General features: G+C 37.2%; 7 protein-coding genes and 1 long non-coding RNA gene across 20 annotated transcripts in view; 4 read left to right on the top strand and 4 right to left on the bottom strand.

Annotated features, from left to right (window-relative positions):
* The window catches only part of LOC128231979 (fructose-bisphosphate aldolase-like), an 8,243-nt gene extending 2,616 nt beyond the window's left edge, over positions 1-5,627 (top strand). For both annotated transcript variants that reach the window (XM_052945292.1, XM_052945293.1), the window contains exons 3-9: positions 25-200; positions 756-846; positions 1,607-1,767; positions 2,204-2,287; positions 3,962-4,136; positions 4,445-4,647; positions 5,032-5,627. In XM_052945292.1, the coding sequence (XP_052801252.1) occupies positions 25-200; positions 756-846; positions 1,607-1,767; positions 2,204-2,287; positions 3,962-4,136; positions 4,445-4,647; positions 5,032-5,124 (983 nt within the window). In that variant the 3' untranslated portion in view covers positions 5,125-5,627. The remainder of the gene's footprint in view (positions 1-24; positions 201-755; positions 847-1,606; positions 1,768-2,203; positions 2,288-3,961; positions 4,137-4,444; positions 4,648-5,031) is intronic.
* A 49,179-nt stretch (positions 5,628-54,806) lies between these two features.
* On the bottom strand, positions 54,807-60,797 carry LOC128232240 (uncharacterized). The gene is made up of 4 exons (XR_008260512.1): positions 60,540-60,797; positions 57,989-58,191; positions 55,649-55,855; positions 54,807-55,176 (listed from the first exon to the last, which is right to left on the bottom strand). It is a non-coding gene; the product is annotated as an uncharacterized LOC128232240 (long non-coding RNA).
* Positions 60,798-88,640: 27,843 nt separating this feature from the next.
* LOC128230439 (serine protease inhibitor Cvsi-1-like) lies at positions 88,641-90,678 on the top strand. The gene is made up of 3 exons (XM_052942703.1): positions 88,641-88,750; positions 89,724-89,837; positions 90,514-90,678. The coding sequence occupies exons 1-3, from the start codon at positions 88,708-88,710 to the stop codon at positions 90,615-90,617; spliced, it is 261 nt and encodes an 86-aa protein (XP_052798663.1). The 5' UTR covers positions 88,641-88,707; the 3' UTR covers positions 90,618-90,678.
* Positions 90,679-93,339: 2,661 nt separating this feature from the next.
* Positions 93,340-95,153, bottom strand: LOC128230817 (uncharacterized). The gene is made up of 3 exons (XM_052943259.1): positions 94,397-95,153; positions 93,711-94,184; positions 93,340-93,482 (listed from the first exon to the last, which is right to left on the bottom strand). Exons 1-3 carry the CDS (start codon positions 95,151-95,153, stop codon positions 93,340-93,342), a joined length of 1,374 nt encoding a protein of 457 aa, XP_052799219.1.
* A 13,513-nt stretch (positions 95,154-108,666) lies between these two features.
* Positions 108,667-116,464, top strand: LOC128230355 (uncharacterized). Its single transcript, XM_052942554.1, has 6 exons — positions 108,667-109,233; positions 110,441-110,552; positions 111,052-111,171; positions 111,837-112,020; positions 113,173-113,350; positions 114,804-116,464. Exons 1-6 carry the CDS (start codon positions 108,735-108,737, stop codon positions 114,929-114,931), a joined length of 1,221 nt encoding a protein of 406 aa, XP_052798514.1. The 5' UTR covers positions 108,667-108,734; the 3' UTR covers positions 114,932-116,464.
* A 2,251-nt stretch (positions 116,465-118,715) lies between these two features.
* Positions 118,716-189,808, bottom strand: LOC128230239 (myb-like protein X). Of its 11 annotated transcripts, none has more exons than XM_052942337.1 (21): positions 189,744-189,808; positions 170,780-170,874; positions 164,706-164,807; positions 162,274-162,351; positions 153,800-153,887; positions 145,654-145,686; positions 145,042-145,263; positions 143,017-143,541; positions 142,491-142,595; positions 141,028-141,111; positions 139,011-139,085; positions 136,909-137,466; positions 134,299-134,343; positions 133,542-133,583; positions 131,948-132,043; positions 129,251-129,371; positions 127,851-127,995; positions 125,867-125,908; positions 124,602-124,683; positions 123,403-123,459; positions 118,716-121,424 (listed from the first exon to the last, which is right to left on the bottom strand). In XM_052942337.1, exons 2-20 carry the CDS (start codon positions 170,836-170,838, stop codon positions 123,445-123,447), a joined length of 2,517 nt encoding a protein of 838 aa, XP_052798297.1. In that variant the 5' UTR covers positions 170,839-170,874; positions 189,744-189,808; the 3' UTR covers positions 118,716-121,424; positions 123,403-123,444. The 11 variants fall into 11 exon arrangements, with proteins under 11 accessions (XP_052798297.1, XP_052798296.1, XP_052798295.1 ...); XM_052942336.1 differs by lacking the exon at positions 189,744-189,808 and adding an exon at positions 182,105-182,337; XM_052942335.1 differs by lacking the exon at positions 189,744-189,808 and adding an exon at positions 178,189-178,333.
* Positions 189,809-193,660: 3,852 nt separating this feature from the next.
* Positions 193,661-208,033, top strand: LOC128232217 (protein FAM234B-like). The gene is made up of 15 exons (XM_052945652.1): positions 193,661-193,755; positions 194,020-194,412; positions 194,665-194,799; positions 195,145-195,336; positions 195,867-196,009; positions 200,733-200,907; positions 201,707-201,851; positions 202,159-202,323; positions 202,657-202,750; positions 203,781-203,975; positions 204,249-204,380; positions 204,910-205,030; positions 206,258-206,431; positions 206,683-206,770; positions 207,679-208,033. Exons 1-15 carry the CDS (start codon positions 193,749-193,751, stop codon positions 207,893-207,895), a joined length of 2,376 nt encoding a protein of 791 aa, XP_052801612.1. The 5' UTR covers positions 193,661-193,748; the 3' UTR covers positions 207,896-208,033.
* A 40,402-nt stretch (positions 208,034-248,435) lies between these two features.
* LOC128229973 (uncharacterized) overlaps positions 248,436-288,358 on the bottom strand; it is a 44,229-nt gene continuing 4,306 nt past the window's right edge. Inside the window, exons 1-8 of one of the 2 annotated variants that reach the window (XM_052941915.1) lie at positions 275,331-275,540; positions 272,886-273,015; positions 269,295-270,301; positions 258,460-258,663; positions 254,938-255,065; positions 250,255-250,397; positions 249,705-249,775; positions 248,436-249,429 (exon numbers count right to left, since the gene is read on the bottom strand). In XM_052941915.1, coding sequence (XP_052797875.1) covers positions 249,202-249,429; positions 249,705-249,775; positions 250,255-250,397; positions 254,938-255,065; positions 258,460-258,663; positions 269,295-270,301; positions 272,886-273,015; positions 275,331-275,390 — 1,971 coding nt within the window. In that variant the 5' untranslated portion in view covers positions 275,391-275,540 and the 3' untranslated portion in view covers positions 248,436-249,201. Of the gene's footprint in view, positions 249,430-249,704; positions 249,776-250,254; positions 250,398-254,937; positions 255,066-258,459; positions 258,664-269,294; positions 270,302-272,885; positions 273,016-275,330; positions 275,541-288,358 lie in introns of those variants that run through there. The other variant, XM_052941913.1, reaches the window with a different exon arrangement.

Raw genomic sequence — 288,358 nt, 5'->3', positions numbered from 1 at the left:
TATAATTCTTCTTTTCATGTAAAGGAACAATCGGAAAGCGGTTCGTAGGGATCGGTGTGGACAACACGGAGGAGAACCGACGGCGATACAGGGAACTTTTGTTCAGCGCGGACGCCGCCGTGGCCGACAACATCAGCGGTGTGATCCTCTTTCACGAGACGCTCTACCAGAAAGCCAAGGACGGCACGCCTTTCCCCAAGGTAAACAATGTGTATGTATGACAAGGGCCGACTATTGTGTAACAATACTATTTGGCATGTATATACGAGTAACGCGCTCAACATTTACAACAAGTCAGAAAGGAAGAAAACACGAGTCGTAATATATTTTCTGGTAAAACTTGATCCAATATTTGTGACAAGCTCTGATGATTCCGCCACTGAGTTTATCTACCGGGTTCACACTTTCCACATTACCAGAGTTTATCTACCGGGTTCACACTTTCCACATTACCAGAGTTTATCTACCGGGTTCACACTTTCCACATTACCAGAGTTTTATTACTACGAATCATAAACATTCTGAAACACAATGCTTTTGATTCTTAGTAAAACACTCTGGTAATGTGCAAAGCGTGAAAATTTAGATTAATTTTAATAATTTGGTAAAAAAAACCATACTAGTATATTCATTATCATCTCTCTGTGTGCTTAAATAAGACTAATTTCTGTACTTTGAACATGACATGTTCCTTGCGATTCCTCTAATTATTTAAGTACATGGAAGCGCCTAAAGAAATTCCCTGTATGTTTCAGCTGCTGGCGTCGAAGGGAATTATCCCTGGGATCAAGGTTGACAAAGGCGTGGTGCCGCTGGCGGGGACGGACGGGGAGTCAACCACGCAAGGTACGCAGTATGGTGAACACGAATGGCATCATGTTAGTTATGACTACATGTTATTTCGTGTTCTCGTAGGTAGTGATGCTTGAACCCACAGCCTCTTGTGTGAGGGATAAACACCTTACCACAAAGACGAGTGTTTGTTCACATCATACCATCCTATGTACGCTACGCGCGCTTTAATAGCTAGATTTTACAACACAAAATCAACAACAGCATAAAATTATATACGGTATGTGCCCTCTATGAATTGTATGTGTCGATCAATAACCACTGGTATTTAAATGCCAACTTATATATGTCAACACATAGCCATGCACATATCTGATTCAAGCTTACCTAGTTGTTTGAAGATTTTTCCAATATTCCTGCCAGTGATGTAAGGAAAACTACTCTGAAAATAGACGAGCATTGACATCCGCGTGCGGTGCTCCTTATAAAATTACCCTTTCTCCATGAAGGTATTGCCGGTCTTGTGGAGCAGCGTAAACATTTTAAGAAGGAAGGGGCAAAGTTTACGAACAGAAACGATACAAATGTAGTATATATTCCTCAGTTCATTTGGTCATATGCATTTAATGTACTATATTCTATAAATTGTCTCCCTCTATACAAGTCTACAGTCGGGCGGATCGGTGTGCCCAGAACAAGACCGGCGATATCTAGTTCCCGAACCTAAACTGTACACATATGAAGCCATTGCTTGTTATTGTCTTTCATCATGCAATCAAAGGTGATTTCAATATACATGTACACTTTCCGTTAGGTTTGGACGGGCTTGCGGAGCGATGTGCCCAGTACAAGAAAGACGGAGCCCAATTTGCCAAGTGGCGGTGTGTACTGAAGATCTCGGAACACACGCCCACATATCAGGCCATGATGGAGAACGCTAATGTCCTCGCAAGATACGCATCCATCTGTCAACAGGTACACGATCCGAAGGGTCTTACACTATCATTAAATGACGCTGTATCTCAACCATTGCTGATTAATTAAGCCCTATGTTATGACATTACGTACCGAAGGATCGTGTTTGTTTTCGAATCAATAATAATATAATAATAATGAAAATAATGATAACAACAACAACAACAAAAATAATAATAATAATAATTATTATAATTGTAATAATAAGATAATTTCATTGCAAATTGGAGCTATCCCGGATACGTTTAGTTTCTAAAGATCTATAAATATTTTGTCGTGCGCTCATTTATAAAGTGTCCAATAGCTGTGTACGTTAGGTTCATAAGTACACGCTGATTTTGGGGTATTGGGCGCCCCATGCCCCTCTCGGGGTCGTTTATCACGTTCCGGGACAGCTTAAGTATTCAATCAAATTATGATATGTTATTTTTTACAGAATGGTCTGGTGCCTATCGTAGAACCGGAAGTGTTGTGTGACGGTGAACATGATCTCTACACCGCGCAGACGGTCACAGAACAGGTTAGTTCTAACTTTTAATTACACCCGCCATCATTTATCAAGGTAAGGGTAAAGGTCACAGTTAAAGAATAATGGTTCGAGTCTTAAATTTCATGTCCGTTTAACATCCTCTAAACCCCTTGAATTTTCATGAAACTTGGCTTAACTGTTAACCTAATTTTCATGTAGAATCCACATTCCAAAACGCCGGCTCAATGTCAAGGTCATAGTGCAAAGTCAAAGGCTAAGATTACAGATATTGTGTTAATTCTTTTGTCTGCTCTGTATATAATACTATATATGTCTCCTCTAAGATGATCATAAAACATGGGTAAAAAGGCACAACGTTCTAACGAAGCGCAGAAACCACATTCCAGGCGTGTAAAAATTCCTGAAATTTTCAGCAAATATTAACCCTCCTAAGAAAACTGGTACAATGTACATTTCTGAAGCCAGCTCAATGTCAAAGACAAAGTTAAATTTTTCGGAACAGGAAGATATGCATTTCTAAAAGGCATTAACCAATTTAATGCATGTCATATGGTGGGGGAGGTGTTATACAATTTACCTGACTCAGTAGAGTGACTCTTTGTTTCTTTTGCTACTTATGAATGTTTATAACATAATAAAAATGTTTGAATCACAACAATTTAAACATAATTCTCAGATATGGTTTGAGTGTTTATTTTTAGTCAAACTTTGCTTACTACCGTGAGAATATGACTACCAAGAGAACAGGGTAATACTGCAAATGATTTACAAGATTGTTTAAATGCATATTAAAACTTCTGTCTAACATGTCATTAAATAGTTATTTTTTTATAAAAAACAAAGCTTGTAATATTCTCAACAGGTACATTGACGAATCACAATTTCCAATTTGATGATATGGTCAATGATATGGTCATAGAAACTTTGAAAGGGTACAAGTATCTTGGAATATATTTCAATCGTTCTGGATCATTTCTGTCTGCCTTAAAACATTGAAAACCAAGCTATAACATCAATGTATTGCCTAATAAAAAGGCCATATCATTATACCTCTAAATTAATATGCAATATTTGTTACGCTAGTTAAACCAATACTTCTTTATGTATGTGATATATGGGGATTCGGAAACTTGAAGTTATTAGAAAAGATGCAACTTAAGTTTGTAAGGCTCATTTTAAGCCTTCGCTCTTCACGACCAAAAGCAAATGTGTATGGGGAGACTATACTGTTTTCTATTTGAACTGAAATAGAAACACATATGATAATTTTTTTGGTAAAATCTAATTTTTAACCTTCGACAATTAAGTTCGACTACAGAACTTTGCTTTATCATCTATTTGATTTATGAATAACTGCATAATGACGGTAATAAAAATAAATGAATGTGGATAAATACAATTAAAACTATGTTAATCAAGACAGGCAAATATGGAATTTGATTAGCACATTCATTAAGTAAAAGATTTGTCGATTAATGACTGGTATAGTACATTAAATACGTTTTCAAGCTCTCGATTTTATAAAACATTGTACACAAAGTTACTTTTAAGAACACTTACGAACCAGAAATCACAAATTACCATGTGAAACTGTTCAGCACAACACCCACAGTAGGCTGCATATCTTCCAAGTCTGAGAAATGCAGGTTGGACATTCAAAAATAGACTTTTAATTTTATCAAACCATTTCCAATAATAATGCAGGTACTAGCGTTCACATACAAGGCGTTGTCGGACCACCATGTGTTCCTGGAGGGGACACTTCTCAAACCCAACATGGTGACGGCCGGTCAGAGCTGCAAGCAGAAATTCAGCGCCGAGGAGAACGCACGCGCCACCGTCCAAGCGCTCAGCCGCGCCGTCCCTCCGGCCATGCCAGGTGTGTATAATTGACACGTAACGGCCCGTAAGCAGCAATGATAAATGCATTATTCATTTAATACTTGTATTGTTTCACTGCTCTTAAAAGTACCATACATACACATTTGTTCTATGAAATACGAGCAGTAAGATAAACTTTGTTCAAACAGCACTGTACTATGAGTAGACAAAAATACCGGTTTTAAGAAAAACAAATCGATATTATTTATAATTGTCACTAAATTCATCTGCATGTTATTAATAAATCGGAATTGTGGACGCATGCATTTATATATGTATAACATAATGTCCGCGTTTCCTCCCAAGGTGTTGTGTTCCTGTCTGGGGGCCAATCCGAGGAAGATTCAACGTTGAACCTGAATGCCATCAACACGTGCACAGCGGCACCAAAGCCTTGGGCACTCACGTTCTCGTTCGGGCGGGCCCTGCAGGCCAGCGTGCTCAAGGCGTGGCAGGGTGACGATAAGAACATTGACGCTGCACAGAAGCAGTTATGTCTTAGGGCTAAGGTACGTCGAGTTCACTGATACGCATAGAAGGGCATGTAAACCTGTAAGCAATTTCTAGTTGTGTTCACTTGAAATATAAGTTAACGTTTATAACCATTACAGGATAAAAAATGTTTATCGTGGTCAGTTTTAGCTCATTGTCAAGATTAATAAATGCAATGTACCAAATTCTATAAATTTAAGGTGAACCTAGATCATTGAAACATTTCAAAATGTTAAAACATCCAGGATATGGGATATCGCATCCGGATCTCCTATCTCACCCAGCGTTCTCTGCATTGAAGTATTAATGTTATTTTCCTTGGCTGCAATATCTGTTAAAATACGTTCAGTCGAACTATATAGTCTATGCTTAAGTGGATCTTTATTACTTTATCTTTGCAGGCTAATGGTCTTGCGGCCTTAGGACAATACAAGGGAGATATGGCGACCTCTGCCGGAGATCAGTCACTGTTCGTCCCTAAACACCAGTATTAGACGACCAACAGATCGCCGCCGGGTGTGATCAAAACCACCAACAAATGACCACGATCGTGGACTAATAACTCTTTTTTATGAACCACTCTCTAGTAGACGACTGCATATTTATCACTTGGCCAACCGCACTCTCCAGCTGTCAAAAATCCAGAAATTACCAGCCGATTTGTCAGATACTAATTTCACTACGTAATTTATATTCGCGCTGAACATTATTTACTTGTCATCATGAACAATCGTTATACTGGTGTCTTTGCATACATTTTTTATGATTTACTTTTACATTACAATGGAATTTGGTTTTAATGTAGATTTTTATTGCACTCATTACGTATATGTCGATGCCATGGATGTAAATATTGAACTCTCGTAGAGTTTTTTTCATATAATAGGATGCTGTTTGTAGTCTATGCTGTTTGTGTCTTACAATTGTAGTATATGCTGTTTGTGTCTTGAAATTGTAGTCTATGCTATTTGTGTCTTGAATAAAAGTGTATGTCGTTTGTGTCTTGAAATTATAGTGTATGCTGTTTGTGTCTTGAAATTGCAGTCTTTGATAAGTAATTGGTTCTTCAGTTTTTTTCAACAATGTTTTAGACACGGAATATTAAAGTAACTGGATATTTCTTCATTGTATGTTGATATGGGAACAATAAACCTTTACAAATGTCTCCTTTTGGATGATGGCTTTTCACACATTGCATCATTGGGCCCTTAAATATGACAAATAATACTTTCATGCAATCTTTGCTTGCTTCTTATGAGGCAGCGCATTTGAATTGTCTGTTTCCTAAATACTGCTGATCAAAGGATTGACATTCTTATAGGCAAGGTTTCAATGCCTCAAACATAATATTAAGAATTGTAATGGTTTAAAACCGCACGTATTTTTGTCCTCTTTGATCAGATATGAAACCTAAAAATTAGATCTTTAATGTTTCTACATTGTTTACAAAAGCACGCACAGAATGCACACACAATTTGGACACTGCAGACGAACTTGATTGAAACTTCCACAGATATAGTATTTTAAGTAACATAATGTACCAGTATGTATCATAGGGGCAGGGTGCGTAGTTATGTCAAACTCATTTGACCACGCCCCCTCCTTCGAATTTTTTTTTATTAAATAGAAATAAATTAATATTCCCAGGCTTGTTAATAATGATGGGGGAACTGTTACTAGTAATAATTATCAATAATTATGTTTCTATACTATAATTCTATAATCATTGTATAGGGAAACAACTTGCCCCTATATTTCCCTATTTTTGTCGAGATGACCATGTTCAAGTGGCCATTACTTGTCAGATCTCAACCAAACTCAACAAGTTTGGGTTTTCCTTGGAGAGTTGATATCAATATTTAAGAACATGTACACTTTTACCGAAAATAAATGTAATTACAAACCCGAGATGCAAAAACACATGCAACTCGACGAACCACCTGCCCGATAATTTCACCCAGACTAAAAATGCATAATCCCGCATAGGGATCATCAATTCAACACGTGTGCCTAACAAAAAACATATAACTATCAAGGTACCTGCAAAATGGAAGTAACTTTTGATAATAAAAAAGGAAGAAGAATATGAAAATCGTTTTTCTTATAACAAATAAGAATACCAAAATTGATTTTCATATTCTTTTTATTATCAAAAGTGTAAAACAAAAACCCTAAACGACAGAATATCTTGTTTTTGCCGTTTTTCAATTAACACTTTGTAAAATGATAAACCGAAACAAGGAATAAATAAATCTTTTCTATGTTTTGTATTTCGTGGCTATAATTGAAAAGAACAGAAAAGGAAAAAGCCTATCAATTTTGGATTTCTATTTAGTCATAAGAACAAACGAAAAATGATTTGAATGCCACGTTTTTTACTTTCAATTATAAAAATAAAACGAAAAGATGGTATAAAAATATAAATGGGAAAACGGTATAAATAAAAAAAAAATTGTTTTGTATTCCAAGGTTATAATAGCTGTGTGAAGTTAGCTAAACATACGACATTGGACATTGGACATTCAAAATCGAATGTTGTGCTGGCACGACATTGGACATTGGACATTCAAAAGTGAAAGTCGTGCTAGCACGACATTGGACATTGGACATTCAAAATCGAATGTTGTGCTGGCACGACATTGGACATTGGACATTCAAAAGTGAAAGTCGTGCTAGCACGACATTGGACATACGACATTCAAAATCGAATGTTGTGCTGGCACGACATTGGACATTGGACATTCAAAAACGATTGTCGTGCTGGCACGACATTGAACATACGACATTCAAAAGTGAAAGTCGTGCTAGCACGACATTGGACATTGGACATTCAAAATCGAATGTTGTGCTGGCACGACATTGGACATTGGACATTCAAAAGTGAAAGTCGTGCTAGCACGACATTGGACATTGGACATTCAAAATCGAATGTTGTGCTGGCACGACATTGGACATTCAAAAGTGAAAGTCGTGCTAGCACGACATTGGACATTGGACATTCAAAAGTGAAAGTCGTGCTAGCACGACATTGGACATTGGACATTCAAAATCGAATGTTGTGCTGGCACGACATTGTACATTGGACATTCAAAAACGATTGTCGTGCCGGCACGACATTGGACATTGGACATTCATAATCGAATGTTGTGCTGGCACGACATTGGACATTGGACATTCAAAAGCGAAAGTCGTGCTAGCACGACATTGGACATTGGACATTCAAAATCGAATGTTCTGCTGGCACGACATTGGACATTGGACATTCAAAAACGATTGTCGTGCTAGCACGACATTGGACATTGGACATTCATAATCGAATGTTGTGCTGGCACGACATTGGACATTGGACATTCAAAAGTGAAAGTCGTGCTAGCACGACATTGGACATTGGACATTCAAAAGTGAAAGTCGTGCTAGCACGACATTGGACATTGGACATTCAAAAGTGAAAGTCGTGCTAGCACGACATTGGACATTGGACATTCAAAATCGAATGTTCTGCTGGCACGACATTGGACATTGGACATTCAAAAACGATTGTCGTGCTAGCACGACATTGGACATTGGACATTCATAATCGAATGTTGTGCTGGCACGACATTGGACATTGGACATTCAAAAGTGAAAGTCGTGCTAGCACGACATTGGACATTGGACATTCAAACGTGAAAGTCGTGCTAGCACGACATTGGACATTGGACATTCAAAAGTGAAAGTCGTGCTAGCACGACATTGGACATTGGACATTCAAAATCGAATGTTCTGCTGGCACGACATTGGACATTCAAAAACGATTGTCGTGCTAGCACGACATTGGACATTGGACATTTATAATCGAATGTTGTGTTGGCACGACATTGGACATTGGACATTCAAAAGTGAAAGTCGTGCTAGCACGACATTGGACATTCAAAAGTGAAAGTCGTGCTAGCACGACATTGGACATTGGACATTCAAAATCGAATGTTGTGCTGGCACGACATTGGACATTGGACATTCAAAAACGATTGTCGTGCTAGCACGACATTGGACATTGGACATTCATAATCGATTGTCGTGCCGGCACGACATTGGACATTGGAGATTCAATATCGAATCTTGTACTAGCACGACATTGGACATTCAAAAGTGAAAGTCGTGCTAGCATGACATTGGACATTGGACATTCAAAATCGAATGTTGTGCTGGCACGACATTGTACATTGGACATTCAAAAACGATTGTCGTGCCGGCACGACATTGGACATTGGACATTCATAATCGAATGTTGTGCTGGCTCGACATTGGACATTGGACATTCAAAAGTGAAAGTCGTGCTAGCACGACATTGGACATTGGACATTCAAAATCGAATGTTGTGCTGGCACGACATTGGACATTGGACATTCGAAAACGATTGTCGTGCTAGCACGACATTGGACATTGGACATTCATAATCGAATGTTGTGCTGGCACGACATTGGACATTGGACATTCAAAAGTGAAAGTCGTGCTAGCACGACATTGGACATTGGACATTCAAAAGTGAAAGTCGTGCTAGCACGACATTGGACATTGGACATTCAAAATCGAATGTTCTGCTGGCACGACATTGGACATTGGACATTCAAAAACGATTGTCGTGCTAGCACGACATTGGACATTGGACATTCATAATCGAATGTTGTGCTGGCACGACATTGGACATTGGACATTCAAAAGTGAAAGTCGTGCCAGCACGACATTAGACATTGGACATTCAAAAGTGAAAGTCGTGCTAGCAGTTAGCACATTCAAATCAATGTATGACATGTTTTATGAATGAATGTTTTTTTTTACCGACTTTAAATTAATTTTGATGGCATGCAATATTCGGATTTTTTGTTTGTTTGAGATATTGTCTTGAAATTATTTGAAAAGGGTCAGAGATCACAAAGCAATGAACCATTATAAAATTTATTAACACCAAGAGAGCATTGTCATGACGATTCCATCGCAATATTTGAAACTTAAGCATGATTCAGATATATATGATGTCACATATGCAGAGAAAGATTCAAATGACAAACAGTGATAATGCTTTCAAAATGGCATATTTTTAATAAGCTTAATTGTTTACACACCACTGCTACACATCTAGTACCATTTATAAAGGAAGTGAAGATAATTATATCCACAGTATATAATGACATATGGAAAATATAGACATGCATTGATGATTCCTACAAGTATAAATGTAATCGTCCGTACATCTTTTTATCTGGTTTTACGTAAACACAAAAAAATATTGTCAATAAGTCGATAAAGTAACCTATTCCTGCCTGTCGACTTGTTTTTTTTATCGACTCAGTTAGTCGAACATGCTACGTCGTCTTCATTTGGTAAAGTTTATATGAAATAATTGTGTTCGATAAACCTTTTTGATATTTATAAGTCGACAGAATTACACAAAGAGTTTTATAATCAATCGCATCGACATCAAAGAATTCAAAATGACGTCTTCATCACATACGACATAAGTTCTTATAGGTTTTACAGAATATACAATTTATACATGTAAAATGTGACACCAGAGCCATTGGAAATGGCATCTTGGGCAGAACTGACAATGGTTCAAATATTGCGATGGAATCGTCATGACAATGCTCTCTTGGTGTTAATAAATTGTATAATGGTTCATTGCTTTGTGATCTCTGACCCTTTTCAAATAATTTCAAGACAATATCTCAAACAAACAAAAAATCCGAATATTGCATGCCATCAAAATTAATTTAAAGTCGGTAAAAAAAAACATTCATTCATAAAACATGTCATACATTGATTTGAATGTGCTAACTGCTAGCACGACTTTCACTTTTGAATGTCCAATGTCCAATGTCGTGCCATCACAACATTCGATTTTGAATGTCCAATGTCCAATGTCGTGCAAGCACGACTTTCACTTTTGAATGTCCAATGTCCAATGTCGTGCCAGCACAACATTCGATTTTGAATGTCCAATGTCGTGCTAGCACGACTTTCACTTTTGAATGTCCAATGTCCAATGTCGTGTCAGCACAACATTCGATTTTGAATGTCCAATGTCCAATGTCGTGCTAGCACGACTTTCACTTTTGAATGTCCAATGTCCAATGTCGTGCCAGCACAACATTCGATTTTGAATGTCCAATGTCCAATGTCGTGCTAGCACGACTTTCACTTTTGAATGTCCAATGTCCAATGTCGTGCCAGCACAACATTCGATTTTGAATGTCCAATGTCCAATGTCATGCCGGCACGACAATCGTTTTTGAATGTCCAATGTCCAATGTCGTGCCAGCACAACATTCGATTTTGAATGTCCAATGTCGTGCTAGCACGACTTTCACTTTTGAATGTCCAATGTCCAATGTCGTGCCAGCACAACATTCGATTTTGAATGTCCAATGTCCAATGTCGTGCTAGCACGACTTTCACTTTTGAATGTCCAATGTCCAATGTCGTGCCAGCACAACATTCGATTTTGAATGTCCAATGTCCAATGTCATGCCGGCACGACAATCGTTTTTGAATGTCCAATGTCCAATGTCGTGCCAGCACAACATTCGATTTTGAATGTCCAATGTCCAATGTCGTGCTAGCACGACTTTCACTTTTGAATGTCCAATGTCCAATGTCGTGCCAGCACAACATTCGATTTTGAATGTCCAATGTCCAATGTCGTGCTAGCACGACTTTCACTTTTGAATGTCCAATGTTCAATGTCGTGCCAGCACAACATCCGATTTTGAATGTCCAATGTCCAATGTCGTGCTAGCACGACTTTCACTTTTGAATGTCCAATGTCCAATGTCGTGCCAGCACAACATTCGATTATGAATGTCCAATGTCCAATGTCGTGCTAGCACGACATTCACTTTTGAATGTCCAATGTCCAATGTCGTGCCAGCACAACATTCGATTTTGAATGTCTAATGTCCAATGTCGTGCTAGCACGACTTTCACTTTTGAATGTCCAATGTCCAATGTCGTGCCAGCACAGCATTCGATTTTGAATGTCCAATGTCCAATGTCGTATGTTTAGCTAACTTCACACAGCTGGTTATAATTGAAAAAAAACGGATAAGGAAAATGCTTATCAATTCTGGTTCTCTATTCATTCATACGAAAAACGAAAATGGATTTGTATGTTCGTTTTTCGTTTTTCAATTTCAACCAAAAAACGAAAATACGGTATATACACGGACCTTACTAGTAACAGTCGCTACCCCTCCCACCATATTTATTACCGAGCCTGGAAATATGTATTTTTATTTTTTGGAGGGGGAGGGAGCGTGGTCATAGGGGTGTGGCATAATAACGCACCAACGCACCCTTTCCCTGTGGTAAGTATGTTCATTGCGTAAACCTTCCTGAATTCGTTTTATTAGCTAATCAAAATCAGACGAATTTTATAACGCCGAGTACTCTTAAATCAAAACCGCTGATTTATAAAACATTCCTGCCGTTTAATTTTATAACGACCGCATTTCACATTAATAAATACGCGACGTTATTCCGTTGATTTCTTCTTAGGTTTGACAGCCCATACGCACGTTAACAAGAGAAAAATATGTACTTATTTATGGAAGATTAAACTTAAGGATATTCACATATTTCGGCCTATGATTTTGACGTTTTCCATTACTTAAGTCAAATTTTGTGTTGTTAGGTTTAAGTATCCGGTCACTATCAAGGGTTGGCGGTCAATGGGCAGTAACAGGACCATTTTTCTTTTATAATCAAGACAGACATGTGGACTTATCTTGACACTTACCGTAACTGAAGTATAACGTTAATGTAAGAGCCTGCTTGCACTGTCCATGGATATACATGACTTACTCAGTTGCGTATAAAGAACGTATGTTTCACCGAATTAATCAGTTAAGCTTTGATAAGCTTAAAACAGGATAGCAAAAACCAAATTATTACGCAAGTTCGTCTACTTCAGTAAAACCATATTCAAAGTTGTTGTTTTTTAACTTCAACGGCTGCATATTGGATATATTTCACATGCACTAGTTAAAAAGTGGCTGATGGATAATGGTTAACTCATTTGTTAAACTATTAGTTATCGAATGGCAATGGCATCGGACAATGTGGCGTTTTATGATCAAATCAACTCGAGCCATTCGTTCAACTGGACATATAACGCGAGGGAATCACCCCTTACCTCGGCGGAATCATCAACATTCCAAACAGGTCCGACGTCTACCTCGACAGCAGTTTATCCGAGGGCGCCAGGCGCAGCCAAGATTGCATACACCGTGGTCGCTGTGTTGTACGTTATCGGAACCTGTTGGACAATCTACGCTCTTAGGGTCAGCAAGAAAATACCCTACGGCGTCCGCTTTCTCCTCACCGGCCTTCTGTCTTTTGACCTTCTGTACATTGTGACACAGTGCCTCGAAAAGTTTGTGCCACAGGGACCTCACTATGTCTACCTCGTGTCATTTGGATACTCCTGGATGGTGATGTCCATGTTGACCTTGACATTGATGTCGCTGGATAGGTTTGTCGCCGTGCGGTGGCCCTTTCGGTATGAGCGTTCTTTTACCTCAAGGGGAATCCAGCGCTCGGTTACACTGATCTGGTTCGGGCTGTATGTTGTGTTCAATATAAGTTTTTTCTCTGCGTGTCTTGCAGTGCACCACGGTCCTATACTAGATAGAAACTGTGTGAAATTAGCGGGTTTCAACATTTTTGTGCCAATTATTTGCATAGTTATATCAACAGTATGCTTCGTATTATTAATCATAACTATTCGGACGAAACTCAAATTTCAAAACAGCATACACTGTGGAGTTCCTTTTAAGAAACGGTTAAAGCAAGACAGAAAGGCGGTCGCACTGGTGTGTATCCAACTGTGTTTCATCTGGATCGAGTTTTCCGCCACAGAAGTAGTGGCTTTCGCAATGGACTTCTCTAACATAAGCCCGGCCACGGAGTTTACGTTGAAGTCCGTGTTTGACGCGGTTCTAGCAGTGAACTGCCTGATTGACGTTTTTGTGCACGTCTGGTGGTACAAGGAGTGCAGATACAGGCTCGTGAAATCCCTCATGTGTTGTAACAAGCTTTTTAAGGACAAGGAGTACTCAATGAGACAGAAGATGTACGACATTGTCCCCTCAAAGTCTGCCTCTATTGACCAAGAAGTAGCTATAAACATTGACAAGCAAAACCACTGGGCTTATCAGCAGAGCGGCGGGATATATAGTGATAGCGGGGTTCATATACACAAGAATGAGTCTGATAACATGAACGAAGAGGCGTATACACTGAATGACGGGGCTTATCAGCAGAACGGCGGGGTATATCATGATATAAAACAAGATAGCAGAGTTCATATACACAAGAATGAGTCTAAAAACATGAATAAAGATACTAATACGCTGAATAACGGGATATGTCAGCAGGGTGGAGGACTATATACTGATATGCAAAATGGGAAGGATGATGCACAAAACGGCGGGGCTGACAAACTTTCCAATGAGGACCAGTAGATCTTGCAGCGAGGTAATAAGCAAGAGTGCAGTGGTCAATATCTTGTCAAATCAAATGCATATGATGATGATATAACGTCAGCTTAGGAGCATAAATCTCTTCTTTTGACATGTGTATGACGTTCCTTAAACTGTTTATTATAGCTACGTGCACTTTGTATTCCATCAGCCGAGATCATAACAAATCCTTACATAAGTTATTATTACTTTGCTACAATACATTTTGACAGTAATTCTAAGGATTTTAAGACATATCTGTACACAAATATTCACGCACTATCACGTCATATATGATATTGTTATCGTTAAATAAAAATCAACTATTACGCAGTCGTATTACAATTTATTTTGGTAATAAAATTCTAATTAAGGTAGCACACCCCTTATGGGCATCATTTCAAACTATGATCAGTTTGATAATTTCTTAATGGGTATCATTTCCTGGATTCAAAAACAAAATTTAAAAGAAATAACAATTTTATTTTGATTTTAATTACCCTACCCCCATTTCAGAATGTTCGATAAAAACGACATCGCCCGAGAGACAAAAAAAATCCTTTAGTTCATTTATTTTTCATTATTTTGGTAATAATTTGGTATCAGAGTAACAAGAAATATATTTGCTTTCAGAAATAATACTTTATTGATCACATTACCAGCAAACAAAATCATATTGTACTGAAATAGCCATAAGGTATTTCAATTTTAACATTCTGTTTTGACCGTGTTAAATTGGAACATCGACGTTTAAAAGCAAAATCAACAAGTTTTAGGTAAACTCGTGACCTGTTTTACTGTCTCATTAAAAAAAATAATAGAGTTTGTAATTCGCAACCACCCATTTCAGCCGTGCTTGCAAGTTAAAATTTTTCAAAGAAGCTAATATTTATGTTTAGAAATGCATTTAATCATTTTTAATTAAAATACAATATTAACTTCTGTAAAAAAATGTTTGCTAATGAAAACAAAGAAGAAGAAAAAATGTGCTTCTGGATGGATTCGAACACACAGCCTTGATACCCTCAAAAGAGTTGCAGTTCTGTGGTCTTAACAACAAGGCTAAAGCAGTAAAATTGAAGAGTTTCAAGTGGTTTTCATTAGAGGTGTGATACTTTGATTACATTTAACCGATTTATTGTTTGAATTATGTAATGGCTAAATATTGTTAGTATGTATGTTAGGGTGAATGTATAAACTACCCGCGAATTCGGCCAGGCACGGTTTATATCTACCGCTTCACCTGATTAAAAACAATAACGGCTGAATTCCTGAAATAAATGTATTGGAAAACGTGCCTGCTTCTTGGTCAAAGTATAATATTGACAACTAAATAAGATATTTTGGACAAGGGAAAAATAGTTTTGGATAATTGAATATGACATGTATAATTGTATCCCAAACATGTTTTCACCATCTCTGACTGAAACTACAACACGTAAAAATCAAGGGGTGAAAGCTTCTAAAGGCTCTATCTTCTTCTCTATTTAATTTCGCTTAGAACCTTTTCGCATTCAGCCATCGAAATGCAACATGAACAAAATTAACGTGATATTTTTTTTTCTTTTTTTTTCACATAGATACATATATCAGTACAGTTTTAAATTCTCAACATATCTATGTATTTTGATAGGAAATACATATATTCAGAAACAATAATGCTCTTACACATGCACACGCACAAACACTCGCTCCCACACGCGCACACACGCACGCACACATACACATTTCATACACACCCGATCGTGGGATGTTTATACGATCGGTGTCCCCTGTATTAGATTCAATTCATGTTTTTTTATATTTTTTAAGTCTAAGATTTTTTTGTATGGCTAATTGTGTCTTTTATTATTAAATTATATTGTATGTTTAAGTACTTCCCATTTTTTGTTGTGGGTTTCAAGTTTATCATTGTTCAACGCAATTTGTTCAACAAATTAACGTGATATGATTCCGTCACATAGTGACTGTTCCAACGGAGGATAGGTCGGGCGTAATCAAATGTGTGGCCTGTTTATCGCGTGAACGTTTGTGTGTGTGTGTAAATTTTAATAACATAATGCGCAAATTAAAACAACATTCCTTAGTTTTGCATGTGTTTTATGGTTGTGGTTGTATTGATAAATAGAAAGATGTATTATACAAGTCTCACCAAAATGATAGCTGTGTTTTTAAGATGTTTAATTCACCAATAAGACAATAATGATATATAGTTCAATATTTACAACTTTCGTTGCACATTCGATAGATTTAATGTAATCATGAATGTGTGTTTTTGATAATCCGTCAATTTTTTAATTTTTTTTTCAACTTCACATCTGCTCAATTTAGACAAAAGTATATTCGTAAAAGTTTCGTATACAGTAAACTGATATAGATTGCCATTGATTCGTTTAGGCTATTTGTGATGCAGTTATTCTGATAACAAACTCGTCTTAAATAATAATCCAGCATAGTAATGCTATTTTACTATTTATTTTTTGAACGTGCATAAATTAGGTATTGCGCCTTTTGCGGTTTTAGAAACACTTTTTACCGAAGTAAACATCCAAGTTATCTCACAAACAGGACAATTGTCGCAAAACATCTTTGATAAAATTTGTTTCCAAAACATTCCTAAAACAAGGTTTGAATGATTCTTTTTCATAAAGAAATTTAACAATTAATAAGTTTTTTTAAAGGAGTTGATAATCATTTTTGTAAATGTATATATTTGATGAATGTGAAGTTAGCGGCCTAGCGGCGTGGAGTTAGAGGCCTAGCGGCCTAGCGGAGTGAAGTTAGCGGCCTAGCGACTTTGCGGTCTAGCGGCGTGAAGTTGGCGGCCTAGCGGCCTAATTTTTCTCTATTTCCAAGCAATTGTTGATGCGTTTTTTCTAAAACAATGATAGATCAAAGATTTTTATTCATACAGTTACATAGCAACCTTAAATTGTTTTCTATTCAGAACATTTTTCTATACATTTTAATTTCAAACAATTATAATTAACTGTTTTATGCACAAGTTATCACTCTGAAGCGTTCTTAACTTTTTTCAAAAAAATCGTTCAAACACTTCAGCGGCCTAGCGGCGTGAAATTAGCGGCCTAAAATTGAATCCTATTTCAAAGCATGAATACATGCATTTTCTCCTAAAACAATGACATATTAACTGTTTCTATGCACAAATTACCACATTGAGGCGATTATCAACATTTTTTTTTCAAAAACGTCGTTAAAGCAGTCAGCTAATTCAAAGCATTAAACATACCTGTTATTTTAAAACAATGATGTATTTACTGTTTTTATGCACAAATTATCACGCTGAAGCGCTTTTCATTGTTTTTCAAAAAAGTCGATCGAGCACTTCAGCGGCCTAGCGGCCTAGCGGCATGAGGTTAGCGGCCTGGCGGCCTAGCGGCCTAGCGGCCTAGCGGCCTAAAATGGTTTCCTATTTCAAAGCATGTATACATGTTTAAATGTTTATAATTGCTTAAGAGTGATAATTTGGGCATAAAAACAGAATATATATATAAAAAAATAGAAGGAGAGGCAATTTCACATGCTTAGAAAAGCTGACTGCTTTATCGACGTTTTTGAAAAAAAAATGTTGATAATCGCCTCAGAGTGATAGTCTGTGCATAAAAACAGTTAATATGTCATTGTTTTAGAAGAAAAAGCATGTATACATGCTTTGAAATAGGATAGCATTTAAGGCCGCCAGGCCGCTAGGCCGCTAGGCCGCTAGGTCGCTTACTTCACGCCGCTAGGCCGCTGAAGTGCTCGATTGACTTTTTTGAAAAAAAGTTGAAAAATGCTTCAGAGTGATAATTTGTGCATAAAAACAGTTAATATATCATTGTTTTAGGAGATCAGGCATGCTTAATGCTTTGAAATAGCTGACTGCTTAATCGACTTTTTTGAAAAAAATATGTTGATTATATCTAATAGCTTCAAAGTGTTAATTTGTGCATAAAAACGGTTAATATGTCATTGTTTAAGAAGAAAATGCATGAATACATGCTTTGGAATAGGAAACCATTTTAGGCCGCTAGGCCGCTAGGCCGCCAAGCCGCTAACTTCACGCCGCTAGGCCACTAGGCCGCTGAAGTGCTCGATCGACTTTTTTGGAAAAAAGTTGAAAAACGCTTCAGAGTGATAATTTGTGCATAAAAACAGTAAATATATCATTGTTTTAGAAGAACAGGCATGTTAAATGCTTTGAATTAGCTGACTGCTTTAACGACGTTTTTGAAAAAAAAATGTTGAAATACGCTTCAGTGTGATAATTTGTGCATAAAAACAGTAAATATATCATTGTTTTAAAAGAACAGGCATGTTTAATGCTTTGAATTAGATGATTGCTTTAACGACGTTTTTGAAAAAAAAAGTTGATAATCGCTTCAATGTGTTAATTTGTGCATAAAACAGTAAATATGTCATTGTTTTAGAAGAAAATGCATGTATACATGCTTTGAAATAGGATTCAATTTAGGCCGCTAGGCCGCTAGGCCGCCAGGCCGCCAGGCCGCTAATTTCACGCCGCTAGGCCGCTCATTTCACGCCGCTAGGTCGCTGAAGTGCTTGATCGATTTTTTTGAAAATAGTTGAAAAACGCTCCAGAGTGATAATTTGTGCAAAAAACAGTTAATTTAAAATTGTTTTAGAATGAAAGGAAATGAAAAATGTTCTGAATAGAAAACAATTTAAGGAGGCCGCTATGTAAGTATATGAATAAAAACTTTTGACATATCATGGTTTAAAAAAAACAAAACGCATTAACCATTGCTTGGAAATAGAAAAAATAATTAGGCCGCCAGGCCGCTAGGCCGCCAACTTCACGCCGCTAGGCCGCTAGGCCGCCAGGCCGTTAACTTCACGCCGCTAGGCCGCTAGGCCGCTAACTTCACGCCGCTAGGCCACTAGGCCGCTATCTTCACGTACATATATATTTTCAGTTTTCTTTTAAGATGTGCTACTGAGAAGAGGGAGATAAATAATTTATCAGTAAAACATGTTAGTGATTCGTTCATTATTGGTTTAAAGTGACACTCTTACTCTTAATCAACATACACATGAATAACAAACATTAAACTCGAGTGATAAACCTTTTAAATACTTCCTTAATAATGCATTGATGGAAAATATTTATTACTGATAACAAGATTCTAACCGTTTATTTAATAGCTGAATACGCAAACATTAAAAGACTAGTGGATGCTAAAACATTGACTGTAATCTACTATTGTCTCATAAGGTTGAAATGTCGTGTTTTCTGCATCTTATTTTCAAATTAAACACGGTATTCTTCATACAAACCATCAATTTCGACATTAATTCATCCTTTTTGGTATATGAAAACAATTGTATTAATTGTGGTAAATCTTTTTGGGAGTAAGAGTGCATCTTAAATGTTTGTTCATAATGTCATGAGCTTCACACAATGTCATACCGTTGTTTCTTATATCGAAATGGGCCCGTTTGCAAATCAATATTCAAATATCATTACCTTACGCCTTTCCATTGTAATGTTTCTTCCCTAGCTAGGTCGGCCAAGCTACCTTAAATCAAGCTGCGAATCTATTCTCGGACGGCCTTGTTGCAAAAATTAAGTATGAAATTAATATATTCACGCGATTAACAAGGATTCTGACAAAACCAAATGATTGGAAAAAATTAAGATGGTTCAAAGATCAATGTTTAATTATACCAAAACCAGAAAACGTACCAACAGGAAAATAACACCACTTATGCTATATTTTAAAATAGGACCAGTATTCAGATATTTACAAACCTATTTTACAATTATATATGAGTGAAACCCAGAGTCCTTATTGCATGCTTACATACGGGGAATTAAACCATTGACCCTGTTCCGTCTGTATCGCAATGAACCAGGCTTACTAAGGGGCCAAAAAGAACCCCTATGGGTGTCCAAACCTGAAGACTAGAAGCAGTAGCGCAATGCATCACTTTCATTCTCCTAGTCTCCAATAGTTCAGAATCCGCCCTATTCAGTACAAAAAGGTACTTCAAAGTTACCCTATTACGTGATGTTCTTTCATCGGCGTCGAGACACGAACGAACTTTTTCCATGCCTTTTGCTGCTTTTATATAAACTAACATTACGTGACCAGAACGCAAAGTTTCATTTTAACATTATATATATATAAATTACATTACAGAGTAGGAGTGTCAAGTTCATTAATCTTAAGTAAAAGTAGTAAACCATTAAGAATATATCGTCTTTGGTATCAATTAATGATTAACCAACTACGTTTAGACATTTAATACTAAAACCATAACATTAATATTAAATACACGAAAACATCCTAAAAAGTAAAAGGTGTAATGTAGAAAGCCGTAATTAGTCAACTGTATTGTAAAACGTTCACTTAGACAGAAGAAGTTGATCTGTTTCATTCTTAGACTATGTAAAAGAGACGTTTAATTATTTATCCCATGTTTTAAATCTTAAAACAAATATAAAAACGCAACTTACTTTTCAGACGACAATTCTTCGTACTTTGTACATTTTACATAAAAATCTACGCCCTACTGTACTATCCAGAAATGTTTATTTCAGGGTTCCGGCCAAAATGATTCCGAGAACATTACACCATAACAAAGTTTGTTGCAATCATTTCTATGATATAGAAATGGTGCTTGTATGTGCGTGTGTATGTGCGTGCGTGCGTGCGTATATGCATGCGTGCGTGCCTGTGTGCGTGTGTTTGTGTGTGTGTGTGCGTGTGCGTGCGTGTGTGCGTTTGTGTTTGTGTGTATGCCCAGATTATAACTAAAAAGCCTTTAAGGTATTTACTTCAAACTCCACATATAGATATATTTTTTTCGAAGAAATGCAGTGCACAAGAACCATCATTCAGGATGCTGTATGTTCTTAGTTATTGTCTTTTGTTAATTATCATACTTATTTTTTATCCGGAAAATTTATTCAAAAGTTTTTTAGACATTTATTTCCGATTTTATATGCAGATTACTTCCGATGTGGTATTTTTGTCCCAAAGTGTCTTGTATTGACATGAAACGTAATGTTGAGAAATATCTTTTGCAAGAGAAATGCACAAGTTTTTTATTTCCAAACCCATATCATATGGCCGCATATTTATATAGTTTTAAAGCAAATTATCCCTATTAAATATAGGAATATTGAAATATTTGATTTATATCAAAGATTTTGTTTCAACATGCACACAAGCCCACATAACTTTTATTGAAATATAACAAAACCTGTCACTCAAATTCTGCATTCTTTAAGGTATTAAGTTATTGCACTTTGTTCAGTTCCTTCAAGTTATCTGTCAAAATGCGAAACAGCGACTGTTCTTCATTCGGCTGTCTTTTATTGCTTAGTCACTTAATTCAGATCATTTCCGTATATGTAACGAGTGCGATTACCGTTTGGAAACAATGAATAGTTTTATCCAAGATCTGAGTACATGTAGTTATATTTTTATACATATACTATGAAGCATAATTGTTAACATATGTTTTTGGCAGTATGACAAGAGTTGGGTCCCTCGACCTATTAAAACTTACTACAAAGGCATATCACGGACCATTGCAACAATACGACAACATTGAAGGAAGTCGTCTTGAGTAGAGTTGACGGTTAGCGAACTGCCTTTTTTTCATGCGCCTAAAATGCCGAAATTTCTCCATTTTGAAGGTCGCTCTTACAACATTCAGAGTTATTATTTGAGCAAAATATCACTTTCAATGTATGGTTTGTATTTTATTTTATAAAAATAAATCAATTTATTGATGTCGGCAACGTTATTTGCGGAGGCTCAGGCCTTTTAAAAAAAATACAGTAAATTTTGTTCACGTTTTGCTCAGCTGGTCGCCAAAATACAGATGAGATAACATCGAAAACATATCTGGCTAAAATACATAATACCAGACAACAAATACAACATAAACTATGCACACAATTTCTCGATCAAAAACAATGCAATCAGTACGCGTGGATTCAAAATATTGTATGTAGGAATTTTATGGAGGGAAGTTTTCAATCCATAGTATTTACGTCCGTGGTCATATTAAGGACAATTCCCCAAATCATGTTTTCCATACTATGAGTATATCATATAGAGTTGAACATTTCAAACATTACAGCTACACACATTTTACTATGCTTGGCATTTGTGTCAATTAACTATACAGATATATTCACGGCCTCTAAACGCCAGCTCCACCACTTTACGGTGGTGCAAAGAAAAAGAGCTGTCGACACTTCCGTGGTGGAGCTGAGCCCTATGTTTACATAAACAAACGTGAGTATGATTTATATTTTATTTGATAATTTCATTTAGCGGACATATTTCGAAAATCGGAGAATGTGGTACCGTGTAAGAACACTTCTACTGTAGGCTGTTTATTATTTAGTTTCAATATTGTGCAAACTGTGGTGTCAGGAGCTTTCCTCCCGAATCGAACTGGTGCATATTTTGTGATCTGATTGCATAGCAAGTACATTTCGATGCGTACACACCCCGTAAGAACATTCTCACGCATGCAAACATAACTGTTATGTATAGTACTTATGCCAGAACACAACAAAACTGATAAGCACTTCTTAAAAAGGAAAAATGCACATATTTATAAAAGTGGTGGCGCTGTTGCCCTAGTGGTGGCGCTATCGAGTATGTTTTGCGCTTGATGTAATATAAAATGTAAACGCTTTTGGAATGAATACAAAAGTTGCTATGTTTATTATTCATCGAACATTATGCTGGTTATGCATACTACTTGCGGAAACAAAACTCTACGCGAACTACTCTACGCGAACTACCTTAACCTTACTGAAAACTATTTCGAAAATAAATGGCTAGGTGCTGTTAATTTTACCATATAACTATAAATATCTATCATGTGGGTCCGGTTATGAGAGAGGTATTCTTGCATACCGGACGTGTGTTCCCGGTCATTTGACCAGTGCTGGAAAAACACATCTTACACCACCATGTAAGATGTGTTATGCGCCACAACGCGCTACTTCTTATTTCTTTTTATTGTATGGTTCATGAAAAGTACATTATTTCATTTCAATAAAGCGCAACCAATTATAAGTATGCAATTAATTGAAATAGATAATGAATAATCGTAATAACGCGATTTAAATAGTTACTATTTGACACCAATAGTGATTTAAAATTACTGCGCTTTATGACGTCAGTAAACAACGTTTCACGCGCTTTTTGGTAAAATGTACAAAAGTGCGTTTTTTACCTCAATTCTTCCACAAATTGATAATTTTAGATATGCAAGAAAAAATATCAATCACGTTTTTCCGGTACGGAAAGAAAAATCGGTCCTTCGGTCACGCTACGTGGCCGGTAACTCGGTAAACCTCTTTACCGGCTTACGCGCGTGCACTCGGGTCGGATTTTCTATCCGTATCGGACACACATGATAGATACTTATATTTATATGGTAAAATTAACAGCACCTATAGCCGCTTGTTTTCGAAATAGTTTTCAGTAAGGTTAAGGTAGTTCGCGTAGAGTTTTGTTTCCGCAAGTAGTATGCATAACCAGCATAATGTTCAATGAATGATAAACATAGCAACTGTTGTATTCATTCCAAAAGCGTTAACTTTTTATATTACTAGTACTTCGAGTGCAAAACATACTCGATAGCGCCACCACTAGGGCAACAGCGCCACCACTTTTATAAATGTGTGCATTTTTCCTTTTTAAGAAGTGCTTATCAGTTTTGTTGTGTTCCGGCATAAGTACTATACATAACAGTTATGTTTGCATGCGTGAGAATGTTCTTACGGGGTGTGTAAGCACCGAAATGTACAATTGCTATGCAATCAGATCACAAAATATGCACAAGTCCGATTCGGGAGGAAAGCTCCTGACACCACAGTTTGCACAATATTGAAACGAAATAGTACCCAGCCTACAGTAGAAGTGTTCTTACACGGTACCACATTCTCCGATTTTCGAAATATGTCAGTAAAATGAAATTATCAAATAAAATATAAATCATACTCACGTTTGTTCATGTAAACATAGGACACAGCTCCACCACGGAAGTGTCGACAGCTCTTTTTCTTTGCACCACCGTAAAGTGGTGGAGCTGGCGTTTACAGGCCGTGATATTGTTCAGCATAGGAAGTTTAAAGTTAACATGAGCATGAAAGGAATCGACTTTAATGAAACAAAATATGCGTTGCGATTATTTAAATATCCGCGTGTAAAGGAAGTACATAACTCATTGGTACCTCGTACGTATGCGTGAGTCAATCGTGTTACGCAAGGTAAACAAGTCGAAAATTAAGAGATGTGGAAGATATTTATCATGGTTTAAACATGTATTAGCAAAATGGTTGATTACATGAACGCGTTTTAACTGGTGTGCCACCGTGAAGATAAATAATGTCTGGATGAGTAGATACCGGTATGTTGTTTGCATGTGAGTTTTTGTGCCGTATTCAAGGTTCAAATAATACATACCGTATTATATCATGTATAGGACGCTAGCATAGATAGGACGCAGGCAAAAAAATAGTTGAAAAAACGGGTAAAAACCCTTAATATATAAGATAGGACGCAGCGAAAAAATGTCAAAATCGGAGCCGAAAAATTGAGGTTGGTAAAGTATTTATAACATATATTGAAGTAAAAAAAAAATGTATATAAGGCATATTTCGATAACTGTCTTGTGTATTTCGATAATTATCGTCGTATTTCGGTAATTTAGTGTACACAACAATGATATGTCTCGACATTTTGAGAACATTCACGCATATTACAAACGCCGTAATATTCCCGACACGCCTTCTGACTGACAGTCAACCGTTGCATCCGTTGCAATAGTCCCCACATGCGTTCTGAATGACAGTCAACCGTTGCAACCGTTGCAAAACTGTGTATTGTCAAAACTGATGATTGTTTTGATAAGGCTTGTCGCTGCGCGGATTAAAGCATGGCAGGCATAATTAATGCGTGTCGGTAATTATCCTTGCCAGCGGAAGGCACGACGGGTAAAGTGCGAACAAACAACCATACGGTATTAACATCTCAATAGTTCGTTCTATGGATGTTTTTCTAATGACAGACAGCGGGTGTTTTTCACACCTTCGCACATTTGAAAAAGATTTGATAGTGACAATAATGCTACTTTGCGTTATGCACATTCTTTTATTATTTTTTAAAAACAGTAAGATACAACAAAATGTTTTGTAAAATATCGAAACATTAAAATCATGAACAACGATTAATTGATATTTACCTCCTTTCCCGATTTTCCGTTGCCGTTATAACTCAAACCAGTTAAAGTGCTGACTCACATCGAGTTTTTGTGAGTAGCGTCCCTTTTGTAAAAAAGTAAACACTCCTGTTTGTTTTCAATTTATTTCTCAATAAATCATTTTAAAGTAAACATTTCTGCGTGTGTTAACTTGCGTGATTTTACCTATGTCAGTTGTTCTCTTCGGTGACGCAGTACAGATACTTACTTTTACCGCGTTCTTCCCCGGTCCGATATTTTCGACCTGAAATGGACTTGGAAAAAAACAGATGCAATTCTAATAGCATAGAAAGGACGCAGGCCCTTTTTAAGACAAGAATTGGAGGTAAAAAAGTGCGTCCTATGCATGATATAATACGGTAATGATATCTACTGGTCTTGGATTTATGGAGGCTATTCGTTGCCAAAAGTCCATACGTGTATGTGTGTATTTTAGGTTTGTAACATTGATGATTTACCAATTTACATTTTACAACCGCCAACTCATCGGTTGTATGTTTACATTTTACACTGGACATTTTCATTTTGGAGTTTTATTCTCGTTGCATTTATTCAACAGATTCAGTCGTGTTTATAAAGTTGTGTATGTTAAACACACGTCATTCTGTGAAAGTCACATGCCGGGTTTTACATTGCGGTGTGTAGAAGACAGATTTCAGTTCGTAGTTCTACAAAGTACATTGTATGGTGGTGACTTTTCATTCGCAGTTCAACATGTTTCCGAGATGAATTTAATTTTATTTATAGATAGCTTGCCAAAATCAGCCGAGTCTTGGACAAAAGAGGCTGTCAAAACTGTCAATCTGTGAGAGTGCAGCTTTAAATTACTATAAACACTATTTTAAATATTAAGATAGTAAATGTATATAACATCAGACAAAACTAGGTGGATATCATTATGATGTCCATCAAAAGTTTCGTGGGTTTGCTGGAGCAGGTTTTGAAAAGGGAATTGCGTTAGAGGGGCGTTACTTAGGGGCACAACTTTTTGGACATGATCCCTCGAGTGGGCATGACACTAATATGTTTAAAATGTGGGAAGTGGGGTTTAGGGGTACTCCCCCTAGAATATTTTAAATATTTTTAGTCTGAATTGGTGCATTATGGCGTAATTAAGTACTTTTTTCTGAGAAATATTGACAAAAAAAAAAAACCTTTAAGTTTACTTGCGGGCCAACTGGGGGGGGGGGGGGGGGGGGCACAGGCCCTACAGCCCCCCCCACACACACACACAGAACGACCCGCACATGGTCCACTTGTAAATAAAATAAATGAACAATTTTTGCTTGCTTGGGTATATTAGTAAAAAAAAACTGACAGTGGCAGTATAAATCTGGGTCCGTGAGCCCAGCTCAGACACACCCAACTGCAATAGACAAAAAATATGGTGATTTATAACCCATTTAGGAACATTGTTCGCCAAAATAAAATAAAAGATGAAGTTAATTTGAGTTTTTATTGTGAAATAAAGAGAGAGTACTCGGACTTGCAACCGGGAAATAACAGGAGGTAGGCGAAGATGTTATCTCCTTTGCCATTCGGAACTCCTCGGCCATTTTATCGAAAACAACCTCGGATGTATGCCGGTACATCAGTTGAAGTAGTTCGTATTTTTTTGAATTATATCATTTATTAAATGTAGTGTTTTAGAGTTGCATTTTGTGCCGCAGCTAGGAATATGTTTATTAAATTCATCAGCTTTGTAGGTCGCTAACGAGTATGATTCATTGTAGTAATAATAGAACAAATTAATCAGACCCATTGTTTAGATTATTTGCTTGGGATATGCAAGATACGTATACAAAATATATTTAGCGTGGTTACCATGAGAATGTTTTGTGTTTTGATTGGCTGGCAGCTGCGAGGGCTCTGGGCGAAAGTAAATTTGGTCAGTAGGTGAGGTGCGAGTGAAAAGACATGAACGAATGTTTGGGCTTTGGTTAAATAAATCGGAATACGTACCAATGTTTAGTAAGTTATATTTTGTAACATTTTTGTTTTTTATAAATGAAGTTAATCTACAATATATAACGGAAAGGTTAGTTAAGGCAATTTTTGATAGCTACAAAACTTCAGAGCATTTTCGTAACTAAGTATTTTTGAATGTCCTGAAAATACTCTGTGAACATCTATTTGCTATGTTAATTGCATTATTTGGATTATTATTGTGTATATGATGTATGTGTCTTGATTATTGTGTTTGGGTTATTTCAGATAACCGTTCATACGTTCATACGTTCAAACGTTCATACGTTCCTTAGCGTACATTTACGTTCCTATACGTACAATAGCGTTAAGATGAGTTCCATTACGTACTGTTATGCTGACTGATTGACTGTTTGATTGTATGGAATAAATGTGAACGAGTATATTACAACGAGTTCCGGTTTATTATGTGAAAAAGCAGATCCCGCGGTTTAGTGACTTTGAAACCGCGACACATTTATTGATCTAAGTTTAAATTAATGGCCAATGAAGTAAATTATTGCAAACATCATTAAGATTCTCAAGCGTTAAGTCATAAAGTTTACATGCTAAATAAAATTACTACGCGATCTACTTGCAGCGGACTTAAACGTACCACTTTTTGAGTATGTAAACCGTCCAAATACATCCGAGGTTGTTTTCGATAAAATGGCCGAGGAGTTCCGAATGCTCCTTTGCTTGATTCGACGGAAATAAACGAAAGAAAATCAGATTCGTTAGCTCCGCCCATTCACCTTCGTTTCCTTCGGTGACATTTGCCATATAAGGTATAGGCGAAATCGTCTATCCTTGTAATTCTGAACTTGTCAATTCACTTTTGTAAACCTGGACTTGTTGGACTGCAAATGTTCATTTTACGAATGCCAGTGTCGACTGTAGGATTGCAGTTTTACATATGCATGATTCGGCTTTCTAAATTACATCATCAGATTGTTTAAGGCAAGTTATACGATCTATGTTTTAGTGAGTTTATACAGGGTAGATCTGACAAATATACATTTTGACTACTATAATGACAAATGACAAATCAATACGGAAAAACTGACGAATTGAAACAACAAATAGCACGTCTACATTGACAAATGTAAGAGATATTTAGTACGATTAAGAAGCACATTGTGGGAATTACACGTCTGGACTTTTGGCAACGAATAGCCTCCATATGGATTGGCTTGTTTCTTCATAATTTGCATAATTAATGATTATTTTGGGGATTGAATTATGAACAATGCTTTGAGCATAGTCACAACACATTCATTGTCAATAATAACATTTAATATCCCAAAATCAAGCCACTGTGGATAATGACAGAACAATGTCGGCTTTCGCTGCTTCATCTTTATAATTTATTTAGTAAACCAGCAAGAAAATTGCTGACATTGTGTCTATGGTTTAGGAAAAAAGCGAATATGCTTTTAATGATTTGACATCGTAATTGACAGATATATGCGTTTTGCCTGTTAAATTTATCTTTCCTAATTAGGTTTAAGTAGAGCACTTTGTACTTAATGCCTCCTTATTCGGCCTACCTACAATACATATTTTCTTTCTAATGTTGAGGGAGTTTTTAAAGACGTCTTAGCTTAATCTGTGTGTGGCAACGCAAAAACCACACGCGACAACAGACAGTAAGGCGTCACAAAAGCAACGTTGTTCGACTGTGGCTTGATGAACGGCATATCAGTATGTGCTAAATAGGTTCTAATTCGTGATAAAAATTCTACCGTTTCCAACGTTTGACTCTATTGCCAGAAGTATATTATTATTTCCGTCGTTCTTCTTCCGGCGTGGTTCTTAAATCTGCGTGACAAGTGGCAAGAGATGGAAAAGACTTTGGTGAAGAGTAGTATCATGGCGGAAGACGGGTTATACGGCGCCATGGTCCGTCATGTACTTCCTCTTCCGTACTCCTTTTTGTGAAAAGCGCAGATAGGGGCATGTGACCAGTCGTCTGCGCCGGAGCCGTTGGAGGATAGTTCTCCAAGCTTAGCGAACTTAATTCTAAAATTTGTAACGAGACAATCATTTGTCAATAAAAAGCTACGTACATGTGAATTAATTAAAGCTGAGGAAAGATAACACTTTTCATTAAAAATCCAGATGTTAACGTTATTACCACTGAGCTCTAGCAAGATATGCAAGCTCTAGACGATTAGATTTTGATTTTTGTTTAGAACTTTTACAATAACACAAACCATAGTAAATCCTGTGTTGAACTACTTTCTTCGATGTTTTAATTTCTATAAGTTAAAACCTCTAAAAAATATAAAAACAACAACAACATATTTACTGTTAAAAAACATATTCCACTTATTAGCACTAGAACGGAGAAAGCGTTGAAGCGTTTTCAATGCATAACAAAGCTCCAATGGATGCCGGCCTTGTGCTAGGTGTTCAAGCGGTACAATGTACCGTGTACGCTCTTTCAACATCGCTATCGTGTGGTCTCCAATGATGAGTATAAATGACTATCTTTTCTTTATGAGGAGAACTCTGTTCATGTTCATCTTAAGACCTGTACAATATCGATGTCAATTAAGTTTTAAATCAACAGCTCGAGCTTAACAACAGTGCAGAGTTACATATAAACAAATGGAAGACCTATACAGATAGGAGCAGCCAGCGAAATAAAGGAAGAAGAAGAAACAGAAGATGATGATGAAGTCAGAAAAGGCGAGGCCAGTTGAGCTGTGAAAACCAAGAGCCAGCATAGCTCGCAAAAATGATGGGGTCATGGTCAAAGTTACTTTAAAAGAAAGAAAAAATGCATGTATTCTGCCATACAACGTAGAAAGCATGGTGCATAGCCTATTGATGTAGAAACATTCATTGGGGTTGCATCTGGGTATAAGGGTGTCCGGATTGTTGTAACCAAAATAGAAAATATTATAATATGAGGGAATGGGACTGCTTCCTAACATGGATTTGCAATAAAGATGAACAATAACTTTAACCATACTTAAATAATTACCACGATATCTATAGATTTCTATGTGCCAAGTTTCTGACAGTTTTGACAGGTCGCGGAAATATATGACATAATATAGCGAAATAATATCTTACATGTCATAAACGGGGTAAAACTGAATACTCTTACAATACGTTTCCGCTAAATGAAGTTAATAATGGTGTATTAGTGATGAAATGAGGTGTATAGAACACTCATACAAAGGCATTTTTGAGATTTTCAGCTGTTGGGATCAAGGTCAAGATTGTTGTTAGTAAACATAGTATAATTTGTAACGCTCAATGAATTCAATTGAAAAAGATGTAAGGAAAATCAAACGTAGTATTGGTCAAGCTTGTATGGAGAAGTACTTAGCGACTGCATTTGGGGTAAGTGATGCATCTTAATACGTAACAATCTCAATTGAAAATGTATCTTTGGATCGCGCTGCTGCAATATGGTACGTTACGGAGAAAAAGGCGGAAGAAAGACGTTGGAGAGAGATGGTAGAGAAGAACAGATGAGGTGAAGGAGAAAAAGGTTGAGACAGAGAGAAGAGAGTGGGATAGGGAAAAGGAGAGAGAGGGAGGGGGCAGAGAGGAGATGGGAGAGAGTTGATAGAAAATAGAAAAGAAGGGAAGAGCGAGCGAGCAGTGGTAAAAAAAATAATAGAAGAGAGACGAGATGAACTTGGTTCATGTCTATGTTCTCGCCGTTGGTGGATACGGTAAAACAACCGTTTTATTTATAATACATATAGTTAAAAAATATTGAAGTTACAAAGGAGTTTATTTTCGGCGTTATTTCCCCGTGCAGGGACGGGCTACATGCCGGAGGCGAACGTTGTGGCGGCGGTGTCGCTCAACTGGCAACCTGTGGATGCAGAGGACGACCTCAGGTAGGGTCATGAACACGTGACACGGCAGATATCACTTTTGATTGAGCACCATACGTTTATTCTAAAGTGCAAATGTCTTAAAAAGGTTAACATCAGTTTGATGCATAGTCGCATTTATTGTGAAACTTGTTTTGAAGCATGTTTTCAAATTAGCGATCATATCGCTCTTGTCAAAATGATTATGGTAACCTAATGTTCTAATACATGTGATGTCAGCGAAAATAAGTGTTGTGGAGGAAGAAGCGACGTTTTCATTTTCTGGAAGGCTCAGTGCCGGGTTCCGTCTTCAACACTCAAATTTATACTCAAAATACGCCTTGAAAAAAGGTTTCGTCCCTGACTACATAAGCACATATAATTAATGCATAAAAAACAAATTACAAACAGGACATTAATAAACCAGAAATTTTAACTAAAATAGAAGAAGTTGTTTTTACGTCTTGATTTAAAATAATAAGCAAGTCGAATACAGTTCCATTGTTTATTGGCAACGGTAAATCGATAAAACGGTACCAGGGTTGAACAACGCAATAAGCTGTATGGGATCCCAGAAGGAAAACAGATATCTAACACATCAACAATGTTCCATTGGTTAACAGAATCGTGCGTTGATAGCATTTGATCATGCATGTCTGAAACATATGTAGTGTACAGGTAAAATGTTTTTGCGTTAGAGGGCAATGTGTTTGTACTAAATGCTGTTTTAAACAAATCGAGAGAAACCCCTGTGATATAGACTAAATACAGAGTATATATATGTGTGAAAAAATGTCCTCTGTAGTCGGCATAAGGAAGTGATCATATGCGGTTAATAAGTGAACAAGTCCACATAATGATGACAAAGTCGTGAAATAATTTACCTTCGATCATATGTAATTAAATCAGGCGCTATTGGTTGCAAGAGATAAAGTATATGTTTAGTTACTGCGTATACCCGTCTTCGGCTCAGTTTTCTCTGTCGTCTTAAGGCGCCGATGAAATGTTGTATTTAAATCAGGTGATGCCAAATAACCAACCGACGAACTTAATATGATGACAAAAATGGGGCCATAGAAAACGTTCTCTACGTCGGGGCGAAACGGACATGTATTTATTTCAACTTATCTGTGAATAAACATATAACGTTATTGACACGTTAATTTAGTTAATAGATTGCATTATAACATATTTTGATTTACTGAACTTATGAAGTTGGTGTATTTGCGTATTTGATATTTATGTTGTTGTTTTTTGTGTGTTTTTTTTTGTTGTCTAGTTTTGTTATTTGTATGCATGTGATTCTGAAAACACTATATTGTATATATATTTGTCCACATGGGCTATGGCCTTCTGGATATTCTGTAAATAAATCTAATCTAAAAAGCAATCCCTAAGATTTAACATGCAAGGAAATGATTAAACGTGTTCACGATGACAAACCATGGTACAAACTCCCAAACGAAGACATGATAGTCTCGTCTCTGGAAAGACGTCAATTAAGTTTCTCACAATCATCTTATTAATCGGAACAACACTGTCGTGGCAAAGTGTTCCTTTCTTTGAATAAAAAAAATGTTCTTGCACAAGGTGTCTTCTTATATTAGGTTGAAATCATCCATCCACACCGACTCCCACCTGTTAACTCAACTCCCACCTGTTAACTCTGTATAATTGTCTACTCTCGCATGCCCGTCAGGAGGCGGCAACTAGCTCCAGTTTGACGTGACTTCCAAGGCCCGATATTTGCTGTATCCGATGGGTCCGAAGTGAAGCAATGGGTCCCTGCTGACGTGCGACGAGTTCCTCCATGATCTCCTGTGCTCGAATCATCGAGTATGCTGCAGCTAGACCAATTCTGTCTTGGCTGCCGGTAGCTGACTTCCGTAAAGTCATGCTTCTCAATTCCTTCGTCTATCTCGCTTATGTCAACATGTCCAGTGGAACAAACACTGTATAATATTATAATGCCAAACATTTTTCTTTTGTTTCGGCCGAAGCTCAGTTTGAATGAAGATGGCCTTTTTCGAATATGTACGCGCTTTTATATCCTTACAAATCTGCTGACGTTGGATTTTAAGAATTGTCAATTTGTTGGTTTTCCAGACTTGTTATCGTATGATATATTTTATCAGCAGATTTTAGAAATGTGCTTCATAATCTAACAACACTGATATGTAAGGAGCTTTTATGTGTATTATCGTATCAAGTGAGTTGGTTTTCCGAACATCATTTAAATATACCCATATACGAGGGCTGTCAGGAAAGTCCGTGCACACGATCTATAAATATGCCCGCTATGATAATATTTTCACCAATGAAGAAAATTTTATTCATTTTCGTTGATATATATATATAAATAACACTGTATCAAAGTCACCAATAAACAAATTGACGGCGCACTTTCAGCACAACGTTAACGACACGCGACGTGAAGAAGGCGTTCATATAATGCCAGTGTTCATTCCTTCTCGAAATATTCGCCCTTGTCGTATTTATCGAAAACTACGGTGAAGCAAATTTATGTAATGTAATGTATTGGATATCAAGACAAACTATGTTATCCTTGTGATTTTTATCATTTTAAGTCTGTTAGTTTGAAATTCAATTGATTACGTGATGAATCGTTAAACCTTTGAAATCAATTTAGAAGCGAATCTTAGAGAAAAAAAACAGTGTCAACCGTAGCATAAAACTGACATTTGTGGCCATTTAATTTACAACAACATAACATTTACTATATCCTCGAATGTTACACAATTAATAGCAATTAAATACAATTCAATTTCCGTGAAGGATAGAAGCAGGATATGTACACATGTTAAGAATGCTAAAGCCACATACTCTATTTTTAAAGTTGTGTTTGTTGATACTTACGAAGAAAGAATTCAATAAATTGTAACTTAAGGCCTCTTAGATACCTAAAGGTCTTAAAAACCCTCTGATTTATGTCGACAAAACGGATATATAAATTTGTTCAAGAGTGTGACAAACACCTACCAGCAAATACACATATGAATGCGTACAATGTTTGCTGCAATGTTGACCAAATCTACTAAAATTGCAAGTTGTGTTCATGGCGCATAACACCTTCATACAGTCCATTGCGTTTGTGGTTTAGTGGATATGGTCCCCGCTTGAAATCTGAACGGATCAGGATTCTATCCCTGCTGCCGGCACAACTTTTTAAATTTTATTACTTGTGACTATTGTTATGTAATTAATTTATTAATGACACAACTTAAGTTGTTTTTTGTTGAAATCATCAAAATTGAAGCTAATGTGCGTTTAAATTAATGAAACTCATGTTTTCTTATCATCAAAAATTAAAATATCATCACAACATTAACAAAATGTTTATAGATATACCGTTTTATTGAAGAGACTCTGTTACTAAGAATATTACAAAGCTATTTTGATGCGTGTGTGGTCTGATTGTTGTTTCTGTACGTCCATATCTGTCCAGTGTATGGTCTGATTTTAGTTTGTGTACGTCCATATCTGTCCAGTGTATTGTCTGATTGTTATTTGTGTACGCCCATGTCTGTCCAGTATGTGGTCTGATTATTGTTTGTGTACGTCCATGACTGTCCAGTGTGTGGTCTGATTGTTGTTTGTGTACGTCCATGTCTGTCCAGTGTATGGTCTGATTGTTGTTTGTGTACGTCCATATCTGTCCAGTGTATGGTCTGATTGTTGTTTGTGTACGTCTATATCTGTCCAGTGTATGGTCTGCTTGTTGTTTGTATACGTCCATGTCGGTCCAGTGTGTGGTCTAATTGTTGTTTGTGTATTTCCATGTCTATCCAGTGTACAGTCTGATTGTTGGTTGTGTACGTACATGCCGGTCCAGTGTGTGGTCTGATTGTTGGTTGTGTACGTCCATATCGGTCGAGTGTGTGGTCTGATTGTTGTTTGTGTACGTCCATGTCGGTCCAGTCTGTGGTGTGAGTGTTGTTTGCGTACGTCTGTGACTGTCCAGTGTGTGGTCTCATTGATGTTTGTGTACGACTGTGTATAACCAATGTGTGGTGTGAGTGTTGTTTGTGTACGTCCGTGTCTGTCCAGTGTGTGGTCTAATTGTTATTTGCGTACGTCTGTGACTGTCCAGTGTGTGGTCTGATTGTTGTTTGTGAACGTCCATATCTGTCCAGTGTGTGGTCTGATTGTTGTTTGTGTACGTCCATGACTATCCAGTGTATGGTCTAATTGTTGTTTGTGTAAGTCAATGTCTGTCCAGTGTGTGGTCTGATTGTTGTTTGCGTACGTCTGTGACTGTCCAGTGTGTGGTCTGATTGTTGTTTGTGTACGTCCGTGTCGGTCGAGTGTGTGGTCTAATTGTTGTTTGTGTACGTCCATGTTTGTCCAGTGTGTGGTCTGATTGTTGTTTGCGTACGTATGTGACTGTCCAGTGTGTGGTGTGAGTGTTTGTGTACGGCTGTGTTTGTCCAGTGTGTGGTCTGAATGTTGGTTGTGTACGTCCATGTCTGTCCAGTGTGTGGTCTGATTGTTGTTTGTGTACGCCCATGTCTGTCCATTGTGTGGTCTGATTGTTGTTTGTGTACGTCCATGACTATCCAGTGTGTGGTCTAATTGTTGTTTGTGTAAGTCAATGTCTATCCAGTGTGTGGTCTGATTGTTGTTTGCGTACGTCTGTGACTGTCCAGTGTGTGGTCTGATTGTTGTTTGTGTACGTCCGTGTCGGTCGAGTGTGTGGTCTTATTGTTGTTTGTGTACGTCCATGTTTGTCCAGTGTGTGGTCTGATTGTTGTTTGCGTACGTATGTGACTGTCCAGTGTGTGGTGTGAGTGTTTGTGTACGGCTGTGTTTGTCCAGTGTGTGGTCTGAATGTTGGTTGTGTACGTCCATGTCTGTCCAGTGTGTGGTCTGATTGTTGTTTGTGTACGCCCATGACTATCCAGTGTGTGGTCTAATTGTTGTTTGTGTACGTCCATATATGTCAAGTGTGTGGTCTAATTGTTGTTTGTGTACGTCCATATCTGTCCAGTGTGTAGTCTGATTGTTGTTTGTGTACGTCCATGTCTGTCCAGTGTGTGGTCTGATTGTTGTTTGTGTACGTCCATGTCTGTCCAGTGTGTGGTCTGATTGTTGGTTATGTACGCCCATGTCTGTCCAGTGTGTGGTGTGAGTGTTGTTTGTGTACGTCAATATCTGTCCAGTGTGTGGTCTTATTGTTGTTTGTGTACGTCTGTGACTGTCCATTGTGTGGTCTGTGTGTTGTTTGCGTACGTTCATGTCTGTCCAGTGTGTGGTTTGATTGTTGTTTGCGTACGTCTGTGACTGTCCAGTGTGTGGTATGTATATTGAAAGCGTACTTCCATGTCTGTCCAGTGTGGTCTGATTGTTGTTTGTTTACGTCCATGTCTATCCAGTGTGTGGTCTGATTGTTGTTTGCGTACGTCTGTGACTGTCCACTGTGTGGTCTAATTGTTGTTTGTTAACGTTCATATCTGTCCAGTGTGTGGTCTAATTGTTGTTTGTGTTCGCTCATGTCCTTCCATTGTGTGGTCTGATTGTTGTTTGTGTACGCCTGTTTCTGTCCAGTGTGTGGTCTGATTGTTGTTTGTGTACGCCCATGTCTGTCCAGTGTGTGGTCTGATTGTTGTTTGTGTACGCCTGTGTCTGTCCAGTGTGTGGTCTGATTGTTGTTTGCGTACGTCTGTGACTGTCCAGTGTGTGGTCTGATTGTTGTTTGTGTACGTCCGTGTCTGTCCAGTGTATGGTCTGTGTGTTGTTTGTGTACGCCTGTGTCTCTCCAGTGTGTGGTATGATTGTTGTTTGTGTACGTCCATGACTATCTAGTGTGTGGTCTAATTGTTGTTTGTGTACGTCCATATCTGTCCAGTGTGTGGTCTGATTGTTGTTTGTGTACGTCCATATCTGTCCAGTGTGTGGTCTGATTGTTGTTTGTGTACGTCCATGTCTGTCCAGTGTGTGGTGTGAGTGTTGTTTGTGTACGTCAATATCTGTCCAGTGTGTGGTCTGATTGTTGTTTGTGTACGCCCATGTCTGTCCATTGTGTGGTCTGATTGGCGTTTGTGTACGTCCATGTCTGTCCAGTGTGTGGTCTGATTGTTGTTCGTGTACGCCCATGTCTGTCCAGTGTGTGGTCTGATTGTTGTTTGTTAACGTCCATGTCTGTCCAGTGTGTGGTCTGATTGTTGTTTGTGTACGCCCATGTCGATCCAGTGTGTGGTCTGATTGTTGTTTGTGTACGCCCATGTCTGTCCAGTGTGTGGTCTGATTGTTGTTTATATACGTCCATGTCGGTCCAGTGTGTGGTCTGATTGTTGTTTGTATACGTCCATGTCGGTCCAGTGTGTGGTCTGATTGTTGTTTGTGTACGCCCATGTCTGTCCAGTGTGTGGTCTGATTGTTGTTTGTGTACGTCCATGTCTGTCCAGTGTGTGGTCTGATTGTTGTTTGTGTACGTCCATGTCTGTCCAGTGTGGTCTGATTGTTGTTTGTGTACGCCCATGTCTGTCCAGTGTGTGGTCTGATTGTTGTTTGTGTACGTCCATGTCTGTCCAGTGTGTGGTCTGATTGTTGTTTGTGTACGCCCATGTCTGTCGAGTGTGTGGTCTGATTGTTGTTTGTGTACGTCCATTTCTGTCGAGTGTGTGGTCTGATTGTTGTTTGTGTACTCCCATGTCAGTCGAGTGTGTGGTCTGATTGTTGTTTGTGTACGCCCATGTCTGTCGAGTGTGTGGTCTGATTGTTGTTTGTGTACGTCCATGTCGGTCCAGTGTGTGGTCTGATTGTTGTTTGTGTACGTCCATGTCTGTCCAGTGTGGTCTGATTGTTGTTCGTGTACGCCCATGTCTGTCCATTGTGTGGTCTGATTGTTGTTTGTGTACGCCCATGTCTGTCGAGTGTGTGGTCTGATTGTTGTTTGTGTACGTCCATTTCTGTCGAGTGTGTGGTCTGATTGTTGTTTGTGTACTCCCATGTCAGTCGAGTGTGTGGTCTGATTGTTGTTTGTGTACGCCCATGTCTGTCGAGTGTGTGGTCTGATTGTTGTTTGTGTACGCCAATGTCTGTCCAGTGTGTGGTCTGATTGTTGTTTGTGTACGCCCATGTCTGTGCGGTGTCGTATGGACCCTTACCTTGTGCCTCTAAACAGGGTTTATATGCGATGTGTTTTCTACTAGGCTTGTCCATGCATGTAGTTTCCATTGTATCATTAACAAATCTTCAAAAAAGTTTATTTAAAGTGACACTCTTATTCAAAATTAATACATACACATGTAAAACAAACATACATTTTGAGTGATCCACCCTCAACTACTTACTAAATAATGCATTTATTAAATAATAATTAGTTTTAACAATATTATAACTTTGAATTCAAAACTTGAAAACGCAAAAATATTAAACGATTGGTGAATGCTAAAAGATCTACTGCGATCAACTATGATCTCATAAGGTAGCAATACCGTGTTTTCTGCACATTTCTTTCAAATTAAACTTGGTATCCTTCATTAGAACCATTGCTTTCGACATTTGTTCATCCTTTTTGGTATATTGAAACAATTGTATTAAATATGTTAAATCTTTTTTGGGAGTAAGAGTGCATCAATTTTCGACAGTGAAATTACTCGGAATGCCAATACTTTAGCACATTACCTAATGTGTTAATGTACAATAATGGATCCGTCTTGAAATAAGATTTACTGATAACAAGTGGAGTCATTGCTTTAGACTAGAACCATCATAAAATGTAGCGATCATAACAGAAATATGGCAATGAACTTTATGTATTTCAATTGTATATCATTTACTTCTGTCGTAATAAATATTGAGCTGATGTTCTCATTTCGCCATGTTGAATTGAAGTGCTTCCTTTTTTAAACTGATTTAGCTAGTTATAACAAAACAATTCGGTGCACGACACGACATGACGCTATGTACATGTGTCAAGTGGTATACTTCTGTTCTGCATTATCTGCTAACATGCACTGACTGCAAAATTAAAAATAGCTGTGGAAATTGCACAAAAATAGAGTGCATGAAATCGAAAGTTATTTTCCAAAATCGAAATGCATTTAAAGGCAAAGTACTGAATGTAAGTGAAACTACTGCTATATGTATGTTCCTTTATTAAACAGTGTTGTGTGTTTTTTTGCTTTTAATAATTGTGAACAGTTGTCTGTTTTCTCTAATATCACTACTGTAAACACATTTGGAAAGTTGGTTCTTAACGGTAAAATACTTGATGTTGATAGAAACAAAAACCTTTATAGGACGATTCTTAAAGTTCTTAACTTTTAGGAGTCGGCAAGAAAATGGTTTAGTTTTATTAGAAATGTATAATTTTGCAGTACCCCGTTAGCCGCTTTTTACATACAAAGACATCCGACATAGGAAATGGATCATTTTCCCCACAAATATATCACATATCATATCTTTTGGTTTAAACAATTTTTATTGTATATAAGTACATTTAGCAAATACATAAATTACATACATGGTCATTAAGGATTGAGGAGATAGCTTAGAGCTAATATTTATTCCTCTCTCCCTATCTGTTATTTTATGAGGTCATATCTTTTCCAGATAAATATATCTAAGAAATGTGAAGAGTGTATCAAATTTAGTGAACTTTTGAAAGAGCAAGTCGCCTCAATATGCTATTCAAACATGGTTGTGCCTTTAATATAGTGCGCTATGAACAACGCAATATGTTATATGGGATCCCAGAAAATCTGCAGATACAGAAGAGATCAACGATTTCTCATTGGTCAACAGAAAATGCTGTGGCTGCATTTTGATAAACATACACTCCTGAACATATGTAGCGTACTTCATGCGGGAAGGATTTTTGTAATCTAAATGTATTCAGCTGCCTTATAGTTTCCTTAGTACAACAAGAACGGAAAATGAACAGACAATTTTACATGTTCAGTCACACCGACACTGAATGACCAGCGCTGTCACTTTTACATGTTCAGTCACACTGACACTGAATGACCAGCGCTGTCACTTTTACATGTTCAGTCACACTGACACTGAATGACCAGCGCTGTCAGTTTTACATGTTCAGTCACACAGACACTGAATGACCAGCGCTGTCACTTTTAGATGTTCAGTCACACTGACACTGAATGACCAGCGCTGTCACTTTTACATGTTCAGTCACACAGACACTGAATGACCAGCGCTGTCACTTTTACATGTTCAGACACACAGACACTGAATGACCAGCGCTGTCACTTTTACATGTTCAGTCACACTGACACTGAATGACCAACACTGTCACTTTTACATGTTCAGTCACACTGACACTGAATGACCTGCGCTGTCACTTTTACATGTTCAGTCACACTGACACTGAATGACCTGCGCTGTCACTTTCACATGTTCAGTCACACTGACACTGAATGACCAGCGCTGTCACTTTTACATGTTCAGTCACACTGACACTGAATGACCAGCGCTGTCACTTTTACATGTTCAGTCACACTGACACTGAATGACCAGCGCTGTCACTTTTACATGTTCAGTCACACTGACACTGAATGACCAGCGCTGTCACTTTTACATGTTCAGTCACACTGACACTGAATGACCTGCGCTGTCACTTTTACATGTTCAGTCACACTGACACTGAATGACCAACACTGTCACTTTTACATGTTCAGTCACACTGACACTGAATGACCAACACTGTCACTTTTACATGTTCAGTCACACTGACACTGAATGACCAACACTGTCACTTTTACATGTTCAGTCACACTGACACTGAATGACCAACACTGTCACTTTTACATGTTCAGTCACACTGACACTGAATGACCAGCGCTGTCACTTTTACATGTTCAGTCACACTGACACTGAATGACCAACACTGTCACTTTTACATGTTCAGTCACACTGACACTAAATGACCAACACTGTCACTCTTACATGTTCAGTCACACTGACACTGAATGACCAACACTGTCACTTTTACATGTTCAGTCACACAGACACTGAATGACCAGCGCTGTCACTTGTACATGTTCAGTCACACTGACACTGAATGACCAACACTGTCACTTTTACATGTTCAGTCACACTGACACTGAATGACCAGCGCTGTCACTTTTACATGTTCAGTCACACAGACACTGAATGACCAACACTGTCACTTTTACATGTTCAGTCACACTGACACTGAATGACCAGCGCTGTCACTTTTACATGTTCAGTCACACTGACACTGAATGACCAACACTGTCACTTTTACATGTTCAGTCACACTGACACTGAATGACCAGCGCTTTCACTTTTACATGTTCAGTCACACTGACACTGAATGACCAGCGCTGTCACTTAAATGTTCAGACACACAGACACTGAATGACCAGCGCTGTCACTTTTACATGTTCAGTCACACTGACACTGAATGACCAACACTGTCACTTTTACATGTTCAGTCACACTGACACTGAATGACCAACACTGTCACTTTTACATGTTCAGTCACACTGACACTGAATGACCAGCGCTGTCACTTTTACATGTTCAGTCACACAGACACTGAATGACCAGCGCTGTCACTTTTACATGTTCAGTCACACTGACACTGAATGACCAGCGCTGTCACTTTTACATGTTCAGTCACACTGACACTGAATGACCAACACTGTCACTTTTACATGTTCAGTCACACTGACACTGAATGACCAACACTGTCACTTTTACATGTTCAGTCACACTGACACTGAATGACCAGCGCTGTCACTTTTACACGTTTAATCACACTGACACTGTATGACCAACTCTGCCACTTTTACATTTTCAATCACACTGACACTGAATGACCAACAATGTCACTTAGATGTTCAGTCACACTGACACTGAATGACCAACAATGTCACTTAAATGTTCAGTCACACTGACACTGGATGGCCAACACTGTCACTTAAATGTCCAGTCACACTGATACTGAATGACCAGCACTGTCACTTTTACATGTTCAGTCACACTGACACTGAGTGACCAGCGCTGTCACTTTAACATGTCCAGTCACACTGACACTGAATGACCAACACTGTCACTTTTACATGTTCAGTCACACTGACACTGAATTACCAACAATGTCACTTATATGTTCAGTCACACTGACACTGAATGACCAGCGCTGTCACTTTAACATGTTCAGTCACACTGACACTGGATGACCAACACTGTCACTTTTACATCTTCCGTCACTCTGACACTGAATGACCAACACTGTCACTTTCACATGTTCAGTCACACTGACACTGAATGACCAACTCGTCACTTTTACATGTTCAGTCACACTGAAACTGCATGACCAACTCTGTCCCCTTTACCTGTTCAGTGTTCTTGTCCAGTGCAGACACTGAATGACTAACATAGTCACTTCGAATCACCTTTATATCTGTAAAATCAGATAGGTATTCACATATTACCTGCGTATATTCTGTGCTGTACTGGGCCGGTATTTATAATCCATCATAAGTCAATATCTGACTTATGTCCTGTTCCATACTGTCGTAAATAACTTTTCAAAGCCTTTAATTGAAATGCATGCTTAATTCTAAAACACCATTTATTAGTATATTTAATTTGACTATGGAATCGATTTAAGTTCGAAAGATGACTAAAGATGATTAATGAATTCTGGCCCTGTCGCGTATTTACAAATATTTTTTAATCAAAATAGTGATTCGAAAGTTAGTTTTGCAATAGACAGTGATTTCATAAAGTAGCTAGATTATTAACACCAAAAAAATATATTTACATTGAAATTTGAATTGTTTGATTGGTTAAATAACCGAACTATATTTTCTTTCTTAGGAAATGCGACTTTTTGCTTTTTTATCGACTATTTCCTTTTTACGACAATTCCCGTTATTTATCTATTAGGGTTGAAAAAGCAAGAGGCTTCGGTTTTAAATAGTGTAACTATATTGCAAGTAGCGATGAATCACTTTTATCACGTGTACTTGATTAGATCATTTTCTGAAAATTGTAATTCTTTAGCCAATACTTTAGCTTATGTTTCACTCATGTGAAAGAGGTACTCGGTTAAGTATAATAATTAAATGTATTTACAAAATAAATATAACGATACATGCTTGAGCTTTAATTATATCTTTACCATAAAAGAGCAAAGTGTGTAATGTCCGTTCAATGATATCTTTACCCTGTCTCTATAAACGGAGTGAAATGTGTGGTGTCCGTTCAATGATATCTTTACCCTGTCTCTATAAACGGAGTGAAATGTGTGGTGTCCGTTCAATGATATCTTTACCCTGTCTCTATAAACGGAGTGAAATGTGTGGTGTCCGTTCAATGATATCTTTACCCTGTCTCTATAAACGGAGTGAAATGTGTGGTGTCCGTTCAATGATATCTTTACCCTGTCTCTATAAACGGAGTGAAATGTGTGGTGTCCGTTCAAGGATATCTTTACCCTGTCTCTATAAACGGAGTCAAATGTGTGGTGTCCGTTCAATGATATCTTTACCCTGTCTCTATAAACGGAGTCAAATGTGTGGTGTCCATTCAAGGATATCTTTACCCTGTCTCTTATACGGAGTCAAATGTGTGGTGTCCGTTCAAGGATATCTTTACCCTGTCTCTATAAACGGAGTCAAATGTGTGGTGTCCATTCAAGGATATCTTTACCCTGTCTCTATAAACGGAGTCAAATGTGTGGTGTCCGTTCAAGAATATCTTTACCCTGTCTCTATAAACGGAGTCAAATGTGTGGTGTCCGTTCAAGAATATCTTTACCCTGTCTCTATAAACGGAGTCAAATGTGTGGTGTCCGTTCAAGGATATCTTTACCCTGTCTCTATAAACTGAGTCGAATGTGTGGTGTCCGTTCAATGATATCTTTACCCTGTCTCTATAAACGGAGTCAAATGTGTGGTGTCCGTTCAAGAATATCTTTACCCTGTCTCTATAAACGGAGTGAAATGTGTGGTGTCCGTTCAATGATATCTTTACCCTGTCTCTATAAACGGAGTCAAATGTGTGGTGTCCGTTCAAGAATATCTTTACCCTGTCTCTATAAACGGAGTCAAATGTGTGGTGTCCGTTCAATGATATCTTTACCCTGTCTCTATAAACGGAGTCAAATGTGTGGTGTCCGTTCAAGGATATCTTTACCCTGTCTCTATAAACGGAGTCAAATGTGTGGTGTCCGTTCAAGAATATCTTTACCCTGTCTCTATAAACGGAGTGAAATGTGTGGTGTCCGTTCAAGAATATCTTTACCCTGTCTCTATAAACGGAGTCAAATGTGTGGTGTCCGTTCAAGAATATCTTTACCCTGTCTCTATAAACGGAGTCAAATGTGTGGTGTCCGTTCAATGATATCTTTACCCTGTCTCTATAAACGGAGTCAAATGTGTGGTGTCCGTTCAATGATATCTTTACCCTGTCTCTATAAACGGAGTCAAATGTGTGGTGTCCGTTCAATGATATCTTTACCCTGTCTCTATAAACGGAGTGAAATGTGTGGTGTCCGTTCAAGGATATCTTTACCCTGTCTCTATAAACGGAGTCAAATGTGTGGTGTCTCTTTACCCTGTCTCTATAAACGGAGTGAAATGTGTGGTGTCCATTCAAGGATATCTTTACCCTGTCTCTATAAACGGAGTCAAATGTGTGGTGTCCGTTCAAGGATATCTTTACCCTGTCTCTATAAACGGAGTCAAATGTGTGGTGTCCGTTCAAGGATATCTTTACCCTGTCTCTATAAACGGAGTCAAATGTGTGGTGTCCGTTCAATGATATCTTTACCCTGTCTCTATAAACGGAGTCAAATGTGTGGTGTCCGTTCAAGGATATCTTTACCCTGTCTCTATAAACGGAGTCAAATGTGTGGTGTCCGTTCAATGATATCTTTACCCTGTCTCTATAAACGGAGTCAAATGTGTGGTGTCCGTTCAATGATATCTTTACCCTGTCTCTATAAACTGAGTCAAATGTGTGGTGTCTGTTCAAGGATATCTTTACCCTGTCTCTATAAACGGAGTCAAATGTGTGGTGTCCGTTCAATGATATCTTTACCCTGTCTCTATAAACGGAGTCAAATGTGTGGTGTCCGTTCAATGATATCTTTACCCTGTCTCTATAAACGGAGTCAAATGTGTGGTGTCCGTTCAATGATATCTTTACCCTGTCTCTATAAACGGAGTCAAATGTGTGGTGTCCGTTCAAGGATATCTTTACCCTGTCTCTATAAACGGAGTCAAGTGTGTGGTGTCCGTTCAATGATATCTTTACCCTGTCTCTATAAACGGAGTCAAATGTGTGGTGTCCGTTCAATGATATCTTTACCCTGTCTCTATAAACGGAGTGAAATGTGTGGTGTCCGTTCAAGGATATCTTTACCCTGTCTCTATAAACGGAGTCAAATGTGTGGTGTCCGTTCAAGGATATCTTTACCCTGTCTCTATAAACGGAGTGAAATGTGTGGTGTCCGTTCAATGATATCTTTACCCTGTCTCTATAAACTGAGTCAAATGTGTGGTGTCCGTTCAAGGATATCTTTACCCTGTCTCTATAAACGGAGTCAAATGTGTGGTGTCCGTTCAAGGATATCTTTACCCTGTCTCTATAAACGGAGTCAAATGTGTGGTGTCCGTTCAAGGATATCTTTACCCTGTCTCTATAAACGGAGTCAAATGTGTGGTGTCCGTTCAAGGATATCTTTACCCTGTCTCTATAAACGGAGTCAAATGTGTGGTGTCCGTTCAAGGATATCTTTACCCTATCACTCCGTTTCATCCAAAGCATAAAAAGGGAGCCTCGAGTGTAAAGAAAGTTATTCATTCACGTCATATATGGTCAGGCATCAAAACAAAATAAGTTCGTGTCATTGTGAAAATATAAAGCTCTGTTGCTCATAATTCTTTTATTAATGTGACAGAAAATACTCTTTTTACCGAACAGCGTTAGTGAAACTTTTCAAAATTGTCTGTTGCTCTTTGGTCAAAAAAGTAAGCCGTAAAATAACTTAATTTCAACCAACCATACACGTGAGAACCATGTTTTGTTTTGTCCGGATGGTGGTTAAGGGGACTTAATTTATGAATGATGTCCGAAAGGCGGTTTTGGCAAACCCGGTGAGACGGCCACTCGGGAAAAGGTAGATATATATAAAAATAACGATATACATAAATACAGTACTAGGGAACCAGTTAAAGAATATCGCCCGTTATAGCTCACTTCTGTAATATATATCGCCAGAGTGTGACCTTGACAACCCACACACACCAGGAAGCAGTCATAATTCGTATGCATACATAGGTAATCAAAACAGGGACGGATGTGTGTGTGTATGTTAATACAATGTTCGCTATGCAAATAAACGTCTTGATTGCCAGTTGTAAACACATTGTAATGCAATACACGCAGAAACAAATATTTCTGGAATTGCGCGTTACATCTTCCCCGAGGTAAGTGTAATGTGAACAATATATAAAGGCCGCGCACCAAGACTGCAAATTATTCATACAATTTTCCCGGGGGTGTTTTGCAGGGCGTGTATTACCAGTTATTATTATCAAAAGTGTGCGTATTTGGTATCTCGTACCAAATTAAAAAGCGACGACTGTATTTTCAAGGAGTCAGTCCTATAGCGGATTTCAAAATCATGACAGAGGGACGCATACTGGTCTATTACGCGGGATATTCCTGGGTTCGTTACCATGGCGCGGCTTGATGTTTAAGATGGAAGCGATGGAGGTAGAGCTTCGGAAATCGAGAGGAGTTGACAATGGGTGAATGGACGTAGGGCGCTGCCGCGTCATTTTGTACGTGTGAATGTAAATGTGAGACTATGTTCCGTTTGCTGATCAACGTTTTTACTAGACGTTCTTTTATCAACAATGGACACAATGAACCATAACTAGTTTTTCCTTTTCTGTGGAATGGAACGAATCAACGGAAAGAAAAAAAATATACAAACATTGGAGCCGAAGACAATATCGCTGAAGAAAAAGACCGAACGTTGAACTATTGTTTACCAACAACCTATGTTTAAAATGACTGCTCGTTATTAAAAAATTCAATGTATGAATGTGTGGATGAGATTGTGTATTTTTTGCATTAAAAACTTTTTAAATTGTTAAGACTTTGTTCTATGCAAATAACCCAAACATATTAACTCTTACAACTTCTCACAGCGAAACAGTAGCTAACTTAACAGGAAGGTTTTTAATCCGAGAGCCCGTTATGAGGACAAATGAAATGTTTACGTATTCCGAAATTCTGATGTACGGCAATAACGAAAACCAATTAATTTAGATTTCAGTAACATATGGTTACGTTAAAATTGCGTGAATTGGTAAAGCAGGGGGCGGAGTTAATTTATATTTTTATTTGTATGTTTACATGTTTATGATTTACAGTCGACCCTCGTTGACTCGAACTCGCTTAGCTTGAACTGGATGAAAAGGACCGATTTCTATATACTGAATGTAAACATTCCCGCTTGGCTCGAAATTACCGGGGCTCGAGGTTATTTAGCCGGTCCCTGGGACTTCGAGCCAACGGGGTTCGACTGTTTGTCTCTCTATATATATAAGGTATTTAATTAGGGATGACAACTAAACTGAACGCATTTATAAGCGGTCACGGTATTATACACTCTTTAAGGTCAAAGGTCAACATAGGATAAAAGGTACCACTAACAATTATATGCGTTTTTCGAAAGCTGAAGGTCTCTGCTAGGTCAATATAGAAAAAAGATCATTCTATGCCATGAATTATATACCCTTTTGGAAAGCTAAAAGTCTCTGCAATATGGTATGCTCGTCATTACCACCAATGCGCGACATCAGTTTTGCGTTTTTTATGAAAATATAGATGAAATGGAAAACCTAATTTTCGAAATCGTTACGAAATCAGAAAACTAGCAAAACATTGGGGGGGGGGGCTACTGCTGCCTACAAATTAAAATCCGACGATAAAATAAAAGGTCGGCAGCAAATTGTATAAAACTAGTATAAGTTGTCCACAGGTTATTGTTTACACTTTTAAATGATTTGATTGGTTAGAAATAACCATTTTATAAATATTGACTAATCAATGAACACTTTTGGATATCTTTGACCAAACCAAAAAGACAATTGGCTGCTAAACTTGATGTGCCGAAGACATTGCCAACTTTGGAGCATATCAGGCTTGCGCCGATCTCTATCGATTAAGAGCAATAGTAGCGTAGGCATACGCTTGTTTATCTATTGGACGCATAGCTAGATTACGGTGGATACGAAATACAGAATTTATTGGGGTCATAAAGTTGACGCGTCTTCATAAAATACGTTTCGATGGAAAATTAAGTTTCAGACGAGTTTAGTATTAGCCAATTTAATGTTAATTTAACATGACGCGGCCTGCCAGTCAAACTCGCCGGACTATACCCGACTGACCAATCAGCGTCCAGATTAGGCGGGGCTTATCAGTTGCCCGTTGCTATCCGCCATGACCTCCGACAATCTGCACTTACCAACAGTAAGCTCAGTCAGTAGAGCGTTGGACTGTTAATCGGACAACCCGGGTTCGATTCCCGGGCGGACCAGGTCACTTCTGTTGTGATTGGTTATGAAATCCTTTCTACAACCATTCGCACTGTACCACTGCCCCTGGCATGTACAGAAGTTGTCAGTTCCTTGCAGAAGTGAAGGCACCTAGTACTGGTTCACCGCCCAGGATAGGTGTGCGGTGGTTGAACTGTCACTCTGTGACCCTTCAATGTGCTCACGCCGGGACCCGGAGTATAAACTACTAACACCACCATTACCAACAGTAGTGTAATTGACACCACGCCGATTACGATAAGGCTACGCCTACAGTGTCACGTGACCCTTCAGTAAGGGCCCTCCGACATGAACACAGAAGCAGACGATAATTATACAGAATAATCGTAGAATTTATTTTTAATCAGATAAAAAATGCATGGAACATGGTAAAACATAGCAATAAAAGCAAGTACAACATTAAATCAGTTAATTACTATAATTAATTAAATTCAATGCTTGATTCAGGTAGAAATAATTTAATGTCTAAACTTTAAAATAATTAATTTCTAAAAAAACATCGGAATTTGTTTCAGTAGTAATGTAAACATAAAAGTTAAGGAAACAAAACATGTATTAATTTACTTTCGAAAGTCAACAAAAAAGGGCTATTGTCTGGATCAAATGGATTTTGTTGTTTTTCTTCCTTTCTTCATTAAAAAAAACACCTTTTATACAAGTTTAGTGAATTATTATTATTATTGATATAACTACCGTTACGGTAATATTTTTCTCAATGAATTAGACAGATAAAACAAAATACAATCTCCTGTTGCTATCATTTAGTACCTGTCTTTTACGACAACATTTTAATGTCATTAATGTTGAAACAACGTAAAAACTTTTGTGGGATTCCCCTTTTACTTTTGACTTGCGTCGAGCCTGCTCATATGTATTGGTCGAGATGGCGAGCGAAATAGGAACAAATTAGTTTGGACTTGTTAGTTGCTGTTGTTACCACAGCACAAACCCGCCCTGGAACATTGCTGTTTAAAGAAAGCCCAGCTGCTTTAGAGGGAGACGTAGACAATGTTTACACAGGTCGCGCGTATAAACATTGACCTATAAAGGTCCGTGCTATAAAGAATGCATGAAGGAGAATATCCCTATGACATTTACCATATAAGGTATAGGCGAAATCGTCTATTCTTGTATTTCTGAATTTGTCAATTGACTTTTGTAAACCTGGACTTGTAGGTCTGCAAGTGTTCATTTTACGAATGCGAGTGTCGACTGTACGATTGCAGTTTTACATATGCATGATTCGACTTTCTAAATTACATCATCATATTGTTAAAAGCAAATCATACGATCGATGTTTTATTGAGTTTATACAGTCTAGATCTGGCAATTATGCATTTTGTCCTTTATAATGACAAATGTAAAATCAGTACGGAAAAACTGACGCATAGAAATAACACATTGACAAATGTAAGAGACATTTTGTACGATTAAGAAGCACATTGTGGGAATTAACACGTCTGGACTTTTGACAACAAATAGCCTCCATAGGGTTGGTGCAAATAAAACATAGACCAAAGTGTATACTATTAAGAATTCGAACTAATGAACATGTTGACTCAATGCAGATATGCAAATTATTATATTGCAATACCCTTATTTATTATGTTTTAAACTTATGAACATCGAATACGAAATATCACCTTATAAATAAAAATACATTATAACTGTCTCACATCGAGTATCATTATTTGAATTAAATACTTATAAAGTGATATAAGGGGGAAATGCAGTCAAGCATAATTCACAAATTATTTTCAGACGGACAAAGTCGCGAAAAAGTTATGATTTTTTTCGTTACTAAAAATGATATACTTCGTTTCACTAGCCATACCCGAAATGTCATATACTTGCCGATGGGTTATTCCTATCCCGCTATCACAATGACCACGCCGCGGGAGGGGCAATAAAACCTTTATCGTACTGTTGAATACACAGTTCCTGAACATTGATTTTCTACTATTTTTACATAAATGGTCAAACAGGACCAAAATATATTTTAAAATTCATTTTTTTCGAACAGTGCATTTGAAAGAGAAAAATAATCTGCATTGTAATCCGCTGGGAGCTGAGCGACCGAATGTCTATAAAAAGCTTTCAATAGCAAAACAAATATTAGTACCTTTTAAATTCAAAGTAACTTTGGGTGACCAATAAAAACCTTAAAAAAATGTAAAAATCATAAAATTAAAACAAAAACATCATTTTAAAGGACAGGAAATATCCTAACATTTATATGCAGGAGGTAAGTTGATCTGTTGAAAGACTAATTCGTGAGAACAGTTTAACCACATTTTCCCTACATACATGTAACACTATAAGTACGCAACATTGGATTTCTCCAAGGTTGGAAATGAACATTCCGTCCTATCAAGTTTCATGATTCTGGGTCAAATATGACATGAACATATTCAATAACACTTACAAATATGTTCGTGTTATATTGACCCGGAATCATGAAACTAATGATGTTCGGAACATAAATGCTGTTCGAATGATAAGAGATTTATTTTACATTGTACTTTCTAAGTTAGGCCTGGGTTATGACCTTTGACTATGTGAACAATGGAGAGCAACAGTTAATGTAAACAACGAATAACCTAAAATCATCATTTTTATATATACAATACATACATGTACTTCTATGTATAGCCTTTGGGTCAAAAGTCTAACAGAACTATTGGTCAACCATTGACGTAAATGTCCAAACATTTGAAGGAGACCAATAAAACGTGCTTACAAGAAACACATTCAATTACAATATAAACAATATACATGTATACTTCTTTGACGTACTTTTGGATCAAAAGTCTAACAGAACTATTGGTCAATCATTTACATAAATGTCCAAACATTGGAATGAAACCAATAGAACGGGCTTACAGGAAAGTATGAGGTCATTTTCTAAACAGTTTTGCTGTAAAAGGGATATAAAAATAAATAGTGTTATAACCAACACTCAACGACCAACAGCGGTACTTCGAGTTACATTCATAAAAGGTTTCATATTGTTACGACCCGTGGTCCGTCGACGCTATCAACTGTCCGTTCTAGGGTGACCAAGTATTTGAAGTGTTCCCCTCGTGACTGCCCCTCGGGTACTGGTAGCGAAACCTCTCAATGGCAGTTAAATTTTATGTAGTCACACCATTGCGTGTCAAAAACTAGTTCACCGGGAAGACAACTTAAATCGATGTTTACAAGTTTAATAAACGTTGAAAAACAGTACACCAGCGGAATAAATCATCATTTAAACATCAGAAAGAAGAAAAGTACAGTATGCAATCTCTGGGTAGACACAGGAAAACGCTATCTAAGATCATCGTGTTGAATTTTATGAGTCCTTAAAACATTAATTTTCCGCTAATTTTCTATTTAATTCTTTTTGGATTTTATCAAGGAGACAATCATTAAAATCGTTTCTTTTGATATCGTTTTCTATTTCCAGATAAATGTCAAAACCAAATGCCAAAATGGACGAAACGCACGGGATGTGCTTCAAGCTATGGCCAAGTTACGTCTACTCCCGATTCTGGAAAGCCCCTCCTTATATACTCACATGGTCAAATGACCGAAAATATAGTCGAATATGACCCGACCGAAAATGACCCAGATTTGGGTCAAATGACCCAAATATTGGCTGACAGTCAATCCAAAATGGCGTCGTCATAGATCGTGACCTATTGAAAAAGTAAATAAACAATCTTCTCTACATGAACGCGTGGATATTCACGTTGGATTTTCTGTGTCTTTACCCATGTTTATCAGGTTTGTGAGCAATGAAATCTGAATAAATTAAATGTAGATAACTTTGTGTAGCATTTGTAATTTAACTTTTATCCCTGTGGAATGATTGCTCAATCGGCGGTGGCAAAATTCAAACAAGGCAGGCGCGCCTGAAATGTCGGGGCGTTGCTAGTTTCTTATTTGATTTGCCATTGACCGATAACAACAACAATACATATTATACAAAGAATTAAGGTTAGTGCATTTTCCTAACATAAACGTACATATGCTGGCGCATATCAATATTATTCGACGATGTAAATAATTGTAAAAAAAAGTTTCGGAAAGCAATAATATAAAACAAAATATACTGGAACAAATATATCTTAAGGTGTTGCATCACTTACGTTCCATCTCTATTGCCAACATTAGTGTACACCACGTGCAATACTCACGCTCTTAAATACTTCACAATATCAATATATTTCCGTGATGATAATTATGTCTTTGTGACTTATTCTGTTACACTTATTGCTAAGTTATTTTAATTATATTGCACCTTTCTGTTTTTCGAAATATGTTTGCCATAATAAAATGTAAACCATGGAAGCGTATATCGTATATTCTGATAATGGGATCATGTAGGCCTATCGACTTGTTTAATGTCATCTTGTCGAATTAATCAAAGCGCTGAAAGCGCTGCAAGACTGTCGGTGACGTAACTGAAGCAAGCAAACACTACCGCAAAGTTCATTCAAATGAAACGTGATCAAATGATTTCATACAAATGATGAACCCTTTTTAAGGTGGATGAAGAAGGATAAATGTGATTATAATAAGCACAAATATATTGGCCCTACTTAATCATGTATCCAATGGCCTACAAGATTCTTAATTCAAATTTCCTAATTTTGAACCGTTTAAATTAGTTAAATGCATATTCATTATGTTAAAATTGCTTCAATTTATGACGTCGCTTATAACAGTTTCAGTAAGCAATTACATTCCTTCATTTTATTAGGGTCTGTTGAAGCCAATGTCTTTAAAATGCAAATACAATACAAACTATACCCAAGATTCAAGGGACATAATAAAAATATAACTTTAAAATGATGCTCTTTCAAGCCTAAAAATGCTTCCCAGAACTTCTATCAACAGAGTCCACATATCTACAAAATTTGTGCTCGAGTTACTTTCTTTGATATAAAAGTGAAAACAAATCTGCATGGTGCTGTGGCATCATACCATGAAAAAAACTAATATCTTTAAAATTTGTTTTCATATAAAAGTGTTAATAAATCTGCATGGTGCTGAAGAAAAAAAACTAAAGTCTTAAATTTCAAACCTGCAGCATTAATTAGCGCCATGTTGTTAAGAATATTTGGACAATTGAATGAAATATGCATGGACCGAAATGACAGCTGGTTTTTCATTGACAAAAGATGCCTTTGAGGCAGTTTTAAGATTATGCTATTCAAAGTATGAGGGTAGTTGGTACAGTTTTCACTCATATTCAGATGATGGCTGATATTTGCTGATAAACATGTATCCTCTTAGCAGCAGGGAATAAGTAAATGACATAGTTTTAATGACCAATATGGGAGATGTGACCTTGACCTCCAAATCCAAAGGGGTCATCAGCTGGTCACCCCAAACCTAAATTTCAAGTTTGAAGGCCATGGGTGCAGACTTTGTCGAGTTGTCACACAGGCAAGCTTTTTGCGTTCAATGGTCTGTGACAAATCAATAGGGCTCACATACTGGTCAGGCTCACATACTGGTCAGGCCCAACCCCAAAGTCAAGTTGTTCAAGGGCCATGGGTGCAGGCTTTGTCCAGTCATTATTAGTACAACCTTTTAGCATTCAAGGTCACTGTGACCTTGACTTTTGACCCAATAACCCCTTAAATCAATAGGATCTTCTAATAGTCAGACTTAGCCTCCATGTTGAGTTTGAGGGCCATAGGTGCAGGCATTGTCAACTTATCAGTCAGATGTATGGTTTGACACCTTCCTGTTCAAGGTCACTGTGACCTTTGACCATATTACCCCTAAAATCAAAAGGGGTCATCTACTGGTTAAACCAAACTTTCATGTCAAGTTTGACAATAGGTCTAGGAATTGTAGAGTTATCACCCGTAAAAGCTTTGGTCTACTGTCAGACAGACCGACGTAGCGGCCAACATGAACAAAGCCATATACTCCTCTTCTTTGAAAGGGGCATAATAAATTGAAATTGATTAAATATTTTTGTTTATTATGTTAATTAACTTACGCTACATACAACAAGTACCATTTTGATATTTTCGAATGCTCATTTGGGCATGTACATGGGTTTTGATCTGACTATGAACATGAAACTACATAGTGATGTTCCCTCCTATCAATTCTAAATTTAAATAACCATGAGAAAAAAAGAATGTTTTCACTGCACCATGAATAAATATGTCAAACAAAATAAATGTCAAGTTATTCAAGATTAATTTAACACTGTTCTTTTGATGATTTCCGTGCATTCCTGACTGCAGGTTTTTCCCATTTTCCCACACAGTTATTTCATATTGGCCTTACAAGGTCAGATCTTGAGTTGGGTCTTCATTGCTGGACACTATCTCTTTATCTCCACAGAAAACACACTGGTGCAAGTTTCACTGCAACAACTGCAAAAAAAGTTATATTATATTCTAACTGAACTCTGCATCAATATTCAATTATTTTTTATTGGATTTAGGAAATGTCTTTGTTTTAAAGGGTTCATATAAATTAATGCATTTTTTTCAATTTAATGCATTATCATGCTGGACTCTTTGACATTGATGGTTAAAACAAAGAAGGCATATGATTTGTGTACAGATTAAACATTATTAATTATAAATGTGTTCTTTAATTAATAGACAAGTGGCAACAATTTCCCCAGTTAAAAAAGCTTACATTTGTATATCTGCAGATTAACCATTTGCATTTCTTTTGCTTTGATCATTTAAGTCAAATGAGTTAGACATGATAATGCATTAAAATAAGAAATATATTTTTGGGCATCAATCTATAGTGTGTGCCTTCAATCTAGAAATAAATTTCTTCTCAACAGATGCTAAATTATAAAAAGAATATATAAACCAAGATTTTGATTACCTGCATAGTTAGTGGTCTCCATAACTGCTCAGAAATGCTCCCTATGACAAACTAAGTGCTGGTGTATGGCTGGGTAATAGTGCTGCTCCAACCAATAGCGCAATTCTTCCTACAGGTGGACCAGCTCCTCAATATGGTTTCTGTCATGGCAGTGATAACAGTATGTAACATGCCCTTTTCTACTTTCCAGAGAATGAATCTTCCAATCTAAATTACAAATTTAAGAACAAATATATACATATGCACATGTAATGTTGTTAAAAACAAACCATTTAGATGCCACAAAACTATAAGATTTTAGGTGAAAATTGAGCCAAATCAAAACATTTAGTCATTTAAAGCTGCACTCTCACAGATTTACTGTTTTTACAACTTTTGTATTTTTTGTCTTGGAATGACCTATTTTTTTGCTAAAATATCTGCAAACCAGTGATATAAGACTACTGACAAAATATTAGATTGCAGACTTCCATATTTCAGGTCGAAAACAAAGGTTTTATGGCTTAAAGCGACAGTCCGCAAAAGTAACCGTATTTCAAAAGTTTTTAATAAGTTCCACATTGTTTCAGACCGACTGAACCGCAATTATTTTTTAAAAAATCGCTTTAAAAACTTAGATTTAACAAATTGAAAATTGCCGAAAGTTGCTATTTTTAGACGGCAAAAGAGAAAGTAGGTCTACGGTTTTTCCGACTACTCTTGGGGGCGATACTATTTCCCGGTCCCGGTCTCCTCCGGTCTCTGTTTTATAGTAGCTATCGGGCGTGATCAAAAAGGTGTTAATGACCGCGGGGGGTAATAGGATTACAAAAGATTACAGTTGATTAAAACATTAGATATTTGATAATAATTATGTCACTATTTATTTCAAATTTTATATCAATAAAACATAAAATAACATAATTTAAAAGGTGCAATTCTAAGTTACTTCATACTCTAGCCGTCCTCAATCTTTTATGCAAAAAACATGAGCATTTGTACTGCATCGCATCTTTCTCTACACTTTTACCACGAATTGCATAAATAGTGTATACCTATAACAAATTGCATAAATTAAGACATAATGTTTATATATTTTATACCATTTTGCTACATATAAAAACAAATAAGATTGTCAAAATCGTGTTATAAACATCAGCAACACAATCCGTTGCCTGGGGCCATAAGTTATGAACCGGGAATTATGAGACCGGATGAGACCGGATTTTACGAGGAGAGACCGGGAAATAGTATCGCCCTGCGCATGCGCAAGAACTTTAGAATCCCACTGTTTTTTCTATTTATATAACCGTTAACTCTCGGGGGCCGATAGTTAAGAAGAGATATTGAAAATGACACGAAAAACTCATTTCTAGGTCGATTTGAACCAAATTTTTTTTGGATTCGTCAGTCAGGAATGCTTATCAACACATAGATGAATTTTATTTTTTTTTCATGGCTAATTTGCCCGATTTGCGGACTGTCGCTTTAAAGCGTTACTAACGGTTTAAGAAAAATGCATAAAACATTTTGAACTTAAATATAAACATTTTCTGACAAATTTATTGTCAGCAATCTTATATGAATGGTTAACATGCATTTTCACATAAATTGGCCCGTTCCAAGACAAAAAATAAATAAAGTAGTCAAAACATTCAATCTGTAAGAGTGCTGCACTCTCAGTCACAGATTGAAGGTTTTGACAACTTCTTTTACTTTTTGGCTTGGAATAAGCTAATGAAAAGCAGTATGAAAACTGATGAAATAAGACTGCTGACAAAAGATAAGATAATGTTTTTTATATTTACATTTGTAACTATTGGTTTTATGGTTAAAAGCATTACTAACGCTTTACTAATAATGAGATTTTTGGCACAGAACATCATCTTTTGACCGTATTAAAATAAGAAAACAGCGTTCCAATATTTTCAGTTGTCTTTTTTGACTGAATTAATATAAGAAAGCAGCGATCCCCTTTTTCCAGTTGTCTGTTATGTCCAGTGTTCAGAAATTCGCATAAAATAATTCATTACAAGACCAAGAAATAAAAAAGAGTTGGTAAAACAGACAATCTGTGAGAGTGCAGCTTAAACATATGATATGCATTATCAGCCAAGTGCAGACCTACTCACATCCTGGCTACACAACCAGTACATTCATCAGCTTTACTGATTCGAACCAGGCACATTTATATTGGTAGACCAGCATTTTACCATTCTGTGCTGGCCAGTAAAGTTCTTATTTGAATTAGAATTCAAAATGTATATACCTTTGTTCATTTTTTTTGCCAACTCTGTTTTAACTGAACTTCCTAAATGAATGAGAAGTTTCAAAAAATAATTACAATATCTCAGTAAATACCTGCATTCATGTGTTTCTTGTGCAATCTGTCAGCTTTGGTAGGCTCAGGTTTCATTTTGTCCACCTCAATACTTGTAATCTTCTAGTCTGATGTACTGCCATCCAATTTTTACGTCAGGTCAGGCAGCCATTTCAGCTTTGTTCAAGTTGATTGTATCAGATGATGTTAACAATACTAGCCTTGTATCCAGGCACTTCTCAATCTGAAAGTTTACAAAAGAACATGGCCTGTAATATTTAATAAAAAAATCATAATTGTTTACTCCTGGATGATGGGTTCTAAAGTAAACAGCTTGGCTCTACAATTGACAGGTGCATTATACATTATAGAGACAATAAATCAAACACTTGAAGCACTAGTCCAAATAATAGTAACTTATCTGATCTTTTTACAAATTTTGAAATGGCATATCCTTCACATACAATTTTTTTGCACCAAAAGTGGGTAGCTATTCCGATTGGGATTCCGGGTCAGATAATTATATATATCTAAAATATGAATTATGTACACAAAAAATAAAAGCTGACGAATTATTATGAGTTTGATGAGTGTTTTTCTTCATTTCATACTGTCAAAACATAATGATATAAACTGAAGATCACCTGCAAGGCTGCGGTGCATAGATTTACATAGATGTAAAATGGTTGTGTTTAAATGCATTAAATGCTTGTTTTGTGAAAAAAATCTTTGCAGTTATATGGTAATAACTAAAATACGAATATAAACCTTTAATATCTATTTCAAACATATAATACTTATCTAACTACGATTTCAATATCTTTCAACCCCCACCCTGTTTTGCACAAACCCGATTAGACGTAAGGGATTGGAAGAATCCCATATAACACGTCTATTTTTTTAGACTATTGAAGCATATATGTTCTTTTTTGATGGTTGAGACGTTTCAGTTTAAACAACAATTAAAAATGCGAAATAATTTTAGTGAATAATCAACTCTGAATTGAAAGTAACATGAAGATGTTGTAGTGAAGGATTTGCCATATGTATATATATATATACATTTTTTTTTAATCGTAAAAAGAGTCCGTCAACGTACAAATATTTAGACTAAGAGATGTAGATCAGCTAGATGTACCTTCTAGTCCAAATAATTGTATGTTGACAGATTTTTTTACGATTTTTGATACAGCAAATCCTTCACGTACAAATTGTTTTGTATGAAAAGTGGGTAGTTATTCCGATCGGGATTCCGGGTTAAAGCATATTGCATCTATAACGTATCATAAAAACAAGAAATATTACCAGATAATGTTATTTTATATAAATTCCGTAGCCAAAAAGTAATATCAAGCAAATAATTATGAGTTTGATGGGTTTTTCTTCATTTCATTCTGTCAAAACATAACAATATATACATGAAGGGCACCTGCAAGGCTGCAGTTCACAATTTTACAACAATCGGAACATTTCGGCCATCAATTGTAACAACTCGCCATCTTCGGTAAGCTTCGTGATAGTCAATCCTAGCTAAAGAACTTCAGTGAACACGTTATATATTACCTTTTTGAATGTGTTCGCTGAAGAGAACGCCGTATCCAAACCCTACCAGAATTCGTGACATTTTTATGTCACGCTGTTATTTCACTTGTATGCATTGTACAGACAAAATAGCTGTATCCTTAGGTTAATGAAGTAAAATGTAGTTCACAAACTCATTTTCAAAACCAAAAAACACTTTAAAGATAGTTGATTTAGCTTTTTAATAAATCCTATTAAAAGCATTCCTTATCTAGGTTATAGTTGTGTTCAAATTTAATCACGTGACACCAAGATTTTCAGAAAATACCCATGTGACCTAGTGTTTATTTTGCTGTTATTTTTTCTATTTCGAATAATTAATAAATAACTAATAACAAATTTGGAATAAATAAATTGTTTTTACTTATCAAAAGGTATTTACAACCTTACTGCAATTGGATTCAACTAAATGAACAATGTGAATCCAATGCTATAAATAGAATCCATTGACGTCATCATGGTCATGTGATTGCATTGCATCATCACACTCAATTGATTCTGGTTGACTTTACTATGGGGGTTACGCCATAACTTTAATGCGTTGTAAACATCAAAAAAATAAATATCAACATTAAAGTTATGGAAGCCAGAACTAAGTCAATCCCTGTTGGATACTGGCTGAGGTGTTCAGATTGTTCGGCCAAGGCCGAGTTGTTACGATTGTATTATCTCGAAGCTTGTCGGAGGTGGCCGAATTATTAGGATTGGGTCAAGTTGTTCCACTTGGCATAATTTTTGTCTGTGTCAGTCAATTTTCCTTTTGATGAAAAGGTGAATAATGTGTTTTAATGCATTAAATGCTTGTTTTTTTGCAAAATAGCTTTGCACTTCCATGGTAAAATATGAATATAAATCTTTACTTTATTATCCATTTCAACCATAAAATACTTCACTTAATACAATTTCAATATTTTTCAAACACCCCCGCATTTTGCACAAAACCGTTTAGACGTTAGGGATTGGAAGAATCCCGTATAACACGTCTATTATTTCAGACTAATGTACATGTACCTTCGTTTCCGAAATCGATCACTTCCTGGCAGCTCATTTCTGGATTGTCTCCATCTAAATTTAACATTTTTAGACGCATACATTGGTGCCATTTTTGCTTCGATTGATGTTAAAGCAATAGCACTAAATACAGGTCGGTTATTTTGTAGAAGAACGTGTTCGAAGTAACATTCAATTTCATTTCCGCATAATCGCCGCCATATTGTGTATGACTTTAAAAACTACACCCTATAGTCCAAAATAACAATAGGCATAACGTTGACACACTGTGATAGGTATAATCCAAATAATTTACTCAAACAAATACAATAGTTCGATTGCTGCTGAAAAAACTCATTTGAAACATAAAAGCTATTTCACAAAATATTACATGACATGAACTCTTAAACCGCGTATGATTTATTTCTTAATAGCTTTCATTCATAAAATAAGTTCTTTGCCGGGGTTTGCCGGGTCAGTCTTGAATGCCGGGATATGTGTGACGTCACACGGAGTGCAAACATGTGGTGTAGCTTACTATTGGATCTAGGGTAAAATGACTTCGTATGTAAATGGTATACTTTCATTATTTTTCATTATTTTGTTCAACAAAACTCACCAAATTCCAACGGTACAACTATACTAAGAGTAACACGCAATGTTTGTCATAAAAAAGGCAATAACGCGTTAAATACACATAAGCAGGTACTTGACGCCCCACATTCACGTAAGTAGTTCTGTTGCTACGCAGGTGGTGTGTATTAATATATTCATGTTCAATATGTCGTGTCAGGCGACTAGTCGCGTTTCTGAAATACCGCTCTCTAAAGACTGTCGGCTTGCAGCCGACAGTCTAAAAACGTTCATGTTGTCAAAATTATGTCGACGTTTATTCTTATTAACTGGATATGCTAACTTATCAATAAGGATAAACACAATTTTGTCAAACCGGCATAATGTGTTCAACTTGCATGAAGTCTAATCAAATTAGTATTTTATGGTTACAAACAATTAAGTTGTTTAAGTTTCTGCGCTATGAGTAGATAGTTAAATGAACTTAAAAACTCGAAGCATTAATTACCGATGATCTATATCAATTGATTCATAGTTGAGAGTCGAAAGGATGTATACCAGTCAATATATTCAATATGCCCTGTCTTCCGAAGGCGCCGGAGAAATAGTTCAAATCACGTGATACCAAATATTGCATAAAACCCGACGTATTTTGACCGAATTGCAGCCACAATGAAATATCGCCAAAACATTCCCTGAAAAAAATGGACTTGACTCGGAAAATCAGTTCTCTTTTGTGTATGCGGTTGACTGCTGGAAAATGTTCCGTATATTTATATGAACATTTACCAATTTCAGCAGGAAGGAAGTCAATAGCTGTTATTTTGTCTTTAATTTCATTTAATTGCCAACATTTCAAACAATTTAACATAGTAATAACGCATCGATTTTACAATCAATTTGGATTTAAACAGTAAAAGAGCAAGTATTTTAGATTATGCAGTACGTTATATTTAACATAGAAGGAAAGGTGGCACGTGTTCACGATAACAAGTCGTTGTTTGTCTCGCTAAGACGACGATAAAATGTCTCACAATCATCTCATTTATCGGAACGCCACTGTCGTGTTTTAGTGTTCCCTTCTATGAATCAAATAAAACATTATTCTTGCACAATGTTTCTTCTAATGATGGGTTGAAATCATCCATCCACTCTGACTCCCACCTGTTAAATCTGTATAATTGAGTACTCTCGCATGCGCGTCAGGAGGCGGCAACTAGCTTCAGTTTGACGTGACTTCCAGCGCCCGATATTTGCGGTATCCGATGGGTCCTTGGTGAAGCAATAGGCCCCTTCTGACGTGCGACGAGTACCGCCATCATCTCCTGTGCTCGAACTATCAAGTAAGCTGCAGCTAGACCAATTCTGTCTTGGCTGCCGGTAGCTGACTTCCGAAAAGTCGGGACTCTCATTTCCCTCTTCTCTCTCTCTTTTGTCAACATGTGCAGTGAGACAAACACTGTATAATGTCATTATGCCAAACATATCTTTTTACGTTTTGACCGAAGGTTTGATCTTTTTCGAATATGTTCGTGCTTTTATATCCTAACAAATCAGCTGACGTTATACGTTTTAGGAAATGTCAATTTGTTGGTTTTCCAAACTTGTTATCGTATGATATATTTTTATCAGCAGATTTTAAAAAATGTGCTTCATAATCCCACAACACTGATATGAGAGGAGTTTTTAACATGCTTTTATCGTATCAAGTGAGTTTGTTTTCCAAACATCATTTATGACTGAATTTATCGAAAACTACGCTGAAGCAAATTTAAGTAAAATGTATAAAATACCAAAAGGCAAAAACAATGATGATATCCGTGTGATTTTTATCATCGTTAGACTCCTAGTTCTCGAAGTTCGATTGTTTACGTAATAAAAAACAATGTTCAAGCGAATTTCAGAAAAAAATGGTATCAACCGTTCGCATATACACTTGTGCCCATTTAAAATATAACAACATAACATTTACAATATCCTTAAATGTTGCACCATTTAAAGCAGTCAAATACAATTTGCTTGAAGGTCTTGCAGAGATAGTAGCATGATAATTATGCACACATGCAAAGTATGTTAATTTAGGCGCATTCTCTATTTTGAGAGTAGTATTTGTTTATATTTATGAATGAAGAATTCAATCACTTATATCATTAGACCTCTTTAATACCTTTTAAAAACCATCTGAGCGAAAATGTCAACCAAAAGAGTAACTTTGTTCAAAAGGACACATAACAATTAGAACATACACTTTTGAATGCGTAGAACTTTCGTTGCAATGATGACCATTTCTGCTTAAATTACAAAGAGTGTTCATATGGTGAATAAAACCTTCAAAAGGGAACGTGTGTGGTCTTGTTGTTGGTTGTGTACGTCTGTGTCTGTCCAGTGTGTGGTCTGAATGTTGGTTGTGTACGTCCATGTCTGTCCAGTGTGTGGTCTGATTGTTGTTTGTGTACGTCTGTGTCTGTCCAGTGTGTGGTCTGAATGTTGGTTGTGTACGTCCATGTCTGTCCAGTGTGTGGTCTGAATGTTGGTTGTGTACGTCCATGTCTGTCCAGTGTGTGGTCTGAATGTTGGTTGTGTACGTCCATGTCTGTCCAGTGTGTGGTCTGATTGTTGTTTGTGTACGCCCATGTCTGTCCAGTGTGTGGTCTGAATGTTGGTTGTGTACGTCCATGTCTGTCCAGTGTGTGGTCTGAATGTTGGTTGTGTACGTCCATGTCTGTCCAGTGTGTGGTCTGAATGTTGGTTGTGTACGTCCATGTCTGTCCAGTGTGTGGTCTGAATGTTGGTTGTGTACGTCCATGTCTGTCCAGTGTGTGGTCTGAATGTTGGTTGTGTACGTCCATGTCTGTCCAGTGTGTGGTCTGAATGTTGTTTGTGTACGCCAATGTCTGTCCAGTGTGTGGTCTGATTGTTGTTTGTGTACGCCCATGTCTGTCCAGTGTGTGGTCTGATTGTTGTTTGTGTACGTCCATGTCTGTCCAGTGTGTGGTCTGAATGTTGGTTGTGTACGTCCATGTCTGTCCAGTGTGTGGTCTGAATGTTGGTTGTGTACGTCCATGTCTGTCCAGTGTGTGGTCTGAATGTTGGTTGTGTACGTCCATGTCTGTCCAGTGTGTGGTCTGAATGTGGTTCGTTGTCTAGTGTGTGGTATGATTATTGATTGTGTACGTCTATTTCTGTCTAGTGTGTGGTATGATTGTTGTTTGTGTACGTCCATGTCTGTCCAGTGTGTGGTATGATTGTTGTTTGTGTACGCCCATGTCTGTCCAGTGTGTGGTCTGATTGTTGTTTGTGTACGTCCATGTCTGTCCAGTGTGTGGTATGATTGTTGTTTGTGTACGCCCATGTCTGTCCAGTGTGTGGTCTGATTGTTGTTTGTGTACGTCCATGTCTGTCCAGTGTGTGGTCTGATTGTTGTTTGTGTACGTTCGTGTCTGTCCAGTATGTGGTCTGATTGTTGTTTGTGTACGTCCATGTCTGTCCAGTGTGTGGTCTGATTGTTGGTTGTGTACATCTGTGTCTGTCCAATGTGGTGTCTGAATGTTAGTTGTGTACGTCCATGTCTGTCCAGTGTGTGGTCTGATTGTTGTTTGTGTACGCCCGTGTCTGTCCAGTGTGGGGTCTGAATGTTAGTTGTGTACGTCCATGTCTGTCCAGTGTGTGGTCTGAATGTTGTTTGTATACGTCTGTTTCGGTTCATTGTGTGGTCTGATTGTTGTTGGTGTACGTCCATGTCTGTCTAGTGTGGGGTCTGATTGTTGTTGGTGTACGACAAGTCAGTCCAGTGTATGGTCTGAATGTTGGTTGTGTACGTCTGTTTCGGTTCAGTATGTTGTCTGATTGTTGTTGGTGTACGTCCATGTCTGTCCAGTGTGTGGTCTGAATGTTGGTTGTGTACGTCCATATCTGTCCAGTGTGTGGTCTGATTGTTGTTTGTGTACGTCTGTTTCGGTTCATTGTATGGTCTGATTGTTGTTTGTGTACGTCCATGTCTGTCCAGTGTGTGGTCTGAATGTTGGTTGTGTACATCTGTTTCGGTTAAGTGGCCTTGAACCCTGTATATCATTCATTTCCGTCGTAAGAAATAGTGAGCGTGTGTTCTCCTTAAGGCTCAATAATAACAATTGTATTTAAGCTAAGTGTCTGCTTAATAAACGGGAATTGGTTATTGCAAAACATATCAAACACATGCAAGGACATGGCGCTATGTTGTTGTTGTTGTTATTGTCTCTTTTCCTTTTGTCGCATACATGTACATGTGTCACGTGGTATGCCTGATATTCTGCAATGTCAATTAAATTGCACTGACTGCAAAATTGAAAATAGCTGTATCTATGTTCATGTGACCAAAATAGAATGGATGATTTTCCGAAATCATAAATTAGTTAAAGGCAAAGTACTGCATGTAAAGTGCTACAATATACTCATTTATTAAATTTATGTAATCAATTTTTAATAGTTTTTACATGTTATCCTTAATATCAGTATTAAGACATTTCGAAACATGTAAGTTGGAACTTATGATGAAATATTTCTGTTTGAATGAAAGAAATCCTATTATGAAAACTAGAACATTCTTAAAGAATTTTCTGTTATGATTAGACAAGAAAGGTGTCAATTTATGAATATATGTGTTGTGGTTCTGACCAATTGTTTAGTTGTATCAGGAATATGTGATTTTGCATAACCTTGTTACCTGCTTTTTACCTACAAAGGCATCCAACATAGAAAATGCAAGAATGTGCACACAAATATATATTATCTCTTTTCTACAAAATATATCTGAGAATTGTGTAGAATGCATCAATTTTAGTGTTCTTTTAAATCAGCAATTAGCCAAAAATAATATGTCATTGTCAAGGTGGTTGGGCCTTTATCAGAGTGCGCTATCAAACAAAGCAATATGTTATATGGGATCCCAGAAAATCTGCAGATATCGAAGAGATCACTGATTTCTGATTGGTTACAATAAAAAGCTTTGTCTGCATTTTGATAACGATACACCCGTGAACACATGTAGCGTACCTCCTGCTAAAGGATTATGTAATATTGCTGTATTCAGCTGTCTGAACATATCTTCAGTACAACACAGATGGAACAATAACGGACAGGTTTTTACACTACCACTGAATCACCGGCACTGTCACTTTAACATGTTCAGTCACACTGACACTGAATCACCGGCACTGTCACTTTAACATGTTCAGTCACACTGACACTGAACCATGTTCAGTCACACTGACACTGAATCACCGGCACTGTCACTTTTACATGTTCAGTCACACTGACACTGAATCACCGGCACTGTCACTTTAACATGTCCAGTCACACTGACACTGAATCACCGGCACTGTCACTTTAACATGTCCAGTCACACTGACACTGAATCGCCGGCACTGTCACTTTTACATGTCCAGTCACACTGACACTGAATCGCCGGCACTGTCACTTTTACATGTTCAGTCACACTGACACTGAATCACCGGCACTGTCACTTTTACATGTCCAGTCACACTGACACTGAATCGCCGGCACTGTCACTTTTACATGTTCAGTCACACTGACACTGAATCACCGGCACTGTCACTTTTACATGATCAATCACACTGACACTGAATGACCAGCACTGTCACTTTTACATGTCCAGTCACACTGACACTGAATGACCAGCACTGTCACTTTAACATGTTCAGTCACACTGACACTGAATCACCTGCACTGTCACTTTTACATGTCCAGTCACACTGAAACTGAATCACCGGCACTGTCACTTTTACATGATCAGTCACACTGACACTGAATCACCGACAATGTCACTTTTACATGTTCAGTCACACTGACACTGAATCACCGGCACTCTCACTTTGACATGATCAGTCAAACTGACACTGAATGACCAGCACTGTCACTTTTACATGTTTAGTTACACTGACACTGAATGACCAGCACTTACACTTTTACATGTTTAGTCACACTGACACTGAATGACCAGGACTGTCACTTTGACATATTCAGTCACACTGACACTGAATGACCAGCGCTGTCACTTTTACATGTTCAGTCACACGGACACGTTATGACCAGCACTTCAGTTTTGCATGTTTAGTGTCATTTATAAGCGCTGATAATGAATGACCAACATAGTCACTTCTAATCACATGTGCTGTTCTGGGCCGGTATTTATAAAGCATCTTCAGTCAATTTTTACATTCGTCCTTTTCCTTATTGAGGTATCCCACTGGTCATATGTTATATGTTTAACATAGTGTCGTTTACTAGTACTATTATAGCCTATAATTAAATGTCATGCTTTACTGTAAAACAACAATTATTTATATATTTTATATTTGACTATTGACATTTTACGAGCTCGAATTAAGTTAGAAAAATGACTTGAGATGTTTTATGAATACTTGCCTTGTCCTGTATTAGCAAATACACATGTAGTCTCACTTAATTAAAACAGTTATTCGAAAGTTATTTTTCCATTAATAAGTGACTTTATCAATTAATGTAGCTAGATAATTGACATCAAATAGCTTTCTTAGAATTTTCTTTGCAAGTCGAAATAACCGAACTATTTTTTTTTAGTTTAATCATATTCTCGTTATAAGAAAGTGCGACTATTTCCTTATTTACGACTATTTCTATTTCACGTAATAAGGTTTAAATAACAAGGTGCTTCGGTTTTAAATAGTTGAACTATACTTCAGCAAAACGATGAATCACTATTATCACATATTCTTTATCATTTTCAATACTTAAGCGATCATAACGTTCCACTCATGTGAACGATGTATTCGGTGACGTCTAATAATGTAGGCACAACTAATGTATTTACAAACTGAATATAACGATACATGCTGGAAGCTTTATGGATACCTTTTGGAAGTCATTGAAGACATAAACTATAGTTAGCAAACCGTCTAAATATTCACTGAGTAATGAAAACAACCGCCATATTTCCATTTAGTCATTGATTGTTGTTTTTTTTATGTGATATGCATGTGTAGTGACGACTATAAAAGCACTAGCGCGGCATTTCGCAATGAAAACTAAAACGAGCAAGCATTTGTTTTGGGTCTTCTATACGATTAATCGGTCCCGGGGCTATGCCCGGACTGCCGACTTATTAAACAATAACTATTTTTATTTATAGTTTTCTTGACCCTGCAAACCTCCAGCTTTTGATATAATATGACAGAGTTCAAAATTCCTTCTAAACAAGACAACTACAATCCATAATGAACATGTGTTTATAATCACACACACACACACACACACACACACACACACACACACACACACACAACAAGAAGTAGTCATAATTCGTAAGTATACCTTGGTACAAGCACCGGAAACGGATATGTGAGTACATTGTTCTTGATGTAAGAAAACGTCTTGATTGTCTGTGTTAAACACATTGCAATGCAATATTAGCTAAAACACGTACATTTTGGAATTACGCTTTACATCTTCCATGAGGTTAGCGCAATGTGAACAGTATAAAAAGCCCGCGCACCAAGATTGCCAATTATTCACATTAAACGTAACCGGGGATATGTCCGCAATTCAATCGAACATGAAAAGGTCGACTATTTACACGAGTATGATGAGCGAGAATGTATTTTCAATGGGTCAGTCCTATAGCGGATTTCCGAAAGCGTTGCAGAAGGAAGAGCGTTGGTCAATTACGAGGGATATTCCCGAGTTCGTTGCCATGGCGCGGCTTGATATTTAAGAATGAAGTGTTGGCGGTAGGGCTTCGGAAATCGAGAGGACTTGACTATGGGTGAATGGACGTAGGGCGCTGTGGCGTCATTTTGTACGTGTGAATGTGAATGTGAGGCTATGTTTCGTTTGCTGATCAACGATTTAACTGGACGTGTTTTATCAACAATGGACACAATGAACCATAACGAGTTTTATCTTCTCTGTGGAATGGAACGAATCAACGGAAAGAAAAGAGATTCTACAAGAATTGGAGCTGAAGACAATATCGCTAAAGAAAAAGACCGAACTTTGTACTATTGTTTACCAACAACCTATGTTTAAAATAACTGCTCGTTATACAAATCAATGTATCTATGTTTGCTTAAGTTTGTGTGCTTCTTGTATTGAATAAATTGTTTAGACTTTGTTCTATACAAATTACTTAAACACTTTAATTCTTACTACTTCCGCTGCGAAACAGCAGCTTATCTAGAGAGGTCTTTAATCGGCGTGCCTTTTTTAAGGCCAAATATGCTTGTCCGGTTAGCGCAATGGTTAGCGCACTCGCTTCTCACCTAGGCCCGGGTTCTCTTCCCGGCCTTGGCGCATGTGCGTTTGGTTAGTGGTCACCAAGTAGGACAAGTGGGTTTTCTCTGGGTATTCCGGTTTCCTCCACAACACAAAACCACACTTTGCGTAACATCGTGCCAACGAGAGTGATTACAATAATGTTGTGATAACTTGTTTCACAATCGTTATAAAATAAATAAGTTTAAACTAAGGCCAATAAAATATTAATGTATTCCGAATTTCTGCTGTATGGCTTGAGTAAAAACAAAAGTATGTAGATATCAATATCTATCTAATTTTCAGTATTTTAATAACATAAGGTTACGTTAAAAATGCGTGTATTGATAAAACATGGGGCGGGGTTAATTTTTATTTGGTTTTGTATGTTTACGTGTTTATGGTTTATGTCTATATATAAGGTAATAAAGTAGGGATGACAACTGAACTGGGAACATTTATAAGCGGGCACAGTATAATGCACTCTTTAAGTTCAAAGGTCAACATAGGATAAAAGGACGGATGGAAGCAAAGACCCGACCCTCCATTTGGCTGGGGCCGGGATCATGGGGATATCTCAAAATATGACAACCCTTTTTGAATGTGGGTTAAAATTTGACTTCAGGCTATCTATTCATTCTTGCGAACTGGCGGCAATAGACCTTGCACTAAAAATCCTGCTCCAGCAAGCAGAAGCAAACAATATACACAAAAAGTAACAATATTATCAGACTCTTTAAGTGCACTCATGTCAATGAAAACAAGCTTTTCTCGGTCACAACCAGAAATTTTACAGCAACTACTTAATAATACTACACTGCTTAATGATCTAAGAGTGTCAATAACATTTGTCTGGATTCCTTGTCACATAGGCATCTTAGGAAATGAAATGGCTGATAAAATTGCAAAACAAGCATCAAGGCAAGGTTCACAAACAGACATCAAATTAAGCGTCCCTGAAGCATACACCTGCATAAAGAAACTAACAAAAAACAAATTTGTGAGAGACTTTGAAGTATATAAACTTGAGCACAATTTTGAGTATGGGGAAATTAACACTACAATCAAAACATACAGTACAAATACACTAAAGGATAAAGTACTACTCACGACTTCGTTTAGGAACCAGTATGCTAGCTGCTGAGGATTATACAAATACTGACTGCTGTAACCAATGCGGAGACAAAGAAACATTCCACCACATTTTCTTTAAATACCCATCATATAAGGAACAACGAGAAAACCTGAAAATAGAACGTCTGAAACTAAATATGTCAGTCATCGACAGGTATCATCTGCTGTTTCCCGAACCTGATATTACAGAGAAGATAAGGGAAGCAGTGTTTGCATACCTGTCGGGAATAAAATACCTAAACAAAATTTAATACCACACAAAACAAAACAGTTCTATAAGAAATAGGGTCTGAATAGGCCGACAGCACTTATCAAACAACATATGCAAAACATGTTCATTGTATACGCCGTGAACCTGTTGTTGGTGCCCTTTTTGAAAAGGGTGGTAATACAATGACTATTTTAACATCAATAATAAGCACAAATCATAAATAATAATCTTTAGAAATAAAATAGGAAATGAAATGGCTGATACGCCGTGTACCTGTTGTTGGTGCCCTTTTTGAAAAGGGTGGTAATACAATGACTGTTTTAACATCAATAATAAGCACAAATCGTAAATAATAATCTTTAGAAATAAAATAAAAAGCACTTTCATTGAATACGCCGTGTACCTGTTGTTGGGGCCCTTTCCAAAAGGGGTGGTAATACAATGACTGCTTTAACATCCCGAGAAAGCAGAAAAAACATAAATACTAATTTAAAAATTAAAAACAAAATAAAATAAAAAGCACGTTCATTGTATACGCCGTGTACCTGTTGTTTGGGGCCTTTTTGAAAAGGGTGGTAATACAATGACTGCTTTAACATACAAAAGAAACAGAAAGCATCAATAATATTTCTTTAAAAATAAAACATAAAGCACGTTCATTGTATACGCCGTGTACCTGTTGGGGCCCTTTTCAAAATTGAGGTCAGACAATGACTGCTCAAACATCCGAATGAAGCTTAAAAAATAATTCCCTATGAGTAAAACATTATCTTAGTGAGGGGCATCACGATCCTCTCCGGCGCCATGCTTAGAGATACGTTCATTACTAACAACAAATATGGCAGGCTTACCTGACCACTACAAACACATTATATTATATATTTTGGAGTCATGAACGCCAATATTTTAACAGATAAGTTTATTTGTTAAACTACAACAACGGACCTGTCTTGAAAGAAGGAAACTGATGAAATGACAAATGAAGCTATGTTTTGTACGAGAGTTATCGCTTGCTCCTTTCTCTATATCATAATTAAGAAAGTTTGTAAGGAAAATGGCAACCAATTTATTGTTCACATAAATATATTTCTATTGTATATATTTCATTTCTGTCATAGAAAATAATGAGCTTGTGTTCTCATTTCGCCGGGTTTGTAAAGATACAATAAATTTAAATTATAAGTATTTCAAGTGTTTGCTTTTAATATGAATGGGATGCTTATCTTTTAAAAGGATATTCGACTCACACCATGACATGGCGCTATAATAGTTTTGTTCGTTGGTATTGCCTTACCGTTTGCATTGTCTTCCTTTTTGCAATATCTGCAAGTGTGAAAATAGCAGTTTCTATGTTCATTGCACAAAAATAGAATGCTAAAAATAAAGGCAAAGCACTGAATGTAAAATGGATGAAACTTTTGCTATAAATACCTTCCATAATTAAAATTCAATTATTTTTTAACAGTCTTCAATTTTAACTTCATATTACTATTGTTAAACCATTTCGAAGTCGGTTCTTTTGGTGAAATATTTGACTTTAAAAGAAACAGAATCCTATATTGCAAAATAGTACATTCTTTTCAAAAAGTATACATTTTTGTAAGAATACGTCATGATGAAAATATGTGTTCTGGTTCTGGCCAATATTTTGTGAATGTTGTATGAGATTTGATGCGATGTTTGAGAACCTCGTATGGTATGCCTCTTTTTACATACAAAGGACTCCGATATAGGAAAGGACACAATTCACACAAACATATTATTAATTATACCTTTTTAATATACATAAAACAAATTTGATACATTTTTCACAGTTATCAAAATAATAATAATGATAATTGTGAAAAATGTATCAAATTTAGTGTATTTTTGATAGAGCAATTCGCCATAGTATGCCATTGCCAGCGTGGTTGGATCTTTCTTTATCAGAGTGCGTTGTAAAACAAACAATATATATGGGATCCCAGAAAATCTGCACATACTGAAGAGAACAACAACTTTTCATTGGTTAACAATAAAATGCTTTGGATGCATTTTTTAAACAAACACTCCTGAACATATATAGATTTTTTAAATATTGTTCAGTACAATAGTTTAACATTTCTTGGGTTGTACATATGTAGTCAGACTGACACTGGATGGCCAGCACTGTCACACTGATCATAAAGGGAAACAACTTTATGACAATGAAGTAAAACAATATATTTTTGCAGACGATGCTATATATATAAATGATGGCCCCAAAACATCTTTCGAAACTTTGGTTAAAACAATAGAAGACTTTGGCAGAATATCTAGCCTAAAATTAAATACATCATAATCTACAATCTTAAGAGTAGGGAGATTAAAATCATCATATATTGCATATATAAGATGGTTATTAGCTTCAAAACGGCAGTCATGAAGCCAAAATACTTGGAATCGTTATTAACAAGAGTAATAGCATTTGGATTCAAAATAATCTTGTTCCAATGCCACGAAGTTTAAAGAAATGTATCAAAAGTTGGCAACACAGAAAACTGACGCTTTTGGGAAAAGTTACAATAGTTAAAACATTAGCGCTTCCAAAACCTAACTATCCCACGGCAGTTCTACCTTCTCAACCTATATACATCCATGATGACATTAACACGTCAAGTTTTAAGTTCATGATAAACCCGACAAGAAGGGAAGTACTATAGGCATCAACATAAAACATTCTTTAATGATGCTTTAGATAAATTTGGAGGCAGGTTGATTTTCGAAAGAAATCTCGACGAAGAAATAATAAACATGATTGCACATAAATATATTTTTAGCTGAATTGATATTAGTACACTTATCATGGCCTGAATTATGCAAATACATTGGAAATAATAATTCAAGTAAAACAATATTGTGGAATAACTCCGAAATAAAAGTAAATAAACAAAGTGAATACTATCATAAATGATATGAAAAAGGTATCAAATTCGTCCAACATATCTTTGATTACATATCAAAAGAATTCTATACATTTGACGAGATAAAACATCTATATACCATATGCAATTCTAATTTACTCAAGTATTACCAGCTAACGGCTAGTATATCGAGTAAGATAAAAGATAGATTGAAAGAGGAATCAGTTGTAAATCATGACATAGCAGGGGCGTAGCCAGCGTTACGCACTTACGCATGTGCGTAACATTAATTTAAAAAATGAAAGGTCGAGGGCTAAGCTAAATATTAATATCAGAGTAAAAGGAAGAGCAGCCGAAGAAAACGTTGCTTCCCTGTGATAGATAGCTTTCTGAGCCGAAATCAATCACTTAGTAACTACAGGTTACACACCACCATTGCTATTCCCTATATAATTTAATGTAAAGTTATATTTTTTAGACAACATTTAAAGGCATTTAGAGCGAATGCAGGCTATGATAACCATATATATTCTTAAAGTACAAGCTTTAAATTACCTTTTAAGCCAATAAAAAGGGGGGGGGGTCAAGTTATTCCTATGAAAAATCGCTCCACTTGAAAAACAAACTCTAAAAATTGCACCGTCCGCCAGGACAGTACTTCCAAAATAACCTTTCCACTATAGGCAGCGGTTTATGCTTTAATCTCTACTCTAAATGATAAATCAAGCAAGAATAGATACTTAAGGTAAAAAAGTTTCAGGAATAATGCTACATGTAAACAAAATTGAGAGTGCGGGTGGATGAGTGGCCCCCGAATGTATAATTAAACAATAGAAAATGTCACCGTCCCGACTTTTAGACTGACAATTAAGAGAACGTTGCCATGATGAAGAATTTAAAACATATTTACAACAAACAATTGAGCTTAAACAGTTTGGGCGGGGGGGGGGGGCTAGCATTTATAGTCGTTAAAATAATTATTTAATAATAAACTTTTAGAAAGGGTAAATTAATCTTCTTAAAAGTTTGCTAAAGAAAGAAACTTTCTTTGTCCTGATATATAAACAGCTTTTACGTATATTAACTTTTATTAAGGCAGAATCTCACAAAGGTTCGACTTGTCCCCGTGCTAAAAATTTCATCGCCAGCTGCCTAAATTATAATTTTTAGACAACTTTTAAAGGCATTTCGAGCGAATGCAGGAATCATATATATTCTTTAAGGATAAGCTTTAAATTACCTTTCAAGCCAATAAAAAGGGGGGGGTCAAGTTATTCCTAAGAAAAATCGCTCCACTTGAAAAACAAACTCTAAAAATTGCACCGTCCGCCATGACAGTTCTTCCAAAATGACCTTTCAACTATAGGGCAGCGGTTTATGCTTTAATCTCTACTCTAAATGATAAATCAAGCAAGAATAGATACTTAAGGTAAAAAAGTTTCAGGAATAATGCTACATGTAAACAAAATTGAGAGTGCGGGTGGATGAGTGGCCCCCGAATGTATAATTAAACAATAGAAAATGTCACCGTCCCGACTTTTAGACTGGCAATTAAGAGAACGTTGCCATGATGAAGAATTTAAAACATATTTACAACAAACAATTGAGCTTAAACAGTTTGGGCGGGGGGGGGGGCTAGCATTTATAGTCGTTAAAATAATTATTTAATAATAAACTTTTAAAAAGGGTAAAAAAATCTTCTTAAAAGTTTGCTAAAGAAAGAAACTTTCTTTGTCCTGATATATAAACAGCTTTTACGTATATTAACTTTTATTAAGGCAGAATCTCACAAAGGTTCGACTTGTCCCCATGCTAAAAATTTCATCGCCAGCTGCCTAAATTATAATTTTTAGACAACTTTTAAAGGCATTTCGAGCGAATGCAGGAATCATATATATTCTTAAAGGACAAGCTTTAAATTACCTTTCAAGCCAATAAAAGGGGGGGGGGGGTCAAGTTATTCCTAAGAAAAATCGCTCCACTTGAAAAACAAACTCTAAAAATTGCACCGTCCGCCATGACAGTTCTTCCAAAATGACCTTTCAACTATAGGGCAGCGGTTTATGCTTTAATCTCTACTCTAAATGATAAATCAAGCAAGAATAGATACTTAAGGTACAAAAGTTTCAGGAATAATGATATGTATGATTTACAGTGTACTGAGCATGTGAAAACATGTCTATCAATCACAAGAACATTTTTTTTTATTGAGAATTTTCCACACAACGGAAGTACATAATATGACGTAATGGTGACGTCATTCCTATACAAAGTCGGCGGCCTCGAACCTATTAATCCCTCCAAATACACCTCAGAGCTCAACATGTTCGTTCCATTTCCATGGTTTTCCACTGGGTAGACCTCCCCCCCCCCGTACCCCCAACCGGCTACAGGGATATTCCCCATCCCACACCCTCCCCCTTTAGTGCGTAACATTCGGTAAAGTCTGGCTACGCCTCTGCATAGTCGCACTTGTTCAGAGGGTTGAAAATACTAAGCAAAAACCGAATAAAAATTATGTATAAAATGCAAATCAAAACACTTAAAGCAAACCATGGTGACAAAGATAAATGGAATCAAATTCTGGGAACAAATTTCGAGACAAATATGTGGAATAAAATATTTACATTACCATTAACATGCACCATTGATACAACAATAAGAACCTTCCAGTACAAATACATTTATAGGCTTATACCAACAAACAGATACCTATATCAATGCTAGCTCACAAACTCCGGTTTATGCCAATCCTGTTCAGAATATATAGAGACAATGGAACATCTTCTTTTGGAATGTAGACTTATAAAAAATAACCTATTCTTGTCAATAAATATCACATTTTGTCTAAACATTAAAACCATAAGTTTTGGATTTTATTAACATCGACTTTTAGTCGTCTAATTAATTTCTTGATTGTGTTGTTGAAATATTTGATATATTTTATGAAGCTTAGAGATATTACTCCAATTTTTACAGCTTTCAAAAACTACGTAGGTTTGGGATACAAAATCAGTTTGGGATTTTATTAAAATCGAATTTTAGTCGTCTAAATGACAAATATCTAGTCGTTAATGACAAATTTACAGTCCACGAGCAATAATTAAAAGAAAAAAACGGAAAATTAACATGTAAGCAACGCCCTCTAGTACAGTCTTTTTTTCTTTCTACCTTTTCGTAGTTATAAATGCTTTATTTACTTATTATTATTTTTTCTTAAGTTAAAATTTTATCCCTCCTTTTTGTGTTGTCTCTTCTCTTCTGTTTTGTCAGTTTGTTTAACAATATAAAAATGTTTATTTTTTTCTGTATGTGCACCACTTCTTAAATAAGCATTACATGATAAACACCATATGTTTTACATTAAGTGACTGTGACAGAGTGTGGACTTGAGCATTGCTGGCGAACTGGCTAGAAATGAGCATTTTGCAAGGAAATAGATGTGTATTTTGTCTGGAGTACAGGATGCTCAGGACTTTTACTTGTGTTGATTTGGATTTATGTGGCTATAGTTCATAGATGCAATGTTCTTGTGTACCGATGTTTGCATAATCTGGTTCGCAGGGACATTGTTGTCATTCAGCTATTGGACGAGGTATTTGTTAGGATTAAGCCCAGCCTTTTTCACCATTCGTTTCTTCGTGGAATTGAGTTTGTTGGCACTGGCATGATTTCTCTTTTGAAAACAGCGTTTCTAATGTTTGTTTACATTTTTTTACAGCGCGTATGAATACATTTTTCAGTGATGCGTTTACCTAATTTGCATAGTAATTACACTAGTTATATGAAAATTATTGCATGGGGTTATATCACTCATGCGCCGTAAGTTATATTATAATGTGGAATATTTAAAAGTAATAAAAACACGGCAATGATCTTTAGACTCTGAATTTGAAGGCCGCTGATCATCGTCACGTCAAACGCTTCCAGACCATCCAAATCGCACGTGTACATGCGGTTTCCAGATTCGAAATAGAAGGAGCAGTTTATAACACTGTTGAAATAAATGAAGCATTTCCAAAACATAATATTTTTCAAGGCGCGTACGGCAAAAACGAAATTGCTCTCCAGCGCTATGGACTTAAGAGGCTGATTTTAAGTTTTCCATTTCCTTTGTGTAATGTCACAATATTTCTTTCTTCAGATTTCTTTGACATGTACTTTTCTGATTTAATGTTCTATTGTAACGTACAACTAAACATTCAACCAAACATTAAGTGATCATTAAGTAATTTTGTTTTACCATCTGGTATACTAGATCTGGGCCGGTATTCATAACAGCTTAAGTCATTTCCTAACTTAAGTCATTTTATAAATTTAGTATCTCGCTGGTATCTATATGGTATACACACTTAATAATATCTTAAATACTTATTTTTCATAAATGGTTTGCAATATACAACTAGACGCTTGTTCTTTTCTCTAAAGTTGAGCATGAACAACTTAGGAATTCGTCTTACGATACGACATGACTTAGGATGTTTTATGAAAACCAGCAAAGACCTTGTCTTATCATTCGTTGTGACCGGATAGATTATTATTTGACAAGTAATATTTCCGACGAGTAAAGAGACTGAGCTCATCATATTCGAATGTTGCATCAAACTCCGGATTTTCCAAAATAACGCAGAGTGTCGCCAACTAATGACTCCAACGGCCAAAATTTGGTCAGGGGAAGTAACTGTTTTGATTATTAAACTTTATTTAAGTAGGAGCTGTATTTCTTTTCTGAGGTTCTATTGTTAAAAGATGTATAAGTTAAGCTTAAACAAGAATACTACGGAATGCCGTTCTGGCCGTACTATCGCGTTTTCACCATCGTACTGTCGCGTTTTCATCATCGAACTGTCGTGTTTTAACTTTTTATCGTCGTACTGTCGTGTTTTCATCATCGCACTGTCGTGCTTTTATCGTCGTACTGTCGTGTTGTCATCATCGTACTGTCGCGTTTTCATCATCGTACAGTCGCGCTTTCATCATCGTAGTTTCGTGATTTCGCGTTTTCATCATTGTACGATCGAATATCGCGTTTCAGATCGACACATTCATAGGCAATGACCCTAACGGCATTCCGTAGAATACGGGGGAACGAACGTCAATTCGCGCCTGTTTTTCAGTCGAGAAAGGAGTTTCATTGAACAATTATTAATGTCATCGTCATTGCCCTTGCTTAACATCACAACATGTGTACCAAATTCCTTTTATTTAACGTTTTTAACGTTCAAGATTCGATTTATAGCCAAGGTTGTGGTTTTTGCAAGTATAACGATGACTACGCAAAACAAGGTAATATTATCCCACCTTGATTTTTTTCCGACAAATGGACGAGCTTAAGAGGAAGATAACATCTCACTTGAGACTTAATAAAAGGGACTCACACAAAGAAGGTGTGTTGGCAACACCTACATTTTTAAACTTTGTTGAAATTGATTAATTATACTTTATTTAACGGAAAAGTAAAGAAAAACCCTGTTTATCTTGCATTCAGGGGACGAATAAATGAAATATCCCTTCATTCATTGAACAGTCACCAACAAACAATTGGAATAACCATATATTCTTAAGATACAACGCGGACACATGTGATTTACGAGATTTTTAAGAAAACTATGATCTTTCTCACAGAACTTCGTTTTCTTTTCTTTATACCCATCGAATTAAACACGTAGACATTCCAAATAATTGTAAGCTAAACTTATTTTAAAAAAGTGTATTTTTAGGGACGGGATGCTTTTTGCATAAAATAGTCTAAAAACATTGATATGTTAAGTAAAGTGAAGCTCACAAATCTTTGTCTGTTGTAAAACTCTATCAGTCTTAAGCCAAGTTGAGTTAAGCTTTCTTTACATTCGATATAGACGTCGCCAAGCTGACCATGCACGTTGACGTTATGTTATATCATTGTTTCAAAGTGCACCGAATGATGACCCTCGTTATCATAACATCTAGCAGTCTAAGTAGGTAGGATTTGTACCAGTTCTAAATGCTGTTATATGTATATATTGTTATACCTTCTAGTAAAACATTTATTCGTTGTCCAGACAGATATGAATTTGTGAAATTGGTGATAATACAGTAATAAGTTAAGGGTATGTGCCATGGAAGAATTGCAGATATACAAAAAGCTGGTCAACTTCGTGCAGTTTTCAAGTTATTAAAATGTTTTGGAAATTGGCCATGACTGTGATGTGATAAAGCTGCTGACCTTGACCATCGATATGTTGAAATAAACATTATGGGATTGGGATCTACAGGTCATTACCAACCTACCCACCAAGTTTGAGGACCGTAGGTCCAATCATTCTATTTATATTGATCGAACACACTTTTAGTGTTCAATGTCACTGTGATCCTTGGGCTGCTGCTTTTGTTTTGCCTAAAGCTGATAAAATCCCTCTCGGTTCCGTTTCCTGATAAGAAACGAGTAATCTGTCCTTTTTGAGAGGCCATGCGAAAATAACCTTCATTGGGATCGAACCCACAGCCTTTTGTGTGAGAGGCTGACGCCTAAATCACTAAACAACTCTCACCCATGACATTTGACGAAGAAACTCTTAATGCTTATTTTGTTGATATACACACATCAAATAGCCATAAACTATTGAAATAGAATCATGATCGTGTAAACCTAGCCTGTACGAACATATGGTAAACCTATATATAAATTCTGCTTTACATGATCACGACTTCTTCAGTCATGAACAGCTATATCGGTACTAAAGAAAGGCACTCTTGGTGATTGTGTGATGATGTGTTGGCAGATTTTATGCCTAGCTTAAGACAGTGTCTGGTGACACAAAACAATCGCATACATTATGGCCGATTCCTGTATTCGTTTCTTTGATTTCAGCCCTATTGTAATTCTTCAACGCCGACCCTTTTCTATTCTTAACACGAGAGTATGTTTACATGATTGTGTCTATGGTATATTCAAGCGGTATCGGAAGATACAGCGCAGGTTCGAGTAGAAAGACTGCCACTATTGTACAGAGAAAACGTCGAATTCAGATTGAACGAACATGTTTGGAGTGCCATAAATCACGTGAGTGTTAAAACGTCCCACAGTGGGTATTTACCACAATCTTGCAGTGAATTTAGTTTAAACATATTTATTGAGAAATAGTTTCGCATCATTATAAATATATCACACGGAACATGTAATACATGTTAAAGGAAACATCGGATTGGAAAACAAACGGCATAGACACTGTAATTAATTACAACAGTAGCAACAGTAGTAACAATAGTAACAGTAGTACACAACGTGAAACCCTCATCCCGTACTAAACCTTTTGGTTGCATCAATATATCTCTGGACATTTAGACAAATTCCTTGTTTGATTCGTACGATAAATGCTTGTCGCCAAAGACAGAGATGACAGTAGGTGGAGATGGGAGATTGGCGAATAATGTGTTACGGGCATTATGCTATTATAGACAGTAAAGAAAACAAAACATTAAGTTGTTTCTACAACCTCAATCACTGAGGTTTGAAAGAAAGCCATTTCGACGATAAACGTCAAAATTTGGCATGGTTGATTTGTTGCTTCCGACCACCGACGTCATTAGAGGGTTCGACTATTGTCCGCTGTTGATCTTATTCTTAAATGGCGATAGTGATGGTGAGTTACAAACCGGGGGAAGTTAGAAAGTAAAAGGTTATCTACATCTTTGATACGGTGGCACAGAGGTGACATCCGCAACACTTTAATTTATATTGTGGCCTCAACTTAGTAAATTGTGGCCACAACTTAGTAAATTGTGGCCACAACTTGGTAACTTGAGGCAACACCTTAGTAACTTGAGGCCACAACTTAGTAAATTGTGGCCACAACTTACTTTAGCCAATCAAAACAGTCGTGTCATCTTTGACTCTTTATGGCTTTTACCGGTGATAGTACGGTACAATGGATATCCCGGATATTTCGCCTGCACATACCGGCTTTATTTAGTCCTGGTGGAAGCAACAGGAAGAAGAAAGAGGATGGAAAGTTGTCATGGTGGCCAGTCATGGTTTGCAAATGGATAATAAACTCAAACCTAAAGGTAAATCCATTCGCCTAGCATCGTTGTCGCATAACTCTGTAACCATGAGTACATCTAGAATGCTCGATCGCGTTGACAACAAAGTCACAAACAAAACGAGCGTCACTGCTCTCTCTTGTACTCTTCGTCTCAACGTCAACGATCACAGTACTCAGTGCAAAGGTGTTTTGCTCCATGTTGACACATATTACTGACATGTTCAATGCCAAGGTCAATGTCGTTTTAAGGTCAGAGTATTAAAGATAAATTCGATGTAAAAAGCCTACATATTTCTCTCCATTTTAAGTAAATTCATGAATGGCTTATATACAAAGAGGTGTAAATTTTATCCTTCTTTAGTTAACGGCAAATTTTAAAGAAAGTTTTTTTTATATATTTTATATAAAGTTTAACTTTCATACTATTCATTGGGACCAATCAGTGGTCGCAAAATTGCAATTGAGGTGGTAATTGTATAAAAAAGAACATGTGTTACTGAAAGAATAGTTTTAAAGTGAATGACAAGAATGCATTTTATAATTACAGATGAGTTTCATGCCTCTCCTCAGCAGTATAGGTTTGGGGTTTCCCAGCGCTATTGTTGCGCTGTCCACACCATCATCACGACCCTGTTTTAGCATTTCAAACAAGCTCACACAGTCGCTGTGGAACCACAGCCGCAGGTGACCGTGTCACCGTTTGCAAAGCTTCACCGTGAACACAATATGTTGACCTTGACAGAATCACCGGTGGTGAGTACAGTCTGTGCCGTGTGTTAGACTTCGTTAGTACAAGGGACCATTTCCCTTTGGTATTTTTGTTCATATTTATTTAAATTATAGTGATTGTACACAAGCAGTTTGGTGAAAACTAATAGAAATGAAAATAGGTTATTCCCATTGATGTCTTTTCGTTTTAAGATGTTTGGAAAGCAAAAAAAGTCGGACTAGAAGCCCAGCGGCCTGGTGGCCAAGCGGTGTGAAGCTAGCGACCTGCTTTCTATTTCAAAGTTATTACTGAAACGTTTTCTAGGCCACCAACTCCATGCCGCTAGGTATTTTAACATTGAACATCGTTCGGGCAGCGCCCTCGATCACTAATTCAGTCCGTCATAATACACATCGCATGTTGTGGTGTAAAAGGTAAGGTGCTTGTTGTATTTGCCTACCGAGGGGTTGTAAATAAAAGTTTCTATCTGTCTCTTCCGCTCCCACCCCTCAATGTGGCGTTCATTTCGAGCGATAAAGAAATACAATAATATACATGTATTTACAAACTAATTCAAGATTGTGGTCGTTCTTCATATAGTTCAACAGTGGTATAATGTTATATAATCGTAAATAAGTGAGTTAAGGTCAGTTATATAAGCTGGGGCCATTATTGTAGCAATGGTATAAAAGGTCGGAACTGACCGCTTTCTTCACACATTGTCAGACCAACACACAACAGACATGAAGATCGTTCTTGCTTTCGTGGTTGCCTCATTGGCAGTAGGTAAGACTTAATACACTTTTGAGAGCTTGGCAAATACTAATATGTAGTGATGTGTACATGCAAACGTTGCAGTTAAGTTTTAAAGCCGACTGCGGAATTTTATTTAACACGCGTACTTGTAGGCTTGCTGATTCGTTTTACTCGCATACAACACTTTCTTTCTCAGGAGAAGGGTGGGAGTAGTCTAATGGTATACGTGTCCGCCTCTCTCCAAAGAGGTTGTGGGTTCGATCCCTAGCAGGGATACTTTCTCATGGCCTCTCAAAAAGGACACAGTACTGGTTTCTGCCTAGGAAAAAGACTCGAGAGTGATCTTGTAAGCTATAAGCTTTAGTCACAATCGAGCTAAAATAAATTAGTATAAACCAACTCTTTTATGCCACTGAAAACGTGGACAATGGATGACGTAGTACACAAAAAGGAGTCCACAATAAGATTTACCAGCAACCAATTTTGGCATAATATTTAACATTAGAAATTAAAAAACACACTAGTAAACAACGATGAAAACCGCTGCTCTTTCAATGCAATGCATGGTCATCGACTTACATTTGTAACTATGTCAAATTGCGACTAAAGTGGCAGCAGAGGCGCTTCCATGGTTTGGCGTTTATCCGAAATTGTGCATTCTGTGGTTTCCCAGTAATAGTTTTCACTGATCATGAAATAGAAATGTTCAATTTTGGTACGACACCTCAACAACTGCCTAAAACCGCTAATGGGCAGTGATTTTAGCAACTTTTTATCACTATTAAGTTTATATAAAATCAGGGAAAACTACAAGACGTGGCTTTCATGGCTCTGCTTTAGCCATGTTTAGATTTTTGTAAGACTCTACAGAGCTCTTTGAAAACATTAATGATAGATAACGATATGTTTACAATATACTAGCTGAAAATATTTAAAAAAAAAAAGTTATCATCCCAGAAGTTATGGTATCAGTGTAACATACAATTGACAAAGTGATTTTTTTTTTATTTTATTAAAAAAAAAATGTCTTTAATGGCACGAATTAAGCTTTCGAGTTTCGATATGGAGTTGAATGTTGAATCATTCAATTTCAAGCCATCTTTAATCATTAAGTGCCTTAAATATGCGCGCATGGTGAAAGAAGATATCCGACAAGGTGATCCTCATATTTCCAGGTTTAAACAGCTAATTATGGGCCCCTATATTTACTGAAAACCGCCATATTGTGTTGGACATGAACCTTAACCGACGTAAAGCGTCGTGTCTTAAGGTAATAAAGCCTGTCGACAAAACGAACACATATGATGCCATTGAATGGCAGCAAACAATTCTGCAAATATGCATTGTACTCGTGAACACTATAGTTTTAACGTTCGTTTATTGTTTGCTATAGCCGCCATCTCTGCTGAAGAATGCCGGAACGTAGACGGTTGTGACCACGTGACCTGCCCAGAGAGCGACTATTTGCTAGAATGCCACAATAGACAGTGCACCTGCACTAAGGGTAAGTCTTGCCAATAAAGCTATAGTCACACCGAAGCTGGACCCAATACGGAGCACCCCGGATTAAAGCGGAATGCCCCGGATCAAGAGATTTCTTGATCCGGGGTGATCCGTGGTGATCCTTGGAGAAAGTGAGTCGACGGTCTTTCGGCGTTCACAAAACAATACCCCCTGGACCAAACACGTTCACAAAACAATACCCCCTGGACCAAACACGTTCACAAAACAATACCCCCTCGACCAAACACGGCACAACCACAGATTAGCCCGAAACAAACACGCAGCCAGCATGTATTATTCCGATACATCTAAGGCAGCGCCGTGGACCGTCCGGGCTGATCCAGACCAAACCGGACTTACACGGTATCAACACGGATGACACTGGACCCTCCCGGACCTTCCCGGGCATCCTGGATCAGCATCCGTGCTTGGTCCGGCATGAATATCCTCTCTGATCCCAGATGACCATCCCGGACTCTCCCGGAAAAGTCCGCACCCATCGTGACGCCGATGCAACACGGATCTGACTCCGGATCGGCCAAATTTTAGTCCGGGACGTTCCGGGACAGTCCAAGGGTCGGTACAGTGACTGGGGCGTAACACGCGTAAAACAATAAGCACGCCTTTCTGAGGTTCGACGCAAGATGAACTTGTTCAAACATGTAGTGGTATATAAAAGCGACCGCTGCACGTTTTGGGGCTGTGATATTTTTGAAAACACAGTGCCGAGTGTAATGTGAAAATAATACTTGGTAAATCGTCACCGGAATTTGATAAACAAATGTATTGTTTATAATTTATTGACAGTGTGCTAGAAGTGGGTGTTTTATTTTGCCGAAAATCGTTTAAATAAAATTAATGAATATCACTTTTGAATTTAAAGAAGCTTTGCTTAACTCTGTTTATGACTGATGTTTATGTTAATAGATTAATAACGTGAGGACTCGCTAAACACATTTGAAAATGATTTTGCACAAACTTGAATTAGGTGCGTTTTTAATTGCTAATTTACCCTTGAAGCTAAACTACATTTACTACTTACTTCAATACCGACAGGGCGATTGATGTCACCTGTTTTCGCTTGATATCAATATCAATATCTTTAAAGTGTTTTGTTTCATTTTATGTCTACGAAATTACGCAACAAAATCCCACTGTAACGGCAAACTGTGCCAATATCAACAACTGAATGATGTATAACACCAGTGTGGGTATACCACGTGATAAATTGCGTCATAAATGCTACGTCGGAAGGCAACATTTTGCTTCGAATAAAAACTTTAAACAAAGTTTACACACACTGAACACGGTATATACTTCTCTTTCCAGCCTCTTCCACCTGCACTCAACAATCCGATTGTTCCGGTTCGGACTGCCGTTTTGGATGGCATTGTATTGACGCCGTCTGCAGATGCGGATTCGGTTTTGGAGGATTCGGCCGAAAATAAATTAATCATTACTATTCGTTTTGTTAGATGCTTGTTTAAAGGCAAAAATAAATTATCTGAATAACACGATCATGTCTTGACAGTTAAAAAAGCGATTTCGTCTTTTGGCCAAATGTGTTGACATTACCTAAAACGGATTTATTTTCCGCTTCAAACTTAAAGCTGCACTCTCACAGATTGAACGTTTTGACAACTTTTTTTTATTTTTTGTCTTGGAACGAGCCAATGATTGCGAAAATCCATGGAAACCAGTTATATATAAGACTGCTGACAAAAAAAAATAGATCACATATATTTAAGTTCAAAAATTGATGTTTGATGTTTTTTTCTTAAACCGCTTTTAACCGTTTAAGCCACAAAACATTAATTTTCGAACGGAAATATGAAAATCTGCGATCTGTTTTTGTCAGCAATCTTGTATCATTGGTTTGCAGATATTTTCGCAAAAAAGTTGCTCTTTCCAAGACAAGAAAAAAGTAGCAAAAATGGTAAATCTGTGAGAGTGCAGCTTTAATAAAGTGATGTAATACATTGTACCTGCGTATATAGCTCCGTTAGAGTGTTCTAGTATTTTTTCCATCATGAAAACGTGAAGAAATTGTCCAAATTGGTAGCCCACGATACCGCTATCTTTATACATTGACCCAAATCTTGTCTTGCGCCTATATAGACATAGCAAATGGTCGGTTCCCAGGATCCTAACCATCCATATATGACCATGCAGATACAGTTAAATTGTATGCTTAACTCCACAAACGTGTATTGTTCAGAGAAAAAATAATTGGATAATAGCCCTTATTATATACACATCTTAAACCTGCAGATACTATACATGTACACACCAGTCCGTATTCAACACGGCCGTATTTAACTCTTTTGACGTCACGTCATATACAAACATGATTTGCACGATGTTAAAATGACGAAGGAAAACGAAGTTTACACTTAAAGAGTTAGTAGAAATGCAATTTGTATCCGGGAGGTCGTATTCGACTCTTCAAGATTTTCATATAACGGCACACGCTCATGAGTGTTTTTATGACGAAATAGAGTGTGGCAAATCATTAGGAATGTTAAAACTAAGATACTGACGGCTGATACCTTCAACGTTCAACAAACGTTGATATTTGCTCAAATATTGTCTTTGAAGTCCACGATTTTGAACAGCGTTAGTAACGCGATTCAACAAAAGGCTTAACTTCAGTTCAAATAATATGAATCTGACTACTAATTTCGTGTCCGTCAGGTTCGTGTTCGTTTGGTACGATTTCATTCCTCAAAAGAACAAATATTTCTCGAAAATGTATTTTACCGGACTTGTTGATGGATATCTATGGTTTTTTCCCACTAAAACTGCCCGACTAAGTGAATACTTGCTCCTCGCGTGAGGATGAAATACGGTTTGGTGCAAACATTAACTAGGAAAATTGTTCGGTTGCAAACAAAATGGCAGATTTATAAGAAAATATACCGACTTTGGTACGATGTTTTGTCTGGTAAATGGTATTTTTCTTTATAGTTTACAAAATGTATGCGTCAAGTATGAATTCTTAGATCGGCATCTTAGTTTGGTATCATAACTTCAAAGGTAGCAAGTTATTTAACAGCTTGTAGGTTACGATGCAATGTTTACCAAGAAACATGTTGATTTTATCCACAACTTGACGTATTTTCTTGGCAAAATATTGCATTTCTGTGCAAGTTGTAACAGTGCTTTATACTGGATGCATTCATAAATACAAAGAAAAAGTCCATGGTCGTATTAAAGAGACAGTCATTTTTTATCAGCGACTTCGGGCAGTCAGTTCCAACTCCTCAGCGAGTTTCGTTTATAGCAGCGCATTTCTTGCAAACGTATTTTAAACCTACGATTCAAATGGTCGGCTGTGGTGAAACTAATTCAAACTGTACATTTATGGGAATGTACGCCCGCCTCTTCAGCAATAGGTGCCACATAATACGCAAAGTAAGATGTCAAATCGCTGATGACGGAAGACGATGTGTGAAGTCGATTGACAGGCCATAAATGTTGCATTTGTTTTGATATTCACTTGATGGTTTTGTGCGGAGCGATCATTGAATGCAGTCTGCAAAATAAAAGATAGTTTGCTGCAATAACGACTTAACAGGGTATGAGTTGTATATCATGATTTTCTGTTTCATTATTTGGCATAGTGATTTAGATGTGATTTTTGAAAATAAAAGGATCACCATTTACTTATTCCAAAAAGAAAAAAAGGGTATATTGAGTGGATAAAATCCCCGCCAAATGCCCCCGCACCCCAAGGATCCTATGTAAGGCCCATCCCCCGCTATTGTTTGCGCGAAGACAAAACAACCACATTCCCCCGGTACTTAGGGGCCACCTGGAGGGTCAAAACACGGCCCATTTCCCCGGCTCTCCCCGGTGTAGCCCGGACCTGGGGGTTGGGGCGTTGTTAGAATTTATTGATGCATAACTTACACAATCTTAGCACAAAATCTGTTCAAATAAAATATCAACTAAAATTACGCACGCAGCTGTTATCTCAAACACCAGATTGGTGCCCTTAATCTTACTGACACTAAACTCGCGTTTGATTCCGTCCGTGTGCTCTCTATAAAATGCGCTGACGGACACGAAATAAGTAGTTAGATTCATATAAATCAGAACTGTTGTAACGATGAAAGTAACTCTGTGTCTTCTGGTTATTTGCGTGGCGATTGGTAAGAAATCGACTTTGCGTTATTATTTTAGAACCAATGTGCGTTTTCCTTAATTTCTCCTTTACTGATAATTTATTTTTCAAAGGAATTGGAGGAAATATATAATATTTATTTGGACACTCAAATAATGTTCTTACAAAGTTCAAAATTGTGATTATTTTACCATGCCAAATGCAATAACTGCTAATATATACCGCTTCACCTGATAAAATATCGTGTGACTGGTGATTTACTGAAATAATGTATCGGAAAGGTCTTCTCATTTGACAAAATATTACGTTAACCCCTAATCAATGTTCAAGCCGTTTGAATGAATTGATTATTAAACAAATATATATTATTTTATTTTATTTATTATTATTATTTTTTATTTTTATTTTTATTTTATTTCATTTTTTTTTTTGGGGGGGGGGGGTACATGTGTATTCAAATTTTGAAAGCATAACACATTTGAGAGGTTAACCGAAACAATAACAGGATTTTGATATCCATTACCAATCTGACATAAGTACCCGCTCTCAATGCTAAGACCCCATATTATGTTGGTATCATCTGATGATAACCACTAGCGGTGCCAGGTGTTGGGAGGCGCACTCGCCCCCCCCCCCCCCTCTTAAAGCGTCCAAGTTTACTTTTTAGTTCAATATAGGAGAATAAAAGTAATAAAATACATTTCGGACTAAATTTATTGATGAAGTACCCCCTAATATCCCTGCCATAACTTTAAACTAAGCAAATTTCGGTTCTGAGGGTAGGGCGCAAGCTAATAGGTTACACTCCTAAGTTACGCCCCATTTAACGTCAAATCCTGGATACGCCCCTAATAGGTAGTACGTCATCAAAATAATGTAGGGTCACCAGACAATCAATATCACATAATTGAGTATTGAATCAGATGGAGTCAATTTCCGAACCAATACGAAAATAGCCGAGACTGAGTGATCTGAGGGTATTGTTTACTTCCGTGTTTCAGCTACAGTTTGGGGAGAGACATGTACCAATCCTGCCACCGACTGTACGCACACGAGCTGTCCAGACAATACTTGGAACCAGGTTTGTCATAGCGGACAATGCACATGCGAGCACGGTAAGTGTGCCTCTTTACTCAGTCTTGTTGGTATTCGCTCTTATTTCAGTGTGTGTAATACCACGTGATAAAATACGTCATATATGCTATCGGAAGACTTAAATCAAAGATAACTTTTCTTTTACTACTCCGTTTTAAGTGAAACAAAATGCAGTCTATGCCGTTTAAAGAGCACAGCCTTCGTTTCATTACCGAAGTTTGATAAGGTGATTAGTTTTATCAAACACTTCGACAAACCTGTTTCCAAAGTAATGTTTTGAAAATGCTTCGTCAGACGGCCGTATTTTGAAAAGGTTTGTCGAAGTGTTTTACGAAACTAAACTCTCAATCAAACTCTGGTAAAAGACCGAGGGTGGGGCTCCGGAAGCGGCGTAAAACTTACAACTGTTTATGCAGTTTGATTTTAGATCCATCTCTGTCTTAATAGTTTTCCTACAACAGATATATACTTAAATAAATAACCGAATACGTTTTGCGTAATCAGCCAACACGTTATTTTTTTCAACTTGTTTTTGTCGAATGTTATTCGTAGACACGAGTAAAGTATTTACATTTTCTGTTCGCAGATTAAAATAAATTGCGATTTCACACTAACATAAACATTATTTCTATATAAGCCTGAAATAAAATAGCATATTTCTGTTCTAAACATTGATAGTTGTCATTCATTTTTCAGCCACACAGACCTGCTCAGCGAACTCGGATTGTGCCAGTAATGGGAATTGTCGCTGCTTCCAAAACAGATGCAGATGCTTTGGCTTTCTGTTAGACGGCAAATAAACAACTTTGACGGAGTAATTTGTCATTATGGCGGAATGAATTTAACTTTCTGCTGATATAATATTTACTTCTTTTCACTACCCGTTGCGAGTTTTGTCCAGATAATCATCAGTCCATCCGCCGGGCAAAATTAGCGGCATTGGCGTCTATATGTGTTTCAGAAGACCTATTTAAGTATTACAGAAACAATGCCCTTCCTAATGTCTGAGGGACACTATTGGTACCCGGCAAAAATAAATAAATGCAGTTCATGTGTAAATTGAACTTAGCTGCGTTGCTATGGTAAAACATAACACCCCTATGACCTAAGCAACGACCTGAAGATACAGGTGCTTTTCGATCCAAAATCTGATAAAAACTTCCTTCGTAAAATTTAGACAACTCCTTATTTCCCGAAGCATGTTACAGAATAAGTATGTTTTACTCCTGAAGAAAGACTTTTTTAGCTTTAGAACTTCAGCGAACACGTTACAAATGTATATATTACCTTTTAGGGCGTGTACGCTATTAATGTGTATACATAAAAAATATCTACATTCAAGTTATTGAAGCCAGAACTAGACCTTTCCTCAAAACTAAAACATGAATTTTTGAAACTTTTGCACGTTCGGCCTTTCCAAGCCACTTGTACACTCTGGAAGGCCCATAAGCGCTTTGTTTTACTCTTCAACAATTCCAGTGCATGAAGGGTGTTTACGACAAAACAGTAGTATGTTAAAGCACCAGTCACTTGTACCCACGGGCCCCCCAGGTCCGGGGAATAGCGGGGACTTTGACCTTCATTCCAGCCAAGCCCGTGTAAAATCCCCGCCCTGCGGGAGCGAAGTGCTGGTTAAATCCCCGCAAAATGCCCCCGTACTCTATGGACCCTAGTTAAGGCTTATTCCCCGTTTTTTTGGCGCGAAGACAAAATTACCGCATTCACCGGCACTGCGGGGCTACCTTGAAGGTAAAAACACGGCCAATGTCTCCGGCTATCACAGGACCTGGGGGCGTGGTTACAATTGACTGGTGCATTACATGTAGATACCAAACACAGCAAAAATGACATTGATTGCAAACATTTAATATTACATTATTGAACAAAAATAAATACAAATATGAAGATACACGCGACGAAAGCTGAGTTCCATTATGCTGTGAACGACGAAAGATGCCCTGAAAATGACACGTGACACCGCGTCCACCGTCTAGTAACGCTTCCTGATGTTTGAGAGACCTGCAAGTAAACAGTCGGCAATCGTAACTAGTCGGTCATCTCCGGCAAACTCGGGAAATGTATTCGGATAATAGCCGAATGTGTTCCGAGGTATAATTACTTCAATATATGTTCAAATTGTCGAAGACTTTGTTGATATAGGCTTGTAATAATTTTAAATATGTCGAATAAAACATGTTGAAACTTTTGTACCACATCGACTTCGAACGTGTGCCGAGTTTCCAGTTATTTTTAAAGGCTGATATAATTATTCATGATTTATTTATTTATTCCTTAATAGCATTCCCCACAACGAAAGAGAAATTTAATTCATCACGCTTTAGATCAGGGGCATTTCTATGGTAAATCTTATTATTTTTTATGCTCTTCATTACTTGCCCTCTAGGCAATGAGCGTTCAGAGATGCTTGTTCTCGATTTCGTTTTGTAGCATACATAACGTATTGGGTCGCCGCATGATCTGCTTCCCGGATTTTATACGATCACTATGAACGAGTAAAGGAAATTAATTGCATAACAAGTTATTCGTGCAACGGCAGATTTTTTGGAAACCACCAGTAGGCAGCTGGCGATGAAATTTTTAGCATGGGGACAAGTCGAGCCTTTGTGAGAATCTGCCTAAATACAAATTAATATACGTAAAAGCTGTTTATATCAGTATTAGGACAAAGAAAGTTTCTTTATCAAACTTTTAAGAAGAAATTGTTTTACCCTTTTTAAACGTTTATTATTAAATGATTATTATAACGACTATAATACTAGCCCCCCCCCCCAAAAAAAAAAAAAAACCCAAAAAAACAAACAAACAAACAAACAAATGTTTAAGCTCAATTGTTTGTTGTAAACATGTTTTAAATTCTTCATCATGGCAACGTTCTCTTAATTGCCAATCTAAAAGTCGGGACGGTGACATTTTGCTATTGTTAAACTATACATTCGGGGGCCACTCACCCACCCGCACTATTTATTAGCTGATCAAAACGGCCAACTTTCAAGAAAGGGACCCGGTCTATAAACATTCTTGTGCCCCAAAACACTACGGCTTCTTTGATGGGTCACATCAAAACAGTGTTCTTTTTTAAATTAAACATGAATCAGTATCTAAACACAGCAGCAAATATTCGTAAATTTCATTTTAACAGTAACAACTACTTGGTTTACTCTCATATACCAGGCCCCAATATCACGAAAATACTCAAGTCAATTCTCAATCTCAACTCATTTTTATACATTACAGTATGACATTATTAAAAACTGCTAATGTTTTAATATTTTTAAAAGCACATTCTCACATGCATTATGTTGATTAACATTATTGTTCAATATTCTAAAAAAATATTTCAACAGCACAATATGTACTTGAGTAAAACTCAAAAATAAAAAAGATTGTACAATTTTTGCTCTCAATTTTGTTTCTATAAAAAAATGACCATATTTTTTCTAATAAACGTAATGAATGAGAGAATGTGATTTTAAAAAGGTGAAACCTTTACATGTTTGAATTCTATGATGCTGTTATTTGATAAAAAGAGTTGAGAATGAGATTGGGATTTGACTTGAGTATTTTCGTGATATTGGGGCCTGGGATTCCAAGGACATACATACCGTTGCCGACGCCCGTGCCATACCCATTCTTGCCGAACATTCCTGAAAAGGTTAAAGAAAACTCGGTAGTGTTAAATAAAAGAGAATAAAGGAAATAAAGTAAATATTGGAACTTCCTACTTAATAAGAAACTGATGCTATAATCGTTATGTACAGTTGTATGTAAATATGAGTGAATTTTAAATATATTTTAGTTTCAAACAAATATCTTTACGCATGACTTTTATATCAGAAAAACACACACTTTGACATGAACATAATGTTACAAACCTCCACCTAATGAAGGGCCGCCCGCACCTCCATTGCCACCTCCTACCGGGCTCATACCGAAACTGTTGTCTATGCCTCCTCCGGCCCCGCCGTTCGTCGGAAATCCTCCTATTCCAAACTGACCACCACCAGTGCCGCCATTTCCATTCAGCCCGTCAAGCCCCGAACCGCTACTCATGCCTCCATTTCCGGTCATCCCGCTGAAATCGGGTCCGCCACCCATGCCGCCATTTCCGTTAAAACCACCGAGCCCTCCTTGAGTGGTAAAATCGGGTCCGCCACCCATGCCGCCATTTCCGTTAAAACCACCGAGCCCTCCTTGAGTGGTGAAATCGGGTCCACCACCCATGCCACCATTTCTGTTAAAACCACCGAGCCCTCCTTGAGTGGTGAAATCGGGTTCGCCACCCTTGCCGCCATTTCCGTTAAGACCACCAAGCCCTCCTAGACCTCCCATACCACCCGTATTCCTGCCTGCATAGTATTTTCAGTATATGTTTTAGGTTAGAATTTAAGATGTTTTAGGTTAGAATTTAAGCATTCCCTCGGAAAATTTTTGATAAATTAATCCAAATCCTTAACTTTTATGTCATAAAACCATTTGCATGAGTAGCTCATAAAATAGCTATTACCTGAGAGCACTCCCTTAAATATTAGATTATAGAACATCATTATAAGATACATACCGTACAAGTTATTGCCGCCGAGATTTCCAAAGGTTCCCATGCCCCCAGAGAGGCCACCAAGTCCGCCTCCTCCAAACATGGCACCGCTTCCTTTGCCGCCTCCGAGATTCATTCCACCTCCCAATCCACTTCCGCCAAGACCTTCGTTACCCCCAAGTCCGCCGGATCCGAACACGCCGTTCCCGAACTCACCGTTTCCCAAGCCAGCACCGCCATTGCTATCACCAGATTGCATCTGGTTTCCTCCAAAGAGGCCACCTCCATTAAAGTCGCCATTGCCCATATAAACACCACCTCCCAAGGTTCCGCTGCCACCTAGCATATTGCCACCGCCATTAAGTCCTCCATTTAGTCCGCCATTGCCCTTAGAATCACCTCCTCCTAAGAGTCCGCCGCCATTGTTCATTCCGCCGAACTTATCCCCACCACCTAGCGACCCTCCACCTAACGATCCTCCGCCTAGTGAACCTCCGCCAAGCGAGCCGCCACCTAGCGACCCTCCACCTAACGATCCTCCGCCTAGCGACCCTCCACCTAACGATCCTCCGCCTAGTGAACCTCCGCCTAGCGAGCCGCCACCTAGCGACCCTCCACCTAACGATCCTCCGCCAAGTGATCCTCCGCCTATCAAGCCGCCACCTAGTGACCCTCCACCTAGCGGTCCTCCGCCTAGCGACCCTCCGCCTAGAGATCCTCCCCCTAGAAATCCTCCGTTGCCAGCACCTCCACTTCCTCCACGACCATAGAGGCTGTTCATGATGCCGCTGCTACCGAACCCCGTCCCATAACCACCTTTTGATAAGATAACAACCGCTTTCTTTCAACGATCAAGCATATCATGTTGTTGTTGTTGTTGTTGTTGTTGTTGTAGTTATTGATGTGTTTTGTTTGTTTTTTGTTTTTGTTTCTGTTGTTATTGTTATTGTTGTTGTTGTTGTTGTTGTTGTTGTTGCTATCGTTACTGTCGCTGTTGATGCCACTTATGTTGTATTAAGTAAAATTCAAGTTATTTTTTTAATCCGTATGACTTAATAATTAAATTGTTCTCAATTACGATAACAAGTTTGAAAACTTATAATAAGCAAATGTACTTCAGTATAACTAAAACTAATTTGCACGCTTTGAACAACTCATTACATGCTCACTATAAAGGAATAGTTATGACTATTGAATGGGAAAAAAGAATGTACCGTTCCACCGCCTGCTCCAGTCGCCCCCGCCCCCGCCTTGGTTACGCCCTGGAAAAGACAGACCAGTGAGCATTTCACAATTCCAGTATATGGTTTACATTTAATAAATATAGTCAGACATTTGACAATTAAAATCTTGTCTTTAATGTAAAAACAAACAAATACTTGTAACAACCAGAAGTCAAAATAAGATATCCATTATATATAAAAATGAGTGATATTTGAAAATGTGACGTAAAAATCGTCATTTTCCGACTGCTTGAACTTACAAAAGAAATGTGCCTCTTGCTGTTTGGCGTCTATTCAAACTAAATTTAATATGATAAAGTAAGAATATGTGGGAGACATCCAAATACGTAACCAAGTTTTTGAAGAATAGAAGATATAAAAGTACATATTTAATGTTCTGATGTTGTTTTACTGGGACTAGACACTATAATTATGATACAATTGCAAAAAAACAGAAAATTGTCTAAAACTAACATAAAAACTGACATCGTTGTGTACAATGCATTGAATCTTACTATAAAATACTGTTTCACATCACTAACGACTCATGTTACTTTCGAAGTTTTTGCGTATTTTTCCAAATGGAATTTTAATGGGTTTGTTTACCACGATATATGTGTCTTTACTAATTACGTGACTTTTAACATGCTAAATATACACACTATGAGCTGGAAAACCATTATGCGTTTTAAAGGGGTAAACTCAGCTGACAGTGTGTGTATACCACGTGATAAATTGCGTCATAAATGCTACGTCGGAAGGCAATATATTGCTTCGGATGAAGACTTTAAACAAGGATAACTTCACTATATCTTCACCATTTTAAATGAAATATAGCGCAGTCTACGCCGCTTACCGAGCCCCGCCTTCGGTCTTTTACCAGAGTTTGATTAAGAGTTTAGTTTTTTAAAACACTTCGACAAACCTTTTCACAACACGGCCGTCTGACGGAGCCCTGTCAAAACATTATTTTGGAAATAGGTTTGTCGAAGTGTTTGATGAAACTAATCACCTTATCAAACTTCTGTAATAACACGAAGGCGGGGCTCTGTAAGCGGCATAGACTGCCCTTTGTTTTATTTAATTTGTTGCAGTTAAAGAAAAGTTATCTTTGATTTAAGTCTTTAATTAAGGGAAAATGTTGCCTTCCGACGTAGCATATGTGACGTAATTTATCACGTGGTATACACACACTGAGCTGAGACACCGACAAAATAGTCTTTGAATCATGTAAAGTTGCGTTTATCGTCCTTATACTGGCTCGTATTGACAATTCTAGGCTTGTTTTGTAGAAATACCGTATTTGCCAATTTTGGGACCATTAGCCGGATCCGTGTATATACCGTCTTTGCGTTTTTCGTTTTTTACAATTGGAAGTAAAAAAGGAACATACAAAGCCTTTTTCGTTTTTCTAATGATTGAAGAGAAAACCAAAATTGATAGCTTTTTCCTTTTCCGTTTTTTAATTATTGTCACGGACCTAGCTGTTTTGTCCCTTTCACTTTAGAATATTAAAAGCAAAACAAAAATGCGATGATCCTATGCGTACGATTCTTACATTTGTCAAGCCTCTGATGAAGGAATATGCACATCCGCCAATCGAGATAGAGTGTAAGTAGCTTTGATATATTTATTATTCTTTATTTTTCAATACCTCCGAAAAGAGAACATACCGAAGTCATACGACCGTGGCCAAGCAGTCAATGTTATATATCACAATTTGCTTGTTAGATGGCCTTAATCAAACAAGTTTTGTTCTTACCATAAGTTCTGTACGATGAGACTCTGTTTCCAAATGACACGACCAGGCACACGTACAACGACAGCAGCTTCAAGGAAGACATTCTGTAAGAAACACAGCGTTCGTGGTGTCACAAAACTATAGTCATTTGAAACAATCATTAATCGAGGCGGAGAGCCTGTCTTTGCTTATTAGCATCTAAAATAAAACACACCAAAAAACGTTTACAGGTGAATTGGTCACAGAAAAACAAAATAGAAATTAAATAAATAATAGAATCCATCGACGGCAGGATTCGAACAGCGGAACGGAATTGCAAGGAATGTTTCAACATTCAAATTATTACTGCAGGTGATTTTGATAAGTTAAGTGTCTAGTGAACAATTGCCAAAAGGGGGATTTAAAAGACAGTTTGCATTCAAGCTCAACCGTGCATCTCTGTTTATGTGTAAAAATTACAAAACTAAATAACTAATACAATAAGTTACCAATATATAAGAAAGTAAGAAAGTACCTTCTGACGGTAGGAGAAAGTCCAAAAGATCAACTGATGGATGGATGGCCCATGACTGGGAAATTATCCCTTAAATAGTACCCTTCCACCGATAATTGTTATGTTCTGACTTCTTGTTTCCTGTAATGTACAAGGCCTTTTGACATTTTAATTTCGTATACCTATATCATCCCTGGCAGTTTATACTTTAATTGAAAGGTCCCTGTCGTTTTTAGTTTTGTCAAATGCTCTGTATCAGCAACCTTAATGATCGGCCATGCCATCTAAACACTCTTTCGATGTAATCACGTTACTTAGACATGTTCAGTTGGCAATTTTCGATTCGAAACCTTCGAACTTTACAATAACTTGCGCAATTACGCCGCGCGCTGCGCTTGTTAACCTGGTAGTACAAATCATGTTAACATTTTCCTTTTAATAATTATAAGCAATAAAATCGACAACCATATTCTTCAGATGTTTCCTTGTCTATAAACTTGATATTAACATTTTGACATTGGTGAGAGTAACTTCAAGCTAATGAATAATTACGTATTGTTGGTAAGAAGAACTTCAACCAAATGAATAGTCTTACATATTGTCAATACAAAATTCTGAGGCTTAATGTAATTATAAAATTAAATATGTGTTTATGAATATGATTTTATAAAAGACTTTTATTGGTCCGTCAAAATTATTCTGAATGTTGAAAGTTCCGAGACGGAAGTAAGATGTTCAGCAGCGGAAAAGTCTTAGTCGGTCTAATACACCCTCTCCCATAGTCCTGGAAATCATCGTTGAGTTCCTCGTCTTCGTCATATGCATGTTAAGCTAGTTGTTCAGTTATAGCCAGTGCTTAACGCACTCGTCAATGCGTTCCGGGTTCCATTACCGGCCTTGGTGTACGTGAGTTTGGTTGATGTTCACTTTGTCGTACAAGGGGTTTTTCTTTATGGTGGCTATTCGTTGCCAAAAGTCCAGACGTGTATGTGTATGGTCATGTAAACAGTGCTGCAGAAACTCGTTTCTTGCATACCGGACGTGTTTCCGGTCATGTAACCAGTGCTGAAGAAATCCGTGTCTTATACCCCTTTGTAAGATAAATCACTGTATCACTTGCAACAAAATGCCACTTCTTATTTCTATGACGTCTAATCGAAGACCTTTCAGGCACAGACCTTTGTCTTATGCGCGACAAGCCGCCTCATTATGGTGAACCTTCATGGAAAGTGTTTTGAGAATCCTATAATGCATGGTCAAGATATAGCCCGGACAAGGATCATTTCAACTTTGACAGCAACCTTTGAGGTACAGACCTGAGTATTGTGCGCGACACGCCGCCTAATCATGGTGAACCTTCATGGAAAGTGTTTTGAAAATCCTTTTATGCTTGGTCAAGATACGGTCCGGATAATGATCATTTCAACATTTGGCCTCTTACCTTGATCTATACCTTTGAGGGGAAGAGATCGCCCTGGTGACCATGTCGGTCCTAGAAAAAATGCCCTGGTGACCATATGTTGACCATGTCGGTCCTAGAAAAGATTGCCCTGGTGACCATATGGTGACCATGTCGGTCCTAGAAAAGATTGCCCTGGTGACCATATGGTGACTATATGGTGACCATGTCGGTCCTAGAAAAGATTGCCCTGGTGACCATATGGTGACTATATGGTGACCATGTCGGTCCTAGAAAAGATTGCCCTGGTGACCATATCGGTGCTAGAAGGGAAGACGGTGGTGGACAATCAAACATGAACTATTTTATGCTTAATAAAGACTGATTTTGAAAGCTTTTTACTCGATGTTAAGAATAAACAAGATAGTGTTAGATATAGAGACTGGTAGATACACAAATACACTAAGGGAACACAGATGTTTTAATGTTGTACGACTAATGCAGTCAGAATTGCAAATCATAAATGATGTAGTGCTTTTACATCTATAACGACGATTTATTGGTCAGAATATTGTTGTTGCGAACATTTGAAACCAGATACATTCGGTTTAGAGGGAGGACGCATGTTAAAAGCGTCCACCACTATCTTTCATTTACGTCCTCTTTACGTCAATTCCTGGTTCCGCCCCAGTTTATTAATTACGTGTCTGACTTGTATGTTAGTCATTAAGTGTATATGATCGTGTTGTTACAAGAACTCTTTTTTTCAAATAAAAGAGAGAGGGTAATAGGTATTATCCTAGGCGGGCATCCTACATATTTAGCGAGTTTATCTTCGGAGTGATGGAGGAAGGTTGCAAAATCAAGTGTATTGGACTGTACGCTTCAAAGACTATATATAGGTGCCTGCTAAACAACAACAACGTATCCATTCATTCTATGACTTGTAAAAGTTACATGAACGGTCTTTCAGACATAGTTTTGCAATGGAAATATCGCTTGAAATAGCGTAAAGATATTATAGTTTTCTTGGTAATTCCAATGCACCTTAAAAAGCTTAAGTATTATTTGATACAGAACTTGTATCGAGCTGCTATACCATTTCCTTAAGATTCCCTTTCAGCTATTCTAACTACTTCAACTTTGAAATTTATTTCTGTAAGTGGATTTCCACATGTCCTTTATTACGTCCGCAAGCATTGTTCGATTTACAATTGTTTAGGTTCTTGTCCGCAGATAGTCTTTCTTCGCATTCTGCTCGTAGATTATAATGGTCATCAAGCAAACTGGAGCAAACCGGCCTGGACATTCTGTTTGAAAAAACTTTGGTTATGCATATCAATAGGAAAATCATGCATATATATATATATACATGTCGAAATACATCGGTTATAGAACGAGAATATGAAATATACGATTGGTTTAACCAGTATATTTCGGATAGTATAATATAAATAATGAGCATTCATGGAACTGATAATCAACAAATATAACAAGGAACATTACTAACAATAATTAATATAAATTCAATAGAAATGAGAAAAAGTCAAAACAAAACAAACTTCTGTTTTTCTAAAAAAAACATGCGATTGTCAATCGCTAGGAATATCTTCTTATAAATTATGATGTTCGATTCATATAATCGGAGAAAACATATTGCCGATTATAATGAGTGGTAAAACATGAAACGAATAAGGCATTATTTTATTGCTTTTACGGCCTAGGATTGAATAACTGCATCAGTCATGTTATAATAAATGGAAATTTCTTCTATCTATTTATGTTTCAAGTTTGTTTTAAAATATGTCATTACAAGTTCAATGACATATACATTGCGTGTCAAACACCGATTATGCACTTATAACATTATACATGGCAAATTAGGTTATAAACAATGCATTTACATATATTGAGTTTATGGCCAATTGTGAAATGAACAGTTCATAAAGTGACGCCATACTGAAGAGTGTCCACAGTAAATCCGGGGGAAGATGTGGAAGGGCTTATGTGTTCTCTGCCATTAAACAGGCAGGCAATCAAAGTAAAAACATGTCATACTAAAATATGTTAAATAATTAATGTGGCATACCGGTTATGTTTATCAGTATGAATGAGTGCTTGTCAAGCATGTCTGTTAATGATAAAATTGCTTTTATATGTAGGTTATTGTTTTATATTTGTTTCATTTCTTCAGTGTTATTCCAAAATCAAATAAAATATAAAACATTGCTTCTGTTTGTTGTACATTGTGTATTTTGTAACAATCGTGCTTAATTGTGCTTGGTAAGTTGGTTTATCGAGCCACCATTCCGTAATTGTGGATAAGTCATGCCTCGATATTAAGAAAACATAATGCAGCATCTCTTGAACGGATATAAATAGTTGAGATACAAGATACAAGAATCTTTATTTAAAGTTGGGTGTGTTAACAAGAAACATTAGCACAATGAGCTATTTTCCGATATGAATGACAGATATACATAACATATCAAATAAAAACTCGAGCTGTCACAGGAGTGACGAATACCCCCAAATGCCGCCTGGACACAGGAATGGCAAACCATTCCTTTGAAAAGAGGCCATAACTCCAAGGTTACTGCACACTGCATCTTCTTTTATCATGCATGTATTGTTTTATTTAAATCTGTTGGGTAATTTAGAAGTTACACTGCTGACAAGAAAAACTAGCCTTTCATGAGTTATCGTCCGGAAACCGTTTTTCTATTTTTAGTAACAGTGACCTTGACCTTGGCCCCACCAGCCCCAATATCGAACTTGACCTGTATCTTTTGATGTTACACCTGTGTACCAAAAATTGTTCAAATCTGTCTAGCCTTTCATGAGTTATCGTCCGGAAACCGTTTTTCTATTTTTGGTAACAGTGACCTTGACCTTGGCCCCACCAGCCCCATATCGAACTTGACCTGTATCTTCTGATGTAACACCTGTGTACCAAAAATTGTTCAAATCTGTCAAGCCTTTCATGATTTATCGTCTGGAAACCGTTTTTCTATTTTTAGTAACAGTGACCTTGACTTTGGCCCCACCAGCCCCAATATCGAACTTGCCCTGTATCTTCTGATGTTACACCTGTGTTCCAAAAATTGTTCAAATCTGTCTAGCCTTTTATGAGTTATCGTCCGGAAACCGTTTTTCTATTTTTAGTAACAGTGACCTTGACCTTGGCCCCACCAGCCCCAATATCGAACTTGACCTGTATCTTCTGATGTTACACTTGTGTACCAAAAATTGTTCAAATCTGTTTAGCCTTTCATGAGTTATCGCCTGGAAACCGTTTTTTTTTATTTTTAGTAACAGTGACCTTGACCTTGGCCCAAAGAGCCCCAATATCGAACTTGACCTGTATCTTCTGATGTTACACCTGTGTACCAATTTTTTTTTCAAATCTGTCAAGCCTTTCATGAGTTATCGTCCGGAAACCGTTTTTCTATTTTTAGTAATAGTGACCTTGACCTTGGCCCAACCAGCCCCAATATCGAACTTGACCTGTATCTTCTGATGTTACACCTGTGTACCAAAAATTGTCCAAATCTGTCAAGCCTTTCATGAGTTATCGTCCGGAAACCGTTTTTCTATTTTTAGTAACAGTGACCTTAACCTTGGCCCCACCAGCCCCAATATCGAACTTGACCTGTATCTTCTGATGTTACACATGTGTACCAAAAAATTTTCAAATCTGTCAAGCCTTTCATGAGTTATCGTCCGGAAACCGTTTTTCTATTTTTAGTAACAGTGACCTTGACCTTGGCCCCACCAGCCCCAATATCGAACTTGACCTGTATCTTCTGATGTTACACCTGTGTACCAAAATTTTTTCAAATCTGTCTAGCCTTTCATGAGTTATCGTCCGGAAACCATGAAAACCGACAGACCGACAGACCGACCGACCGACAAGCTCACTCCTATATACCCCCTCAAACTTCGTTTGTGGGGGTATAATAACAATGAGCTTGTGACCTGGAAATAAAAGTAGATATGTTAAAATGAACTCATATTGGAGCATGCAAACAAATACAAATAGAAAAATTGGATTAGATCTTCAAAAACAGTGATAACATCATCAATTTTTCCCGGCTGTATGGCCAGTCCACACGCGCACGGCTCCACTAGTTGATATACGACTGTAAAATGGTTAGTTGTTTCAAAACTATAACTTAAAGGGTAATCATGTACATTGAAATATCAAAACAGTAAGTAGCAAAATATACAAGGGAATAACAGCTTTGTACATCGATGTGTAGTTCGTAAAAAAACGTATTATTAATCTAGCTTGATAGGAAAAATCTTTGGAAAGTATTGCTTAGAGAAGCTATGATATTTATCATGTCATTTTTATATTACACCTGTAAAAGAATGTTAATTGTAAAAGTAAAGTCGTAACAGCTAAACAAAATACTTGCCAAAAGAAAAACACAAGTAGTTGTATGTGTTCGACAGATGTTATATAAATTTGAAACAATCATAATTAGACATTAGCCCATGTAATTTAATTTAATAAGTTGTTATTTTAATCAAAACAGTCCGCTGAAATCTTTTCTGGTATTTGAATCCCATATCTTGTCCAGTGGGTGTAGGCCATCCCACTGAAAACAAATCTTCTTTTCCTTAGAGACAAAGGATAAAAGATATTTAGTGAAACATCTTATAGTTCTCAATTTCTTCTCTTTTTTTAAAGCAAAAAGGTATTATTTACACATTGAACATTTACAAGAGGGACCTGTCCAGGTGCGAATCAGCCTTCTAAATTCTGGGTAGTTTTGGGAGCACCTTATTTCCTTTGGGATGCTGTTCCATACCCGACTGGCCTCAAAGCGGAAAGAGTTTTTTTCCCATATTTAGTTGTTCTAACTGATGTAACGTCTACACAGACTTCGTATCTCAGATTAAAATTACATGTCTTAAAAGTTACAAGGTTTTGAACATATTCTGGTGAGATACCATACAGACATTTGTAAGTTTCAATAGCAGTGTATCTTACCCTGCTCAAATGTAATGTTGGCAATTCAACTCTATGAAGAAATTTTCGTTAGTTGAGGTGTTATCATTAAAAACAAATTTTAAAGCTCTGTATTGAATCTTTTCCAATTTTTCTGTGTTGGTCTTGCTACAAAATGCCAAATGACAGGACATTAGTTGAAAATGGATCTGATAAAAGATTTAAAGATAATAAGCTTCACTTGCTTAGCTGCTTTTTTGCACATTTTAGAAATCTGGGCATCGAACTTTAATAAACTATTTACCTCAACACCTAAAAGTTTTACTTGCACTTCACAAACAATGGTGTGATTAAGTATATTGATTGTTTTTGTTTTTTGTTGTTTTTTTTTGTGTGATAAACTTATATTCCGGTATCATGCATAACATACATTTTACAATATCATATATTTGATATCAATACAAAATAAGTTTAGAGGTGTCTGTATTACTCCAATATTGATATTGGTATATGTTGCACATGAGATGGAAATGTTTGTTTTTCGTTTAGTTACCTAAGGAAAAATAAAGTTTTGTAAAAAAAAAGGCGAACATTTTTTTTAGTCAAATAAGAAAATAAAAATCCAATGAAGTAAGAGATGTAAGAAAAATAATAGAACATGTAATAAAACATGTAAAACATGTAAGGTTGCCTCTAAAATTAATTTCAATTTATATTGATTTGGTTCCATTTTATGTCATGTAACTGTATTTTGCCCTTAGATTCTGCCAAACATCTCTCTATTTGTTTTCTTTGTTTGAGATACTTGACAAAGCTTTCAAAAGCTGGAATATCGTTTATAAGTTTACATTTATGAATATAAAATTTTGATAATAGGAAAATAAAATTGATAAGCATCACTCTCGGAGTCTGTTTCTCTAGAATTCCAAAAGAGATATTTGTTAATGTAATTTCAGTTTGAATATTGTTCCTGTCATGGAATACTTTTAATTTTGACCAGAAATGTTGTACTTTGGAACACTCCCTGTAAAGATGATTGATATCCTCAATATACATATTGCAGAAACCGCAGAGGTTTGAATTTGCGAGTTTATATTTAAACAACATTTTGTTTACTGGCAAAATCCTCTTAATATATTTATACTGAAAGCTCCTTAATCTGTTTTCGATAGTGCAATAAAAACGGTTCAGATATATACTTTTCCATTCTAAAAGCATGAATTCATTTTCCCATTTTACTTCTGGTTTGTTGACTATTTGGCCTTTATGCTTGTTTATGTAGTTTTCATATAAAAGACTGTTCGGTTTCTTTATTCTTAGAATTCTGTCAAGCAGTAGATTATTTGTAATCGGTTGTGCAATGGTATGCATATCAATATTTTTAAGTTCGTCTTTCCAGTTAGTTGGAATGCAAGAAATTAAAGCATGGTAGTTATGGTAGTTTAATAATTCTGAAGGGTGTAGATCATATAAATTTCTAAATTGCTCAAAATCATAAAATCTGTGTCTTCTAAAATCATAGAGGTGTTCAATATACTTAATTCCTCGCATAAACCAGGTTTTAAAAAAAAGTCGGCTTGCTATTTAGTTTAATAAACGAGTTATTTGTTTCGGAATAGATTTCGGATTTTGGTCGAAATTTATCGATGTCCAACCTAAAAGCATATCTCTCAGAAAAGTATTCTTTATTATGCTTGGGACATCGTTTTCTTTTAAATTTGATTCGAGCAATATTTTACTTCCGTGATCCTGAAATTCTTGTAAATAAAACTTTTTCCAGTCGCCTTCATTGTTTTCATCTAATAGACGTGTTAACCACCCTTCTTTTAGCGAATGTATATATGCAAAAATGTCAGTCATTTTAATTCCCCCCTCTTCATAATCATTGATTAATGTGTGTCTAGATATTTTATCAGGTTTCCCATCCCAAATGAAATTAAACAGTTTTTGATTAAGTACTTTAAGGATATTATCTGGTGGGTTTTGAAGAACAGTCAATGGATAGATTATCTTTGGCAACGCGTATGTCTTAATAACAGTCACTTTTCCAAGTAATGAAAGGTTGTGTTCCCCCATCTTTCTAAGCAGGAGTATAATTCACGTAGTTTTGGGGGAAAGTTATGATCAAAGGTTTTGTGTTTTTCATTTGTGAATATCATTCCGAGAGTACATGCTTTATCAGATGTCCATGTAAAATTGTTGCGTTTGCAATAAACAACATTTGTGTCTATTAAAGAACCAATTCTAAGAATAATAGATTTCTTTATGTTTAGTTTAAGACCAGATATACTACTAAATTTGTCAATAGTTTCTACAAGTTTTTCAAATGACTGTTTTGTGCCGTCAGTGATAAACGTTGCATCATCGGCAAACATAGTATTTTTTAAATCTTCATTTGCTACAGTTATACCTTTAATTGAGTTGTTTGATCGTACGGCAATGGATAACATTTCTATAGATATAATGAACAAGTAAGGGGATAGTGGACAGCCTTGTCGTACACCTCTTTCAATGTCGAAGAAATCGGATAGGTGACCATTATTCGAAACACAACTTTTAATTCCATTATAAAAACTAAAAATCCATTGTTTTAATGAGCTGCCAAAATTGAAGGAATCAAGTGTCTTCATTAAAAAAGTGTGATTTGAACTGTCAAAGGCATTTTCAAAGTCTGCGAAGAATAGCAGTCCTGGATTGTTATTTTCGTTTAATTTATCGATCGTCTCATAGAGAAGCCTAATGTTTTCACCTATGTATCTGCTTTTAACAAAGCCAGTTTGAGATTTATGTATAATAGAAGGCAACACATTTTTATACGGTTTTGCTATTGCCTTTGTAGCTATTTTGTAGTCAATGTTAAGAAGTGAAATTGGTCTCCAGTTATTAAGTGATGTTAGTTCTTTGTCTTTTTTAGGAATAAGATTAATAATACCTTGCTTTTGAAGGTCAGTTAAAGTTTTGTTTTCGAAAGAGTAATTGATAGAATTCAGAAGGTAAACTTTAAGATCCTGCCAAAATATTTTATAAAACTGAGTTGTTATTCCATCTGATCTTGGGCTCTTGTTATTTTGCATATCTAATAGGGCTGTTGCACATTCATTTTCCGTCAATAAACCTTCACATGATTGTCTCTGTGTGTCATTTAGTTGAATTATATTTTCACGTTCACCAAAGAATTCATTTATATCGTTAACATCAATATTATCATGTGTATAGAGATTACTGTAAAAAAAGGTTTGTCTGTTTTAGTATATCTTTAGTTTTTGTAATTTCCTTTCCATTTACAGATAGACATGTTATAGTTTTCGTTTCACTTCTTTTTTTCTCTAAATTTGACAAATATTTCGAGTTTTTATCCATACCATCAATTTGAGCTGCCTTAGACCTTATATATAAACCCTGTGTTTTAATTCGGTGTATTTCTTCTAAACGATTTTTCATTTCTGTAAGAGTATCTAAAGTAGTATAGTCCGTATCAGTGTTACTTATTGAAAATTCAAATTCTTTAATATCATTAATCAACTTTGTTTCTTCTAAAGCTTCTGTTTTCTTTTTGAAAGAACAATATTTAATAGTAGCATTTCTGATAGAACCTTTAATTAATTCCCATAGTACGTTAGGATTAGCTTCTTTATTAAATTCAACGAGTTCGCTAATATTTCTTTTAATTTCTTTTTGATACTTATCATCAAGTAAAACTGAATTATTTATTTTGAAATATCCTGGACCACGTGGTTCAGATAAAAAGTTAATTTCAAAAGATACTATTGAGTGGTCTGACCTTAGACCAGTAGATATTTTACATTTCGAGATGCAATTTAAAATATTTGAAGAGACCAAAAAATAGTCCAACCTGCAAAATATAGGAGGCCGGTGGTTTGAATGCCACGTAAAATGGCGAATGTCTGGGTTATTTAACCGCCACACATCTTTAATATCATAATTATTGATTAAATTTTGAATTATATCTCTGCTTTTACAATGTGTTTTATTGTGACTGTTCTTTTTATCTTTTTCAACATCAATTACTATATTAAAATCACCTCCAATAATCATGGTTTCATCTTCTTTATCGTTAACAAAATTTTGTATTATTTTAAAGAAATCGTCATCGTCATTATTTGGTCCATATACATTTAAAATAAAACACGTTTTTTCTTGGATTTTTAACTTTAGATATTGTTTTGAATTGTTTTATTTCCTTAACAGACCATCAGTCAACTGAAATTGCCTGAAATTTGTCAGGATATTTCTTAACATTATTATTGTTTTATTTCAAAAGAAACACAATTAGTGATAATAAACCAAAAACATCTATCACAACTCATAACGATGCCTCCAAGAAGCAATGAACACATGAGGCAATACCGGGAAGCCCGGTATCGGAAAGCGATACCGGATACCGGGCGATTACCGCATAGAAAACTGTTGTGTGCTGCGTTTTGCTTAATTCATAACATAATTATTTTACGGGAAAGATGGCCGCGCCCATGAAAACTGTATGACTTTGCCGGTGCAATGAATACCATCGTTTAACGTTTATTATACAATGTCACTGATCTCAGCGTTAAGATTTTTAACATACAACTATTCTGGATACAGATTTAATGCGCTGTTAAAAACTATGAAACCCCCAGCACAAATACTTCAACAATTCTCAGTCCAATTGTCAACTGACACAAGGTTGTGTTCACATTGTATGGAACAACATTCTAAAATCACGAAAATAAAACAAATGCAGACAGGCTTATTTAAAAATGTGAAACCAACTGTCAGGTATTTTTCTTCAGTAAAAGCTTCTAAATATGAGGACACTTTTCCGTTGCGTTTTATTTATCTTCAAACAAGTGTTGAGTTGTGGGAAGAATTTCCAGAGGGTCTGCAGTATGATGTGGGATATGTTGACACTGGATTCAATAATGAAGTTGCAAAGAAATTTCCAGTTATTCTAGGATTGCCAAGTAGTGTTGCAACTCATATGCAGATGGAAGGACCTTTATTGACATTTGCAAAACTTGGTTATCGTGTAATTATTTTAAACATGCCAGGTAATGTACACATCAATTTATGTTGACAGAGTTCAACCAAAAGCCATTTGCTAGATGAGTGATAGTGTGGCCTAGATTTATGTCCGAGGCAAACTAGACTGGATGGTCGAATCATGCATCTGTTTCGTTCGCCCAAATAATGACCTCATTCAAATGAAAACAAAAATATAATGGTTGAAATATTGACACTTCTCAAAATGGTGATTGGAAATCCGTATGTACTATTTTAAGTACAAACTTTGAAAGGTGTTAACTGATTAATAACCAAATGTTGTAATGCACTAGTCAATTGTTACCACGGCCCCCCCAGGTCCGGGGAATAGCGGGGACCTGCGGGGACAAACAGATGGTAAAATCCCCGCCAAATGCCCCCGCACCCCAGGGACCCTAGGTTAGGCCCATTCTCGCTATATTTTTGCGAAGACAAAAACCACCGCATTTACCCGGCACTGCGGAGCCACCTGGAAGGTAAAAACACGGCCCATTTCCCCGGCTATCCCAGGTATAACCCCGGACCTGGGGAGGCCATGGTTGCAATTGACTGGTGCATAATACATATGGTAAAGCACAATGAGTATGTTTAATTCTTTATTTTAATGCTAATTTTGCTAATGTTTACAAATTTACCATTCAATACAGTATACATACATGAGGAATGCAAGTTTACAAACAATTCCTTCTTTTACAAAACATACATGTTGGGATCCTATATATTTTAAGACAATAGACCATTTCTGGTTCACATACATTGCGCTAAGCAACTTAAATTTGAAAATTAGAATTAATGGTAATGTTAATCTAAGTATGACTTTGTATGTCATTTAGCCTCTTTTTGTACTGTATAATGTGTTTTATACACTCTAGTTGGGTAAAGATCAAGTCTAGTAGATTTTCAACATTGCTGGTCCAGCTTTCAAAAGTGTTTATGTTGAACCCTGTTTAACTATTTTCATAAATGGAAAATATACAACTTCATCACAGTAGTGTCTCTATAATTAGTTACATTAATACTTGAAATACAAAAATACCAGTTTAAATAGCTGTATAAAAAGTAAATGAATTTTTGAAGGATGTATAATATAAATATAATTGTAAATGGTTTGTTTTTAATAGAAACACACCTAAATAATTATACAAATGACTATCTAGTATGAAGAATCACACATTTCTTTTCTTGAATTTATACACATTATTTCTCTTTTTCCAGACAGTCCATTATGTCGTGGCAGAACTAAAAAGGACAGCACAGTGTTTGAACAATCTGTCCTCGAGAGGTCAATATTCATCAGGGACTTTTTGAATGAGATAAAAGTGGATAGGTAATGCTTATAGATATTAGCATCAGTTTGTATGTTGTTGTGTGGTTGTTTTTTCAGAAAGAAAAGGAGAAAGTTTGACGTTGAAACATTATGTAGTGTAGAACATTTATTTATCAAATTCAAACATTTTCTTGTTTTTACATTGCAATCATTTGGAGTATATCTTATTACGTCAGGGACTATTATTATTGTTCTATCTTGATTCAAACTTATTCGCAAACTTGCATGCGAGCATTACAATGTTCAGTTAATTCTAATTATTTAAGCCAAATAGTGATAAAAACCTGATTATAAGCTGGTATGAATCATTTGCAAGTGCAGTTTTGGGGTATGTGTGGAACCTTATAGGTTAAGAGAATGTGACACTGGTTTGGCTGGAACCCTGGTTTGGCTGGAACCCACAAACTCTTGGTGTAGTGACAGATGCCTTTACCTCTACACTTGCTTTTGAGTTGAATTCTTTGTTATTCTGTAAATGATCCTGAATTCTTTATTACAGAGTAGACTTGCTGGTTGCCAACTCCTGCAGTGTGTACAGTGCTATACATTTCACTACCTATAACAAGGGCCTTGTCTCCTCGCTGGCTCTGTTAAATCCTACAGGGCTTGATTACACAAAGTATGTAGTACCAAATTTAGATAATGAGTTTGACTGTTTTACAAAAAGCAGACAATTTAGCTTTGATGAATGTCATATTCAAAGGGCTTCAATAAATTGGAAACTGGAAGTATGAACTTCCTGTACATCAACTTTGGAAGTTTTTCACTGAAATGTGGAAATTTAAGTCTCCTGAATACAATATTTGTTTCCACTATTTTTCAACTAGTATGTTAAAAAACATAAATTACAATTTAAACATACCAAATTTAATGACTTATATTATAATAATTCATTTTACTTAAAGACTAATTGACTAATTGAAATTGTGACCATAAAAGTAATATTGACACAAGATTTTGATATCTGAACGTCCAAGTTTTTGTACTTCCAAGGAATCAATTTTGGACGTTTTAACCCATTTCTAGGGAGTAATATTCTTCCAAACTTCCTTGAAAACTGTTCAAAATGCTAAAAAAATACAGTGTTCACATGTTACCAATATATACATGTACAACTGTAGCATGGGCCATAACTTGAGATTGTATCATGATAAAACTACGGAGTTTTGGTATTACTCCACAGCACTTTATTATAAAATTGTTTGAATCAATATCGATAACACAATAAAGGCATGTATCTTAAAAGGCACAGAGCATGTTCTAAGTCCAGTGTATCTCTTTCAGAGACATGCGTCCTGTGCGCATGAACAAGTATCTTGCTACATTCTGGGGTGACAGGATGATACTGCAGGAACTTATTGTGCCTTTCATCAGTTTGTTCAAGCAGTTATCCTCAAGAAAACGTGACTGGTCAGCATTTACGGTGGTCACTTATGCCAAAGTTGTCAGCTCCCTCTCCTTTCAAGATGTAAGTCATATCTTTAAAGATGCACTCTTATTCCCAAATTAGATTTACCACAATTAATAATTTTGTTTTAATATTCCAAAAAAAGATGAATAAATGTCGAAAATAATGCGATGTTTTGATAGCGGTACATCTCCTACAGAATTGTATTGTTTACCAATTAGAGTGTTTTCACCAAACAATAGAAGTTGACGAGCATTACGTGCAATGATTTCTGAATGGGCGTATTTTTTTTGCAATGATTATCATTAACAACTAAACAATTTATGAATATTTTTCGTTTATTATAATTCTGAATGTTGTTCATTATTGAGTGTAGTCTCGATCATCAAGTCGCTGGAATATGATCTAGTTTTACTTTTCCATTTTAGTACATATATATATGTATAAAATGAAATGAAAAGGACAAATTAAAAGCATGAAACAACATTTGTTTTCTTTTTATTGATATTTTTATAAAGGTACATAATGACACTGAGTCTTATTTAAAGATGAAATGGCCAATATTACAACAACGCACAATGTACATGACCAATACATGTATTCACGAACTTGTCTTTCCACAAAACCAATTCAAGTTATCCGAGTAATCGAGTACCCGAGTACTCGATCGGAAGATTGTCCGAGTACTATAGTAGACAACAATATTTTTTTTAGCATTCACCAATCATTTAATATTTTTGCGCTTTCTGCTAGTCAATACACGGTTACAATCTTGTTATCAGTAATTAATATTTTCCATAAATGCATTATTTAGTAAGTTGTTTAAGGTTTATCAGTCAATATTGATGTTTGTTATACATGTGTATGTATTGTTTTTGTCACTTTAACCCTTGGTACAAGTTATCTGGCTGGATTACCACCTCATGAACTCGCACATTGGGAATAAATCCCAGGAAACCTTGATGTGTGCATGTTTGCTGTTTAATAATAACTGGTTAATATTGTGTTATTGTAAATCATGTTGTGGTGTCATTGAAAATACCATACATTTTTCACGTGTACTAAAAATTTCAATTTACAAGAATCAAATCATTAGGAATTTTAAAATACTGTGTAACTTAAACTAGTTGTTTTGAGTTAAAAAAAGTACAAGTATTACCTCAATTTATGAATGTATGTACATTTTCATGCATTTATTTTGCTTTATTTTAGGTTTCCCAAGATGCTAAGAACTTTCGTCTGCGGAAGCTCCCGACTTTGATAGTTCATGGAGAGGATAGCACAGCATTCAACAAGGCCTCGTCATTAGAATACTTGGAGGAACTGGACCTTGAGAACGCTCCGACTGCACAGCTGGAAGAGGGGGCCACAGTGCTGGAGATTAATAAAGGTACTGTTTTTTGTTATTTATGCTTATTTTGACACATTTTTTCATCGGAACACATTGTTCTGAGGGTTAGCATTTTTTAATGCCTGTTCTTTGTCTTAAATATTTGGTAGGTAGAATCGTAAAGACATCTTCTAGCAAGTTTGTTCAAATTGTGCCCCTGGAGTCAGGATTATTGCCCACCTTTTGTTTGAATGAGACTTTAAAGAGGGAAAAACTCTTTCTTGTTTGAACCCAGATGAAACAGAGCTTAGATATTTGGTATGAAGCTTAAACTAGACGTCCTTTACCAAGTTTGTTCAAATTGTGCCACTGGGTTCAAAATCTGCCATTCTTCAGTGTTTATAGTTTTCAGCTGGACTATTTTACTTAAGGAGAGCTAAAATACTCACCTAAGGGTCAGCTTACTTTGAAATAATTAGGCATATACAGATCGTCGGCCACATTGGGTCCACTATGTTTTCGAAAGTTCAAGGTACCTTGCCTCAAGGTCAGGGTCACTCTTTAAAGTCCAACCGTCATGCAAACTTGCACACATTTTGTATGTTAATATTCCTATTAAAGGAAATTATAAATTTACACCTGGACTATAATTGATTTTTCAAGGGTTTAAAGTCAGTGATACGTTTACTTAAATTCTAAAAACTTTGTGTCAGTATTGGACGGCTAATGACTTTGGAAAATGTTCACCTATATGTGAAATGGTATGTTGACACCAGCTTAATCTTTACACTGAACTTAATAAAACAAATTAATGATAATTATTTCTCTCTACTAAACGGGGGCAATCTTGGAAACGATTGCCTTCAACCTGTAAAACACATGCATATTTTCCTGGCAATTCCTAGTTGTAAACTAGTTCAAATTAATACAATGTAATAAAACAAGGACCCTTTTTACTTGCTTAATTAAGGAATTCACTTACAATTTATATACATTTTATAATGCTCTTTTGATTCAAATTAATTTGTTTCTTTACCTTTGCGTTTATTTGATTAGTCATAAATAAATAAGTTGTCAAATTTCTGGCAAACATATTTTATGTATGAAATGTTTAAAATGTGTTTTGTGAAGATCACCTGGGTTTCTACGCCAAAACAATAATTCGTCTGGAGGAGAGAAATTCAAAGCATATTTTACAACACTTAAGACAAATCTGTTATGATATGCCAGGTTTTGAGAGGAAATGTGTACTGTTTTCAACAACGTTGGCCTTCCCTGCTACGATCGCCCTGGATATGAGGAGTGAAAAAGTCAATGTTTTCTCATGTTCCAGGTGTGCTAAGGATATGTGCCCACTAATCACTGAAGAGGATATGGTCATTGGCTAATGGTTATTTAGATTTCATAATGGGTTTCAAGCATATTTAACTTTAAATTTTGTAAAGCAAATACAGCACATTAAATTTGGTTATTGGTTTTGGCTATTTATTTTGATATATTTTTCTTATTTCAGCTGTGGAAAACAAGCCTAGGCTTCGTGTTTTCATCCCCGGTAAAACCAAGGACTTGACAGACACTAACACTGTCATGTTACGAAGAATATTACTTCAATTCTTGAAAAACATTCGCCCGGATTTGTGATGACAGATTATTTAGGCTTATCAAATTTAGTTGTGTGCTATTTAAATGGACTAGTTTTATGTAAATGTTAAATACCGTATTTTCTCGACTATAAGACGGGGAAATTGGGTCCCGATTTTTACCCCCAAAGTAGGGGACCCGTCTTATAAGCGAGTCGATAAAATATTAAAAAAAGATTCAAGTCAAAATCAGTTAAATTTTACATAGGGTATTCGTCTATCCAGTCTATCGTCTGCTGATATAAGTATGGGGCAATTAAGTAAACAACAACACGAAATCTCTTCACCGCGCGTGCTCTGACGTCACACAGTGTACCGTTATGCATTTTTTCTCATGGCGCGTGTCAGTATAATTAGTATGACAGATATATCAAATCAATAAATTGGAATGTTAATATGATGTAGGTACCTAACTGTCAATTTGATTAAGCAAACAAATGACAATGCGAATATGAATCCTTTATGTTCGTCGCCAATCAAGGGACAATATTGCCTAAAGCATTATTGCTAAACAAACACCTATTCATGCCTCGGCTTTTCGCAGTTATGTCATTGAAGCCATTTATTTTGCCGAAGAACTTCATTGGTGTCTTCAATAAAAAAAAAAAAAAAAAAACATATGTTGTTATTAATTAATTATTACAATTTCGATAAGTAACGACCTGTCCTGCAAACTTATGTACTCATTTTTAACCTACCTCCAAATAGAGAGCTCACAGTTGCTCGCCATTTTCTTTGAGTAAAACAAAAACAGTTACCGCGAAAGTCGATAATTGTCCGTTGAGCTTGAACATTTTTACACATTAGGAAGAATTTTAGCATTTTAGATTTGCTTAAAAATTGACCCCGTCTTATAAGCGAGTCGAAACAAAAAGCACCAGATTTCATAGGCAAAGTTAGGGGGCCGTCTTATAAGCGAATCGCCTTATAGTCGAGAAAATACGGTACAATAAAATGAAATAATTCTTTGGTCGCTCCTTGTCCTTATTTTTATTGCTTCAACATCAGTTGAGACTTTCTATTTCACATGTTAATGCTTATTCAAAATGTTACTTTTTGAATAATGATCAGTGTTTTAATTCACCATTTTGGAATAGGGCTGGGGCTTTTCTGAATGTATGTTTTAGCATTGGGGGACTAGGACTGAGCTTCAAACCAGATTTGCCAAAAAAAAATCACACATGGTACTTTCAATCTGATCATGATTGCCATATTTTATCTGATTACCCAACATTCCAGGTTTTCTAATTTATTCTATGAGTATTATATACAACTCCAAAGGTTTCGCTAATGAAGTGACTTGTTGTACCTAGGACTTGTAAAACTTTGAGGTTGAATTTTGGTCAAACATTTGATGTAAATGACAAGGAAAGCTTTTGGGGAAAAAGACATACAAAGTAAAAGTGTATTTTTAAATGTTTTTTGTTGTTTTTTAATATTGAACTTCACTTCCAATCATGAGCACTCATTCTTGGTAGTTGTGAACTGTATAATAGTTTATGAAGATCACATTAACTGATGCATATACACTACAGTTTACCAGGGGGCATAACTTGACTACTTAAGCCACAGTGCTTGAACAGAAAAAAAAAATGTAATTGAGATAAACACATTATTTTTAAGCATTACTGGAGTACATTTTGCTCTAGAATAACTTGTTTTTAAAAAAATGACAAAACATTTTAATGAAAACATACAATTAAACAATAAAAAGCATACAGAATTTTGAATGATACCGTGCCTTTATAGAGGTTAAATGAGCTGAGACTGAGATTGAGATTCGACTTCTGGTAATAATAATAGTATTTTTCTGATATTGGCCAATCCTATCAACAATCTTTAACAGTATATATTAAGATTGCTCTTTAAAATCTAAAACATAGTGCTTTTGTGCAGTTGTTGATAAGACAGATCACATAATACTAAATTTTCTTCAACCTTTCTTGTCTGTGTACAATGCACACATGTGGATGATGATGGCTAGTGTTTTTGTCAGGTATTCGAGGGGCACATCTCTACCTTTAAAGCCAAGGTATAGGCCATCCTAAACATGAGCAATTTGTAATATAATTTCAATTTATAATTAAGATCTTTTTATTGAAACTGTCCCCTGACAACTTTTGTACTAACGTTTATAAACATGACTGGGCCTGCCAGTCAAACTCAGGTGGTTCATACTTGACTGACTAATCGAAGTCCAGATTAGGCGGGGCTGTTCAGTTTCCTGTTGCTATCTGCCATGACCTCCAACAATATGCCCTCGACAATATGCCCTTATCAACAGTAGAGTAATACGCTGTTTTCTATATATTGATTACAAAATGTGTTTGCGCACAAAAAAGAAATTTCAGACAAATAAGGAAAGCCAAAATACTGATATTTTTCCATAATGTTGCTCAATTTATGCATTTTTGGACCCGTTGTTGTTCGGGCGGGCTGGCAGATCGGGATTGCGACAAACTCACCTATGGTTTCAAACAGTTAGTGACCAAACTTGGTATATAGGAATAGTTCATAGAGACCTTACATGGGATTGTGTTTGGGGCCCCTAGGGTCAAGGTCACTGTTACAAAAAATAGAAAAACAGTTGGTACTGAATAGTTTAAATTATGGTTGACATGATATTGTGACCTAACTTGATATAAAGGAAGAGTTCATAGAAACCATTTACTTGATATTTAGGAAGTTTTTAAGGACCTTTTATGGGATTGTATTTGGGGACCCTATGGTTACGGTCTCTGTTTCTAAGAATAGATAAACGTACTGATAAGTTAAGGGTTGACATATTGTGACAAAACTTCTTATATAGGAAGAGTTTACGGAGGACTTCTTTGGTTTGCAATAAGGACCTCTAGATTTGAGGTTAAGGTTACTAAAAAAAAGAAAAAAATAACAGTTAAAACTGAATCTCACAACAAAGGCTTAAGTTCTTCAGTCAATCATTGAAAACTTGGTATGGTCGCATCTGTATCGGTAAGATGCTAAAATCTCTGCTAATACCTAGACATGTTTGTCTTTGGAAACAAGAGGGTTAGAGTTGTTTGTATCATGGCCTGACCAGGAATTTGGAGGCCAAAGGGGCAGTTAACCCAAATCTTTAAATGAGGTATAATGCCAAGGAAGATAATTCAATCCCCAAAACTTGGTTGGGTAACAACAATGAATGACATTCAAATGTTTCACCACTGAGAGGAGGGGTGAAGGACCATCCGGGCTCTGTGTGCTTCAACTGGTGCTTGGTGGCCTTATAGTAAGTATGGCATGTTCTTGTTCTCTTATAGAAGTATTATGTGATTTCTATCATTTGTTTATGTTTTACCAGTTCCTGATTTTAGGTATTGAAATAAAAACGTAGCTACCTCTCCAGGTCAAGTTATAAGTATTTCATTAATTGAAGGGCAGTAACTCTGGATTTACTGGCCCAAATAAAGCAAAAAAACTGAGTGTGCCATCATACTTTCATTATACACACTTCCTATTATTAAAGTTTCATTCATTTCCTATTTTAGTTACATAGTATTGATGTCACTGTTAACAGAAACATTTAAGCATGTTTCAAGTTCAAGCTACTCCCAGGGTCAAGTAATTAATTTGATTCAGGCAAAACTTGCACTCACCACAACTCTATAGCTTTACACACTCTTTTCAAGTGTCATTTATTTCTGTATAAATAATCTAGTACTGGCGCTAGACAGACTAATATAACCTTCTGTCATTTATCAAAGGGCAACAACTTGACTGTTACTAACTATTTGGGTGGACTATGATAAATACAACACAAGATGGAGAGGAATGAGATTTATTTAATAGCTCAACTTTTAAGGTGTAACAAGGAGGTTGGGAGTTAGTGACAGTTGTCTGTTGTTAGTTCAAGTTAGATTAGTGATTGAGGAGCGAAAGCGACACAGTTGTAAATGCCTCTGTTTTTGATGTCATTTAAAACTTGTTTTCTTTCACACCTTACAATGTGCTTACATTCAGGGTCCATATTCATCAAACTTCTCAAGTCAATTCCTAACATAAGTCATTTTCCTAAGGTGAGTATCTGATTGGTCATATGATAAAATAACTTAATAATATCTAAAATACTTTATTTTCATTACTTTTATGTTAAATAAGTACATGTAATGTTGAAAACACTTGTACTCTGCTTAAAATTTCACTAAGAATTTTTTTGTAAATTGACTTAAGTTAAGAAATGACTTAACATGTTTTATGAATACTCAGGCCCAGGAGGTCTCTTCACCACTTTGCTTAACATAGAAACAAACAGGACAGTATAGATTCCAACAGTACAAAGACAAGATGTAGCGTCCTTTAACTGCTTCTATACAGGGTGTTTTAACTGAACATAATATGATACATAGAGGTACATTGTATTCTAGTTAAGATCTGATGTATGTTAAACAATGGTACCTGACAAGTAGGAAAAAATACTCTTAAATGCAAAATACAATGACGATGGTTGTGTATTTGTTTACAATTTCCTGTCTTATATAAAATATACATTTCACTAAAATGTATGGCTAAAAGTAGAACTATCCTAAATAAACAGCTTTGAAACATCAAAGTCATTCATTGGTTCATTTCATACCCACTAATTTTGCGACCAATCATTACAGCAACAGCTTGCAATAGTTAAATAAATAGTTTGTATGCAGTCTTTCGTAAATGACCTTACACCAAACTATTCCATTTCACTTTATGAAATCAGAAAATAAAAAGTTATATATCTAATGTTGATTGATGACTTGTAAGAAATGAAAAATATAATATTTAACACTACAACCTTTTTCAACCAAATCAAACGTTGCACACAAGAAGAGCTAGGAAAATAAACATATTTTTTACAGAACATCCTTTCTATTTTGAGTAAAACAATGAACCAGTGACTAACTATTTCAAAATCTGTCAAGGGGCATACGTAACACTACGAGAATCACACAAACCGTGGAAATAGTTATAAATTGTAAAGCTCATGGTACATGGGTATATTGCAACTAATGATAAAGGCTAGCTAGGACTCTTTGTAGAACCAATTTTAACATCTTTAATGTAATGCAATAACGCAGAGCCTTTCAAAAATATGACTGTTTTCTTCTCATTTCATCTTTTCTAGGAATCTTTTTATCGAAATCAATAATCTAGATTGTTTTTTTTTTGTAAATTTAAGTTGCAAAAAGATGAGGAGTCAGTGATTTCGCAAAATTACTAGACTACAGCAGTAATACTAAATAGTAAACAAAAAAACCTATTCCTCTTTTTTTCAGCAGTATAATGGAAAAAAACCCAATGACTTTTGTAGACTATATGTAACACAAGCTGGTAGTAGAATAATAAAAGCAACATATATACAAAAATATAAATCAATTTTTGAGTAACAATGAAAACAGATCTTTTGAAGCTCATAAAAACAACAGATTTGCAGCAAAACAAACATGAAGAATGCTTAAAACCATGATAATTTTATTTTATGTTTTCTCCACAAAGTAACTGGCCTTTGCTCAATTTTCTTCGAAATCTTTCTTACCATTATCTTTCTTATCTTAATGCTTCAAAAGTTATATTAATTCCATTTTTTTAGTTTTAAGTTACTTATTTATTCAATGTAAAAGATAAAACAAGCGAAATCTAAGAATTAAATTTGCGTTTTAAATAATATCAAAACTTACTGACTAGTATATAACATATATGGCAATGTATTGCAATTTATAATTTCTACTTTAATATGCACATCTTTATATCTACATGGCCATTATATTGGATTAATATGCATGAACCTGAAAAAATAAAGTAGTTATACTGCAATATGCAGTTTGTTACATGGCGTAAAATGGCATAAAGTATATATCAATTAATATAATAACATCTATACATCCAAATAATATTTAATGAATCATACACAGTTTGAAATTTTGCCAGTGGTTTTTGAAATGATGGTGAATGTAGTGTTAGCAAAATACTGAGTTTGTCTTTTATCCTAAACATGAATATACATTTTAGGTTCTAATGTGGATATGATTTTAAATTTAACCCACTCTTTTGTATAACAACTTACAAAACAGAACATATTCATTTATGAAAACACAACTGTACATTAGCAAAGCTTGCTACATTTCAAACAACATTCACAATCATATTTTTATTCATAAATTCGGACTCAATCATTTACACAAAATACAAGAAGCATTTAACATCCAACAAATCAACAACTTAAACACACTGTTTCATACTCTATGTCTTGGTTTTTTTAAACGAAAGGTTAGACTATACGAAAATATGTAAGGTTACAGATTTGCCAAAGATACAGGAAATGTAACAATTTCATTTTACTCCACTGTTCAGCCATGATGTATTCACTGCAGGCCTTCAGGTGAAGTTTTCCACCAATCAGTGAAGAGAATTTATTCAGTGCAAACTAGAAGGTCACTTGACATCTCGCATCCAGTCTGCTGCACTTCGCTCCAGTAAAATTTGATAAAGATGAATTAATTCTGAAAAAGATAAGAAATACTAATTTATTGTTTTTGTTTTTTTTCAAAGATGTTTGTAGGCAACTAAATCTTCAAATTGAAAATGTTTATAACTGTAGAATGTTTGCTAAGCCTCTTTTTTTTTAAAAGATGAAAAACTTTCACTGACAAATGATTTTAAAATGGCACAATATTGATCTAATTTCTGTAGTTCCGGTAGGGATTTCCTCCAGCAATCGGGCTTTTTTTGGACAGATTTGTCAAAATATGACACCACTCTTTAAAGGAAATGTCAATGACTGAAGCGATTTACGGGATTAGCCAATGCATTCATTTTTATTCAAGTTTTTTATCCTTTAAACAGCTTCATAAAAGTCTTAAACACTGTTGTATATGTTGTGAGTTATATTAATAAACTGTTACAATGTCATGAAAAGAATGAGTCACACTGCAAATGCAAATATCAACACTAGTGTTTGTTGCAAAAGAAACTAAAAAGTGAATTGAGAAAAAACATGTTTGAGAAATGATCTGTGTAGAAAACAATCGTTCCTCTTTTGAAGTGAATCCTTCAAATATAAGGATTATTAAGGTGCTGAAACTGAATTGAACAAGACACTGTGATTGTGAGATTCTAGATATCCATTCCAGGTTATATTCTACCAATCTACATAAAATCTGAAAATGAACAGTAGTATTAACAGGAAGTACCAGTAATGTAGGTGAACAGTGCAGCAGGCATGAGTGCTGGCAGGCAGGTTATGTAGTGATTTTCATCATGATCATAGTTATCCATTCAGAGGTAAACAATTACATAAAGTTACAAGTTGTCACTCATGAGTGGCAAACACCCCCCAAATTGACGCCCCATGAGATGTGCTCCAAACCAGTGACCTTGATTTTTGTGGTTTAAATCTGGTCTTGTGCGCGACACGTGATTTTCATGTGGTTAACATCTATGCAGGTTCAGGCCTGGACACGACCAGAATACTTATGTAATATTTCTGCATAATTCCACTGAATAATCTTAAAGAGTTACCCCAATGTTTTAGGTAGGAGCCTGGATCTTGTACACTAAACATTGTCATCATGTGGTGAACATTTGTGCCCAGTTATTCAAATTTGTCACATGCGTTAGAACATTACAGCCCTGACACACAGACAAACTACTGTATGTCACCATTTGGGTACTTCCATTTTCATTTTGACTAATTGTTATTTGATGAGTATGGTATTATAACTAAAATTGTAAAGAACAGCAGGAGCAAACTATTGTGAACCTCTGAATGGTTACATAAAGACATCCAAAAGTAAATTGTTGTTTGCTTTGCGATATCAAAATATCAACAATATTTCTCTTTTGTACTGTTTTAATTACATTAGAAGAATAGTTGATGATTATTTCAACATGAATTTTATGGACTTAACCCACTTATGCACCTAAAACTTTATTCAAATGCTTCCCTCAGACATTTAGGCAATTAGTAAAAGAGATTATTTTCATGAAATGAGACAACAAACACCTGTTAAGTCTAAAAAAAATCAGAATTGCAATCTCCTGAGCAAGAAACTCTTTTTACTGATGGATGAAGAACAAACAACAAACCAGTCACCCTGAAATGATGAATTCTTTCTCGAAAATTCCAGTGAAAAATGAAAAAAAGAGCTAAAAATGTGCTAAATCTTTAAATACACAGATATTGCAGTGGTCGAAATTAACATTTACTCACAAGCCCTGCACCAGTAAAATGTCTTTGGCACTTGCTCAAATTCTGAACTTTATATTGCAGGGCTTGTTAAATTTTTTAATGCCAAGCCATAGTAAAAGAATTCGGGCTTGTTCATCCAAAAGTCTAGTTTTGATGACTGATATTGCTTTGACAAGCTCATTTCAGGAAGACTATAAACAAACAAACACAACACAAAAAGAGCATCTTTACATCCCACAACAGAACACAAACGCTTGCTCATCCTTACGCCGCACAGCATACCGCATTACCTAAGGACCTCAGACCCCAGAGGTCTAAGCTAAGGGGAACTACTATTCTGCACCCTCCTGAAATAGGAGCAAGCGCATCAACATATGACTCAGAATAAAGGGAGACTAATCATTATTGTTGATGCTGCGATCATCAATTCAATCAAATAATCAGCAAAAATTTATTTTGATCAATCGTAACTGTTTTTCATCTAGCTTCCTTAATTTACGCTTTGAATTCAATTCTCTGTCTTTCCATATTGTTGAAAATGAACAAATTTCGGACCGATTTTTTAATAATTTTCTGTTACTGAAATCTGTCCACCGTGGTCTAAATCGGTCCAGGACGCAAATTGTCCGTTTTAAGAAGCCCTGGTTGTTGATATAAACATAAATGCTATTTTAATACCATTATTTAGCCTGGAAACACAGGAACAATTAGATGACTGACTACGGTTATCCATTTCGATTCAATTATCGATTATGAAATTTGTCCTATTTATCATCCAACACTTATAACTATAATGGGAGCGTAATAAATTATGACTGATGCCAGTGATAGGAATCTTCTACCAAGTGAATTTCTAGTTAGCTGCGCACTTTATAAGCATTGTTATCTTCTATACGTTACAAATATATAACTACTACATTATACTGTACTGAATAAATTTACATGAATTGTAGCTTATTTGCTTATATTGCAGCGGGATGTTAAAGCAACAAGCTTGTATTTAAAAACATTCTTTATTCTTATCCAGTTTCACAGTTAGACAAAAGACGCCCTTTATTTTTTGCAAATAGGATAAACATAAAATCAGGATAAGAATAAAAAAGGTAACTTACACATGACAATGTCATATTATGATGATGTCATATTATGCAACACAAAGCAACAACACAGTTTTGACCAGTTTGTATAATTATATAAATCAAATTTCAATGAAAGAAAGGCACAATATCATTATACAGAAACTGCAATATAATTATACAGGAATTACAATAAAATTATACATGAACTACAATATAATTATACAGGAACAACAATAAAATTATACAGTAACTTCAATATGATTATGCAGTAACTATATAACTTTACAGTAACTACAATATGATTATACAGTAACTATAATATAATAATACAGGAACTACACTACAATGACTGGTATACAGTTACTACTTATACATTGTAGTTGAATTTTTCTAGCATAAAAGAATCTCACCTCATCATCATCATGGGCAGATTTCAATGTTTCTCTAAAGTCTGAAGAATGATCGGTCTTTTTAGTAGATATAGCGGCAAACCTGAAATTTTCAAGAGACATTTAAGTTAGCATTTTATTTGGTTGTTCATTTATGCAAGATAGTTTTCTCCAAATTTTTTATCACTAAATTGTGCATACCAATATTTTGTCAAAGTAAAATATTGAGGAGTCGGTTTTCGGACAAGGACTGGCAGGACGAGAAATTTAGTAACAAGAGCGCTTTTCAAATTCAAACAAACAGTTATTAAAGCCAGAGTTAGGTGTAATGCCTCTGGAAACATATACCAAGTTTCAATTGAATATCTTGAAGGACACCAAGGCTATCACAATGCCCTGACATTTTTTCAAACTTATTATTGGTTACTGCTTCGTCTACCAAAGTGTCTGAGATGCATTTGACATTGGATGGTGGTCACCACGCATGACAAGTAGGTTTTCCCCCCACATTATAAGACCACATTCTTTCTTATTATAAGACCAGATTCTTTCTTATTATAAGACCAGATTCTTTCTTAACATTGCGCTTATTTTTATGATCATTGTAAAATAAATAAACTTCAACTTAATTTTGTAAATGATAAAATACAGTCAAACCCGTTGGCTGGATAGCCCAGGGACCGGTCAAAATACTTTGAGCCTCGCAAATGTTGAGCCAAGTGGGAATGTTTACATAGAGTAAACTAAAATCGGTCCTTTACATCAAGTTCGAGACAACCAGGAAATCCAGCCAAGCAATATCGTGTCAACGGGTTTTGACAGTAGTCAATGTACAATGTGCTGCACAGTGCAACTGATTGTTTACTTTATTTGTTGATAATGTAGTTTATATATATAACTTATAAGTTAAGTGGTTAGTAGGTGACCTGATATGGGATATACAGGGCGAAGTATATTGGGTATTACAAAGTATATGTCAACTACTAACCCTGCGACGTATATATCATCACGACAACCTGTTGACATGTTTAAATGTTTCATTTATTCTTGGAATTGGAAAACAGACGCCATTTTGGGACGATGTGAATTTGGTGACCGAGTATGGTAAAAAATATGGGGTCATCGCATGACCAGTCCTGGACCAAAGGCGTTGCGTCATTTATGTTGGAGACGTGATATAAATATATATGTGTTTAAGAAAATTCAAAACTATAAAAATACTTAAATTGATTACATATTAAGTCATTTAAACTGTACATTCAAAAGTAACAAACCTAAATACTTACTTCTGTTCCGTTTTATTAACTTTACGTAAAACTGGTTTGGCACTGAAAAAGAATATTAAAATTATAATATAATGAAACAATCCAAAATTGAATACATTTTAAAAATATGAATTCAGATGATTAAAACTTGGCTTTTTTTAAATTGATTGTGATAATAGGTGATAGGGCAATCAAGCTCACACACATTTCCTTTGTAAAAACCACAACCGTGATCAATTTTGAGAGGCCATGAGATATTTCCCTGATCCCGGATCAAACCATAGTTACAATCTTTTGGTAAAGATATAGACACCTATACCACTTAACCAACTACCATGTAGTGGGTCAGCAACCTCTTGGACATGAGGTAGACACCTACATTACCATGCACCTAGTGGTGATTTGCTCAATGGTTCTCGAACCCACAACCTCTTGGGTATGAGGTAGACACCTAGATTACCACCTAGTGGTGATTTGCTCAATGGTTCTCGAACCCACAACCTCTTGGGTATGAGGTCAACACCTAGATTACCACCTAGTGGTGATTTGCTCAATGGTTCTCTAACCCACAACCTCTTGGGTATGAGGTAGACACCTAGATTACCACCTAGTGGTGATTTGCTCAATGGTTCTCTAACCCACAACCTCTTGGGTATGAGGTCAACACCTAGATTACCACCTAGTGGTGATTTGCTCAATGGTTCTCGAACCCACAACCTCTTGGGTATGAGGTAGACACCTAGATTACCACCTAGTGGTGATTTGCTCAATGGTTCTCTAACCCACAACCTCTTGGGTATGAGGTAGACACCTAGATTACCACCTAGTGGTGATTTGCTCAATGGTTCTCGAACCCACAACCTCTTGGGTATGAGGTAGACACCTAGATTACCACCTAGTGGTGATTTGCTCAATGGTTCTCGAACCCACAACCTCTTGGGTATGAGGTCAACACCTAGATTACCACCTAGTGGTGATTTGCTCAATGGTTCTCGAACCCACAACCTCTTGGGTATGAGGTCAACACCTAGATTACCACCTAGTGGTGATTTGCTCAATGGTTCTCGAACCCACAACCTCTTGGGTATGAGGTCAACACCTAGATTACCACCTAGTGGTGATTTGCTCAATGGTTCTCTAACCCACAACCTCTTGGGTATGAGGTCAACACCTAGATTACCACCTAGTGGTGATTTGCTCAATGGTTCTCTAACCCACAACCTCTTGGGTATGAGGTCAACACCTAGATTACCACCTAGTGGTGATTTGCTCAATGGTTCTCTAACCCACAACCTCTTGGGTATGAGGTCAACACCTAGATTACCACCTAATGGTGATTTGCTCAATGGTTCTCTAACCCACAACCTCTTGGGTATGAGGTAGACACCTAGATTACCACCTAGTGGTGATTTGCTCAATGGTTCTCGAACCCACAACCTCTTGGGTATGAGGTAGACACCTAGATTACCACCTAGTGGTGATTTGCTCAATGGTTCTCTAACCCACAACCTCTTGGGTATGAGGTAGACACCTAGATTACCACCTAGTGGTGATTTGCTCAATGGTTCTCGAACCCACAACCTCTTGGGTATGAGGTCAACACCTAGATTACCACCTAGTGGTGATTTGCTCAATGGTTCTCGAACCCACAACCTCTTGGGTATGAGGTCAACACCTAGATTACCACCTAGTGGTGATTTGCTCAATGGTTCTCGAACCCACAACCTCTTGGGTATGAGGTCAACACCTAGATTACCACCTAGTGGTGATTTGCGCAATGGTTCTCAAACCCACAACCTCTTGGGTATGAGGTCAACACCTAGATTACCACCTAGTGGTGATTTGCTCAATGGTTCTCGAACCCACAACCTCAACTGCACATGCTTTTAGGCAAATACTGAGAACTCACAACTTTCCACGCGAGTGACTTATCTTCATATTTAGTTACTGCTAAATCATTATAAAGAAGAGTGGCAAATGCTAAAAACAAAGACTTAGTACTCACAACTTTCCACGTGAGTCGTTGATCTTCATGGTGAGGTCCGCCACCTCCTTGTCCTGCTTGAACAACTTAAACTCGATGTCATACGCCTCAGAGTGGATTTGAGCAAGTTTGTCTTGAAGGTTCTTGATAAACCTACGCAGCTCATCTGTAGGAAAAATACAAATGATGCAGTTGGGTGATAAATTGATACAATTTTATTGGAAAATACAAATTACAAAGAGATTCAATTTATAACATCATGTCAAAATTTAACTTAAAATTTATGTAAAGGTATAATTATGACAAATATCAATCACTTACAAGAATTATTGTAATTTACAGAAATTAATATTCATTTTAACAACATTGAAAGGTACATGTATTGTATATGAATATAAAGAAAACATCATTCAAGAAAATCAACATATGCATTTTGTTGAAAAGGACTCTTAATATATATATGTAATTTATTAAACAACAAAATTTTGAATTCAAAATCATTTTTTCCCGATATATGGAACACTTTTAATGTTAAAGTGGGACGAGCAATTAATGAAGTCTGAAAGTTATAGGTAGAAACAAAAAGAAATGGACCTATGCATATATATACTCAAAGAACAGCTGTACTTTTTCACCAGTTTTGCACCAAGAGGAAATTGCACAACATAATTGCTCATGCCTTTGAACGTCCCGCACACGGTGGCCTTCTTACTAGAATCATTTCCTACCACATAATCGCCTAGTTGACTACCTGCCAAGTTGACATTAAAATTTGCGTAGTGTTTGAAAAAGCTGCCCTAGCAGCATACTCATTTAGAATCTAATATATAGTAACTGGTGCCATCATAATGTTTTGAGTGTTCATAATACATCAAAGGAAAATGCAAAACCTAATAAATCTTGGATCAAGCTAAACTTTCGACAAAGAGAGGTCTTTTAGGAAATTCAAAGAAACTTCTATTTTCCCTAGTTTCTAATCTAAAGTTAACCTAACAAATAATTTAAGACTGAAGTAGTTAATCTAACTAACTAGGTAAGACTGAAATAGTTTATTTAACTAACATATTAATACTTAAAAGTTAATCAAACCAATAAGTTACGATTGAAATAGTTAATCTAACTAACAAGTTAAGACTAAAATAGCTATTCTAACAAATTAGTTTATGCTGAAATAGTTAATCTACCAACACACTTAACACTGATTTATTCATACAAAAAACGATGTGATCTCCGCAAGAATTCATGTACAGTTTTCACTTCATTAAAAATGTCTTTGAAAAATGCTTATCCAACAATTCAGATGAAAACTAAGTGAAAATGGTAAGTTTAACCACTAAGTTAACACATGTTAAGACTGATTTCTCCATGCAGACAACACCAAGGTGACAAGACTACAAAATGGATGTCCATGCAGTGTATACCTTCTCCGAGACCGTCTATATTGAGGGGACCTACACGTTCGTTAATGAATTTCTCTTTTTCCTTGGCTTTTGCTAGAGCTTCTTTTTTAAGATCTTCCGCAGCTTTTTGCATAATAATTTGCTACAAGAGAAAAAGTGAAGACTGAAATTGGTTTTGGGTAAAGATTTGGATACAACATGTTGTTTAGCACACAGAATGGCAAGCAGAACAATGAATATGGGTCATTCCCATGCAAACATTCCTAGTCATTTGAGATGATTCTCACATCACAAATCTGTGGAAATGGAAAAACACGAAGAGGAGATGCCGACATCTGTCCATGTTAGGTGCTGAACACTCAAGAAATGTTTTAGCCACAGAGATAAGACAATATTGGCATAAGAACGCAAGCAAGCCATAATGATCTACAGAGGCTCAAACAGCTCATTGACAATCCTGAAAAATAGCCGGGGGGGGGGGGGGGGGGGGGGGAGATTCTATTTGAGTATGACGGATTCATGCCTACAGCAGATATAAAGGACCTCAGACCCCTTTTAAAATTGTGTCCAAGGTCATTTGTATTTGTTTCAACAGTACAATTAAGCTCTCAATCTTGATTTCCAGATTGGTCTTGAACTTGAGAACCCTATAGCACAGACAAGTTAGTTTTGGCATAGAAAATTAGGCTTGGCATCCCTGAATCAACATTTTGATGAAACCAACACCCCAAACTAAATGAGGTATGTAATTACTGTAACAGTGTTACATCACCTTATTGCACTAAGCTAACTATATGCAGTACATTCCCAACATGGAGCAACAAAAGCACTGAGCATGAGTGAAAGTTGAGATAAACATGAAATATTGCTAGCTAGGGGTCAAGGGAGCCTGAGGCTTCCAAAATCTTCTTAATTATAAGGAATTCAAATTATTGAAAATGCCTTTCCTTGATAATAAAAAGACTTTGAAAAAACACTAAGAAACCTTTTATATATTATCCTTCATTATAACTAAATAATACTTTCTACCCTGCTTTAAATCTTACATTGACTTCTGATATCAATTATTTCAATCGGATTGTTGTAACCACTTCAACTGCCAGTGTTAAAATAACTAAAATCTTCAGCATTCCATACAAATATATATTGTTTAGATTAAAACATTAGTTTATCCTTATTTACTTTAGTGTTATCGCAAAGACAGTAAGTCATTAATAAAGTTGATTTCTTTGGTGGTTGGGCTCAAACCCACAACCTCTTCGGTGAGAGGCAGGCTCTTCAACTAATAAACTACCTCACCCTCAATATATAGCCTTTAACACAGGTTGGAAAGTTAAACTTTATAATTTTATGAGAGTAATAAAGTTGATATTGATATACATATATCCCCAACCAAAAGGCAGACTTTGTGTCATGCCGGCTACCTTTGGTCATGGTGTCTAGATCAGGGGGAAGGGGAGCAACTCTGTCTGCCAGTTCTCTTCTCTTGTCTGCTTCCTCCTCCTCTGTGTAAGTTATCTCCCCTATCAACTCCTGCATGCATCATGCAAACAAAACAACATCATGCAATGATGATAAAGAAATTTCAAGAAAAAGGGTACATGTGTGATATTTGTATTTTATATTGACATTGCTCTTGTCATTTCTATAGAGAAAAACTGACATTCCTTTGACATGAAGCGGTTGGTGTTTTATAATATATGACGTCATTGTCTTTTCATTGCTGTACTCTGATTTACTTAGAGTCACACATCATTTAACTAATGGTAAACAACACTTTTTTAGTATGGTTAACAACATCTTATTGACCAATGGTAAACAACATTCAACATTTTATTGACCAATGGTAAACAACATTTTAAGTATCTGCAGTTCTTTTTTACAGATGCTTAATGCCAATATTATACTTTTCCCCTTAATTTTACTAGAAATAATTTATATCTTTAATTTAAAATGGTTAAAACAGACAAACCAAAAATATAATTAGAATATAAGTATTTTCATATGTTCATAAAGCATGAACACTCGTGCATTGTTTTGCAACTTTTCCTAGAAAATGCACTTCCTGGATTTGCAAAATCTCATGGAGTGTTATAGTGTATGAAAACATAAAAAATGCAAATCAATATTTTGTTAAGACAAGAGTGGGTAAAAGTTAAGAAGAAAGCCTCACTGAATGAAATGATGCACATGCATAATAATACACATAGATACAACGAAATAACAATTATAATTGTAATCTGCATTAGAATGTATCAATGTTATACTGTTGTTTGTTTTTAAATGCTTAAGTTGTTGGGAATCAATTTTTTCAAAGTATGAAGAGAAAAACTCCATGGCTGATATACATACAACATCTTAAGTAATTTCATTGCTTCATTAATCTTTTTATTCTTTTTGTTATTGTCAAATATTTGTTAATGTTAGTTTGTTATTTACATAAACTCGTACTCAATGCAAATGAAGTATTTAAGAAATTACCAATATAAGTAATTATATCATATGAAAAGTGAGATACCTAAATTAGAAAAATGACGTAAGTTAGGAAATTACCTAGGATGTTTCATAAATACCAGCCCTGACCTTGAAATAGGAAGGCACACAACTTTAAACAAATAATTATCTCAACTTTGATATATACTTAATTACTTGGTGAATACACAGTGTTACAAGAACCCTGTATTAAACATAGGTATTTTAGAGTTGAACCCCCTGTACCTTAAGTTTCTTCTTCTTCTCCGGGGTGAGTCCTCCCAGACCCTTCCTCTTCCCCCTCTTCTTCTTGGGCTCTGTTTCAGCCATTCTTGCTTGCTCCTGGAAGCACAAATAAAACATGATATAATTCCAGAATTCTTTTTGCACAGTTTCTGGTAATGGCGATTTAAAAGTCTTAACTTTGAAGTCATAAAGAATGTGATTTAGTTTATGGCAATTGTTTCTACTTAATTGTGAAGACAAAGAAAATATCTATACTTAAATGGATTTATTTAGCTGTCACTTGATCTTATATTTTATGCAGGGGTACAATGTTTTTGTTTTAAACCAGCTATAAGTCAAACTTTACCTTCAGTTTCTAAAAATTTAACTTTTTAAAATTCATTTTTGTAGCTGATGTTACATGTCTATATCGCTAGCTACTCCACTGGGTAATATGTTACACATAATTGTATATCCATATCGCTAGCTTTGAGCCTTTGTAGTATGTTACACATATGTGTCTGTCTATATCGCTAGCTACTCCCCTGGGTTGTATGTTACACAAAATTGTATATTCATATCGCTAGCTTTGACCCTGGGTATTATGTAACACATATGTGCCTGTCTATATCGCTAGCTACTCCCCTGGGTAAAATGCTACACATAATTGTATATCCATATCGCTAGCTTTGACCCTGGGTAGTATGTTACACATATGTGTCTATATATCGCTAGCTACTCCCCTGGGTAGTATGTTACATATAATTGTATATCCATATCGCTAGCTTTGACCATGGTATCACATGTTACATATGTTACACATATGTGTCTGTCTATATCTCTAGCTACTTCCCTGGGTAATATGTTACACATAATTTTATATCCATATCGCTAGCTTTGACCCTGGGTAGTATGTTACACATAATTATGTGTCTGTCTATATCGCTAGCTATTCCCCCCCTGGTAGTATGTTACACATAATTATGTGTCTGTCTATATCGCTAGCTATTCCCCCGCTGGTAGTATGTTACACATTAGTGAATGTCTATATTGCTAGTTTTGACCCTGGGAAGTATGTTATACATTTGTGTATGTCTATATCGCTAGCTACTACCCTAGGTTGTATGTTATACATTTGTGTATGTCTATATCGCTAGCTACTACCCTAGGTTGTATGTTATACATATGTGTATGTCTATATCGCTAGCTACTACCCTAGGTTGTATGTTATACATTTGTGTATGTCTATATCGCTAGCTACTACCCTAGGTTGTATGTTATACATTTGTGTATGTCTATATTGCTAGCTTTGACCCTGGGAAGTATGTTACACAAATTAAGTGTATATCCTTAATGCTAGCTTCTCCCTGGGGTAGTATGTTGCACATATTTGTATGTCAATAATACAAGCTACTCCGCTGGGTAGTATGTTACACATATATGTATGTGTATATTGCTAGCTATGCCCCTGGCTTGTAAGATATGCATTTTATACTCAGCATATATATTTTTCTCATCAATTAAGAGTTCTAAGAGGAAACATAACAGCCTTCTTTTAGCATCTAACAATGTACAAATTACAATAAGAACAGATCAAAGAAAGCCTGATGCTTACTTCTTCCTGTCTCTGCCTCTCTAGTTCAGCCTCCTCTTCCTCCTGTAGATAACAAGGTCAAGGTTTTAACACAAGGTCAAGGTCAACAATCAAGGTCAAATAATATTACGATTAAAACATAGCATATTCAAATCATTAAAATGTTTGAAAGATTAAAAAAGAAGATAACAGTGTGAACATAACCTTTTTAAGTCTTAAAGATTCATTAATCTATGAAAAACTAGAACTTTTGACACATTCTGTTTGTATTACCTTCAGATAAGTATAACATGCAGATTGTATTATGTAAGAGTAATACTATGTGTTTTTGTAATTCATTTCATCTACTTGTATTTATCTTTATTCATTAAACTGAAAGAAACATACTTGACAAAAATTTATCAACTGCAAAATGATGCCAGTCGTTCATACCATTAACATTTATAAGATCTTTAAGCTGAAGCCTAAATATTGACAAAGAAAAACAAATTCACATACTTACAGAATTCACAAACAAATCCTGTAACTCTCAACAAACCATAATAATGCAGCTTAACTGTATTCCCCTCACAGTGAAAACAGTTGCATTCCCAACCAATAAACAACAGGGCTGTCACTGAGTCCTGAAATCTCTCACACATTGGCATCATGACAGTAATAATGGTAAAAGGCGAAAAAGTTCTAAGTGACATTAGATAAAGATGCAGTTAGAACGTTTTCTCCTTTATTCCTACCGTGATGTACTAGACTGTTCTCCTAGCAGAGATCTACCTCTTACCTGTCGTTGCAGTGACGCTCGTCGCCTGGAACTGTCTGACGATTTCTACATGCAAAAACATGCAAAACAATGTAAAAAAACAGTCACTGTCATGCAGCAAAAAGTTTCCGTCAAGACAAGTGAGGTTGATTTTTTTATTATTATACAAGCTATCTGTAGTATATTTTCCCGGTTAATGATTCTTACTGGATTCTTTTTCTTCAAAAAAACTATTTTACATACTTATTTACTATAAATATGTACAAATTGAGACTACAAAAGCCAACTACTTTTATATCAATTAAAATAGCTGCAAAACTTGCCAAATCAATAAATGTAGGTTCTAATTGTAATAAATGAAATAATATCACAATCTAGTACACAAATAGTTTGTAGCAAAATTTAGTACAATAATAAATGAAATTAAATCACTGTGCATTTCATAAGAAAAAAAAGGGAAAGATGCAAAACTACAAAGCATAAGCATGCCATACATGTAATTACCCAAACTTTACAGTCTGTAAGAAAATATTGCAACTTTGAATTAAAACAAATTAATGCTGAATTATCATATCTTATATGGTTACAATTGAATTGCTTATAAATTAATGAATTAAACCATGTTAGAACATCCCATCTGGCACCTCCTCCCCATGCCAGTTGAGTCACGCGCATCATCAAATCTCTTCGTACATTATGTCTTTTCAGTAAGTCGCAATTAAATATGTGATAACGCAAGACTTATATTCGAAAAAAGCCTATAAATAATCATCAAAATTTTTTTTTTTTAGAGGATCTATTTTACGTCAAAAGTGATATTCAATTACTATGGTCAGGAAGTCAGTAAACAATGTTGCATGTGCTTTTTGGTGAAATGTACAAAAATACGTTTGCTACATGAATTTTCATAAATAAATAATTTTAGATATGAAAAAAAAACAAGAGCTGTCACAGTATGTGACGAATGCCCCCGAATGTGACATTGACCTATGAACAAGGTCAGTACATGAAAAGTTGATATTGCCTTTACATATCAAATACATATTGCAAGTTTTTTTAAATTGCCTCTGAACATAAAAAATACCACCCATATTTATAAACCTACACTCTTATGACCTTATATTCAGCATTCCATTGTGAATAAACACTTAGTGTATCTTTCACCTTAGAGCTAGGGACATAGGTCTTGCGCGCGACACGTCCTCTTGGTATGCTGAACACATGTGGCAAGTTATTTTAAAATCTGTCCATACAAGGGAAAGTTACAGCCCGGACACGACAACCTATACTCTATGTCCTTATATGCAGCACTCCATTGTGAATAAACACTAAATGTGACCTTGACCTTAGAGATAGGGACACGGGTCTTGCACACGACACGTCATCTTGGTATGGGGAACACATTATGGCAAGTTGTTTTAAAATTTGTCCATACAAGGGAAAGTTACAGCCCGGACACAACAACCTATACTCTATGTCCTTATATGCAGCACTCCATTGTGAATAAACACTAAGTTTGACCTTGACCTTAAAGGTAGGGACACGGGTCTTGCACGTGACACGTCGTCTTGGTATGTGGAACACATGTGGCAAGTTGTTGTAAAATCAGTCCATACAAGGGAAAGTTACAGCCCGGACACGACAACCTATACCCTATGTCCTTATATGCAGCACTCCATTGTGAATAAACACTAAGTGTGACCTTGACCTTAAAGGTAGGGACACGGGTCTTGCACGGGACACTTTGTCTTGGTATGTGGAACACATGTGGCAAGTAAATCAGTCCATATAAGGGAAAGTTACAGCCCGGACACGACAACCTATACTCTAAGTCCTTATATGCAGCATTCCATTGTGAATAAACACTAAGTGTGACCTTGACCTTAGAGGTAGGGACACGGGTCTTGCACGCGACATGTCGTCTTGGTATGTGGAACACTTGTGGCAAGTTGTTTTAAAATCTGTCCATACAAGGGAAAGTTACAGCCCTGACACGGCAACCTATACTCTATGTTCTAATATGCAGCACTCAGTTGTGTATAAACACCTAAGTGTGACCTTGACCTTTGAGGTAGGGACACGAGTCTTGCACGCGACACGTCCTCTTGGTATGTGGAACACATGTGGCAAGTTATTTTAAAATCGGTCCATACAAGGGAAAGTTACAGCCCGGACACGACAACCTATACTCTATGTCCTTATATGCAGCACTCCATTGTGAATAAACACTAGGTGTGACCTTGACCTTAGAGGTAGGAACACAGGTTTTGCACGCGACACGTCGTCTTGGTATGTGGAATACATGTGGCAAGTTATTTTAAAATCTGTCCATACAAGGGAAAGTTACAGCCCGGACACGAGTTATTGAGCCAGACACACGGACGGACGGACGGACGGACGGTGTGATTTTAATATGCCCACCTTCGGGGGCATAAAAATTCTATCAAGTTTTTTAGGTCTAAATCGAAAAATCTGACTCTCGAGCATGCTACATGGCCAGTAGCATAACAAGTAGACACAAGCCCTTGGGTCAGATTTCTCTATCCAGATAAAAACACATGATAAGATATTATTAACCTATTTTTTTTTTTAAACAAGACATTGTTCAATACTCATTGAAGATCTACTTACATCAAAGCTTGATTCGCTACTGTGTACACTTGATTGGTCATAACTTGACTCTCGGCTATGTAGATTGGTCCCATTGGTCATCTGACCAACTGACCGGCCCTGGTCAGTGCCTTTGAATGACCACCTATCAGTGACCTTGACCCTTGGCTGGTCCTTGCTAGTGACCATTTTAGACTGGTTCACTTTATTCTCCTCCAAACTCTCCCTATTCCCATCTTTAAAAGGCCAGCGGTCAGCAATCTTTGCCTTAGCCAGTCTCGCATTAACTTCTTCTAATCCTAGTGGCTCTTTCGATTGACCTCCTCGAACTTCCTGAGAAATTTCGGCCTGATGCTCGAAAAATTGTGAAGCTCGCTGAACTGTTTCATTGCGTTGGCTGTCACTTCTAATAAAAGGTTCTCTCATAGTAGGTTCAGGACTCTTTGGCAAGGTTAATGATTCATCAACACCTTTACTGGCCTTTCCTATGTATTTTGAGGCTATGAACTCTGTGTTTCCGCTCAGACGTTTTTGTAGGCTTTCTTTCTTCTCAGTTGGTGATTTGATAGTCTCAGGCTCCTAAAATATCGTACAAAATATTATATTCTTCATAACTTGAAAGACTAATTAAACCAGGGAAACAAGCTTCATTTAATACAGCTCTGTGAAAGTAGTTATATAATTGTGCGCCCCAACATGCCAAAAAAATAAATGAATGCACTGATCCAGTTTATGGCAGAAAATTTAGCTGACATTGGCACATAAATATGATGCAGGTAATCTGGAAGGTAAAAGCTGAAGTTGCTCAGCTATAATATTTGCAAAAAGACCCAGTCAGTATGGATTAACTGTTCTCTTTAACAACAACAACACACTGCCTGTTTTTCTCAGCAAATTAAGGGCCATAACAAGTGTACTAAATTTCATGTGAATATCCTGAACGTTTTTTTAGTTATGGCTTATGTTGAAGTGCGTTGTTGCTGCCACAGTTGCTGACAACACCAAGGCTTTTCGCCATACCCTGACTTCATCCTTCATGACAAAGAAGGAGTAAAATCAGGACCAAAAATCAGACAAGCACAAAAGGTCGAAGAGGCCCCCGGATGGCTCTCTGGAGAAACAAGATGCTTGCTGCAGCCTCTTCTGATTATCAAAGGGTATGATTTAAACCAAATTTACAGACAGCTACTGAATAATTTGTTTATGTACCCTGCCAAAAATATATTTTGCCTGGGCCTTGAGGTTTCAGGCAAAATGTGTTCTTTATTTATTTCCCAATGAAGTCAATATATAAACTGGACTTTTGTTTTTGGAAACAAAAAATAAGTGTCTCCCCCCATGCTCCTCTCATTCTGCACTTCCTCTCACTGTGGTGAACAACTGACGCAAGTTTCACAAAACATTTCAAAGGGTTTTCGAGATAAAGAGAGGAAAGTGTGACAGACAGACTGACGGATGAAACCACTCAAGCTAACAGCAATATGTCTCCCCATGTATAACATGGAGAGAAACATAACAAATGAGCCCTGGGACAGCGCCAAAGTTGAAGGTTGTAAGTGAGTCAAATAAATTGGTAGAGGACTACCAGTCAATAATTTATAGAAACAATAAACCCTGCCGATGATTACCTTAAAATATCTAAGCTATAGAGCTAGCAGCTTTTCTTCGTTTCGTACTACTGATCATATAGTTAACAGTCTAAACCAGAAGCATTACAACAAACCTGAGAGCGATCATTGCAAAATTTTCAAAGAAATTGGACAAACGGTGCCAGAAGATATTTTATAGTTGACTATAGCAATTGTATACACACCCACTTAATAGCTAATTATAAGCTCTTTGAGACCAAAGCTACACTTAGAAATCTTAATTCAGCTAGATTATGAAGACAATTATAAACTGATATGAATGACGCTCAAGTCTGACAGTGAAGATAGAACCCATTACTGGTGTTTTTATGACACAATTTGCTATGAGAGTGTCCCTGGCTTGGCTTGAATCCACAACCTCTTAGGAGGAAAGAGGACACATCTTCCACTGAATTCAACTCTTACACTGGTCATTTATTGATCAGTTTGATAAGAATCATTTCTTATACTTAGGATTAATAAGAGGGCTTATACCTGGGATTGTTTGTCTGTAGACTTCCATCTTTCCAGCACATTACGTTGTGGAGTGCTCTCCCTGGACTCTGTCCGCTGGAAATAAGAACAAAAAATTTTGATGAAGTGTTCTAACTACTGAGTATAACGCAGTTATAGCATAAACAACTTTAGCGTTTGCAGTTGCTCCTCAACCATTCTATGTTATCTTCTTTTTCTTCTTCAAATACACTACAATCAAATTAAGATAAATAATTCGAATTGTACCCTTAGCTAAAGCTCAAGAAATCTATTTACTTATCAACTTCTGTAAGTATTTACATTAATAAGAGATGACTTTAGCAATTTCCAACACTTATAAAATATGATCATTTTGAGGAGTGGAAGCTTAGCAAAAGGTTCTAAATGACATGAAATAAAGTAGCTGATAAGCCTTTCCCCCTTCCTCCTAGAGAAACATAATCTTACCCATTCTAAAGCTAAAAATGATATCAAATATGTGATTTATATGCTGATATTTGCTGGCCACAGATGCCATATATTAAACAACCTCATTTAACAACCACAGCTAATTTTGAGATTTACACAAATGCCAAGCCTCAGTTATATAACAAACATTACAGCAGACACATATCATAAAACTTCTGGAAACTAAATCTCCACCGACTCCCACTATTATGGTTGTACCAAGCCCAAAAATAAGGTAAAACAGCAAGTTTATAGGTCTAGGCGGTTCTAGGAAGGTTCTAGGAAAATATGTCTTATACTAGAGAATAAACACAAAACCAGAAATCATTTTGCAGCAGTAAGTGGCTGGTTAAATTGGCAAAAACAGACAAACAGATTTCAATATTGAGTAAGATTTACATTTTATCACAAATACATTAAGAATAATATTTACGCAAGTAAATTGCTTTATGATCCAACAAAAATAAATGAAATAAAGAAGAAAACAAATTAAAAGGAGTAGACTAATTATATTTTTCTTTGATCATGATTTTTTCTGAATCTTTTTTCATACTTATGTCTGAAATAATGTTTGCTCACAAGAATAATATTTTGTACAACACAGATATATTTTTTAACCAGCTGAGAGTGACCACATACAGTAAAATATTTGAAGATAAAGACACAAATGACATAAAACATTTAATTAGTTTATAATATAAATAATATAATGTTATTATCCACATACAAAAGATAACGCAATAATTCTGAATAATATCCAACTACCCACGTTTTCTATATACATGTAAGCACACTGTATTATTTGTGTCTTTTCGTATTCCATTTCTGTGACATAATGTGTTAAGGGTGCCCATCTTACAGTATTTTAAATAATTAATATGTAATTTTATAAAAATTATAAGAAGACATAAAAATGATTGGTTGCTATGAATCAACAAGACATAAATTATGCTATGCTTAATTGCAATATGTATAGCTAACTGTGAATATTTCAATTTTGAGGTAGTTCCCTGAAGGGAAAGTACTTAAATTAAAATTCCTGACGGCATTTAACTCCTCTACACTCCACTGCAACGATTCCTACAACACCTTACACTCAAGCAGTTTATAGTGTGAAGTGAAATCAGATTCTAGTCACATGACTAACGAATTTCCATGCCATGATTAACATCCCAACAACACTTTAAATTACTATAACTTTATTATGTGATATATTTTCATATTCAGAAAACCCTGAAATCTTCTTTACATTTTTAAAAACTAATTATAAATGTCAAAATATTAACATTGAACACACTCATTTATCTCCCCTTTACCAAACTTAATTTCATTCACTTTTAGTTAATTACTGAGTACAAGAAATATGTTCTTTGAACAAATGCTCTGGTCTTGAAAAATTCTTTACTCCATCCCCCAGATTTGAGGCACAATGTACAAATTTGCATATACAAACACCAACATTCTAAAGAAGCTAGAAACTTTACTTAGCACATAAAAAGGTACTGCAACTCCATTAAGCCTTCCCTTCACCCACCTAAAGCCAGACCAAGACAGTGTCACAAAGTCTTACATTGATTTGGGTCTCGCTTGCGCTCCATCGACCCAACAGAGCCTTTCTACGACCCCGTGCACTTCCTATCTTAGACAGTTCAAACTGACAGAAAATAAACAAATACGTTTATATTCATCATTGTCATCGTCATGGTCATCATCATCATCATCATCATTGTCTTCATCATCATCATCATAATCATCATCATCATCACCATCATCATCATCATTAACTGATGTGCATTCAGATTTCCCATTTCTTAAATAGTTCTTTCAACATTTCGCTAATACATCTTAAAATAATGATAAAATTGTTTAATCTTTGTAAGTTACTTTAATTAACTACAGGACTATAGTAACATAGAATATCGAACTCTGAGAATTTCTATTGGAAATCAGTTAATACTAGGGATGCAAACGAATATTCGAATATTCGATCAAACGTTTGGTATTCGAATGTCAAAATCGGTATTCGAATATTCGGAAAAAGAGTAATGATACTAATTCTCAATAAAGAAAGTTTGTTTGTCTTGTTTTTACAACGACTGGCCCCTAATGCCAGAGGTGTGAATGTGATGACAATACACTAAACACGTGTCATATGTCATTAAGGGACATATCGTCGGGTACTGTAAAAAGTCCCCTTACTTTTACAATAACTGACTAGGAATTGGCTTTAACGTTTAAACACCAATGTTTTGTCCTGGCTGCAAATTAAGCTGGGCAACATAGCTCAAATCGCCGTGATGATATGAATGCCATGTGCTACAGTAATGTTGTTACATATATGTGCTTTAAATTGTATTCCATGTTTCGATACAACGTTCGCGCTTTAAAATGTAAATGTATAGTATAGCGTTTTATGATATATTTCCTCCATTGTTGAACACTGGATGAGTCAAATCCAGATATGTTTTCGTTTTATTTTTTTACTAGTTCCCGAGTTGGTTTGGGTTTTCCATAGTTACATTTAGTCAATTTAAAGATCAATCTCAGAACGAGGCTGCTTGTCCTATGGAAAGACCCTCTGTTGGCACAAAACGCTATTTGACTAGGACTCTGGGACAGCTAATTTCACATTGTTTACACATATAAAGGCAGCGGAATTGAAATTATTTGATTGTGTTGTTTGTCTGTTTATAATGTATTCTTTTTTCTTCCTGAAAATTGCGAATTTCAAAGGCATATTTGGAGAAAATCGGGGTCCGCCACTACGACAAATACGGTCAAATTGCCCCGACTATTACTTAAGCGAATAATAATAGTAGTTTACTACATCTTCCAAAATATTGATTTCGGTAAACGAATATTCGATCGAAAGAATTACCGAATATTCGAATATCAATTTTGCCATTCGTTTGCATCCCTAGTAAATACAGTCAACTTTGTATGAAAAGGCTTATCTAGCTTAAATTGTGATATTGTTTAGAAGTATTAGAACAAGGCAAAAAGAAAAGGCCTGTAACAAATGGCCATAGTTACCTGGACATCTTTGGTTGCAGATTTGCTGGCACGGGCAGACGTGCGGGCAGCCGTCTCAAACTGCTGTAACTTCTTGGACAACTTGTGGGGCTTGGGTGTGTACATCTGAATAAACGAAGGTCACATTTATCATCATGGTTAACTTTCTGTTTGTGTTGAATCTACTGGTTGATCTTTCACATAGTTTGTGTGCACAACTCATTAGATATCAAAGGTTGTCAGAATACTGGAGTGAATTACTGCTGGTAGATCAAGTAAGTAGTTGTTAGTGTTGAGCCCTGTCTAAAAAGTCTGTGTATCAACAATGAAACATGGGCTATGAATAAATGACATTAACAGAATAATCAGGAGGGATCAAAACTTAATTCAGCAAGAATATAAGTCTTTGCAACAAAGAGAACAGATATAAAGTTTTTACAAACAAAAAGGCTTGGTTTTATTATCCTCCCAAGATAATTCATACTTGTTTAGAGCAGGGACATTGTGCAAATTTCCAAAAAAAATAAGTACAAAATATATTCATTACCTCTTTCTTTCCTTTGTTAGCACCAGCTCCATCCTTAGCCTGGTTTTCTTGCTCCTTTATCTCTTGTTCAAACTTCTGGAGTTTACCCTTTAATCCATCAGGTACTGCTACTAGCATAGCTATATCCCGAGGTTTCTTAGCACTTGCATCACTCTCATCTTTCAGGTTCTCAAACTTGCTCAATCTATCCAGAATCTTGTTATTATTCACTTCCTTAACACTAGCAACACTTATGTAAGATTTATCCCCTGCACCTTCAGTAGAACCAATTACTGTTTCAAATTTATTCCATTTTTGTTCACGGTCGCTACTACTGTTCGAATCCTCATTCCACTTTCTCGTTTGCTCAAATTTATCCACTTTTGTGCTTTCTGTAAGTTTTGTGTCACCCTTTGCATTTTTAGAACTATCCTTGACATCTAGTTCCCTTTCATCAATGAAGAGTCTGTTGTCATCTTCAATTTCTTTCTGATCTTCTTCATAGCTTTCTTGGGAATCAGAGTCTGGTCCTGCATCCCTAAACTCCTGAAAATGGTTAGTTGTAGCATGCAAACACTCATGCAAGAACATTCATTACTATCTATTACTGTGAAATCATTAATGTTCGTGGTTTTCGTGGGTTGGGTGATCCACGAATTCAAGATCCCACGAAATATAAACCATTTATTCACTTTTTCAATTGCCTTGTTACGTACATACTCTAGTATATTCTTTACAGAGGTCGCAGTATACAGTGTTAAAACCTGTCTCACTGTATAACTTACGATCATTATTCTGTTAATATATTATAACTGCCTTTAACAAATAATGAACTAAATCAATTAAATGTGTTTTATGCAGCAAATGACAGTTATAAGCACGTGTTTAAACGTGTGCTGTTAATGAAAATCTCCAAGTTTACAAGATGTGCGTGATGAGTGTCCATACTCGATTTTTTTATTCAATGAAATAATTAATCGATTATTAGTATATTGAAGGTTACTAAGCACCGAACGTGACAATATACGCACCTTTTCGGTGTTTTCACAGTTTGCAAAATTCTTAATTGGCATTCAATGGCTTCCCCTATCTGTATTTATAATCAGGGTACATCTTCTTTTATTACCTTTATTCCCAATTAAATCGATAAGTGACATGGGTATATGCACTAATTGGCATGTCGTACCACATTAGCGAGTGTCATAAACCGAGTGACGTAGAAGACGGAAATCACGGGCCAGTGCGTGGATATTATGCAGACGATCTAGGACGATCGCATCTTCGATTTTTTTTTTTTCAAAAATGAAAATCCACGAATTCAAGTACCCACGAAATTGTTTTTTTTCGGCAAACCACGAAATTTCATGCCCACGAACATTAATGATTTCACAGTAGATCTATTTATTATTTATCAAACTAAGGTGAAACACATTTAACATTTGAACATGCCTTAGCCAACTATTAAAAAAGTACTTTAAATCCACTTTCCTTTCTTACACATGCTGTAAGGTGTTCATAATTGAGCCACAAATGGCTGTTGAACATAAAAAATGAAAACACAAAACACAGGCAATCCACACATCTTACCTACAGTCCATCCAGATACCCACTGACCAGGGATTCTCAGATATCATCCAACCATGTAACAAGCATCTTTATCTAATTACCCTGTCCTGATCTTTGACCTAGGATAACTAGCAGATACTTAGACCACAGATTGTACCCCAGCCAAAATTTTGATATTCATAATCATGATTTCAGTTCTGTGATGTACATCATGCCTTTAACTGCCGCTCCTTTAAGCAAAAACTTTTAGACAAAAACATGATATTTCATAAAAAAAATTAAATGCTTTTTTAATTACTCTAAGCAATTTTATTCCAATATCCTGCTATTATAAGCTCAGCCTGGCTTGCTTCATCATTCAAGCTTCACATACCTTCTCTGTCCAAATCTTAGCCAACTATAACCTAAAGTATTACCAATCTTCCTCACAAGGCTGATAGTAAGTCCAAACCTACACATAAAAAAATTGACTATTCCTACCTGTCGTCTTCTTTCTTCCTCCTCAAGTCGCTGTCGTTCACGTTCCCGCTCGGCCTCTTGTCTTCGTCTTGCCTCCTCTGCCTCCTTTCTGCGTTCAGCCTCTTGTCTCTGACGCTCCTCCTCTTCTTCCTCGCGTTGCTGTTGACGACGGGCCTCCTCTTCGTCTTCCTGTTGTTGCCGACGGCGACGTTCTGCTGCGCTATCTACTTCTGATGTGTCTGGCTGTAATGCCATGTAATTATTTTATTTTATTTCATTTTAATCTTGTAAGATTTAGACTAAGCTGAAAATGTTCAATTAAGTTCGAGACTTGTAGAAGACTACCGTATACTTGTCAATGTTATTCCTTTTTTAATTAGAAAGCTATGAATTCTTTAAAACAAAATGCTTTCTTTACACTTTAAAATATGAAAAAGTTTGATGGAGTGACTATTTTTATTTTGAAAATTCAATGAATATTTAAGCCAAAGTCATGAGCCTGGCAAAAGTATTGCTTGATGGTACTAAAAACTGACAAAAACTTGACACTTTCTCTTTAAAAAAAAGTATATATTTATTATCAATGAGTGTTTACTTATTAAATAAATACATGTAAAACAGAAGCTAACATACCACACTTGATGTGTCGTTTACTGTAGGTGTATCCTGAAACACAGAAAATAGAAGACGAAATCAAACATTTGTTACAAAACGAGGCTCTTCTTTCCACTAACTAGATATGAAGGCAGTGAGATAATGTTAATGGAAACCTTAATGATTCCACTCCATTTCATATTAATTATGGGAACTAATAACTGTTATTAATTCTCACTAAAAATCATACACTCTACGCATTTAAATGCTATTTCAGTCCAAACAGATTCTGGAGAAAAGAAAAAAGTGAAAAAAATCATATTTAATTAACGAAATGCTAGGAGGCATTCTGGAAGGACTTTCTTTACGCTACTAAAAGTAGGTGTAGGAGTGAATATTAAATGAACATTTAAGATCAAAAGAAAGTTAACTCAGTTATTACTCCAGTAGTTGAAATTAGCACAAGCCCGCAAGCCCTGCACTTGTGAAAAAATCCAGGCTTAATTTTGCTAAAATTTTGACTTTCATATAGCAGGGCTTGGTGAATTGTTATATGCCAAGCATCGGGGTCAGAATTCGGGCTTGCTTATCCAAAAGTCTAATTTCAATGACTGTTTCATATATGTGTACATGGGTTTTTCTAGCATAACCGACATGCATTTCTGTGTTATTACCAGGCCTGGAAATTTCTGTCTTACCCTGTTCAATTCAACAATTCAAGTGCATCTACGCGCCATTTCAGAATAATATTTTAATGGAAAATGATACTAAATTCAAAATAAAAGAACAGTCAGAATAACGTACATCAACAGAAATCTTAATACAAAATTAAATGAAAACGAAGACGTCATTCGGCAACTATTTGACATTTACTTCAAATTACTGCAGGTCATGACGTTGGCCTGAATAAACAATATTGCGCGCACAATTTGGTTGACTATCTAAAAACCAACAACTACCTGTCAAAATCGCTCTTAGATCTAAATTTTCTGTACGGAAGAAAAAGTATTGTTCACATGTATGCAGGGTGGATAAAAAAATCTGACCCTCAGGCACACTACATGGCCAGTAACTTGGCCACTTATGACCAGCTCCCACACGGGCCTTCAGGTCTGTTTTTCCATCTGCCCCACATTATTAGTTACAGGGTTAGTAGATGACCCGATATGGGATATACGGGGCAAAGGAAACCATATATGGTTTCCTGCGCCCCCTTTATTCCATATCGGGTCACCTACTAACCCCGTAACATATATATCACGTCGACATGTTTACATGTATTAATGATTCATATATTCATCCGAATCAAAAAATAGACGCCATTTTGGTACGATATAAATTTGGTGACCCGATATGGAAAAATATGGGGTCACCACGTGACCAGTCCTGGACCAATGGCGTAGCGTCATTTAAGTTTGAGGCGTGATATACAAATGAATAATACTTATATTTTTAAAGAAATTTGCTTATATGACTATTTCTACTCATTATCTATCGCTAAACATGCTTTAATCATATTAAATAGCTAATAGATAAAAGCAGCACATGTGAGCACTTTGATTTATTATACATCCTACAAATAATTTTCGAATCATTATACATTCATTAGTCTATACATACTGTATTCAAATCTAACCAACTATCTTTTTAACAATCTTTTAAGCAATGAATCACTCATGTAAGGTGTACAGTGTGTAATATTTCGCAAAAAAAGTGGAAATTAAAAGTGTAAATGATACCTTAATTCATATCCTTGCTAAAGTAATGAAAAATACCCAAAAATGCTTAAAATTTAATGCGAAAGTGCACTTTATTGATATTAGCATTCCCCATATATCACTCCTACCTCTGTTGAAGTATATTTCTACAGGAACCCAGACAGGAAAAGTACAAGGTTACAGGTCTTTGAGCAGAGGAAATCTCAGTAAACAACAAATGATGGCATTTTTAGGATAGGAATGCCAATTAACACTGATGCCTATTATATACCTCCTCAGCAACATGTGACTCTGATTTGCTTCAAGAGCATCAGCAATCAACATCAGCAAACATCTTATCTATGGAAACCATAATGTCTGGCCATATTTCCATCAAGGACGATCTGCATCAGGTGAAAATAGTCCTTTCTAGGTATATTTTACTGATTATTAGAACACCAGTGCTCCAGGGCTGATGACAGTATAACACTAAGCATTACAGTCAATGAACAGTTTCACATTTCCATGGCCTATAGTCCAGCAGCGAAATGGGATTTTTTCGCTGAACCTTGCATCAGAGTATACAGAAAATGTTTTAAGCTTTTTTGGTAGTATAGAACCTTTAGTTAAGGAATCTGTTTGATAGCCTCACGTCATCCTTGGGGAAATCGAGATATTCAAGATGGCCACCAAGATGGCCGCCAATTTTTACCAAAATCAACAATTGTCTTTTATTTTTGTGTCAATGCTTTGGTTCTAGTGCAAATGTATACTTTATTATTTCTGAGTATAAAACGATGAATTCTAAGATATTTCACACCATATAATTACTATATATGCAGAGCGAAACTGTGTGAGTTACAATGAGTTACAACTGACTGGCACTAAGCCCGCAATTTGTCATGTTGTTTGAGCTTTCAAAATGAGATCACTCTTCCAGAAAATTTAATATTGGTCAATATACAGAATATAGAACTTCTGTTCTAGTGCAGCTTAAGAGTGCATTAGATTCACCATGCTAGACCATGCATTAGTCTGAGTGCTCACAAATATAATGATTCATGTGGTATGCATGTTCATAATTAACAACATATTTCAGTGTTATAACATCCATAGTAATTTTACATAAGGTTACACTGAAACAATGGTATACATCATTCTGTAACTTGTGCATATAATTAACAGTGACTTAATGACATATACAGCCATTCACATTAGAATTACTGCTGACCTAGAACATAAGACCAGATAACTAACATAATTATTATGCTTTATAACTTCTTTTTACAATATTTTTAAAAATACAGTTTCAGGTAAAAACTCTAACATATTCCTTGGTCAAACTTTAAATGAAATCTGCTTTGCACTTAAGATATGGGGAGAAATCAGCAGTGATTCTAAAACATTATTCATAGTTCTGTGCAACAGTAGTCTTTTAATATTGACAAACAGTTGCCAAGGTGCGTCAGTATCCATGGTTACCTCCTCCCAGTTTCTATGCCGACGGGCTCTGTAACTACTGTAGCTAGAGGTGTCCTGTCGACAGTTTGTAAACGATGTCACATTAGTTTGTTATATTTTATAATCTTATAAAACTTCATGAGATTCATGGAAAACCAGGTCATCTTAATGGTTACATCAAGGCAATTCATTTTGGAGTAAAAAAGTGAATGTATTTCATCACCCAATGCAAAAAAGAACCATGTTTTTAACTATTGGTATTAGTTATGATTTTAATTCCATTTTCCTAACGTACAAATTAAGCAGAATAATAAATAATAGATTTTAAAGAAGATACTTTTTAGTATGCCACATGTAAATTATGATCTATATTGTTAAACCAGTTGCCTTAAAAAAAAACAAATTCGTGCAAGGTTATATTCTTACAGACGAGAGGACGAGATGAGAGGACGAGAGGATTACTTACTCACGTAAACACTTTCCCCCACTACTAAGCCATGCATTTCGGAAACAGAGTCATACCACTGTAATTAGTCACTGCACTGCACGCCATAGGTATTCAAATAAAAGCTGTTTATGATCAGTCTATGTCATAAGAAAAACACATGAGAATGCACCCAAGATAAGTAGTTCAAGGAGACAATTGTTTGTAAGGTTGACAAAATTTGTGGCAAGACGGAATATTGTCTAAAGCAAAGTTGGTATTAAAGCACTATAAAATATTATTACTTAATAGTTTAAACATATTTATTTAACAACAATTGTGAAACACGTTATTACAACATTATATTAATCACTCTCGTTGGCACGATTTTACAGGAGATTGTGGTCTTGTGTTATAGGGGAAACTGCAGATCCCAGGGGAAACCGCAGATCCTGGAGAAAACCCACCTGTCCGGCTTGGTGACCACAATACCAAAATCATATTATGACTAAATCATCCATTTTCAACTCTGTACAGCTGATATCTTACTTCCTAAATGTTTGCGGAAAAAAATATTCTTGAAATTGTTCATCAAATTAATCATTGCAGTAATGCATGATGCCGACATCTGTTTATAAACTATATACCTTGGTAACTTGGATGTGCAACAAAAAGTGAAATTCAGCAAAATATATAGGCCATCATATTCAGGTACTGATCACATGCTATGCTTAACTCCCACTATCTTCCTTGAAGTCTTAATTGGTTTACAGTACACAGGTAAACACTTAAGATTAAAAAAAAAAACTTCATCACACTTAAAATGAACACCGAAAGAGGATGCCAACTCCAGTATCGGTCAATAAAGGGGCATAACTCCACAATCATTAAAGCAAGAGTTATGGCATTGCCATGACATATGCAGGACTTTTACGGTTAAATCTATACCAAGTTGCATATGAATGTGTTAAAAGTTTTTGGCCAAAGTTCAAGTTTTTGCATGATGTCGAACAAGATGACACTGCAGCAGTTTCATATGAATATCTTGAAGGGTTTTAAGCCAGCGCTTAAGTTTTCGCATGATGCTGAAGGTGATGTTGCAGCTAACTGCATCAAGGCTATGACAATACCTCAGTTTTGTTTTTAAAAAAACAGACAAGCTGACTAGGTTTTTTTTTCATTCCTGAACTCCAAGATGTTCATTGATCCTACATTTTTGTGCTTCTAATACAAACAGTGTTGTTTGTAAAAGAAATAAGTTTTTCTCTTTTCTAGAAATATCTGCAAAACTAATCAATTTTCAACTTGTATGAGTTTTTTACCAGTTCAGCTTATTGGAATTGCCTCGTTACTTAGATAATTATCGAATGTCAGATTGCCAAAAAAACATGAAAAGCGTTTTTGTAACTTTTTAAGCGGAGTTAGATTTCTTTTCCAAATGTATGTCGCCTGCCTTCTAACATTATATAATAACCACTAAATTTACATCAACATACCAAAAACAAGAGCTGTCACAGTATGTGACGAATGCCCCCAAATGTGACATTGACCTATGAACAAGGTCAGTACATGAAAAGTTGATCTTGCCTTTACGTGTCAAATACATATGGCAAGTTATTTAAAATTGCCTCTGAACATAAAAAAAACACCCATATTTGACAACCTACACAGTAACACTCTTATGTCCTTATATTCAGCATTCCATTGTGAATAAACACTATATGTATCTTTCACCTTAGAGGTAGGGACATGGGTCTTGCACGCGACACCTTGTCTTGGTATGTCGCACATGTAGCAAGTTATTTTAAAATCTGTCCATACAAGAAAAAGTTACAGCCCGGACACGACAACCTATACTCTATGTCCTTGTATGCAGCACTCCATTGTGAATAAACACTAAGTGTGACCTTGACCTTAGAGGTAGGGAAACGGGTCTTGCACGCTACACGTCATCTTGGTATGTGGAACACATGTGGCAAGTTATTTTAAAATCTGTCCATACAAGGGAAAGTTACAGCCCGGACACGACAACCTATACTCTATGTCCTTATAAGCAGCAATCCATTGTGAATAAACACTAAGTGTGACCTTGACCATAGAGGTATGGACATGGGTCTTGCACGCGACACGTCGTCTTGGTATGTGGAACACATGTGGCAAGTTATTTTAAAATCTGTCCATACAAGGGAAAGTTACAGCCCGGACACGACAACCTATACTCTATGTCCTTATAAGCAGCAATCCATTGTGAATAAACACCTAAGTGTGACCTTGACCTTAAAGGTAGTTACATAGGTCTTGCACGCGACACGTCATCTTGGTATGTGGAACACATGTGGCAAGTTATTTTAAAATCTGACCATACAAGGGAAAATTACAGCCCGGACACGACAACCTATACTCTAGGTCATTGTATGCAGCACTCCATTGTGAATAAACACCTAAGTGTGACCTTGACCTTAAAGGTAGTTACATAGGTCTTGTACACGACACGTCGTCTTGGTATGTGGAACACATGTGGCAAGTTATTTTAAAATCTGACCATACAAGGGAAAGTTACAGCCTGGACACGACAACCTATACTCTATGTCCTTTTATGCAGCAATCCATTATGAATAAACACCTCAGTGTGACCTTGACGTTAGAGGTAGGGACATGGGTCTTGCATGCGACACGTTGTCTTGGTATGTTGAACACATGTGGCTAGTTATTTTAAAATCTGACCATACAAGGGAAAGTTACAGCCCGGACACGACAACCTATACTCTTATGTCCTTATATACAGCAATCCATTGTGAATAAACACCTAAGTGTGACCTTGACCTTAGAGGTAGGGACATGGGTCTTGCACGCGACACGTCGTCTTGGTATGTGGAACACATGTGGCAAGTTATTTTAAAATCTGTCCATACAAGGGAAAGTTACAGCCCGGACACGAGTTAATGAGCCGGACACACGGATGGACGGAAGGACGGACGTTCCCACATATCGACCTTTGTTAGGTCGGACGGACGGACGGTGCGATTTTAATATGCCCACCTTCGGGGGCATAAAAATAGCGAAGTTAACAGAAATCTCATTTAGATAATTATGTATAATAATAAATCTTCCGCGAACTAACAATGACTCAAGTGCCTGGTATGCTATATTGTGAGCCTTATTATAAGCAACAGTGTGTTGCCATGCTATCTAACATTCTACCCACAATTCATTGTGACTAAAGCATCACTCCCATGTTTATGTTTTACAAGAAATGTAAACTCTTTTGCCTAGAATTATGGTCATCATGATAAATCTAGGCAAAATATGCAAGTTTTTAAAAGATTTTTCCAAGGAATTTCAATATTTATGAGACATTCGAAATACTGGTAGGCTACATTCCTAATATTAATGGTCAACATTTTCTGGAGATCTTAATGCATCATTATACTATTCAGACAGTATTTTTCAAACTCCAGCCTAATCAATGACCAAATATCTCACATAAGATGATGAATGTTAATCAAACTATAAGGCTGATAATACTTGGCTAAATAATTGGGGTTTTATTCTAAAGCACAGGTAGAGTGTTGAATTCCCGAGTTCTAAGAAACAAAAGTATGAGAACACTTCTCCAAATGTGTAAACAGTTCTTGTACTGTTAAACCTTTTGTCTTTTATGTTATTGTGTTTGTTTTGCGGTTATTACTGCAAGAATGAATATATTTAGCCTAAAAGATAATGTAAAAGCATTGTAAATTATTTTGGCAGGCCGACATGGAAGCTCTGGGATTCTGAGATATCGAGCAACATGGTAGAGAGGATTATACCAACACAGTGCCAAGTGCTGATATTGCTGACATGGGCACAAAATGCAGGTGTTAGTGTGCCAAGTTGATTACTCATTCATTTGGATAAATGGCTTCAATTCTCTTTACATGTGATCAGTTCCCAAGGGATCAACCTTTATCCATGTATAACCATCATTATAATCATTATTATGAACAGCAAATTAAAACCCTTGCAGATTACCATGTCAAATCCTACATATTTATAATCTAAGTATGATCTCCATTTCCATTATAATAATCAGCTTCCAGGTGTTGATTTAAGAGGGTTTTATTGTTTTATTTTCATGGGCGTAATATTATACTCATTTAACGCAATTGTCCTTGTATATTTTTTATACAAATAACTGTACCGGAATGTTCCTTTCAATGAAAAAGACTTTTAGTGTAATCACAGGTATGAATTAATACAGTGCATTAAGTGCAGTTTTTTAACTTTTGCTACTGATTACCATAATATTTTTGCAAAATTTCCCCTAATTTTTTTTATCATACAGCTAGTTCTGAAAGATTCATCAATAAATTCAAAGATAACGAATGTAGTTCATTTTTCGTTTAACACTTATTTTACCTCAAAACAAGAGTTATCTTGGACATGTACAATCGATGGTGCGTTTTCGAGAATGATTGAGACCAGCGCTGATAACGAGACCATACTCCATTCAAATAGGAAAATAACTCATCATTGCTGAACTAATTTCTCATTAAATTGATCTTGAAATTAATTAACCCTCAAAAGCCTAAAACTTTGAAAAGAAAGGAAAATCTGTGTCTACCTCTGTAATATCGTCGTCTGTTCCCCGACGCCTGTTTCTACGGTAGCTGAAGTCGTCCGTGGACGCTGAATCAGTGTCACCAGAAGTTCTATAGAAAAAGAAGAAAAAATGCATGTAATGAATATATAGAAACATACCAAAACAAATCAAAGCAAAATATAATTGTTAATGAGTATAAAGGTTTAATGAGTGCAAGAAAATGTTTTGGGAAAGAAAAGGCACTTCAAGATGATGCATTCTCTCAGTGAGGCTAGGTTTTAAGTTCTTACTAGGAAGGTTCAAACCACAGCATAAGGGATCACACAATTCATGAAGTCAATGGTACCTTATGTTATGTTACACATTTAATATGAAGATTAAAGACAAAACCATGCCTTCAGAACAGAAAATATGATTATAATGGTATTATGAAGTAGACACGTTTAACTTGAAACAAAAAAGACCAAGATAAAAGTCTCTTAAGGGAATGTTTCTGAGTGTAAATCCACAAAGTTGTTGATAAAAAGATGATACAATGATCTGCTATCTTCATTTATTTCTAAATTACAGTAAAAAACAAAACCTTGTCGTGTCGGTTTAAAAATCTACAGTAAAATCTTTAAACTTCAAACGGACAAAAGTCCATGATTTCAATACCGGTATGCACTCAGAGCAATTCGCACATGGAATATTACAAAGAACACATTTATCTGCTCTTTTTCTAATCCTGGCACCACCAAGGCCAGCCACTCATAAAACATTCATTTGGAGGTTTTTTTGATTTCTCAATTTTAAGGTTTTGTTTTTACATTTCTGATAGCCTACAGGAGTTCTTTCAATGGGTATTACTAATGGTAGAAGCACTACAGAATTCACTCAATGCGTATAACTAATGGTAGAAGCACTACAAGAGTTCACTCAATGGGTATAACTAATGGTAGAAGCACTACAAGAGTTCACTCAATGGGTATAACTAATGGTAGAAGCCCTACAAGAGTTCACTCAATGGGTATAACTAATGGTAGAAGCACTACAAGAGTTCACTCAATGGGTATAACTAATGGTAGAAGCCCTACAAGAGTTCACTCAATGGGTATAACTAGTGGTAGAAGCCCTACAAGAGTTCACTCAATGGGTATAACTAGTGGTAGAAGCCCTACAAGAGTTCACTCAATGGGTATAACTAGTGGTAGAAGCCCTACAAGAGTTCACTCAATGGGTATAACTAGTGGTAGAAGCCCTACAAGAGTTCACTCAATGGGTATAACTAGTGGTAGAAGCCCTACAAGAGTTCACTCAATGGGTATAACTAGTGGTAGAAGCCCTACAAGAGTTCACTCAATGGGTATAACTAATGGTAGAAGCCCTACAAGAGTTCACTCAATGGATATAACTAATGGTAGAAGCCCTACAAGAGTTCACTCAATGGATATAACTAATGGTAGAAGCCCTACAAGAGTTCACTCAATGGGTATAACTAGTGGTAGAAGCCCTACAAGAGTTCACTCAATGGATATAACTAGTGGTAGAAGCCCTACAAGAGTTCACTCAATGGGTATAACTAGTGGTAGAAGCCCTACAAGAGTTCACTCAATGGGTATAACTAGTGGTAGAAGCCCTACAAGAGTTCACTCAATGGGTATAACTAGTGGTAGAAGCCCTACAAGAGTTCACTCAATGGATATAACTAGTGGTAGAAGCCCTACAAGAGATCACTCAATGGGTATAACTAATGGTAGAAGCCCTACAAGAGATCACTCAATGGGTATAACTAATGGTAGAAGCCCTACAAGAGTTCACTCAATGGGTATAACTAATGGTAGAAGCCCTACAAGAGTTCACTCAATGGGTATAACTAGTGGTAGAAGCCCTACAAGAGTTCACTCAATGGATATAACTAGTGGTAGAAGCCCTACAAGAGATCACTCAATGGGTATAACTAGTGGTAGAAGCCCTACAAGAGTTCACTCAATGGGTATAACTAATGGTAGAAGCCCTACAAGAGTTCACTCAATGGGTATAACTAATGGTAGAAGCCCTACAAGAGTTCACTCAATGGGTATAACTAATGGTAGAAGCCCTACAAGAGATCACTCAATGGGTATAACTAATGGTAGAAGCCCTACAAGAGTTCACTCAGTGGGTATAACTAGTGGTAGAAGCCCTACAAGAGTTCACTCAATGGGTATAACTAATGGTAGAAGCACTACAAGAGTTCACTCAGTGGGTATAACTAATGGTAGAAGCACTACAAGAGTTCACTCAGTGGGTATAACTAGTGGTAGAAGCCCTACAAGAGTTCACTCAGTGGGTATAACTAGTGGTAGAAGCCCTACAAGAGATCACTCAATGGGTATAACTAGTGGTAGAAGCCCTACAAGAGTTCACTCAATGGGTATAACTAGTGGTAGAAGCCCTACAAGAGTTCACTCAATGGGTATAACTAGTGGTAGAAGCCCTACAAGAGTTCACTCAATGGGTATAACTAATGGTAGAAGCCCTACAAGAGTTCACTCAATGGGTATAACTAATGGTAGAAGCCCTACAAGAGTTCACTCAATGGGTATAACTTATGGTAGAAGCCCTACAAGAGTTCACTCAATGGGTATAACTAGTGGTAGAAGCCCTACAAGAGATCACTCAATGGGTATAACTAGTGGTAGAAGCCCTACAAGAGTTCACTCAATGGGTATAACTAGTGGTAGAAGCCCTACAAGAGTTCACTCAATGGGTATAACTAATGGTAGAAGCACTACAAGAGTTCACTCAATGGGTATAACTAATGGTAGAAGCCCTACAAGAGTTCACTCAATGGGTATAACTAATGGTAGAAGCCCTACAAGAGTTCACTCAATGGGTATAACTAATGGTAGAAGCCCTACAAGAGTTCACTCAGTGGTAGAAGCACTACAAGAGTTCACTCAATGGGTATAACTAATGGTAGAAGCCCTACAAGAGTTCACTCAATGGGTATAACTTGTGGTAGAAGCCCTACAAGAGTTCACTCAATGGGTATAACTAGTGGTAGAAGCCCTACAAGAGTTCACTCAATGGGTATAACTAGTGGTAGAAGCCCTACAAGAGTTCACTCAATGGGTATAACTAATGGTAGAAGCCCTACAAGAGTTCACTCAATGGGTATAACTAATGGTATAACTAGTGGTAGAAGCCCTACAAGAGTTCACTCAATGGGTATAACTAGTGGTAGAAGCCCTACAAGAGTTCACTCAATGGATATAACTAGTGGTAGAAGCCCTACAAGAGTTCACTCAATGGGTATAACTAATGGTAGAAGCCCTACAAGAGTTCACTCAATGGGTATAACTAATTGTAGAAGCCCTACAAGAGTTCACTCAATGGGTATAACTAATGGTAGAAGCCCTACAAGAGTTCACTCAATGGGTATAACTAATGGTAGAAGCCCTACAAGAGTTCACTCAATGGATATAACTAGTGGTAGAAGCCCTACAAGAGTTCACTTAATGGATATAACTTATTGTTGAAGCCCTACAAGAGTTCACTCAATGGGTATAACTAGTGGTAGAAGCCCTACAAGAGTTCACTCAATGGGTATAACTAGTGGTAGAAGCCCTACAAGAGTTCACTCAATGGGTATAACTAATGGTAGAAGCCCTACAAGAGTTCACTCAATGGGTATAACTAATGGTAGAAGCCCTACAAGAGTTCACTCAGTGGTAGAAGCACTACAAGAGTTCACTCAATGGGTATAACTAATGGTAGAAGCACTACAAGAGTTAACTCAATGGGTATAACTAATGGTAGAAGCCCTACAAGAGTTCACTCAATGGGTATAACTAATGGTAGAAGCCATACAAGAGTTCACTCAGTGGTAGAAGCACTACAAGAGTTCACTCAATGGGTATAACTAATGGTAGAAGCCCTACAAGAGTTCACTCAATGGGTATAACTTGTGGTAGAAGCCCTACAAGAGTTCACTCAATGGGTATAACTAATGGTAGAAGCCCTACAAGAGTTCACTCAATGGGTATAACTAATGGTAGAAGCCCTACAAGAGTTCACTCAATGGGTATAACTAATGGTAGAAGCCATACAAGAGTTCACTCAATGGGTATAACTAATGGTAGAAGCCATACAAGAGTTCACTCAGTGGTAGAAGCACTACAAGAGTTCACTCAATGGGTATAACTAATGGTAGAAGCCCTACAAGAGTTCACTCAATGGGTATAACTTGTGGTAGAAGCCCTACAAGAGTTCACTCAATGGGTATAACTAGTGGTAGAAGCCCTACAAGAGTTCACTCAATGGGTATAACTAGTGGTAGAAGCCCTACAAGAGATCACTCAATGGGTATAACTAATGGTAGAAGCCCTACAAGAGTTCACTTAATGGGTATAACTAGTGGTATAACTAGTGGTAGAAGCCCTACAAGAGTTCACTCAATGGGTATAACTAGTGGTAGAAGCCCTACAAGAGTTCACTCAATGGGTATAACTAGTGGTAGAAGCCCTACAAGAGTTCACTCAATGGGTATAACTAATGGTAGAAGCCCTACAAGAGTTCACTCAATGGGTATAACTAATTGTAGAAGCCCTACAAGAGTTCACTCAATGGGAATAACTAATGGTAGAAGCCCTACAAGAGTTCACTCAATGGGTATAACTAATGGTAGAAGCCCTACAAGAGTTCACTCAATGGATATAACTAGTGGTAGAAGCCCTACAAGAGTTCACTCAATGGATATAACTTATTGTTGAAGCCCTACAAGAGTTCACTCAATGGGTATAACTTGTGGTAGAAGCCCTACAAGAGTTCACTCAATGGGTATAACTTGTGGTAGAAGCCCTACAAGAGTTCACTCAATGGGTATAACTAATGGTAGAAGCCCTACAAGAGTTCACTCAATGGGTATAACTAGTGGTAGAAGCCCTACAAGAATTCACTCAATGGATATAACTAGTGGTAGAAGCCCTACAAGAGTTCACTTAATGGATATAACTAATTGTTGAAGCCCTACAAGAGTTCACTCAATGGGTATAACTTATGGTAGAAGCCCTACAAGAGTTCACTCAATGGGTATAACAAATGGTAGAAGCCCTACAAGAGTTCACTCAATGGGTATAACTAGTGGTAGAAGCCCTACAAGAGATCACTCAATGGGTATTACTAATGGTAGAAGCCCTACAAGAGATCACTCAATGGGTATAACTAATGGTAGAAGCCCTACAAGAGTTCACTCAATGGGTATAACTAGTGGTAGAAGCCCTACAAGAGATCACTCAATGGGTATAACTAATGGTAGAAGCCCTACAAGAGTTCACTCAATGGGTATAACTAATGGTAGAAGCCCTACAAGAGTTCACTCAATGGGTATAACTAATGGTAGAAGCCCTACAAGAGTTCACTCAATGGATATAACTAATTGTTGAAGCCCTACAAGAGTTCACTCAATGGGTATAACTAATGGTAGAAGCCCTACAAGAGATCACTCAATGGGTATAACTAATGGTAGAAGCCCTACAAGAGTTCACTCAATGGATATAACTAGTGGTAGAAGCCCTACAAGAGTTCACTCAATGGATATAACTAATTGTTGAAGCCCTACAAGAGTTCACTCAATGGATATAACTAATTGTTGAAGCCCTACAAGAGTTCACTCAATGGATATAACTAATTGTTGAAGCCCTACAAGAGTTCACTCAATGGGTATAACTAATGGTAGAAGCCCTACAAGAGTTCACTCAATGGGTATAACTAATGGTAGAAGCCCTACAAGAGTTCACTCAATGGGTATAACTAATGGTAGAAGCCCTACAAGAGTTCACTTAATGGATATAACTAATTGTTGAAGCCCTACAAGAGTTCACTTAATGGGTATAACTAATGGTAGAAGCCCTACAAGAGTTCACTCAATGGGTATAACTAATGGTAGAAGCCCTACAAGAGTTCACTCAATGGGTATAACTAATGGTAGAAGCCCTACAAGAGTTCACTCAATGGGTATAACTAATGGTAGAAGCCCTACAAGAGTTAACTCAATGTGAATAACTAATGATAGAAGCCCTACAAGAGTTCACTCAATGAATATAACTAATTGTTGAAGCCCTACAAGAGTTCACTCAATGGGTATAACTAATGATAGAAGCCCTACAAGAATTCACTCAATGGATATAACTAATGGTAGAAGCCCTACAAGAGTTCACTCAATGGGTATAACTAATGGTAGAAGCCCAACAAGAGTTTACTCAATGGGTATAACTAATGGTAGAAGCACTACAAGAGTTCACTCAATGGGTATAACTAATGGTAGAAGCCCTACAAGAGTTAACTCAATGTGAATAACTAATGATAGAAGCCCTACAAGAGTTCACTCAATGGATATAACTAATTGTTGAAGCCCTACAAGAGTTCACTCAATGGGTATAACTAATGGTAGAAGCCCTACAAGAGTTCACTCAATGGATATAACTAATGGTAGAAGCCCTACAAGAGTTCACTCAATGGGTATAACTAATGGTAGAAGCCCTACAAGAGTTCACTCAATGGGTATAACTAATGGTAGAAGCACTACAAGAGTTCACTCAATGGGTATAACTAATGGTAGAAACCCTACAAGAGTTCACTCAATGGGTATAACTAATGGTAGAAGCCCTACAAGAGTTCACTCAATGGGTATAACTAATGGTAGAAACCCTACAAGAGTTCACTCAATGGGTATAACTAATGGTAGAAACCCTACAAGAGTTCACTCAATGGGTATAACTAATGGTAGAAGCCCTACAAGAGTTCACTTAATGGATATAACTAATTGTTGAAGCCCTACAAGAGTTCACTTAATGGATATAACTAATGGTAGAAGCCCTACAATAGTTCACTCAATGGGTATAACTAATGGTAGAAGCCCTACAAGAGTTCACTCAATGGATATAACTAATTGTTGAAGCCCTACAAGAGTTCACTCAATGGGTATAAGTATTGGTAGAAGCCCTACAAGAGTTCAATAAATGAGAATTACCAATTGTAGAATGTGGAATGTATGATTTGTTTATGAAGGTCTGCCCATGCCTTTTAGCTGTATTAATTATGACTTGACCCTGCCATGATGCTGTTATGACTTAAAGTCTGTTTAAATGCCATAAGAGACATTTTCATGTTTTCATTAAAAAATTTTACAAAATATGATGGTCAAGATCTTTCTATAGATATAAAACATTATGAATCAGTCTATGAAATAAACCAAAATTCCTGTGTTATAATATAAAAAATGGTAACTGACTTTGCCAACAATTAGAATGACTTGATGATCACTAGCAGCAGCTTGCGACTTCACCAGTCAATGTACTTATATAACATTATATATCAACATCACTATCATGAAAGTTGACAAGCAAGCCACCACTGTGTGAAATTTGAGTAATATACCATGAAAGATATACTATGTCAAGATAATTAAATGCATCTAGGCTAAACATTTCAGTTATGTTGCATAAATCTGACCAAATTACCACACAACTGTCAGTGTAGGTAAAATTAAAACACTGCCAGTAACAGCAGTTGGTAAAAACTTTCTTGATGCTCAGACATTGAAATATAATGTTAAAACTGGGCCCATGTGAGTTTGGTAAGTGGTCACCAAGCTGGACAAGTGGGTTTTCCTCTGGGTAATCTGTTTTCCCCACAACACCAGATGGAACACTCGCGCAACATCAGTGCAAATGAGGGTCACTTAGCATAAGTTGATAGAACTTTCTTAACAATTGTTGTTAAATAAATAAAGTTTAAACTCAGAATTGTTCAAATTTCTGTAAAGTTAACATAGATGGATTCTAATGAATGCACCAAAATATAGTTTCACACGGTATATTTAAGTCTGTCTATTTTTCCATAAAGGCTTACTTGTTAAACTAGTGTGACAGTAGTAAAAGGTAGCATATCATACTTGGTGTTTGCATTTTTGTGCCGACAATGACCATCAAGGATTTTTCAAATTTCTGGTCATTAACTTTTACATAAATTGATTCTGATGAATGCACCCCAAAACATCGAATAAGTTAGAGTTCAGTTTTGGTGATCTACAAAAAAAAGAATGGGCATACCTCAGAGCCACAGGATGATGTTTGAGGTAGGCCCCCTCTGTATTGTCTGTAGATCTCCATAAGTTAACTCTAACCTACACATAAAGCTGCTGAGGAAAAAGACCTCCATTGTGCCGTTAAGTCATTAATTGGTTTCATTATTTGAATTATTCTGCAGTTTCCTATGTATGCTGCCAGGCTGTTCACCACTAATTGATTGTTTAGTAAAGCAAAAGTAAACAATTCCTTATAATTATCACCAAATCCTACAAATTGCCCTACAAAATTCCGTTTTAAACTGTTCAATTTATAAGTATGTGTAGAGTAATTGTAAAAGGCCAATTAGTTCTTGCTTAAGGACACTTGTATAATTTGACTGTTAACATTAGTTGAAAAGAATCGTTAATAAATTACGAAGCCCGCAATTGATGATCGCCTTGCCTCAGTCTTGTCTCTCGCCTTTCCCGCCTTCGACGTTCAAGGTCGTCTTCTCCGTTCACCGTCGCTACACTGCTTGCCCTGGTAACGGATTAATTCACACAGGTTAGCACACTTGGTTAGATACATGGGTAAGATTCTATTAATATCTTAAGGCAAACACACAATTTCATTATATGGGAAAGCAAAAGAAAAAAAGGTACAATTCCCTAACGAGCCCAGGAGGGCATATGCAGCCAGGCCCCCCGCATTACCTTCAATTGTCATAGTAAAAATGTCATGTCAATATGATAGAGAAATTATGCATAAATTACACAAAAATGGGGGGGGGGGGGGTTCTTGCTGAAGTGCACCCCCTCTAGCCTCATATCCTGGTTCCACCCATGTAATGTATTTTTTCACCAGCACTCCAGGAAAAGGAAAAAAATCCACGGTATTTCAACACATTTTTACCAAACAGATAATTGCGAGTATTAATTATCATATCAGAATTTACTACTTCTTTAATATAGTATTTTAACAAGTTAAAAAAAACATTTCAGATTTATGATAAGATTTAGAAAGCTGCAGATACTTTAATGATGCATAAGACTAATCTATTAAAACTATCTTATATGCGCAGCTATCTGAACGTGCAATATATAATCCTTCGCATTCAAGCAAAACACTTGATGTCTCAAAAATTACTTTTTAATTACAATTTATGTCATGCTTTCAAATTTACGATCAATAGAAGATGCATTAGTTACAAGGTCAAATTTTTTGTAAAACAATCGTAAATTTATGACCATTATTTAATAATCATTCAAAATTATTTTGCACTTCTCAAATTTTACCAGCTAAATACTATGATGATGTGTAAGCTGATTTATACTCACACTTGGGTTTTGCTCATTCGGTTCGATAAGATTGTAAGTCATTTTAAATTTTTGGAGCATAGTGCACAGACAGAATGAAACCCTGATTGGGTAACTGGTTAGTTAATATGCACCAGTGTATAGCTCTGTCACATGGGATCCCCCATTTAACGTCCCTTCTTGAAGAGGATTAGTATTTTCTTAAGTGATACAACAGGGAATCGAACCTGCTACCCCTGGACTGACAGCATAGTTAATTTGGGTTACTACTAGACCACAGATCTGTAACTAAATACTATTCAGGCCAACATTGTTTTAATCATGTTTTCACATTGCATGGTGACCATAAATGGACTTTACATTTTCCTGATTAACATGTTTACTCAATGTTCAAATTTTAATTGAAATTGCCTGGACACTAAAATAACAGTAAAAAGACCACATAGATCTAGATTCCAGACAAAATAAAAAAAAATCGTACTCGTAATCATTTTTTTTTACAAACTTGAAATAAAGAATTAGTTTTGTTAATGAAATAATCACATGTTACATCCATTTTATCACCAAACATCAATTTATGGCCTTCTAAAAGAAGAAATTGATGGATATTTTTAGCCTTTTCCTGATATTTTGATCAGACCAAGCATTCCTAAACTTCAATCAATGTATGATTCTGGTTTTACCTATGATCTTTCAGTCTGCAAGGAATTTAAATCAGTACAAACAGTTGCCATGGCAACCCTGGCAAAGGGCCACAACTCTTGTGTATGATTATTCTCTGTACAATTTATGTTTTGTATTTTGTAACAGATAGCATAAACCACACTGAGTGTGAATATTTTGTGTACGGGTATGCATTTCGTTGATACGGCTTTAAAGAAATGAGTATGTTTATAGATAAAGATAATAATAATCGCCTTAGAATGTAAATGTTGAAAGCCTTCTGTTTGGCAAGAAAAGTAACATAACAAGATTATTGTAACTCCTGACAAGAGAAAACGTTCAAACTCTGTTTCGGGAAAGGCATTTTTGAAGCAACCTCAGCTTCAGCTTCAGAATATGATTTAAAAAAAAGCAAGCCTAAAGCCATCCCCTGATAAATCTGCTCTGTTAAGTTTGATCTTGGGTCCTTTTCACCTTGTTATTTATTGAAGTGACAATATTTTGTCTGTTGCCAATGACAAGCAACTAAACAAAGCACATATGTGGCATAGCTTCTGACAATCTTTGTCAGCCTGTTTCCATCACTGAAAATAGACTCTCCTCAGAATCTTGGCAATTATTTGGAATGATATGTATTCAACTTTTTCAAGTCAGGAATGCATATTACTAATGTTTATGTATAACTCACATGTTATCTGCTAAAAGTAACTTCCAGATAAGAACCTTAGAAAACAAAAACATAATAAAAAAAAAAATTATGCTCAGTACATTTCACAAGAGTGCTGCAGAGCGAACACCAATGTTCGTATGTTACTTTCTAGTAATCAAAGGGGCATAGTTCAACAATTAATGAAGCCAGAGTTATGTTAAACATTTATATTACATCATGAGTCAAATTAAAACAATCATGCATACATGGCAACGAGCCGTTCTTCACGTTCCCTGCGTCTTCTTGCCAACCGTTCCTGGACCTCTGCGTGTACCTGATCAGCTGATTTCGTCTCCGCCCCCAAACTTCTGACATGCACACAACATGCAGGGGAAAACAAGGTATTAAATGTTAAACTTTGTATAACAAGATGCATAAACACTATTTTTTTAACAATAACTATGCTTCAAGTTTGTTCAGACAGCAGTCTGCTCTACGAGATGATCTTTCGGTGTTCAGTAGGGATAAAATCACATCAAGCACTATCAAAAAATCAATTGTTTAAAACTCAGGTCGCCATTAATCGATTGTATAATTATACTTTGATTAAACCATCACTTATTTCCCTTTATTTTCTTTAAATAGAAATGTATGGTACCATAGATCAGAAATAAAAACATAAGGTTTTAGTCAAGCACAAATGTAAAAAAAAGTTTGCCATTCAATATAAGAAAACCTCAGTATTATATTTCTTCATAATTCTTCATTGTTTAAATAATAAAGGCAGCCTGCTGGGGTTTTTTATCATGTGCATTCAAACATTTTTTCTTTTTTGTTTTATTTGATTTCAAAATCAATCAATAATTGATATGGCCTGATAGAATACTTGCGATGAACGATTACGATTTTTGACCAATTTTCAATCCCTAGTGTTCAGGGTTGAATTTAAACATTGCTTTAATACTAGGACCAAGAGATCAACTGTGGGGGTAATGCTCACTTGACTTTATGATGAACCATATCTAGGTCAAATTTCTCACAATAACAAATGTGGTTTGTAAGACAGCTTGCCCCGATGTGTCGGCATATAAGTCAAACAAGGAAATTCCTTGAATTGATATCCACGGCCTGATAAGGCAAAGTTCATGGATTGGAAATGAAAAGTAGGTGGAATCTTCCTATATTAACATGTAATAAGGCTGCAGAGAAATGGACCGTTATGAAGGTTGGATAAAAGTTTGAGTTTGGAATTATTTGAAATAAAAGTTTTGTATATAGAGTAACATTTCTAATAGTTTCTACGAATTTGAATGATTTCAAAGTGAAAGTTCAGATATGTCTGAAGTGATAAGAGTAAATAGTGGAAAACGACATTTCAAGGTACCTGTTGATCATGTTCATTGTGTGTTATATTCAAGCTCATTTTTAATGCCTCTAATTTGTTCAAAAGATTTTTCTAAGATTTGACTTAGTGACCTAGTTTTTAACCCCATGTGACCCACTTTTACAAGCGGTCCATATTTCATCAAGCGGTATGTCCAGACAATGTTTAAAAATAATCTGACCAATCATTACCATAAATGGTTCCTAACAAGATTTTTCTAAAATTTGACCTAGTGACCTAATTTTCCATCTTATGTGACCCAGTTTTATATAAGTCCAAGAATTGATCAAGGAAAACATTTTGATTAAGTTTCATGAATATTTGACCATATATAATGCCTCTAGTTTGTTCCAAAGATTTTTCTAAGATTTGACCTAGTGACCTAGTTTTTGACCCCATGTGACCAACTTTTTACAAGTGGTCGAGATTTGATCAAGGGAAACATTCTGACCAAGTTTGAACATTTTCCGATTTATGCCTACCAAGGTATGGTTCCGAACGGACGGAGGGAATGCCGGACAACACCAAAACAATACCCCCCTCCCGAAACCTTTGATTCGACAAGGGATAACAAGGGCAACATGCAGTTTCTGTTTTCTGCATTATGATGCCTTTGACCATATTGATAAAATTTGAATGAAATGCTTGAGATGTTTCTGTGAATTCAGGTAATAGAAGCTTGCATGCAAAAGATGAACTATGCTCCAATCGTAATGTTGTTGCCTTCGAAGAAACTTATGTGAAAGAATGACTGTAACAGTCCTGTGTAAAAGATGTAAACATTACATTTTCATTGTATTCAAAGTGTCACCGTTTTATTTTATTTCAAAATTAGATTATTTCATTAATGTCAAACTCTCTGATTTGAGATATTTATGAGTGCCAGATGAACACTGTACAACAGAACTATTCAATATACAGTAATACAGGTCTTTGTGTAGGTTAGAGTTTATTAAGTAATTTCTTTGTGAACAAGTAACCTAAGGAAGTGGAGCGCAGCGAAGCGACCATGGTTTCTTATTCACGAAGAAATTACTTAATAAATTCTAACTGACTAAGCGTTAGCCCCACCCAAATTGCATTAGCTTTAAAATTTATCCATGCGCCTGTCAAAAAGACCTGTCAATCACTGCAAGATAGTGTGACATCATTTAAATCAGCGTTAACACTGAAATCGCGCCATTGCATATGTAAACAGTAGTTATAGCAATTTACTTTTTTTATGAAGAGTTGTCTTCAGCAATAAGTAAAAAATCTTCACAAATAAGAAACTGAACATTTTAAAAATCAAGCGCCCCTGATTGGCTGACAATGTGCAAATGGAAACATGAAACAAATTACTATCAAAATCTTACATATTCAAGTAGGATATCCAAAGAAATAATATCTGCAACATGCTGTGTCCAGATAATTGTTTTTGTTCACTATCATTCATCATAATGAAATGAAGAAGATGATGGAGATAAAATAAACCATTGTCTAAGTACGGAAACTATTTCAGTGTAACTAAATAAACAAAATCAAAGTATTTGAACTATGTCTAACAAAAAAATGCTACTAAGCTAGCAAGTTAGTATTAGTAAATGATGATGGTGGTGGTTGTGGTGGTGGTGGTGCTGTTGCTGTTGCTGGTGCTGCTGATGATGATGATGACGACGACGATGATGAAGACAATGATGTTAACCCTGCTGCTGATGATGATGCTATTGCAATGTTGTTGATAGGAGTGGTGGTGCTGGTGGTGTTAATGTTGGTGGTGATAGTGTTGGTGGTGGTGATGGTGGCAGTGGCTGGCTGTGCTGCTACTGCTTATGATGATGATTGTGATGTTGGTGGTGATAGTTACGGTGGTGGTGATGGTGCTGATGATGACAAAAACAACAATGGTGGCAGTGGTTGATTATGATGATGCTGATGCTGCTGCTGCTGCTGCTGCTGATGATGATGATGATGATGGTGATGATGATGGAAGGAGTGACAGTATATAAAGGACACAGATACTGATAATAATACTGGAATAGGGACATGAATGAAATCCTCTTGACAGCTTGAGACAGAACAAGCAGTATTTGCCATTACAAAAATAAATATACACCATGTCAAGTCTTCAGGCATATCTGAACCTGGAAGCCCTCATAGGCCTTGACCACAGGCCTGTTGGGGGAATAATTAGGTCTACAATCAACATGTAATTGGCAACAGCTGGAAGATAATTACAAAAGTGCCCTGCTCATAGCTTTCCAGACACAATCTCTGGCAGAGTTAGCTGTTAAAAAACCTGGTTCTGACAAGATACAGTTTCTAAGATGTACTTTGATGCTGTGCCCTATATTTTGTCGGAAGTTTTCATTTATTGATCAGTATTTTACAACTAAAGGGCTGCATTGCTTCCACAAGAAGTCATGTGGCTATGTTCAGATCACAGTTAAAATAAACTTTGTTTATCCTTGTAACCCTACCCACATTTTGACGTTCAAGGTAGGTGGTAGGGGTTTTTGTTTAGTAGTTTTACTTCCTGAAACACTTTATTTCCCTTATGAAAAAACAACAATATAATAACCAGCGGAGAGGCTAAAAAAACTTTAAGGTCGCTGGGTATTTTTGCAAGTTGGTCAGGAAAGGCCAAACAAACCATTTAATAATTGCTTGTCCTTGACAAAATATTGTGATTCTTTCCTTCTATTGAGATCCTAATATATTCAAATGAAGAGGCTGTGTGTCCGCTTTTTTGTCACAATTAGACTTTTAGCCAGAGTAATGGGCTTTGCATGATTTATATTAGCATACAATCAAAGTTTCACGGGAATATGTTTATAAAGGTTTTCTCCATGCCAACACCACCTAAGATGGCACTTAACTGACACTCTTTTCTATGAAAAACAAAATAGGGAATTTTCTTCAAAAATGACTGTCTTTTTCTCTTTAATTCATGGCAATGAAAATATTTCTAAGAGCTTTGACAGTGTAGTTTAATGCCTTCAAACACATGCAAGGGCTATACAAAACTATTGATGTCACAAATTTACCATGTTATGAAATATATATCCAATAATTAATATGAAAATTAGATGCCCAAAACATCATCTCCAAAAGAATAATTGTATTAATCCAATAAAAATCCAAACATGTAATTTTTTATATGTGTAAAAATATTATTTTGGTAATAAATCATTTATCAATCAAATTATTCCAATTTGTAAACTCACCAGAAAGCACAGACAAACGTAAATCCACACTGATCGAAACAAAAGAAAACTCTGCCTAAAGCAATAGATGCTTTCTATGCATATTCCAGAGAGGCCCAAATACTTGTCATAAAAATAATAGATAATGGATAAACATGTTTGTGATTAGTGCCTGATGAGGCCCTCCTATAGCTTTGAACAGGGAATATATCTGACTGTTATAATCATTAGTACATGTGTACCTAGGACTTTGTTTTATCTTTGTTACCCCAAGGAAAACAATCTTCCTCATCTGATCATTTTGCTTTTAATGCTTTTTTCTGCAATTAAGTACAAATTTATCTTGAGATTAACTATGGTGCAGAGAGTGATAAGTACTTTTTGATGGAGGCTGCAATTTATTAGCTCAACCTTGTTTTAATAAAAGTCTCAGCTTAAGTAAGCATTCTTAAGTCTTTTAACCAGTTCTTTTTCCTGTCCATAGCCACCCTGAAGATAATGACCGATTAAACTGCCAACAATATGTCTGACAGAATAAGTAACACAATACAACCCCAAGGACATTACCTATTACAGAGCAATGAGAGACTTCAATCAACAGTTTCGAGCAAACCCATTGGCTAGTCTGCATGAGTACTTGAGAAGATGTTACAAGACTGCTGATTAGTCAATTTGAATTTGTTCACTGCATGGCAGTTCCTAGAGCAAATGTGTACTATTGATGTGTTGTTTATGCTGATCATGTCATATTCTTATCCATTCTTGTGGGTAATAAGACCAATATAGCATTTTGACAATGTGGCCAGGCGTTTCTGATAATCATTGAATCAGCCTAATATCAGACACAAATGTTAAGCAAAATCTCAGCAGATTTTTGTTACTTCTTCACAGCCAGGTATATGGATCTCCTGAATTAGTGTTGATAAAGGTATTGTAGTTTATTGCAGTATATACACATGAAAAATAGGAAGAATTACAATAAAATGACAGTAAAAAGGAGGAACAATATGTGGTAACAATTATTATAAGAAGTCGATAATGTTGATGTTGATCTACCAAGTAATAATTGATTCACCTGTGGTGATAAAAACATTGTTCATTTCATATTAATTTAGACACATTTTTAGGACTCCTGATAAATAAATGTTTTATTTTTACCATAATAAAGAAAGATGTCATAAAACAGTTCTTCTGTTGTAGAGGATACAACATGCACCAAGATGCACACTCAGATAGATGCAACAGCCTTGTAATGAAAGTTTGAATATATTCTTTGTTTAAGCCCAGGTGGACCACCTGATGGACCACTGTTAGGATGATGCAGAGGTTTTCAAACAGGCAGGCATTATGCAAGTGAATAAACTTGATTTCTAAATCTGTCATTGGCATTTCGTATTAGATTTGCCTAAAAACAAGAATATTTGCTCAAATCATGCATTCTTTCATATAATGTCGATAAACTTTGGACAATAAAAATGTGTTAAATTGCATTGGTTGCATTACCCCCATTTTCATCAACATACATCACAATGTTAAACTGTTGACAAACACCTTTAATATCCTAATAACCATGACATTAATATTACTTACAATACTTATAGGTTTTAGATCATGTTATTGCATTACAAACTAAATAAATCTATTAGAAGAAAGCAGATAAAGTGACTGAAGGAATGAGTTTGCTTAATGGGCAATACAATTATTACAACCTTAAACATTCTTTTTAATGTATAAATAAAACCCACGCAGGCACAATTAACTGGGTACTCACTCTTCGTCCATCTGTCGACGTCGGCGCCTCTCGGCCCGCCTCTCCTCTAAAGTGCTCATGGCCTTTGCTCAATGCCACACGAAATGAGCTACCTACTGAAAGTAAGAGAAAATAATTTAAACTATGACAAGAGACAATGGCATGAATTATTTCAGCTCTCGACATACCTGCAGATACTAGTGATAAAAAACTAGACCTGGCTAGGTGCAACACAAAATGAGCAGGTCGATGACTTAAAATGGTCCAGTGACAAATGACAAGATGATCCACTCAGTGACAGAGTAAATAGACCAATGACAAGATAAATGCCAGAGAGTAAATAGACCAGCGACAAGATATATGCCAGTCAGTGAATAGACCAATGAGAAGATATATGCCAGTGAGTAAACAGACCAACGACAAGATATATGCCAGTAAGTAAACAGACCATTGACAAGATATATGCCAGTCAGTAAACAGACCAGTGACAAGATATATGCCAGTGAGTTAACAGACCAATGACAAGATATATGCCATTCAGTAAACAGACCAGTGACAAGATATATGCCAGTGAGTTAACAGACCAATGACAAGATATATGCCAGTCAGTAAACAGACCATTGACAAGATATATGCCAGTGAGTTAACAGACCAATGACAAGATATATGCCATTCAGTAAACAGACCAGCAACAAGATATATGCCAGTGAGTTAACAGACCAGTGAAAAGATATATGCCATTCAGTAAACAGACCAGCAACAAGATATATGCCAGTAAGTTAACAGACCAGTGAAAAGATATATGCCATTCAGTAAACAGACCAGCAACAAGATATATGCCAGTGAGTTAACAGACCAATGACAAGATATATGCCATTCAGTAAACAGACCAGCAACAAGATATATGCCAGTGAGTTAACAGACCAGTGAAAAGATATATGCCAGTGAGTTAACAGGCCAGTGACAAGATATATGCCGGTGAGTTAACAGACCAGTGACAAGATATATGCCAGTGAGTAAACAGACCAATGACAAGATATATGCCAGTGAGTAAACAGACCAATGACAAGATATATGCCAGTGAGTAAACAGACCAATGACAAGATATATGCCGGTGAGTTAACAGACCAATGACAAGATATATGCCGGTGAGTAAACAGACCAGTGACAAGATACATGCCGGTGAGTTAACAGACCAGTGACAAGATATATGCCGGTGAGTAAACAGACCAATGACAAGATATATGCCAGTAAGTTAACAGACCAATGACAAGATATATGCCGATGAGTTAACAGACCAATGACAAGATACATGCCGGTGAGTTAACAGACCAGTGACAAGATACATGCCGGTGAGTTAACAGACCAGTGACAAGATATATGCCGGTGAGTAAACAGACCAGTGACAAGATACATGCCAGTAAGTTAACAGACCAATGACAAGATATATGCCGATGAGTAAACAGACCAATGACAAGATACATGCCGGTGAGTAAACAGACCAGTGACAAGATACATGCCGGTGAGTTAACAGACCAGTGACAAGATATATGCCGGTGAGTAAACAGACCAATGACAAGATATATGCCAGTAAGTTAACAGACCAATGACAAGATATATGCCGGTGAGTTAACAGACCAATGACAAGATATATGCCGGTGAGTAAACAGACCAATGACAAGATACATGCCGGTGAGTAAACAGACCAGTGACAAGATACATGCCGGTGAGTTAACAGACCAGTGACAAGATATATGCCGGTGAGTAAACAGACCAATGACAAGATATATGCCAGTAAGTTAACAGACCAATGACAAGATATATGCCGATGAGTTAACAGACCAATGACAAGATACATGCCGGTGAGTAAACAGACCAGTGACAAGATATATGCCGACGAGTTAACAGACCAATGACAAGATATATGCCGGTGAGTAAACAGACCAATGACAAGATACATGCCGGTGAGTTAACAGACCAATGACAAGATATATGCCGATGAGTTAACAGACCAGTGACAAGATACATGCCAGTGAGTAAACAGACCAGTGACAAGATACATGCCGGTGAGTTAACAGACCAATGACAAGATACATGCCGGTGAGTTAACAGACCAGTGACAAGATATATGCCGGTGAGTAAACAGACCAATGACAAGATACATGCCGGTGAGTTAACAGACCAATGACAAGATATATGCCGATGAGTTAACAGACCAATGACAAGATATATGCCAGTGAGTAAACAGACCAGTGACAAGATATATGCCGATGAGTTAACAGACCAATGACAAGATATATGCCATTCAGTAAACTGACCAATGACAAGATATATGCCGATGAGTTAACAGACCAGTGACAAGATATTTGCCAGTGAGTTAACAGACAAATGACAAGATATATGCCAGTAAGTAAACAGACCAATGACAAGATATATGCCAGTGAGTTAACAGACCAATGACAAGATATATGCCAGTAAGTAAACAGACCAATGACAAGATATATGCCGGTGAGTAAACAGACCAATGACAAGATATATGCCGATGAGTTAACAGACCAGTGACAAGATATATGCCGATGAGTTAACAGACCAGTGACAAGATATATGCCGATGAGTTAACAGACCAGTGACAAGATATATGCCAGTGAGTTAACAGACAAATGACAAGATATATGCCAGTAAGTAAACAGACCAATGACAAGATATATGCCAGTGAGTTAACAGACCAATGACAAGATATATGCCAGTAAGTAAAGAGACCAGTGACAAGATATATGCCAGTCAGTAAACAGACCAGTGACAAGATATATGCCGGTGAGTTAACAGACCATTGACAAGATATATGCCAGTAAGTAAACTGACCAATGACAAGATATATGCCAGTGAGTAAACAGACCAGTGACAAGATATATGCCAGTAAGTAAACAGACCAATGACAAGATATATGCCAGTAAGTAAACAGACCAATGACAAGATATAATATTATGCCAGTGAGTAAACAGACCAGTGACAAGATATATGCCAGTGAGTAAACAGACCAATGACAAGATATATGCCAGTAAGTAAACAGACCAATGACAAGATATATGCCAGTAAGTAAACAGACCATTGACAAGATAAATGCCGGTGAGTTAACAGACCAGTGACAAGATATATGCCATTCAGTAAACAGACCAACGACAAGATATATGCCAGTAAGGTAACAGACCAATGACAAGATATATGCCAGTAAGTAAACAGACCAATGACAAGATATATGCCAGTGAGTAAACAGACCAATGACAAGATATATGCCAGTAAGTAAACAGACCAATGACAAGATATATGCCAAAAAGTAAACAGACCAATGACAAGATATATGCCAGTAAGTAAACAGACCAATGACATGATATATGCCAGTAAGTAAACAGACCAATGACAAGATATATGCCAGTAAGTAAACAGACCAATGACAAGATATATGCCAGTGAGTTAACAGACCAATGACAAGATATATACCAGCGAGTAAACAGACCAGTGACAAGATATATGCCATTCAGTAAACAGACCAATGACATGATATATGCCAGTAAGTAAACAGACCAATGACAAGATATATGCCAGTGAGTTAACAGACCATTGACAAGATATATGCCAGTGAGTAAACAGACCAGCGACAAGATATATGCCATTCAGTAAACAGACCAACGACAAGATATATGCCAGTCAGTGAATAGACCAATTAGAAGATATATGCCATTCAGTAAACAGACCAGTGACAAGATATATGCCGGTGAGTAAACAGACCAATGACAAGATATATGCCAGTGAGTAAACAGATATACAACAAAATATATGCCATTCAGTAAACAGACAAATGACAAGATATATGCCAGTGAGTAAACAGACCATTGACAAGATATATGCCAGTGAGTAAACAGACCATTGACAAGATATATGGTAGTGAGTTAACAGACCATTGACAAGATATATGCCAGTGAGTAAACAGACCAGTGACAAGATATATGCCAGTGAGTAAACTGACCAATGACAAGATATATGCCAGTGAGTAAACAGACATACAACAAGATATATGCCATTCAGTAAACAGACCAATGACAAGATATATGCCAGTGAGTAAACAGACAATTGACAAGATATATGCCAGTGAGTAAACAGACCATTGACAAGATATATGCCAGTGAGTTAACAGACAAATGACAAGATATATGCCAGTCAGTGAAAAGACAAATTAGAAGATATATGCCAGTAAGTAAACAGACCAACAACAAAATATATGCCATTCAGTAAACAGACCAATGACAAGATATATGCCAGAGAGTAAATAGACAAACGACAAGATATATGCCAGTCAGTGAATAGACCAATGAGAAGATATATGCCAGTGAGTAAACAGACCAGCGACAAGATATATGCCAGTAAGTAAACAGACCAACGACAAGATATATGCCAGTCAGTGAATAGACCAATAGAAGATATATGCCATTCAGTTAACAGACCAGTGACAAGATATATGCCGGTGAGGTAACAGACCATTGACAAGATATATGCCAGTGAGTAAACAGACCAATGACAAGATATATGCCAGTGAGTAAACAGACCAACGACAAGATATATGCCATTCAGTAAACAGACAAATGACAAGATATATGCCAGTCAGTAAACAGACCATTGACAAGATATATGCCAGTGAGTTAACAGACCATTGACAAGATATATGCCAGTGTGTTAACAGACAAATGACAAGATATATGCCAGTGAGTAAACAGACCAATGACAAGATATATGCCAGTGAGTAAACAGACCAATGACAAGATATATGCCAGTGAGTTAACAGACCAATGACAAGATATATGCCAGTAAGTAAACAGACCAGTGACAAGATATATGCCAGTGAGTTAACAGACCAATGACAAGATATATGCAAGTGAGCAAACAGACCAATGACAAGATATATGCCAGTGAGTTAACAGACCATTGACAAGATATATGCCAGTGAGTAAACAGACCATTGACAAGATATATGCCAGTGAGTTAACAGACCATTGACAAGATATATGCCAGTGAGTAAACAGACCAGTGACAAGATATATGCCAGTCAGTAAACAGACCAATGACAAGATATATGCCAGTAAGTAAACAGACCAATGACAAGATATATGCCAGTAAGTAAACAGACCATTGACAAGATATATGCCAGTGAGTTAACAGACTATTGACAAGATATATGCCAGTGAGTAAACAGCCATATGACAAGATATATGCCGGTGAGTAAACAGACATATGACAAGATATATGCCAGTGAGTAAACAGACCAGTGACAAGATATATGCCAGTCAGTAAACAGACCAATGACAAGATATATGCCAGTAAGTAAACAGACCAATGACAAGATATATGCCAGTAAGTAAACAGACCATTGACAAGATATATGCCAGTGAGTAAACAGACATATGACAAGATATATGCCAGTGAGTAAACAGACATATGACAAGATATATGGCAGTGAGTAAACAGACATATGACAAGATATATGCCGGTGAGTTAACAGACCAGTGACAAGATATATGCAAGTGAGTAAACAGGTCAACCACACGATATATGCCAGTGAGTTAATTGTCCAATCACAATACAAGATCAATGACATTATACAGGACAAACCACATGACTGTGGAATACCCTCTAAAAGTTTTAGTGCCACATGAAATTAGCTACACCCTAGGCATGTTAGTCAGATAAAAACATTCCAGTGTCAATGGTCAATGTGATACAGCCATGATAATGACAATGATAAGAAACACATTGGGATCAGAAAGAAGTAATTCTAATTCACTGGGCTCAATCCCTCATTAATTGGGACATGTTTATATCCAAAACCTGTATAAACAGTTCTAGAAATACAGATGAAATGAAGTAGTAACTCTCAATGTTGTATCTTTTGAAGTGAAATTGAAATTGGATTAGACTTACTTGATATAAAGCATGTGACTTATAATGTTCTCTGTACATTATGCGAGCATTTTTGCCAAAAGTTTCAACATTGTATTGCAAAAAAAGCAAACATAACTAAGTCACTCGTGACCTTTGAGATATAAGAATGACCTTGACCTTGATATAACACGAATAATATGCCTCGTTTTTCCTTTTCTAGTGAAATTCCCAGGAAACAAAGGAACTATTACCTTTTTCCCATCTGTTAAAGGGATGGTGTGCCAAAAACTGTATTAATTGCATGAGATAATAGATAATTATCATGGTGTGGTCTTGACCTTCTACTAATGGTCCATATAATGATTGGGTTACCATTTCCCCCTATTTTTCATTTGAAATAGTTCCATACCACACGTTCAGTACAAGAAATCTGAAGTAGAAGAAGAATGTCTTGACATAAGGACATAAGGACCGATGAGGACAGTACAAGAGAATTATGTGTACCATATCGGAGAGTGTTTTCTTTGTTTTCAACAATACATTATAACCAGCATATCAGAACAGTAACCGAGTAGGCGGAACTTAACCATGCAGAAGCGTCAGATAAATTACAACAATATTTACTAATATACACATGCTTAATATCATACATGCCATATCCCCCGGAATTCCAACCCATCCCCTGGTCCCCCGCCAGGGTATCCATATCCCCTGGATTTTTTTATTGATTTTTTTAAACTTGCTTAAGGTTGACAGTGGAAAGCATCCATAATATTATGTGTGTGAAATTCCATGAAGGAACATGATAACTAAGTCCAAAAATTATTGTAATTAAAATGTATTTCTGTATTTATTCTTATATTATAAATATTCATATTGCGCAAAATTTCGCCACGAAAAGATCCCCTGGTGTAATTTCAAAATCTCCTGGAATTCAGTCCAAAATCCCCTGGGAAGCCTCTCACAAATATGGCATGTATGTAATATTATGACAATATGGTACAAGATAGTTAATACAACCCCAGCCCTCATGATTGAAATTATACTCGCACTACACTGTGACTCACATATAACTTCAATAACTGCATATAATTTCAATAACTCGGGTAGTGCAGAAACTATTACTTTAACCACACCTGATTCAGACTATGATTCACTTCTACGGAATAACTGATAAAATCTTTGATTGTTGTTCATATTTTTAGAACTCGGAGTACAACGAGCATTATCTAAGTATCACATTAACAAAATTCAACTTTTCCTGGGTTTTATTTTGAATTAAATTACCAATGACATAAAGCCTTACTTGAGAGGGTACTTCATAATTTCTAGTATGATTCATTTTTGTTGTTATGAAATTAAGAAGTACCCTCTCATTAGTAAAGCTTTTCCCGAACTGAATGCAAAGCCTAGAATTTTACATAATTAAAAATCAAATTAACAAGTATAAAACTGGTAACATGAATAAAATAAAATTAAATATACAACACAAATCTTACTAAAAAGTCTTTAAAATGATTTCAATTCCTGATAATCAGAAGACAAGAAGATCTTCTTCAGCTCTTGAATAAAATCCACTTGTTTAAGCCAGCATTCTTCACCTTACACTTTCACCAACACTATAAAATTTGAGTAGCTCGATTTTGCTTCTCTAAAACCAGACCTATCACAAAGATAAGAAATTTCCTCCCCTCCAAGATGCCATTCATATTTGAAGATTTCAGGAGAAATTGTTGATATTGCAATCTGTGTACATGCCTTGGAATTGGGGATGAAGATCATTATTTATGTTATGGGGATCTGGTCTGAGACTACACTGAACTCATGCAAGATTACACAAATAATTTATGAAAACCAGAAGAATTCTACAGGTTGAATGTCAGAGATCTCATGATTTTACATCATGCTTACATTCATAATACACCTCATGTACATTATGAGTCAGAATTGATTAATTAAATTGATTAAGTTCAATCAGGTTTGAAATATGTCTTAATGTTGATGAATGACAATTAAAGACCCACTCTTACTCTAAAGTTATAAAGCAGTAACATAATTTATAAAATTGTTTTAATTTACTGAAAAGGACGAAAAAAATATCAAAAACAATGGTTCTTTTGAAGGATACTGTGTTTAATAAATTGAAAGAAAGGTGCAGAAAACACAGTATTTCCACCTTATGAGAGATAGCTGATCTCTGTAAATCTTTTAGGTATATAACCCACCAGTCATTTAATATTTTAGCTTTTTCAGCTTTTAACCACACAACAACAATTTGGTTATCAGTATAAAATTGATATTTTCCATAATGCATTTTTTAGTTAGTTTAAGGTTTATCACTCAAAATTTATGTTTGTTAAATTAATTATAAATAGAGTATCACTTAAAGAATTATCTTTGGAATTTGTAAACAAGCATAATGTGCTCAATGGCAGGCAAACTGATTTCCTGAAATTATCAAAAAGTTTAAATACAATTTAATAGGTAATTTAAAGCAAATGAGTATTATTTACAAAATTGAAATACCATTAATGACTTTAGAGTCAGGATCACATATCACTTTCAATCTGTAAGAATTTAGATTACCAACTCTTCAACCCACAACTAAAGAGAAGCTAAGTATTTGAACTTCATTCCTGAACTATCTTACAAATTAAAATTTCAAATAGTATTCAAAGGTCAATTTACTGAATGAACTTCCAACTTATAACACTAAGCATTGTGATCAGGATGCCTTCACTGTTTATGTTCACCATGTTATAATCATTATGTAAATATGCGGACAGTTGCCAGCATTTAAGGGCTTTACAAGGCTTATCTGGTCACTCAAATTAAACACTGGACATCACCTTACCTCAGGAAATTAGAATGCACCAACAGAAAAACTATTGTATTCCTCAGCAAGGGCTGTATCTTTGGTGGGTTGAACCATGGATGAATTTGAAAACTCTTATATTCATATCAAGTCTGGTATACCTGTATCATCAAAATTGTTTACCGTCCCACAATAACTAAAAGTCAGTGGTAAAGCATCTGCTGTGAGTGTGGAAAGTCCTGGGTCCAATCCCCAACAGCTTCATACCGAAATACATTAAAATTGGTACCAGTGGCATAAGAGGGTAGTACTGGAAAATTTGAAGCATTCAGTACTGCTTGTCTTAAATTTAAGAAAGTTGTCTTATGTGTATCAGTGCTAAGTGGCGCTTAGCACTGGGCATGTAAGAGAATCAATGGGTCTACTTGTAAAGAGCTAGGGTATTGCGCCAGGACTCTAACAATATATCTAAACATGACTTGAAATTGCAGTCTCTTATAACTCATGTTACGGCATGCTATGTGTGTAAACACTTAATGCATTTAAAAAGGTACATTTTAATTTGCGTTGGCACACTGCAGGGTCAATTTAAGCCATAATACAGCCAATACCTTTAAAAACTATAGGCATTTAAGTAGGAGACATTCAATTGAAGCAGAAAACAAACTCTGACAGTATGACTGGAGGAGTGTCTCAGAACTCTGGGAAAAACACACCACCAGACAACAAACTCTGACAGTATGACTGAAAGAGTGAGCATTCTGGGAAAAACACACCACCAGACAACAAACTCTGACAGTATGACTGGAAGAGTAAGCATTCTGGGAAAAACACACCACCAGACAACAAACTCTGACAGTATGACTGAAAGAGTGTGCATTCTGGGAAAAACACACCACCAGACAACAAACTCTGACAGTATGACTGGAAGAGTGAGCATTCTGGGAAAAACACACCACCAGACAACAAACTCTGACAGTATGACTGGAAGAGTAAGCATTCTGGGAAAAACACACCACCAGTCAGCAAACAAAACGCTTAAAATATGAAAATAACAGTCTTTGTTTGATGCAGACTGTTTATTGACAGTATTCATATTTATGGTTATTTAGTTACTTGATGCTGGAGACTTGAAGTACAAGTGCATTTAGTGCCGCAACAGTACACTTGTGACTAGTGAAGGTCGACAGCATAGTCATGGCAATAGTTGTGAAATATATTTTGATAGCAAAAATATGCACAAAGTATAAGCAGCAATGTACTAAAGGAGTCAATTTCAATTTCAACCACAAATTAGTGCCCATTAGTAGTCTGAATGATATGTCCTCATATGATAATATCTATCACAAGATATACAAATTGCCATATAATATTCCATCTGCCTATGTCTCCAATGTTTCTCATCTTCAGCCATTGTGAGGGCATGGGCTTCATCTCACCGGTGTACCCCTCCAGGTGACAGTTGGAAATATATCACCTTCAATCTCCTAAGACAGGTTCCATGTCATATTACACAGTGGTTGTCACCTAAGCCTCTTCCTATTCTATTGTTCAACTTATTTGCAAGGTGAAAATGAACCACTACCTTATTATTATGCCAGATATCACAATGAAATTCTTTGCCAATAAACTGGTGTCTCAGTTTGTATGGCAGAAACAGGAGATTTTTAACAAAATGGTGTTATTTCTACATCATCTTTCAAAGATTTTACATACCTCCATATAATTATACTATCATTTTCCTTTTGCATAAAATTAATCTTGTTAAAGCTGCTGGAATTTGCTCAATAAGGTATTTCATGCATGCATAAATTATGAAGTACGAACACCCATGTTTATAAACAAGAGCACCACAAGAGTATGACAATGCTCATCTGTTGTTGTTTTTTGCAGAAAATAAAGGGGAATAATCTGAATATTATTTACATCAGAGTTGTGGCCCTTGATCCTTATATTGCATTTTATCTCTGGCAACATGTGTACCACGTTTCATTCAAATATCTTTAACAGTTTTTTGTTAATGCACAACAACAACAACTTAAAGCAGACTTTGCCAACATCAACAACACCTTTGCAGTTTTCAAGAAATTTTCGTTTAATATGAGTTTTAGCAAGGTTTGGGTATATTATTTGCAAAATATACACTTTCAGAGGTTTCTGACAGCCCTGAATTGCATGGCGAGTGCAAATACATTAATTTTACCTACATGCCAAGCCTGCCAAGATAAGGTTTATGTATTCCAAATGTTTACCACCGCAATTTTTACAGAAATTCAAAACTAGTGGAAATGAAATCATCTTATGAAATTCCAAATATAATATTATGCACGCACGATATATTTTCAGATATTAAAAAAATTAAATACATATTTTTATATATCTAATTATATTGAAACTCGGTTAAAGAAATGCTCAGACTATAATGTATAATACATTTTTAGCGTTTTTGCTTATCTAATGATTGAAGATAAACCATAAGAAGAAATCTTGTACAATGAGTCTTTGTTGAAAATTGTATGAACCTCATCTTTCTTATCATTATGTGTAACAAAACTCTCTCTTTATTTACCATCTGTTTTTAAAAAAATGAATTTGTTTACCTGAAATTGAATTAAACCCTGTCACAGGGCGCCTTTATCCAAACAAGTGTGAAAACAAAACCATTTAAACACTGGTTTTTAAACATCCATTCTTAAAACTAGAGCATTGAATAATTCAATTTTAAATTGGTATTATATTAATGCAATGAGGCAAAATGTCACGGCAATTCATCAGCATAAAGTTTACAAGCTTTTTAACGATATAGCATCCAAAATTTGCCTTTTGCGTGACATGAAATCCTTAAAGCATAACAGCGAGAAGAACCTGGTTAATACGTTTCTACCTTTTACCTAATTTCATAATACATTAAACTTTGTATAAAAAATTAATAATGTTAAATTTGTCAAGTTTGTTTACATCAATGCTACATTCGGTAACATTGCGTGCATGCATTTTAAATAGCTGATGATAAAAACAAGTATATAATAGACGTTTAAAGGCCTTTACATATTTTGTAACGTAGGACACATGCAATCATACTGTACATGCAAATTAAAGATAATTTGGTGTTCAACTAAGAATAAAAGTTCTGAGCTTGTAGGAAAAGGCCATAACCTTCTATTTTGTGTATAAAAAATATTTATGAAGGAAAAGGTTGGGCAAATTATTGAAAAAAAATGAAATAAAACTGAGTAGTATTGTCGAAAATCGATCATTTAAGACTGAGGTCGCCAATAATCCAATTATTTTCTATGATCAATTATGAGTTCAAACAGATTTTCAATCTATACTTAGGCCAAAAAAAATAATTGTTTGTTTCGGGTAACCTTCCCAAAATTTCTAGGTAGGGTAGGTAGGGTTTTTTTGTTTTGTTTTTTTTCAAAATCTGTCGTAAGTTCAGAGTGTTTTCTTGCACATGGCAGTCTTTCCTACATTACTGACATTGCCTGACTTTGTTTTATCATATAAACAATAATTCTGATTAAAATCTGAATTTATCCGCCCTTCGTAACTCTCTATTCGCTAACGAATATTTTTTTTGCTCAGTAACGGAAAAAAATAGTTAGGGTCGGCGCATTTTTATAGGTAGGGTCGGGTTACCCGAAACAGACATTTTTTTTTTTTAGGCCTAAGTAGTGTTGCTAATCTAGTCTTATTAACACCGTCAAACTGTGGACATCAGGCTGTCTTACAAATTTTTGGGCTGTTATAGGGTCCCATTCCCCTAGCTAAGAAATATACCTTTTTCCACAAGGTTTGGTTAATTCCTCCCCATAATCACAAAAAATGTAACCTTAGTAATAATGCTTGCAGGTCAAATGAAATAAAAAAACAACATTTATTACTGACACTACATTGTGTATTGCGTTTTGATACATGTATGTTACTTCATTTTGCATTTTAAAAAATGCTGCCTCGTTTTTCGTCAACTTGCAAAATTCCCTTGTTAGCAAAAATAACGCTAGTTTCCCCTGTCTCAGGGCCGCCGCCGCATTCTCGGAATGTAGAAAGACAGCTCTGGTGGAATTAAATCATTTGGACAACAAAAATGTCATGCTCTCAACATCAGGAATTACCAGCAAAATGATCATTATTATTATACTTACCTAATCTGTCAAAATTGTCTTGCAGATTTGTTATTATGTGTGACAGTGATATATAGTTGCAAGAAATAAGATGTTTCAAAAATCAACTGTTTAACATGAGTGATGAAAATGTACTCAAATATACATCATGTTCAGTCCGTCTGGTACAAGAAAACAAGGTTAAACGGCTAAAAAGACATGATAATGATTTTCATTAACAAACTTGATAACCGGAGCGTGCAACCGACAGCAAATTGTTAGTATATGGACTGTGAAATTAATATTCCCCTTCACGTACTGATGTCAAAATCTTCATATTGAAGTTTATTGACTGTAAAATTGTAAACAAGTTAGGTTCAGCTTTGCCTTTGCAGTCATGTTAACATATTAGACATCCTTCTGTAGAATACATTAGGAAAAAAAAAACAAATTCTTGGCCTCATTAAGCAGTAAATTTATAATGAATATAGCTTCTATTCACATACATTAAAATGTGATCTAAGGCTGCCACTATCAACAAATGTTGAATATAGAGATTTTTAGATAGATATTAAACAGGATAACATCTTAGTTATCAAAAAATTCATCAGCCCATCAGTAAACATCATCAGCTCCAAAACCCTACCACCAGTTTCAGACCATTTTCTGCTTTTATCAAACATGTGGATCTGTTTGTAGGAAATATCAGAACTTCATAGAGACAAGTCTTTGTAAGGCCAAGGCAATTTTACATATTTTTCAGAAATGAGATGTAAATTCAGTAGCTCTTATATATACCAATTACATGACCTCATACATAGTCATCTTTGTGCAAAACCTCAGTAAGGTCATATAGAAATAGAAGTAGCAGATGTCTTCCTTTGTAGAGCAGTTTATTTGTATTAAGATTATCAGAATTTAGGTAAGATTTAAAACCAGTTGTGCAGCCAACAGTTCTTGGTTCTCCAGCGAGACAAAAATGTTTGATTCACGACAAATTAAATGATTGCCTTGTTGTTTGGCATTTTTAAAAGATTCCACTAGAAGTAATAGTTTGAACATTTCATGTAAAATCTATGTGCAGATTAAGATAGGAAAAGGAAGCGGCTTTCTTAGTCATTAAGATTTCAACAGAATATCTTCTACCTGACTTAGATCATTACATGATTTTACCATGCGTGGAACCAAATAATGACATCATGCTAGTCAAGTTGTATCTTCGTTATTTTAAACTGTAAAGCGAGGTTACTTTCCGAAAACCCCATCGCCCACGGGGCGAGGGCTATAAGACAAGATCTCATTGGCTCAAAATGAAGGTAATAATCTTATAATGGAAAGAACCAAGGAACTATTTGCTGTGTCCTTGGCCAGGAATGATTGCCCTACACCTGGGATGGTTCAGAGGTAAATTCAGGTGAAAACATTCTTCATTCACTCCTGCCTGATATGCCTACAGACAATTATAGAGGTTACTGCTGACTTTTCAGAATGTTACTGCTTTGTCATTTATCCATTTCTTAATTCTGCTTGCAATATGATTTCCAGCCATACAAATACTGCATGTATATAACACACTTTACAAGACAAAAGTACAAAACTTTTAATTCTCTGCTAAATAACTAAACATACAAAATGTTTAGCATTCCACAATGTACATCCATTACTGATTCTTAAAACACAAGTAGCTAAATGTTAAATCCTCAGAGTGGAAATAAAAATGAATAAACCTGCTTATTAGACAAAACACAAAATAACAATGTTGACATAATGATACTGGCAATTAAACTCTATGAACTAGCTTACATTTCTGATATTCTCATTCAGTCAATTAGTTTGACTATCAAATAATTGCCCATCAATTTTTGGTATCATTGAAACCATAAACATAACTGTAAGATCAATGAAAAGGTTACCAAATCATTACATTCCCCTGATAAACATTTAGGCTCTCGAAATGAAAGGTCAATCATCATCTTTAAAAACAGTCAGTAACAGAATCTGATGTTATGTACAAAATGTCAGCAATGTTAATGACATAAACAGAGGGGCTTTTCTAGAAGAGTTAAATCTAGACTGAAATGTATGTGCATCTGTATATTGTTTATATAGAACACTATCCCTGAATAAAACAAAGTGAGATAAATATTCCAATGAGAAAGATAATTACCTTCTTTATACAAATATAATCCAAACCTTGGTTTGACTTCACAAAAAGTACCCAACTATCTAAAAACTTTCTCATAAAATTTCAATTTTCTACATAAAATCTTGTAAAATTTGCATTAAATTTCCTCTCCATCAATCAAACCTGACTTGAGGTCAAATTCTTCTGTCTACCCTAAACTTTAGAGGGGACTTATCAAATTACGCACTTTTACAACATCACAATTTATAATAGCATTCCTGAACAACACAATATTGGCAAGCAAAATTTAAATTCTATTTTTATCAAACTTTCTTGTTTAAATGGTCTTGGACAATGTGTTTCATATTTAACAACATCTGTTCATCTACTTATCCATTGAAAATATGCTTAGGACAAATTTTTAACTTACTAATATAGTTATAACTCCTTGTGTTGAAAATCTAAATGAACTTGTTTAATCATAATGTCTTATTTTTTATCTAGGCTGCAGATACATGTTAAATAATTATCATGGGGTTATATGCCCAGTAGGAAACACAATAACTGTTCCACTTGGGATAAATTGTACTATAATAAATTAAATAAATAACTCATTTTTGACAAAAGTTTAAATGTGGGCCAAACCACTGTGAAACAAATAGTGACATTTCATTAATAAAAATCCTTGCAAGCTGTTTTTAAAACTATTTTTGGCGAAACAACATGTACTATGAGATGATATCAATAATACATGAAGAAAATTCTGACAGGCTATATTGAAAACTATTTTTTATGGTTTTTTTAATAACTCTACTGAGAATTGACTTTCAAAGATACAATGATAAATTAAATGAATATGTTTGTTCTCTTTCCTTTCTTGAAACAATTTTAAGTTGATCGGTTAGCAAGTATTGTAATGTACCAAGCACTACAATGCATTTACTGAGGCTGAAACACCCTAACTGATATTCACTACAGTGCTCCAGCCAGGATTTGAAAAGGGCAGGGTGGAGTTTTGAAAAGGGCAAGCTACATGAGTCGTGTAGGGGCGATTGGGGGTGGTGGTGGGAGGGGTCAATCTTTGTCACAAGGTTGTTTTTTTAGGGGGGGGGGGGGTCTGCCCCTAGAATTTGTTTTGTTAACATACTCAATTTAAATCATTTTTCATGATTTTCAGACTTATACAAAATGGTGTTGTTGTTTTTTCTCTAAAATTAGAAGGGTGTGTTTTAATATCAAAATTAAAATTTGTCTTTTCGTCTGTGGTAGTATGATTGTACTTGTCTGGAGACTTCCTTAGTGCAATGTCACATATTTCTCCTAATAATTATGTAAAATGAAGAAAAAAACAAACACAGTAAAACATTTGAAGCAATCAAATAAATAGATACAAAAAAAAAGGTATATGTTGGAGACGAATCTTAGTTTGGTACGATCGCGATTGGGTACGAATGTTACATTCAGCCTGGCTGTTATTTGATTGTCTTTGGTAAAATAATGTTTAACATGCTGATGTTTTAGAATAAAATGACAATAAAAATCACTTCCCTGGTTTAAAAAATCACTTATAAAACAGAGCATTGATAAAATAACTCCGAAAAATGTTCCGACAAAATGGCGGTTTCGGCGAATTTTGACAAGATCGTGGACATGGTAAATAAATGCTACATAAAACATCAACATATTTTTGTGGGTAACAAAGAAATTTTTATCATGAATATTTTAGAAATTAACTTTCACAACTATTTCTGAAAAGGTGATGTATTTGATTGTGTCAGCGCCACCTTTCATATGTTTACAAATCGGCAGTGACCGTCTGCTTCAAATCAACAATTTTTAATTAAAATGGCGAGTATCATCAGTACAATACAATTAACAATTATTTTTAAAGATTTGTGCTTGACAACTCTTCACCATCCCTTCACATTTTCTATCGCATTTTATGAACTTTCATGATTGAATGAACGAGTTCTCAATGTATATTCTGATTGGCTGACATTAAATAGCCCCGCCTCCTGCCGATGTTCCCGTATTTGGCTCTTCCTAATTATTGGATTAGAAGATGACCAATTATGAATACACAGGTCGTCTGCTCACTACACAAATACACAATAGCTGTCATATGACTTGGACAAGGCACATGGGAAGATGAAAGGGCAGTACGGCATATTTTAAGCAGACAATGGGGGCATGGTGACACCTAGCGGGATCACTATTATCATAAGTATTACGTAATTTGTCTAAATTATGACAGCGGATTAAGGGCTGCTGCTCTTTCATAATGATTTCAATAGTAAAAAGGGCACTAACGGAATAATTGGCCCTAATAGAGTATTTGTGAAAAGGGCACTACTCAAAAAAAGGGCAGGGCGGTAAGAAAAGGGGCACGGGCGCTGCGCCATTGAAAAACGGGCTAGCTGGAGCACTGCACTATTCAGAATCAGATGCTTTTTACACGCATTAGAAAAAACCTCCAATTTGGCCCTATTCAGCATGCAGGCTCGATAAAAATATAATTATGCAACGATATTTGTTGGCAGGATTCAGGTAGAAAATAAATGAGTAATCATAGCTAAAGAACTACACAATACAGGTTTTAAAGTGCCGATTTGAACCTGTTCAAACCAGGTTTATAGGTCCGTGATGTCGCACAATTGTAAAAAAAATAAAAAAAATGGTGGCTCTTAAAGTCCTGACTCTGGCTTCCATATCTTTCAAAGGCGCTTCCATTTCTTTCAACGTCGCTATTTTTTACATTTATTAATACTTTAGTCGAGTATTCAGTACATGTACTGTAGTCAATGTTGAGGGGGGTACTCTATAAGGATCATTGGGCATTGTTTATTGACCTGCAGTGATGCCGTCGATTGGCGTCGAAGAAATTCTCAATAAATAAGTTATTATCAATACCAAATAGAAAAGTACAGTATAAGTTTAAAGCAAAAAAAATATGGCGAGCGTACACTTCTGGAATGTCTGTGAGAAATGGCGCCTTTTACTATAAGGGATGCAACTGTTTGTACAAGTGGAAGCAGACAACTGATTTGAGAACAATTCACTGATCAATTTTATGAAGCAGTTACTTCCCTTTATTGAGATATTTTAATAAAACACAAGTCACTCGCTATTATTTTGCTGACTTGACAATAAAAGAGAGCTGTTTACATTTCAACTGATCAGTGCATGTAGTGTGAACTGATGAATATTATTAGAAGTCAGAATGAGCACCAAAAAGGGAAGCATTGAAAATAATGAATCTTAATCCGAGGCATGCCGGCGTCATACATGTACAATACATAATTTATTTGAAACATGTATACTGACTTTGCAATTTCAGCGTAATTGTCTTAATCCCTGTGTCTACTAATGATGCAGCGCCATACCATATCCTCTTTTCTTGTTTCGAAGTCAGCCCCAAAGCTCCTCCCCGACGCCACCCCCCCCCATAACACACACACACACACACACACACGCACGCACGCACGCACGCGCGCACGCACGCGCAAACAATATAGAAAAAAAAACACACAAACAAGAAGCAAGCAAAACAGACTGATAATCACAGACAAAAAGACTAGGACAGAACGGCATACGGACATTCTCATTCATCAGAGGTTTGATAATGATAAATCTATGTGTGGTACGCATAGCATCGTCACTCTGGTGAACGAGGATGCAGACGTATAGATCGACACGGACAGAATCATTGTAAAGACCAACACAAGTCCACAACATCAAAACAGTTTGACCGATTACGGTATTTGCATTTAATTATATATTTTAATATAAAATACAAATCCAAAAGAATAAGTAAAATATACCAGAATCTTTACATAGTTTATACTACAAAGCACAAGTTTGTAGGTATAAGTTTATACTATATCCTCTATTTGGCAGCATAATATTGTATTGTGGATAAAGGTAAAATACATATACTGATATATTACGTTGTTAATTACGTATATAATAAAATATGTAAAACATTATATTAGAAATAAAGACACTCACATGTTTCGGTAAAAGGGTAAGTTCCAAGAAATATAAATATGTTGCAGGAGACCATGTAATTAATAAATAATTTGTTTATTATTTTTTCAAACAACAGTAAAAGTACAACAATCCAAGACGGAACTATTCAAACTGGCAATTAAATGATCTTATGATTATTTGTTTTGTAGCGAGCTGGAAGGCACTCCTGGCCAGGCCTTAAAAAGATCCTGATTATTTTATGGATACACAGAGGCTTGACTGGCTGCCGGCCTCGGGGTGCGTTACTGATTGCAATCAAAACAGTTCAAAATGTCTTAAATTAACCAGGTATGAAGTATTTTCAAGATTTTTTTCTACGTTAAGTTTTATCTATCCTGGTGCTTAAACTAGATTGTAATTTATGGAATACATCTTATTTTTATATCAAAGTGTTGAGAATTTATGTTCAAGGTGTAAACAGTATATAAATATGCTCCTAGATTCTAATTCAGATACTTAGCAGAAATCGCAGCTCGCAGACTCTGTCTGGACTGAACGAGATAAAAACATCCTACAGGGGAACCAGGCTCAATCAGTGTGAAGATAAGACTAGGGTTTGAGCTAAACTAAACTACATAACATTCTGATCGAACATATTCAAGGTATACACTGAGCAGAATCGCAAGCTAGACCAAGAATTATTTCTCGCTCAATACTTTCGATGCGGATTACTTGATCTTTAAATTAGAGTCTCATCGTACTTTAGTCAATTTAAGGGCTTTTCAAAGACCTGGTCATATATTCATTGTTGATGCCAATCTGTAATTGTATATTTTCCGGCCGACGCTTTTCTTTGAGTTGATCGGGATATTTGGGTTATATTCTAGTTTGAGTTTTTTTGTGGTCGGTATGAGTCTGACTGCATAAAACAAATATTTAAGGGAGTAAAAACATGTGCGTCAAGTGTCACTTTCAACTTGTGACAGTAAGTAAAGAAGGGAGTACAAACATTGGCGTCAAGTGTCACTTTCAACTTGCGGCATTAAGTATAAAAGGGAGTACACACATTGGCGTCAAGTGTCACTTTCAACTTGTGACAGTAAGTAAAGAAGGGAGTACACACATTGGCGTCAAGTGTCACTTTCAACTTGTGACAGTAAGTAAAGAAGGGAGTACACACATTGGCGTCAAGTGTCACTTTCAACTTGTGACAGTAAGTAAAGAAGGGTGTACACACATTGGCGTCAAGTGTCACTTTCAACTTGTGACAGTAAGTAAAGAAGGGTGTACACACATTGGCGTCAAGTGTCACTTTCAACTTGCGGCATTAAGTATAAAAGGGAGTGCACACATTGGCGTCAAGTGTCACTTTCAACTTGTGACAGTAAGTAAAGAAGGAAGTACACACATTGGCGTCAAGTGTCACTTTCAACTTGCGGCATTAAGTATAAAAGGGAGTGCACACATTGGCGTCAAGTGTCACTTTCAACTTGTGACAGTAAGTAAAGAAGGGAGTACAAACATTGGCGTCAAGTGTCACTTTCAACTTGTGACAGTAAGTAAAGAAGGGAGTACAAACATTGGCGTCAAGTGTCACTTTCAACTTGTGACAGTAAGTAAAGAAGGGAGTACAAACATTGGCGTCAAGTGTCACTTTCAACTTGTGACAGTAAGTAAAGAAGGGAGTACAAACATTGGCGTCAAGTGTCACTTTCAACTTGTGACAGTAAGTAAAGAAGGGTGTACACACATTGGCGTCAAGTGTCACTTTCAACTTGTGACAGTAAGTAAAGAAGGGTGTACACACATTGGCGTCAAGTGTCACTTTCAACTTGCGGCATTAAGTAAAGAAGGGAGTACAAACATTGGCGTCAAGTGTCACTTTCAACTTGCGGCATTAAGTAAAGAAGGGAGTACACACATTGGCGTCAAGTGTCACTTTCAACTTGCGGCATTAAGTAAAGAAGGGAGTACAAACATTGGCGTCAAGTGTCACTTTCAACTTGCGGCATTAAGTAAAGAAGGGAGTGCACACATGGGCGTCAAGTGTCACTTTCAACTTGCGGCATTAAGTAAAGAAGGGAGTACAAACATTGGCGTCAAGTGTCACTTTCAACTTGCGGCATTAAGTAAAGAAGGGAGTACAAACATTGGCGTCAAGTGTCACTTTCAACTTGCGGCATTAAGTAAAGAAGGGAGTGCACACATGTGCGTCAAGTGTCACTTTCAACTTGTGACAGTAAGTATAGAAGGGAGTACAAACATTGGCGTCAAGTGTCACTTTCAACTTGTGACAGTAAGTAAAGAAGGGAGTACAAACATTGGCGTCAAGTGTCACTTTCAACTTGCGGCATTAAGTATAAAAGGGAGTACACACATTGGCGTCAAGTTTCACTTTCAACTTGCGACATTAAGTATAAAAGGGAGTACACACATTGGCGTCAAGTGTCACTTTCAACTTGCGACATTAAGTATAAAAGGGAGTACACACATTGGCGTCAAGTGTCAGGAGGGAGGGAGCGTTTTTACTTCCTTTTCCAGGAATATTACATTCAATATAATTCTTTACTTTCAGCTTGTGCCAGTAAGTATGAAAGGGAATACACACAATGACGTCAAGTGTAACTTTCAACTTGCGTTTATCTCCCCTTCTCTTTCTATCATATATTGATGTTTTGAACAATGAACGTGTAAAAAGCACGTTTGCTTATTATAAAGAATAGGCTTATTATACACGAGATAGCGTTTATCAGGCTAGTCAACCTGATAAGAATTGCTTCAAGTTTGGTCTCTCATTCTAGCCGAGCTTTGTGGTATCGCAACTTGTCAGTTGTAGTTAATGAACTCCTACATTTGTGGCCTGATTATTTCAATGAATAGACATGATATAAACGCACGTACATTCAGTAGTTTGGGAGGGAGGGAGGGAGGGAGGGAGGGAGTTAGCTAATATACTTTCTCCTCCAGAAGTATCAAACTCTATATAATAATTACCTTGAACTTGTGACAGTAAGTATGAAAGGGAGTATACACAATGACGTCAAGTGTAATCTCCCCTTCGCTTTCTATCATTTATGTTTTGAACAATGAACTTGTAAAAAGCACGTTTGCTTTTTACAAAAAAAGGCTTATTATACACGAGATAGTGTATATCAGTTTATCAGGCTAGCCAACCTGATAAGAATTCAAGCTTAAAGTTTGGTCTCTCATTCTAGTCGAGCTTTGTGGTTCCACAACTTCACGAGTCAGTTGTAGTCAATGACATTTGTACCCTGATTATTACAATAAAATAGCCATCGAGCGAGCGAGTTTTTTTTCTGGTAGCAAAACATGGATATGTTAAAAATGTACCATCAATATCTTGGCCCTCTTTCTTAGGAAACAGAATTATCACTAAATAAACACAAATCAATAATCTTTGTCTTCAATTTGACCTAATTGGCATAATCTGCATGCTTATTAATCCCAAAATGTTTCTACCCTCAACGATAAGATAACCCATTGTGAGCATTTGAATACGTGCAGTGAATGCTTCTTGTCAGTGGCCCCCTCCTCCCGTCCTTCTTCTCGTCCTCGTCGTCGTCGTCCTTCCTCGTCGTCGTCCTTCTCGTCGTCTTAGTCTTTCTCCTCCTCCTCCTCCTCCTCCTCATAATCATCATCATCATCATCATCAGCAGCAGCAGCAGCAGCAGCAGCAACAACAACAACAACAACAACAACATTTTTTGTTTGCAGATCATCTTTACTTTACCCTCGTCATCATTGAAAAATTGACAGTATTTTATCATAAAGTTAATAATTATCAAAATAATTTCTACATTCGCGATTTCTGTTATCATACTTTTGTTCCAAGAGACATCAAGAACGAAGCCGATTGAAAAACAAGGGAAAGCGACATGTTTGAATAGATAAGATAATGCAGTAAAATATTATCAAATTGTCTGCTACATAATTGAAGGAATGTTTAGATTATTATTTTGACTTGTTGATTATAAATTCTAAAATAAAAAAGGATATACAAAATAATAAGGATATATAAATAAAATGGCCGGTAAAGCATTTTCAAAAGATTTAAGAAACCTAATGGAATATAACAGAACAGAACTGAATAAAGCTGAACGGAACATGAATATTTTTCATGCACATGTGATCACTTTGACAAAAATAAATCTTTTCACTGCTATTATCATATAGTGTTATAGATGTGTGTATAATAATGTTAAATTACGATTATTTTTTGTCCAAATCAAATATTCAATTTTAAAAAATAAAATGAAACATATATAATAGGTAAACGTTATTATAACTTTTTCAGACACTACGAGCTATAGCCAGCTTCCACAGGCCGACAACAGCGACGAAGACTGGAATGATGACGTTAACCAGGACGTCGCAGCACGAGGAGCCCTCACCGCACCGGAAGTAGTCATCAGTGACACGGATGTTCTCTTACATATGAAACAAAGGCCGCATAACGGCACAGCTTTGGAATTCTCACCCTCAAGAAACAGGAAATATGATAATTCATTTTGTTCGCCGAAAAGAGCGGCAATATGTATTGTGTTTGGGTTACTTTTGTTTGGACTTGGATACGTATTTGGTTATGTGACGCCGTCGGTAAAAGAATATGTGTTTGGTGATTCTGGTGGCGGGGTGGCGGCGCTTAAAAAGCGGTCAGGCGACTGGAGAACAAAGATGGCAGACTGGCGTACGTTGCTTTAACTTTCTGTTAATATTGGATGCGAACATTGTATCAGAAATGTTCTGCCATATGCCGACTGACTTACGTAAACGTTCTTACAACAACCATTTCATGTGTTATTTACCCAATATTTCGTAAATCTTAAAAAAATGACATAGTGACATATATATATATATATATATATTCTCATTGCCCATATGAAATCTTCTATAGAATAGCATTTTGAAGAGCATTTTATTACGCTGTTGTTGTTTCCAGGTACGGAGTCCTGCATACGCCTGGTCGACGTCGACCAAGACGGCGTTCTTGACGTCATCATTGGGCTCGCGCTGGGGAAAGATGTTACCAACATTCACACAGAGGCGGACATGGCACAGTTCTGCAAAGATAACGGTAAAGTCCTGTACGTTATGGAACACCACTACCACCACCACTACTTCCACCACCACTTCCACCACCACTTCCACCACTTCAGCCACCACTTCCATCACCACTTTCACCACTTTCACCACTTCCACCACCACTTCCACCACTTCCAACACCACTTCAACCACCAATTCCACCACCACTTCCATCAACATTTTCACCACCACCACCACCACCACCACCACCACTTCCACCACCACTTCCACCACCACCATCATCATCACCACCACCACCAGCAACAACAACCATTTATTCATTTTCGTCACCAACTAACCGCTTGAACAAAATATCTTCCTTTATATCCCGGAACAGGTCTAACGTTTCCGTGCGCGGGCGCCGTGGTGGCGTTACGCGGCCGTGATGGGAAGTTGCTGTGGAAAGCTGATTCGTACGCGGAGGTGTTAGAGCTCGTATGTCACGGAATTGACGTCAACCAGGACGGCGTGGATGACTGTATCGCCACCGGCCGGCTCGCCGAGATGAGGGCCATTAACCCGCTCAACGGTAATTTAAGAGTGTATGTTGATTGTCTCCCTTTTGCTGGAATGCGTTCATTGGGTATTACACATATATTAGAATGACTCTTTATGTATATATTGTTTGTAAACTTAATTTCAGATTTGTTGGCTTATACAACATATTTGATGTCAGTGGCTTGATGACAAAGGCTCATCAAAAATATAATAAAGCAGTAAAACTAGCCAAAATTGTATTTTACACATTTAAACATATATATCATCAATATAAAACATTGCCTTCAACATAAAATGAGATTTGACAAAATTCAAAAGTACCCTATACTGTAATATGATATAATATGCTTTTATTTCTTGATAATTTATTATCAAGTTATCATTTGTTATTAAGTTATCATTTGTTATTAAGTTATCATTTGTTATCAAGTTATCATTTGTTATCAAGTTATCATTTGTTATTAAATTGGAAACGTACAACGTATACTTAACAAATAAATAATACGAGATGCTAAAGTAGATTATATATCTCGCTCATAAAAATTCACATTTTATCATCAGGGGAGACGCTTTGGGAGGCGGACACAAAATATCTGAACCGTGGTTGGAACATCTACGCCCCGGCCGCCATACCGGATGTTGATGAGGACGGGGTGGCAGACATCATCATCGCGCACGGCGGCGATTCATATGTGCCCGCGCAGGTTAGCGAAAGTTGTATCTTTCTCTTAAATCTCAGTCAACGCAATTTAGGTTCACACTATAAGTCTTAAAGGCGAATGTGGAGACAGTTGAAAAATAAAAGAAAACCGGTATTCGTCACCTTTGTATTAGGCCGCGGAAACACACTCAACAGTGACGAAAACGTGGCCCGGTTGAATCTCTAACATATTTTATTACCGGTAGATATTTTCACATTTATATCGTAACAATGCCATTGGTAATATTTAAAATTTAAAAACCACATTCGAGTCACACAGTACAACACTATTAACCAAACACATACAAGAAGAGTACTCTAAAACATAATGACAACTTTGAATCACGCCATAAGTAAGGTATACCTACACTCATAAAAAAGTATACTTCCTCTTTCAGGAGTATCACACTCAATCAAAGAACAATGAAGTGTATTCCTCCTCCAGGAGTATCACACTCAATGTAAAGCAAACTTCCTCCTCCAGGAGTATCACACTCAATCAAAGAACAATGAAGTATATTCCTCCTCCAGGAGTATCACACTCAATGTAAAGCAAAGTTCCTCCTCCAGGAGTATCACACTCAATGTAAAGCAAAATTCCTCCTTCATGAGTATCACACTCAATGTAAAGCATACTTCCTCTTTCAAGAGAATCATACTCAATATGAAGTATACTACCTCTTTCAGGAGTATCACACTCAATGTGAAGTATACTTCCTTTTCCAGGAGTATCACACTCAATGTAAAGCATACTTCCTCGTTCAGGAGTATCACACTCAATGTGAAGTATACTTCCTCCTCCAGGAGTATCACACTCAATGTAAAGCATGCTTCCTCTTTCAGGAGTATCACACTCAATGTAAAGTATACTTCCTCCTCCATGAGTATCACACTCGATGTAAAGCATACTTCCTCTTTCAGGAGTATCACACTCAATGTGAAGCAAACTTCCTCCCCCAGGAGTATCACACTCGATGTAAAGCATACTTACTCTTTCAGGAGTATCACATTCAATGTAAAGTATACTTTCTCCTCCAGGAGTATCACACTCGATGTAAAGTGTACTTCCTCCTCCAGAAGTATCACACTCAATGTAAATTATACTTCCTCCTCCAGGAGTATCACACTCGATGTAAAGTAAACTTCCTCCTCCAGGAGTATCACACTCAATGTAAAGTATATTTCTTCCTCCAGGAGTATCACACTCAATGCGAAGTATACTTCCTCCTCCAGGAGAATCACATAATGTAAAGTGTACTTCCTCTTTCAAGAGTATCACACTCATGGTAAATATAATTCCTCCTCCAGGAGTATCACACTCAATGTAAAGTGTACTTCCTCCTCCAGGTGTATCACATAATGTTACGTATACTTCCTCTTTCAGGAGTGTCACACTCAATTTAAAGAACAATGAAGTATATTCCTCCTCCAGGAGTATCACACTCAATGTAAAGTATACGTCCTCCCCCAGGAGTTTCACTCTCAATGTAAAGTGTACTTCCTCCTCCAGAAGTTTCACACTCAATGTGAAGTATACTTCCTCCTCCAGGAGTATCACACTCAATGTGAAGTATACTTCCTCCTTCAGGAGTATCACACTCGATGTAAAGTATACTTCGTTTTTATGGAGTATCACACTCAATGTGAAGTATATTTCCTCCTTCAGGAGTATCACATTCGATGTAAAGTATACTTCCTCTTTATGGAAAATCACACTCAATGTGAAGTATACTTCCTCCTTCAGGAGTATCACACTCAATGTAAAAATGTGAAGTATATTTCCTCCTCCAGGAGTATCACACTCAATGTAAAGTATACTTTCTCCTCCAGGAGTAACACACTCAATGTCAAGTATACTTCCTCCTCCAGGAATATCACACTCAATGCGAAGTATACTTCCTCCGCCAGGAGTATAACATAATGTAAAGTGTACTTACTCTTTCAGGAGTATTACGCTCAATATAAAGTATGCTTCCTCCTCCAGGAGTATCACACTCGATGTAAAGTGCACTTCCTCCTCCAGGAGTATCACATAATGTAAAGTATACATCCTCTTTCAGGAGTATCACGCTCAATGTAAAGTATGCTTCCTCCTCCAGGAGTATCACACTCGATGTAAAGTGCACTTCCTCCTCCAGGAGTATCACATAATGTAAAGTATACATCCTCTTTCAGGAGTACCATACTCAATACAAAGAACAATAAAGTTTATTCCTCCTCCAGGAGTATCACACTCAATGTAAAGTATACGTCCTCCTCCAGGAGTATCACATTCAATGTCAAGTATACTTCCTCCTCCAGGAATATCACACTCAATGCGAAGTATACTTCCTCCTCCAGGAGTGTCACATAATGTAAAGTGTACTTCCTCTTTCAGGAGTATCACGCTCAATGTAAAGTATGCTTCCTCCTCCAGGAGTATCACACACAATGTAAAGTGCACTTCCTCCTCCAAGAGTATCACATAATGTAAAGTATACTTCCTCTTTCAGGAGTATCACACTCAATTCAAAGAACAATGAAGTATATTCCTCCTCCAGGAGTATCACACTCAATGTAAAGTATACGTCCTCCTCCGGGAGTATCACACTCGATGTAAAGTGTACTTCCTCCTCCAGGAGTATCACACTCAATTCAAAGAACAATGAAGTATATTCCTCCCCCAGGAGTATCACACTCAATGTAAAGTATACGTCCTCCTCCGGGAGTATCACACTCAATGTAAAGTGTACTTCCTCCTCCAGGAGTATCACACTCAATGTGAAGTATACTTCCTCCTCCAGCAGTATCACACTCAATGTGAAGTAAACTTCCTCCTTCAGGAGTATCACACTCAATGTAAAGTATACGTCCTCCTCCAGGAGTATCACACTCAATGTAAAGTGTACTTCCTCCTCCAGGAGTATAACAATCAATGTGAAGTAAGCTTCATCCTCCAGGAGTACCCTACTCAATGTGAAGTATACTTCCTCCTTCAGGAGTATCACACTCGATGTAAAGTATACTTCCTCTTTATGGAGTATCACACTCAATGTAAAGTATACTTCCTCCTCCAGGAGTATCACATTCAATATGAAGTATACGTCCTTCTCCATGGGTATCACATAATGTAAAGTATACTTCCTATTTCAGGAGTATCATACTAGATGTAAAGTGTACTTCCTCCTTCAGGAGTATCACACTCAATGTAAAGTATACTTTCCCCTCCAGGAGTATCACATTCAATGTCAAGTATACTTCCACCTCTAGGAATATCACAGTCAATGCGAAGTATACTTCCTCCTCCAGGAGTATCACATAATGTAAAGTGTACTTCCTTTTTCAGGAGTATCACGCTCAATGTAAAGTATGCTTCCTCCTCCAGGAGTATCACACTCAATGTAAAGTGCACTTCCTCCTCCAGGAGTATCACATAATGTAAAGTATACTTCCTCTTTCAGGAGTATCTCACTCAATTCAAAGAACAATGAAGTGTATTCCTCCTCCAGGAGTATCACACTCAATGTAAAGTATACGTCCTCCTCCAGGAGTATCACATTCAATGTGAAGTATACTTCCTCCTCCAGCAGTATCACACTCAATGTGAAGTAAACTTCCTCTTTCAGGAATATCATACTCAATGTAAATTATACGTCCTCCTCCAGGAGTATCACACTCAACGTAAAGTGTACTTCCTCCTCCAGGAGTATCACACTCAATGTGAAGTATACTTTCTCCTCCAAGAGTATCCCACTCAATGTGAAGTATACTTCCTCCTTCAGAAGTATCACACTCATGGTAAAGTATACATCCTCTTTATGGAGTATCACACTCAATGTAAAGTATACTTCCTCCTCCAGGAGTATCACACTCAATATAAAGTATACTTTCTCCTTCAGGAGTATCCCACTCAATGTGAAATATACTTCCTCCTTCAGGAGTATCACACTCGATGTAAAGTATACATCCTCTTTATGGAGTATCACATTCAATGTAAAGTATACTTCCTCCTCCAGGAGTATCACACTCAATATGAAGTAAACTTCCTTCTCCATGAGTATCACATAATGTAAAGTATACTTCCTCTTTCAGGAGTATCATACTCGATGTAAAGTGTACTTCCTCCTCCAGGAGTATCACACTCAATGTAAAGTATACTTCCTCCTCCAGGAGTATCACTCTCAATGTGAAGCATACTTCCTCCTCCAGGAGTACCACACTCAATGTAAAGTATACTTCCTCAGTATCGCACTCGATGTTAAGTATACTTCCTCTTTCAGGAGTATCACACTCAATGTAAAGTATACTTCCTCCTCCAGGAGTATCACACTCGATGTAAAGTATACTTCTGCCTCCAGGAGTATCACACTCGATGTAAAGTAAACTTCCTCCTCCAGGAGTATCACAGTCAATGTAAAGTATACTTCCTCCGCCAGGAGTATACCACTCGATGTGAAGTATACTTCCTTCTCTAGGAGTATCACACTCGATGTAAAGTATACTTCCGCCTCAAGGAGTATCGCAATAAATGTGATGTATAGTCCTCCACCAGAAGTTTCATAATCAATCTTATTAGGTTGTACTTCCCGATGAGTTGGGTGTCCGGGGGATAGATACCGATTTCGGATATTGATGATGTCGGGGCGGTTTACTTTAGTATAAGATTTGATAGTGTACTGTTTTTTTTTTAAAATTCAACCGTTACGTTATATGACTTCGAACTATCTGATTAGTGTAATTTTATACAGGTCCATTCCCGGCAATCTGGTCACATTATTATGGTTTCGGGACGGACGGGTCAGGCAATCGGCTCCTATATGAAGACACCGGAAGAGCGAGAGACACACATGTCGCCGGTCGTGCACACACGCCGAGACGGCTCCCAATATATCCTCATAGGCACGGGTGGGGAAGCTATCGGAGGTAAGTGGAACAACATTTTTGGTCAAGAATAAGTTAGCTTAAAGCTGCCCTCTCACAGATTTACCGTTTTTACATCTTTTTTATTTTCGCTTGGAATGAGCAAATTACTGCGTAAATATCTGTAAACATTGCATTATAAAAGACTGCTGACAAAATATCAGATCGCAGATGCACATATTTCTGTTCCGATATTAATGTTTTATTGATAAAACCGTTACTAACGGTTTAAGAAATATGCATAAAACATCAGTTTTTGAACTTAATAAAAATCTGCGATCATTTTTGTCAGCAATGTTATAGGACTTGTTTACATGCATTTTTGCATAAATTGGCTCGTTCCAAATAAAAAAAGTTGTCAAAACGTTCAATCAGTGCGAGTGCAGCTTTAATACACCGATTTTTCATTTTTTTTTCAATTAATGTTTGTGTCACAGGACAGCACATTTCATTATTTTATTTGACATTATGATTGTAAGAGCATTAACCGTGATATACTTTTATAATTCACAATGCCAATCCCTAGACATCTTTTGTTTGGCTTTATGAATTGTGGATGGATTGCATCTATACTGAGGACTAATTTCCATATTTCTGTCTATTCCCTTTTTTGCTATTGTGTTTACAATACTACTGTAGAACTCTAGCTTTTACATATATTTTTTTTATTAAAGATAAAAGGCTCTATCCCGTTTAAGCTGTTACGTAAATGGGCTGACCGCAACGGCGCTCATAGAAACAATTCGAGAACATATTGTAGTGATTAATTATCATTTTCATCTATACTGTTATTACACAACAGGAAAGCTGATGGCGATGTCCATCCCGGACTTTTACCGCTACGTTAAAGGGCTGCCTAAGGACCACTCTGTACCGGGGACCAGGGGTAAATATCCGCAATGGGGATCCAAGGAACCATTCGAGAATGGCACCATTGACATCATCAAGTGAGTAACATGTATAAGACTTATCAACGAACTTTCGAAACAGTGACGTGTTGTCATCGGTCAAAATTGAAATCATCGCTAAACACATCATATTTTTTTGTATATGAAAAGTGTCGCAGCTTATTTTTCCGGTTTCTTTTAGAAGTTACTCAGAACATTATGCTACTATTTATGTAATTGTCTTAAAGCATCCTTAACAGTTAATTTTTGACGAAGTCAATACCATTGTCCATACTTATGACAAAGCTACACGCAATATATTTTCACTGCATACATCAAAAACCCCTCTCGTTATCTCCTTCCCCAGTACTGGTGGAAAAGGCGTCATGGTGCCACCGGTGCTCGTGGACGTCAACCAGGATGGCGTCCGTGACATACTCGTGAACGCATTCAATGGCGTCCTGGCGCTCTATGACGGCGAGACTCTTGATCTCATGTGGAAGATAGAGTTTGAGGACCGTGAGTCGTACAGGTTTGTAGGGGAAGATTGCGCCTTTACTGTTTTCAGGCAACGAAATTACTGCCTTTCAACCTTTTTAAGTTTTTAACCATTTTAATTGACATTTGAGTGTGTCAATGTTACGGCGACCCCGAACAGTTCGTATTCGCAACTTAACCAGGTTCTTTCACATTTACCTTTGATAATTACAAGTCGCTTAAGTTAAAAATGTATTTTTGCATCACCTTGAACAAACTACCCGTGTCGTCTAGCTTAGCTAGGGAACTCACATGTTTCATATTAGTAATACGAATAAGACTTATTATCATTCATTTAAATGAATTTCTAACACTTATATTAATAAAGTGTACCGGCCCCGGGTTACTTTAACGACGATGACGTGCTGGACTTCATGGTCCACTGGAGTCGGGGTGCCTGGCCGTCCTATAACACCACAGACGTGAGTGACCTTCATCTTTTAACTTGTGAAGTGATTCAGGGTGTATAATGCTAAGGACGTATGTGACTTTGACTGCTCACCTTGTTCAAGGGAGTCATGGTACCTGGCCATTCTGTAACGTCATACATCTTTTACCTTGTACAGAGGTGTCAGGATGCCTCATCCTTTTTATAACCACTCAGACGTAAGACTCCTTTACCTTTAACATTAAATTAGGTAGACGTCATTAGTGATTTTGTTATGCCTCGTGATTTAGGTCGACTTCACCGGAGAAAAAGCTATCGTAGAACTGTGATCATGTAGACAGTACTAGAAATGCGTCGTGATTAGTTTACTAACCAGTTTCTAAAAAAGGCCCTCACTGTGATATATTATGTATGTTGCCACGAACACGCCACTCTTGTTAATAAATAAATGATTAAGATGACACTCTTTCCATTTCATTGCGAATTCATTCCTTTAATCGTAAGCATCTACGAACCTTGCAAAAATATCTGTCTAGTGCTGTTCAGGCAATTATGGTGGCATATAACTGCCAAAGATAACCTGTTTAACGTTCACGAATTGTTTCCTGTTAACCACTTAATTTTCGAGATAATTATCTAGCTAACTAGTTAATATTCGCGTTACTTTTTTGGTAAGATAAATATCACAAGACTTCAAACAGGCTAAAAAGTGCCCAGAACTGCCACCTATTACCCTTTAAAGCTGTACAACATTAATTGGTTAACTAGTTATGGTTTACGAATGCCACTTAATAAGTAACATACTAACTGGTTAACGTAATGAGATTCGTATAAATATATTTATAGCTAAGTGGTTCCACGAATCTTATTACGTTGACCAGTTAGTATCTGACTTATTAAGTGGAATTCGCAAACCATACTTTTACAGTTAACTGCCACTACAGCCAATTCATATTCAGTACGCTAATGTTCAACTCTGATAATTTATGAAATAAAATTGGAGACAAAAATAGCACACAAGATCTTGGTTCTCAGTATGTGAAACGCAAACTAATACATTTTAGACGTTGGTCATCGATGGGCGAGACGGCAGCGTTCTGTGGAATTTCACGTCCAACAAGTATGACGTGTCTTCAGACCTCGTGGCACACACGAGTGCTATCAACCGTGACGTGTTTATTTTTAAAGCCCAAGGTCGAGAGGGTACCGATCCTAAAAACATTGGAGCCATTAACAGGGCCACTGGCAGCCAAAGAATTGTAAGTCCAGCTGGGGCTGATCATCAGGAATTAAAGACAAACAAATAATGTTCTCTCCTACATCCCATACCAATTATTTTGAAAGCCAAAATATTCTTTCTTGTTTCGCTATTGCATCCAAACATCAGAATATCACATACTAGTAATTTAAGAATATTTAATTTATTTTGATTGTCAACATAACGTTACCATGAAGCAAAGTATAAATAACTGTACACAGCATACCGTAGTCTCGTACAATGGTGAAATACGGGTGCTTATATGATGCTACAGTTAAAAAGACGTTTCACGGACACAGCAAGTTGGGAGTTCGAAGAGACGGAAATTAATGAAGAGAACGAGGCATTAGAAGGCGTCCTGCTCCCACAGAGCCACTTCCGGAACAATCGAGCCGTCATTGACAAGGTTGTTACAAATGCCCTCTTTTAAGGTTGATCGATTTGATGAACTCATTACTTCATTGAAAGCCATTCTACTTTAAATAAAGTGAAGTTTAAAGCTGCACTCTCACAGATTGAACGTTTTCACATTTTTTTTTTAATTTTTTGTCTTGGGACGAGCCAATCTTTGCGAAAATCCATGGAAACCAGTCACATAAGACTTCTGACTAAAAATTAGACCGCAGATTATATAATTAAGTTATTTTTTTATGTTTTATGCATATTTTCGTAAACCGTTAGTAACGGTTTAAGCCATAAAACATTAATTTTCGAACGGAAATATAAGAATATGTGATATGATCTTTTGTCAGCAATCTTGTATCACTGGTTTGCAGATATTTACGGAAATATTTGCTCTTTCCAAGACAAAAAAAAGTTGTAAAAACGGTGTATCTGTGAAAGTGCGGCTTTAAGATCAGTCTCATTTTATTTATATTGAAAAAGAATTTCCTAACTAAGTTCCTCTTTCCTAATTCTTGTTTGTTTCTTTTTAGAACTACATCGAGTGCAAGTCTGACCAGTCGGTTTTTCTTGCCGAACTGTTTGCCATGGATATAACCAACATGCGGTCTCCGCTCAAACTCTGGGAACAAGGCTCGGAAAAATATTTTTACAGTAAGGTCTCCTATGGTCGTGACCATGATGTCAATTAGAATTAAGTCTTGTTCCTAGCGGGGATTAGAGGGTTTGTACATTGTGTCTTGTTGGGAATGCGTCAGTACTGTAACATCGTTAGTGTATCGTTGTTTAAGTGAAATTAAAAATAATAATGTTTTTGTTTAGTTATCCGAGTACTCGACTTGTAAATTAGTATTCGAGTACTCGGACGATCGATCGAGTACTCGGGTACTCGTTGCCATTCCTAGTCTTTTTATGTGTTGGTTGGAATCTAAATAATCCCCTTGAGTTTTATAAGCCACTGGGGTCTGAGAAGCTTTAACCATTTTCTACTCCTTAAAAAACTTCCCATAATCAGGTCCCTTACTAACTCCACCCAACTCGATTACTGTGCGAAACTCCGAATAATTACGCTATTTAGTACCAAGTACTTTTTCACTGTATTTCGACCGTTAGTCTACGTGACTAAGTCGATTCATTCGTTTGGCCATGACATCTCATCTAATGATCTCCTTACCAGAGTTTCAGCCGATGATATTTCGTGTATTACCAACGTACTGAACTTACAATCGGTCGCTGTCGCTCCCTCGGTATGCATTCGCTTAATTTGTTATAACAAATACTTAAGATCGCATAATGGTTAAGCATCTGTCTGCGAAAATGAGTTAAAATGTATTGCCACTAACTTTAAGTATACTATATGTTTTTTTATTTAAAATAAGTGTTTCAATTTTTGTTCAAAAACATATTTTACGAGGCTTACAAGGCGTCTTTATAGATCGGTATACATGAGCCACTCCTTGTCGTAAGGCCACCGGTTTTAAATGGCCACTTGTACTATCCGGCCACTCCAAATTCCTCCCGTACCTTTATAGAATATAAAGCACATGCATTAAGTACCAACCGGTCTAACACGGCCGCGGTCAGTTATCTCTGATCTCGTGAATCCATATAGACAATATGTATTTTTCAAAATGTATCCGACAACGCGATAGCCAATAATGACTAGATATGCGTTTTGATATAGGTTCGATTTCGGTCCAATGTGTAGTCGACATGATTTTGGTCCGACTTGTATCCGATGGGCAACCAACATAGGTTTAATATCGTTCTCGGTATATATCTGATATGCAAATAATATCGCATGCATGCATATGGTCTTGCTGGCTGGTGAATGATCAATCTTCCAGAATTTATTGATATAAAGTTTAAGTTCTTTTGTAGAGTTAGACGAATCAGATCGGGAAGCAGTACAAGCAAATATTGCCAAATATGGCAGTGATCACGTGATAGCAGAAAACGCATTTCCCTGGTCACATGGTAGACGCGAGGTGGAGCTGGACGAGGACAGCAAAGATGCGTTATGTATCCTCGTGCAGCCAGACGAAAGAACAACAGGCAAGGATAGACCTTTAATTTAAGAGGAATTTGATGAGGTTGTTCTATTTCGTTGTCACTTGTGTAAGATCTTTTTTATTAGAAATATGTAACTCAATATCATGTTGAGTATTCTAAATTGTACCCAGGTTTATTCAGAAAACTAGCATTGTTGGAGATGGCATTATACTACTTGTACCTTCAGTATTAAAGATGTGATTTTATCACAACTCCAAACAATCAGTATTAAAGTTGCAATTCATTCTCTGCAGGTGCAATTGGTGACGTAGATGGTGACGGAAAACTTGACGTCATCGTTAATCTCGTGTCAGTTGGCGTTCTCCGTGACGAACACGCAAGGTGAGACGGGGAGCATAATGTCCGATTGCACAGCAGAAACTGAAACATTAATGTCAATATATCTTCAACATTTCCTTTTCTTTGGGAGAAAGCGACACATTAAAAGACATTTGCTTTTGTCAGACTCGGATAGCACACCAATGGACTGTTAAAATGCATATCGGCACATAACCTAATATAGCCACAACTCAATTGAATGATATTAAGCGAACCATCGTAATCAAATGACATTCATTCTGACATAACCATCCATGGTCATGTTTAATGTTCCAACGTATACTGCTTCTTTCGTTGAAGGAGGCACAAATTATAAGAATGGAAACTGCATTCTCGGGTTGAATCCAATGTTATGTGCAACACTGTCACCCACCCCCCCCCCTTGCACCTTGAAAGGTCAATCGTAAATTGTCCACCGGGATTCCTCCCATCAGCGATTGTGCTTATTACGTGGGCAACAATAGAAAATGAACATTTGTTGCTTCGACGCACTTTATTCCAGGATATTTGTGCCCAGTTATTATGTGTTTCATACGACATCACAATGGGTTACCAAAATGCTGCTTTTGCAAAACAGCGAGGTATTACAGTATCATAATTATGTGTTCGTCTCTCGCCCAATAGGTCATAGATTCAAATTCCACCGAAAGCCTTTAGAATTTTGGGTGCGTAATTTGGAGTCGCAACTCAAGTGCACAAGTTCTGTAGAAAGTACTGATTTGGATGCAAATTATTGTCTTCATGAGCATCTCGCGAGGTTGTGCAAGCGGTTGTATTAACTTGTTAATACTTATTGTGATCAAATATACTAAATCCTGATTGTAAAAACTTTGTATTTCTCATGTTGTTTTAACGATCAATTTAAAAATAAAAATAGTACAGTTCAAACTGAATTTACTATGCTATTACAGGTACGTGAAGAAGAAGTTTGTTGTAGATATTTTCAAGATGAGCTTGGACGATGCATTAGCAAAGGAGCTGTACACGCCATTAAACGTCACCATTCATGACAAGATGAGTCTGATGGGCAACCACAACAACATGGAGCCACTCCGCTTTATGCAAATCGAACGTCAGGGTTGGGGCGGATATATGGGATCATGGGGCGATAGCACATACAGGGACTGAACATGGAAACCTCGCCCTGGTTATATTTACCCTCTCAGTGCATACTTATAATACATCGCCCTGAGTACATCACATGCCGATCGTTTATTGTTTTGTTATTCCTGTTTTAATTCTCAATACAATTTTGAGCCCTATTAAGCCATGCGTTGTTTCAAATAAGCGAGTTCAGGGCCAGGAATCACGTGACTTAAAGGTGTTCTCATATGTGTCACCACGGGTCACAGCCGATGTGAACAAACAAGTTCGCGGCGTTAGTTTCTAAATAACCCTTTTGACAGAAAAGCTATGAAAATATTTCTTAGCCTATAAGATACTATGCTATTTTCTGCTTCTACACGTGTGAAATATTTGAGATTTTCTTGTATTTTATTGACGCATCAGCGTTGCATCGTTCTACAAAATTCCTTAAAAAGTTGAATTTTTGGCCAAGGTTTGCATCATTGAAATACGAGCAAATCTAAGATACTTTAGCCTTTCCCTCGGCTGACAGTATTTCCCTCAGGTTGACAATATTTCCCTCAGGTTGACAGTATTTCCAGCAGGTTGACAATACGCTCTGTCACCCTCAAGGCAGTCAATATTTATATAATATCATTTTGATATATGAAACAAAGTAAATTGGAAGTGCGTGAAATGCCTCAGGGAAATGTTTAACGAGAGTTTACAGCACGTGTTACACTTTTTGAGCATATAGTTTTCATCTCATTAAATGTGCACGCACTGTTCCGGGCTTCACAAGGTTATTGCATTTGCAAGTTTCTACGTTCAATGTTCTGTTAGACCTTGAAACCAGTGATAAATGTCAGATTGAATGAAGCAAATGTTGAAGCAATGCATAGAGGCATGATTCTGGGAACTTATTATGTCGTATACAAACCAATTCAAAATAACTGCGATCTTTGTCCTGTAAAGCAAAATTAACGAGACAAGCACATGATTTTATCATTCCCTATACTATTAAATATATTACAAGCATGTTAAGATGACAATTGGAATCTTCCACAGACAACGGTACACAAATGTTTCGTATCATGCCTGATGCTCGGAAACATTTTGCAGCATAAAAAGTGTCCCAGTCGAATACCAGTGCTCGCGTTGTCTTATTTCAAGAAACTACTATTGTGTCTCACAATATTGCAGTAGACGTGCCCTGTCTGAACCTCGCCATTCTTTATGTTGATTGGAAATTTTGAGCCGAGAGACACGTTGTTTCAAGGAACAAAACAATAGCTTGGAAACGTATACATTCGAGTAAAAAACATGTCGTTTGGAAACTTTGGAAAATAGGAATATATACATGCAAGCACAGTTATAACATGCACAGATATGCCATATTTGCCGAGAAAATGCGAAAAATGTGGATAACATCAACACGTTTATATGTTAACATTTCCTCCTAAGCAACAATCTGTTCAATTACTTTTTTATCTTTATAGTTATGATACCAAACTAAGATGTCGATCGAAGAATATGTTTTTCGCCACCTACTGGACGCATATATTTTTCAAAATTTGAAGAAAATGTCCACTTGCCAGGCAAAATTAGGTACCTGAATCGTAGACGGGGTTACCTGCCCTTACCATTTCATTATCAAACTTTTTGTGCAGAGTACGCTGGGAACCAGACAACCTGAATCGGTACTTTTCATCCAAAAGTCTCGCTCTATATTAGTTACTGGGGGCAACGTCTTGTCATTGGTAACTCTACTCCAACAAATCGTGTCATATATTAGTTACAGGGGGCAACGTCTTGTCATGGATTACTCTACTCCAACAAGTCGTGTCATATATTAGTTACAGGGGGCAACGTCTGATCATTGTTTACTCTACTCCAACAAGTCGTGTTATATATTAGTTACAGGGGACAATGTCTGGTCATTGGTTACTCTATTCCAACAGGTAGTGGTATATATTAGTTACTAGGGGCAACGTCTTGTCATTGGTTACTCTACTCCAACAAGTCGTGTCATACATTAGTTACAGGGGGCAACGTCTGGTCATTGCTTACTCTACTCCAACAAGTCATGGTATATATTAGTTACAGGGGACAATGTCTGGTCATTGGTTACTCTACTCGTACAGATCGTGGTATATATAAGTTACTAGGGGCAACGTCTTGTCATTGGTTTCTCTACTCCAACAAGTCGTGTCAAATATTAGTTACTAGAAGCAACATCTTGTCATTGGTTACTCTACTCCAACAAGTCGTGTCATATATTAGTTACAGGGGACAATGTCTTGTCATTGGTTACTCTACTCCAACAAGTCTTGGTATATATTAGTTACAGGGGACAATGTCTGGTCATTGGTTACTCTACTCGAACAGGTCGTGGTATATATAAGTTACTAGGGGCAACGTCTTGTAATTGGTTTCTCTACTCCAACAAGCCATGTCATATATTAGTAACTGGGGGCAACGTCTTGTCATTGGTTACTCTACTCCAACAAGTCGTGCCATAAATTAGTTACAGGGGCAACGTCTTGTCATTGGTTACTCTACTCCAACAAGTCGTGTTATATATTAGTTACTAGGGGCAACGTCTTGTCATTGGTTACTCGACTCCAACAAGTCGTGTCATGTATTAGTTACAGGGGACAATGTCTTGTCATTGGTTACTCTACTCCAACAAGTCGTGCCATATATTAGTTACAGGGGCAACGTCTTGTCATTGGTTACTCTAATCCAACAGGTCGTGCCATATATTAGTTACAGGGGCAACGTCTTGTCATTGGTTACTCTAATTCAACAGGTCGTGTTATATATAAGTAACAGGAGCAACATCTTGACATTGGTTTCTCTACTCCAACAAGTCGTGTTATATATTAGTTACAGGGGCAACGTCTGGTCATTGGTTACTCTACTCCAACAAATCGTGTCATATATTAGTTACAGGGGGCAACGTCTTGTCAAAGATTACTCTACTCCAACAAGTCGTGCCATATATTAGTTACAGGGGGCAACGTCTTGTCAAAGATTACTCTACTCCAACAAGTCGTGCCATATATTAGTTACTGCGGACAATGTCTTGTCAAAAGTTCCTCTACTCCAACAGGTCTGCTATATATTAGTTACTGGGGGCAACGTCTTGTCGTTGGTTCCTCTACTCCAACAGGTCCTGCTATACATTAGTTACAGGTAGCAACGTCTTGTCATTGTTAACTCAACTCCAACAAGTCGTGTCATATATTAGTTACTGGGGGCAACGTCTGGTCATTGGTTACTCTACTCCAACAAGTCGTGTCATATATTAGTTACAGGGGACAATGTCTGGTCATAGGTTACTCTACTTCAACAAGTCGTGTTATATATTAGTTTCAGGGAGCAACGTCTTGTCGTTGGTTACTCTACTCCAACAAGTCGTGTTATATATTAGTTACTGGGGCAACGTCTTGTCATTGGTTACTCTACTCCAACAAGTCGTGTCATATATTAGTTACAGGGGGCAATATCTTGTCATAGGTTACTCTACTCCAACAAGTCGTGTTATATATTAGTTACAGGGGGCAACGTCTTGTCATTGGTAACTCTACTCCAACAAGTCGTGTTATATATAAGTTACAGGGGACAACGTCTTGTCATTGGTTACTCTACACCAACAGGTCGTGTCATATATTAGTTACAGGGTGCAACGTCTTGCCATTGGTTACTCTACTCCAACAGGTCGTGTTATATATTAGTTACAGGGGAAAACGTCTTGTCATTGGTTCCTCTTCTCCAACAAGTCGTGTTATATATTAGTTACTGGGGGCAACGTCTTGTCATTGGTTACTCTACTCCAACAAATCGTGTCATATATTAGTTACAGGGGGCAACGTCTTGTCATAGATTACTCTACTCTAACAAGTCGTGCCATATATTAGTAACTGGGGGCAACGTCTTTTCATTGGTTTCTCTACTCCAACAAATCGTGTCATAAATTAGTTACAGGGGGCAACGTCTTGTCATAGATTACTCTACTCCAACAAGTCCTGCCATATATTAGTTACTGCGGACAATGCCTTGTCAAATGTTCCTCTACTCCAACAGGTCGTGCTATATATCAGTTACTGGGGGCAGGGTCTTGTCGTTGGTTCCTCTACTCCAACAGGTCCTGCTATACATTAGTTACAGGGGGCAATGTCTTGTCATTGGTTACTCTACTCCAACAAGTCGTGTTATATATTAGTTACTGGGGGCAACCTCTGGTCATTGGTTATTCTACTCCAACATGTCGTGTTATATATTAGTTACAGGTGGCAACCTCTGGTCATTGGTTGCTCTACTCCAACAAGTCGTGCCATATATTAGTTACTGCGGACAATGTCTTGTCAAAGGTTCCTCTACTCCAACAGGTCCTGCTATATATTAGTTACTGGGGGCAACGTCTTGTTGTTGGTTCCTCTACTCCAACAGGTCCTGCTATATATTATTTACTGGGGGCAATGTCTTATCGTTGGTTACTCTACTCCAACAAGTCGTGTCATATATTAGTTACTGCGGACAAGTTCAATATTTATTTGCTAAAGGCCACCGGCCCAAGACAACAAATATGTATATTACAAATGTGCAAAAGCAACAATGGTAACATCGGTTGAACAATTTACAATATAATACAAACACAATTACAAAACAAACAAATGAGAGAAAAATCCCACAAGAAACCAACAAGAGAATGGAAAAAAGAACAAAAAAACTAAAAAACTAAAAAACACAAAAATAAAACACAAAAAAAACACGAAAGCTAAAGAGTTAAGAAATAAAGAAGTGCAAGTCGGAATACAGATTCGAATGTGTAGCATGCATTAAATACCTTTTCGAAACGAAATAGAAGGGATCTAAAGAGTACACATTGTAATCAAATACTATACACAATACTCTAGCACAGGAAACATCCCTGCAATAACTTGCATCCCGTCTAAGTAATCGAGACGTCACCCACGTAGGTGTGGTTGATCTAGTGGTACCCACCGATACGTCAGGCACACATCTCAAAGGCCCCCGAGATCACAAGTAATTACAGATGTTACACAATTAATATCATTACCGAACAAAAATACACAAGTTACTGAGGTAAGTATTAATTTTACTTATAACATTTTTACAACGCTTGTAGTAAAGTATTTCTATGTTGCATAGCAAAGTATATATACATAGCAATATCCCTTAACAAATTTTCATTTTTTGTACGCATCAAGATGATACAATTGTTAAAAGTGGCATTTTCATAATATTTCCTTGGTAAATATGTTTTTCTAATATTAGAGTAAAAAGGACATTTGAGCAAAAAATGGCATTCTGTTTCAATAACATTTTTACATAATTTACAAAACCTTTGATCACGATGAATATTAGAGTATCGACCATATTCAATCTCAAGGTTATGTGATGAGCATCGGAAACACGCAAGAGCATTTCTATATTTGCGTATATTGACGCAGTCTAAGTAAATTTCATGGCACAAACTTGATTTAAAACAAGAGTAAAATTTAAGTTTTTCAGAATCTATAATAGAAGAATGCCATTCCTGGCGATACTGGTCATTAAGTGATTGTTTCAACAAAGCAATAAAATGAGATTCATTCAATACTTCTTGGTTATACCAAACGTATCCAAATCCACAACTAAGCAATATATTCTTTACATATGTCACCCAATTCCTATGACCATGTTGGTCTGCCATCATAAGCATACCATAAGCCTTTTTAATATATCTGTCATCTCCTACCTTCAAAATTCTAATCCAGTAATTAATAACCCGCTTTACAGATTCAATATACATAGGAAAACGACCACACTCGCCTAATACAGCAACATTTGTAGTTTTTAGTGGTAAACTCATATAGCGCTTACAGGCATTAATGTGGACTTGTTCTACCACACATAATCGTTCTACACCCCAAATCTCTGAGCCATATAACAATACTGGTGCAACTTTGCTATCATATATCTTAAAAAATGAAGATTTAGATAATTGGCCATACTCATATAGTTTTGACAAAATAGATATTAGAATTCGTTTTGATTTGTTTGCTTGTTCCCCTGCCATTTTTGGTAGAGATAACTGCCTCGTTAAGGTGACGCCGACATATGTAAAACTATTTACAACCTCTATTGATTCACCGCGATAATACCATTTTTCGGCTTTTGATAGTATGCCCCCATTTTTAAAAACCATAATTTTACTCTTTTTGGTGTTAACGAATAGTTTATATTCGACACAAAAGTCACAGAGTGCATTTAATAAACGCTGGAGACCACATGGGGTATCTGCTAGGATAGCAAGATCGTCCGCAAAGAATAAAGAATTTATAAGTGTTCTGTCTGGAAAAAATTGTATTCCGTTGTATTTTGGTGGTTGTATAAGGCTTATAAAGTCATTTATAAACAATATAAAGAGTATAGGAGAGGCCATGCATCCTTGTTTTAAACCTTGGGGACAATCAAAACTGTCTGATATTTCACCTGTTGGAGAGCGAACTCGGGCTTTCACACATTTGTACATTGAAGTAATTGCATAATATAGTCGTCCGGCAATGCCATTTCTTAACAATATATTAAATAGGCGTATTCTATCAACAAAATCGAAAGCTTTTTGAAAATCAACAAATGCCACATAAAGCTTTCTGCCCTTCATAGATAACTGACGTTGTGCCAATGCATATAGAATAAAAGCATTGTCCGTAGTGCGATATCCCTCTCTAAATCCGGCCTGAGATTCGGAAATCTGGTTGTAAATATTTACATAAAAAGTAATACGTTTACATAAAATACTAGTATATATTTTACTTAGTACGTTTAACAACGAAATGCCCCTGTAGTTATCAGTAGAGTTTGTATCACCTTTTTTTAAATATAGGGATTATAACAGCTTCGCACCATTGATTCGGGTATACTCCAGTAATAAATATCCTGTTAAAGAGATTACTCAACAATGGAAGAATATGATGTATACTGTGTATGAAGCATTCTGGCACCAAACCATCATTTCCGCCACTTTTACCAGTTTTAAGCCCTTTTATGGCTCGAATAATTTCGTCATCTCCAATGCTTGCATTTAAGATTGTGTCTGTTATTTCATTAGTTTCAATGTCTGTTACTTCTGGAAATGTCTTTTCCGTCGTATCAGTGTCTTTAAATAGATTTTCAAAGTGCGTTTTCCACTCTGCAATAGATATATTATTTTCAGTTCGTCGAGTGCTGAATAGACGCTTAAATTTAAACCAGAAAGATTTAGTGTCATTGCAATTATCTATCAAGTCGTTTAGTACAGATTCATTAAAATCTCTTTTTCTTTTGTCACAATGATCTTTATAATCCTTTCTTGCTATTACGTAAGCTTGCAAATTTATATCTGACCTATCTCTCCTAAATTTACGTAACATTTTCTGTTTATGATACTTAAGCGATTTGCATGTTTTATCAAACCACTTTGTCTTTCGAGTGTTAGTAAATACAAAAGTACGTTCACAAACTTCACTACATTGTTTCAGTGCTTTTGTAAATAAGTTAACAACGATATCTATGTCCAACTCGTAATCATTTACTTGCGATTCAAAGGTCACGGTGAACTCGTCATTGAATACAATTTTCAATTCTGTATCAAATAAAAGTTGATGATCAGGATCAAACACATATTTTGTGGACTTTTTTTCTTGTGATGGCTGACTATCATTATATATTTTTCTGTCACGGATACGTATTTTCAATTGCAATGGAAAGTGATGCGATTCCGTTCGGTCACCTATAATAAATCGTCGATTATATTAACAATGTCATCCGTATATAGGCAGTAGTCCACAACACTACTGCCGTTTTGGTTAATGAAAAAAATTATAGCAAATAAAATATTGAACTACTGCGGACAATGTCTTGTCAAAGGTTCCTCTACTCCAACAGGTCCTGCTATATATTAGTTACTGGGGGCAACGTCTTGTCGTTGGTTACTCTACTCCAACAGGTCCTGCTATATATTAGTTACAGGGGGCAACGTCTTGTCGTTGGTTCCTCTACTCCAACAGGTCCTGCTATATATTAGTTACAGGTGGCAACGTCTTGTCGTTGGTTCCTCTACTCCAACAGGTCGTGTTACATATTAGTTACAGGGGGCAACGTCTTGTCGTTGGTACCTCTACTCCAACAGGTCGTGTTATATATTAGTTACTGGGGGCAACGTCTTGTCGTTGGTTCCTCTACTCCAACAGGTCCTGCTATATATTAGTTACAGGTGGCAACGTCTTGTCGTTGGTTCCTCTACTCCAACAGGTCCTGCTATATATTAGTTACAGGGGGCAACGTCTTGTCGTTGGTTCCTCTACTCCAACAGGTCCTGCTATTTATTAGTTACTGCGGGCAACGTCTTGTCGTTGGTTCCTCTACTCCAACAGGTCGTGTTATATATTAGTTACAGGGGGCAACGTCTTGTCATTGGTTACTCTACTCCAACAAGTCGTGCCATATATTAGTTACTGCGGGCAATGTCTTGTCAAAGGTTCCTGTACTCCAACAGGTCCTGCTATATATTAGTTACTGGGGGCAGGGTCCTGTCATATGTTACTCTTTACAAACAGATCGTGCTATACATTAGTAACAGAGGACAAAGTCTTGTCATTGGTTACTCTACTCCAACAGGTCGTGGTATATATTAGTTACTTGGGGCAATGCCAACTGCAACAATGCTAGATTTCGGAATAAAATGGGGTTCAATTTAGCAAACCCAACATCATGTTTAATAACAACTTACATATAAAAAAGGACTAGTTAAAACAAGATACAAATTGTTAGGGCAATTTTATTATTACCATATTAAATCAATGATCTATCCATATCCGTTGTTCTTTTGTCTGGCTGCACGAGAATACACAAACGCATCTTTGCTGTCCCCGTCCAGGTCATGGACAGCAGGAATACTCCACTGTTACATTGACATATGTAAAATTTACTATTTTGTACAAATTACGTCTCTGAAATGAGCAAGGGGGAGGACGTTACTTTGTTTCATGCAAACACTACACTAAGTGAGAAAAATGTTTCATGGCAAACAAAATGGCGTTGTCAATAGTGGGTTACAAATTGCTATCTTTGCAAAACAGCGAGTGCTGTATGAGTTTGCCTCTCGTCCAATTGGTCGAACAAGGAGTCAGTTCCTAATATGTTCACAATCGATCTGAAGAAATAGTATTGTTTCAAACGCGGTGGATCCAGAATTGGTCGTTGGAAAGGTATGGTTGCGTAATTTGTATGCTGTCCAAGCGGTTGTATTAACCTGTTACACTATATGTGATCAAATATACAAAGCCCTGATTGTGAAAATATTATATTCATCGTGATGTTTAATCAATCAATCTTAAAATGTACAGACACAAATTAATTCACTTAGCTTTTGTAGGTACGTGAAGATGAAGTTTATGGTGGATATTTTCAAGATGAGCTTGGATGATGCACAAGCGAAGAGCTGTAAACGACAACACACGTCACCATTTATGACAAGATGCGCTTCATGGACAACGAAAACAAAATTAAGTTACTCCGCTTTATGCCCTCCGAACGCCAAGGCTGGGGCGGATATATGGTATCATGGGGCGATAGCACATACAGGGATTGAACATGGACACGTTGTCCTGGTTATATTGACTCTCTCAAGGCATTCTTATACCGACGTGTCGACCGTTTATTGTTTTGTTTTTCCTGTTATTTTTATTCCTGTTCTAATCCTCAATACAATTAAGAGACTAATTAAAACCTTGTGTTGTTTCAAATAAGCGAATTCAGGGTCAGGAATCACGTGACTTAAAGGTGTTAACAAATGGGTCACCATTGGTCACAACCGATGTAAACAAACAAGTAAGCGACCTTAGTTTCTAAATAACTTTTTTGACGCTAAAGATATGAATACATTTCTTAGCCTTTAAAATACTATGCTATTTTCTTCCTCTATACGTGTGAAATAGTTTAGATTTGCTTGCATTTTAATGATGCAATCCTTGGCCAAATTTCAGCGTTGCATCGTCCTACAAAATTCCATCAGCTTGAAGTTGAATTTTGGCTGAGGTTTGCATCATTGAAATACAACCAAATCTAAGATATTTTAGTCTTCGCCTCGGTCGACTGTATTTTCCCAAGGTTCACAATACGCTCTCGCACCCTCAAGGTAGTCAATATTTATATTATATCATTTTTGATATATGTAATAATGTAAAATGGATGTGAGTGAAACGCCACAGGGAATGTTTTACGAGAGTTTACAGCAAGTGTAACACATTTTGATCATGCACTTTTGTCCTTATATGCACTGTACCGGGTAACACAAGGTTATTGCTTTCCAATATTTTAAGTTCTATGTTATGATAGACAGTTGCCTTGGAACTGGTGATAGATGTTAGATTGAATCACGCAAATGTTGAAGCAATGCATAAAGTCATGATTCTGGACACTTAATTTTTACTTCTTATACAAACCATTTCAAAATAACTGCGTTCTTTGCCCTGTAAAACATTGTAACTAGACAAGCACATTTTTATCAGCCCCTAGACTATTAAATAAATTACGGGCATGTCAAGATGACATTTGGAACATTCCCAAGACCACGGTACAAAAAAGTTTCTTATCACGCCTGATGCTCGGAGACATTTTGCAGCACAGTGCCAAATTATTCGGTTAATGAAGTAGTGGTTTTCTTTAGTGTCTCAGTCGAATACCAGTGCTTGCGTTGTCTTGTTTTAAGACAATATTATTGCGTTTCACAATAATGCAGTAATCAAAGCGCAATTTCAGCCATTGACGTGCACTGTCTGATCCTCGTCATCATTGCTGTTGATTGCCGGGGCAAACTTGAGTCGCGTTAAACGTTGTGTCTCGACAAGTGTCTGCTGGGCCCCTTTGAGCTTTATTGTTCCGGAAAAAAATCGCCACAAATTCACATATTCGTTTGACCTTTTGGAGGTTTAGATACGAACGTATATGTCCCAGCAAGCGTACAGGATTAACATAATTCTATAATTTACTGGGCCATTCATTTTATTAGAAATAGGGTTATCGTTTGACCAAAATGTAACGTCGTAGTTATCTGGGTGTTTATAGAACGGAATTTTTGTTAAAACTTTGAAAGGATTCATTCCAAATTTGACACTCAAATAAAACAATGAAATGCTTATGCTTTTTGACAAAAATAAGATAATCATTTAGTTAATTAATTACACCAAGGCTATCATAACCTTGTTTGTTGAATAAGAATAAGAAATTTAAAAATGTCCGATATTCTGTGGTGAAACAGAAGAGAACATGTGTTGCGGATGATGATGATGATGATGATGATGATGATGATGATGATAATGATGATGATGATGATGATGATGATGATGATGATGATGATGATGAAAAATTGCTCAGGAAGATGGTGAATCCATTACATATGGACGACCACAAGGAGAACATGATGCATATACGTGGCTCTATGGATCACGATGGTGTTTATTACACTTTAGAAAGAAATCTTCCTTCGTTATACAGACAGTTGCTTTAACTCGAAACGCCTACTGTGCGGCCACCGTAAGGTCGCATTAATGTTCGTGATGCACGTACTGAAGGTTGCCACGCCGCACAGCCTCACTGACTGCATGTGGAACATGGAGGCGGCAGCATCGACAGAGTACGAGGAGACTCAGAGGTTCTTTGGAAAGGTGGTTCCTCGCCAAAACATGAAGCACGGAAGATGTTTCTTTGTAAATTTCAAAAGAAAAAAGAACAACACACCATTTCCTTTGTTAAATCTCATTTCAGAGGACATTCATTTGTACATTATAGTATCATTTACATCTGTTAATGTAACAGTGGATTATTCATGCTGTCAATGACCTGGACGGGGACAGCAAAGATGCGTTGTGTATCCTCGTGCAGCCAGACAAAATAACAACGTACATTGATTGGTCATTGATTTCATATGAATTTGATAAGATTGCCCTAGTTATTTGTCTCTTGTGTCAGTCATTTTTCATTTGAAAGTTGTTATTTAATATCGTGTTGGGTTTGCTAAATTGAGCCCCTTTTTATTCCGAAATCTATCATAATAATGTCTTATCAAATAAAGGCGTTTTTTTGGTAATATCGAAAAAAACGCATTTGGTTTCGTCGGTTTTTATCATCCGAAAAATAGTTCAATTTGAAAAAAACACACACAAGGCGGCAGTGATTCAACAGGTGTGTTGAAACACCATTAAGTTAAAACAGGCAAACGACCATCTGCGGTATCATTCTTTTGATGAAAATCAGAAGTGATGGCTATATGCAGATGCTACACCATTATGTTGAAATTGTACACACAACCATGTTTTGTTACTTCAAGCAAAACATTCGAAACAGGTTTGCAAATTTCCAAACCCATGAAACCTAAACTGAAACTAGTTTGGTATAAAAAAACGCCCTAAAAGTCATTCAATTTCAAAGTGGTAATTTATTATCTCTGCAGGTGCGATTTGGTAACGTAGATGGTGACGGAAAACTTGATGTCATCGTTAGTCTCGTGTCAGTTGGTGTTTTCTGTGACGAACACGCAAGGTGATTGCATTATGTCAAATTTCACAGGCTAATCTGAAACATCAATTTGATGACTAGTGAGACGGTTAAATGGTTACCAGAACCTGACGCAGTGGTTTGAAGCGGACTTGTGAGACAGTTAAAGGGTACCATAACAAGACGCAGTGGGTTGAAACGGTCTGGTGAGACAGTTTAATGGTACCAGAACAAGACGCAATGGTTTGAAACGGTCTTGTGAGACAGTTAAATGGCTTCCGGAACAAGGCGCAGCGGTTTTAAACGAAGTAGTGAGACAGTGATATGTTTTTAAATATATCTATATGCTGAGATCACAAACTTGTCCATAACCTTGGACACGAATGCGTTGAATATTCAAAGAGCAACAGTCTAAGATTAGACGGAAGTCTTATGAGCGATAGAGAGTCTAAGAAGCCCGGATTGGCTTTGAAACAAATCAGACTTAGACAACTTTAACATAACCCTCCTTTTGGAAGAAAACAACCATATTTATAGACATTTGTTTTTTGGTAAGACTAGGGAAGCACACACATGTTTAAATGCATATAATTAATTTTATTGATAACAAGCTAACATTTATATGTAACACTAACCTTTGACACGAAACCACCGCAAACAAATGACATTGATCCTGACATACTCATGCATGGAATCGTTTTGTGATCCGAGGAACTGCTTGTTTCATTGAAGGATGCACAGACGGTGGATCCAGAATTGGTCGTTGGGAAGGTATGGTTGCGTAATTTGGCGGCGCAACTCAAGAGTGCACACATTTTGCAGAAAGTGCTGGTTGAGATGCAAATTGGTGTCTACATGAGCATCTCTCTAGGTTGTGCAAGCAGTTGTAATGTTGTGCCCGGATTTTGGGACACAAAAGACATTAATTTAAAGTTAGACTTGTTCTTGTTATTAACATAAATACGTTATAAATGTAACCTATACTATTTAAAGTTATCTTATTTAACACTTACCCGATTTTATTCAGAACATGATGATATTCGGAGGGGTTAAAGTATCATGAACTGACTCTGTATTTACATTTGCCAAAAGTGCATTTCAGATAAACTTTACCCCACCCGGTAATTGTAAGCATTTAGTGAACGTTTTCAACAGATGCATGCTTTTAAATTTAAATTGTTCAACAATAGCTTTCCTCGATATGTTGGTGTTAAGATGCATTTGTTTTCCTCACCGCTGGTGCGACGTTATATCCATATTTCTTGCATTATTTATCGTAAAGATTCTGTACTCGCACAATGTCAGCCATTTTGTTTTTCTGCGCAACTTCCGCTCGTTTAAGGTCAAGTGCAGTCATGTATAAGGTGACTCATTTTTTTGATTTGTGTATGTTTACATTCCAAAACTTAAGGCTATGTCCGGAGCCTTTCTTTGTATCAGTTACATATTTTTCCAAGATGGCGGCTTTTGATTCACATAAACGTTCTATTTTGTGGCAGTCACATGACTGCCATTCAAATCGTTGTCACTGCCATAATTTTTCTTGGCAATGCCAACATTTTGGGTGGCATTGCCGTCATTCTTATTGGTAGTAGCGTTATGCCAACTGTGCGAGTATAAAAGCGCCACGATTTTCGTTGGCAGGCAGTCTGAGTCAAGTATTTGTTCAGTGCAGAACCACGTTACGTTTGCTAAAGTAATAAATCTGAGTTTCAACTGAAATAATTACAATAGTTACATTAAAGAACTACTTGATAAAATAATCACTCAGCAAACGTATAACTTATGTGACTTTGTATGAATGGATCATTTATAAGTAGTTTTACTAACGTTAATTGACAAAGTCCTACTAGTGCAGTATACATATTGAAGATATAACGCACAGACGACTTTTATAAGCAAGTAGGGTGACTTTTGTGAGTTATCTCGCTAAGATTGCATTACCAGAACAATATTGAAATCGCGTTGAACTACAGAAATAACACCGCTAGATTAATGAATAATATAACAAATAAATTATATTATATTACGGGTTTTTCGGAACGTGCGCACCAGCGAAAACTAGTGACTTTTAATGAATATTATGATATAAATACATAATATTTCTGTATAAACATTTGTATCCAGTTCGAGTGATGTTTCACCTTTATTAATGCAATAAAACTGTTAAAACTTATAAACTGTTTTCAATACGTGGTTGACAATTGGTACGAACTACAGAGTGTCTGCGTAATATCAGAGTTGAGTTGGTTACTTGAGAGCCAAGCTGAGCTTGTTCACACGGCCTACAATAAGTTGAAGCGAAGTTGTGATATAAATTTGCGTCGAGTACATTCACTAACGGGAAACTAGGGCGAGCCCCCTACAGTATTAAGCTGTTAGACGTTTTGTGATCAAATATACAAAACCCTAATTGTGAAATATTGAATTTCTCATGATGTTTTATCAATTAATCTAAAAATGTACAGACAAAAATTAATTCACTTAGCTTTTGTAGGTACGAGAAAATGAAGTTTGTGGTGGATATTTTCAAGATGAACTTGGATGATGCACATACAGGGACTTAACATGGACACATTGTCCTGGTTAAATTTACTCTCTCTATGCATACCTATAATATACCGTGTCGACCGTTTATTGTTTTGTTATTCCGGTTATTCCGAAATCCTGTTTTAATCCTCAATACACTTATTAGACCAATAACACCAGGAGTTGTTTCAAATAAGCGAGTTCAGGGTCAGGAACCACGTGAATTAAAGGTGTTCTCATATGGGTCACCACTGGTCACAACCGATGTAAACAAACAAGGAAGCGACCTCAGTTTCTAAATAACCTTTTTGACGCTAAAGATATGAAAACATTTCTTAGCCTTTTAAAGATTATGCTATTTTCTTCCTCTACACGTTTGAAATATTTTAGATTTGCTTGCATTTTAATGATGCAATCCTTTGCCAAATTCAGCGTTGCATCGTTGTTCAAAATTTAGTCAACTTAAAGTTAAAATTTTGGCCAAGGATTGCATCAATGAAATACAAGCAAACTAAAATATTTTCACCATCGCCTCGGTCGAAAGTATTTTCCTCAGCTTGACAATATGCTCTGTCACCCTCAAAGCAGTCAATATTTATATAATATCATTTTGATAGATGTAATAATGTAAAATGGATGTGAGTGAACGCCACAGGGAATGTTTTACGAGAGTTTACAGCAAGTGTAACACTTTTTGATCTTTTCTTCTCATAAAGTTTACATGCACTGTACCGAGCTTCACAAGGTTATTGCTCTTCCAAATTTCTACGTTTTGTGTACTGATAGACAGTCACCTTGAAACCTGTGATAAATGTCAGATTGAAAGAAGCAAATGTTGAAGCAATGCATAAAGGAATGATTCTGGGAACTAATTTATTATGTCGTATACAAACCATTTTAAAATAACTGCATTCTTTGTCCTGTAAGACATTTTAACTAGACAAGCACATGGTTTTATCAGTCTCCACTCTATTAAATGTATTACAAGCATGTTAAGATGAAATTTGGAACCTTCCGCAGACAACGGTACAAAAAAGTTTTGTATCACGCCTGATGCTCGCAGATAGTTTGCAGCATAATTATTCGGTAAATGATTTAGAGTTCGTTTTTATTTTTAAAGAAAATGCCCCCAGTCGAATACCAGTGCATACGTTGTCTTATTTTAAGACAATGCTATTGCGTTCACAATAATGCAGTAATAACAAGATGTAAGTAGTAGACGTGCACTGTCTGATCCTCGTCATTCTTGCTGCTGATTGCGGGGCAAACTAGAGCCGGGATCAAAGTTGTGTCTCGTCAATTGTCTGCTGGGCCTTGTTAAGCCTTATTGTTGACACAAACGAAATCGTTGAACTGTAAGGACAAACAATATACAGGACAGGCTAAGTTGCTCCTCTCATTATTAATTATAGTCCATTGCTTTATATATTTGTGATGGTACTGAACACCGAATTGTTGGTTATTTTTCAGAAACGAATGTTATAGTACTACCACCATTCGCCACTCTAGGAAAGATACTGCTTGCAATCATCTTGAATAAGAGATGTTCTCTGTGGAAAAACAGATGAGAACATGTGTTACGGGGGTATCATTCTTCTTCTGTGACCATGTTCAAACTTTAATAGTTTTAGCAATTCAGTACAATGTTTAGGTTACGTGTAATGCATTTTTACTGACTTTCAGTCATACAATATTACAATGAAGGTGAAGACCGTAAGTGCGACAGTCCATTTGAATTTATTTAATTTGCTTAAATACACGTTTATGAGTAATGGTCGGTAAAATACTTATATAAGGTCAAGATTGCGGTTACCTGAAGTTTAAATAAGTTTGAGCAAAGTACGTGAAGTTAGCGGCCTAGCGGCCCGGCGGCTGGGCGGCCGAGCGGCGTGATGATGATGATGATGATGATTGGTCGTTAAGGAGTTATGGATGCGTAATTTGGGGGGCGCAACTCAAGAGCAGAAAGTTTTTGTTAAGATTAAAATTGTTGTCTACATGAGCATCTCTCTAGGTGTTGCAACCTGTTACACTTATTGTGATGAAATATATAAAACCCTGATTGTGAAAACATTGTATTTCTCATATTGCTTTATCAATTAATCTGAAAAATTACGGTCTAAAATGAATTAACGTTGCTATTGCAGGTACGTGCAGTGTATATTTTCAAGATGAGATTGGATGGTGCACAAGTAATGGAGCTGTCCATGCCAATTAACGTCGCCATTCATGAAAAGGTGTGCTTGGTGGACATCGGCAACAAAATAACGTCACTCCGCTTTAGGCCACGGTCAGGGTCAGGAATCATGTGCCTTAAATGGGTTTAGTATGGGTCACCACGGTTCACGTTAATTTCTAACTTTTTTTGACAGAAGATGAACATTTCTAAGCCTATAAAAGACTATGTTTTTTTTCTATTTCTACACGTTTTATGTATTTTTAATTTGCTTCTATTTTAATGATGCAGTCCTTGGGTAAATTTCAGCGTTGCACCGTAGTACTGAACTCCGTCAAATTGCAGTTGAAATTTTGAACGTTGCAATACAAAGAAATCTGAAGTATTTTTGGTTCGCCTCGGTTGACAGTATTTACTTCAGGTTAATGACATGCTGTGTCACCCTTAAGGCAGTCAATAGTTATATAACATTATTTTGATGTATGGTATAATGTAAATTGGAAGTTCATAAAGTTTTACAAGGTTATTGCTCCAAGTTTCTTCGATCTATGCACTGATAGACAGTTGCCTTGAAAACGGTGATTAATGTCAGATTGAATAACGCAAACGTTGAAGCAAGATATTAAAGCTCCACTCTCACAGATTGAAGGTTTTATAAACTTTTTTTATTTTTTGTCTTGGAACGAGCCAATTGTTGCGAAAATTCATGGAAAACAGTTATATAAGACGGCTGACAAAAAATAAGATCGCAGAATTATATATTTACGGTCAAATTAATGTTTTATGCATTTTTCTTAAACCGTTAGTAACGGTTTAAGCCATAAAACATTAATTTTCGAACCGAAAGATGCAAATTTGCGATCTGATCTTTTGTCATCAATCTTTTATCATTGGTTTGCAGATAGTTACGCATATTTTTCTCTTTCATTTACAAAAAAAAATAAAAAGTTGTAAAAATGGTGTATCTGTGAGAGTGAAGCTTTAGGGTATGATTCTGGTATCTTATTTGTGAAGTCGCATACAAACCATTTCAAAATAACTGCGCCCTTTATCCTGTAGAGCTATTTTAACGAGACAATCACATGAATTAATCCGTCCCCAGACTATTTAATATAATACAAGCATGTTATTGTGACATTTGGAACCTTCCCAAGACCCGGTACAAAAAAGTTTCGTATCACGTCAGATGCTCGGAGAAATTTTGCAGCGCAAAGACAAACTATTCGGTTAATGATGTAGAGGTTTTCTTAAATGTACCCCATTCGAATAAAAGTGCATTTTCACTTATTCAGAGACAAAACTATTGAGTTTAATTTCCAATCGTGTTTTATTGGCACAACTTGGAATTTGTCATTAGCTGAACCAAACAATTCAGTAAAGCATTAAATAAATGCAGTTTAATATCCGTGTTTAATAGTGACTGAAATCCTTCCATTTACGTTCAAATTGTGTACATCATAGAATTATAATCAACCCAAAAATGTGTTCTCCGAGTAATTAACTGGACTAGGGGCACATCTTAATTTTCAAATAACTTTAAATGAAATATAGTTTTAAAAAAAAACACACTTTAAATCACTGAAAAGCTGTACATGAAGTTAAAGTAATATGGCTAAGTGCACAAATAGTGTATCGTGATGAAAACAAAATTCCGCTAACGTATGTTTGAACTAGTTCTTCTCAGATCAGTGCAAACATGTTAGTGTGCAAGATAGAGGTGATATATTTAATAAGCTCCAGAAGAAATGGATAGCGCCTGTTTTGTCATATTTAAATTTCTAGACTATGCGTGCCCATATCTTCAATTTGTCCCTTGGAGCACTTTTCCGGATTGAAATGTATAATATTCACATATATTCACATATATTTTCACGCACATTTGAGCAATTTCCTTGTGCTCGGTACAGTTCAAAGTAACGTTCGCAGATGGCATGTCAGTGCCATGGCAGAGTACACAAAACAATAACCCATAGAGTTGCTGGCATTATAAATGTAGAACAAATTGACCACACCCCGCCCCGCACCCCACTCGCATCTAAATATAAGAATATTGCACAAAATATGTATTGAAAACTGCACATATAATAGTAATAGCAATGGTAGTAGTTGTAGCAGTGGCAAAATCAGTAGCTGTAGCAGCAACGGTTAGTATCAATATACAGTACAAAGCGCTTATTTGTTCCCATTTTGGTACTATGATTTTTAGTTTGGAATCATAAGATTTGTTTTTAGTTTGTAAATTATGTGCCAGTGTTCTTACCAAAAGGTTTCGGTTGCATTTTATATAAATATGATCTTCGTCCATTATCCATTTGAAAATAACTGTGCTTTTTACCAAGCTTGCTTTGAACGAGTGCATGAATAAATCTAGACTCTACATCATTTTCTAACCACCATTTACGTCTTGTAATTATTATATATATTTTGATATCAATTGGTGTTAAACCACGACTTAAGTAATACAATGTACGTCTGTAATATTGTAAATATCCATAAATTAAACTGTATGTCTACATGGATTGTTTAGAATTGTATTGGGGAGAAATTATTTAGGAAGAGCATACGTTTTGAGAAGTCTTATGTACCCCGTAAGAGATAAATTTACGTTTTTTTCCCATTGTTTAGACAAGTTTATATGACAACAAATTAAGGATCTGATTTTGTTTCGAACCATTCAATAGTTGTAGTATATATTAGTCCACTCCAAGACGAATATGTTAAAGGTCTGTTTTACAGAATAAATGATAGGAAAGCTGGCGATACATGCAAAATATTATTTTAATACTTGGATGATGATGTTTAATTTCGTTCGCCAGAAAAGACGCACCAGTGAGTTTAATAAGAACACATGCAATTTGCATAATACAACGGTAAAGATTTTGTGCCTTAGCATCAGATAAAAGGAATAGCCTACAGTACACAAATGACACGTCACAGTGGAAAATTCTTGAGAAGAAAGGCTTTTTTTCCCAATCATTCGAAATAATTAAGAGAAACATTCCAAGAAGGTTTTAAGTTTCTCCCATGGCCGCTCGTGTAAGATAGGTTCATTCCGACCCTCGCGCAGGGTGTTTTGCGGGAACGAGGTTTACCGAGTTTCCGCAAAACACCCTGCGCGAGGGTCGGGATGAACCTATCTTACACGAGCGACTATAGTAAATACTTTTTCTCCCACCTCAGTTAAACAAAAATAAGTAAAAATGTTGTTTTTTTGCTGGAACTCTTTTGTGCTTAGTGGAAATAATTGCGGATAGATATGCGATAATTCGTGGTTGTCATGGATATGCGCGCAGTGATTCAGATTATGTTAATAGTCAAATCGGTCTTTAAACAGCTCTAAGGAGAGTGAAGCATTATTTCTTGAAAGGTGCGTGAAAACTGTTTTATGGTGACATTTGAAGCGAGAAATAATTAATAAGCGTTCTAAATATTGCCACAAGACAAGGTTTTACACTCTCGGCCATGGAAGATACTTATATTCTAGCATGGTTAAATTATTGGATCTACTTATCTGAGGTGGGAGAAATACAGTTGTTGTTGTTGTTGTTGTTTTTGTTGTTTTTAAAAAGAAGATTTCCTGCGGTGATGTTAAGATAAATTTCAAAGCATTTTCTGGAGTTCATTAACACTGTCACTTCATACCTCCAGACTGTGCAACGTTTTGTACTTTTCTGAGAAATGAGAATTGGATAATGAGAGCAGACCGCTTTTCTTAAAGCATTTCTTCTCAAGAATTTTCCTCCAGGGATTGTCTTATGTGCACTGTATTAAGTTATTTACACGTTGCATGTGTCCCTTCTGTTCTCACTTCTGCTCATTTTTCTTGCGAAAGAAATGAAAGAAAATCATCCAAGTATAAAGATAAATAGAAAACCCAGACATTCAATATTCTTGATTTTGCAGATGATCACGGCAGCTTCCCTTACAATTTCCCTGTAAAAAGACATATATCATATTCGACTTGGAATGGAACACTTACTACAAAAATATTGAAATGGTCGATACAAAATTAGATCCCTAAATTATTTTGCCATGAGAACTTGTCTGAACAGATAGAAAATAATATAAATTTATCTCAAACGGGGTAAATGAGAGCTCTCAAAACATTTGCTTTAACACCAGTTGAGATAAAAACAACAACAGTACATTAATGGTGAGTTGAAAGTGATAGAGTCTTAATTCATTAAAACACTCGTTAAAAGTAAGCTGGGTAAAAAGGATAAGTATCTTCAAATGGAAAATGGATCTATATTTATTTATACAAAATGCAGCTTAAACCTTAAGTTAGGGTAACGAGTTAATATTCAGACGATATAAATTCAACACACGTCAAGCGTGATGTGAATAAGCCTAGCAGCCTGGCTGAGATATTCGAGTTGTTCAATTGTAAGCAGCAGAAATGCATGAAAACGCAAAGTTATACAGTTGGTGTACATGCGGTATAAAATATGTGCTCATAAAAGTTGTGACACAACATTTGACTTTGGTGTAAACTGTAGCCTGGTGAAGCCTGGATAATCCACAATGACGGTCATTTTAACACCTCTTAAATATGAGCCGAAACATTTGTCACGTTCTTCTTCGTATTTTTCATCATGATGTTCACTAATGATCCTTACTTTGCATTCAAAGTTACAGTGTGGATTGCTGATTTAGTTTTGTATTTTAAGTCCTACTGGCTGTATTTTGATATTTTATGACAGTTAATAAAGAAAGTGTCGTTAACACTTTTCATAAGCATTTTATGAAGAAAAGCTGCTGCTGCAACTGCCACTGCTTCTTAAACTGCTACTGCTATAACCAATACTAATACTGCTACTAACTCTTCTACCTATACCTCTCCAACAATAAAGCGACAAAAATGACAGCATCTATCACCACGCCTTTGACTACTGCTACTAAAACTGCTACGGCTACTACTACTACCACTACTAATTCTTCTTCTGCTACTAACTTCTACTTCTACCTCTACCTCAACAACAACGACAAAAATGACAGCATCTATCACCACGCCTTTGACTTCTGCTACTAAAACTACTGCTACTACCACTACTTATACTTCTTCTGCTACTAACTCTTCTACCTTTACCTCTACAACAACAACAATGACAAAAACGACAGCATCTATCATTACGCCTTTGACTACTGCTACTAAAACTGCTACTGCTACTAATACTTCTTCTGCTACTTACTCTTCTACCTCTATCTCTACAACAACAAAAACGACAAAAACGACAGCATCTATCACCACGCCTTTGACTACTGCTACTAAAACTGCTACTGCTACTAATACTTCTTCTGCTACTTACTCTTCTACCTCTATCTCTACAACAACAAAAACGACAAAACCGACAGCATCTATCACCACGCCTTTGACTTCTGCTACTAAAACTACTGCTACTACCACTACTTATACTTCTTCTGCTACTAACTCTTCTACCTCTACCTCTACAACAACAACAATGACAAAAACGACAGCATCTATCATTACGCCTTTGACTACTGCTACTAAAACTGCTACTAATACTTCTTCTGCTACTTACTCTTCTACCTCTATCTCTACAACAACAAAAACGACAAAAACGACAGCATCTATCACCACGCCTTTGACTACTGCTACTAAAACTGCTACTGCTACTAATACTTCTTCTGCTACTTACTCTTCTACCTCTATCTCTACAACAACAAAAACGACAGCATCTATCACCACGCCTTTGACTACTGCTACTAAAACTGCTACTGCTACTACCACTTCTAATACTTCTTTTGATATTTACCCTTCTACCTCTACCACTACAACAACAACAAAAATGACAGCATCTATCACCACCTCTTTGCCTCATGCTACTACCTCTAATACTACTTCAATTACTGCAACAGAAACTACTACAACAACAACTATTACTACGGTTGTTGCTGATGCTGTAAGTGCTACTGCTTCCGCTTCTACTGATACAAGTACTACTACTTATATTAATCATGTTGCTATTTATATTTCTACTATGTCCTCAACATAATTATTTGCAATATATATTCAGATGCGAGTGTGGTGTGTGGTCTATTTGTTCTACGTTTATAATGCCCGCAGCTCTGAGTCATTGTTTTTGTTTGCTCTGCCATGGCTTTAACATCCTGTGTGAACCAAGTGAACCGAGCACAAGGAAACTGATAATAATGTATGTGAAAATGTTTTAATGCACGAGCATTATTCATTTCAATCCGGAAAAGTGCTCCAAGGGACAAATTGAAGATATGGACGCAAATGGTCTAGAAATTAAAATGCATGTATGATTATAAAGAGGCTATCCATTTCTTCTGGAGCTTATTAAATATATCACCTCTATCTTGCATACTCACATGTTTGCACTGATCTGAGAAGAACTAAAACATACATTTAGGTTAGCGGATTTTTTTCCATCATGATACGCTCTTTGTGCACTTAGTTGTATTACTTTTAATTCATGTGGAGACACAGTCTATCTATAGTATTGAAATTATGCTTTAATATAGATTGTCAGTGATTAAAAGTGGGTTTATTTACTAAAAATCTTGAAAGGTATTTGATAACTAAGATGTACCAAGAGTCCAGTCAGTTACTCGGGTCCTTCTTGGGTTGATCATTATTTTATGACGTGTTCAATTTGAAGATTTATGGAAGGATTTCAGTCCCTATTAAACACGGATATTTTACTGCAATTTTTCAATGCTCTACTGAAAGGTTTGGTATTCAAAATTCCAAATTTTGCCAATATTACCCGACTTAGAATCAAATCCCTAAAAGGTTGTTCAAATGACAAAAATGTGATATGAGCAGCTGAAAAAACACACTTATCAATTATCGAAAAGAAACAGGAGAAAAAGTTAACGTTCATATTAAATAGAACATGCCAAGGGACAGCTTTTCCAAGTTTAGTTGCAGCTTCGTCCCAAAACGTCACGTGACAAGCAACATAATTACGTTTTCATAAAAGCCATGAAATCAACTGCCACGGTCCATAAGAGCACATGCATAGGAATAAGAATAATGTGCTGTACACTTACGAGATCAGTGGTTCTAATTTACAGAACGTGTAATGCAATAAATAATAATATAAATAGAAGAAAATAAGCGTTAGAAATGAAACTGAAGAAACAGAAAGGGCGACTAAGGGGGCGGGGAGGTGGTATTTGTGCTTACTGTCAAGTGTTATGGAGACGATGTGTGTATAGTATTTGTTGATGTTCGTAAATACCACAACATTATCATCACCCGAAAGGTCTTAAACTTGCATAATATACTGACACCAGCGACGTTCTCACCAGACAAAAAGGTGGAACATCAGCTCCTTTAAACTGTTGATGTAAATTATGGTTGAAGACGAGAGGTAAATGCGAATTTATTGTGTCAAGATCGAGTTCATTCCACAATGTTATAATGGCAAAAAGAATTGTTGGTCGACAGTATGTATTTAATCTCATATAAAGTGTTATAATCATTTACTGTGACAAGAAAGAAATGCAAAAGGTAAGATGGTAATTTTCCAAGAAAGTATTAATTGTATGTACTAGGATGTGTAGTTTTTGCATTGTCCATTTATCCCATCAGGAAAGCCAAACAATTCTAGTATCAGGTCAGCGAAGAATGTGTACCTGTGTTTGCGTAGTGGTCAGCGACTTTGCAAGTTCGTCGTGGTGGCTTTAAACGACCATGGGTGTTTTAGCTCTGCTGAAAACAGATATGCAAAACGGGCGCAGACAAATGCAACACATGCCGCTATTCATGAACATAACTATAAACTAATCAAGAGCTAAGAAGCAAAACGCACGGCAATTGGGTGGGAGGGAGGGAATTTTTCTTAAACAGCAATTCTAGCTCTTAAAAAACTGACCTTTCGGTTTGACTGCCTGAACGAAAGTGAATCGGTGTGGTTGCGCGCTCGATTTAGCGCATGCGCTGAATCTTTTTTAAATATTAACCAATGAAATGCTTTAACGAAATGGCGGGCGCGGGAATCATTTAATTACGTAATGCTGTAAGGCGCCCTCAAGCGGATCTGTTGAATGATTAGATGTATATTGCTAACGTAAACATCAAAATGATGAAACGGGTTGATTATTCTTGATAACGACAGCTATTTTATAGTTAATAGCTGGTATTATAAAAGGGAGTCGCTAATATTTTGGCACCCCAAATTTGATTCCAGCTATGCTTCTGAAAACACTTATATTATAACTTTTTCACCGTTTGATACCGAAATCGCACACTTAAAAACAATCTGGTTTTAGTGCGGTGCGAACCCACGCCGGTACAGTGATGGAAAAAATAAAAATCTAACAACAAAACTTTACTCTCACAAGTACTCACACACATATATAGGAATAACTTAACCTTTAACCCATTTGTTTAATCGCGTTACTAAATTTATTCAAAATCGTGGACTTTAAAGACAATATTTTAGCATACAGCAACATTTGCTGAAGGGTTCGAGCCGTCAGTATCGTCGTTTTAACACTCTGAATGATTTGCCACGCTTAATTTCGTCATTCAAATACATTTAACAAAAAAATGTCCCTTTAACACTGAACGTATAAAGCCTGTAACTATCTTGCTGCACCATATTGAAGTGTTTCGAGTATATCTTTTTACTATTCAGTAGAGTTATCCCACACTATTGATGCGTATTCTATAAATGGTATTCACAAGGAAAGGTGAATTTGTTACGAAGGTTTTATTCAAGAGCTTGCACTGAGCCAAGAAACGGTGTCAATATTTCTGGTGCCATGTGCTGTCAGATCTTGGTGTGGGTCTGTGGTCAAGGTACGCATGTACATTTTTTTAGATCGCAAAAGCGCTGACATATACTAAGAGTGACTCCTGTTAATGCGCGTCAATAAAGAAAGAGGTGTTATATAAAATACGATTTGTTGAAGCGGTTAATTTTAGAGTGTGAAAACACATTGCTTGAGTTTTTGATTGACTGAATTGCAGATGACATAAAACAGATCCCTGTTGTATAACCATGCTGTAATGAGTTTAAAGGCGTTGACTTCTGTTTTGTAAGTTCACTTGTATAGGCTATCTGGTTAATTATATAACCTATTGTTCCGTACGTACTTTTAAAAAGCACATTTGACATAACAACCACGGTAAACAACATATAAAGACTAGGTGCAGTAAGGTTGACATTTCATATTAAGACGAGACTTTCAATTGCACTCAGCGTCTGACAATAACGAGGGAAACTAGATACAGTAGATTCCATGCGGTCATATCAAACACTTAATATATTTCTGGAATAAAGTGATAAAATCCATTTTCTACTTGAAATACTAAAACACTTTGACAACGATGAGAATCACTAATGAACGACCAACAGTCTCCGAGTGCGTCCACCAGAATGGGACTTCAGTGCACTGAGGATGTCATTCTGATTTACATTTTAAAAAATCAAATGTTTTGTATATAGATTGTACTAGGCCGTACATAGATTTAATCAAATGCGTGAAGGCCTAAGGCGTACTGTGTGATTCTTCCTTGAACATTGAAAGATATATCGTCTTGCAAAAATGGAGGCAAGTGCAAATGTATCATACGTCGTTCTAAATTAAGTGTATACCTAATTCCAATTCCAAAAGTAATGTCGTAGCTTAAGTGTAAACATGGTAAACGCCGTCGTTTTGAAGAGAAAAAAACACAACAAAAACAGGATTGGTCACAAATAAAGTGCATCACGGGATAGCCAAATTTGATGTCACAAACCACGTGATCTGGATACCTACCGACAAAGCGCTTAGGAACGAAGCTCTTTTATATACATTTGTATATTTTTTCTTGTCTTTAATTGGTTCTGCGAGGGTAAACGACAGGTCTTAGAAAGGATTGTGTTCAGGAATCTTTAAGTGCTTTCTGTTGTTGTTTATTTCTAACTAGCTTATTGAATATCAAGCGACAGGGGGGGGGGGGGGGCGTAGCCAGACCGACCATAACAGAAGGCGGGTCTAACTTAGAAGTTGAGAGAACTGTTTGCCTAGGATGTTGTTATGCCAGTTGAAGTCTCTCAGTTATAACGACTCACGTATCACGTTAAAACGACTTACGTGTCTCCTTAAAACGACATGTTGGCCAATCAGAATCGCGTAGTAATGTCATACTCTTATTCAAAATCAATACATACACATGGTTAACAGACATACATTTTGAGTGATTAACCTTCAACTTCTTACTTAATAATGCATTTATTGAAAATCTTAATAATTACTGAACAAGTTTATAACCGTGTATTAAACAGCTGAAAAAGCAAAACTTTTAAATGATTGGTGAATGCTAAAAGATTAACTGTGATCTACTATCGTCTCATAAGGTAGAAATACCGTGTTTTCTGCACCTTTCTTTCAAATTAAACGCGGTATCTTTCATAAGAACCATTGTTTTCGACATTTATTAACCCTGTTTGGAAAAAGAAAAAAAAATTGTATTTAATATGGTAAATCTTTTTTCGGAATAATAGTGCATCTTTATAATCGAACATACCGTACGCTTAGATCAGACGTTCCTTAGCCATGTCTATGAGTGGTTATTAGGTCATTTGGATTTGCCAATTATGTAGTCACCTTTATGTCACCGCACTGACAAAAACTTCGTAGAAATCTAAGACGTGGGCTTCAAGGCTTCACTGGTGTCCTTCGGTAGAATAGCCAAGCTATAATATAACTGTAAGTGCAAGTTCCCCGGTCAATTGTCTGTCTAGTGCATCGCCTTTTGAAGAAGACGGCGATAAAAGAGAAGCTTTTTAACAGGTCAATAGTCTGTCTAGTTCATTGCCTTCCGAAAAAAAGAAGACGCAAAAACAAAATGTGCATGATGGTAAAACCACTCACATTAAAAACCAATACCAGCAATAAACAAAAATCCAGTGAGTGTCAATGTGAAATTGATGTTCGCACTATACGTAACTTTGAACTGAATTCGACGCATGGAAAGTTTTTCATTAATGTACGGTGTTTTTTTTTGAGTTAAGACGTTTGAACCTTCACAATAATCAGGAAATATGGCGTGCCGGACGTTGCAGTATGCGTTATTTTCAATGTGGTAATGACATATATGTGATAAAACATTCATCATAAACGTAATAATTAAATGGTGTCAAGCATAAGCTGTTTGGCTAAAAATAGCAGAGTAGGTCAAACTTGGAAAACGAAAGCCATTCTGACTTAACACATGTTATGTATATAATCATGTAAATTTTATTTAAATATAATAAATTCTCATTTTTTATAGTAAATAACATCAACATTGTTTACATGTAATTACTTTGCATTTCTTTTCTCATATATGCTCCTTGTTTTGTTATCATGCTCTTTATAAACTAGGAGAGTATAGAATTTCCTTTATTCGTCCGAATCTTGTTTCACACTTGTAACTAAAACATTATACCTCAAGTTAATAATCAGTGTGTGTATACCACGTGATAAATTACGTCATATATGCTACGTCGGAAGGGAGGGCAATGAAAAATTATCAGAAAAACCGCAAAGCAAAATCTCGGTCGTAAACTATTTCTTTTTGTTACAACGATTTTGATAATGTTATTGCACTATCAAAACCCATGCACGTTCATTGTTTAGAGCCATAATAACACATTTGATAACTCATAGAAAAACAGAAAAACTATCTAAAATATCCCCTTAAGTATCACTTTTAACTATCGCCATAACAAATCAATAGGAAGTAAAGGTGAAGTATTATTCAAAGTTCGCGGTTATATCTTTTTATCTGAGTTCACTTTGGTCTAAATGTCGGCTGCACACTTCAAAATGCACTTGCAAACGTTACCTATCAGATATAAGAATAGCGTCCACTAGTGGTCCAACCCTTGTTGATATCACTGCACTTTGTGAGGACATAATCTCATACAGGACGTTCACAATCATAGTTGAAAGGTCAAAGTCATTTCGCAATAGTGAAGGACATAACAGCAACCACTTGTCTCCGACATTGCGCTTATTTGGCTATTTTTGTAAATACAATGTTTTACGTTACTCCGACCCTCCATACGCTCACCAATTCTTGAACCGGTGCTGAATTACTGAAGCGACGCGAAAGCCATTGGCATATTCATTTTGCCGAAAATGTTATTGCCGAAAACAAAAGTAGAAATGATAAAATGTGTTTATCAACATTCATAACAAATATAACTTTGATTAAGATGATATAACAGACATTCAATCAGTGGCCAAGAAAAAAGGGCGAAAATGGTAGGAAATTGTATCGAATTTTAACGGTTAATGGAAATGAACTCTTTCCACAATAACGTTTTATTAAATCTCCAGATCTCAGATTCATAAGATATACAATATGGAACACTTATGTGTGATTCAAATTGAAGATTCTGCATTGATCAGATTTCGGTTACTCAGATAGTTTACCGTCAGCGTAATTTGGATACTAGTATCTGATGATAACTCTAGTTTAAACATATTTATTTTACAACGATTGTGAAACAAGTTATTACAACATTATATTAATCACTCTCGTTGGCACGATTTTACGCGAGAGTGTGGTCTTGTGTTGTGGGGGAAACCGGAGAACCCGGAGGAAACCCACTTGTCCGGCTTGGTGACCACAAACCAAACTCACATGCGCCCAGGCGCATATGATGATAACTCTCTTTGGTTTCAGCGAAACATTGCCGATTAAAAAAAATCTCGATGAAAAGAGATGAATGTAAGCTGAAATATGTCGTCACCTTAGTGCAAGAACTCAATATATGCCTCTATTTCTATATGCAGTTATTGAGTAATTGCACTAAGGTGACGATATCCACTATGCATTCACATACTGATTTTTTTTAATGAAAGCAAAAAAATTATGTCAAGAGATAATAGATATACAACATGTACTTCAATATACTTCGATGTTCGGTATGTAAGATATAGAGTAGAAGTGAACTTATTGTTTGAAATCATGTAATATTCGACAAGCTCAGCTGAGTCTGGACTTAGACTCAGGTGCTGAGACTGAGTCCAATTTTCAGACTCAGACTTGAGACCGTTCGTAATCACTGCCCCAGTGCTACTGGTTTCTACCCAGGAAACGGATTCGAGAGTGATTGGATAAGTTACCAGCTATCGTCAAAATCGAGTTAAAACAGTTTAAACTAAACGAACTGATTCGTTATCACCATTCTTTGAATCAATATCGCATTACTCATGAAATACTAATTATTAATTTAGTTTGACCTCGTCTGCCCAGTATTGTAGAGAAGTATTATACATATTAGAAAGAAGCTCCCTTGAAAACATAAAATATTACACATAAGTATAAAAAATATCAGTTTTGACAGATTCAATCAAAGCGAAATAGCCCTTTTCCTAATTTTGATTTCTTTTTTTCGACGGAGCTCTTTTCCGGAATGTATCTACCCCTCCCTACAGCTAGCGATAAGGTGTAAAACGTCTTCCAGTACATCAGCAACAGTTAAGGTAACTATACTCCAACAAGTTGTGTCATATATTAGTTACAGGGGTAACGTCTTATCATTGGTTTCTCTACTCCAACAGGTCGTGTGATATATAAGTTACAGGGGACAATGTCTTGTCATTGGTAACTATACTCCAACAAGTCGTGTCATATATCAGTTACAGTGGGCAACGTCTTGTCATTGGTAACTATACTCCAACAAGTGGTGTTATATATTAGTTACAGGGGCAACGTCTTGTCATTGGTTACTCTACTCCAACAAGTCGTGTCATATATTAGTTACTGGGGGCAACGTCTTGTCATTGGTAACTATACTCCAACAAGTTGTGTCATATATTAGTTACAGGGGCAACGTCTTGTCATTGGTCTCTCACATCCAACAAGTCGTGTCATATATTAGTTACAGCGGACAATGTCTTGTCATTGGTGACTATACTCCAACAAGTCGTGTCGTATATTAGATACAGTGGGCAACGTCTTGTCATTGGTAACTATACTCCAATAGGTCGTGTTATATATTAATTACAGGGGCAACGTCTTGTCATTGGTGACTCTACTCCAACAAGTCCTGTCATATATTAGTTACAGTGGGCAACGTCTTGTCATTGGTAACTATACTCCAACAGGTCGTGTTATATATTAATTACAGGGGCAACGTCTTGTCATTGGTGACTCTACTCCAACAAGTCCTGTCATATATTAGTTACAGTGGGCAACGTCTGGTCATTGGTTACTCTACTACAACAAGTCGTGTTATATATTAGTTACAGTGGGCAACGTATTGTCATTGGTAACTATACTCCAACAGGTCGTGTTATATATATGTAACAGGGGCAACATCTTGTCATTGGATACTCTACTCCAACAAGTCGAGTTATATATTAGTTACAGTGGGCAACGTCTTGTCATTGGTAACTATACTCCAACAGGTCGTGTTATATATTAGTTACAGGGGCAACATCTGGTCATTGGTTACTCTACTCCAACAAGTCGTGTCATATATATGTTACAGGGGGCAACATCTTGTCTTTGGTTACTCTACTCCAACAAGTCGTGTTATATATTAGTTACAGGGGCAACGTCTTATCATAGGTAACTCTACTCCAACAAGTCGTGACATATATTAGTTACAGGGAGCAACGTCTTGTCATTGGGTACTCTACTCCAACAATACGTTTCATATATTAGGTACAGGGGATACCGTCTTGTTATTGGTTTCTTTACTCCAACAAGTCGTGCCATATATTAGTTACAGGGGCAACGTCTTGTCATTGGTTACTCTACTTCAACAAGTAGTGTTATATATAAGTTACAGGGGGCAACGTCTTGTCATTGGTAAATGTACTCCAACAAGACGTGTTATATATTAGATACAGGGGCAACGTCTTGTCATTGGTTACTCTACTCCAACAAGTCGAGTTATATATTAGTTACAGGGGGCAACGTCTTGTCATTGGTTATTCTACTCCAACAAGTCGTGTTATATATTTGTTAAGGGGGCAACGTCATGTCAGCGGTAACTCTACTCCAACAAGTCTTGTTATATATTAGTTAGGGGGGACATTGACTTGTTATTGGATACTCTACTCCAACAAGTCGTGTCATATATTAGTTAGGGGGGACATTGACTTGTTATTGGATACTCTACTCCAACAAGTCGTGTCATATATAAGTTACAGGGGACAATGTCTTGTCATTGGTAACTATACTACAACAGGTCCTTCAATATATTAGTTACAGAGGACAATGTCTTGTCATTGGTTACTCTACTCCTACGAATCGTGCCATATATTAGTTACAGGTGACAATGTCTTGTCATTGGTTACTCTACTCCAACAAGTCGTGTCATATATTAGTTACTTGGGGCAACGTCTTGTCATTGGTAACTATACTCCAACAAGTCGTGTTATACATTAGTTACAGGGGCAACGTCTGGTGATTGGTTACTCTACTCCAACAAGTCGTGTCATATATTAGTTACTTGAGGCAACATCTTGTCATTGGTAACTATACTCCAACAAGTCGTGTTATATATAAGTTACAGGCGCAACGTCTGGTCATTGGTTACTCTACTCCAACAAGTCGTGTCATATATTAATTACAGGGGTCAACGTCTTGTCAAAGGTTCCTCTACACCAACAGGTCCTGCTATATATTAGTTACTGGGGGGCAATGTATTGTCATTGGTAAGTCTTCTCCAACAAGTTTTGTCATATATTAGTAACAGGGCGTAACGTCTTGCCATTGGTTACTCTACTCCAACAGGTCGGGCCATATATTAGTTACAGGGGACAATGTCTTGTCATTGGTTAATCTACTCCAAAGAGTCGTGTCATATATCTGTTATTGGGGGCAACGTCTTGTCCATGGTAACTATACTCCAACAAGTGGTGTTATATATTAGTTTCTGGGGGCAACGTCTGGTCATTGGTTACTCTACTCCAACAAGTCGTGTCATATATTAGTTACAGGGGACAATGTCTTGTCATTGGTAAGTTTACTCCAACCAGTTGTGCCATATATTAGTTACAGGGCGCAACGTCTTGGCATTGGTTACTCTGCTCAAACAGGTCCTACTATATATTAGTTACAGGGGACAATGTCTTGTCATTGCTTACTCCACTTCCACAAGTCGTGTCATATATTATTACTGGGGGCAACGTCTTGTCATAGGTAACTATACTCCAACAAGTGGTGTTACATATTAGTTACCGGGGCAACGTCTAGTCATTGGTTACTCTATTCCAACAAGTCGTGTCATATATTAGATACAGGGGATAAGGTCTTGTCATTGGTAAGTCTACTCCAACAAGTTGTGTCATATATTAGCTACAGAGCGCAACGTCTTGCCATTGGTTACTTTACTCCAACATGTCCTGCTATATATTAGTTACAGGGGACAATGTCTTGTCATTGGTTGCTCTTCTCCAACAGGTCGTGTCATATATTAGTTACACGGGGCAACGTCTTGTCATTGGTTTTTTTACTCTAACAAGTCGTGTTATATATTTGTTACAGAGGACAATGTCTTGTCATTGGTTACTCTACTCCCACAAGTCGTATCATATATAAGTTACAGGGGACAACGTCTGGTCATTGGTTACTCTACTCCAACAAGTCGTGTCATATATTAGTTACAGGGGGCGACGTCCTGTCATTGGGTACTCTACTCCAACAACTCGCGTCATATATTAGTTACAGGGGACAACGTCTTGTCATTGGTTACTCTACTCCAACAAATCATGTCATATATTAGTTACAGGGGACAAAGTCTTGTCAAAGGTTCTTCTACTCCCACAAGTCGTGTCATATATTAGTTACAGGGGACAACGTCTTGTCATTGGTTACTTTACTCCAACAAGTCGTGTCATATATTAGTTACTGTGGACAACGTCTTGTCATAGGTAACTATACTCCAACAGGTCGTGTCATATATTAGTTACAGGGGACAATGTCTTGTCATTGGTAAGTTTACTCCAACCAGTTGTGCCATATATTAGTTACAGGGCGCAACGTCTTGGCATTGGTTACTCTGCTCAAACAGGTCCTACTATATATTAGTTACAGGGGACAATGTCTTGTCATTGCTTACTCCACTTCCACAAGTCGTGTCATATATTATAACTGGGGGCAACGTCTTGTCATAGGTAACTATACTCCAACAAGTGGTGTTACATATTAGTTACCGGGGCAACGTCTGGTCATTGGTTACTCTATTCCAACAAGTCGTGTCATATATTAGATACAGGGCATAATGTCTTGTCATTGGTAAGTCTACTCCAACAAGTTGTGTCATATATTAGCTACAGAGCGCAACGTCTTGCCATTGGTTACTTTACTCCAACATGTCCTGCTATATATTAGTTACAGGGGACAATGTCTTGTCATTGGTTGCTCTTCTCCAACAGGTCGTGTCATATATTAGTTACACGGGGCAACGTCTTGTCATTGGTTTTTTTACTCTAACAAGTCGTGTTATATATTTGTTACAGAGGACAATGTCTTGTCATTGGTTACTCTACTCCCACAAGTCGTATCATATATAAGTTACAGGGGACAACGTCTGGTCATTGGTTACTCTACTCCAACAAGTCGTGTCATATATTAGTTACAGGGGGCGACGTCCTGTCATTGGGTACTCTACTCCAACAACTCGCGTCATATATTAGTTACAGGGGACAACGTCTTGTCATTGGTTACTCTACTCCAACAAATCATGTCATATATTAGTTACAGGGGACAAAGTCTTGTCAAAGGTTCTTCTACTCCCACAAGTCGTGTCATATATTAGTTACAGGGGACAACGTCTTGTCATTGGTTACTTTACTCCAACAAGTCGTGTCATATATTAGTTACTGTGGACAACGTCTTGTCATAGGTAACTATACTCCAACAGGTCGTGTCATATATTAGTTACAGGGGACAATGACTTTTCATTGGTTACTCTACTCCAACAGGTCGTGCCATATATTAGTTACAGGGGACAATGTCTTGTCATTGGTTAATCTACTCCAAAGAGTCGTGTCATATATCTGTTATTGGTGGCAACGTCTTGTCCATGGTAACTTTACTCCAACAAGTGGTGTTATATATTAGTTACAGGGGGCAACGTCTGGTCATTGGTTACTCTACTCCAACAAGTCGTGTCATATATTAGTTACAGGGGACAATGTCTTGTCATTGGTAAGTTTACTCCAACCAGTTGTGCCATATATTAGTTACAGGGCGCAACGTCTTGGCATTGGTTACTCTTCTCAAACAGGTCCTACTATATATTAGTTACAGGGGACAATGTCTTGTCATTGCTTACTATACTTCCACAAGTCGTGTCATATATTATTACTGGGGGCAACGTCTTGTCATAGGTAACTATACTCCAACAAGTGGTGTTATATATTAGTTACAGTGGCAACGTCTGGTCATTGGTTACTCTATTCCAACAAGTCGTGTCATATATTAGATACAGGGGACAATGTCTTGTCATTGGTTAGTCTACTCCAACAAGTTGTGTCATATATTAGCTACAGAGCGCAACGTCTTGCCATTGGTTACTTTACTCCAACATGTCCTGCTATATATTAGTTACAGGGGACAATGTCTTGTCATTGGTTGCTCTACTCCAACAGGTCGTGTCATATATTAGTTACACGGGGCAACGTCTTGTCATTGGTTATTTTACTCTAACAAGTCGTGTTATATATTAGTTACAGAGGACAATGTCTTGTCATTGGTTACTCTACTCCCACAAGTCGTATCATATATAAGTTACAGGGGACAACGTCTGGTCATTGGTTACTCTACTCCAACAAGTCGTGTCATATATTAGTTACAGGGGGCAACGTCCTGTCATTGGGTACTCTACTCCAACGACTCGCGTCATATATTAGTTACAGGGGACAACGTCTTGTCATTGGTTACTCTACTCCAACAAGTCATGTCATATATTAGTTACAGGGGACAAAGTCTTGTCAAAGGTTCCTCTACTCCCATAAGTCGTGTCATATATTAGTTACAGGGGACAACGTCTGGTCATTGGTTACTTTACTCCAACAAGTCGTGTCATATATTAGTTACTGTGGGCAACGTCTTGTCATAGGTAACTATACTCCAACAGGTCGTGTCATATATTAGTTACAGGGGACAATGTCTTGTCATTGGTTACTCTACTCCAACAGGTCGTGCCATATATAATTACTGGGGGCAACGTCTTGTCATTGGTTCCTCTACTCCCACAAGTCGTTTCATATATTAGTTACAGGGGGCAACGTCTTGTCATTGGTTACTCTACTTCAACACGTCGGGTCATATATTAGTTACAGGGGACAACGTCTGGTCATTGGTTACTCAACTCCAACAAGTTGTGTTATATATTAGTTACAGGGCGCAACGTATTGTCATAGGTTACTCTACTCCAAAAGGTCCTGCTATATATTAGTTACAGGGGACAACGTCTTGTCATTGGTTACTCTACTTCCACAAGTCGTGTCATATATTAGTTACTGGGGGAAACGTCTGGTCATTGGTTTCTCTACTCCAGCAAGTCGTGCCATATATTAGTTACAGGCGCAACGTCTTGTCATTTGTTGCTTTACTCCAACAGGTCGTGTCATATATTAGTAACAGGGGGCAACGTCTTGTCATTGATTACTCTACTCCAACAAGTCGTGTCATATATTAGTTACAGGGGACAATGTCTTGTCATTGGTTACTCTACTCCAACAAGTCGTGTTATATATAAGTTAGAGGGGGCAACGTATTGTCATAGGTTACTCTACTCCAACAGGTCCTGTTATATATTAGTTACTGGGGATAACGTCTTGTCATTGGTTACTCTACTCCAACAAACCATGCGACATATTAGTTACAGGGGGCAATGTTTTGTCATTGGTTACTCTACTCCAACAAGTCGTGCCATATATTAGTTACAGGGGCAACGTCTTGCCATAGTTAACTATGCTCTAACAAGTCGTGTCATATATTGGTTACAGGGGACAATGACTTGTCATCGGTTACTACATGTATACTCCAACGAATGGTGTTATATATTAGTTACAGGTGCAACGTCTTGTCTTTGGTAACTACACTCCAAGAAGCTGTGCCATATATTAGTTACATGGGACAACGTCTTGTCATTGGTTACTCTACTCCCACAGTCGTGCCATATATTAGGTAGAGGGGACACTGTCTTGTCATTGGTTACTCTTCTCCCACAAGTCGTGTCATATATTAGTTACTGGGGGCAACGTCTTGTCATTGGTTACTCTACTCCAACCAGTCGTGTCATTTATTAGTTACAGGGAGAAACGTATTGTCATAGGTTACTCTACTCCAACATGTCGTGTTATATATTAGTTGCTAGGGGCAACGTCTTGCCATTGGTTACTTTACTCCAAAAGGTCCTGCTATATATTAGTTACAGGGGGCATCGTCTGGTCATTGGTTACACTACTCCGACAAGTCGTGCTATATATTATTTACAGGGGACACGGTCTTGTCATTGGTTACTCTACTCCTAAAAGTCCTTTTATATATAAGTTACTGGGGGCAACGTCTTGTCATTGGTTACTCTACTCCAACAAGTCATGTTATATATAAGTTACTGGGGGCAACGTCTTGTCATTGGTTACTCTACTCCGACAAATCGTGCAATATATTAGTTAGAGGGGACACGGTTTTATCTTTGGTTACTCTACTTCAACAAGTCGTGTTATATATTAGTTACAGGGCGAAATTCTGGTCTTTGGCTACTCTACTCTAAAAAGTCGTGCCATTTCTTAATTACAGAGGACAACGTCTTCTCTTACGCTACTATACATCATCAAGTCGTGCAATATACACCAACAAGTCGTGCAATGTACATCAACAAGCCGTGCAATATACATCAACAAGTCGTGCAATATACACCAACAAGTCGTGCAATATACACCAACAAGTCGTGCAATGTACATCAACAAGTCGTGCAATATACACCAACAAGTCGTGCAATATACATCAACAAGTCGTGCAATATACATCAACAAGTCGTGCAATATACACCAACAAGTCGTGCAATATACACCAACAAGTCGTGCAATGTACATCAACAAGTCGTGCAATATACACCAACAAGTCGTGCAATATACACCAACAAGTCGTGCAATGTACATCAACAAGCCGTGCAATATACATCAACAAGTCGTGCAATATACACCAACAAGTCTTGCAATATACATCAACAAGTCATGCAATATACACCAACAAGTCGTGCAATATACATCGACATGTCGTGCAATATACACCAACTTGTCGTGCAATATACATCAACAAGTCGTGCAGTATACACCAACAAGTCGTGCAGTATACACCAACAAGTCGTGCAATATACATCACCAAGTCGAGCAATATACACCAACAAGTCGTGCAATATACATCAACAAGTCGTGCAATATACACCAACAAGTCGTGCAATATACATGTCGTGTAATATACACCAACAAACCGTGCAATATACACCAACAAGTCGTGCAATATACACCAACAAGTCGTGCAATATACACCAACAAGTCGTGCAATATACACCAACAAGTCGTGCAATATACATCAACAATTCGGTGCAATATACACCAACAAATCGTGCAATATACATCAACAAGTCGTGCAATATACACCAACAAGTCGTGCAATATACATCAACAATTCGGTGCAATATACAATATACATCAACAAGTCGTGCAATATACATCGACAATTCGTGCACTTTACATCAACAATTCGGTGCAATATAAAAGCTACTGGGGCAACAACTTGTCATTGGTTGCATTCGTGCCACATTTTAAATACACGGGGCAACGTCTAGCCATTTCACTTTTGGCTAACTTCATGCAACATTAGGGGCAATCTTGAATATATTTCCTAGACATAGCCAAGAGTGCCGTGTCGACTGCTTGAAGCGCTCAATTGTATCTCCTTTGTATTGGATCAATTAAGGTGTTTTTGCATACGTTCCCAGGGCTTTTACGAGTATGTGAAATATTGGGTCGGTCGTCCAACAGAATGCAAAAGATATGAATATTTATTAGATTTTGTTTTACTGAATGCGGACAAACAGAAACGAAAACAAACAAGAGAAGTAACGTTCACATTTATTTCAATGAAATGTTAAATCAGGAAACACAATAATAATGTCGAACTCTATAATTATATAATTATGTTCAAATCATACTTTTTTGACTCCTTACGATCAATATACCTCAAGGTCGGCTTCCCGTCAGAGCGTTTTCTCTTTCAAATGTTTGTTTAGAGACTTTCGTAAAGGTCTGTTTTGAAATTGTGGTTTTTTCCTCACTTAAGCTGCACTCTCACAGATTTACCGTTTTGACAACTTTTTTATTGTTTTTCTTGGAATGAGCCAATTTTTGTGTAAATATCTGCAAACAGTGATAGAAGACTGCTGACAAAAATCAGATTTCATATTTCAGTTTGAGAAATTGTGGCTAAAAGCTTTACTAAAGGTTTAAGAAAAATGCATAAAAACACCAATTTTCGAATTTAAATAGGACATTCTGTGGTCTGCTTTTTGTAAGCAGTCTTATGTCACTGGTTTCCATGCATTTTCGCATAAATTGGGTCGTTCCAAGACAAAAAAAACAAAACAAAAACTTGTCAAAACGTTCCATCTGTGAGAGTGCAGCTTTAACGTGGTGACCGGGGAAAACATCTTATACAATAAAGTTCTGATACCGTATTTGTCCTTCGACACGCCTCAGTGATTCCATTCAGTCCATTGGCCAGTTGTTTCACAGTCCAATCAGAACACTTGGATTGAAATCTTAAAATTAAGTGAAATCTTAGGCGGTTATTGAATACATCCCACGACAGTTCACACTACCTTAGTATGTTCGGAATCAGTTATAAAAGGGGAAGGACTTAGCCCACGCTATATGTGATGTGGCGGATCGGTGGTCTAGTGGTAACACATTTGACTGTCAATCCAGTGGTCGCAGGTTCGATTACCCGCCCTAACACTTAACAAATACAAATCGTCTTTCGGGAGGGACGTTAAATGGGGGTCCCGTGTGACAGTGCTTTAGACTGGTGAACGTTAAAGAACCAGGGTAGCTCTAACCTGCGTTACATTCTGTCTGTGAACTATGCCCCAAAAACCTAAACTGACTTAGACTGTTATCGAAGCACTCGCCGAATGGGCAAGGCCCGAGTGCGAGTATAAATAAGTTTACAATCCTCGCGACACCCACACACATTCTATTGAAAAAGGCCATGACATTATTTCTTGGTATTATTGATATTTCAGTAGAAAATTGTCATTATATTCTTCACTTATTAACAGTTTTTATTTAAAACAGTTTCAAACCATATATAAGGTGATAGAATGAACATTGCAGAAATACCAAATCATAATATTTAGTTTTATTTCATAATGATAGAAAGTAACACTCATAGTATGCATGCTTATCGAATTGATATGAACAAAAGATGACGTTTCGTTAAAAACTATGATACCACAATGTTAATTTAGTTTTACTGATGTAAATACAGACATTCAACTTGTTTAAATACTAGTAACATTGATTAAGCGATTATAATTTCAATATAAAACATGTTACACATTGAAGCAAAGAAAGCTCTTCGTCTATTCCGGACTGGGTAATTATGGCAAAAAATAACTCATTCCTGAGATTATTTGATATTGTGTTAGCGTGCAGCCTGGTGCTGCTTCATGGGCTTATTATCCTGTCATTTTGCAACACATTCCTTCTAATTTGTTGAAGAAGGGCCTCTGACTGATATACCATTGCACTGTCTCCAAGGCATTAGGTGTCCTAACGGTTTGGCTGACCGTTCGACATGTGACACTTGTTTCTATTCATGGTCCATGGTCTGGATATCAAGAAGCATCTTCGTTGTCGCCGCCAGGTGATGCGAGGCAGTGTGTATTGCATGGAAGTGCCCTGCTGATGGGCAATCACCGTTGGTAGATAGATGCCCATCGTTCAGCAATGGCCAAGATTTCATCATGAGTCATATATATATGACGACTAATTAGCTGCTCCATAAGCGGTCGTCGCCAGATAATGCGAGGTAGATAGTACTGCATGACAGTGGACCGGTTGAGGACGATAACCATTCATGGTTTCCCTTCGGTAAACAATGGTCTAAATTTCAAGAGGCATCTATCTTGTGACTCATTAGGTGTTCCAAAAGCGGTCGTCGTCGGATGATGCGAGGTAGTTTGTACTGCATGGAGGTACTCTGATTTAAGGCGATAATCGCCTTGGCCAGTAACTCAAACGAGCGTCCAGTAACCTGAAAGAGGCGGACCGGGGCAAGCTTTCCACTCTTCCGGAACAAGTCATAACACTCATGCAGGCGACGTAGCTCTTCGTCCATCTAAAAGATATAAGCTTAGTCAGTGCATCAATCTGTTACAATTAGTAATAAAAGAAGTGGTGGTGGTGGTGGTAGTAGTGGTGGTGGTGGTAGTAGTGCTGGTAAAGAAGATGTAGCAGTATCAGTTCTTTGTTGCTATAACCATTATATTTATTGTCGTGTTGATGGTTTCCAAGTAAACAACGTTGCCCATAGAGTCTGTAACTTTCATTGAAGAGCATATCACGGAAAAACTAAACAGTGTACTTTATTAAATTCCTGAGAGACAAACTCACGATCATATTGTCTTCTTCTGTAATGATATGACTCTCCTCCAGTTCTATGAACACTGCGTAATACCCTCGATCTGAAAGTGAACACGGTACAGTACATCATGTACTTGGAGCTTGAGCAATCTATGACGATAAAACATACATATATGAATTTGGTACTAAAAGCTATTATTCTTCGTCAACTTTTTGTCTCGACACCTTTTTACATTCATATTACAGTACACTTTACCTTTTTGTTTACCGTCTATGATTTTCCGAAAATGGTCAGATATCATTTACCTGCACATAAAAAATATAAGATGTTTTATAGTGGGTCACCAAATTTATATCGTACTAAAATGGCGGCTATTTCCCGATTCCGATGAATAAATGAAACATTTAAACCTGTAAACAGGTTTTCGACGTGATATAAACGTTACGGGATTAGTAGGTGACCCGATGTGGGATATACGCGGCGTAGGAAACCCTTTTCTGGTTCGAGGATATGGTTTCCTTTGCCCCGTATATCCCATATCGGGTCGCCTGCTAACCCCGTTACTTATATTATTCTTACGGGCTTTATCCTCGATATGTGTGCTTTCTGTTGATACAAAATCCACAAATGGTTTTCCCCTCGCATTAGTAGCTTTCCTCACGGCGTTTGCCAGCAACATTTCAGGAACACGATCTGTATCCACACTGAGTATGTCCCCCGCTCTGAAAGGGTAGGAGTATAGTTGTAAATACAGTCGAACCCCGTTGGTTCGAACTCGTTTTGCTCGACTTCTTCGTTGGCTCGAACAAGATGTGAAGGACTAATTTCTTTTTACTGAAGTTGAGCGTTCCTGTTTGGCTCGAATTTTCCGCGGCTCGAGATATTTTCGCGGGTCCCTGGGAGTTCGAGCCAACGGGGTTCGACTGTATATCTTAACTAACGATCCAGCATAAGACATTCTGAAAAAGTGATCCCTCGGACCGACAAAGTACAACAAAAGGGTGATAATAGATTAGACTATGTTTGATTGATAGAAATATTAAGTTTAAGACGGATTCCTCAGACGCACATTGTAGCATTTTCAAGTCACAAACAGATCGTCGAAGGACCAAAGTAAATACAAAGTATGATAAGAGACAACACTGTTTTGGGCAGCGATTATAGATGTAGACACTTACGAGCCTCCTAGCGCTGACTATTTTAAGAATCATTAAAACATGTTAAATGGCACCGGGCTTAGAACGTGGTTGTATTTATTTAGAAATATATAGTGTTATGAAATGCAAAGCAAAGCATTTTAAGTTCAAAAATTGTCATGAACATGCCTATATTGTTCATAGTGCTTTGTAAAGTTTTCAGTGTAAAGTGTTGAAGTATGAAAATTGTTTAAACATTATATATAAGTAACCTGTCAATGATGGCATTATTGATTTTAGTCATAGGTTGAAAGGCAAACATACCTTTCGGTCTTAAAACCACGTGGTAGAGGCATCAATATGTACAGTTATTGTGATTTCTCCTAATTTGGATTATATCTCTACAAACGAGGGTGTGCTTTGACAAGCAAAAATCGTATAGTCTAACAGACCAGTGCCACAAAGTTTGCTAGACTCGAGTTTAACATTTAATTCATGTTGTTGTTGTTGTTGTTGTTGTTGTTGTTTCTTCTTTACTATCACTGGAAATAACTTATCACTTTCACTGCTGTTATTTGCACTGCGGTGAAAACATATATTTTGATATTAGATTTTGGTTCCAGTAACGAAGCGTTTATACATTAAGCAGGGTTAAAGTTGTTTTAAATTATTTTCACGTGATTTTCCCCTCAACGCCAATTGAATATATTTTTTTCTTATATTTTAGCATAAAAGAAACAGAATAAGTCCATCTTTCACCGCCATTACCCCTCTATCAAATGACCGTCGAATTCATTTGAAGGTCGGTTAAGACACTGAAAATTAAATAAAAAGTGGAATAACAAGAAATTTACAACACATATAAATTCATAAACGGATTTAATCATTTATAAAATTGTTGAATGGCGTTCTTTACCATAACCGACACATCTGATTGCTCATAAGTCTGCTCCTTTATGGTTCATCACCTGACTAAGGTCAATAGTTGTTTCGGGTCACCTATCGACAGGTTACATATATATACAGACATACTAAAAGTTACCCTGGCTTACCCGTTTAGTCTATTCATAGGTAACCAAACTAGTTAATAACTACCGACAATATAAGTTTATGCACTGACGAGGATGTAAGGCTGTTTTTGAACCTACATTTTAGGGGGTTACTGCAATGAATAAAGATGTCAGAAGTATTTGCAGGCTCACCGAGGTCGTGTTTTTTCTTGCAAACCCAGGATGATTGACTTGTGAGTGATAATTAGATGCAGTGTGTGAATACCACGTGGTAAATTACGTCATAAATGCTACGTCGAGAGGCATCATTTTGCTTCGAATTAAGACTATATTTTTTTCTCTTTTTTCAACATTTTAAATAAAACAAAGGGCAGTCCATAGCGTTTATAGAGCCCATCCTTCGTATCATTTCCGGAATTTGATTATGTAATAAGTTGCCCAAACACTTCGGCAAACTTGTTTCAAAAATATTGTTTTGACAGAGCTCCATCAGGCGGTGGTTTGTGAAATGGTTTGTCGCCAGTTCCATAAAGGTACTTGTTTTATCTTCGCCCCTGGGCAAGATAAAAATGTTTAGTATGGTCAAATTATTGGATCTACTTATCTGTGGTGGGAGAAATGCCAGTTTTCAGCGGGGCTGGACTGATTTCTATCGTAGTAAAACAGAGCCTACGGATTTTTTATGCACCAGTCAATTGTAACCACGACCCCCCCCCATCAAGGTCCGGGGGTATACCGGAAATAGCCGGGGAAATGGGCCGTGTTTTTACTTTCCAGGTGGTCCCGAAGTGCCGGGTGAGTGCCGGGATTTTACCCGGGCTTGGCTGGACCAAGAGTCAAAGTCCCCGCTATTCCCCGGACCTTGGGGGCCGTGGTTACAATTGACTGGTGCATTACAACTTCAGAAATATGTGCGCATTACATGCCGTACACAGAATGTATGCCTCCTACTCAATCTCCCAAACTATAATTGATATATAATGTGATGCACGTCGAATGAATCTTCCAAAAATAAGATGGTTTGTTTTGCAGTTTGAAGTACTTTATAATTTGTTACGTCTTTTCCTGTTTGAACCAACAGAGTGATATACCTGTTATGTTGCATTTGTCTCGCGATGTCAGGGTTTTCGACAGATGCACCAGTTAATTACGTGCTTATGTCGGCTTGTCCTGAATCGGTGCTCAGTTGTCTGAGTATCTGATTATGTTATGGGATTGTACTTTAAATGAACAAGAGAAAATACTTCTTATAAAGTGTACAGAGGTTATTGTTTCTCTGTGGCTCTTTATGGGAATTAACGATCCAGTCTAGCACATATAGGCGACATACAAATGAATGATAACATAATACAATCATTAATTGTGTTGTCTTTACTGACAAGATATAGTTGTGATAAAGGAAATAAAAAGCACTATGAGTTATTGAACCGTGCGCCTTATTTCATATTCCGTCGTGTTCTACATTTAAAATGAACTCGACAGTATACAATTAGGCTTATCATTAATATGCGTGAAGATTAGGATAGCTTGCATGCTAAGTATCTTTAATGTGCTGAAATGTGGTTTGTTTGTTTTTTATTTAATACCAAGATGGTTGGAGAAATCACCTAGCTGCACTGTTTGTTGCACACCGTTCAAAAATGGTGCTATCTTTCAAATCTCCGCGCTTTCATTCAGTTCTTAGTACTATCTTCAAAAAAAAAAAAATAGTGACGTCAATTTACTTCCTGGTTATGCACTAGTCAATTGAAACCACGCCCCCAAAGGTCCGGTGAATAGCGGGGACTTTGACTTTCGGTCCAGCCAACCCCGGCTAAAATTCCCGCCCTGCCGGGTCGTACTGATGGTAAAATCCCCGCCAAATGTCCCGCACCCCAGGGACCCTAGGTAAGGCCCATTCCCCGCTATATTTTGTGCGAAGACAAAACCACTGCATTCAACCGGCACTGCGGAGCAACCTGAAAGGTAAAAACACGGCCCATTTCTCCGGCTATCCCCGGTATACACCCGGACCTGGGGGGGGGGGGGGCGTTGTTAAAATTGACTGGTGCATTTCGCAACTCTTTAAAAAGAAGCAATTGTCAACACGACACAAGGCATTGTTTCGAGCGCCTTATATTAATAGTACAAAGAAAAACAACAGGAAAAAGCACAGTAGTAAAACGTTTAAAATAGACCCTGTGTAAAAGTACACGGCTATGACCACAGACAGGCAACACATGCAAGAAAACATCTCTATCAATAAATGTTGTGGGTCACCGCCTAGGAGCGGTCAGCGAAATAGGCATTCGGAACACCTTGGCCATTTTCCTCGGATGTATGCCGGTACATCATTAGAAGTAGTTCGCAAAATTTAAATAATGGTCATAGTTAATTGTATAGTTTTAACGTGTATTTGTATTACTTAGTTTAAATTGATTGCCAGTAAGTGTATTACTTCACATATAATTAAGACTATCAAGAATCAATCCATTAAATTGAACTGCTCTATTGAAATTACTACGCGATCTACTTGCAGCGTAGTTAATCTGTAAATATTTCTGACATTGTAAACCGTCCATATACATCAGAGGTATTTTTCGACTGAAAATGTAAGAGGTATTCCGAATGCAAAACAGGACGTTACTAGAACCATGCTTGCTTTTTCTAACGTCGACATAAAAAGGGCATACATTTTGTATTAAAATGTTTTGTAATTAACGTATTTTGAGTTAAAAGTTTGTAGGTCAAAGACAATACAGTCAGGAAAATTAATCTTATCTTCCTGTGTAGTGCGGTGACCCGTTAATTTAGCTGAATGATTACCTAGCAGACTAGGAGAGCATTATTTCAGTACAATTTAATGTGAATATGTAACCTTGTGTAAAATGTAGAAGATATGAGATTTGCAATAATGTGCAAAGGCAGTAGGACAGCATATCCGACATCTCACGTTACAATATTCAGTTACATTTGTGTAGAATACCATTGTATTTTAAATGAATGCTAAGCATTTTCATTTAAATCTGCGTCTCTCATTAGCCTTCACCAACACATGAGTTTGATTTCGTCCATTGCAATGTACAATGCAAATAAACTCGTTAAGTATGCTAATATTCATATCGCTGGACACCCACCTTCTGCAGAACTTGTATCTCGGGATGGTGCCATTGAAACCGGTCACCTGGACAACGTCCTCGCTCCTGTAGCGGTACAGCCCCTCCCACGTGGTTACAACTATCTCATAGAGCTCACCAACCGTCACCTAAATCCCAAAAGCGACGTCGTTTAGTTTAGACACATATATAACAGTTTGACTGTTCACTCCTATTACCTCCCCTTTTGCAATCATATGTATTTCCTTTAACACTCATATAACCTACTCTCTAACTCAAATAACTTCCCTTCAAACTCAGAGTACCTCCCTTTAACACTTAAATGTCCTCTGTGTAATACGTATTGTATGTCCCTTTAACATTCAAATTTCCCCCCATTTACACTCAAATTACCTCACACACTCAAATTACCTCCCATTCACACTCAAATTACCTCCCCATACACACTAAAATTTCCTCCCTTACACACTCAAATTTCCTCCCTTACACACTAAAATTTCCTCCCATACACACTCAAATTACCTCCCATACACACTAAAATTACCTCCCATACACACTCAAATTACCTCCCTTACACACTAAAATTTCCTCCCTTACACACTAAAATTTCCTCCCTTACACACTCAAATTTCCTCCCTTACACACTAAAATTTCCTCCCATACACACTCAAATTTCCTCCCATACACACTAAAATTTCCTCCCATACACACTAAAATTTCCTCCCTTACACACTCAAATTACCTCCCATACACACTCAAATTACCTCCCATACACACTCAAATTACCTCCCTCTAACACTCAAATTACCTCCCCATACACACTCAAATTACCTCCCATACACACTCAAATTACCTCCCTCTAACACTCAAATTACCTCCCATACACACTCAAATTACCTCCCTTTCACACTCAAATTACCTCCCATACACACTCAAATTACCTCCCTTTCACACTCAAATTACCTCCCATACACACTCAAATTACCTCCCTTACACACTCAAATTTCCTTCCTTTACCACTCATATAACTTCCCTGTCACACCCAAATTAATTTCCTTTAACGTTCATACAAAAGCTATTTATATGTTTATCGTGCTTGAGTCGGTTGCTTAATTTTTGAAGTAAGAACCAGTCACTCAAAGTTAGTATTAGACCCTTTCAGACGCTAGTGCGGAACTATCTTTGAATAGCCTGCCTTACACATTTTAATTACAAGACCTATATTTCCGGACCCTCATCCTACGTCCAATGTGCTAGTTACGAAGGTATTAACCGACTGTTTAACAGTTTGTATACTTATTAAAGGAGCAATGTTTCTGTCACCGCAGATATTGAACTGACTTATTGAAGCAATACGTATTTAACTAAAAAGTAAAAAGCACGCTATAATTTGGTGACAGAGATATATATTAAATTGAAGGAAACACCTTTTAGCCTTTGATGATGTTTGATCACACAGTCTTTATAAATGTTTTGCTATAAAATGGAACGCCTACACGGACTTATTACAAATACAAACTATTTAACGACTGTGAAATAGTAATATATGTACACATGAGTAGTTTTTCGATGTGTAACCCGGGAAACTATTGACGTTCTTTAGTGATATTGTTTTAATATATATGCCATTGACCTAAATAAACATGTTTACAACCATAACATACTTGCCCTAGTTTGAACATAAACCAAATATGCTTAATGCGTATTATATTACAGTGTGTCCCTTTTTCTTAAAGATGCATCATTACTCCCAAATAAGATTAACCACAATTAAAAATATTGTTTTAATTTACCAAAACTGATGAATCAATGTCGAAAACAATGACGATTATGAAAGATTATGAGTTTAACTGTAAATAAAAGTGCAGAAAATCACGGTATTTCTACCTTATGACACGACAGAAGAGCACAGTAAATATTATAGCATTCACCAATTATTAAATATCTATGCGTTTTTAGCAATTACAAACACGGTTACGATTTGTTATCAGTAATTATTTTGTTCCAAAAATGCCTTATTTAGTAAGTAGTTAAAGGTTTATCAGTCCAAATTGATGTTTGTTATACATGTGTTTGTATTGATTTTGAATACACGTGTCACTTTAAAGATAACGTCAGTCTGCGTCTAGACATATAGATGCATTTTACTCAATAAAGATTCATCAATAACAATCAGTTACTTGATAGCAACATGATGAACAGATGAAGTGAGGCATGAGGTGTCTACGTGACGAACATGGACAATGCAGTCAATAAAAGTGTAAGGCGTAATAAAACAAATGTCTGTGATCGGTTTCTCGACATACTATGTTTTCCCCACCCGATCCTATTTTTGTATTGACATCTGATTATGTGTTTTTAACAGTTCCTTTCCAAAAAAAATATTCGGAAAGGCGCCTATAGAAGTATATTGACGTCATATGTAAAGCACTCTGGTTAACGAAGACATTGACCAATGGCGTTGTTTGGAAGAGGGATTTCATAGACAACTTTAAAAAAGTCGCGGCCCTACCTACCCTTTTATTAAGAGGCAGTGAAGTCGAAAACAATCAGTGTTTTGTTTAGCCTAACCATTATGCAGCGACGAATATAAAGTGACATCTTAAACAATCAAAATGATTTTCATGAAGCTATTCTAATAAAGCGTTTTTATGGCCTGCCTCTGAACCCTAGAGGACACAATGCATTCACAAGATATGCTTTAATACGCACGTGTGTTTTAGGAAATGCTTTTGTTTCAGCATTAATTCAAATTGAAATTTGACGAAACATTTATGATAAAATCTCTAATTATCCCATATACGTTTATATCATTTAAAAACTGATCAATTACATGTAGAATCCATCCTTTATTTCTCATATATTTTAATTGTAGTTGAACCACATAAAACATAAGCCAGCAAATGCGCTTAAGCACCTAGGTTAAAACATATCGTGTGAACGGAACCTTATATTTAAGTAAAACTTTTTCATTTTACAACGAGTGTGAAACAAGCTATAACATTATACCTCTCGTTGGCACGATGTTTCTTAGTCGGTGTGAACCAACTTTTCTCCCACCTCAGATAAGTAGATCCAATAATTTAACCATGCTAGATATTCTTATCTTGCCCGTATGGAACTCCTTTTACCACATTGTAATTACCTCCCTTGTTGAAGACTGTCGTCAGTAGCATCAAGGAAATCTTGTCTTATGGTAATATTTAGAACGCTAATTAATTATTTCTCGCTTCAAATGTCACCATAAAACAGTTTTCAGGCACCATTCGCGGTAAACCTCGTTTCCGCAAAACACCCTACGCTCGGGTCGGAATGAACCTATCTTACACTCTTGGCCATGGAAGATACTTATAGTCTGCCCTGGTGACCACAAACCAAACTAGCATGCGCCAAGGCAATGCAACTAAACCAGGGCGCCTAAGTGAGAAACAAGTCCGCTTACCTGAAAACCTAGTAAGCAACAGTTCGCAGTTAATTGTAATTGATCATTAAATTGTTAAAACTGTAATGAAGGCAATTATTATTTAAACAACTCTTAATTACCTCATGACAAAGTAACGTATCAGGATCTGTTTCATTGAGCTGACTTTCATGGATGAATTCGAAGAAAATAAAAGGCGACATAGCGGTGTAGGCAATCTCTGGTTCGTGGAGGTGAAGATTAATTCCGTAGAAAGCCTCACTTCCGGCGTGGAATGGCGAAAATAAAGGCACTTCGCCAAGATACTTGTTTCTTACAATGTCAGCCTGTAACGACAAACGACAAATAATGTGAAATAAGGCAAAGTAAACTCAAGTAAATATAAAACTATTCGTCCACGAGGCCGCGTACTGCATGCATGTCTTATACCTGTTAGTAGGGCCTAAAAAAATTGTTTGGTTAGGGTTACATCCTTTTCAAAAATAGGTAGGGTAGGTAGGCTTTTTATTTTATTTTATTTTAGTTTTTTTATTAGGCTTTATATAAGAAATATCATTTTCATCATTGGAGAATGGTGTTAAAGTTATCTTCTGTAGAAGCATTTAAGGTTTAAACTACATATTGAAAAGCAATTAAAAAATAATTTTTATTTTTTTTATTTTTTTTAGTTTTTCATTTTTTTTTTTCAAACTGACTATAAAAACGATAGGGTCGGCGCCTATTCCGTAGGTAGGGTCGGGTAACCCGAACCAAATGTATTTTTTAGGCCTAGGCAACGGAAACAAACTACTGTTGAATAAACTACTATAATGCAGTCCAAATATGAGAGAACAAGACCACCGGGCAAACATATACTATGTAATATTTAGATGACATGAAGTAAATTCTTTATGATAATGAATGGTCAGAATGAGGGTACAAGCCCTTCTTAATAATAAAAATATTACTTCAGGTCATCTTACTGACTTAGAATACAGCCACTTTGGCTGAAACATTGACAACCCAAAATCTGACGCAGGGATTGTGAATTGGATGAGTGACAGTAGGCGGACCTTTTAACACCCGCGAAAGTTGCAATTCTGAATGATTAAGTCCAGTACTTAATAATTGCACATCTGCAATTTCATTTGCTGGAAATTCTAAAATTATTTGAGCATTCTAGTTATTGCATCGACACACATGACATGCATATTATTCAAGCCCTATAGAATAATATATGCACTTGCAGCACAAGTTATCAGATCTGATTATTAATTATTTTATATTAAAACATGTTTGAACATATACTGTAACGTTTATAACATTATAGTTCGTATACCATGTTAACATTTTATGTAAGGTTGATCCTAAAATGCTGTATATATGCTAATTAAATAAAATTTGATATGGGTGATATAAATCTTAATATTCCATTTACCATAATTACATGATGGCCTTAGGCCACATCACATTAATGATTCGTTCCGCGGATTTACCGCATCAATTTGTTTGAAAAAAAAATGTTCCGCACAAGTTGAATAAATTTCGGCTTACGCCTCGGTCCATATACACTTTGGGTGGCTTACTGGCCGGTCCTTATAATGTCATATGATCCTCAGTTGTGTGCAATATTTCTTTAATATAACCGGTATCAATTACTATTAAATGACACCGGAAACAACGTGAGCACCAACTTCGAATTGGTTTTAGTCTTCACTAATTCATGTGTCAATAAGCTGAATATCAACGGCAATGATATGATTTAACAAGAGTGTTATTGAAAGGTTTCGCACCATGCCCTCTTTGGTAGCACTCTTCATTCATCATAGACACAAATAAGGCCACCCATCTTACCACATGTACAACAAAACGGCAACCCTTCTGCATTCATGGGCACAAACAAGGCCACCCTTCTGCACTCATGGGCACCAACAAGGCCACCCTTCTGCATTCATGGGCACCAACAAGGCCACCCTTCTGCATTCATGGGCACCAACAAGGCCACCCTTCTGCATTCATGGACACAAACAAGGCCACCCTTCTGCATTCATGGGCACCAACAAGGCCACCCTTCTGCATTCATGGACACAAACAAGGCCACCCTTCTGCATTCATGGACACTAACAAGGCCTACCCTTCTGCATTCATGGACACACACAAGGCCACCCTTCTGCATTCATGGACACACACAAGGCCACCCTTCTGCACTCATGGGCACAAACAAGGCCACCCTTCTGCACTCATGGGCACCAACAAGGCCACCCTTCTGCATTCATGGACACAAACAAGGCCACCCTTCTGCATTCATGGGCACCAACAAGGCCACCCTTCTGCATTCATGGACACAAACAAGGCCACCCTTCTGCATTCATGGGCACCAACAAGGCCACCCTTCTGCATTCATGGGCACAAACAAGGCCACCCTTCTGCATTCATGGGCACAAACAAGGCCACCCTTCTGCATTCATGGGCACCAACAAGGCCACCCTTCTGCATTCATGGGCACAAACAAGGCCACCCTTCTGCATTCATGGGCACCAACAAGGCCACCCTTCTGCATTCATGGGCACCAACAAGGCCACCCTTCTGCATTCATGGGCACCAACAAGGCCACCCTTCTGCATTCATGGACACAAACAAGGCCACCCTTCTGCATTCATGGACACTAACAAGGCCTACCCTTCTGCATTCATGGACACACACAAGGCCACCCTTCTGCATTCATGGACACACACAAGGCCACCCTTCTGCCCTCATGGGCACAAACAACGCCACCCTTCTGCACTCATGGGCACCAACAAGGCCACCCTTCTGCATTCATGGACACACACAAGGCCACCCTTCTGCATTCATGGGCACCAACAAGGCCACCCTTCTGCATTCATGGACACAAACAAGGCCACCCTTCTGCATTCATGGGCACCAACAAGGCCACCCTTCTGCATTCATGGGCACAAACAAGGCCACCCTTCTGCATTCATGGGCACAAACAAGGCCACCCTTCTGCATTCATGGGCACCAACAAGGCCACCCTTCTGCATTCATGGGCACAAACAAGGCCACCCTTCTGCATTCATGGGCACCAACAAGGCCACCCTTCTGCATTCATGGACACAAACAAGGCCACCCTTCTGCATTCATGGGCACCAACAAGGCCACCCTTCTGCATTCATGGACACAAACAAGGCCACCCTTCTGCATTCATGGGCACAAACAAGGCCACCCTTCTGCATTCATGGGCACCAACAAGGCCACCCTTCTGCATTCATGGGCACCAACAAGGCCACCCTTCTGCATTCATGGGCACCAACAAGGCCACCCTTCTGCATTCATGGGCACAAACAAGGCCACCCTTCTGCATTCATGGGCACCAACAAGGCCACCCTTCTGCATTCATGGACACAAACAAGGCCACCCTTCTGCATTCATGGGCACCAACAAGGCCACCCTTCTGCATTCATGGGCACCAACAAGGCCACCCTTCTGCATTCATGGACACAAACAAGGCCACCCTTCTGCATTCATGGACACTAACAAGGCCTACCCTTCTGCATTCATGGACACACACAAGGCCACCCTTCTGCATTCATGGACACACACAAGGCCACCCTTCTGCATTCATGGACACACACAAGGCCACCCTTCTGCATTCATGGACACACTGAAGGCCACCCTTCTGCATTCATGGACACCAACAAGACCACCCTTCTGCATTCATGGACACCAACAAGGCCACCCTTCTGCATTCATGGACACCAACAAGGCCACCCTTCTGCATTCATGGACAAACACAAGGTCATCCTTCTGTTCTCATGGACACCAACAAGGCCACCCTTCTGCATTCAGGGACACCAACAAGGCCACCCTTCTGCATTCATGGACAAACACAAGGCCATCCTTCTGTTCTCATGGACACAAACAAGGCCTACCCTCTGCCATCATGAACAACAACAAGGCCTACCCTCTGCCTTCATGGACAACAACAAGGCCTTCCCTTCTGCCATCATGGATACCAACAAGGCCTACCCTTCTGCACTCATGGACAGCAACAAGACCTACCCTTCTGCATTCATGGACACCAACAAGGCCAACCCTTCTGCACTCATGGACACCAACAAGGCCTACCCTTCTGCCCTCATGGACACCAACAAGGCCTACCTTTCTGCACTCATGGACACCAACAAGGCCTACCCTTCTGCACTCATGGACAGCAACAAGGCCGACCCTTCTGCCCTCATGGAAACCAGCAAGGCCAACCTTCTGCTCTTATGGAAACAGCAAGGCCTACCCTTCTGTCCTCATGGAAACCAGCAAGGCCAACCATCTGTCCTCATGGACAACAACAAGACCACCTTTCTGCACTCATGGACTACAACAAGACCACCATTCTGCACTCATGGACAACAACAAGACCACCCCCCTGTCCTCATGGACACCAGCAAGGCCACTCCTCTGCCCTCATGGACAACAACAAGGCCACCCTTCTGTCACAATAGACAAAATTAGGCCATCCTTCTGTCCTCATGGAAAACAACAAGACCGCCCTTCTTCACTCATGGACAACACCAAGGACACCCGCCTGTCCTTATGGACACGAACAAGGCCACCCTTCTGCCCTCATGGACAACAACAAGGCCACCCTTCTGTACTCATTAACAACAACAAGACCACCCTTCTGTACTCATTGACAACAACAAGGCCACCCTTCTGCACTCATGGACAATAACAAGGTCACCCTTCTGTCCTCATGGACAACAACAAGGCCACCCTTCTGTCCTTATGGACAACAACAAGGTCACCCTTCTTCACTTATGGACAACAACATTGTCATTGACAACAACAAGGCCATCCTTCTGTACTCATGGAAAACAACAAGACCACCCTTCTGCACTCATGGACAACAACAAGGCCACCCTTCTGCACTCATTGACAACAACAAGACCACCCGTTTGAACTCATGGACAACATCAAGGCCACCCTTCTGTCCTCTTGGACAACAACAAGGCCACCCTTCTGTCCTCATGTACAACTAGGACACGAACAAGGCCACCCTTCTGCCCTCATGGACAACAACAAGGCCACCCTTCTGCACTCATTGACAACAACAAGACCACCCTTCTGCACTCATGGACAACAACAAGGCCACCCTTCTGCACTCATTGACAACAACAAGACCACCCGTTTGAACTCATGGACAACATCAAGGCCACCCTTCTGTCCTCTTGGACAACAACAAGGCCACCCTTCTGTCCTCATGTACAACTAGGCCGCCCTTCTTCCCTCATTGACAACAACAAGGCCACTCATCTGTCCTCATGGACAACAACAAGGCCACCATTCTGCACTCATGGACAACAACAAGGGCACCCTTCTGTCCACATGGACAACAACAAGGCCACCCTTCTTCCCTCATGGACAACAACAAGGCCACCATTCTGCACTCATGGACAACAACATGGGCATCCTTCTGTCCACATGGACAACAACAAGGCCACCCTTCTGTACTCATGGACACCAACAAGGCCACCCTTCAGTCATCATGGACAACATCAAGGCCACCCTTCAGTCATCATGGACAACAACAAGGCCACCCTTCAGTCATCATGGACAACAACAAGGCCACCCTTCAGTCCACATGGACACCAACAAGGCAACCCTTCAGTCATCATGTACAACAACAAGGCCACCCTTCTGCACTTATGGACAACATCAAGGCCACCCTTCTGCACTCATGGACAACAACAAGACCACCTTTCTGCACTCATGGACTACAACAAGACCACCATTCTGCACTCACGGACACCAACAAGGCCTACCCTCTGCCATCATGAACAACAACAAGGCCTACCCTCTGCCATCATGGACAACAACAAGGCCTACGCTTCTGCACTGATGGATAGCAACAAGGCCTACCCTTCTGCCCTCACGGAAACCAGCAAGGCCAACCTTCTGCCCTTATGGAAACAGCAAGGCCTACCCTTCTGTCCTCATGGACAACAACAAGACCACCTTTCTGCACTCATGGACTACAACAAGACCACCATTCTGCACTCATGGACAACAACAATACCACCCCCCCCCCCTGTCCGCATGGACACCAGCAAGGCCACTTCTCTGCCCTCATGGACAACAACAAGGCCACCCTTCTGTCACAATAGACAAAATTAGGCCATCCTTCTGCACTCATGGACAACACCAAGGTCATCCGCCTGTCCTTATGGACACGAACAAGGCCACCCGCCTGTCCTTATGGACAAGAACAAGGCCACCCTTCTGTCCTCATGGACAACAACAAGGCCACCCTTCTGTACTCATTAACAACAACAAGACCACCCTTCTGTACTCATTTACAACAACAAGGCCACCCTTCTGCACTCATGGACAATAACTAGGTCACCCTTCTGTCCTCATGGACAACAACAAAGCCACCCTTCTGTCCTTATGGACAATAACAAGGTCACCCTTCTTCACGTATGGACAACAACAAGGCACCTCTGTAGTCATTGACAACAACAAGGCCACCCTTCTGTACTCATGGAAAACAACAAGACCACCCTTCTGCACGCATGGACAAAAACAAGGCCACCCTCCTGCACTCATTGACAACAACAAGACCACCCGTTTGAACTCATGGACAACTAGGCCGCCCTTCTGCCCTCATTGAAAACAACAAGGCCACTCATCTGTCCTCATGGACAACAACAAGGCCACCATTCTGCCCTCATTGACACCAACAAGGCCACTCATCTGTCCTCATGGACAACAACAAGGCCAACATTCTGCACTCATGGACAACAACAAGGGCATCCTTCTGTCCACATGGACAACAACAAGGCCACCCTTCTGTACTCATGGACAACAAGGCCACCCTTCTGTACTTATGGACAACAACAAGGCCACCCTTCTGTACTCATGGACAACAACAAGGCCACCCTTCAGTCATCATGGACAACAACAAGGCCACCCTTCTGCACTTTTGGACAACATCAAGGCCACCCTTCTGCACTCATGGACAATAACAGGGCCGCCCTTCTGTCCACATGGACAACAACAAGGCCAACCTTCTGCACTCATGGACAACAACAGGGCCGCCATTCTGCACTCATGAACAACAACAAGGCCACCCTTCTGCCCGCATGGACACCAACAAAGCCACCCTTCTCCACTCATGGACAACAACAAGGCCACCCTTCTGTACTCATTAACAACAACAAGACCACCCTTCTGTACTCATTTACAACAACAAGGCCACCCTTCTGCACTCATGGACAATAACAAGGTCACCCTTCTGTCCTCATGGACAACAACAAGGCCACCCTTCTGTCCTTATGGACAATAACAAGGTCACCCTTCTTCACTTATGGACAACAACAAGGCACCTCTGTAGTCATTGACAACAACAAGGCCACCCTTCTGTACTCATGGAAAACAACAAGACCACCCTTCTGCACGCATGGACAAAAACAAGGCCACCCTCCTGCACTCATTGACAACAACAAGACCACCCGTTTGAACTCATGGACAACTAGGCCGCCCTTCTGCCCTCATTGAAAACAACAAGGCCACTCATCTGTCCTCATGGACAACAACAAGGCCACCATTCTGCCCTCATTGACACCAACAAGGCCACTCATCTGTCCTCATGGACAACAACAAGGCCAACATTCTGCACTCATGGACAACAACAAGGGCATCCTTCTGTCCACATGGACAACAACAAGGCCACCCTTCTGTACTCATGGACAACAAGGCCACCCTTCTGTACTTATGGACAACAACAAGGCCACCCTTCTGTACTCATGGACAACAACAAGGCCACCCTTCAGTCATCATGGACAACAACAAGGCCACCCTTCTGCACTTTTGGACAACATCAAGGCCACCCTTCTGCACTCATGGACAATAACAGGGCCGCCCTTCTGTCCACATGGACAACAACAAGGCCAACCTTCTGCACTCATGGACAACAACAGGGCCGCCATTCTGCACTCATGAACAACAACAAGGCCACCCTTCTGCCCGCATGGACACCAACAAAGCCACCCTTCTCCACTCATGGACAACAAAAAGGCCACTCTTCTGTCCTCATTGACAACAACAAGGCCACCATTCTCCCCTCATGGACACAAACAAGGCCAAACTTCTTCCCTCATGGACAACAACAAGGCCACCATTCTGCACGCATGGACAACAACAAGGCCACCCTTCAGTCATCATGGACAACAACAAGGCCACCCTTCTGCACTTTTGGACAACATCAAGGCCACCCTTCTGCACTCATGGACAATAACAGGGCCGCCCTTCTGTCCACATGGACAACAACAAGGCCAACCTTCTGCACTCATGGACAACAACAGGGCCGCCATTCTGCACTCATGAACAACAACAAGGCCACCCTTCTGCCCGCATGGACACCAACAAAGCCACCCTTCTCCACTCATGGACAACAAAAAGGCCACTCTTCTGTCCTCATTGACAACAACAAGACCACCCTTCTCCCCTCATGGACACAAACAAGGCCAAACTTCTTCCCTCATGGACAACAACAAGGCCACCATTCTGCACGCATGGACAACAACAAGGCAACCCTTCTGTACTCATGGACAACAACAAGGCCACCCTTCTGTACTCATGGACAACATCAAGGCCACCCTTCTGTACTCATGGACAACAACAAGGCGACCCTTTTGTCCTCATGGACACCAACAAGACCATCCTTCTGCACTCATGGACTACAACAAGACCACCATTTTGCACTCATGGACAACAACAAGACCACCCCCCTGTCCTCATGGACACCAACAAGGCCTCCATTTTTCACTCATGGACAACAACAAGACCATCCCCCTTTCCTCATGGACACCAGCAAGGCCACCATTCTGCACACATGGACAACAACAAGGCCACCCTTCTGTACTCATGGACAACAACAAGGCCACCATTCTGTCCTCATGGACAACAACAATGCCACCCTTCTGTCCTCATGGACAACAAGGCCACCCTTCTGTCCTCATGGACAACAACAAGGCCACCCTTCTGTACTCATGGACAACAACAAGGCCATCCTTCTGCACTTACTGTGTTGATAAAAACTTCAATATTCCAATGAAAAAATGTGTTGGAGCAAAACATACTGATTTCAGTGCACATTGTTATTTTTTATCTATTTCTCGATCATAGTTTTGGCTGAAGTATATTGAACCATGATGCATATTAAATAGAGTAAAACATTTGTAGTGATTGAGACAGAGATATATAATTATGATACATATGGTTGTGATATTTGGGGCTGGCGTTTGGAGCCATCGCACGCTTGATCCATTTGACTATATCATATTTTATATCAAATCACGGATATATCAATATATATGAATATATATTTATAATACATATATATATACTGTATGTGTGTAAATAACATTTAAGTATTTCCGTGATCTTACGTTCCTATAACTTTAAGGTAATTAGAAACTTATATTGCCGCAGGAAAAAATAAAGATTGAAACATACGATTAAACTTATGTATATACGACAAGATCATTGCAAAAAAGACCATTACATGAGCTTTGATGACAAATCAATATCTTGTTTAAAGGGACTGCGATCAAGACCAACATTACACTGAACGAGATATACACACACAACAAGCACTACACACACAACAACATGTCTCCTGTGGTAAATGTTGGGGTGCCAGTATAAGGTGCAAACTTTGTGGAAGTTTAAACTTGGTGTTAACTCACAAGATCACGAGTTCTCTAAGAATACAATTTAAACTACACGGACAAGTTCATTAGATGTCCCCTGTCAAGCACAGGCGGCAGTACCTTTGACAGGACCCACCTCACTTTCCACGACACCCCCCCCCCATAAAAAATATAATAATAATTAAATAATAATATGAAATAAATAAAAACATATATATATATATGAAAAAATCCTAATATATTATATCATTACTTATTTAAGTTTGACTTGCTAACGCCCTCGTACGGACAGTGCTGTTTTTTGTAAAGTTCATAATTAACTTATTTTTTCAACAAATTGCCCCCAAATAAAATGGCAAACAGGATGAGTCCTGTCAACGATACTGCCGCCTGTGCTGTCAAGAGGCACAGAGTAAAATAGTAACAGACCACAACAGCACAATAGAACAATAACAGGTACACGAATATCGTTACAGTTCAATGTTGGGGCTTGGAACGGTCAGCGAAATTCAGTTTGTCTTTAAAATCATATATGAATACTGACACACGTGTCCAACAAATGATCATTCATTGCAAAGTTAAACATACAGGCCTGAGGCCTGTCTACTATCAAACGTATAGTGTCCTTTGATGAATATATATATGTGCAATTTTATTTCATGTTGAAAACTGTAAATTTTATAGTTTGCTTAAGCTTACAATTTACTATTCAATAATTTATTTTAATAGTTATTAAGCAATAGTACATAGTACTACATACCGCTGAGGACCTCCTGACATAACAGTGACCAACCTGTCAGCCCGCAAACATTGAAGTATACTGTCAGGATGTACGAAGTGGTCTGTACTATTTCGTGTATAATACTGCATATTATACCTAAAGTGTTTTTTTCTACATGGAAAAACATCTTTTTTAGTAAAACAATAAAATTGTAATTGGGCTGACAGATGCAGCATGGTGCTCTGCCGATGCTGCATGGGCTTTGCCGATGCTGCATGGGCTTTGCCGATGCTGCATGGGCTTTGCCGATGCTGCATGGGCTTTGCCGATGCAGCATCGGCTTATTTTACATTAGCATGATGCTGCATCGGCAATAAAGACCCTAATCGTAAGCCATAGTATGGTATTGATTGAACTGGTACGCTTTAAATTGTACATTTAAAGGTCTGCTGTCACTTACAATATATAAAGAAAAAAACGTTAGTTTGTATGGGTTAATATTATCTCTCAACGAAATCCTAATTAAAATATATAAATCATAAAAGCTCACCTGTGTTTGAAAACTGCCAGTGGCAAGACAGAAGAGGCCAGGACAATTTGGCCAAATACGGGTCACAATGTCCGTAAATCCTTTGTTAAACTCCTTTCTTAAAAACATCGCTCTGGCAAGATCCGGACCATTCAAACACTGTCCCAGAATCTGCTTCATTTCATCAGTCACGTGACTTGTACCGGTGATTTCCCCTTTCTCAACATCACTGCAAATGGTGGTCCATTTCCTTTCGAGGACTTGGAAATAGAGCAGAGCCATTTGTGACGTCGAGAAAAACAGATTGCAAATGTCGTTAGTTTTTAATCCGAATACAAGATTAATGTATATGACGTCCTCTTCGTTGTCTACGTCTTGAACAATATCGGGCACGACGTAGGGATTTAAAGAATATGATGATCCTAAACCCGATATCGGCCCCGTTCTAATACCTGCGTCAGAAAAACATGCCTTAGAATTAACCCTCACAGCTAACCATTTCCTTAAAAAGTTATTTCTATGTATCTCAAGAAAACATTTTTGAGACAAGAGAAGCCATTTTCCAGCAGTCCGTCGCATCAAACGTACAGATTTCGGAAAGAGTTTGCTTCTGCCGGAAGTTGTCCCAGATGTTTTAGCGATGTAGTCGGCCTGGCCAGGGAAGAACACATTCTCTGAAGCTTTGTCGCACACCTCGGAAGCAAACCGTTCATAGTCTGCGTAGCGTGTTAATGGCACTTTACTTCTATACTCATCTACACTTTGCACAGATCCTATATCAAAGTGCTGACCGACATTTGTTTGGGCGTTTGTTTTCAGTATTTCAAGAAGGAGCTCTGCTTGATGCTTGGTTACATTGTTGCTGAGTTTGTTAAACTGTTTGTGCATAAGAAGACCGACTATGTAGAGGGTGCGCTGGAGGAAGTACTGCTTCAGAAGGCTGCGGATAGAGTGGGAACGTCCCGGCTGAAGGCGCCATATGTCCACGAGCAGTAAAAGCATCGTCATCAGCACCACTGACGGCAGATCTAATGGAATTTCAATTGAAAAAAGACTATGTTAAAAAAAGTTTTTAAATAGTCACATTTGTCTTTTGTACTTAAATTTCGTTCAGGAATGACAGTTGTTAGTAACACCCCCCCCCCCCTCCCCCAGGTCCGGGGGTATACCGGGGAAAGCGGGTGATATGGGCCGTGTTTTTACCTATCAGGTTGCCCCGCGGTGCCGAGTGGTTTTGTTTTTGCTCCATGCGGGGGCATTTGGCGGGGATTTTACCAGCAGTTTGATTTTACCCGGAATTGGCTGGACCGAAAGTAAAATTTCCCTATCCACCGGACCTGGTCGGGGGGGGGGGGGGTACAATTGACTGGAGCATAAGTATATTATCGTTTAATTAAAGGACCATATGTCACTTAAGGAACAAATAACATGCTTATTTATGTATAGTATTATGTAGTTTATTTAATATTATGCCTTCTGTTACATAATGTATTGATCTGAATAATGCGTATTGTACATACTATTCAAATTGAATAAACGCAAATACGGCTATGTAACATATATATCATATAATGCACCAGTCGATTGTAACCACGGTCCCCCCAGGTCCGGGGGTATACCGGGGATAGCCGGGGAAATTGGCCGTGTTTTTACCTTTCAGGTGGCCCCGCAGTTGCGGGTGAATGCAGTGGTTTTGTCTTCGCACAAAATATAGCGGGGAATGGGCCTAACCCAAGGGACTGGGTGCGGGGGCATTTGGCGGGGATTTTACCATCAATTCATCCCCGCAGGGCGGGGATTTTAGCCGGGGTTGGATGGACCGAAAGTCAGAGTCGCCGCTATTCCCCGGACCTTGGGGGGGGGGGGGGCGTTGTTACAATTGACTGGTGTATAATATGGAATTTATTAAAAACTGCCCCAATTTGAAAAAAGTAATGATGTTTTGTAATATGGATATATGTTTTATTAGTGTACAAACAATTTCCGAAAGAAAAACATAACTGTTTTGGTATTATCGAAAGAGATTGCATGCTCTTAAAGCTGCACTCTCACAGATTGACCCTTTGACAATTTGTTTTATTGTTTGTCTTGGAATTAACCATTTGCTTGCGTAAGTGTCTAAAAACCCGTGATATAATGCTGTTGACAAAAAAAAATAGATCGAAGTCTTTCATATGAATGTTCGGTAATTGATGTTTTATGGCTAAAAGGGTTAGTACGCTTTACGAAAAATAAAAATTTTCGGCAGTTGTTTGAACAATTGAAATATGTTCTAATGCGAGTTATCTCATAAAACTGCATTGAAGACATTAGTGCCAAAATCAGCTCATTCTGAGGGGTAAAAAATAAAAAAGAGAGTGCAGCTTTAAGTTAAGCTTGATACGAATTTTTAATTAATTGAAAATAAAAAAGAAGTTTGGAACAGTCCATTTTGTTATATTGACAGATTTTCAATAACAACAGTGCTTATAATGTTGATATCTGAAATTGGACATAATTGGAAATGTTGATGGCTTTCTTCAAGTAGACGCAAAAGCTGAACGTTTTGAATGTAGTAAGTGTTGTGACGATGATCGATTATAAACAACAATTGATCGGAAAGACCTACGTCGGCGTTGATCGATAGTGAATTTGTACAATCGATTATATAAATAAGGGACGTAATCGCTACCGACTAATTTTCTTTAATAGTTCATGTTGAAGATGTTACATGTATCTCACTAACAGTATGTCACTTCAGAACCTTATTACAACTTTTCTTTATAATTTAACTGCTAAAGGATTGGTTCTTAAAGCTGCACTCCCACAGATTTACCATTTTGACAACTTCTTTTATTTTTGTCATGGAAATACCAAAATTTTGCGTAAATATCTGAAAAGCAATGATATAAAACTCCTGACAAAAAATGAAATCGTAGATTTTCATATTTCCGTTTGAAAAGTAATGTTTTATGGCTTAAACCATTACGAACGGATTAAGAAAAACATCAATGTTTGAACTTAAGTATAAAATCTGCAATCTGAGTTTTTGTCAGCAGTCTTATATAACTTGTTTCCATAGTTTTTTGCAAAAAAATGGCTCGTTCCAAGACAAAAAATAAAAAAGTTGTCAAAAGGTTCAATCTGTGAGAGTACAGCTTTAACATCTCATGTCTGTGGTTTAATATCATGTTTCCGTTTACTTCGTACCATGTAAAACATTAGTTGTAAAACATAAAAAATACTCAACTGCTTGTTGTACTTGTTACTGACTGATTATTAAAAAGAAATTGATATATTTCTTTGTGGGCAATGACAACTAAGCAAAATATAATTTTGAAAATATTGAAGGGGACACATATGTGTTTACTTGTTTACTTGATTATTTGTTTACTTGTTTACATGCTTTCAGTAATGTTATGTCAAGCCATGTAGTTTATGCTATCGGGCACATAAACAAAACTAAAATGTTTGGTGTAATGATTCAAATATAAACTCATGCGTTTAACTATCTTTTTTTGCAAATTATTATACAATGATATGATAATTTTAAAAATTCTCAATAAATATGACATTATTTAAAAAGAAATCATTTTAAATAAATGCAATTATTGGTTTATAATAGATATATACCTGGCACAATCTGGTTGATAGCTACTCCGTTCCAGCCGATCCTGTATATCAGTACCAGGAAACATATCGCCGCCACGCCCTTAATACTGTCATGTATGGTTATTCTACCCGGCATTCTGCTCTGGATTTTCTGGAACGGTTATTGAGGTTATGCTGAATATTACGAAGAATCAATCGACAGCAGGGGCGGGTCCAGGATTCGAAGTAAGAAGAGGAAGAACTTTGGGCGTACCATCCCCCAGAAACGAAATTTATCTGGTTTAAAATGTTGGTAGGGAGTGGGGGGGATCGGCTCCTTTATTGAAATAAAAAGTAAACTTGGACTGGGGGGGGGGCGCCGGATGCGCCCCCTCCCCCTGAATCCGTTAGTGGGCTGTTATATAATTTTCGACTACTTACGTTATCAAAAACTATAAAGTTTTGAAATTTAATTATTCTGTATTTTATATGTATATATGTTTGTAAAGTTCGGATACAGATTTTAAGTAATATATGTATTGGTTTATCAATATATCACGTTTATCAGAATACTGTTAACATAACATGGCGGGCTAAGATCCTTATAAATGCATTTAATTTTAGCTGTGTCAAATCGGGTCTGGATGATCAACTTTGCGCATTTCAAGAACACGCGTTCTTTGCATGCAACTAGCTCGCCAACATTGGTTATCCTCGAATCAATATACTCGACAGTGTAGCGTTGACAACTAGCTCGCCAACATTGGTTATCCTCGAATCAATATACTCGACAGTGTAGCGTTGACAACTAGCTCGCCAACATTGGTTATCCTCGAATCAATATACTCGACAGTGTAGCGTTGACCTACTCAACAACTGCGGCTGAGTTCTTCTCCACTCTGCATTAAGAATAATACGCTTACAATGGCGCTTTTCATCTAAGTGACACTCTTATTTGAAATCAACAGATACACATATATAACGAACATATATTTTAAGTTATAAACCTTTAACTAATAACTAAATAATGCATTTAAGGAAAATATTAATTACTGATAACAAGACTGTAACCGTGTATGTAAAAGCTGAAAACGCACAACTATTAAATAAATGATTTGTGAGTGCTTAAAAATGTTCATCAGTTGTCTCATAAGATTGAAATACCGCGTTGTCTGCATCTACACAGTATCCTTCATAAGAACCATAGTGTGTGATAGTTCAGCCTTTTATGTATGTAAAAACAATTGTTTTAATTGCGGTACATCTCATTTGGGAGTAAGAGTGCACTATATATATTTATATATGTCATCATATCACCCTCTGAAACTATTCTCAATGTAGACTTAATTTGACCGATATATACTCACTTTATCTTGGGAAAATATATAATATATGTTTTATGAAACTAGTTTCTAAAAAATATAAATTGATATGGCCTTACTTACGGGAAAAATCTATTCTTCTGAAAATAAATCCTATTTATGGGTTCTGCCATCAGGCAAAAAACTATGGTTTGGTTAGGGTTACATCCTTTTCAAAAACAGGAAGGGTGCGTAGTTTTTTTTAATTAAAAGGCTTTATATAAGAACATAATTGTCATTATTGGGGAATGGTATTAAAGGAATCTTCAGTATAAAAGGTTTAAACTACATATTGAAGCTGCACTCTCACAGTTTTTACAACTTTTGTTTGATTTTTTTTTGTCTTGGAATGAGCAAATTTTTGCGTAAATATATGCGAACCAGTGATTAAAGATTAGATCGCAGATTTTTACATTTCAGTTCAAGAAATAATGGTTTATGGCTTAAAGCGTTACTAACGGGTTAAGAAAATTGCATAAAACATCATATTTTTTTAACTTAAATAGAACAATCTGTTACTATTGTTTGTCAGCAGTCTTATGGTTTACTTACATTGGCTTGTTCCAAGACAAAACAATAAAAAAAAAGTTGTCATAATGTTCAATCTGTGAGAGTGCAGCTTTAAAACACACTTTTTTACCATCTGACTTTTAAAACGGTAGGTTCGGCGGCTATTTCGAAGGTAGGGTCGGGGAGGGAGGGAGGGAGTGAGCGAGCGAGCGAGTGAGCGAGTGAGCGAATGGGTGAGCGAATGGGGGAGCGAATGGGGGAGCGAATGAGCGAGTGAGTGAGTGAGTGAGTGAGTGAGTGAGTGAGTGAGTGAGTGAGTAAGTGAGTGAGTGAGTGAGTGAGTGAGTGAGTGAGTGAGTGAGTGAGTGAGTGAGTGAGTGAGTGAGTGAGGGAGCGAGCGAATGAGCGAGTGAGCGAGGGAGGGAGGGAGGGAGTGAGCGAGCGAGCGAATGAGCGAGTGAGCGAGTGAGCGAATGGGTGAGTGAGTGGGGGAGCGAATGGGGGAGCGAATGAGCGAGTGAGTGAGTGAGTTTGTGAGTTAATCATAATTATTACACTAAACAAACAACATAGAAATGATTTCTGAAAATATTAACAACAATTATAATTTACTTACAAAATTAATCCAAGTCATGCTTGTCGGCACCCGGTTGACTTTACAGTGAATTTGTATCATCCTTCTACTGCATTTACAGTGGTATCCGTTTATTTCACGTCTTAAGTTATAATTGTATACAACACACTTGTTGAAACATACACCTTATTAAAGCTTTTGCGCAAATATAGCCAGCAAGTCAGCTAGCTTGTGTCATCAGCATTAACTAATAACAGCGCAGCTCGCTGAACCGATATTTATAACGTAAATAAACGATGTTATAGGTAGGGCTGATGAACTAGCAGCACTCGTCATAAAGGCAGTCAACCTAGCGAAGGGTCACATCACAAACGGCCTTAAGTTTTCCTTATTATTTATTCATACAGTTGTATACATAAATATCGACCAAAACGTTATAATTTAAAGTACTCATGAGGTTTAAAGCTAGCCTATTCGCACTTGTCTATTGATTCAAACAATCAGAGCTTGACATGTTTTACCGATACAAGATTTACCCGACCAGGAAGAACCTATATACAGAACCAAGTGCAAGAAGGTCGACCCGAGGACACGCGAGTGCCCACAACATTATCCTAAATACAGGTGCATTCTAGTGAGAGAGACAATTCTTTTAAACACCATAATTGATTAAATAACTTTTAAACCATTGCCATAGCAGTATTTTTTTTCAGAATATTCGGGATTAAAATTATATAATGTTTGACTTTTTACGTGCCGAACTTATAAATGCAAGCGCTAATATATTGGCTGTTTACATTAATTTTGAAATGATTATTTTAAAACGTAAGATTCTTACTTCTTAATACTGCTTAATAGATAACACAAAATTTTAAATGCAAAATTTGTCTATTTCAAATTGACCTAAAATATTCGCTTAGACAAACCATTTCTAGTTTATAGAAAACATAAACAACGACAGCATAACAACAACGGCAACACAACAACAACGGCAACACAATAAAGTAGAATGTAATGCAAAACTTATCCCGATGACAACTTATTTCAGCTAAAAACCCAGAAGAAAACAACATGTCGAAAATTAAACATGTTAAAATGTCAAAACATACATGTGTTCATATTGCTGAAGCGGGCGGAAACATTCTCGACTGAAGTACATTGTCAATAAATAAAAATGATTTCGACCATTTAAGGAATGGAAGTTGAGGTATAAATATTGCGTACTGAAATATCTATTTTGAGGACGTCATAGAAATGAAACGTTCGCCTAACTATGCTGACCTTCAACGCTCAATGTTAATAAAAAAAACACCTCCATATAAACAATTATCAGTAAATAGTTTGCAGTGCGTCTTATCTAAATATATAATGTACGCGAACACACTGAAATATCCTTGAGGTCGATGTATACACCCCCCCCCCCCCCTGCACCAAGGTTATTTTATATCCTGTAATCAGTTCACCAAAACAATGTTTTCCACAGCAAAGTGATGATTTTACTGAAACCGGTTTTTCCTGCTTTTCTTGGTGAATCGAGTGACTAATATGTAATAGTTTTATGACATGAAGTAAATTCTTAATTATTAAGATTGGGCGGAGTGTACGTAGCGAACGTGTCCTTCTTAATCATTAAGAATTCAAATCATGTCATCTAACTGACTGAGAATACAGCCTCATTGGCTGATTTCATTGGCAATAAATGTAGGTTGCATTCTAAATAGCTTTAGAATACAACCTACATTTTCAACCAATGAGATTGCAGATAGGCAACCATTAAGTAGTCCATTCTTAATCATTAAGAATTCACTTCATGTCATCTAACTTGTCCAACTAATGGCCGTCAACGAGTCTTTTGGTGATTTTTTTTACTACGGCAGACTTGTGATAGGATACATAAGAAATGTCAAAATAAAAAGTGTCCCTGATCGTTCATTATTGTAGCTATTCATCTATTATTATACACAACGTCGTACGTAGGCCATTACTCCGCCCAAACCTTAGTCAACTTTAATATGTATAATATGGGCAAACTGTTTTAAACAAGCGTTTTAAGGTAAATTACCAGATGATCTCTACTAAGAGCCTCGAGAGATTTCTTACATCTGTTTCAATGGCCGTACCAAGGCAATAACTCAACATTTACTGATAGTTCATGATATATCCATCGTGATGGTTGTCCTGAACATATGTACATATGTCTTGAAAAATAGATATTTAACACGAGCACTTGGACGATTTTGTCATAGACAGTGTTATCATGAAACGGCGTTCTACGGTAGTGACACGGGCCAATCATAGACAGTGTTACCAAGAACCGACGTTCACCGGCTATGGCGCGGGCCAATCACAGGCAGATTTACCAAGAATCGACGTTCACCGGCTGTGGCGCGGGCCAATCACAGGCAATGTTACCAAGAATCGGTGTACACCGTTAGTGACCCGGGCCAAACATAGACAATTTAACCAAGAACTGGAGAACTGAAGTTCACCGGTAGTGGCGTGGGCCAATCACAGGCAGTGTTACCAAGAACCGTAGTTAAACGGAAGTGACACGGGCCAATCATAGACAGTGTAACAACGAACCGGAGCGCACCGGTAGTGACACGGGCCAAACATAGACAGTGTTACCAAGAATCGACGTTCACCGGTTGTGGCGCGGGCCAATCACAGGCAGATTTACCAAGAACCGACGTTCACCGGCTGTGGCGCGGGCCAATCACAGGCAGTGTTACCAGGAACCGGAGTTCTACGGTAGTGATACGGGCCAATCATACACAGTGTTACCATGAAACGGCGTTTCCCGGTAGTGACACAGGGCAATCATAGACAGTGTAACCAAGAACCTGAGTTTCCCGGTAGTGATACGGGCCAATCATAGACAGTGTTACCATGAAACGGCGTTCACCGGTAGTGACACGAGCCAATCATAGACAGTGTTACCATGAAGCGGCGTTCACCGGTAGTGACACGGGCCAATCATAGACCGTGTTACCAAGAACCGACGTTCACCGGCTATGGCGCGGGCCAATCACAGGCAATGTTACCAAGAATCGGAGTTCTACGGTAGTGACACGGGCCAATTATAGACAGTGTTACCAAGAACCGGAGTTTCCCGGTAGTGACACGGGCCAATCAAAGACAGTGTGACCATGAAACGGCGTTCACCAGTAATGACACGGGCCAATCATAGACAGTGTTACCAAGAACTGGAGTTCACCGGATGTGGCGCGGGCCAATCACAGGCAGTGTTACCAAGAACCGAAGGTAAACGGTAGTGACACGGGCCAATCATAGACAGTGTAACAACGAACCGGAGCGCACCGGAAATGACACGGGCCAATCAAAGGCAGTTTTACCAAGAACCGAAATTCACCGGTTGTTGCGCTGGCGAAATAAAGCAGTGTAAACAAGAACCCGAAGTTTCCCAGTGTTTTGATCAATCCGTCAGAATTATTGCAACACATGGCAAAATCTTCAGTCTTGGTAGCTGAATACCGCACATATATTACAATGTTTATATTGTTTAGTGAAGTTGACCGTTAAACATATTTTTATTCAGCGCAATAAAGTCAAATATTTGTTGATCAAGATATATGTGAAGGTCACTCATTGTTCTCGTCACTTTACTTCTTATCATCCCAGGTACAGTTCAGATAGGTTACTGTCATATTATCATTTACAAAAATAGTTGCGATTACTTTTAAACTCACTTTGTGTCGGTTGTATTGTTTAACATCTATGTGAGGTTTAGGTTTGGTAATAATGATTTATTTTCGATCTATTGATTCATTGGTTGGCCATGATAGGCAATGACCAAGACACCGGAGATCGCAAGCGTAAGGGGTTAATCATAGGCAGTGTAACCATTCACTCGCTCGCTCACTCACTCACTCACTCACTCAAACAAACAGCAACCCACTTACATTTATCACTTCACATCTTCTTTCAACATACTCATACTTATTTGTTTGCTCGATTTATTAACCTTTCTTCTGCTAGCATACCGTCATCTACTTATTCACTAATTCCTTTTACAAAACATGTTTAATCAGCATTGATATAAATTCAAACGGAACATGAGTAGCTACGGGCACAATTTACGTTCAAATTATAATATGTTAGGGCAGAATGTGAGCACTCTTTTGCTTATACATAAAGGTGTTCGATTTGAGATCATGATCTGTATAAGGGAAAACAGTTTACCTTGTTGATAAACTGTGCTTGAGTGTAGGTGCCAAGATGTGCACCAAGGCGGGTACCAGTGTGGGTACCAACATTCCGCAGTTCCAGGATGGTGACAAAGTGCAGTCTGTTACTCTCACAGAAATACCGGGCATGCATGTAATATGATCGATAAGCTGTTATTCTTGGAACAGATTTACGTGCAATCCTGAACGTTTGTACCTGTTAAAACGCGAAAAATGAAAATATTGCAATGACATAGCTGTTAGCCGAACATTGTTGAATTGAATATGTCTGTAAATGCCTTTGTGATCTTCGTGCTGATATTTTGATTTGTCAAAGAAAGTTGTTTAAATGCAATGACTCATGTTACTAAGTCTGGGTCCAATATCACGAAAGTTCTTTAAGATGATTTAGATGACATCCAGCAAAATTTAAATTATTACGAATTGGTGGAGTGAGCGTAGGGAACGCGCCCTTTTTATCATTAAGGTCATCTTACTTGCTAATAATACAACCTCATCCGCTGAAACATTGTCAACGCAAAATCTGACACAATGAGTGTGTGTCCGGGATGAGTCGTGGATTAAGCCAGTACTGAATGATTGCCTATCTGCACTTTCATTGGCTCAAAATGTAGAATAAAGATGAATAAATTTTGAAAAATGTGCTTTAAATAATTGAGGTAAGCATCAAGTTATTATCTGAAGGATTGAAGCTGATTGTGATTAATTTCGTATTAGCTTCTGTTTTCCGCTTGTGTTTGCGGCATTTTGAATTATTGTAGACGGAATGTGTCACTTTGTAGACTGTGTTTCTTGTATTGTGTTAATCGTGTTGGTTGTCTGTTTATTTACATTGTGGAGTATTTTACTTGTCTTGTGTGTCGATTGTTGATTGTCTGTTTCACTTCATACACTGTTTCATTTTTTGTTTGTCTGTTGTCGATTAACTGTTTGTATTGTAGACTGCATCTTGTCGTGTGTGTCTATTGTTGATTATCTGTTTGTTTTGTAGATGTCGCTTCTTGTCTTGTGAGTCCCTTGTTGAGTATTTGTTTGACTTCGTGGACCTCGCTCCTTGTATTGTGTGTCCCTTGTTGAGTATTTGTTTGACTTCGTGGACCTCGCTCCTTGTCTTGTGAGTCCCTTGATGAGTATTTGTTTGACTTTGTGGACCTCGCTCCTTGCCTTGTGAGTCCCTTCTTGCTTATTTGTTTGACTTTGTGGACCTCGCTGCTTGTCTTGTGAGTCCCTTCTTGCTTATTTATTTGACTTTGTGGACCTCGCTCCTTGTCTTGTGAGTCCCTTGTTGATTATTTGTTTGACTTTGTGGACCTCGCTTCTTGCCTTGTGAGTCCCTTGTTGATTATTTGTTTGACTTTGTGGACCTCGCTCCTTGCCTTGTGAGTCCCTTGATGAGTGTTTGTTTGACTTTGTGGACCTCGCTCCTTGTCTTGTGAGTCCCTTGATGAGTGTTTGTTTGACTTTGTGGACCTCGCTCCTTGTCTTGTGAGTCCCTTGTTGATTATTTGTTTGACTTTGTGGACCTCGCTTCTTGCCTTGTGAGTCCCTTGTTGATTATTTGTTTGACTTTGTGGACCTCGCTCCTTGCCTTGTGAGTCCCTTGATGAGTGTTTGTTTGACTTTGTGGACCTCGCTCCTTGTCTTGTGAGTCCCTTGATGAGTGTTTGTTTGACTTTGTGGACCTCGCTCCTTGTCTTGTGAGTCCCTTGTTGATTATTTGTTTGACTTTGTGGACCTCGCTCCTTGCCTTGTGAGTCCCTTGATGAGTGTTTGTTTGACTTTGTGGACCTCGCTCCTTGCCTTGTGAGTCCCTTGATGAGTGTTTGTTTGACTTTGTGGACCTCGCTCCTTGTCTTGTGAGTCCCTTGTTGATTATTTGTTTGACTTTGTGGACCTCGCTTCTTGTCTTGTGAGTCCCTTGTTGATTATTTGTTTGACTTTGTGGACCTTGCTTCTTGTCTTGTGAGTCCCTTGTTGATTATTTGTTTGACTTTGTGGACCTCGCTTCTTGTCTTGTGAGTCCCTTGTTGATTATTTGTTTGACTTTGTGGACCTTGCTTCTTGTCTTGTGAGTCCCTTGATGAGTATTTGTTTGACTTTGTGGACCTCGCTCCTTGTCTTGCGAGTCCCTTACTGAGTATTTGTTTGACTTTGTGGACCTCGCTCCTTGTCTTGTGAGTCCTTTACTGAGTATTTGTTTGACTTTGTGGACCTCGCTCCTTGTCTTGTGAGTCCCTTACTGAGTATTTGTTTGACTTTGTGGACCTCGCTCCTTGTCTTGTGAGTGCCTCACTGAGTATTTGTTTGACTTTGTGGACCTCGCTCCTTGTCTTGTGAGTCCCTTGTTGTGTATTTGTTTGACTTTGTGGACCTCGCTTCTTGCCTTGTGAGTCCCTTGATGAGTATCTGTTTGACTTTGTGGACCTCGCCCCTTGCCTTGTGAGTCCCTTACTGAGTATTTGTTTGACTTTGTGGACCTCGCTCCTTGCCTTGTGAGTCTCTTGATGAGTATTTGTTTGACTTTGTGGACCTCGCCCCTTGCCTTGTGAGTCCCTTACTGAGTATTTGTTTGACTTTGTGGACCTCGCCCCTTGCCTTGTGAGTCCCTTGATGAGTATTTGTTTGACTTTGTGGACCTCGCTCCTTGCCTTGTGAGTCCCTTGATGAGTATTTGTTTGACTTTGTGGACCTCGCTCCTTGTCTTGTGAGTCCCTTGTTGATTATTTGTTTGACTTTGTGGACCTCGCTCCTTGTCTTGTGAGTCCCTTGTTGATTATTTGTTTGACTTTGTGGACCTCGCTCCTTGCCTTGTGAGTGCCTAGTTGATTATTTGTTTGACTTTGTGGACCTCGCTCCTTGTCTTGTGAGTCCCTTACTGAGTATTTGTTTGACTTTGTGGACCTCGCTCCTTGTCTTGTGAGTGCCTCACTGAGTATTTGTTTGACTTTGTGGACCTCGCCCCTTGCCTTGTGAGTCCCTTACTGAGTATTTGTTTGACTTTGTGGACCTCGCCCCTTGCCTTGTGAGTCCCTTGATGAGTATTTGTTTGACTTTGTGGACCTCGCCCCTTGCCTTGTGAGTCCCTTGATGAGTGTCTGTTTGACTTTGTGGACCTCGCCCCTTGCCTTGTGAGTCCCTTCTTGCTTATTTGTTTGACTTTGTGGACCTCGCCCCTTGTCTTGTGAGTCCCTTGTTGAGTATTTGTTTGACTTTGTGGACCTCGCTTCTTGTCTTGTGAGTCCCTTGTTGATTATTTGTTTGACTTAGTGGACCTCGCTCCTTGTCTTGTGAGTCCCTTGTTGATTATTTGTTTGACTTTGTGGACCTCGCTCCTTGTCTTGTGAGTCCCTTGTTGATTATTTGTTTGACTTTGTGGACCTCGCTCCTTGCCTTGTGAGTCCCTTGTTGATTATTTGTTTGACTTTGTGGACCTCGCTCCTTGTCTTGTGAGTCCCTTGTTGATTATTTGTTTGACTTTGTGGACCTCGCTCCTTGCCTTGTGAGTCCCTTGTTGATTATTTGTTTGACTTTGTGGACCTCGCTCCTTGCCTTGTGAGTCCCTTGTTGATTATTTGTTTGACTTTGTGGACCTCGCTCCTTGCCTTGTGAGTCCCTTGTTGATTATTTGTTTGACTTTGTGGACCTCGCTTCTTGCCTTGTGAGTCCCTTGTTGATTATTTGTTTGACTTTGTGGACCTTGCTCCTTGTCTTGTATGTCCCTTGTTCAGTATTTGTTTGACTTTGTGGACCTCGCTCCTTGTCTTGTGAGTCCCTTGTTGAGTATTTGTTTGACTTTGTGGACCTCGCTCCTTGTCTTGTGAGTCCCTTGATGAGTATTTGATTGATTTTGTGGACCTCGCTCCTTGTCTTGTGAGTCCCTTGTTGATTATTTGTTTGACTTAGTGGACCTCGCTCCTTGTCTTGTGAGTCCCTTGATGAGTATTTGTTTGACTTTGTGGACCTCGCTCCTTGTCTTGTGAGTCCCTTGATGAGTATTTGATTGATTTTGTGGACCATGCTCCTTGTCTTGTGAGTCCCTTGTTGATTATTTGTTTGACTTTGTGGACCTCGCTTCTAGCCTTGTGAGTACCTTGTTGATTATTTGATTGACTTTGTTGACTGTGCTTATGTTGTTGTCTGGTGAACATTTTGGACTGTGTTTGTTGTTTAATGGTCTCTTTTCATTTTGTAGACTGTGCTTGTGTTCGTGTATGTCCCTTGTTGGTTGTCTATTTGACTTTGTTGATTGACTTGGTTGTTTTTTGTTTGTTGTCTTATTGACTTTGTGGACCCATAGTTTAGTTTCCATAGAGCAAATGCAACAATGTAAGCTCATACTCAAAGACCGTTTAAGCAAAAATAGGGACAAAATACACACATACGAGAGAGGGAGGGAGGGAGGGAGGGAGGGAAGGAGGGAGGGAGAGAGAGAGAGAGAGAGAGAGAGAGAGAGAGAGAGAGGGGGGGGAGGGAGAGAGAGAGGGGGGGGGGGGGGCGTTGGACAGCTCAAACACATCCAACTGTCGGTCTGGTTAAATGTGGTTAAGGCTGATTTATGTTAGGAATGTTCTGTCTATGGCTGTGGATTGAATGCATCCGTTATAATGCATGTCTTCTTCATAATTGGGATCTGGTTTTAACAAATTACCTAGTCCAATTCATTTTTTGAGTAATAACTAGTAACTGGTAGATTAATCATGATGGGAAATAAATGAGTTATATACAACCATGACAATGCGGAAATATCAGAGGTAAGTCTTAAACAAATACGATTTAGTCTAGATTTCTATATATTGGAAATGATGAGCAACTGGTCTCATTATTGGCATTGACGAGGTGTTCGAAGTCTTCTGAAAACTCAAGAGGTGCGTCGTTGATGATTTTAAAAGTCATCTAGTGTTCGTACAAAATTTGCAAAGTGCGGTATCATAATTATAAAGTATGTCAATTAGACGTCGCGTGATGCGTTTTTTTTTCTTTATTTGACTTCTTTGAAGTGTAATTTTAATTTGCAAATCTACTGAGACAGTATCATTTGAGCTGTGAATCTTCAAACGGTTATACATTAATAGTGTGTGCAGCCTGTCAGTAAGTGTTTGATCGATATTTGATATTTGCATTGAGCTAGTGCGGAAGGGTTCCGTTTTCATTTCTGGCTCGAAGCATTATGTATTATTTATATATCACTTGCTAACTCTATTTTGTACACTATTAGAATGTTGTCATACAGGGTTAATGTCGAGAACTCAAAAACTGGTATAAACCCCAGATGAACTCCTGTTTCACTGACAGTTTCGAAGCGGGTACCCCAACAACTCGTGATTACATAATTTACAAGACGAATGTTGATATTAGTCATCAAAGACGCGCCTGAATGGGTTTTATTGATTATTAATATATATATATATTGATGTTCATTCTGATTAAGTTTCATGAATATCAGACCAAACATAATGCCTCTAGTGTGTTCCAGATTGGACCTAGTCACCTAGTTTTTGACCCCATGTGACCAACTTTTACAAGCGGTCGATATTTCATCAAGGGGTACATTCTGACAAAGTTTTAATATAAAACAATCCGAATAAACACGGACATAGCCGAACTATGACGGTTTAATCAACTTTCTAGATCGTCTCCGGCATGCGTAAATTATTTAGATTGGTACCTTGCATTATCACCGATAAAATTATTGGTGTCGGGTCGATTCGGCCGATATATCATTTCGGCCTGATCCTTTTCGGCCTACTTTTATTCATTACTGTTTGTTTTAAATCGTGTGAATTACGCTTTGAACTTTCATTTTATATCAGTTAAATTTAAATTGTGTTAATTTCGTTATTGCGACTTATATTTGTTAGTAAAATCGTGTGAATTAAGCTTTGTTCTTCCATTTTATATCACTTAAATTTAAAATAGTCAATTAATGTCGTGTTACGGCACTTATATTTGTTATCAAAGGCATAATTTAAACTGTTATTCACAATATGCCCGTAAATTCTCACATGCCACAGCGTGTATATAAATCGCTTTCACAGAAAGTAAATTTCTAAGATAACGAACTCGTATGACCGGCGACCAATCAATACAAAAATCACAGAGAATAACTTTTTTAATTTCCTGTTTAAAACATTAGGCTTATTCGTTTTATATGACGTTTTGGAAGTTTTAAACGCATCAAAACCGTTATTGACGACAATTTTTAAGTTAAGTTGAATAAGAGTTGAAATCATTAACAAATCTTCTTATTTTCATAACTAAAATTTATCCGTATACACTCCCCCATTGACAATTTCAAACATGTATCCCTATAGGCGCGGCCTCCAACGTCTAATGATGCATGTGTGATCTGTCTTATTTGTATACGGTGTGCGTCTCTTATTCATCATTCAGTGTATTCAAGTCATTAACCTTGTGCCTCTTAACAGGCTCTTTGTTAAAATGTTTGGCTCCTGAGCTTTGCACTGGTTGTTTCCATTGCACGACTTCTTTAAGTTAACATTAAATATTTAAGACTTTCGCTAGAGGAAAATTTGATGTGCAAATGTTGTTTCCAATATGCATGGCAGATAATGTCAGCGTCTTGTTCGACAATATTGTGTCGGATGTAAATTTATTTAATTTAAAAGTGCATGCTCTGATGATATTGTTTTCGACCCCCACTGTCAATACCCTCTGTCTACACCCAGGTCTACACCCACTGTCTACATCCACTGTCTACCTCCACTGTCTACCTCAAATGTCTACCCCCACTGTCTTCATCCACTGTCTACCTCCACTTTCTACATCCACTGTCTACATCCACTGTCTACCTCAAATGTCTACCCCCACTGTCTACCCCCACTGTCTTCATTCACTGTCTACCTCCACTTTCTACATCAACTGACTACCCCACTGTCTATCTCCACTGTCTACCCCCACTGTCTACCCCCACTGTCTACACCCACTGTCTACACCCACTGTCTACATTCGCTGTCTACCTCCACTTGCTACCCCCACCGTCTACACCCACTATCTACCCCCACTGTCTACACCCACTGTCTACCTCCACTGTCTACCCCCACTGTCTACACCCACTGCCTACCTCCACTGTCTTCACCCACTGTCTACATCCACTGACTACCCCACTGTCTACACCCAATGTCTACCTCAACTGTAACCCCCTAAGTCTACCTCCACTGTCTACACAACTGTCTACACAACTGTCTACCCCCACTGTATACCACATTATATCCCCCACTGTATACCTCCACTTTAATCCCCACCGTATACCCCCTATTGTATCCCCCATTGTCTACCCCCACTGTCTACCTCCACTGTCTACCCCCACTGTCTATCCCCACTGTATACCCCCACTGTACACACCCACTGTATAACCCAACTGTCTACCCCCACTGTCTTCCCCCACTGTACACACACACTGTCACCCCCACTGTCTACCCCCACTGTCTACCCCCACTGTCTACACCCACTGTACACACCCACTGTTTACCCCCATTGTCTACCCCACTGCCTATCTCGACTGTCAGCCCCAACTGTCCACACCGCCTTTCAATCTTAACGTCTTTCAACTTAACTTACATCGGTTTTAGCGCTATTTTTCGTATTAACCATAATTTATTTTTTCTCTAGCGAGGTCACGACGCGTTAACTGAAATGAATGTGCTTCGTAAGCAAAATAATGAATAATAGACATTTGTCAAATGCTTTGACAAATATATACACTTACCGATTTGAATACGCAAATGTTATGTCCACAAATTAAAGGTATTTTTGTTGGTTAAGTAATAGATTATTTTTGTATAATTATTAAGAACTTCAAATATTAGAACGTAATTTTATTCTTTATACAATTTTCTTATATCGATGACACCGAATGAAATAAACAAATATCCTCTATATATCAAATAGAATGAATAAACAAAACAACGAGCACTGTATAACTTCTAAGCGAAGATATAGGTAAATGACTTGATCATGTTTACCGTATTGAAATCATATTATCCAATATCAATAAGTGTCGTCCACTTGCAGTATTCAAACCGCCTACTATGTGTGAAGTTAATATGCCAAAGGGTTCATCAGTTATCAACCTTAACTTTTACCCATTGACAATGAATCGGAAACGGATGTTCACCTACAGGGCACCATGACCTTGATCTTTGACCTCAACATCAAAAGGGTTCCTCTGCTGGCCACGACCTCCCTGACTTCCAAGTACGAGGAGGCTTGGCCCCAGCGTTCTTTATTTATTGATCGGAAAAGGATTATTAGCTCAATGTCACCATGACCTTGAACTTTGACCTAATGACGTCAAAATCAATAGGATACATCTACTGGTCATGGTCAACCAGTTTACCACGTTTGACTTTATTGAGCCCAAAAGTTATTCCATATTGATTGGAAACAGATTTTCAGCTTCAGGTCACCACGACCTTCAAATTGGACCCGCTGACTTCAAAATCTATAAGGTTTGTCCACTGATCATGACCAACCTGTGTACAACCTTCCTTACAAGTTCAAGGTCACTGGGTCTCCAGCATTTATGTCGTAATCTATGCTATGTCTAACAAAGTTAGATACTCATAATGATTTAAAAGAAAAGTTATGTTCTTGCATAAGTTATTAACTCTTCCAAATAAGAGTATAACCAATAACATGTTTGAATACTACCATCGTAAGCAAATCATAAAGTTGCAGTTCAGGTATTCACCAATAAATATGTGAGTTATGGATGCCCCGTATATGTTTGTATCATTTGAAAAGGTTTTGTGAGCAAAAAACAAAACAATAATTTAAATGTTACACTTAAAAAAATATGGCCATATTCTAGATAGCCTTGGATCCAACGACTTCGCCATATTC

Source organism: Mya arenaria, chromosome 4 (assembly GCF_026914265.1).
Source record: "Mya arenaria isolate MELC-2E11 chromosome 4, ASM2691426v1".
Taxonomy (NCBI): Eukaryota; Metazoa; Mollusca; class Bivalvia; order Myida; family Myidae; genus Mya; species Mya arenaria.
This window is presented reverse-complemented; position numbering and strand designations above follow the sequence as displayed.

What these genes read in the sequence shown, in the direction of transcription:
- LOC128232217 (XM_052945652.1), top strand. An exon ending in AACAAAGATGGCAGACTGGC is followed by an intron (nt 194,413 to 194,664) that starts GTACGTTGCTTT and finishes TGTTGTTTCCAG; the next exon opens with GTACGGAGTCCTGCATACGC. An exon ending in CTCCGTGACGAACACGCAAG is followed by an intron (nt 206,771 to 207,678) that starts GTGAGACGGGGA and finishes ATGCTATTACAG; the next exon opens with GTACGTGAAGAAGAAGTTTG.
- LOC128230439 (XM_052942703.1), top strand. Translation starts at nt 88,708, where the DNA reads ATGAAAGTAACTCTGTGTCTTCTGGTTATTTGCGTGGCGATTG. An exon ending in GGTTATTTGCGTGGCGATTG is followed by an intron (nt 88,751 to 89,723) that starts GTAAGAAATCGA and finishes TCCGTGTTTCAG; the next exon opens with CTACAGTTTGGGGAGAGACA. An exon ending in ACAATGCACATGCGAGCACG is followed by an intron (nt 89,838 to 90,513) that starts GTAAGTGTGCCT and finishes TTCATTTTTCAG; the next exon opens with CCACACAGACCTGCTCAGCG.
- LOC128230355 (XM_052942554.1), top strand. Translation starts at nt 108,735, where the DNA reads ATGTCACTGATCTCAGCGTTAAGATTTTTAACATACAACTATTCTGGA. An exon ending in AATGAGATAAAAGTGGATAG is followed by an intron (nt 110,553 to 111,051) that starts GTAATGCTTATA and finishes TCTTTATTACAG; the next exon opens with AGTAGACTTGCTGGTTGCCA. An exon ending in ACAGGGCTTGATTACACAAA is followed by an intron (nt 111,172 to 111,836) that starts GTATGTAGTACC and finishes TATCTCTTTCAG; the next exon opens with AGACATGCGTCCTGTGCGCA.
- LOC128230817 (XM_052943259.1), bottom strand. Translation starts at nt 95,153, where the DNA reads ATGAACAGCCTCTATGGTCGTGGAGGAAGTGGAGGTGCTGGCAACGGA. An exon ending in CGGCGGCAATAACTTGTACG is followed by an intron (nt 94,185 to 94,396) that starts GTATGTATCTTA and finishes AATACTATGCAG; the next exon opens with GCAGGAATACGGGTGGTATG. An exon ending in CGGCCCTTCATTAGGTGGAG is followed by an intron (nt 93,483 to 93,710) that starts GTTTGTAACATT and finishes TAACCTTTTCAG; the next exon opens with GAATGTTCGGCAAGAATGGG.
- LOC128230239 (XM_052942337.1), bottom strand. Translation starts at nt 170,838, where the DNA reads ATGAGCACTTTAGAGGAGAGGCGGGCCGAGAGGCGCCGACGTCGACAG. An exon ending in CTAACAAAGGAAAGAAAGAG is followed by an intron (nt 142,596 to 143,016) that starts GTAATGAATATA and finishes TCGTTTATTCAG; the next exon opens with ATGTACACACCCAAGCCCCA. An exon ending in GTTAATAAAACGGAACAGAA is followed by an intron (nt 124,684 to 125,866) that starts GTAAGTATTTAG and finishes TGAAAATTTCAG; the next exon opens with GTTTGCCGCTATATCTACTA.